Source organism: Lissotriton vulgaris, chromosome 6 (assembly GCF_964263255.1).
Source record: "Lissotriton vulgaris chromosome 6, aLisVul1.2, whole genome shotgun sequence".
In the NCBI taxonomy this organism is placed as follows: domain Eukaryota; kingdom Metazoa; phylum Chordata; class Amphibia; order Caudata; family Salamandridae; genus Lissotriton; species Lissotriton vulgaris.
Genome location: NC_141694.1, coordinates 1469591535 through 1469879892, shown reverse-complemented (window position 1 = coordinate 1469879892; position 288358 = coordinate 1469591535). Strand labels below are relative to the sequence as shown.

The window sequence follows — 288358 nt, the reverse complement described above, 5'->3', positions numbered from 1 at the left end:
GTGCACTTGATCAAAGTGACATCTAGCTAAAAGCTATGAAATATAAAATCCAAAAACAAGGGGCCTCATTTATGAGGCCTTGCGTCAGTTTTGCGCTTCCGATGCGTCACTTTTTGTGACGCATTGGCGGCGTAAAACAAGCCTCCTGTTGCGCACTATTTACAAAGTGACGCATCTAAGCAGATGCGTCACTTTGTAAACCCCTGCGCTACATTATACCTGCGTCAGGTATAATGTATGCAGAGGGGGCGTTCCCCGCAAAAAGCCTCGTAATAGTGACGCAGTGAAATCTATGAGATTTCACTGCGTCACTTTTAGGACGCTGTTGCGTCAAAATCTTGCGCCTGCCTCACAGCAGGCGTAAGACTGACGCAAGCCCTTTCACTTGGGGCTTCCCCCATGTGAAAGGACACATTGCTGGAGTTGCGTCACTTTTGTGACACACTCCAGCAATGCGTCACTTTTGCGCTTACAGATACGTCAGAAATATTGACGTATCTGTAATTCCTTGCGCAATGATGCGTCATATTGTAAATATGACGCATCATTGGGGTCGCAAGGAGGTCGCAATGAAAAGTGACGCATCGCTGTTTTCTCGCAGCGATGCGTCACTTTTCATAAATGAGGCCCCAGAAGTTTGTCCAAATTGCTGCTCCTCAAAAGAAGTGAGTGACCATTTTTTCATGTATATTTTTCATTTTTAATGTGTAATGTAATGACTAATTCAGGCACTGTGAATTCTACATATTTGCTGAAAGTATATTTTAGAGGAAGCAGTAATTAGCACATAATACTATTGCTGCCTTTCTTAATCTGTGTTTTCTACTGTTGTAAATTTAGCAGTGCCTGTTACACGTTGGGAAGTCGCAGTGGAGAATGGTTTTGAAAATTAGTAGCCTTAAGACAGGTACCCAGTTAACCCCCTCCAACTATCTGCATATTGAATAGAATTTAGATTCATCCTTAAAATGGTTTCTGATTACTATTCCTGCATAACTTGAGAGTTGCTAGTTTGGGCTGGTTTTTGGGCTGATACTGTTCTGCATTGGGCTTATACTTGAGCAGCTTTGGACTTGGGATGGGTCTCAAAATATGGAAACCCTGCTCCCTGACCCGCCGACTTTGTATTCCTGAGTAGTGCTCCCAGGGAGCCAGGTCGAGTCGCCGTAGATGAACATGTGCCCCTGGCCGATCTGTCTCTCGCTTTGTTTGTGAAGGGAGAGAGGGGGTGCACATGCTGTGCTTTGCTGTGGTCAGCACTCCTCCTGCTGCACCAAGCTTACGAATGTCTGATCATGGGGCTGGGTTGTGGCCCCGGCCCTTGGCTCCCTCATTGGGTCCCGGGGCCTGGTCTGAGCTGCATGCGTTTAGAGTGGAACTGAAGGCTTGCTGGGGACACAGCTTTGGATCCTCTCCTCTTTTGCCAAACTGCAACTCCGCTTGCTGTATTCTCCTGCTCCTGAAATATAATTGGGAACCAAATCCCTTACATAGATTACCTGAACATTTATTACATTATTTGTTCAAAAAGGTAGCCAGGGGTAACACCTTGTGGGTCCTCTTTGGACATGTAGTTTTCAACTTCACACTGGTTGGAGTTTTCAATGCTGATAAGTGCATAGCTAACAAGAACATGAGATTGGACAACGCCTGAATAACAATGTGTACACATGGGACGATTTGGTGTCACAGGTTACTTTCTCAACAACGGTCGCATAATACGTTACTACGAATAATAGCACAGCATGCAGTTTATTGAGTTGGCCAGTGCTTACAGGCACATGCATCAATATATTGCTTTTTGCGATTCCTTAATTGCGAAAAATAAGGAACACAATTAAGGAATCGTAAAATGCAATGCATCAAGAAATCGCCCAAAAAATTGCGATTTCTTAATGTTCCTTAATTGCGACTCGCAACTTGCGAGTCGCAATTAAGGAATACCTCCCCATTCATTCCTATGGGCCTAGTGGCCCTTAGGAATGAATGGGAAGACATTTTCAATTTGCGATTAGCAATTAGCGAATCGCAAATTGAAAATGCGATTTCAAGGGTGCAGGGGGACACCCTGTTGCACCCCTGAAATCAATCTGTGCACATATGTTGTGCACACACATGCCCTAAGGGCATGTGTGTGCACAACATGAAACTTTGAAAAATGCACAAAAGTGCATTTTTCAAAGTTTTCGCAAATTACCATGAGGTTCAACCTCATGGTAATTTGCTTCCCCTAATTGCGAAATCGCAATTTTTTAAAGTTTCATGCATTGCATTTAAAAAATCGCAAAATGCGATTCCTTAAATGCAATCGCAATTTAAGAATTCGCAAATATTTGCAAATTCTCAAATTGCGAGGGCCTTCACCCTTCATGCATTCCAAACGCAGATTTTGCAATCGCAAACGGACGATTTTTGCGATTCGCACCGTTTGCGATCGCAAAATCCTTTGATGCATGTGCCTTAGTGCTTTGCCTCCAGTCACATTCATGTGGGTTAAATGTCTGGTCCCCTTCTCCTCTGTTTCCATGTAGCTCTAGATGTATGGATGGATGCATTAAGAGAAATTTGCCCTGGAATCAAGGCATTGAAGGACGCAATACGCTATTTGGAATATGTTTGGAGGTATGTGCATATGCACATGCACTTGGGCGATTTCTGAGTTAACACGCTGCATGACCTATGGCTCCTTAGCTTCCCTATTAAGTGGTTGTTCACTTACTAATGAGGGCGTAATGGTAATAACAAATGTTTTATGTGAATCTTGTAGCTGATACGGACCTTGATTAGTTTCTTTGGTTGAATGCAGATTATAGTTGTACTCACCCACCTATTTTGCTCACTTACTGTGTATGTTTGCCTCTTTGGACTACAGAATCCGTGCACAAAAGTTACGCATGAATTTTGATGAAGCACAGCATAAGTTTCATTTCATGTATCAGGAATGAGTATGTGATTTCTTGGGTAAGTGAGAATCTATGGCCATGACGTTCAGTAACATCACAATAGTTTAGGGGTGAGGTGCAGGACGAATAGACCATGTTCTCGCTTACTTTCGTTGTCTTGTTTTCTTGCTCACATGATGCTCTGGTGGGAGATATGGTACTGTCTCTCTCTGCCTCCGTTACTTACATCATTGGGACTAACCATACCCTTGTAGGCATAAAAGAAAAGCCCCCGTGGTTAGATACCCGGGTAAGAAAAGCTATGAGGATGGAAGAAGACAAATGAGTGGCCCATGCAGGCTTGAAATAGACGTGTGCCCACATTATAGACTTATGATTTCTAAGGAGGCCAGAATTGTTTTTGTTTAGCTCTTTTGGAATAGGATATGTACATAAAGCAAGCAATGAATGATATAGTCTACATTTATCTGAGCTTCGTGTAATAAAAATGTGTATAATATTCAAAAGTACACGTTAAGAATTCAAAACGTCAGTAAATGGTGTTGAGAATCAATGAATTTGGTTTTGTTAACAGGGATGAGTGTATAACATGTTAGTACAGAATTGAGTAATGTATGACAAATAAATGCATTTCTCTATCTTTTTAAGTAACAGAGATAACAGTGTTATGAAAGAAATATATACAAAATAAATAGCAATGTTTTATTGCATAGATTTTGATACACTTTGCATTTAGCAATTACTGTTCCGCCAACAATTTGTTTTTAAGGTAGTGTCTTGTATTGTATTTGTGTATAAGGTGATTATATGTAAATTATGGCATTTGTATAAGTGAGTTATGTAAGTTATTTTTGTATAAGTTTGCAGCCTGAAAAAGCCCATAACTGGGTGAAACGAGTTGGCTGCCCTGAACTTTTTTTCAATCTGCTGACTCTCAATAAAGAATCATACAAATGTACAAAAATTAGGTATGGGCGGAAAATCCGTTCCGCTCGCGGATTTTGCGGATTTTCGGGAAATTCGCAATCCGCGAGATTCGCGAATCTCCCGCAAAATCCGCAAATCCGCGAGCAGCGGATTTTGCTCGCACTGCTCGCACTGTTCGCGTGAGTTCGCGCCCCGCGAATAAGTGCAAAATTGCAGAAATACGATCTTAGCAAAACTGAAAGTAACTACTTACCAGGTTCAAAAGTTCAGGCTCATCATTAGTAGCCATTTCCTGTAGTGCTTCCTGAGGGGCCCCTCCAGAGTTCAGTTGCCAGTTGAAACTATTATGTGACCCTGCTCTGAACCTCAGAATAGTTACACATATGCCACAAAGGTACTGAATTACAGCTAAGGGAGACAAGCAGGAGCCAGGCTGGAAGTTAAAATCCATTAATCAGCCCCTAATTCATTATTGTCAGTTGGGGCAGGGCAGGTGTTGTAACTAATTTTGCAACAATGAAAGCACTTAGCAAGTGCAAAAGATCACTAATCAGGGCGCACTAAGGAAGCAGGTGCCAGCTAAAAAAATATTCTGTGACACATTAATCAGCCCCAAATTAATTCAGGTCACTTGAGGCAGGGAAGGTGTGCTTTGCTTTGCCGAAAATAATGTACACTGGACAACCAGAGGGTGTGGTGATGAAACAGAGGGTGGCATGGGTGGGCCAGAGGGTGGCATGAGTAGTCAGAGAGTGGCAGTGGTGACAGAGAGTGGCAGTGATGAAGAAGAGTGTCCCAAACAGGCTGGACACGTAGAAACAACAAGTTCGCAAAACTTGCGACCCGACAGGTAAGTTCGCAAATTGCGAAATTGTAAAAACCCTCGCGAACTGGCAGAAACACGGGCGAACACAAAAAAAAAAATCCGCAAATTCGCGGGAATTCGCGGATTTTGCGGATTGCGAGTTCGCAAATCCGCAAAATTCGCGAACGCGAGATCCGCAAAATTCGCCCACCTCTCTACTCATCTGTTCTTTGTGTTTATCTAGCGCATTGATCTTACTTATGTTCTTGTCCAAGGTTGCCTCTCTACTATGTTTAAATTGTTCAGATATTGTCTGCGCAATAGGGACCAGTTTCAATGTCCCTTCCAAAATATTATTAGGTTTGAGACTCAGAGGAAACTGGCTTACTGAGCACTCCTGGCATCAGGGTATTGAACCTGCGATGAAATCAAGAGTACCAATTACTGCACACAGACACTGTTAAGATGAGGACAAATAAATAAAGATGCATAATGAGGCAATACCAATGGAGAAGCAATGGGAAATAAATGCTACGGGTACAGTAGCCTAAGCCTTCACTGTCTACACAATGATCTCCTGACATTGGGGAAGGCTCGTGTGCAGCATGGGGGCCCGGACAGGATGGTCGGCCACTCTGCTCCCACTGGCCCCTCCCCTGCCTCCATTTTGTCTCCCTCCGATTTGCACAACACTCTCCCCAATGTTTGGCCTCAAAGCTCACAGCAACAAAGAAAGGACAATACTGCAATAAAGAAAGGACTATACTGCTTTACTCCACTTTAGCATCGAAACAAAAGAAGGGACTTCACCTATCTCCTCCTACTGCAATAAAGAAAGAACTATACTGCTCTACTCCTCTTCATCACTGAAACAATAAAAAGAAGTAACCTAGCACCTCCCACATCAATAAAGAAAGGCCTCTACTGTTCTACCCTTCACCAACTGAATTAAACAAAAGTTTCCTGACTGCTAGGCTCTGGCTTTCTCTAGTGGGGTCAATACAGATAGTGTCTTGCTCTTACAAGGTTGTCTTTAGCAGGAGATTTCTGCATGATCTTTTGTACTTTTAAAGAAGATATACAAGTCAAGAAGAATTCCCCCAACTGGGTCACACTAAGTCAACAGCACAGTGTCTCAATGCATAGTATCTTCAAGCACCAAAGTATACTGTATAATTTTGCACATATCACAGTCAACAGTAGAATGACTGTAACAAATATTGGTCAGTCTTCTTATCCAGGCCATACGGTACACATCAGGAACAGCGGCAAGACATCACGACCCGGCAGAGGGTCATCACAAAGAGGCAGCCTGGGCTCTAGGAGCTACAGGGTCGGGTGTGTCTGTCTCGTCAGTTACTTTTTGTCAGAGGTAAGTGGTGAAGGGCTCCCAAATGTCCTTAGGGCGTGTCTCTGGAGGCATGAGATCCCAATATGTTGATAATTGCTCCTAGCAGTAAGAGACATCCGTCAGCCACGCTCTACTAGTGGGTATCGGCTTTCGTCCCCAGTGTATCACCGCTCTGCTTTTAACCAGCAAGAGTAGCATAGCAATAAGACGGTGGAACACGTCTGGAGCTTTTATGACATTCTCAAGGAGACACACCACGGGATCAGGTGGGAAGAGGGCCTCTATAATGACACCAACGGTGCCACAGACAGTCGACCAGTAGTGTGCCACCCTCAGGCAATACCTGGCCAGGTGCAAAAACATAGCCTCTGGCACAGAACAGCGTAAGCAGCTCAAGTCCCCGGAGAGTACCAATCTGTGCAGTTGCAAGTGTGTGGGGTACGTTCTATGTAAATAGTTGAAGTGCATTAATCTCAGTCTGTACTCATGGGGTAGGCAACAATAGTTCCACTGCGCTACAAGTATGTCCAAACTCAGATCCCTCTTCCATGCCACCTGGGCTTTTGAGGTATCCACCAGGGAAGCAGTCAGCGTGAGTGAATAAAGTTGGGTGATAGGTTTACGTTGCGATGTAGTTGTGTGAATGTATTCCAATGCCATGGAGACAGGTAGGGGGAGGAAATGTGGCGTGCAGTGTGCAGCAGGTCACTCTGATTTGATAGTACAGTAGTGTATCTATTGGCGTGAGCTCGCGAGTGTTAGTACCGGTGAGTGGGGAAAGAAACTGGCCTTCGGGGTATAGGTCTGCAAATATTTTGATGCCTAGTGTGCTAGCGCAACCGGAAGAACCCCTGTCCTGTAGCAGGGGAAACGTGGGGTTGTTCGCCAGTGCTGCAGATGCCGCATATAGTGTATGCATAGCTCATCAAGGGTCGCCATCCCATCCCCAATGCACACATTCCACAGTGTTTATTTTGGCCTTGGGTGCCTTGTATGGCTGTAACAATGCTATGGCAAGCGGCCATGGGGACGCCTGGTCCTGCTCCACTTCTAAATGTGGTTGGAACGGGGTGGGATGGAGCCAAAAGTGTAAGAAGCTTGCATGATCACATAGGGCATACAACTGCATGTCTGGTGCACCCAGTCCTCCGCGTGCCGGTGGCAACATTAGAAGCTCATAGGATATCCTCGGCTGTCGACCCGCCCACACAAGTGTGATCATGTTGGATTGTAGTCGCTTAAAGAACTGTGCTGTGAGTGGGAGCGAAACATTGACAAATAGATATAAAAACTTCAGCAGTACTGATGGAGCGGTAATTTCTTCAGGTAGTTTCTCAATGCAAAACCTTCATGCCACCTCTAATTTACCGCTCAAAAGGTGTTGGGCCCTTCACACCATGTATTACCTTCAGGAGACTTTAAATAAAGATGAACAGTCAAAAATGCAATTATTATTTTAAGCCAATAAAGAGAGTTGTTGAGTATTTAAAGGGTTTTATTTTCTAGTCACAAGTTAATTTTCTCTGACCCTTTATTCATTAGTAAAATATCAATCAGGTTACATAATTTGGAAAACAGGAAAAACAGCATTAATACAGAACATATTACAGTCTGCATATAAGCATTACATATAGGAAAGAAAATGTGGCACAAAATATCAGTCAAAATTCTTAAAGAGTTTCTAAGAAAAATAGTCTTGCAAGGTTAATCAAAAATCAAATAGTTTGCAAAAATCTCCCATTAAGAGAAATAAATGCATAAGTCAAATAACTCTTTTCAGACCTAATTAATTAGTCAAAGCATAAACTTATAGTTTAGCATCTAAATCTAAAAAGCCTTTCTATCTGTTGCTGCTCTGTGCATCTCTGTGTCTAAAGAGCAAAAAGGAGCGAGACAGCCCGCCCTTCACCAGACCTCAAAGGAATGTGGCCTGCAGTGCCAAAATATGACGTGAAAGCAAGAACCCTCCCCTTGAGTCTCCTCGGACGCCCCAGGCTGCACCCGTGACGATCTCGTACCTAACCCATAGAATGAAGCAAAGCCTAAGCCAAAATGAGCAAGAAGCCAGCTGAGCTAAGAAAGCCAGCCCCCATCCAGAGAGGACATTATTTTATACTCTAATTATTGGCAGACTACACAAAGACGTAGCATCTTTTAGGAAAACCTGTACGTGATTGGTCAGTCATGATGGCATGAGTTCTAACTACCCTGACTCATTCTAAAAACCTGACTTTACCAGTTTTAACAAAAGAAGCGCAAATGATTTAATACATTTATAAACGTTTGCAACATTTACTAGGAAAAATGTTTCATTCTAATTCATCCTTCCTTCCTTCCACTGTGCAGTCAGATGGATACTTTTAACTAACTGGTACATTGGCACAGTCACAAGAATGTACAGTTCAAGATGTCCTTCACTTCTTATCATGAGGAAAGCTGCCACAGTCTGCGCATGCTCCCTTCTCATTAAATTGCAAGCCATAGCCTTGATGGATTCACAGGCAGCCATTTAATGGTAGGCCCCAAAAATAAAACAAACACAAAGATAATATTAATTTCATGTAAATCAGCCCATTATGTTTCCCAACTCCATACTAATACCCCTTATAAATGTTTACCTAGCCAAGCTATTAGTGTAAAGCAGCTTTTCTATAATTTATGACAACATGCAAAATAAATGTGCAAAGTGCAACATGAGGAGTGGTGGTGGTCCCTAAAGTGATGGGGAACACACAGTGTTGTTTAAAAGCCCCTCACACACCAACAGGCCCCTTGGTGTCATGCTTCATCATCGGGGCCTTCGCACCCCTCTACGGGATGCGGCGTGCTACGACTCACGGCTACGCAGGAGCACTAAGTAGTGAACTATGTGAGGGGGTGTGTTTTCTAAGTGAGTGAAGTGAGGTGAGGTGAAAAAGTGAGAAAATTAAAAAATACCTGGCACGTAGGAAAAAATAATTTATTACGTCCTCGGCTGGTATTGTTAAAAATGTGCAAAGTGGGGTTGTAGGTATACGAATTAAGGTATTACAACCACGGTGTCAACATGTTTCGGAGCACAGGGGCTCCTTCTTCAGGACAAGGATAAGCACATATCCTCACCTTACTCACATGAGAAATGTCAAAGTGTTTAAAAAGAATTACAACAATGTGTAATGTACTTAACAATGTTATAAGTCAGTTCAGTTGCGCCCAATAGGCGTTGATGAGAACCTGTGGAGAAAGCATAAAAACACAATGGTTCAAAGACTAAGAAAAGAATGAATTTCCTAGTACACACGGTTATATAATCGAACCCAAAAATGAGGTTCAAAAACCTGTAAGAAAAAACATTCAAATAGCGAAAGTTTAAAAAGGACAGTACACAGATATACAAAAACATACAGTCACAATGTCGAAACTCTCCCTGATTCAATGGAAAGAGAACCTAGGGAAAGGATGACAAGATCAGGGCTTACTTCTTGGTCTCAGTCCGATAACCTCATGAGCCTATGCGTAGTATTGGGGGGATCCTTCTACAATGCTCAGTAAAGCAACCTAAAAGGTGTTAAAAAGTATGACTCAGTTGTCTTTATGAGCACCAGCCAGTGTAAAGCACGCAGATAGTACTAATAGTTTCGGCTGTTACTCACGGTTACCGCATAGCTATTTGCCTGCCTTCCCCTCAATGCTGCTCCGATGAAGTGAGCGGATGGGGGCCGGTGTGTTATTTATACTCATCTGTTTGTCAATTAGTGAGTAATACTGGCTAATGGAATCAGGAAACATTCCCATTTAAGGAGATTTTGGCCTCGAGATCCGGAGTTGCGCGACCAGTTCAGTGTTAGCCGCACATGTGGTAGTGGCAACAGTAGCAGTAGTCTGCGCATGCATGTCACAGGAAGTGAAAGCGCATGCGTGAAAACCAGACGTTTTTTCGGAAAAACAGTCTGAATTGATGATAGATGGTAAGATACCTAATCATCTTAAAAGGTTCCAAGGAATGGAATCATTGAGGCCGGTGGTGTCAGTTCCAAGGCGGAACACCCACCGTTGCTCTTTTTCGAGGAGTCCTACCTCCGAAGGTAACTGTTCGATCACAGTCCAATGTAGCTCATTGACACAGTGTTGATGCTCAAGAAAATGGGTTGACATCTTTGTTGTTGACTTCTTGCACCTGATGTTGCTTTTGTGCTCATTGATCCTCACTTTCACTGGTCTCGTTGTCATTCCCACATATTCTTTTGCACATGGACATGTGATCAAATATACAACGTTTTTGCTGTTGCAATTTGTGAATGCACGTTGTTCCCAGTTAGTGCCATTTGAAAAAGTGAGATAGAAGGGTATAATAATTATAGGCCACAATGTGCACTATAATAGCAAAAAAAGTCCAGCCGGACTTGCAAAATTTATTCAATAATTCATATAACCAGTTGAAAAGGAGCAATAAAACAGTGGGACACAGTCCTGTATCCTCAAAGCTTACACAGACTCAGGGACAATACAGACATATACAAATACATCAGGCATGTAAACGAAAAATGGAGCAAGAAGGGGATTCTGTAATATACTTGCTTCACATATGTGGGGAACAAAACATATTATGCACATAATAGTGAACTAGTGTTAAGCCCACATATCATGTCGACGGCGTTTCGATCCTTTCATGGATTACAGATCATCATCAGGACTACCATTGTTTGCCTGATAAAAGCCTGCAAAACGTAAACAAGGGGAACATATAACAAGGAATTAATTACTGTGTATCACATAGAATACCTCTAGAGTTAAAAAACTCATACCATGCTCTTAAGGTGTTGCTAATTCATACTCGTGTGGAAGGTGTCAAGCACACTGTGCTGAGCATACACGGCGCAATGTGCTAAAAACCATGCAGGATGAACAAGGTGTACGTATTGAATGTGACTCACTGTGCAGAAAAACATGCCATTGGTGTGAATCATTTGATGGGTATTTGAGTGAAGGTGGCCTAAGAATTAAGGGTCAAATATAATTACATCAAGACAGTGAATTGGACACGGTAATTCCAATGGTGCTCGGGCGGACGTGGTCATGGCTAATTAACCGAGGTGCGTCAGGGCGCTTGTATCTAGAAGGAGATGCCAATGTAAGAGGACACGTTCCAGAGCTCGGCAGCTTAATAGTAACTCTTGGGAGAATACATTGGGGTTGTGGATGCACAAACCCTGAGTACAGGGCAGCGCTTACCTGAGTCAACAATAGAACAGCTGAGCGTAGAACATAGGATAGCTAAAACTGAAGACTGAATGTCTCGAAGAAAGCTGCGTGGGTCTAGAATTAACCTAAAACATCACGGGATCTTGCAACTGTATGCAGATCATGGATTGCTGGGCGTCCTGTTGTCTGCAGCGTGGGTCTTGTGGTGACCTAGCGTAATTAAGGATAGGAGTGAGAAAAGTCAGCACCCCGGGGGGGTCCATTATGTGCACTTAACCCGTATACACTTACCAGAGTGGCAGCGCTAGAGGGGGTAATACCTGGTCACTTCTAGATTTGTTGAGGGGTAGCGCTAGTGAGGTAGATGTGAGGTCGTGAGCGGGAATCCAATTAGGTGATAGACCTGGGGTTAGAAGGGAATAACAATTAATGGCGCCGCCATGAAGTTAACGTTCGGCGCGAGGAAGAGAAGGTCTTACCCGTAACTTCAGCAAGGAATTACGCTGAGTCGGTACCTGAAGGGACGAAATAATTCAAAGGCTTAGCGGGCTGTGGGCTGCCTCTCGGTGGGGTGAGAGGGAGCGGGCGGCAGAGCAAAGCTTACCTGCGTCCGTAGTAGAACGGCATGGAGGCGTCCCGGTGCACAATCGTGCCGTGGAACGAAGGGAAGTGGGTAGATACAGCGGATATAGTTGACTCGGCCATATTGGACGGGGATTAGGTCGAATCAATCCGCCATCTTGGAGGGGTAAAAATTACCCGGAATGTGTTCAAGAGTGAATGGGCGCTCGTCCTCGGCATAGTTCCTACTGGCAACCAGACGTGAGATAAAGGGGCCAAATGTGATTGTGATTTAAGGTGATTTAAAGGTGAACTAAATTAATGCATCAGTGAAGTGCCTAAGCATCCATGCGCATTTTTTTACACAGTCAAGTATACAAAAACATGATAAGAGAGGGAACGTCCCTGTAAAAATCAACGACCCAGATAATAATTATACTATTCTAGAGGCAGGAACCCAGAGCCTCCAGTATTATATCAGTGTACATGTCTATGAGTGATTAATCACAAGAGCGAGGTCCAATCCTCGGTGCGGTTCAAGCCATTGTGGATACGGTCAAACAGGAGAATCATTTTCAGTTCCTCTTTGTTGAGCAAAAGTCCGATATCTCCTCCACGTGATGGCAGTTTCACACTCTTCAGGACAGTCCATTTTAGTTCATTGTCTGAGTGTCCTTTTGTACAAAAATGGTCCACCAAGGGGGCGTTGGGAGTTTTGCAACGAATTCTGCTGCAATGCTGACCAATTCTTGTCTTGACTTTCTGCCTTGTTTGACCAATATATACAAGTTTGCAGCGACATTGGATTAAATAAATAACATCAGTACTGTTACAATTCGTGAAATTTCTGCATTCAATAGTGACTGTATTAAACACAAAGGATTTGCCCTCAATAGTGAGTTCACAGACATTGCATGAGCCACATTTTGCATGTCCTACCAGTGGAGTTTGAGTCCATAAGGCATCAATTGTGCTCAAGTTTGGAGGGCTTGGAAGGGCTGCGCGAACCAGATGATCTTTTAAGTTAGAGCTCTTTTTATATGCAAATAATGGCCGATCAAATTGCAGGATACCTGCATTAAGAGTGGGCCAATGCTTCAATATACTTTTTTTGAGCTCATTGGATGAAGGAGAAAAAGTAGTAACACAAGTCAGTCTTGTGGTGGATTTCTTATTTTTGGGAGATAGAAGTGCTTCCCTGGGGCAGTGCCAGGCCCGTTTGACAGATGTTCTTACCAGTCTATTAGGGTACCCTCTTTGTTTGAGTTTGGTAGACAGAATGGCAGCTTCTCTAAAATAGTCCTCCTTCGCATAGCAGTTCCTTCTAATGCGGAGGAACTGGGAGTAAGGTAGAGAATCTCTCAGGGCCCTAGGGTGATTACTGTTGTAAGCTAGAAGTGTGTTCCTCTCTGTGGGTTTACGGTGTAATTTGGTGTACAGATGGCCATCCAAATGGTATATATTGAGGTCCAGAAAGGGGATGGATTCTGTTTCAATGGTACTAGTAAATGTGAGCCCACAGCAGTTATTGTTTAACCAATGGATAAACTGATTTAGGTCGGCCACATCACTGTTCCAAATTAAAAAATGTCGTCAATATAACGCTTCCAAATAACAATGTCTGATGAAAAGGGGTTAGAAGTTGTTAAGATGGAATTGGACTCTATTTGATCCATGAATAGTATGGCCAGGTTGGGGGCAAAAACAGCCCCCATGGAAGTCCCCTTGATCTGTTGGAAGTATTGTTGATCAAAGGAAAAGAAATTTTTAGTTAAACAAATTTCCAATAATTGGAGTATAAACACTGTGGGCATACGATGTGGTCTTGGTCTGGTATCTAAGATGTCCCGGATGACCAAAAGGGCAGCAGTCTGGGGAATATTTGTGTACAAGGACTCTACGTCCATTGTACACAATAGCTGGTTGCCAGCGCTGAAGGGTAATTCTTCTATAAAGTTGACCATGGCCATGCTATCTTTGACATAACATTGGGTGTTTGGTACAAAGTCTTGGATGAAATAGTTAACAAACTTGCCCAAAGGTTCAAGGATTGAACCACAGCCGGACACAATTGGCCGACCCGGTGGCGCTGTGGTTCTTTTATGTATTTTGGGTAAAGTGTACAAAACTGGCATACGTGGAGATTTGATGTTGAGGAATTGGTGCTCTTTCTGATTGATAATTCCAAGATCTAGTGCTTCGGTGGTCACTTTTAGAATGATAGTTTGAAGATCCTTTGTGGGATTAGATGGAAGTTTCATATAATGATCAGTATTGGCCAATTGTCTTAGGATTTCATGAGTGTACTCGTCCCTATTTTGTAGGACAATCCCTCCACCCTTATCTGCACTTTTGATGACAAGGTTTTCTAGGTTTTTTAGTGAGTTGATGGCTTTCTTTTCTACCAAAGGTAAATTATAGGGAATAAATCTTTTTTTAGTTTTCAAGGTGTTAAGGTCATTATTGACTAGTTTCTCAAAGGTAACTACCTCTGGGGGCACCATAGATGCTGTTGGCAGAAAGGTGGAAGGAGGCCTAAATGGGGTATTGGCTATAGCCAAGGGAGATGGATTGAGTTGGAAAAATGCATCCAAGCGTACCTTGCGGTAAAATCTTAAAAGTTCCGTTTGGAGCTCTAAGAAGTTGGTGCGGATGGTAGGTACAAAGGAAAGACCTTTACTAAGCAACGAGGTTTCAGTACAAGAAAGATTATGCTTAGACAAATTAAAGTATGGGGATGGCTTGTGAGTCAGACATTGTAGACTCTACCATTTGTAGAATGTTTGTCTCGTCTGACGTTCGCCCGGGGGGTTGTGCCAGCGAGGAACCCGTTTGCCTCGTCCCCTTGCAGGGGTGTTGGATTGGCCCCTGTCTAAAAAATTATTCCTATTTTGGGGGGGGTTTCGGTTAGAGGGACCAGGGTTGTCACTGGAGTCTGAGTTGTCAGATAGGTCAGCGGAGGAATCGGAGAACCCTACCAATGTTTGGCGTTGATTAAATCTACCCCAGGGTCTTGAGCTGCGGGGGTTGGAGTATGCGCGTTCCAGGTAGAAATCTTTCTGAAGATAAGGATACGCTGACTCAATGTGAAAAGATTTGATGTCTTTTTTCACTTTGTTAGTTTTTTTGTTCTGCTCGATTCTATAAAATTCATCAACAGTTTTCTGGATTTGATCTAGAAGTTTCTTAGAATCAGGGACTAAGGTATCGTCCTTGATTTTTTTCTCAATGTCCTCGATCTCAATTAGTAAGGTACTTAATGTCTCTGTGGCTATCTCTATACCTAGAACCAACCAATGCCTGGAACAAGTGATTCCAATATGGCTGAATCCTTTGATGTATTTTGGATTATCAGTAAAAATGCCAGGGACGTTTCTCACTATCAGCCCTATAGGAATAATTTCTGCTTTTAAATATTATCTAAGCATTAGGGTCATTAATTCCAAGCGGACATATTTCTTCTTTAGTTTCTCTAGCTCCTCAGGGAGAGTAGACGGTGTGGCAGTTGGATTATTGTCGGTTGGGTCAGAGAACAGGGAGGGACCTTCACAAATTTTCTGAATGTATTCTAGTGAATACACAGGGGGAGGTGCAGACATGATACGGACAAGGTAGACAGGTTGGGTAAAACAAGCAAGGGGGTACAGAGAGGGCCCACTTCAGGAGGAAGTAGATAGGATTATATCCCTTGCAATCCAGCGATTGCGCAACATACTACTATAAAAAACAAGGGAACCCACTAGGTAGGCAAGGACCTGGGGTATCAATTTTACGAAAAACAATGGCCCTTGACATAAAGATAGAAGGGTATAATAATTATAGGCCACAATGTGCACTATAACAGCAAAAAAAGTCCAGCCAGACTTGCAAAATTTATTCAATAATTCATATAACCAGTTGAAAAGGAGCAATAAAACAGTGGGACACAGTCCTGTATCCTCAAAGCTTACACAGACTCAGGGACAATACAAACATATACAAATACATCAGGCATGTAAACGAAAAATGGAGCAAGAAGGGGACTCTGTAATATACTTGCTTCACATATGTGGGGAACAAACCATATTATGCACATAATAGTGAACTAGTGTTAAGCCCACATATCATGTCGACGGTGTTTCGATCCTTTCATGGATGACGGATCATCATCAGGACTACCATTGTTTGCCTGATAAAAGCCTGCAAAACGTAAACAAGGGGAACATATAACAAGGAATTAATTACTGTGTATCACATAGAATACCTCTAGAGTTAAAAAACTCATACCATGCTCTTAAGGTGTTGCTAATTCATACTCGTGTGGAAGGTGTCAAGCACACTGTGCTGAGCATACACGGCGCAATGTGCTAAAAACCATGCAGGATGAACAAGGTGTACGTATTGAATGTGACTCACTGTGCAGAAAAACATGCCATTGGTGTGAATCATTTGATGGGTATTTGAGTGAAGGTGGCCTAAGAATTAAGGGTCAAATATAATTACATCAAGACGGTGAATTGGACACGGTAATTCCAATGGTGCTCGGGCGGACGTGGTCACGGCTAATTAACCGAGGTGCGTCAGGGCGCTTGTATCTAGAAGGAGATGCCAATGTAAGAGGACACGTTCCAGAGCTCGGCAGCTTAATAGTAACTCTTGGGAGAATACATTGGGGTTGTGGATGCACAAACCCTGAGTACGGGGCAGCGCTTACCTGAGTCAACAATAGAACAGCTGAGCGTAGAACATAGGATAGCTAAAACTGAAGACTGAATGTCTCGAAGAAAGCTGCGTGGGTCTAGAATTAACCTAAAACATCACGGGATCGGGCAACTGTATGCAGATCATGGATTGCTGGGCGTCCTGTTGTCTGCAGCGTGGGTCTTGTGGTAACTATTTTAGAGAAGCTGCCATTCTGTCTACCAAACTCAAACAAAGAGGGTACCCTAATAGACTGGTAAGAACATCTGTCAAATGGGCCTGGTACTGCCCCAGGGAAGCACTTCTATCTCCCAAAAATAAGGAATCCACCACAAGACTGACTTGTGTTACTACTTTTTCTCCTTCATCCAATGAGCTCAAAAAAAGTATATTGAAGCATTGGCCCACTCTTAATGCAGGTATCCTGCAATTTGATCGGCCATTATTTGCATATAAAAAGAGCTCTAACTTAAAAGATCATCTGGTTCGTGCAGCCCTTCCTAGCCCTCCAAACTTGAGCACAATTGATGCCTTATGGACTCAAACTCCACTGGTAAGACATGCAAAATGTGGCTCATGCAATGTCTATGAACTCACTATTGAGGACAAATCCTTTGTGTTTAATACAGTCACTATTGAATGCAGAAATTTCACGAATTGTAACAGTACTGATGTTATTTATTTAATCCAATGTCCCTGCAAACTTGTATATATTGGACAAACAAGGCAGAAAGTCAAGACAAGAATTGGTCAGCATCGCAGCAGAATTCGTTGCAAAACTCCCAACGCCCCCTTGGTGGACCATTTTTGTACAAAAGGACACTCAGACAATGAACTAAAATGGACTGTCCTGAAGAGTGTGAAACTGCCATCACGTGGAGGAGATATCGGACTTTTGCTCAACAAAGAGGAACTGAAAATGATTCTCCTGTTTGACAGTATCCACAATGGCTTGAACCGCACAGAGGATTGGACCTCGCTCTTGTGATTAATCACTCATAGACATGTACACTGATATAATACTGGAGGCCCTGGGTTCCTGCCTCTAGAATAGTATAATTATTATCTGGGTCGTTGATTTTTACAGGGACGTTCCCTCTCTTATCATGTTTTTGTATACTTGACTGTGTAACAAAATGCGCATGGATGCTTAGGCACTTCACTGATGCATTAATTTAGTTCACCTTTAAATCACCTTAAATCACAATCACATTTGGCCCCTTTATCTCACGTCTGGTTGCCAGTAGGAACTATGCCGAGGACGAGCGCCCATTCACTCCTGAACACAATCCGGGTAATTTTTACCCCTCCAAGATGGCGGATTGATTCGACCTAATCCCCGTCCAATATGGCCGAGTCAACTATATCCGCTGTATCTGCCCACTTCCCTTCGTTCCACGGCGCGATTGTGCACCGGGACGCCTCCATGCCGTTCTACTACGGACGCAGGTAAGCTTTGCTCTGCCGCTTGCTCCCTCTCACCCCACCGAGAGGCAGCCCACAGCCCGCTAAGTCTTTGAATTATTTTGTCCCTTCAGGTACCGACTCAGCGTCATTCCTTGCTGAAGTTACGGGTAAGACCTTCTCTTCCTCGCGCCGAACGTTAACTTCATGGTGGCGCCATTAATTGTTATTCCCTTCTAATCCCAGGTCTATCACCTAATTAGATTCCAGCTCACGACCTCACATCTACCTCACTAGCGCTACCCCTCAACAAATCTAGAAGTGACCAGGTATTACCCCCTCTAGCGCTGCCACTCTGGTAAGTGTATACGGGTTAAGTGCACATAATGGACCCCCCCGGGGCGCTGACTTTTCTCACTCCTATCCTTAATTACGCTACGTCACCACAAGACCCACGCTGCAGACAACAGGACGCCCAGCAATCCATGATCTGCATACAGTTGCCCGATCCCGTGATGTTTTAGGTTAATTCTAGACCCACGCAGCTTTCTTCGAGACATTCAGTCTTCAGTTTTAGCTATCCTATGTTCTACGCTCAGCTGTTCTATTGTTGACTCAGGTAAGCGCTGCCCCGTACTCAGGGTTTGTGCATCCACAACCCCAATGTATTTTCCCAAGAGTTACTATTAAGCTGCCGAGCTCTGGAACGTGTCCTCTTACATTGGCATCTCCTTCTAGATACAAGCGCCCTGACGCACCTCGGTTAATTAGCCGTGACCACGTCCGCCCGAGCACCATTGGAATTACCGTGTCCAATTCACCGTCTTGATGTAATTATATTTGACCCTTAATTCTTAGGCCACCTTCACTCAAATACCCATCAAATGATTCACACCAATGGCATGTTTTTCTGCACAGTGAGTCACATTCAATACGTACACCTTGTTCATCCTGCATGGTTTTTAGCACATTGCGCCGTGTATGCTCAGCACAGTGTGCTTGACACCTTCCACACGAGTATGAATTAGCAACACCTTAAGAGCATGGTATGAGTTTTTTAACTCTAGAGGTATTCTATGTGATACACAGTAATTAATTCCTTGTTATATGTTCCCCTTGTTTACGTTTTGCAGGCTTTTATCAGGCAAACAATGGTAGTCCTGATGATGATCCGTCATCCATGAAAGGATCGAAACGCCGTCGACATGATATGTGGGCTTAACACTAGTTCACTATTATGTGCATAATATGTTTTGTTCCCCACATATGTGAAGCAAGTATATTACAGAGTCCCCTTCTTGCTCCATTTTTCGTTTACATGCCTGATGTATTTGTATATGTCTGTATTGTCCCTGAGTCTGTGTAAGCTTTGAGGATACAGGACTGTGTCCCACTGTTTTATTGCTCATTTTCAACTGGTTATATGAATTATTGAATAAATTTTGCAAGTCCGGCTGGACTTTTTTTGCTATTATAGTGCACATTGTGGCCTATAATTATTATACCCTTCTATCTTTGTGTCAAGGGCCATTGTTTTTCGTAAAATTGATACCCCAGGTCCTTGCCTACCTAGTGGGTTCCCTTGTTTTTTATAGTAGTATGTTGCGCAATCGCTGGATTGCAAGGGATATAATTACTATCTACTTCCTCCTGAAGTGGGCCCTCTCTGTACCCCCTTGTTTGTTTTACCCAACCTGTCTACCTTGTCCGTATCATGTCTGCACCTCCCCCTGTGTATTCACTAGAATACATTCAGAAAATTTGTGAAGGTCCCTCCCTGTTCTCTGACCCAACCGACAATAATCCAACTGCCACACCGTCTACTCTCCCTGAGGAGCTAGAGAAACTAAAGAAGAAATATGTCCGCTTGGAATTAATGACCCTAATGCTTAGACAATATTTAAAAGCAGAAATCATTCCTATAGGGCTGATAGTGAGAAACGTCCCTGGCATTTTTACTGATAATCCAAAATACATCAAAGGATTCAGCCATATTGGAATCACTTGTTCCAGGCATTGGTTGGTTCTAGGTATAGAGATAGCCACAGAGACATTAAGTACCTTACTAATTGAGATCGAGGACATTGAGAAAAAAATCAAGGACGATACCTTAGTCCCTGATTCTAAGAAACTTCTAGATCAAATCCAGAAAACTGTTGATGAACTTTATAGAATCGAGCAGAACAAAAAAACTAACAAAGTGAAAAAAGACATCAAATCTTTTCACATTGAGTCAGCGTATCCTTATCTTCAGAAAGATTTCTACCTGGAACGCGCATACTCCAACCCCCGCAACTCAAGACCCTGGGGTAGATTTAATCAACGCCAAACATTGGTAGGGTTCTCCGATTCCTCCGCTGACCTATCTGACAACTCAGACTCCAGTGACAACCCTGGTCCCTCTAACCGAAACCCCCCCCAAAATAGGAATAATTTTTTAGACAGGGGCCAATCCAACACCCCTGCAAGGAGACGAGGCAAACGGGTTCCTCGCTGGCACAACCCCCCGGGCGAACGTCAGACGAGACAAAAATTCTACAAATGGTAGAGTCTACAATGTCTGACTCACAAGCCATCCCCATATTTAATTTGTCTAAGCATAATCTTTCTTGTACTGAAACCTCGTTGCTTAGTAAAGGTCTTTCCTTTGTACCTACCATCCGCACCGACTTCTTAGAGCTCCAAACGGAACTTTTAAGATTTTACCGCAAAGTACGCTTGGATGCATTTTTCCAACTCAATCCATCTCCCTTGGCTATAGCCAATACCCCATTTAGGCCTCCTTCCACCTTTCTGCCAACAGCATCTATGGTGCCCCCAGAGGTAGTTACCTTTGAGAAACTAGTCAATAATGACCTTAACACCTTGAAAACTAAAAAAAGATTTTCTTCCCTATAATTTACCTTTGGTAGAAAAGAAAGCCATCAACTCACTAAAAAACCTAGAAAACCTTGTCATCAAAAGTGCAGATAAGGGTGGAGGGATTGTCCTACAAAATAGGGACGAGTACACTCATGAAATCCTAAGACAATTGGCCAATACTGATCATTATATGAAACTTCCATCTAATCCCACAAAGGATCTTCAAACTATCATTCTAAAAGTGACCACCGAAGCACTAGATCTTGGAATTATCAATCAGAAAGAGCACCAATTCCTCAACATCAAATCTCCACGTATGCCAGTTTTGTACACTTTACCCAAAATACATAAAAGAACCACAGCGCCACCGGGTCGGCCAATTGTGTCCGGCTGTGGTTCAATCCTTGAACCTTTGGGCAAGTTTGTTAACTATTTCATCCAAGACTTTGTACCAAACACCCAATGTTATGTCAAAGATAGCATGGCCATGGTCAACTTTATAGAAGAATTACCCTTCAGCGCTGGCAACCAGCTATTGTGTACAATGGACGTAGAGTCCTTGTACACAAATATTCCCCAGACTGCTGCCCTTTTGGTCATCCGGGACATCTTAGATACCAGACCAAGACCACATCGTATGCCCACAGTGTTTATACTCCAATTATTGGAAATTTGTTTAACTAAAAATTTCTTTTCCTTTGATCAACAATACTTCCAACAGATCAAGGGGACTTCCATGGGGGCTGTTTTTGCCCCCAACCTGGCCATACTATTCATGGATCAAATAGAGTCCAATTCCATCTTAACAACTTCTAACCCCTTTTCATCAGACATTGTTATTTGGAAGCGTTATATTGACGACATTTTTTAATTTGGAACAGTGATGTGGCCGACCTAAATCAGTTTATCCATTGGTTAAACAATAACTGCTGTGGGCTCACATTTACTAGTACCATTGAAACAGAATCCATCCCCTTTCTGGACCTCAATATATACCATTTGGATGGCCATCTGTACACCAAATTACACCGTAAACCCACAGAGAGGAACACACTTCTAGCTTACAACAGTAATCACCCTAGGGCCCTGAGAGATTCTCTACCTTACTCCCAGTTCCTCCGCATTAGAAGGAACTGCTATGCGAAGGAGGACTATTTTAGAGAAGCTGCCATTCTGTCTACCAAACTCAAACAAAGAGGGTACCCTAATAGACTGGTAAGAACATCTGTCAAACGGGCCTGGCACTGCCCCAGGGAAGCACTTCTATCTCCCAAAAATAAGAAATCCACCACAAGACTGACTTGTGTTACTACTTTTTCTCCTTCATCCAATGAGCTCAAAAAAAGTATATTGAAGCATTGGCCCACTCTTAATGCAGGTATCCTGCAATTTGATCGGCCATTATTTGCATATAAAAAGAGCTCTAACTTAAAAGATCATCTGGTTCGTGCAGCCCTTCCTAGCCCTCCAAACTTGAGCACAATTGATGCCTTATGGACTCAAACTCCACTGGTAGGACATGCAAAATGTGGCTCATGCAATGTCTGTGAACTCACTATTGAGGGCAAATCCTTTGTGTTTAATACAGTCACTATTGAATGCAGAAATTTCACGAATTGTAACAGTACTGATGTTATTTATTTAATCCAATGTCCCTGCAAACTTGTATATATTGGACAAACAAAGCAGAAAGTCAAGACAAGAATTGGTCAGCATCGCAGCAGCATTCGTTGCAAAACTCCCAACGCCCCCTTGGTGGACCATTTTTGTACAAAAGGACACTCAGACAATGAACTAAAATGGACTGTCCTGAAGAGTGTGAAACTGCCATCACGTGGAGGAGATATCGGACTTTTGCTCAACAAAGAGGAACTGAAAATGATTCTCCTGTTTGACATTATCCACAATGGCTTGAACCGCACCGAGGATTGGACCTCGCTCTTGTGATTAATCACTCATAGACATGTACACTGATATAATACTGGAGGCTCTGGGTTCCTGCCTCTAGAATAGTATAATTATTATCTGGGTCGTTGATTTTTACAGGGACGTTCCCTCTCTTATCATGTTTTTGTATACTTGACTGTGTAACAAAATGCGCATGGATGCTTAGGCACTTCACTGATGCATTAATTTAGTTTACCTTTAAATCACCTTAAATCACAATCACATTTGGCCCCTTTATCTCACGTCTGGTTGCCAGTAGGAACTATGCCGAGGACGAGCGCCCATTCACTCTTGAACACATTCCGGGTAATTTTTACCCCTCCAAGATGGCGGATTGATTCGACCTAATCCCCGTCCAATATGTCCGAGTCAACTATATCCGCTGTATCTGCCCACTTCCCTTCGTTCCACGGCGCGATTGTGCACCGGGACGCCTCCATGCCGTTCTACTACGGACGCAGGTAAGCTTTGCTCTGCCGCCCGCTCCCTCTCACTCCACCGAGAGGCAGCCCACAGCCCGCTAAGCCTTTGAATTATTTCGTCCCTTCAGGTACCGACTCAGCGTAATTCCTTGCTGAAGTTACGGGTAAGACCTTCTCTTCCTCGCGCCGAACGTTAACTTCATGGCGGCGCCATTAATTGTTATTCCCTTCTAACCCCAGGTCTATCACCTAATTGGATTCCCGCTCACGACCTCACATCTACCTCACTAGCGCTACCCCTCAACAAATCTAGAAGTGACCAGGTATTACCCCCTCTAGCGCTGCCACTCTGGTAAGTGTATACGGGTTAAGTGCACATAATGGACCCCCCCGGGGCGCTGACTTTTCTCACTCCTATCCTTAATTACGCTAGGTCACCACAAGACCCACGCTGCAGACAACAGGACGCCCAGCAATCCATGATCTGCATACAGTTGCCCGATCCCGTGATGTTTTAGGTTAATTCTAGACCCACGCAGCTTTCTTCGAGACATTCAGTCTTCAGTTTTAGCTATCCTATGTTCTACGCTCAGCTGTTCTATTGTTGACTCAGGTAAGCGCTGCCCCGTACTCAGGGTTTGTGCATCCACAACCCCAATGTATTCTCCCAAGAGTTACTATTAAGCTGCCGAGCTCTGGAACGTGTCCTCTTACATTGGCATCTCCTTCTAGATACAAGCGCCCTGACGCACCTCGGTTAATTAGCCGTCACCACGTCCGCCCGAGCACCATTGGAATTACCGTGTCCAATTCACCGTCTTGATGTAGTTATATTTGACCCTTAATTCTTAGGCCACCTTCACTCAAATACCCATCAAATGATTCACACCAATGGCATGTTTTTCTGCACAGTGAGTCACATTCAATACGTACACCTTGTTCATCCTGCATGGTTTTTAGCACATTGCGCCGTGTATGCTCAGCACAGTGTGCTTGACACCTTCCACACGAGTATGAATTAGCAACACCTTAAGAGCATGGTATGAGTTTTTTAACTCTAGAGGTATTCTATGTGATACACAGTAATTAATTCCTTGTTATATGTTCCCCTTGTTTACGTTTTGCAGGCTTTTATCAGGCAAACAATGGTAGTCCTGATGATGATCCGTCATCCATGAAAGGATCGAAACGCCGTCGACATGATAGGTGGGCTTAACACTAGTTCACTATTATGTGCATAATATGTTTTGTTCCCCACATATGTGAAGCAAGTATATTACAGAGTCCCCTTCTTGCTCCATTTTTCGTTTACATGCCTGATGTATTTGTATATGTCTGTATTGTCCCTGAGTCTGTGTAAGCTTTGAGGATACAGGACTGTGCCCCACTGTTTTATTGCTCCTTTTCAACTGGTTATATGAATTATTGAATAAATTTTGCAAGTCCGGCTGGACTTTTTTTGCTATTATAGTGCACATTGTGGCCTATAATTATTATACCCTTCTATCTTTGTGTCAAGGGCCATTGTTTTTCGTAAAATTGATACCCCAGGTCCTTGCCTACCTAGTGGGTTCCCTTGTTTTTTATAGTAATTTGAAAAAGTGGGACTGGTGCTTTTTTTAGTAAGGTGACAACTATTACAATTATCACAAGGGTGGTGACCCTGTACCCCTTGCAGTCTTGGCTGTTTTTCTCTTGCTGGGGTGGTCTCGTATGGACAAGCATGTCCTTCAAATTCCTACCTCGTCTGTGTGCAAACAAGGGTTTTTCCAGAGCTAGGGTGCCACTTGTAAGTATACGCCAATGTCTATTGACTAGTTTGGTGACTTGGTTGCTTACAGGGCTGTACGTAGTTACACAAACTGTTCTTTCAGCCTGGTTATCCTTTTCAGGGTTGTCTTCCAATAGAGCCTAACGGTTGTTGTTTCTTGCTTTCTTCATGGCTTTTTGGATTACCCGATCAGGGTATTTTCTCTGTCTCAGTTTATGGCTGAGATCCTTAGCTTGACTTTTGTATTTTGCAATATCACTGCAGTTCCGACGTAGGTGAAGGAACTGCCCATAAGGTAGGTTCTCCCTCAGGTGACGTGGATGAAAACTGTCAAACCTGAGGAGACAGTTCCTGGCTGTCGGTTTAAAATGGGTCTCTGTCTTCAGGAAACCAGCCTTGTGGTAAATGTTTAGGTCCAAGAAAATCATGGCGTTGTTCGACATTTGGTGAGTGAATTTGAGGAATGCGTTTTGGTCATTGAGCCAAAGCATGAACTCAGAAATCGAGTTTTCATCGCCATCCCAAATCACCAAGATGTCATTGATATATCTCTGCCATGTCTGGATCCTACCTCTGTAGGGGTTGCTTGGGTGTAGGATCTTGGAGGACTCCAGGTGATGGACGTAGAGTCCCGCCAGGCTCGGGGCAAAAGTGCTGCCCATGCTGGTCCCATGGCTTTGCCAGAAGAGTGTGCCCTCATACTCGAAAAAGTTCTTGGTCAGCGCTAGTGAGATATACTCCATCACTGCATTGCGAGGGGTATGGTATCTCCAGTTGGTAGAATGGAGTACTTCCTCAATAATCTGCAGGGTCTCGTCATGTGGGAGACTCGTGTAGAGACTCTCCACATCCAGGCTGAGAAGCATCTGTGTGGTTGGATCAAAAGGCTGATTTTGTAGCAGTTGTAGTACTGCTTTGGTGTCTTTGAGATACGTGTCCGTAGCCTGTACCAAAGGTCTTAAAAAGGCATCGGCGAATTTAGACAATGGTTCCAGAATTGAAGAAATACCGGACACTATTGGACGCCCAGGGGGGTTCTCAAGGTTTTTATGCACTTTCGGTATGGTGTAAAAGAACGAAATGCGAGGGTTTTTTTGGACCGAGAATTCTGACTCTTTCTTTGTAAGCCAGTCATGTGCGAGAGCCTCTTCAACCATTCCCCCGATCTGTACTCGCAGGGACTCTGTTGGATCTTCGACTAGGACCTGATAGTTTCTGTTATCATAGAGGAGTCTTCTACATTCTGTGTCATAAGCTGTCGTTGTTTGGATGACCACTGCTCCCCCCTTGTCTGCAGGTTTTGTTGTCAGTTTTTTATTGAGTCTCAATTCCTTTATTGCCTCATTTTCCATTTTGCTTAGATTCTGGAACACCCTGTGGTTATTTTCCAAATTCTTTAGTTCCTGCATGACAGCTTTTTCAAAAGCTAATACCTCCACCGGGAGTTGGTTATCCAAGGGTGTGAAGGTTGATCTAGGTTTTAGACCGGTGTCTGAGTTCTCTAAAGAGGGTTCTTTATCTTTGAAGAATGCCCTCAATTTGATGGTTCTTATAAAATCCTGCATTTCCTTGTGTAGTAGGAAGATATCTGGTTTGTTTGTGGGAATGTATCCCAAGCCCTTGTTGAGAACCCTTTCTTGCAACTCAGTGAGGGGCCAAGGGGTAATGTTAATTACTAGGTTCCCCTCTTGCTCGTGGAAGCTTGATTCGCCGTCATGCTCCTCGTCAGGACCCTCGGGTCTGTTTCCTCTGTTGGCTGCCATCTGACGTTGTTGCCTTTCTTGTTCCTCCCTCTGCGGGATCCCTGGCCCCAGGATAAAAAAGGCTGGGCATTTTGGGGTGCATTGGTTTGTTCCGGAACCCACTGGGGATACATTGGTCCCATTTGTGGAGGGACAAATTGGTATTGAGGAAACTGGAAGGGGTTCTGGTAATGATTAAATTGAGGTCCTAGGAAACCTCGCCAGCCTCTCTGACGGGGGAATTGAGATCTTTGCTGTCGAAAGCCTCACCTTTGTTTCCTTTGTCGGAAACCCCCAGAGTTGGTACTCGAAGTGCTACCATCAGAGCTCACACTGTCCGTATCACTTGTATTCTCTTTCATCACGTAGTCTGCTCGTGTATACGGGTATGCTCTCTCAGGAGTAAACCGGTCTTTGTCTTTTTTAAATTTATTGAATTTACTTTGTTTCAAAGTGGCTTCAAAATCCTTCATTTGTTGGTTCAGTTCTTCCAAACCTTTTTTAATGTCAGCTGGTGATATGAATGCTTTTAGCTGAACCTCCAGTTTTTGGATCTCTACTTTAAGTTCCAAAGATTTCCTTGCGGCTGTTTGGACTATCAGCACCAGCCAATCCCTGGTGCAATGCCACGAGATAAGCGACCATGCTTTTTTAAAAACTAGGTCATCTTGAAAAATAAAGGGCTCGGTTTTGATCAATAGACCCTGTGGGGCCATTTTGTTCTTTAGGTACTCCCTCATTAAAAGACCATGTAGGGCTGTTCTTATCTGCGTTTTTCTGGCATTTATTAGTTCATCCCAGTCTGCTACTGCTGGACCTGGGTCACTGTTGCTAAGGCCTTCAAAGGGATTAACATCTGCGAGAATACGGTCGATGTCATCCTCACTGAAGGTCAGTCAATGTTCATCCTCCATGATGTTAAAAGGAGGGTTGGAAGGTACAGAGTTGTGTATACAAAAGGTTGTCTGTGTATGTCCTGATAAATGGGAAGGGGCTCCCACAGCTGTGCGCTGTCTAGAACTACGATATAACCAAAAGGGGGAGAGAGAGAGTCAGTGGATTCGGTCTCCCTTGATAATGCGAACAAACAAAATGGAATCCACTCAAGGAGTGGTGGTGGTCCCTAAAGTGATGGGGAACACACAGTGTTGTTTAAATGCCCCTCACACACCAACAGGCCCCTTGGTGTCATGCTTCATCATCGGGGCCTTCGCACCCCTCTACGGGATGCAGCGTGCTACGACTCACGGCTACGCAGGAGCACTAAGTAGTGAACTATGTAAGGGGGTGTGTTTTCTAAGTGAGTGAAGTGAGGTGAGGTGAAAAAGTGAGAAAATTAGAAAATACCTGGCACGTAGGAAAAAATAATTTATTACGTCCTCGGCTGGTATTGTTAAAAATGTGCAAAGTGGGGTTGTAGGTGTACGAATTAAGGTATTACAACCACGGTGTCAACATGTTTCGGAGCACAGGGGCTCCTTCTTCAGGACAAGGATAAGCACATATCCTCACCTTACTCACATGAGAAATGTCAAAGTGTTTAAAAAGAATTACAACAATGTGTAATGTACTTAACAATGTTATAAGTCAGTTCAGTTGCGCTCAATAGGCGTTGATGAGAACCTGTGGAGAAAGCATAAAAACACAATGGTTCAAAGACTAAGAAAAGAATGAATTTCCTAGTACACACGGTTATATAATCGAACCCAAAAATGAGGTTCAAAAACCTGTAAGGAAAAACATTCAAATAGCGAAAGTTTAAAAAGGACAGTACACAGATATACAAAAACATACAGTCACAATGTCGAAACTCTCCCTGATTCAATGGAAAGAGAACCTAGGGAAAGGATGACAAGATCAGGGCTTACTTCTTGGTCTCAGTCCGATAACCTCATGATCCTATATGTAGTATTGGGGGGATCCTTCCACAATGCTCAGTAAAGCAACCTAAAAGGTGTTAAAAAGTATGACTCAGTTGTTTTTTGAGCACCAGCCAGTGTAAAGCACGCAGATAGTACTAATAGTTTCGGCTGTTACTCACGGTTACCGCATAGCTATTTGCCTGCCTTCCCCTCAACGCTGCTCCGATGAAGTGAGCGGATGGGGGCCGGTGTGTTATTTATACTCATCTGTTTGTCAATTAGTGAGTAATACTGGCTAATGGAATCAGGAAACATGCCCATTTAAGGAGATTTTGGCCTCGAGATCCGGAGTTGCGCGACCAGTTCAGTGTTAGCCGCACATGTGGTAGTGGCAACAGTAGCAGTAGTCTGCGCATGCGTGTCACAGGAAGTGAAAGCGCATGCGTGAAAACCAGACGTTTTTTCGGAAAAACAGTCTGAATTGATGATAGATGGTAAGATACCTAATCATCTTAAAAGGTTCCAAGGAATGGAATCATTGAGGCCGGTGGTGTCAGTTCCAAGGCGGAACACCCACTGTTGCTCTTTTTCGAGGAGTCCTACCTCCGAAGGTAACTGTTCGATCACAGTCCAATGTAGCTCATTGACACAGTGTTGATGCTCAAGAAAATGGGTTGACATCTTTGTTGTTGACTTCTTGCACCTGATGTTGCTTTTGTGCTCATTGATCCTCACTTTCACTGGTCTCGTTGTCATTCCCACATATTCTTTTGCACATGGACATGTGATCAAATATACAACGTTTTTGCTGTTGCAATTTGTAAATGCACGTTGTTCCCAGTTAGTGCAATTTGAAAAAGTGAGACTGGGGCTTTTTTTAGTAAGGTGACAACTATTACAGTTACCACAAGGGTGGTGACCCTGTACCCCTTGCAGTCTTGGCTGTTTTTCTCTTGCTGGAGGTGGTCTCGTATGGACAAGCATGTCCTTCAAATTCCTACCTCGTCTGTGTGCAAACAAGGGTTTTTCCAGAGCTAGGGTGCCACTTGTAAGTATACGCCAATGTCTATTGACTAGTTTGGTGACTTGGTTGCTTACAGGGCTGTACGTAGTTACACAAACTGTTCTTTCAGCCTGGTTATCCTTTTCAGGGTTGTCTTCCAATAGAGCCTCACGGTTGTTGTTTCTTGCTCTCTTCATGGCTTTTTGGATCACCCGATCAGGGTATTTTCTCTGTCTCATTTTCTGGCTGAGATCCTTTGCTTGACTTTTGTAATTTGCAATATCACTGCAGTTCCGACGTCGGCGAAGGAACTGCCCATAAGGTAGGTTCTCCCTCAGGTGACGTGGATGAAAACTGTCAAACCTGAGGAAACAGTTCCTGGCTGTCGGTTTAAAATGGGTCTCTGTCTTCAGGAAACCAGCCTCGTGGTAAATGTTTAGGTCCAAGAAAATCATGGCGTTGTTCGACATTTGGTGAGTGAATTTGAGGAATGCGTTTTGGTCATTGAGCCATAGCATGAACTCAGAAATCGAGTTTTCATCGCCATCCCAAATCACCAAGATGTCGTCGATATATCTCCGCCATGTCTGGATCCTACCTCTGTAGGGGTTGCTTGGGTGTAGGGTCTTGGAGGACTCCAGGTGATGGACGTAGAGCCCCGCCAGGCTCGGGGCAAAAGTGCTGCCCATGCTGGTCCCATGGCTTTGCCAGAAGAGTGTGCCCTGATACTCGAAAAAGTTCTTGGTCAGCACTAGTGAGATACACTCCATCACCACATTGCGAGGGGTATGGTATCTCCAGTTGGTAGAATGGAGTACTTCCTCAATAATCTGCAGGGTCTCGTCATGTGGGAGACTCGTGTAGAGACTCTCCACATCCAGGCTGAGAAGCATCTGTGTGGTTGGATCAAAAGGCTGATTTTGTAGCAGTTGTAGTACTGCTTTGGTGTCTTTGAGATACGTGTCCGTAGCCTGTACCAAAGGCCTTAAAAAGGCATCGGCGAATTTAGACAATGGTTCTAGAATTGAAGAAATACCGGACACTATTGGACGCCCAGGGGGGTTCTCAAGGTTTTTATGCACTTTTGGTATGGTGTAAAAGTACGGAATGCGAGGGTTTTTTTGGACCAAGAATTCTGACTCTTTCTTTGTAAGCCAGTCATGTGCGAGAGCCTCTTCAACCATTCCCCCGATCTGTACTCGCAGGGACTCTGTTGGATCTTCGACTAGGACCTGATAGTTTCTGTTATCAAAGAGGAGTCTTCTACATTCTGTGTCATAAGCTGTGGTTGTTTGGGTGACCACTGCTCCTCCCTTGTCTGCAGGTTTTATTGTCAGTTTTTTATTGAGTCTCAATTCCTTTATTGCCTCATTTTCCATTTTGCTTAGATTCTGGAACACCCTGTGGTTAATTTCCAAATTCTTTAGTTCCTGCATGACAGCATTTTCAAAAGCTAATACCTCCACCGGGAGTTGGTTATCCAAGGGTGTGAAGGTTGATCTGGGTTTTAGACCGGTGTCTGAGTTCTCTAAAGAGGGTTCTTTATCTTTGAAGAATGCCCTCAATTTGATGGTTCTTATAAAATCCTGCATTTCCTTGTGTAGTAGGAAGATATCTGGTTTGTTTGTGGGAACGTATCCCAAGCCCTTGTTGAGAACCCTTTCTTGCAACTCAGTGAGGGGCCAAGGGGTAATGTTAATTACTAGGTTCCCCTCTTGCTGGTGGAAGCTTGATTCGCCGTCATGCTCCTCGTCAGGACCCTCGGGTCTGTTTCCTCTGTTGGTTGCCATCTGACGTTGTTGCCTTTCTTGTTCCTCCCTCTGCGGGATCCCTGGCCCCAGGATTAAAAAGGCTGGGCATTTTGGGGTGCATTGGTTTGTTCCGGAACCCACTGGGGATACATTGGTCCCATTTGTGGAGGGACAAATTGGTATTGAGGAAACTGGAAGGGGTCTGGTAATGATTAAATTGAGGTCCGTGGAAACCTCGCCAGCCTCTCTGACGGGGGAATTGAGATCTTTGCTGTCGAAAGCCTCCCCTTTGTTTCCTTTGTTGGAAACCCCCAGAGTTGGTACTCGAAGTGCTACCATCAGAGCTCACACTGTCCGTATCACTTGTATTCTCTTTCATCACGTAGTCTGCTCGTGTATACGGGTATGCTCTCTCAGGAGTAAACCGGTCTTTGTCTTTTTTAAATTCATTGAATTTACTTTGTTTCAAAGTGGCTTCAAAATCCTTCATTTGTTGGTTCAGTTCTTCCAAACCTTTTTTAATGTCAGCTGGTGATATGAATGCTTTTAGCTGAACCTCCAGTTTTTGGATCTCTACTTTAAGTTCCAAAGATTTCCTTGCGGCTGTTTGGACTATCAGCACCAGCCAATCCCTGGTGCAATGCCATGAGATAAGCGACCATGCTTTTTTAAAAACTAGGTCATCTTGAAAAATAAAGGGCTCGGTTTTGATCAATAGACCCTGTGGGGCCATTTTGTTCTTTAGGTACTCCCTCATTAAAAGACCATGTAGGGCTGTTCTTATCTGCGTTTTTCTGGCATTCATTAGTTCATCCCAGTCTGCTACTGCTGGACCTGGGTCACTGTTGCTAAGGCCTTCAAAGGGATTAACATCTGCAAGAATACGGTCGATGTCATCCTCACTGAAGGTCAGTCCATGTTCATCCTCCATGATGTTAAAAGGAGGGTTGGAAGGTACAGAGTTGTGTATGAAAAAGGTTGTCTGTGTACGTCCTGATGAATGGGAAGGGGCTCCCACAGCTGTGCGCTGTCTAGAACTACGATATAACCAAAAGGGGGAGAGAAGAGTCAGTGGATTCGGTCTCCCTTGATAATGCGAACAAACAAAATGGAATCCACTCAAGGAGTGGTGGTGGTCCCTAAAGTGATGGGGAACACACAGTGTTGTTTAAATGCCCCTCACACACCAACAGGCCCCTTGGTGTCATGCTTCATCATCGGGGCCTTCGCACCCCTCTACGGGATGCATCGTGCTACACCTCACGGCTACGCAGGAGCACTAAGTAGTGAACTATGTGAGGGGGTGTGTTTTCTAAGTGAGTGAAGTGAGGTGAGGTGAAAAAGTGAGAAAATTAAAAAATACCTGGCACGTAGGAAAAAATAATTTATTACGTCCTCGGCTGGTATTGTTAAAAATGTGCAAAGTGGGGTTGTAGGTATACGAATTAAGGTATTACAACCACGGTGTCAACATGTTTCAGAGCACAGGGGCTCCTTCTTCAGGACAAGGATAAGCACATATCCTCACCTTACTCACATGAGAAATGTCAAAGTGTTTAAAAAGAATTTCAACAATGTGTAATGTACTTAACAATGTTATAAGTCAGTTCAGTTGCGCCCAATAGGCGTTGATGAGAACCTGTGGAGAAAGCATAAAAACACAATGGTTCAAAGACTAAGAAAAGAATGAATTTCCTAGAACACACGGTTATATAATCGAACCCAAAAATGAGGTTCAAAAACCTGTAAGAAAAAACATTCAAATAGCGAAAGTTTAAAAAGGACAGTACACAGATATACAAAAACATACAGTCACAATGTCGAAACTCTCCCTGATTCAATGGAAAGAGAACCTAGGGAAAGGATGACAAGATCAGGGCTTACTTCTTGGTCTCAGTCCGATAACCTCATAAGCCTATGCGTAGTATTGGGGGGATCCTTCCACAATGCTCAGTAAAGCAACCTAAAAGGTGTTAAAAAGTATGACTCCGTTGTCTTTGATGCTTTGTTGTCTCGGATGCTTGATTCCGTTCTGGGAAGGACATGGCTTTTGTAGTTCGGACTGGACTGTTCCCATGGGGCACAGGGTCAGAGCTGATTTGCATATCGCCATTGTCTAACCCAGGGTGGTGTGGAGTGCAAAAAAACGATGGATTTGGGCCCAGATCTTTGGACTGGGATGAATGTGTGACATTGATCCACATTCGGTCCATCACCTGTTTTGTTTGCAATTGCCGCCCTAAGTGCGCTGGGGATGCCCAGACGTGGGTCCCAGGCACTCCACACCACTGGAGTCAAGCTAGCCGGGCTGATGAGAGGTGTTACCTCGAAACCGGTCCGGTCCTCGGATGCTTGATTCCGTTCTGGGAAGGACATGGCTTTTGTAGTTCGGACTGGACTGTTCCCATGGGGCACAGGGTCAGAGCTGATTTGCATATCGCCATTGTCTAACCCAGGGTGGTGTGGAGTGCAAAAAAACGATGGATTTGGGCCCAGATCTTTGGACTGGGATGAATGTGTGACATTGATCCACATTCGGTCCATCACCTGTTTTGTTTCCGTTGTCTTTACGAGCACCAGCCAGTGTAAAGCACGCAGATATTACTAATAGTTTCGGCTGTTACTCACGGTTACCGCATAGCTATTTGCCTGCCTTCCCCTCAACGCTGCTCCGATGAAGTGAGCGGATGGGGGCCGGTGTGTTATTTATACTCATCTGTTTGTCAATTAGTGAGTAATACTGGCTAATGGAATCAGGAAACATGCCCATTTAAGGAGATTTTGGCCTCGAGATCCGGAGTTGCGCGACCAGTTCAGTGTTAGCCGCACATGTGGTAGTGGCAACAGTAGCAGTAGTCTGCGCATGCGTGTCACAGGAAATGAAAGCGCATGCGTGAAAACCAGACGTTTTTTCGGAAAAACAGTCTGAATTGATGATAGATGGTAAGATACCTAATCATCTTAAAAGGTTCCAAGGAATGGAATCATTGAGGCCGGTGGTGTCAGTTCCGAAGCGGAACACCCACCGTTGCTCTTTTTCGAGGAGTCCTACCTCCGAAGGTAACTGTTCGATCACAGTCCAATGTAGCTCATTGACACAGTGTTGATGCTCAAGAAAATGGGTTGACATCTTTGTTGTTGACTTCTTGCACCTGATGTTGCTTTTGTGCTCATTGATCCTCACTTTCACTGATCTCGTTGTCATTCCCACATATTCTTTTGCACATGGACATGTGATCAAATATACAACGTTTTTGCTGTTGCAATTTGTGAATGCACGTTGTTCCCAGTTAGTGCCATTTGAAAAAGTGAGACTGGTGCTTTTTTTAGTAAGGTGACAACTATTACAGTTACCACAAGGGTGGTGACCCTGTACCCCTTGCAGTCTTGGCTGTTTTTCTCTTGCTGGAGGTGGTCTCGTATGGACAAGCATGTCCTTCAAATTCCTACCTCGTCTGTGTGCAAACAAGGGTTTTTCCAGAGCTAGGGTGCCACTTGTAAGTATACGACGATGTCTATTGACTAGTTTGGTGGGTTCCGGAACAAACCAATGCACCCCAAAATGCCCAGCCTTTTTTATCCTGGGGCCAGGGATCCCGCAGAGGGAGGAACAAGAAAGGCAACAACGTCAGATGGCAACCAACAGAGGAAACAGACCCGAGGGTCCTGACGGGGAGCATGACGGCGAATCAAGCTTCCACGAGCAAGAGGGGAACCTAGTAATTAACATTACCCCTTGGCCCCTCACTGAGTTGCAAGAAAGGGTTCTCAACAAGGGCTTGGGATACGTTCCCACAAGCAAACCAGATATCTTCCTACTACACAAGGAAATGCAGGATTTTATAAGAACCATCAAATTGAGGGCATTCTTCAAAGATAAAGAACCCTCTTTAGAGAACTCAGAGACCGGTCTAAAACCTAGATCAACCTTCACACCCTTGGATAACCAACTCCCAGTGGAGGTATTAGCTTTTGAAAAAGCTGTCATGCAGGAACTAAAGAATTTGGAAATTAACCACAGGGTGTTCCAGAATCTAAGCAAAATGGAAAATGAGGCAATAAAGGAATTGAGACTCAATAAAAAACTGACAATAAAACCTGCAGACAAGGGGGGAGCAGTGGTCATCCAAACAACCACAGCTTATGACACAGAATGTAGAAGACTCCTCTCTGATAACAGAAACTATCAGGTCCTAGTCGAAGATCCAACAGAGTCCCTGCGAGTACAGATCGGGGGAATGGTTGAAGAGGCTCTCGCACATGACTGGCTTACAAAGAAAGAGCAGAATTCTTGGTCCAAAAAAACCCTCGCATTCCGTACTTTTACACCATACCGAAAGTGCATAAAAACCTTGAGAACCCCCCTGGGCGTCCAATAGTGTCCGGTATTTCTTCAATTCTGGAACCATTGTCTAAATTCGCCGATGCCTTTTTAAGACCTTTGGTACAGGCTACGGACACGTATCTCAAAGACACCAAAGCAGTACTACAACTGCTACAAAATCAGCCTTTTGATCCAACCACACAGATGCTTCTCAGCCTGGATGTGGAGAGTCTCTACACGAGTCTCCCACATGACGAGACCCTGCAGATTATTGAGGAAGTACTCCATTCTACCAACTGGAGATACCATACCCCTCGCAATGTGGTGATGGAGTGTATCTCACTAGCGCTGACCAAGAACTTTTTCGAGTATGAGGGCACAATCTTCTGGCAAAACCATGGGACCAGCATGGGCAGCACTTTTGCCCCGAGCCTGGCGGGACTCTACGTCCATCACCTGGAGTCCTCCAAGATCCTACACCCAAGCAACCCCTACAGAGGTAGGATCCAGACATGGCGGAGATATATCGACGACATCTTGGTGATTTGGGATGGCGATGAAAACTCGATTTCTGAGTTCATGCTTTGGCTCAATGACCAAAACGCATTCCTCAAATTCACTCACCAAATGTCGAACAACGCCATGATTTTCTTGGACCTAAACATTTACCACGAGGCTGGTTTCCTGAAGACAGAGACCCATTTTAAACCGACAGCCAGGAACTGTCTCCTCAGGATTGACAGTTTTCATCCACGTCACCTGAGGGAGAACCTACCTTATGGGCAGTTCCTTCGCCTACGTCGGAACTGCAGTGATATTGCAAAATACAAAAGTCAAGCTAAGGATCTCAGCCATAAACTGAGACAGAAAATACCCTGATCGGGTGATCCAAAAAGCCATGAAGAGAGCAAGAAACAACAACCGTGAGGCTCTATTGGAAGACAACCCTGAAAAGGATAACCAGGCTGAAAGAACAGTTTGTGTAACTACGTACAGCCCTGTAAGCAACCAAGTCACCAAACTAGTCAATAGACATTGGCGTATACTTACATGTGGCACCCTAGCTCTGGAAAAACCCTTGTTTGCACACAGACGAGGTAGGAATTTGAAGGACATGCTTGTCCATACGAGACCACCTCCAGCAAGAGAAAAACAGCCAAGACTGCAAGGGGTACAGGGTCACCACCCTTGTGGTAACTGTAATAATTGTCACCTTACTAAAAAAAGCACCAGTCTCACTTTTTCAAATGGCACTAACTGGGAACAACGTGCATTCACAAATTGCAACAGCAAAAACGTATATTTGATCACATGTCCATGTGCAAAAGAATATGTGGGAATGACAACGAGACCAGTGAAAGTGAGGATCAATGAGCACAAAAGCAACATCAGGTGCAAGAAGTCAACAACAAAGATGTCAACCCATTTTCTTGAGCATCAACACTGTGTCAATGAGCTACATTGGACTGTGATCGAACAGTTACCTTCGGAGGTAGGACTCCTCGAAAAAGAGCAACGGTGGGTGTTCCGCCTTGGAACTGACACCACCGGCCTCAATGATTCCATTCCTTGGAACCTTTTAAGATGATTAGGTATCTTACCATCTATCATCAATTCAGACTGTTTTTCCGAAAAAACGTCTGGTTTTCACGCATGCGCTTTCACTTCCTGTGACACGCATGCGCAGACTACTGCTACTGTTGCCACTACCACATGTGCGGCTACACTGAACTGGTCGCGCAACTCCGGATCTCGAGGCCAAAATCTCCTTAAATGGGCATGTTTCCTGATTCCATTAGCCAGTATTACTCACTAATTGACAAACAGATGAGTATAAATAACACACGACCCCCATCCGCTCACTTCATCGGAGCAGCGTTGAGGGGAAGGCAGGCAAATAGCTATGCGGTAACCGTGAGTAACAGCCGAAACTATTAGTACTATCTGCGTGCTTTACACTGGCTTGTGCTCATAAAGACAACTGAATCATACTTTTTAACACCTTTTAGGTTGCTTTACTGAGCATTGTGGAAGGATCCCCCCAATACTACGCATAGGCTCATGAGGTTATCGGACTGAGACCAAGAAGTAAGCCCTGATCTTGTCATCCTTTCCCTAGGTTCTCTTTCCATTGAATCAGGGAGAGTTTCGACATTGTGACTGTATGTTTTTGTATATCTGTGTACTGTCCTTTTTAAACTTTCGCTATTTGAATGTTTTTTCTTACAGGTTTTTGAACCTCATTTTTGGGTTCGATTATATAACTGTGTGTACTAGGAAATTCATTCTTTTCTTAGTCTTTGAACCATTGTGTTTTTATGCTTTCTCCACAGGTTCTCATCAACGCCTATTGGGCGCAACTGAACTGACTTATAACATTGTTAAGTACATTACACATTGTTGTAATTCTTTTTAAACACTTTGACATTTCTCATGTGAGTAAGGTGAGGATATGTGCTTATCCTTGTCCTGAAGAAGGAGCCCCTGTGCTCCGAAACATGTTGACACCGTGGTTGTAATACCTTAATTCGTATACCTACAACCCCACTTTGCACATTTTTAACAATACCAGCCGAGGACGTAATAAATTATTTTTTCCTACGTGCCAGGTATTTTTTAATTTTCTCACTTTTTCACCTCACCTCACTTCACTCACTTAGAAAACACACCCCCTCACATAGTTCACTACTTAGTGCTCCTGCGTAGCCGTGAGTCGTAGCACGCCGCATCCCGTAGAGGGGTGCGAAGGCCCCGATGATGAAGCATGACACCAAGGGGCCTGTTGGTGTGTGAGGGGCATTTAAACAACACTGTGTGTTCCCCATCACTTTAGGGACCACCACCACTCCTTGAGTGGATTCCATTTTGTTTGTTCGCATTATCAAGGGAGACCGAATCCACTGACTCTCTCTCTCCCCCTTTTGGTTATATCGTAGTTCTAGACAGCGCACAGCTGTGGGAGCCCCTTCCCATTTATCAGGACGTACACAGACAACCTTTTTCATACACAACTCTGTACCTTCCAACCCTCCTTTTAACATCATGGAGGATGAACATGGACTGACCTTCAGTGAGGATGACATCGACCGTATTCTCGCAGATGTTAATCCCTTTGAAGGCCTTAGCAACAGTGGCCCAGGTCCAGCAGTAGCAGACTGGGATGAACTAATGAATGCCAGAAAAACGCAGATAAGAACAGCCCTACATGGTCTTTTAATGAGGGAGTACCTAAAGAACAAAATGGGCCCACAGGGTCTATTGATCAAAAACGAGCCCTTTATTTTTCAAGATGACCTAGTTTTTAAAAAAGCATGGTCGCTTATCTCGTGGCATTGCACCAGGGATTGGCTGGTGCTGATAGTCCAAACAGCCGCAAGGAAATCTTTGGAACTTAAAGTAGAGATCCAAAAACTGGAGGTTCAGCTAAAAGCATTCATATCACCAGCTGACATTAACAACGGTTTGGAAGAACTGAACCAACAAATGAAGGATTTTTTGAAGCCACTTTGAAACAAAGTAAATTCAATAAATTTAAAAAAGACAAAGACCGGTTTACTCCTGAGAGAGCATACCCGTATACACGAGCAGACTACGTGATGAAAGAGAATACAAGTGATACGGACAGTGTGAGCTCTGATGGTAGCACTTCGAGTACCAACTCTGGGGGTTTCCAACAAAGGGGAGGCTTTCGACAGCAAAGATCTCAATTCCCCCGTCAGAGAGGCTGGCGAGGTTTCCAAGGACCTCAATTTAATCATTACCAGACCCCTTCCAGTTTCCTCAATACCAATTTGTCCCTCCACAAATGGGACGAATGTATCCCGAGTGGGTTCCGGAACAAACCAATGCACCCCAAAATGCCCAGCCTTTTTTATCCTGGGGCCAGGGATCCCGCAGAGGGAGGATCAAGAAAGGCAACAACGTCAGATGGCAACCAACAGAGGAAACAGACCCGAGGGTCCTGACGAGAAGCATGACGGCGAATCAAGCTTCCACGAGCAAGAGGGGAACCTAGTAATTAACATTACCCCTTGGCCCCTCACTGAGTTGCAAGAAAGGGTTCTCAACAAGGGCTTGGGATACGTTCCCACAAACAAACCAGATATCTTCCTACTACACAAGGAAATGCAGGATTTTATAAGAACCATCAAATTGAGGGTATTCTTCAAAGATAAAGAACCCTCTTTAGAGAACTCAGACACCGGTCTAAAACCCAGATCAACCTTCACACCCTTGGATAACCAACTCCCGGTGGAGGTATTAGCTTTTGAAAAAGCTGTCATGCAGGAACTAAAGAATTTGGAAATTAACCACAGGGTGTTCCAGAATCTAAGCAAAATGGAAAATGAGGCAATAAAGGAATTGAGACTCAATAAAAAACTGACAATAAAACCTGCAGACAAGGGGGGAGCAGTGGTCATCCAAACAACCACAGCTTATGACACAGAATGTAGAAGACTCCTCTCTGATAACAGAAACTATCAGGTCCTAGTCGAAGATCCAACAGAGTCCCTGCGAGTACAGATCGGGGGAATGATTGAAGAGGCTCTCGCACATGACTGGTTTACAAAGAAAGAGTCAGAATTCTTGGTCCAAAAAAACCCTCGCATTCCGTACTTTTACACCATACCGAAAGTGCATAAAAACCTTGTGAACCCCCCTGGGCGTCCAAAAGTGTCCGGTATTTCTTCAATTCTGGAACCATTGTCTAAATTCGCAGATGCCTTTTTAAGACCTTTGGTACAGGCTACGGACATGTATCTCAAAGACACCAAAGCAGTACTACAACTGCTATAAAATCAGCCTTTTGATCCAACCACACAGATGCTTCTCAGCCTGGATGTGGAGAGTCTCTACACGAGTCTCCCAGATGACGCGACCCTGCAGATTATTGAGGAAGTACTCCATTCTACCAACTGGAGATACCATACCCCTCGCAATGTGGTGATGGAGTGTATCTCACTAGCGCTGACCAAGAACTTTTTCGAGTATGAGGGCACACTCTTCTGGCAAAGCCATGGGACCAGCATGGGCAGCACTTTTGCCCCGAGCCTGGCGGGCCTCTACGTCCATCACCTGGAGTCCTCCAAGATCCTACACCCAAGCAACCCCTACAGAGGTAGGATCCAGACATGGCGGAGATATATCGACGACATCTTGGTGATTTGGGATGGCGATGAAAACTCGATTTCTGAGTTCATGCTTTGGCTCAATGACCAAAACGCATTCCTCAAATTCACTCACCAAATGTCGAACAACGCCATGATTTACTTGGACCTAAACATTTACCACGAGGCTGGTTTCCTGAAGACAGAGACCCATTTTAAACCGACAGCCAGGAACTGTCTCCTCAGGTTTGACAGTTTTCATCCACGTCACCTGAGGGAGAACCTACCTTATGGGCAGTTCCTTCGCCTACGTCGGAACTGCAGTGATATTGCAAAATACAAAAGTCAAGCTAAGGATCTCAGCCATAAACTGAGACAGGAAATACCCTGATTGGGTGATCCAAAAAGCCATGAAGAGAGCAAGAAACAACAACAGTGAGGCTCTATTGGAAGACAACCCTGAAAAGGATAGCCAGGCTGAAAGAACAGTTTGTCTAACTACGTACAGCCCTGTAAGCAACCAAGTCACCAAACTAGTCAATAGACATTGGCGTATACTTACAAGTGGCACCCTAGCTCTGGAAAAACCCTTGTTTGCACACAGACGAGGTAGGAATTTGAAGGACATGCTTGTCCATACAAGACCACCTCCAGCAAGAGAAAAACAGCCAAGAATGCAAGGGGTACAGGGTCACCACCCTTGTGGTAACTGTAATAGTTGTCACCTTACTAAAAAAAGCACCAGTCTCACTTTTTCAAATGGCACTAACTGGGAACAACGTGCATTCACAAATTGCAACAGCAAAAATGTTGTATATTTTTTATCACATGTCCATGTGCAAAAGAATATGTGGGAATGACAACGAGACCAGTGAAAGTGAGGTTCAATGAGCACAAAAGCAACATCAGGTGCAAGAAGTCAACAACAAAGATGTCAACCCATTTTCTTGAGCATCAACACTGTGTCAATGAGCTACATTGGACTGTGATCGAACAGTTACCTTCGGAGGTAGGACTCCTCGAAAAAGAGCAACGGTGGGTGTTCCGCCTTGGAACTGACACCACCGGCCTCAATGATTCCATTCCTTGGAACCTTTTAAGATGATTAGGTATCTTACCATCTATCATCAATTCAGACTGTTTTTCCGAAAAAACGTCTGGTTTTCACGCATGCGCTTTCACTTCCTGTGACACGCATGCGCAGACTACTGCTACTGTTGCCACTACCACATGTGCGGCTAACACTGAACTGGTCGCGCAACTCCGGATCTCGAGGCCAAAATCTCCTTAAATGGGCATGTTTCCTGATTCCATTAGCCAGTACTACTCACTAATTGACAAACAGATGAGTATAAATAACACACCGACCCCCATCCGCTCACTTCATCAGAGCAGCGTTGAGGGGAAGGCAGGCAAATAGCTATGCGGTAACCGTGAGTAACAGCCGAAACTATTAGTACTATCTGCGTGCTTTACACTGGCTGGTGCTCATAAAGACAACTGAGTCATACTTTTTAACACCTTTTAGGTTCCTTTACTGAGCATTGAGGAAGGATCCCCCCAATACTACGCATAGGCTCATGAGGTTATCGGACTGAGACCAAGAAGTAAGCCCTGATCTTGTCATCCTTTCCCTAGGTTCTCTTTCCATTGAATCAGGGAGAGTTTCGACATTGTGACTGTATGTTTTTGTATATCTGTGTACTGTCCTTTTTAAACTTTCGCTATTTGAATGTTTTTTCTTACAGGTTTTTGAACCTCATTTTTAGGTTCGATTATATAACCGTGTGTACTAGGAAATTCATTCTTTTCTTAGTCTTTGAACCATTGTGTTTTTATGCTTTCTCCACAGGTTCTCATCAACGCCTATTGGGCGCAACTGAACTGACTTATAACATTGTTAAGTACATTACACATTGTTGTAATTCTTTTTAAACACTTTGACATTTCTCATGTGAGTAAGGTGAGGATATGTGCTTATCCTTGTCCTGAAGAAGGAGCCCCTGTGCTCCGAAACATGTTGACACCGTGGTTGTAATACCTTAATTCGTATACCAACAACCCCACTTTGCACATTTTTAACAATACCAGCCGAGGACGTAATAAATTATTTTTTCCTATGTGCCAGGTATTTGTTAATTTTCTCACTTTTTCACCTCACCTCACTTCACTCACTTAGAAAACACACCCCCTCACATAGTTCACTACTTAGTGCTCCTGCGTAGCCGTGAGTCGTAGCACGCCGCATCCCGTAGAGGGGTGCGAAGGCCCCGATGATGAAGCATGACACCAAGGGGCCTGTTGGTGTGTGAGAGGCATTTAAACAACACTGTGTGTTCCCCATCACTTTAGGGACCACCACCACTCCTTGAGTGGATTCCATTTTGTTTGTTCGCATTATCAAGGGAGACCGAATCCACTGACTCTCTCTCTCCCCCTTTTGGTTATATCGTAGTTCTAGACAGCGCACAGCTGTGGGAGCCCCTTCCCATTTATCAGGACGTACACAGACAACCTTTTTCATACACAACTCTGTACCTTCCAACCCTCCTTTTAACATCATGGAGGATGAACATGGACTGACCTTCAGTGAGGATGACATCGACCGTATTCTCGCAGATGTTAATCCCTTTGAAGGCCTTAGCAACAGTGACCCAGGTCCAGCAGTAGCAGACTGGGATGAACTAATGAATGCCAGAAAAACGCAGATAAGAACAGCCCTACATGGTCTTTTAATGAGGGAGTACCTAAAGAACAAAATGGCCCCACAGGGTCTATTGATCAAAACCGAGCCCTTTATTTTTCAAGATGACCTAGTTTTTAAAAAAGCATGGTCGCTTATCTCGTGGCATTGCACCAGGGATTGGCTGGTGCTGATAGTCCAAACAGCCGCAAGGAAATCTTTGGAACTTAAAGTAGAGATCCAAAAACTGGAGGTTCAGCTAAAAGCATTCATATCACCAGCTGACATTAAAAAAGGTTTGGAAGAACTGAACCAACAAAAGCCACTTTGAAACAAAGTAAATTCAATAAATTTTAAAAAGACAAAGACCGGTTTACTCCTGAGAGAGCATACCCGTATACACAAGCAGACTACGTGATGAAAGAGAATACAAGTGATACGGACAGTGTGAGCTCTGATGGTAGCACTTCGAGTACCAACTCTGGGGGTTTCCAACAAAGGAAACAAAGGGGAGGCTTTCGACAGCAAAGATCTCAATTCCTCCGTCAGAGAGGCTGGCGAGGTTTCCAAAGACCTCAATTTAATCAGTTTCCTCAATACCAATTTGTCCCTCCACAAATGGGACCAATGTATCCCCAGTGGGTTCTGGAACAAACCAATGCACCCCAAAATGCCCAGCCTTTTTTATCCTGGGGCCAGGGATCCCGCAGAGGGAGGAACAAGAAAGGCAACAACGTCAGATGGCAACCAACAGAGGAAACAGACCCGAGGGTCCTGACGAGGAGCATGACGGCGAATCAAGCTTCCACGAGCAAGAGGGGAACCTAGTAATTAACATTACCCCTTGGCCCCTCACTGAGTTGCAAGAAAGGGTTCTCAACAAGGGCTTGGGATACGTTCCCACAAACATACCAGATATCTTCCTACTACACAAGGAAATGCAGGATTTTATAAGAACCATCAAATTGAGGGCATTCTTCAAAGATAAAGAACCCTCTTTAGAGAACTCAGAGACCGGTCTAAAACCTAGATCAACCTTCACACCCTTGGATAACCAACTCCCGGTGGAGGTATTAGCTTTTGAAAAAGCTGTCATGCAGGAACTAAAGAATTTGGAAATTAACCACAGGGTGTTCCAGAATCTAAGCAAAATGGAAAATGAGGCAATAAAGGAATTGAGACTCAATAAAAAACTGACAATAAAACCTGCAGACAAGGGGGGAGCAGTGGTCATCCAAACAACCACAGCTTATGACACAGAATGTAGAAGACTCCTCTCTGATAACAGAAACTATCAGGTCCTAGTCGAAGATCCAACAGAGTCCCTGCGAGTACAGATCGGGGGAATGGTTGAAGAGGCTCTCGCACATGACTGGCTTACAAAGAAAGAGCAGAATTCTTGGTCCAAAAAAACCCTCGCATTCCGTACTTTTACACCATACCGAAAGTGCATAAAAACCTTGAGAACCCCCCTGGGCGTCCAATAGTGTCCGGTATTTCTTCAATTCTGGAACCATTGTCTAAATTCGCCGATGCCTTTTTAAGACCTTTGGTACAGGCTACGGACACGTATCTCAAAGACACCAAAGCAGTACTACAACTGCTACAAAATCAGCCTTTTGATCCAACCACACAGATGCTTCTCAGCCTGGATGTGGAGAGTCTCTACACGAGTCTCCCACATGACGAGACCCTGCAGATTATTGAGGAAGTACTCCATTCTACCAACTGGAGATACCATACCCCTCGCAATGTGGTGATGGAGTGTATCTCACTAGCGCTGACCAAGAACTTTTTCGAGTATGAGGGCACAATCTTCTGGCAAAGCCATGGGACCAGCATGGGCAACACTTTTGCCCCGAGCCTGGCGGGACTCTACGTCCATCACCTGGAGTCCTCCAAGATCCTACACCCAAGCAACCCCTACAGAGGTAGGATCCAGACATGGCGGAGATATATCGACGACATCTTGGTGATTTGGGATGGCGATGAAAACTCGATTTCTGAGTTCATGCTTTGGCTCAATGACCAAAACGCATTCCTCAAATTCACTCACCAAATGTCGAACAACGCCATGATTTTCTTGGACCTAAACATTTACCACGAGGCTGGTTTCCTGAAGACAGAGACCCATTTTAAACCGACAGCCAGGAACTGTCTCCTCAGGATTGACAGTTTTCATCCACGTCACCTGAGGGAGAACCTACCTTATGGGCAGTTCCTTCGCCTACGTCGGAACTGCAGTGATATTGGAAAATACAAAAGTCAAGCTAAGGATCTCAGCCATAAACTGAGACAGAAAATACCCTGATCGGGTGATCCAAAAAGCCATGAAGAGAGCAAGAAACAACAACCGTGAGGCTCTATTGGAAGACAACCCTGAAAAGGATAACCAGGCTGAAAGAACAGTTTGTGTAACTACGTACAGCCCTGTAAGCAACCAAGTCACCAAACTAGTCAATAGACATTGGCGTATACTTACAAGTGGCACCCTAGCTCTGGAAAAACCTTTGTTTGCACACAGACGAGGTAGGAATTTGAAGGACATGCTTGTCCATACGAGACCACCTCCAGCAAGAGAAAAACAGCCAAGACTGCAAGGGGTACAGGGTCACCACCCTTGTGGTAACTGTAATAATTGTCACCTTACTAAAAAAAGCACCAGTCTCACTTTTTCAAATGGCACTAACTGGGAACAACGTGCATTCACAAATTGCAACAGCAAAAACGTATATTTGATCACATGTCCATGTGCAAAAGAATATGTGGGAATGACAACGAGACCAGTGAAAGTGAGGATCAATGAGCACAAAAGCAACATCAGGTGCAAGAAGTCAACAACAAAGATGTCAACCCATTTTCTTGAGCATCAACACTGTGTCAATGAGCTACATTGGACTGTGATCGAACAGTTACCTTCGGAGGTAGGACTCCTCGAAAAAGAGCAACATTGGGTGTTCCGCCTTGGAACTGACACCACCGGCCTCAATGATTCCATTCCTTGGAACCTTTTAAGATGATTAGGTATCTTACCATCTATCATCAATTCAGACTGTTTTTCCGAAAAAACGTCAGGTTTTCACGCATGCGCTTTCACTTCCTGTGACACGCATGCGCAGACTACTGCTACTGTTGCCACTACCACATGTGCGGCTACACTGAACTGGTCGCGCAACTACGGATCTCGAGGCCAAAATCTCCTTAAATGGGCATGTTTCCTGATTCCATTAGCCAGTATTACTCACTAATTGACAAACAGATGAGTATAAATAACACACGACCCCCATCCGCTCACTTCATCGGAGCAGCGTTGAGGGGAAGGCAGGCAAATAGCTATGCGGTAACCGTGAGTAACAGCCGAAACTATTAGTACTATCTGCGTGCTTTACACTGGCTGGTGCTCATAAAGACAACTGAGTCATACTTTTTAACACCTTTTAGGTTGCTTTACTGAGCATTGTGGAAGGATCCCCCCAATACTACGCATAGGCTCATGAGGTTATCGGACTGAGACCAAGAAGTAAGCCCTGATCTTGTCATCCTTTCCCTAGGTTCTCTTTCCATTGAATCAGGGAGAGTTTCGACATTGTGACTGGATGTTTTTGTATATCTGTGTACTGTCCTTTTTAAACTTTCGCTATTTGAATGTTTTTTCTTACAGGTTTTTGAACCTCATTTTTGGGTTCGATTATATAACCGTGTGTACTAGGAAATTCATTCTTTTCTTAGTCTTTGAACCATTGTGTTTTTATGCTTTCTCCACAGGTTCTCATCAACGCCTATTGGGCGCAACTGAACTGACTTATAACATTGTTAAGTACATTACACATTGTTGTAATTCTTTTTAAACACTTTGACATTTCTCATGTGAGTAAGGTGAGGATATGTGCTTATCCTTGTCCTGAAGAAGGAGCCCCTGTGCTCCGAAACATGTTGACACCGTGGTTGTAATACCTTAATTCGTATACCAACAACCCCACTTTGCACATTTTTAACAATACCAGCCGAGGACGTAATAAATTATTTTTTCCTATGTGCCAGGTATTTGTTAATTTTCTCACTTTTTCACCTCACCTCACTTCACTCACTTAGAAAACACACCCCCTCACATAGTTCACTACTTAGTGCTCCTGCGTAGCCGTGAGTCGTAGCACGCCGCATCCCGTAGAGGGGTGCGAAGGCCCCGATGATGAAGCATGACACCAAGGGGCCTGTTGGTGTGTGAGGGGCATTTAAACAACACTGTGTGTTCCCCATCACTTTAGGGACCACCACCACTCCTTGAGTGGATTCCATTTTGTTTGTTCGCATTATCAAGGGAGACCGAATCCACTGACTCTCTCTCTCCCCCTTTTGGTTATATCGTAGTTCTAGACAGCGCACAGCTGTGGGAGCCCCTTCCCATTTATCAGGACGTACACAGACAACCTTTTTCATACACAACTCTGTACCTTCCAACCCTCCTTTTAACATCATGGAGGATGAACATGGACTGACCTTCAGTGAGGATGACATCGACCATATTCTCGCAGATGTTAATCCCTTTGAAGGCCTTAGCAACAGTGACCCAGGTCCAGCAGTAGCAGACTGGGATGAACTAATGAATGCCAGAAAAACGCAGATAAGAACAGCCCTACATGGTCTTTTAATGAGGGAGTACCTAAAGAACAAAATGGCCCCACAGGGTCTATTGATCAAAACCGAGCCCTTTATTTTTCAAGATGACCTAGTTTTTAAAAAAGCATGGTCGCTTATCTCGTGGCATTGCACCAGGGATTGGCTGGTGCTGATAGTCCAAACAGCCGCAAGGAAATCTTTGGAACTTAAAGTAGAGATCCAAAAACTGGAGGTTCAGCTAAAAGCATTCATATCACCAGCTGACATTAAAAAAGGTTTGGAAGAACTGAACCAACAAATGAAGGATTTTGAAGCCACTTTGAAACAAAGTAAATTCAATAAATTTTAAAAAGACAAAGACCGGTTTACTCCTGAGAGAGCATACCGGTATACACGAGCAGACTACGTGATGAAAGAGAATACAAGTGATACAGACAGTGTGAGCTCTGATGGTAGCACTTCGAGTACCAACTCTGGGGGTTTCCAACAAAGGAAACAAAGGGGAGGCTTTCGACAGCAAAGATCTCAATTCCTCCGTCAGAGAGGCTGGCGAGGTTTCCAAGGACCTCAATTTAATCATTACCAGACCCCTTCCAGTTTCCTCAATACCAATTTGTCCCTCCACAAATGGGACCAATGTATCCCCAGTGGGTTCTGGAACAAACCAATGCACTCCAAAATGCCCAGCCTTTTTTATCCTGGGGCCAGGGATCCCGCAGAGGGAGGAACAAGAAAGGCAACAACGTCAGATGGCAACCAACAGAGGAAACAGACCCGAGGGTCCTGACGAGGAGCATGACGGCGAATCAAGCTTCCACGAGCAAGAGGGGAACCTAGTAATTAACATTACCCCTTGGCCCCTCACTGAGTTGCAAGAAAGGGTTCTCAACAAGGGCTTGGGATACGTTCCCACAAACAAACCAGATATCTTCCTACTACACAAGGAAATGCAGGATTTTATAAGAACCATCAAATTGAGGGCATTCTTCAAAGATAAAGAACCCTCTTTAGAGAACTCAGACACCGGTCTAAAACCCAGATCAACCTTCACACCCTTGGATAACCAACTCCCGGTGGAGGTATTAGCTTTTGAAAAAGCTGTCATGCAGGAACTAAAGAATTTGGAAATTAACCACAGGGTGTTCCAGAATCTAAGCAAAATGGAAAATGAGGCAATAAAGGAATTGAGACTCAATAAAAAACTGACAATAAAACCTGCAGACAAGGGGGGAGCAGTGGTCATCCAAACAACCACAGCTTATGACACAGAATGTAGAAGACTCCTCTCTGATAACAGAAACTATCAGTTCCTAGTCGAAGATCCATTAGAGTCCCTGCGAGTACAGATCGGGGGAATGGTTGAAGAGGCTCTCGCACATGACTGGCTTACAAAGAAAGAGTCAGAATTCTTGGTCCAAAAAAACCCTTGCATTCCGTACTTTTACACCATACCGAAAGTGCATAAAAACCTTGAGAACCCCCCTGGGCGTCCAATAGTGTCCGGTATTTCTTCAATTCTGGAACCATTGTCTAAATTCGCTGATGCCTTTTTAAGACCTTTGGTACAGGCTACGGACACGTATCTCAAAGACACCAAAGCAGTACTACAATTGCTACAAAATCAGCCTTTTGATCCAACCACACAGATGCTTCTCAGCCTGGATGTGGAGAGTCTCTACACGAGTCTCCCACATGACGAGACCCTGCAGATTATTGAGGAAGTACTCCATTCTACCAACTGGAGATACCATACCCCTCGCAATGTGGTGATGGAGTGTATCTCACTAGCGCTGACCAAGAACTTTTTCGAGTATGAGGGCACACTCTTCTGGCAAAGCCATGGGACCAGCATGGGCAGCACTTTTGCCCCGAGCCTGACGGAACTCTACGTCCATCACCTGGAGTCCTCCAAGATCCCACACCCAAGCAACCCCTACAGAGGTAGGATCCAGACATGGCGGAGATATATCGACGACATCTTGGTGATTTGGGATGGCGATGAAAACTCGATTTCTGAGTTCATGCTTTGGCTCAATGACCAAAATGCATTCCTCAAATTCACTTACCAAATGTCGAACAACGCCATGATTTTCTTGGACCTAAACATTTACCACGAGGCTGGTTTCCTGAAGACAGAGACCCATTTTAAACCGACAGCCAGGAACTGTCTCCTCAGGTTTGACGGTTTTCATCCACGTCACCTGAGGGAGAACCAACTTATGGGCAGTTCCTTCGCCTACATCGGAACTGCAGTGATATTGCAAAATACAAAAGTCAAGCTAAGGATCTCAGCCATAAACTGAGACAGAAAATACCCTGATCGGGTGATCCAAAAAGCCATGAAGAGAGCAAGAAACAACAACCGTGAGGCTCTATTGGAAGACAACCCTGAAAAGGATAACCAGGCTGAAAGAACAGTTTGTGTAACTACGTACAGCCCTGTAAGCAACCAAGTCACCAAACTAGTCAATAGACATTGGCGTATACTTACAAGTGGCACCCTAGCTCTGGAAAAACCCTTGTTTGCACACAGACGAGGTAGGAATTTGAAAGACATGCTTGTCCATACGAGACCACCTCCAGCAAGAGAAAAACAGCCAAGACTGCAAGGGGTACAGGGTCACCACCCTTGTGGTAACTGTAATAGTTGTCACCTTACTAAAAAAAAGCACCAGTCTCACTTTTTCAAATGGCACTAACTGGGAACAACGTGCATTCACAAATTGCAACAGCAAAAACGTTGTATATTTAATCACATGTCCATGTGCAAAAGAATATGTGGGAATGATAACGAGACCAGTGAAAGTGAGGATCAATGAGCACAAAAGCAACATCAGGTGCAAGAAGTCAACAACAAAGATGTCAACCCATTTTCTTGAGCATCAACACTGTGTCAATGAGCTACATTGGACTGTGATCGAACAGTTACCTTCGGAGGTAGGACTCCTCGAAAAAGAGCAACGGTGGGTGTTCCGCCTTGGAACTGACACCACCGGCCTCAATGATTCCATTCCTTGGAACCTTTTAAGATGATTAGGTATCTTACCATCTATCATCAATTGAGACTGTTTTTCCGAAAAAACGTCTGGTTTTCACGCATGCGCTTTCACTTCCTGTGACACGCATGCGCAGACTACTGCTACTGTTGCCACTACCACATGTGCGGCTAACACTGAACTGGTCGCGCAACTACGGATCTCGAGGCCAAAATCTCCTTAAATGGGCATGCTTCCTGATTCCATTAGCCAGTATTACTCACTAATTGACAAACAGATGAGTATAAATAACACACCGACCCCCATCCGCTCACTTCATCGGAGCAGCGTTGAGGGGAAGGCAGGCAAATAGCTATGCGGTAACCGTGAGTAACAGCCGAAACTATTAGTACTATCTGCGTGCTTTACACTGGCTGGTGCTCATAAAGACAACTGAGTCATACTTTTTAACACCTTTTAGGTTGCTTTACTGAGCATTGTGGAAGGATCCCCCCAATACTACGCATAGGCTCATGAGGTTATCGGACTGAGACCAAGAAGTAAGCCCTGATCTTGTCATCCTTTCCCTAGGTTCTCTTTCCATTGAATCAGGGAGAGTTTCGACATTGTGACTGTATGTTTTTGTATATCTGTGTACTGTCCTTTTTAAACTTTCGCTATTTGAATGTTTTTTCTTACAGGTTTTTGAACCTCATTTTTGGGTTCGATTATATAACCGTGTGTACTAGGAAATTCATTCTTTTCTTAGTCTTTGAACCATTGTGTTTTTATGCTTTCTCCACAGGTTCTCATCAACGCCTATTGGGCGCAACTGAACTGACTTATAACATTGTTAAGTACATTACACATTGTTGTAATTCTTTTTAAACACTTTGACATTTCTCATGTGAGTAAGGTGAGGATATGTGCTTATCCTTGTCCTGAAGAAGGAGCCCCTGTGCTCCGAAACATGTTGACACCGTGGTTGTAATACCTTAATTCGTATACCTACAACCCCACTTTGCACATTTTTAACAATATCAGCCGAGGACGTAATAAATAATTTTTTCCTACGTGCCAGGTATTTTTTAATTTTCTCACTTTTTCACCTCACCTCACTTCACTCACTTAGAAAACACACCCCCTCACATAGTTCAATACTTAGTGCTCCTGCGTAGCCGTGAGTCGTAGCACGCCTCATCCCGTAGAGGGGTGCGAAGGCCCCGATGATGAAGCATGACACCAAGGGGCCTGTTGGTGTGTGAGGGGCATTTAAACAACACTGGGTGTTCCCCATCACTTTAGGGACCACCACCACTCCTTGAGTGGATTCCATTTTGTTTGTTCGCATTATCAAGGGAGACCGAATCCACTGACTTTCTCTCTCCCCCTTTTGGTTATATCGTAGTTCTAGACAGCGCACAGCTGTGGGAGCCCCTTCCCATTTATCAGGACGTACACAGACAACCTTTTTCATACACAACTCTGTACCTTCCAACCCTCCTTTTAAAATCATGATGGATGAACATGGACTGACCTTCAGTGAGGATGACATCGACCGTATTCTCGCAGATGTTAATCCCTTTGAAGGCCTTAGCAACAGTGACCCAGGTCCAGCAGTAGCAGACTGGGATGAACTAATGAATGCCCGAAAAACGCAGATAAGAACAGCCCTACATGGTCTTTTAATGAGGGAGTACCTAAAGAACAAAATGGCCCCACAGGGTCTATTGATCAAAACCGAGCCCTTTATTTTTCAAGATGACCTAGTTTTTAAAAAAGCATGGTCGCTTATCTCGTGGCATTGCACCAGGGATTGGCTGGTACTGATAGTCCAAACAGCCGCAAGGAAATCTTTGGAACTTAAAGTAGAGATCCAAAAACTGGAGGTTCAGCTAAAAGCATTCATATCACCAGCTGACATTAAAAAAGGTTTGGAAGAACTGAACCAACAAATGAAGGATTTTGAAGCCACTTTGAAACAAAGTAAATTCAATAAATTTAAAAAAGACAAAGACCGGTTTACTCCTGAGAGAGCATACCCGTATACACGAGCAGACTACGTGATGAAAGAGAATACAAGTGATACGGACAGTGTGAGCTCTGATGGTAGCACTTCGAGTACCAACTCTGGGGGTTTCCAACAAAGGAAACAAAGGGGAGGCTTTCGACAGCAAAGATCTCAATTCCCCCGTCAGAGAGGCTGGCGAGGTTTCCAAGGACCTCAATTTAATCATTACCAGACCCCTTCCAGTTTCCTCAATACCAATTTGTCCCTCCACAAATGGGACCAATGTATCCCCAGTGGGTTCCGGAACAAACCAATGCACCCCAAAATGCCCAGCCTTTTTTATCCTGGGGCCAGGGATCCCGCAGAGGGAGGAACAAGAAAGGCAACAACGTCAGATGGCAACCAACAGAGGAAACAGACCCGAGGGTCCTGACGAGAAGCATGACGGCGAATCAAGCTTCCACGAGCAAGAGGGGAACCTAGTAATTAACATTACCCCTTGGCCCCTCACTGAGTTGCAAGAAAGGGTTCTCAACAAGGGCTTGGGATACGTTCCCACAAACAAACCAGATATCTTCCTACTACACAAGGAAATGCAGGATTTTATAAGAACCATCAAATTGAGGGCATTCTTCAAAGATAAAGAACCCTCTTTAGAGAACTCAGACACCGGTCTAAAACCCAGATCAACCTTCACACCCTTGGATAACCAACTCCCGGTGGAGGTATTAGCTTTTGAAAAAGCTGTCAAGCAGGAACTAAAGAATTTGGAAATTAACCACAGGGTGTTCCAGAATCTAAGCAAAAGGGAAAATGAGGCAATAAAGGAATTGAGACTCAATAAAAAACTGACAATAAAACCTGCAGACAAGGGGGGAGCAGTGGTCATCCAAACAACCACAGCTTATGACACAGAATGTAGAAGACTCCTCTCTGATAACAGAAACTATCAGGTCCTAGTCGAAGATCCAACAGAGTCCCTGCGAGTCCAGATCGGGGGAATGGTTGAAGAGGCTCTCGCACATGACTGGCTTACAAAGAAAGAGTCAGAATTCTTGGTCCAAAAAAACCCTCGCATTCCGTACTTTTACACCATACCGAAAGTGCATAAAAACCTTGAGAACCCCCCTGGGCGTCCAATAGTGTCCGTATTTCTTCAATTCTGGAACCATTGTCTAAATTCGCTGATGCCTTTTTAAGACCTTTGGTACAGGCTACGGACACGTACCTCAAAGACACCAAAGCAGTACTACAACTGCTACAAAATCAGCCTTTTGATCCAACCACACAGATGCTTCTCAGCCTGGATGTGGAGAGTCTCTACACGAGTCTCCCACATGACGAGACCCTGCAGATTATTGAGGAAGTACTCCATTCTACCAACTGGAGATACCATACCCCTCGCAATGTGGTGATGGAGTGTATCTCACTAGCGCTGACCAAGAACTTTTTCGAGTATGAGGGCACACTCTTCTGGCAAAGCCATGGGACCAGCATGGGCAGCACTTTTGCCCCGAGCCTGGCGGAACTCTACGTCCATCACCTGGAGTCCTCCAAGATCCCACACCCAAGCAACCCCTACAGAGGTAGGATCCAGACATGGCGGAGATATATCGACGACATCTTGGTGATTTGGGATGGCGATGAAAACTCGATTTCTGAGTTCATGCTTTGGCTCAATGACCAAAACGCATTCCTCAAATTCACTCACCAAATGTAAAACAACGCCATGATTTTCTTGGACCTAAACATTTACCACGAGGCTGGTTTCCTGAAGACAGAGACCCATTTTAAACCGACAGCCAGGAACTGTCTCCTCAGGTTTGACGGTTTTCATCCACGTCACCTGAGGGAGAACCAACTTATGGGCAGGTCCTTCGCCTACGTCGGAACTGCAGTGATATTGCAAAATACAAAAGTCAAGCTAAGGATCTCAGCCATAAACTGAGACAGAAAATACCCTGATCGGGTGATCCAAAAAGCCATGAAGAGAGCAAGAAACAACAACCGTGAGGCTCTATTGGAAGACAACCCTGAAAAGGATAACCAGGCTGAAAGAACAGTTTGTGTAACTACGTACAGCCCTGTAAGCAACCAAGTCACCAAACTAGTCAATAGACATTGGCGTATACTTACAAGTGCCACCCTAGCTCTGGAAAAACCCTTGTTTGCACACAGACGAGGTAGGAATTTGAAAGACATGCTTGTCCATACGAGACCACCTCCAGCAAGAGAAAAACAGCCAAGACTGCAAGGGGTACAGGGTCACCACCCTTGTGGTAACTGTAATAGTTGTCACCTTACTAAAAAAAGCACCAGTCTCACTTTTTCAAATGGCACTAACTGGGAACAACGTGCATTCACAAATGGCAACAGCAAAAACGTTGTATATTTAATCACATGTCCATGTGCAAAAGAATATGTGGGAATGACAACGAGACCAGTGAAAGTGAGGATCAATGAGCACAAAAGCAACATCAGGTGCAAGAAGTCAACAACAAAGATGTCAACCCATTTTCTTGAGCATCAACACTGTGTCAATGAGCTACATTGGACTGTGATCGAACAGTTACCTTCGGAGGTAGGACTCCTCGAAAAAGAGCAACGGTGGGTGTTCCGCCTTGGAACTGACACCACCGGCCTCAATGATTCCATTCCTTGGAACCTTTTAAGATGATTAGGTATCTTACCATCTATCATCAATTCAGACTGTTTTTCCGAAAAAACGTCTGGTTTTCACGCATGCGCTTTCACTTCCTGTGACACGCATGCGCAGACTACTGCTACTGTTGCCACTACCACATGTGCGGCTAACACTGAACTGGTCGCGCAACTACGGATCTCGAGGCCAAAATCTCCTTAAATGGGCATGTTTCCTGATTCCATTAGCCAGTATTACTCACTAATTGACAAACAGATGAGTATAAATAACACACCGACCCCCATCCGCTCACTTCATCGGAGCAGCGTTGAGGGGAAGGCAGGCAAATAGCTATGCGGTAACCGTGAGTAACAGCCGAAACTATTAGTACTATCTGCGTGCTTTACACTGGCTGGTGCTCATAAAGACAACTGAGTCATACTTTTTAACACCTTTTAGGTTGCTTTACTGAGCATTGTGGAAGGATCCCCCCAATACTACGCATAGGCTCATGAGGTTATCGGACTGAGACCAAGAAGTAAGCCCTGATCTTGTCATCCTTTCCCTAGGTTCTCTTTCCATTGAATCAGGGAGAGTTTCGACATTGTGACTGTATGTTTTTGTACATCTGTGTACTGTCCTTTTTAAACTTTCGCTATTTGAATGTTTTTTCTTACAGTTTTTTGAACCTCATTTTTGGGTTCGATTATATAACTGTGTGTACTAGGAAATTCATTCTTTTCTTAGTCTTTGAACCATTGTGTTTTTATGCTTTCTCCACAGGTTCTCATCAACGCCTATTGGGCGCAACTGAACTGACTTATAACATTGTTAAGTACATTACACATTGTTGTAATTCTTTTTAAACACTTTGACATTTCTCATGTGAGTAAGGTGAGGATATGTGCTTATCCTTGTCCTGAAGAAGGAGCCCCTGTGCTCCGAAACATGTTGACACCGTGGTTGTAATACCTTAATTCGTATACCTACAACCCCACTTAGCACATTTTTAACAATATCAGCCGAGGACGTAATAAATTATTTTTTCCTACGTGCCAGGTATTTTTTAATTTTCTCACTTTTTCACCTCACCTCACTTCACTCACTTAGAAAACACACCCCCTCACATAGTTCACTACTTAGTGCTCCTGCGTAGCCGTGAGTCGTAGCACGCCGCATCCCGTAGAGGGGTGCGAAGGCCCCGATGATGAAGCATGACACCAAGGGGCCTGTTGGTGTGTGAGGGGCATTTAAACAACACTGTGTGTTCCCCATCACTTTAGGGACCACCACCACTCCTTGAGTGGATTCCATTTTGTTTGTTCGCATTATCAAGGGAGACCGAATCCACTGACTCTCTCTCTCCCCCTTTTGGTTATATCGTAGTTCTAGACAGCGCACAGCTGTGGGAGCCCCTTCCCATTTATCAGGACGTACACAGACAACCTTTTTCATACACAACTCTGTACCTTCCAACCCTCCTTTTAACATCATGGAGGATGAACATGGACTGACCTTCAGTGAAGATGACATCGACCGTATTCTCGCAGATGTTAATCCCTTTGAAGGCCTTAGCAACAGTGACCCAGGTCCAGCAGTAGCAGACTGGGATGAACTAATGAATGCCAGAAAAACGCAGATAAGAACAGCCCTACATGGTCTTTTAATGAGGGAGTACCTAAAGAACAAAATGGCCCCACAGGGTCTATTGATCAAAACCGAGCCCTTTATTTTTCAAGATGACCAAGTTTTTAAAAAAGCATGGTCGCTTATCTCGTGGCATTGCACCAGGGATTGGCTGGTACTGATAGTCCAAACAGCCGCAAGGAAATCTTTGGAACTTAAAGTAGAGATCCAAAAACTGGAGGTTCAGCTAAAAGCATTCATATCACCAGCTGACATTAAAAAAGGTTTGGAAGAACTGAACCAACAAATGAAGGATTTTGAAGCCACTTTGAAACAAAGTAAATTCAATAAATTTAAAAAAGACAAAGACCGGTTTACTCCTGAGAGAGCATACCCGTATACACGAGCAGACTACGTGATGAAAGAGAATACAAGTGATACGGACAGTGTGAGCTCTGATGGTAGCACTTCGAGTACCAACTCTGGGGGTTTCCAACAAAGGAAACAAAGGGGAGGCTTTCGACAGCAAATATCTCAATTCCCCCGTCAGAGAGGCTGGTGAGGTTTCCAAGGACCTCAATTTAATCATTACCAGACCCCTTCCAGTTTCCTCAATACCAATTTGTCCCTCCACAAATGGGACCAATGTATCCCCAGTGGGTTCCGGAACAAACCAATGCACCCCAAAATGCCCAGCCTTTTTTATCCTGGGGCCAGGGATCCCGCAGAGGGAGGAACAAGAAAGGCAACAACGTCAGATGGCAACCAACAGAGGAAACAGACCCGAGGGTCCTGACGAGGAGCATGACGGCGAATCAAGCTTCCACGAGCAAGAGGGGAACCTAGTAATTAACATTACCCCTTGGCCCCTCACTGAGTTGCAAGAAAGGGTTCTCAACAAGGGCTTGGGATACGTTCCCACAAACAAACCAGATATCTTCCTACTACACAAGGAAATGCAGGGTTTTATAAGAACCATCAAATTGAGGGCATTCTTCAAAGATAAAGAACCCTCTTTAGAGAACTCAGACACCGGTCTAAAACCCAGATCAACCTTCACACCCTTGGATAATCAACTCCCGGTGGAGGTATTAGCTTTTGAAAAAGCTGTCATGCAGGAACTAAAGAATTTGGAAATTAACCACAGGGTGTTTCAGAATCTAAGCAAAATGGAAAATGAGGCAATAAAGGAATTGAGACTCAATAAAAAACTGACAATAAAACCTGCAGACAAGGGGGGAGCAGTGGTCATCCAAACAACCACAGCTTATGACACAGAATGTAGAAGACTCCTCTCTGATAACAGAAACTATCAGGTCCTAGTCGAAGATCCAACAGAGTCCCTGCAAGTACAGATCGGGGGAATGGTTGAAGAGGCTCTCGCACATGACTGGCTTACAAAGAAAGAGTCAGAATTCTTGGTCCAAAAAAACCCTCGCATTCCGTACTTTTACACCATACCGAAAGTGCATAAAAACCTTGAGAACCCCCCTGGGCGTCCAATAGTGTCCGGTATTTCTTCAATTCTGGAACCATTGTCTAAATTCGCTGATGCCTTTTTAAGACCTTTGGTACAGGCTACGGACACGTATCTCAAAGACACCAAAGCAGTACTACAACTGCTACAAAATCAGCCTTTTGATCCAACCACACAGATGCTTCTCAGCCTGGATGTGGAGAGTCTCTACACGATTCTCCCACATGACGAGACCCTGCAGATTATTGAGGAAGTACTCCATTCTACCAACTGGAGATACCATACCCCTCGCAATGTGGTGATGGAGTGTATCTCACTAGCGCTGACCAAGAACTTTTTCGAGTATGAGGGCACACTCTTCTGGCAAAGCCATGGGACCAGCATGGGCAGCACTTTTGCCCCGAGCCTGGCGGGACTCTACGTCCATCACCTGGAGTCCTCCAAGATCCCACACCCAAGCAACCCCTACAGAGGTAGGATCCAGACATGGCGGAGATATATCGACGACATCTTGGTGATTTGGGATGGCGATGAAAACTCGATTTCTGAGTTCATGCTTTGGCTCAATGACCAAAACGCATTCCTCAAATTCACTCACCAAATGTCAAACAACGCCATGATTTTCTTGGACCTAAACATTTACCACGAGGCTGGTTTCCTGAAGACAGAGACCCATTTTAAACCGACAGCCAGGAACTGTCTCCTCAGGTTTGACGGTTTTCATCCACGTCACCTGAGGGAGAACCAACTTATGGGCAGTTCCTTCGCCTACGTCGGAACTGCAGTGATATTGCAAAATACAAAAGTCAAGCTAAGGATCTCAGCCATAAACTGAGACAGAAAATACCCTGATCGGGTGATCCAAAAAGCCATGAAGAGAGCAAGAAACAACAACAGTGAGGCTCTATTGGAAGACAACCCTGAAAAGGATAACCAGGCTGAAAGAACAGTTTGTGTAACTACGTACAGCCCTGTAAGCAACCAAGTCACCAAACTAGTCAATAGACATTGGCGTATACTTACAAGTGCCACCCTAGCTCTGGAAAAACCCTTGTTTGCACACAGACGAGGTAGGAATTTGAAAGACATGCTTGTCCATACGAGACCACCTCCAGCAAGAGAAAAACAGCCAAGACTGCAAGGGGTACAGGGTCACCACCCTTGTGGTAACTGTAATAGTTGTCACCTTACTAAAAAAAGCACCAGTCTCACTTTTTCAAATGGCACTAACTGGGAACAACGTGCATTCACAAATTGCAACAGCAGAAACGTTGTATATTTAATCACATGTCCATGTGCAAAAGAATATGTGGGAATGACAACGAGACCAGTGAAAGTGAGGATCAATGAGCACAAAAGCAACATCAGGTGCAAGAAGTCAACAACAAAGATGTCAACCCATTTTCTTGAGCATCAACACTGTGTCAATGAGCTACATTGGACTGTGATTGAACAGTTACCTTCGGAGGTAGGACTCCTCGAAAAAGAGCAACGGTGGGTGTTCCGCCTTGGAACTGACACCACCGGCCTCAATGATTCCATTCCTTGGAACCTTTTAAGATGATTAGGTATCTTACCATCTATCATCAATTCAGACTGTTTTTCCGAAAAAACGTCTGGTTTTCACGCATGCGCTTTCACTTCCTGTGACACGCATGCGCAGACTACTGCTACTGTTGCCACTACCACATGTGCGGCTAACACTGAACTGGTCGCGCAACTCCGGATCTCGAGGCCAAAATCTCCTTAAATGGGCATGTTTCCTGATTCCATTAGCCAGTATTACTCACTAATTGACAAACAGATGAGTATAAATAACACACCGGCCCCCATCCGCTCACTTCATCGGAGCAGCGTTGAGGGGAAGGCAGGCAAATAGCTATGCGGTAACCGTGAGTAACAGCCGAAACTATTAGTACTATCTGCGTGCTTTACACTGGCTGGTGCTCATAAAGACAACGGAGTCATACTTTTTAACACCTTTTACGTTGCTTTACTGAGCATTGTGGAAGGATCCCACCAATACTACGCATAGGCTCATGAGGTTATCGGACTGAGACCAAGAAGTAAGCCCTGATCTTGTCATCCTTTCCCTAGGTTCTCTTTCCATTGAATCAGGGAGAGTTTCGACATTGTGACTGTATGTTTTTGTATATCTGTGTACTGTCCTTTTTATACTTTCGCTATTTGAATGTTTTTTCTTACAGGTTTTTGAACCTCATTTTTGGGTTCGATTATATAACCGTGTGTACTAGGAAATTCATTCTTTTCTTAGTCTTTGAACCATTGTGTTTTTATGCTTTCTCCACAGGTTCTCATCAACGCCTATTGGGCGCAACTGAACTGACTTATAACATTGTTAAGTACATTACACATTGTTGTAATTCTTTTTGAACACTTTGACATTTCTCATGTGAGTAAGGTGAGGATATGTGCTTATCCTTGTCCTGAAGAAGGAGCCCCTGTGCTCCGAAACATGTTGACACCGTGGTTGTAATACCTTAATTCGTATACCTACAACCCCACTTTGCACATTTTTAACAATACCAGCCGAGGACGTAATAAATTATTTTTTCCTACGTGCCAGGTATTTTTTAATTTTCTCACTTTTTCACCTCACCTCACTTCACTCACTTAGAAAACACACCCCCTCCATTAGTTCACTACTTAGTGCTCCTGCGTAGCCGTGAGTCGTAGCACGCCGCATCCCGTAGAGGGGTGCGAAGGCCCCGATGATGAAGCATGACACCAAGGGGCCTGTTGGTGTGTGAGGGGCATTTAAACAACACTGTGTGTTCCCCATCACTTTAGGGACCACCACCACTCCTTGAGTGGATTCCATTTTGTTTGTTCGCATTATCAAGGGAGACCGAATCCACTGACTCTCTCTCTCCCCCTTTTGGTTATATCAAAGTGCAACATAGCATTTTCATGCTTTAGTGTAAAATTTAAAAGCACACACAGTTAATATAGCGCACACAGTTAATACAACACACACAGCAACATGCTTTAGTGTTTTAGATAGCTTTTCATGAAAAAAAAAGCATTTAGCCCCCTGTGTAGTGTTTGGTGCATTATTAATTCACACAAATTATAAAAAGAGGTGTTATTAACTGAAAATATTTATCAAAATATGCAACAAGTCAAAGTCTCTTAAGAAAGAAATTGTGGATTTAGGGATGAGCTGGGAAGAGAGAAACATATTCTATTAATCTTCAAAGCTAAAAAGGCCACTTTTCTCTACATTGCAAAAACACATGTTAATTCAATTTAAATGTAGTCTGTCTGAAGCACAAAAATAAAACAATGCCTGACTGCAGATGAAATCTGCTCCATCAGTACCACTATTTTTGCAATAGCTATACACCCGGCGAGAGATAATGGTAATTTAGTCCACATCTGAATGTGCTTCTCTAGCCAGTCCATTGCACCCCTATAATTCACTTTCCAAAGTTCCTTCAGGTCTCTGCTTAACCATATACCCAGATATCTAGTGGTATGCCATCTAGACCCGGGGCCCTTCCCCCGGGGACAGTGCATAGAGCGTCTTCAGTTTCTTTAAGAGTGAATAAATTCCCAGTGGAATATACAGCTAAGATTGCTTCTGCACCCTTATACTGTGCAGTCTCAGCATATTGGGGTTTGAAGTGATCTACCCAGGCACCCTCTGGGACGTTGTTACCGGGTTTGTCTGGAATTCCACCTCTACCCCACTTAACAATATTCCAGAATAGCCTAGAATCCTTAGCCCCCGAGGCCTCCTTTAGTTCGGCCCAATGCTGTTCGTCCCATAATTTTTTAGCTAGGGATAGGCTGGCCTTATAATACTTTCTGGCGCCACTTATCACTACACTACCCTATCCCTACTCCTTAACCATCTGGCACAGGGTGTATGTAGGCCATCACAGCTCACATCTCTCACATTCGCCCCCACATGCGCAACCAGTTATCGGCTTTTTTTAAATTCTGTGGTTGCCCCAGTGAAGCAGAGACTATGTTTCAACTCCAAGTCCTGTCTTGGGCCTACCAGCTCCCTAATGATGATGCCTGATTTACCGCTCGGCTGGCAGAGCTCACTCAAGGTGCGGCCATCTTGCAACTGGTGAAGCCACGCCCACGTTACTTCATGATTTTCAGGCTCCTCTACATGGTTTTCCTACAAATGACCCACTGCAGCCGCTCATGCCTCTTGCGTGGGGGCCCTCCTGCGCTTTGTAGCCTCTAGCCTTGTCAGCATCAACCAGTTGGACTTCGGGGGTGGATGTAATGAGCGGCGCCTGTCTGACCTTAACACGACACCACCGCTCCTCTAATTGCTCTACCAGGCCACAAGGCTTCCAGCCTGCTATGCCCACTCCAGTATCACAGAGTGCCCAAAATCAATTATTGAACGATGTAACAGGCTATCTTCTTTGTTTGGGTTCCTGCAATGTTACAACAGGTCTGGCACCAGATCTCCAACAAAACAAGCCATTCCAACCTAAGAGAACTGTCCAATCCCACCAGCTCATCATATTGATGACTTCAGGATCCCAATCCCAGTTCATCTACCTCATGACCTAAGTCTATTTAATGATGTCTCATTCGAGTCCCGGAGAACACAGTGAGCATCAAATGGTTGTGGACGACATTGTGATGAATATCTTTTACCTAGCAATGGTTGCCTAGGTAATTCCTACTACCTCCCAACTGGCATTGGCCTCCAACATGATGATGACGACTGTTGCCTCCAACTCCCTCGCCCCTTTCCAGATTTGGCTCCAATGCTTTCAAGATCAAATACCCCCAAAATCTTTCCACACACACAATGAAAAACCTGAAGGACTTCCCAGAAACCCGCTTTGCAGACCAATACCATTGCCAAGACAAAAGCTCCCTCAAAACCAACCTTCTCCTCTTCACCCATTGACTTATGGATCAGGTCCTTGCACAGTTTTCTCCCATCATTATCTTTCTCTAGCATTCCCTTTGGATGCAAACTCAAATGCTCTTCCCTATTTGGCCTCTCCGGCAGCCTTTCTATATTCATTTACAACAATGGGAAAATCATGTTCCAAGTCAACTACACAAACCTGGCCACGATCGGCTTACTTTTTCTCACCCTCAGTCCATCCAATGACCCTCCACGCTCCCCTTCTCCATCCATGCATAACACACCTCACCCTACCTGGCCACCCAGACAGCACCTCTCACCCTGGACACTCCTACAATCCAATAGGCCTCCCACATCCCATAGCTAATCACCAATACCAGATCAACAACATCCTTCAACAGATCAGCCCCGCATCGTTTCACTCCAACCTCCCACAAACCATTATCTCCCAACCCGGTTGCCACAGCCACCCCTTTTTCATCCCCTCAGTCGGCCCATGTTTCTCCCCCTTCCTCCCTACCTTCTCCACCACCTGCCCTAGCACCTCTCAACACATGATACCAACAACCAGCGCCTTCCCCTACCTGCACCTCAACCCCTCAGACTCCATCCCTGACAGACCACCCCATTCCTCCCATAACATCTGAACATAACTGTCCTCTGTTCAACAAGCTCCTTTCCTCGTTCTCACACCTCTCAAAGAATGGACAGGCTCTCATCAGCTCTACTCCATCGAAGTGACTCTCTATCATGTTGTCACTGCTACCCTCATTACCCCTGGTGGACTCCACCAAACATTCCTCCAGCATACCGAGAGACAGCCGCCTACCCAGTCCTGAATGGACTCAGACCCACTCTATCTGCCTAAGAGTTCAGCAGCTTCAAATTGTGCTACCCCTCCCCTTATCTTCCTACAGGGAACTTCCCAATCTTCACCATCATCTCTGACTGCACTCAAACCCACACACACCATCCCAGGGAATGCCCATCACCTCCTAACTTGATACATATCCCAACTACCCTCCTGAAACAACTAAGTCAGAAAGACAACAGCTTCTCCCTTAACTGCATGCAACATAATTGGCGGTCTGCAGTCTAAAACCGGCTAGAGATTTCAGATTCGATCCAGACTCATAATCGTGACATCCTGTTCCTCACAGAAGCGTGGCTCAATGTCTCATCTAACAACACTCAAGGCTTTCTTCTTCCTCCAAACTACTCCATTTTGTACCGCAACCAGGAAGATAGACATGATGGAGGACTTGCGCTCATTCACTGAAACTCCCTGAGATGCTGAACCTTCTTAACAACTTATTTTCAGTCGTTTGAATGCATGTTGGTGGAACTGTCCACATCCACTACCTCCAACCTCAAATTGAATGTGATTTACCACCCTCCTTGTCAAAACAATACCTTCATCAAGGAATGCATGGACTCTTCACTTCACAACTCATCAGCTCTGAGCTATCATCATATCTTCCTTGGTGACTTCAACATCCACTGGGGAGACCTGGGCAACAGCTATGGAGACACTTTTACCTAATTTCTCAATGCCAATGATCTCCAACAATAACCGCCATAAACCCACACACCTCAAAGGTGCCATTCTAGATTTGATAAACTCCTATTCCCCCAACCTAAAGACATATGACTCATCCCAGTCGACTGGTCTGATCACATTCAGATTCCATTCCCCTACCCGGCTTGCATACCTAAACATACAGGCAACTCAAGAAAGAAAAAATATGGTTCAGGGACACATCCAACCTGGACACATAAGCCATGGCCAAAATGGCCCTTCCAACCCTAATTTTCATTACACCTCATCTGGACATTAACGCGGCCAAGTACAATTCCTGCAAGGAATCCCTTATCGACACATGTGCTCCCCTGAAATGCAAGATATCCAGACTTAAACCCTTCAGGCCCTGGTTCTCAAAAGAGTTTTATGAATAAAGATTATCAGAAAATGCAAGAAAGAATGGAAACAAGTGCCATCTCACCTGAGTTTGACTAAGCTTTGCAAAGCAAAAAAATATTACAAAGAGCGGATCTTTAGAGCCAAATCCTCCCATATCAGAGCCCTCATTAATTCAGCAAAGAACAGACTGAAGTGACTGCTTGAAGTCACTGCACAGAATACTAACCCCTTTACCACTTCAGCTCCTAAGCCATCAGTGGCCAGTTGCAACAACTTTGTGGATTTCTTTCATAATAAACTTAGAGACATCCATATCTCGCTGCCCATCAATGACTCTCTTGAAACTATTGAGACTCTACCATGCAAGGCACTACTGTCTTGGTCATCCGTCTCTCCAATTTCCGAACAGGACCTACAACAAACAATTTCCACAAAAAAACCCTCAAACCACCACCAGGATGCCATCCCAGGTTCTATCAGGAAAACTCTTGCCACAAACCTTCTCCCCAGTTGGACCACGATGGTGAACTCTTCTCTCAAACAGAGCCTCTTCCCAGAACGACTAAAAATGGGTCAAATCACCCCTCTCTTGAAAAAACAATCTCTCGATCCTGGGAACCTGAACAACTACCGCCGAGCCTCCACACTGCCATTTTTAAGCAAAGTCATCGAAAGTTGCGGAGCATCCCAACTAGCCAGAAACATTCGAACAAACAACCTCCTTGACACTCTCCAATCAAGTTTCCGACAGGGTAACAGTACAGAAACTGTGATCCTTCACACTTTTGAAATAAACCACAGAGTATGAAATTCATCAAAGACTGCATATATACCTTTTTTTGTTGCACAAAACCATTACTTGAATAATAGATTTGTGAACATTATGAACCGAGGCGCTCCTTTCAGGATAGGTTATGCTTTAATATGGAATAAAGACAAATGGAACCATCAGTTTATCTGTGTTTACCTTTTGCTCATCGAAGTTGATTCCACTTAAATGGACCCGTTAGAGTGACGGGCCTTTTCATTTTGATTGTGGTGGTGCTCTGGACATTTTTTAGATATTTTATGTATATGGGGTTTTACCCCCTGTACTTGACACTATCTGGATAACTTAGTGTTTTCGTCTTCATTGAGCACACCTATCCATACATATGTAAATAATACTTTCCTGAAATTGTGTATGTGCCAGCATTGTTCTAGGCCATTGCCATCCTATTGCTTGTTTCCAAATTGATTTTTAGTCCATGAAACATACAATGTAAATTAATGCGAATATATATTTCATTCTAAAGTTTCTAAACCCTGATATTATTTCTTCTATTTATGTTACTTGTAAAGCATTGTAATTTCATTGCAATTAGCATGTGTAACTATGGCATATTCCTACTTTTCAAAAATACCAACATATAAAATTATTTCAAAATGTAAAGTACCTAAATAATTTTTAGTATTTCTCATTAGTACATGTATGAAGATCATTCTCTGAAAGTTACAGTGAAATTGGAATTAGCATATATGTACAGCATCATTTCTTTTTTCTTGGTTGGTGAACACTTTCACATGAGCAAAGATAGTGTTAGAACCAAACTTCAATAAACGTGCACCAGGTTATCTAATTAGCATTTAGTTCTGTTAATTCTTCACACACATAAATATTAAAAAAAGAATAGTTTAATGGAACTTCTATAACACGTGAGTCATCACTTTCACAATGTTATTCCACGTTAAAAGAATAAACCATTTAAACTTAGTAGAAACAAACCTATGTTATTCAAACAAGCATTTTCATCTAGTCCAAACTCTTCTGCATGCTTTTACGATGCAGCAACTACGCATCTTTATGATCTAATGCTCAAGACTCTCAACTTATGATGAGCACCAATTGTGCATTTTGTCATTTTCTTTTTAAAAAGTTGTGAAAATAAGTTTTATATGTAAAGTAGGGACTCAACAGTTTATCTGCATTATCAGTTTAAAAAATGTGACCAAATCTCTGCTGCTCTGCTAGTCCTCCACTGGTTCCCCATTGACGTGCAGGCCCAATACAAAATCGCTTGTATTACACACAGAGCGCTGCACTCTCCCTCACCCTAGTATCTAAACGAGAATCTGAAAATCTCCGGAGCAAATAGGGGTTCCCGAAATGCCCAATCCCTGCTACTGGAACGCCCTCCTCACCTTCAGATGAGAACGATACATGGACCAGTCCTTCTCTGGAAACGCCACTAGAATCTGAAAGTCTCTGCCTACCTCCCTCCGTCTAACCACCCGCCTAGTAACCTTCAAAAAAGGACCTCAAGCTCCTTCTTTTTGACAGACATCTTGGTTAATTTACCCTCGAATCAGACTTAAGTACTGTCTCAGATTGTGATCTGACCTACCCTTGCTATATGACCCCACCATCTTAATCGATGCTCTGGGTATAATTTCCTCGTTCAATTGCTGTAACAGTTCTTTAGGTTACTCCTGCTCACGCCCACCAAAGTAACCATCTGTGTTAAATTACTATTATTAGAACATTGGAATGTTGGGAGCTCCATTGCAGACAATGGAGTGCTCTGGGCCTATAATGGCTGGTATAAGCCCGGAGCTCCAACATTCCAATGTTTCTTTGTTCACAGCTCTGGCTGTGAACAAAGGCTTCAGGGAGCCTGAGGGGATTCCAATCCCCTCGCGCTCCCATAATGCTTTGTTCTTTTTTGTTAGAACATTCTGCCCTCTAGTGGCAGAATGTTCTAATAGCCTTATAGCCCTTCGTAACTGGGCTATACTGGCTATTAAAGTCCCTCTCCCTTGTTAAAGGCCTTCGCCATAACGCTGGAGAGTGCCTTTAATAGCCGGTATAGCCCTCTACGGCGGGCTATAAGGCTACAATATAACCCGCTCTAACCCTTATCTCCTGCTTGTGTAAAGCGTTCTGATGCCTTTGGGCCATGTCAGCGCTATATAAAATTGCCAAAATAAATTACAAAAATTAAAGAAGAAAACTTTTTTCAATGAAGTCAATTTAAGGCATTCTTTAAGCTGTCTTGTCTTCGGAAGCCACTAGAGTGCGCACGTTCATCGGCTGTCGTATTCACGGCACGAGTCAGTAACAAACGCCACAAGTTTGTAATTACATTCTTGACAATCGCTAGTCATGTATCTAAAAATGACAGGAAAACTGAGGTCCAGATTTACAACCCCCTGCGCCACCTTTGCGTCACCTTTCCCATTATAAAAGTGACACAAAAGTGGTGCAAGGGGCTTGTAAATCTGGCCCTGAATGTTTTCCATAAGCGCCTTTAGCGCCTCGTCGATGGTAGTAAGCGCTAACTAACTGCAATTAGAATACGATGAAATAAACGAATAATTACTTCACTGGAATAGCGGATAGTATATAGCATCTGTTCCCCGGGGGCATAGTCTGTTTTGTGGTACCCCGGGGGTATTACTGAAGAATTGAGCAATCACTTCCGGGACGGTGCATTTTGTTGTGGTTTCTTTTGAGGCGATTGGACGGATTTTCCGGGGCGGGTCTCCTCATTCTAACCAATTGTTGTGTATTGGGCGGTACGGTCACTACACCTCCGAGTACTGTCCCTCACACCGTAAAATGTGAGCGCTAGCTTTGCTATTCTCCCGTTCCTACCTTCCTGTTAGAGACTGGTAAGCAAAGCAGAAATATACGGATGTTAAAGACCGTCTTGTGGGAGGTAAGGTCAAATTCGGGATCTTTTAAATTGATTCAGGGGCTTGCATCTCTGGTTGGATTTGGAAGAGTTGATTTTGTGAGAATTTGGATTTGGGATCGTTATGCCTATTTGAGTCGATACTGGATGTCTAGATCAATGGGTTTAGTCCTGTTTATTTAGTTGCATTGCTGTTGGACTGGTTGCCTTGTCTCATAGATTGGATGCCGTATATTTAACTGCATAGTTGGGGAGCTGATTTATTTTATTTTATTTTATTATTTTATTTATGCGTTTTTATATAGCGCGGACTTTACCCGAAGGAGCCAGAGCGCTTCACAAAAGGAACATAACTGTTACATGAGGAAAACATTACACGTGAACAAATTACAAAAGCAGACGTTAAGTTGCATGAGGTAACAGTGACAATTGTGAGTGATCATCTCATTAGAGGAGTTGGGGTTCGATTCCTTGGTTGCAGAAGTTGGGACCTGGTCATTTATATACTGAGCTGTGGTAATCCTGATGCAAGGGTGTTTGTCTAGTGTAGGAATTGTGTATTGTTTGTATTGTGGCTTTGTTATTTTGTGGCAGTGGTTGGGGCTGAGTTGTTTTGCTCGGGGGTTGTGGTTTGCCTCTCTAGTCTCGGGGGATTGGCTTTATAGTTGGAGGAAGTGGGTCTTGGTTTGTCTGTGTTTGGTGGCTTTGTTGTCCAAATACTGGGTCTTGGTTGTCTATGTGCTAGGGCTTGACTGTCTAGGTGCTGGGCTGAGTTGTCCAGGGGCTGGGACTTGATTGTCTAGTTACAGTTTTAACCACTGCTCAAACTTGGCGCAGCTGATCAGGCATAAATGTATACATTTGTCATTATTATTACTTCCTTCGATGAAACTTTAAGCCAGATGAAAAGGGTGACTACAATTGTTTATGTTAGCATATTTATAGTTTGATGAAAGAGACTATACCACATATTTTTTGTATCTGTCTAGATCCGCTTCAAGATTGGAAAAAATGGGCTGAGACCATGGTTTCGCAGTCCATCGTTTTTAAAAGTTGAACAGGCATTGATATCTAGTCCTGTGAGAATGAATGTTCATTTTATGGGATGCTTGGTTAAATGTGTGGGTAGTTTACAGATTGAGTTTACAGATGGCAATGAGGCAGACGGAGGCAAACACTCTCTTCAATGTTAATATTCACCTGAGTGCCAGTTTCCGTGACTTGACCAACCAGATTTTTTGCTTGTATTTTTAAAGGGCAGTCATTGCATGTATTCTGAATGTTGCCCTTTTTTTCATTAATGCCTTTTCGTGACTTTCAAACACAGGAAAGGCTATGGATAGATCACAGAGTATGGCTGAAAAGTGTATTGAGGTTAAAGTTGTGAAACTCCTTTTTAATATCAACTTGAATTATTGTGGGGTTGCAGTGGCTTGACTATCCGTGTTTTTTTTAAACTTTTATTATCAAGAGCAGTTACTGCATATACTTAAAGCTGAAGGCTTTTATTGTTCAACTTTAAAACGTAAGGAAGATAGGTTTGGCTGAGTGCTGTATTTTTGCTTTGTAATTAATCAGTTGTCTGGTTCCAGTGACTGGTTCTTTATCTTGTGCCAGCTCTTTAGATGATGGTTATGTAGTTGCATTGATTATTGAGTTCGGGATAGGCCTAATGTCAGATTCGGGTTTTCTTTACATCCTTTGCCTTGATCTTTTCAGTTATATACAATTTTATTTGAAACTCTGAAATTAGTTGTCACAAGGTGAGCATCTGCAATGGTTTCTTCTTCACAGTAGCTTAGTCTCCGGTTCTCTTCAAATGCAAACTTGTCAGTTTTTGTAAGCTTCAATCAAGCCTGACTAGGAACAAAGATTTATTAAACTTCCATTGATCTACATTGAAGGAGCGAGTTGTTCATCATGGTGAATGTGGATGAAAACAGTTAGTCTTTTTGAAGAGAACAAGAACCAAACTAGAGATGGTCACACAAATGTGATATCTCTAGTTGATAAGTATAGTTCAACATTGCAGTATGCAATATCATCCATGTCTCCTATAGCTTCATACCACACTTATGCCATTTCTAACAGGGGCAACTGGGTGAATGACAGATCCTGACGCACAGTACATCAGTTTGATACTTCCTGGTATGGTGTGTCTGACTTATGGCATGACCTTGAGGTTTTGTCAACCATGGTGTACTGGAGATCAAGTCGACGTAGCTTAGCAGTATGTGCCTTTGTGACCAATGTGGAAATAGCTCGATCTAACTAGAAAAACAGTGATGCCTATATTATGTGCTTGCTCTCATTAGCAAAGCAACATTTAATTATTTGCATTTTGCTGTAACTATGCTAAACAATTTGTTTACCTCACACATATATATTGATATTATACAAAAGGGGAGTGTTTTCTTGAGGAAGGATATAGAATCCTCTTAAAAAATGTTGGTAAAGGTAAGAGACTGGAAGGTAAAGTGCTGTTTAGGTGTTGCGCAGCGTCCAAGGCAACTGACTCCGGAACCCGGGGGCTCACGGTTCGATCCCGATCCCTTGCGCCGATGGCAGATCAGCCCAGTACTATGTGACTCTGGGCAATAGCTCCCTTAATGTTCCCGATGTCCCCCAGCGCCTTGACACCCTTGGGTAATTTTTCGCGCTTTACAAATGCTGCACATTTACATACTATTTTCCCTGAAGTATATTGTCCAGCTCTTCAGGCCAGGACTATTTACTGCACTGCAGCTTGGTTCTAAAAAGAATCCAATTCATTTTATATCTTTCCCACTTCCTATGTAGAAAACGAGTATCCCACTGTTTTTGACAGACGTATTGTTACTTCTTGGGGTGAGTTTGAAATTCTCACCAGTTTTGAGGAAGGAAACACATTTTCCTTAAACACCATCTTCTAACTATTCATTATACAATGCAAGTGTCCAGTGTGTATGGAGCCACCTCTCATCCACTAGTCAAATTATACCGTTTTTTACACCACTTTAGGACTATGGCCCACATGCATCAAAGGAAAAACTGGTCGCAAACGGGCTGATTCTCAGAATCTGCCCCTTTGCGACCAGTATTTTTGCATTTGGGATGGATCATCCTAAATGCAAAAATCGCAATTTAAATAATCTCTAAATTGCGATTACTTAAATTGCCATTGCATTTAAGGAATCGCAAATTGAGATTCCTTAAATGCAATGTATTAAAGTAAAAAAACGAGCGATTTCTTAATAGGGGGAGCCAATTACCATGAAGTTGAACTTCATGGTAATTTGCAAAAACGAAAGTGCATTTTTGAAAATTCAATTTTTCACATACACATGCCCTTGGGGCATGTGTGTGTGCAAGATGTACTCGTATGCAGATTTCAGGGGTGCAACAGGGTGTCCTTTTAACACCCTGGCACCCTTGAAATTGCATTCTCAATTTGCGATTCTCTAATTGAGAATCGCAAATTGAGAATGTCTTCCCATTCATTCCTACGGGCCTCTAGGCCCAAAGGAATGAATGGGGAGGTATTCCTTAATTGCAACTCGCAATTTGCGAGTCACAATTAAGGAATGTTTAGAAATTGCTATTTTTTTTGCGATTTCTACATACATAGCCTTTTGCTATTCCTTATTAGGGAATCCATATTGTTCGCTAATTAGGAATCGCAAATGTCATTGTTGATGCATGTGCCATATAGTATATTGGTTGTCGTTTGCTGTACACTAAGCCTATTACATAATATAACATACTAGACAGAAAGAATGTGTACACCAAATAGAACTTGAGAGCAGTTGTCATTGTTTGTGATAGAGGGTGGCCCCCCACAATGTATTGAACACCCACAAACATTATATATGGGTCCTAATAAAGGTAAAAGTGGGTTTCCAGAGTAGAAAGCAGAAGAAAGGGGTATAAGAGAGAGTTTTTCTACAAACAGTCTCATTTTCCCTAGGCGGACTGGACATTTCCACTGCACAACTTCTTAGATTTTCTGAACTGTGGCCATTCCTAAAAAGCGAGTTTAAAGCAGGAGTATGGGTGTAAATCTACAATTTTCATAGCAGAGCAGGCAAGTTTTTAAAGAATTTTTGGGAATCCTCTGACAAGAAGGCACCCAAGATTCACAGATTTCCCATTGACTGCTGTCTTCCTTCTGAATTGGGTCCCATAGCTCATTATACCTCAAATTGCTAATATGTGTAATGTAACTATGCAAGAGTCAAAAATATAATCTAATATTATATACCTCACCCACTATATTTTCATGCACAGCACCTAATAACTGAGTGATACTCGGTCCACAAAAAATGTTCCCTGTGACTTATGCTCTGCTGCATTTGGGATAGCCCATGTTTTGTTAAATAACTAAAAATTAAATGCACAAGTATAGTGCATTTAAACGTAGCATATGTTTACATTCATTATTGGTATTTGTTTTGAATGACCAATAATCTTAAATATTCTGGAGCTAGCGGCGCCTTTTTAGCGCTCGCCTACAGACAGGTTTTAGCTGTTTGCTGTGGAGCACCTATTATGCACAATTGCATTTATATAGCGCTTACTACCCCATACGAGGGTCGAAGCGTTTTTTCGGCGAGTAGCACGCTACTCCGCGACCCATAGAGGATTAGTGTTGAATTAGTATAGTGAAACATGCAAGTACATTTTAAGTGGTGGATAGGTTAGTCAGTTATTTGGATTTGGAATGATAGCAGAAAGATAGAAGAGGACAAAGGTTTGTATTAATATAGTGCTTGTTGACGCATGCTACTCAGGACGCCTATAAAGGATTAGTGGTGAATTAATATGGTGAAATATGAAGTAATTTCAGTGGTGGATATGTTGCAGGAAAGCAGAGGCTTTGGCCCTCAAAGGCAGCATTTATGGTTCTGTCAGGTTGCTGCACTCACTCATCTTCTTGAGGCAGAATGTTTACTTAGAGTGGCTGTCTAGGAGATGACTCTTCTCCCACGACGCTCATAAATCTCGTCCCGGGTTGCTGCAGAGACCAAATGACCAGAGCACTTGTTCAAGTTCTAAGGTGTGTGGAAAGTCACGGCATGCATTTTCCTTTTAAATTGTGACAGTTGCTCAGTCAAGCTATTTTATACTTTTAAGTACTTGCAAACATGCTTTCTAAATTGAATAAACTTTGAAAAATAAACTTTGTCGTTTTATGTAGGTTGAAAGAATTGAATTTAGTGTCTAGTTTCGAGATATTTTAAGGAGGTTATGTGCTTTTCCTACAATATTTTCATTTTTTTCTCACTTGGCTATTTTAACAATTTTTTCCAATTACATTGGTAAAGTCGTAGCTTGCATCGTAAAGGCGAGGGTGAAACTAAATGGCTTTGCCAACGCTTTTTTTCTCATTTGGTGTAAAATCGAGCACAATATATTTTTTATATAATCACACCTTCAAGCTTAAAGAAGTAACGTCACAAAAATGCATTCTACAGCCCTTGCACTAATTTTAACTAGATATTATGGAAAACAATTGAGCAGGACTATTGTTTCTTTTTTCTGATGGAACCAATATGGCTATATTGTATAATACCAAATGTTGCTCATCAGTGCCACCATCCTGTGCTGCTGGGACCACACTAACTAATGTGCATTCGACTTCAATCAGAATGTATAAAAAAGTCACTTTCAAAGTATGAGTAGCTGGAAAACCTTCAGTCTTAAAACGCGGAACAACATTCAGGCGCCCATGAAATGTACCTAACGGTTACCAGCGTCAGTATGCATATACTTTAAGACGGTCTATACCAGTTACAAGGAAATTTGGAAAAGGACTCCAGCTAGCTCAGCTCACACTTTCGACTGTACCACCCGGGCGGGGTGCTGATCAACTCCAGTCAGGTAGACGTCTTTATCCGTTTAAAGACCATCATGCCTCCAGGAGCAGTCTGTGAAAGAAGACATTTTTCATTTTGAACCCTCTCTATCTTCGTCTGTCATGCCTCTTCTTTTTCTGCCACCTGCCCACCATGTTGGAAACAGCTTGCTCTGAAGCACTCATTTACGGCTTGCGTGCAGCGCACTATACAAAAAAGTATAACTACACATCCTTGCCTTTTGATTTCAGAGGTTAAGCCTTTCCTGTCTTTTCAATAATCTTCTGCCCTCGTTTTCTGCCACCTGCTCATTATCTTGCCTGCACTCTGATCTGATGCAGCAATTTACCTGCTACATGCAGTGTGCTAAACAAAAGTCAGCCAATTATAGTTATCTTTAGGAACTCATTGCAAAGGATGCAGTGGCTTCTTTTTAGAGATGTGTGTTGCTTTGAACCAGGGCAAATGATGATGAGTGGAGCAGCTATACGTTCTTTCGATTAGAGACCACCTACCAGATGCATTTGTAAGTGCACAGAGACTAGCTGTAGTTTGGGATGGGGATGGCACTGCAGCATTGGTTGAGTATTATTAAAATGATGAACAACGTACCAAAGGGGTAAGTGTCGATGAAACAGTACTAAGGAGTAGTGCAGGCATCCTTACCAGTGATGAGGCGTCAAAGCTACAGGGATTTTACAAGCCTTTATAAATGCAGCAGGTTTCTCCAAAACGGAGGTTTTGTAGAGAGGGTTGGCTAAGCTTCTACACTGCTGAACACATTACATATGTTCATTAGCACTGGTTCCTCTTTTCTTTGAGCCTGGAACGTTAATATTTTCAACGTGCATTATCGCTCTCTTTCTTGGCTGTACCATAATATGCCTGGAGTTACAACAAAAAATCAGTAGCAGCAATAAATCTGTGTGGGTACTATTATGCCACTGATGCAGAGGAACCCCATAAACCAGTAGTGATCGTCATAGCAGGTGTGTGTGTCATGAATGCCCACATGAAATCAAAACTGAAATATCCCAAAAGTTGATGAATGGAACGATTGAATTAATTTCAGCTACTGGTAATTACTCGGGCCATAGCCCAGAGCATTGTTATTCTGCACACCATGCCATCTTAGTTTGGACTCAGCCATATGCAAATCAGTCTTGACTCAGATACAGTAGGAACAGTCCAGCCTGAACTGTGAGGCCAAGTCCTCCCTGAAGCAGAGCACAAGCAACCCAAGACTTCTCACGCTTACAAGGGCTCATCAGTTGGGTATAGCTTGGTTTCAGTGGCACAATGTGTACGGGTGCCATTTCTGGGCATAACTGTTCCTTTTAGGGTACCGCACTGAAGTAGACAAGATAATGAATAGAGAGGTTGAATTAATATCAGCCACTGGTAATTTCTTGGGCAGCATCCCAGTCCATCATTATTTTGCACAACATGCCACCTCAGTATGGACTGAGCCGCGTGAAAAACACTCTTGACCCAGCTCCAATACAAACAGTCAAGCCGGATCTTCCAGGCTGCGTCCTCCGTGAGCCTAAACACAAGCAACCCAACATTGTTTTTACCCTTATTAGGTTTCATTTGTTGGGTATAGCTTGCTGCTTGTGGTACAATGTACACAGAACCCACATCACGTCTTACCCATCCCACTTAGGACATCCCGCTGAAGTACACAAAAAGGTGATGGATAGAATGCATGAATTAATCTCAGCCACTAGTAATTACATGGACAGCATCCCAGTCCATCATTATTTTGCACACCAAGCCACCTCAGTTTGGACCCACTCTTACGGAAATCATTCTTGACCCTCCTTTAGTAGGAACAATCCAGCCCGAACTGCCGGGCCTGGTCTTCCCTGAACCGAAACACAAGCAACCCAAGGCCAGTTTCACCATTATTAGAGCTCATGAGTCTGATATGCATGTGGCTGGGGCCACACTGAGGTGGCATGGTTTGCAAAATACCAATGGATTGGGATCCTGCAACAAAAAATTACCAGTGGCTGAGATTGATTCACACATTCCATCCATCACCTTTTTTTGTATACTTCAGTGCTGCACACAATGTCAAAAGGCACCAGCTGTATGCAGTGGATATTGACAGTATGGCCAAAATGTCCACCATACTGCCTGAAACATCACTGTAATTGAATACCATAATATGCCAGGACTTACCACCATTGAGCCAGGGAGAACAACATTCAAGGGTTGATCACCATTGTGCATTGCAGTCCTACTGTAAATCAAGACTTAATTAACCTCATTCTGCTACGACTGTCCTGATGCCATGTATGGGCATCACTATGCACTATAAATGCCCTATATGCCAGGAATGACCACCATTCTGTCTGAAGCAGTATTATGCCAGAGATGGGCATCATCATTCCATGGATGCTACTATTGTGCCATAAGTTAAACTTTTATTCCAGAGTCAGCCTTTTTCACATCGAGCAACATGACAGGAAGGCACAACTTGCTAAGAGGTACCACCAATGTAATATGGCCAACATTTTTTTCTTGTAGGGCAAAGTGCATCATCTCACAGATGCCCATATGTTGCCTTAAATTGTCACCATTGTGTAAGGACAAGTATTTCACCACAGGGGGCTAGTGCATACAACGCTCATATAAATACATACGTGCACTCATATGCACACACAGACACCTGCAGATAAGCAAGCAGGAGGGCCTAGGCACAGACGGGAAGAGAGCAAGTGGGAGTGCCTGCGCGGAGGTTAACAGGAGTGCCTTGGGGGATGGTATAAGTCAAAAGAAAGCACCCGGAGGAGCAAAATAGGAGATTGGGGAGTTTGAGGGCATGTTTCAGGTGAGAGTGCAATGGTGGAAGGTGCAAGAAGGTAGCACTTGGGCAGAGGGACATTTAGCTGTGCTTGGCTGGTCCTGGGTACAGGTAGGGGACTACCGGGCAGCCATGGTCGCTGTTGGGGAGGAGAAGGGAGTTTCCGCCAATGAGAGAAACTATAGAGGGAATCTTTTATGTTCCCCCTGCTAGAAAGAGCAGGAGCCCAGGGAACTATTTTGTTAGGAAGGTGGTAAGTTCCTTCTGGGAAAACAACCACAATAGATTTGCCTTAGGGTGCCACTACGTTGTGCCATTGAGGGGCTATCTAAAATGGGAATCCATAAGGAGTTACCTGGGGCTTTTCCATTCCTCTTATACTTTCATAAGCAGTGCACGGAACCCGCTTGCACTAGACCCATAGCACCGGATTTGACATTTCATTTTTGACATCCTCCAAAAGACTAGGAATTACATTTCTTATGGAGACAGTAATTTAACAAAACTTTGGGTGGCAGTAGTATTATCTTGCTTAGGTAGTACATTTTCTTCGAACGAGATAGGTATGCATTATTTGAAGTATTGTATTGTTTACATCTACTTTTTGCTTTTAACCTAATTTTACCAGTAGCACAATCATCATTGATACATTGTTCAAAGAACGCAATTGTATGTAAAACCGTGGACACTAGTCTGAGCAAGCTTCAGTTGGCTTGTTTGTGTAATTACTATTCAGGACTTCTGCCAAACAGTGACGGAGATATGCGATAAGGTTGGAAGGTAATTAAGTTCAATGAGTAGGAAGCTGTGGCAGCTTTTTCTTTGAAGCCCAGCCATGTTCCTAGTGTGTGGAGCACCCAGGAGTAACTGAGCTATGTTCGGTAATGTGATTGGCGCCAGCCAGTGCTAGGAATGTTACCTGACCTTCTTGTGTGGTACAGTCCAAACTGCATGCGGCAATAACAACCACCTACGTGCTAGAATGCCATTTGGCATCTCTACCACAACCCCAGGAATACCTATTCTGCTGCTGACTGATTTGTTGTAGACAAAGATGTCACCATCTAGAAGCCACAAGTGCTGAAGATGGAAGATCGCTGACAAAGACCTGCCATGCTGCTTGCTTCAGGACCAAGAACCGAGACGGCCGCTGCAGCGACCCTGCGCCCTCTCACAGAAGCACCTCTTGTGTGATTGCAAAGGGGTCTGCAACAGCCTCTGCGAGGTCCCATTCTTGCAGATAGGAGGCCATGTTGAAAGACTGATAGACTGAGTCTTTCTCTAGAAATTCACATTGGAGGGAGTAACAATTGCTCATTCAAACTCTTTTGCAACATATGTACTGAACTGTCCGACACATTCTCCCATTTAGAGATTACCTGCACAACGTAGGTAATGCCCCGGTTACTTACCGGTAATCTTCATTACTCCGAGTATAGTCTTCCTCGCCACATGACTTACATAGTGAGCTTCAGCTCCACGACAGAACCCTCCAAAGTAAAAAAAGCCTCCCACCCCCTCCCAACATGGCCGACCAGTCACCCCTGACCTCTATAAGAGGCGGGCCGGCCCAACCAACAGCCTGAACCACCAAGCAAACAATGAAGCCGATAGCCAGACAGGGAGGGGGGGAGGGAACTCATGTGGCGAGGAAGACTATACTCGGAGTAATGAAGATTACCGGTAAGTAACCGGGGCATTACCTCCTCGTTAGTCTTCCTCGCCACATGACTTACATAGTGAGCAAATACCCAAGCCAAAAGGCTTCATTGACCACAAGAAGAACAACACCACACGGTGATGCAGAAAAACCAACACAAGGTTTATTCAGTACAATGAAAAGAAAACAGGAATGCCAGCAAACCTGAATCAAGACCCAAAGAAAAGGCCATCCAGGAGCCACAGCTCCCGCACTCATAACGGCCCCAACGAAGTCCCCAGGGACAGAACCACCCAAGACCACGCGATAGTGTTCCCCGAACATGTGGGGGGACGACCAGGTCGCCGCCCGACAAATCTCCTCAGTGGAGACACCCTTGAAGGAGGCCCAGGACACAGACACACTCCTAGTGGAACGACCCTGGACCCCCGCCGGTACCACCGAACCCAGTGAAGCATAGGAAAGTAGGATAGCCTGTGCAAGCCAGCGACTCAAGGTGGAAGGAGAGGGCTTGCGGCCAGAATGAACGGGACCGAAATCCATGAACAGGCTATCACACTGGGAAAGGGAAGACGTGCGCTCAAGATAAACCAAAAACAGCACGCCGGACATCCAGCAAGGATAAGGAAGGATCCGTGTCGGGAGGGAAAGAAGGCAATGACACCCCCCCCCGAGACCGGTTCACCAAGGAAGGAACCATGGGAAGAACACGGGGGCCATGACGGAGAAGTAACCGGTCAGGCAAAACTCGCAATAAGGGAGGGGAGCGGAGGAACGAACCCAGCTCGCCCATCCGCCCGGCAGACACCACGGCCACCAGGAAAACCACCTTAAAGGAGAGAAACCGCATAGCCACCGAGGCTAGGGGTTCAAAGGGGGGACCCTGAAGGGCTCGCAGAACGAGAGGGAGATCCCAAGGGGGGGACAGGCAGAGCGTCCGAGGGCGACGGAGAAAACAACTCCGGAGCAAACGAGCCACCAGGGAAACCAGCCTGTCGAAATCCGGTCTGCGGAAGGCCCACAAGGCCGCCCACTGGGCCCACAGGGAAGAAGGGGCCAAGCCCAAGGAAAACACCTCAGCAAGGAAATCCAAGACCCGCAAGGGATCCACGGAGGCGGGGTCAGCACCCTGCAGACCGCACCAACGCGAGAAAGAAGCCCAGTGCCGGGCATAGGACAATAAGGTGGAAGACCTGAGGGAGCCTTGCAGCAAATCCATTATCCAGAAGAACAACCCCGAGCAAGCAGCGTCACCCGCTCAAGAGCCAGGCCTGCAGATGGAGCCGGCGCAACACCGACTCCGGGAGCGGGGGGGCCCTTCAAAGGAAAGGGAAGATCCGGGATCGGCCAGTAGGCCTGAACCGCTAGCACGCAAAGGAGAGAGTACCAGGGGCGGCGGACCCAGCCGGGAACCACCAGAAGCACCCTGGCTCTGTCCAAGCGAACCTTGCAGAGGACCCGAGGAATCAGTGGGAACGGGGGAAAAGCGTAGAGAAGACCGGAGGGCCAAGTGAATGACGGAGCATCCACACGCCACACCCCCGGAACCGGGAGGAGAGAGCTGCACCAGGCGTTGAAACACCACCGGAGTCAGGGAGAGACAAGGCAACGATGGAAAGAACCGACTCAGTCGATCCGCCTCCAAGACAACAACACCTGAGCCAGCAACCAAAGGGAGTGAACCCTGCACCCCCCCAGATGGTTGACATAGCACCTCACAACCTGGTCGACTGTCCTGACCAAGACATGGTGACCCCGTAGAGAAGGAGCAAAATAACGGCAGGCCAGGAGGACTGCCATCAACTCCCGATAGTTCGAGGAGCAGCGTGACTGTAGGAGATCCCAACGACCCAGAACCGACCCCGCGCCCAAGGTCGCCCCCCAGCCGAGGAGACTGGCAACGGACGTGACCACCCTGGACGGGAAACCAAGGAGGGAAGACCCTTGGAGAGGTGAGACTCCACCAACCAGCCAACTCAACACCGAACGAAGCAGAGGGGAGACCGAGACGGGAACAGACGGGACTACCGCACCTGAGCAGGGAGCCGAGGGAGGGGAGACCCCGTCTGACGTGAAGCCTCTCCCAGGAAAAAGAAGAGGCAGAGAAGTACCACACGTCCAGGCAAGGGAAACCATGACCCCCACCCGGCGAAGAGGACCCACCAGGCGGGCCAGGAGCACAGCCAACACCCTCGGGCCAGAAGATAAGCCCAACGGAAGCACCCGTAACTGAGAGCGGTAACCCCCAACGCAGAACCGGATAGATCATCCGGCCACTCAGTCCAATCTTCGGGACACGGAAGGAAGGAGACCAGAAATTGCAGAAATTCCTGTCGAGAGACAACTCGAAAACAAAACGTGGAATGGAGGGTACCACCACACCAAAACCAAAACTGGCCGAAAAAAACCCCAGAAACCTTCCAGAGCAGACAAAGGAAGGAGTAGACGCCCAAACCCCCTGAGAAGGCGGGACCAGGCGGAAGGCCCGCTTGACAAGCAAGACCGAACTCCGGCCAGTAAGGCCCGCCACCAGACCATGGAGGAACGTAGCGTGGGAAAAAACCAGAGGAGGGGACGAGAAGGTGATGGAACATCCCACCAACACGATCCGAAGAGTCCAAGATCCGAGACAGACTCGTCCCATGCCGGGACGAAACGGCGGAGACAGCCCCCCACAGGGAACACCCCAGAGGGAGACGGCCGAAAGCCAGGATCTAGTGGCGGAAAAGGGAGCGGCAGCACCAGGACGAGACCGGGAATAGCCGGAGAACGGGGTGCCCCGGCCGCGACCCATCCCTCGAAAGGGCGTGACGCCCTCACCCATGGGCGGACGAGGAGAAAAGTCGGCCGTGACCAAGGAAGCGGGCCCCAGACGAATTGAGGGGAGTCAGCCAAGAGCGGCCTCCCGCAGAAAACTCCGAATCCACCAGAGCAAAGCACCCCTGGCCGCCATCGACTTCCAGGCCGCAGCCAGACCTGACGCCGAGCCAGCATCGCAGCACCCTCAGCGGCCGCAGCCGCACCCAGAGCGTCAAAGGAGACGTCCGACAGAAGGCGCGTCCGCCGGGCCATCAAGGCAAGGACCGGGACATCATGCCTAATATGGAACGCTTCACGAATATGCATGTCACCCTTGCGCAGGGGCCATGCAAATCTTCTCAGAATCGTTCCAATATTAGTATATGTGCTGCCGAAGCGAGCACCTAGAAAAACAGGTCAAGGTCCTGACGGCGAAAGGAGCCGCAGCCCAAGAACGTACAGCAGCCTCCACGTGCTTGACCCCAGGGCCAGAGGGGCAGGCGCCCACCGAAATGAACGCACCCCGGGATGACAGATCCACCACCAGAGAGTCCCCCCTTACTGCCAGGGGGAAAACTCCAGCGAACCCGTCAACAGCACTAGACAGTAGGCGTGGGAAGGACCGACAATCCAGCTCCAACCACACCCCCTCCAAGACGGACGCAAGCAGGCGAAGGGAGTCCAGAGCCTAGCGCAGAAATCGCACTAAGAGATCCCCGGGAACATCCTCCGCCGCAGGAGGAGGGAAAGACAAGGCCAACCCTGATGTGAGGAAAAACACCCGAAGCACCCGACCCCGGATGCAACGGCCATGAGGATCCCTTGCTGCCAGGAGGAAATCCACCCCCCCTCCTCCTCCGACACCGGAGCGGGGCCACCATGAGGACGCCGAGGCGAGGAACGGCCCAGGGCAACACGCAGCCCAAGGGCACCATGCAGGTAGGAGTCAGACCCCGACCCCGCCGCGGCAGAACCCAAGCAACCCAGAGAAACACCCCACCACCGAGATGAAATGGAGGAACACATGAACACCCAGGACGCCGGAAATAGCAGGAGCCAGCAGGGAAAAAACGTCCCAACTTACAGCATATGAGCCGCCGAAGCGGGCACCACAGCCGGCACCTGGCGCGAAAAACTCCGCCCCCAAGAGGCGGGATGCGCCCGGGGCCAATCCCAGCGCGGCAGTCAGCCGCGGCGCCGAAGGAAAGAAAACCCCGGCCCAGGCGGCAGCGACCAGCGCCGCGAAACGAGCCTCAGCCACTGGAACCCCGACCGCGGGGCCCCAGAGGACACCAGAGAGCCGAGGTAGGACCGCGCCCCCCCCCAAGCCGGACATACGCGGCAGTCAGGGACGCGCCGCACTGATCAGCAGCACACTTGCAAAGGGGGCAATACAAAAAAAAGAAAAGCGCCTGCCCTAGCCGCACAAATGCGGCAGTAAGGGACGCGTGCAAGTACAAAAGCACACATGTATAAGGGGGCCGAGCCCGTACAAGAAGCGCGCCAGCCCAAGCCGCCCCAACGCGGCAGTCCGGACCGCGCCGCAAGACGAACTTGCGGTCCGCAGCAGTCAAAACGGCTAACAGCGTGAGCACTATGCCGGCCAGGTCCGAAATCCCAAAAAGGAAAACGGCGGCCGCCCCACGCAAGGTGCTTGTAAGCAACTGGAGCCCCAGCAATAAAACAGGAGTACCCCCAGCGCCGGACCCCAGAGCCCGAAAAGGGCGAGGGGCCGCCCCCCCCCCCCCTGTAAACCCAAGGCACGCTACAGCAGCACCTAACCAACCCCACAGGACCGGGGGAAGGAAGAGGGGGGGGAATTTAAGTCCTAGGTCCCCGGGTCCGCTAAGGCAGGACCTCCAACCCAAAACCCAATGACCAGCTAGAGCAGGTCCAACCTTACCTGTACAGCGCCTCTGGAGAGAATCGCGCAGAACAAAAAAAACAGGCTGTTGGTTGGGCTGGCCCGCCTCTTATAGAGGTCAGGGGTGACTGGTCGGCCATGTTGGGAGGGGGTGGGAGGCTTTTTTTACTTTGGAGGGTTCTGTCGTGGAGCTGAAGCTCACTATGTAAGTCATGTGGCGAGGAAGACTAACGAGGAGGTAATGAATTTACACCTCTGACAATTTTTGTCCATTAGTTTTCCTTCAATGCTACGTCACTGTAGCAGTTTGGAAACTGCAGCCACTGTGCTTGAATGCTGTAGCGGTGCGGGAACTGTACTGTACTCATTGCACTATGGTGTATATGTGTGTGTGCATGTATGTAGCTAAATCCCCATTACTATGTGTACTCTCATTTGTTGTCGTATTAAAGTACTGTGTTTATTTCTATGACAAGCATTGGGGTGGACAATATGTTATGCCCCCCACTCCCCACATGGGGTCTGACATGTGCTCAGTTTGAAAAGGAGTAGGTGCATGCTGCTAGAGATTCTGAGATGACACGGACTATGCAGACTTGCCACAGTTGCAGTCTTGGGGGGCTGTCTGCATGTCGTTGGCCCTCTTCCTGCTGACATCCTGCTGGTTTTGGCCTACTGAGCTGAAAGATCCTCACAGCCCCTTGCTGGCTCACGCCCTCACTTACAGTACAGTCTGCTGCATCACTCTTCAGGGACCTGCCACTATATATGCCTTGCATTGCAGCAGCTTCTTCTTCTTTCAGGCTCACATCAGCAGGACTTCTTCCCGAGTCCAAGGCCTGAGCCCTGACCTCGAGGTTAAACATCAATATCTAGAGGCCTAATTCTGGCAAATATCTCTGTGTGCAGATGCACACAGGACTGTCTCGAATTTGAGACAAAGTACTTATAACTGACTCAAGTGGGCCAGTTGGTATACCATTTTGGGGACGCTGTGGTATGCCTGAACAAACCAGACACCAAACTTTCTTCATATTTTGGAATGCAATAAATCTCTCCCGCCCCCACAACCTGAAATGTTATAGGGTGGGGAATTAAAGATCCTAATTAGTGTGAGACTACACTGGTATTACAGGGTAGGACCGGTAAGATACTTCCCCACCAGTGATACAGTTGAAAGGTCTGTACCCCTCCACTAGAATAAGCTTTTGCCAACCATAAGTGTCCCAAATACCCTAGTATGAGAGGGCAGTAGGTATCCTCGATTATGAAGGTCCCCGATTTTTATGTTTTTTATTTTTTTTATTTCCGTCTGTATTCATCCATATTTCTTTTTTAACCACCTTATTGGTATTTATCCATATTTATTTTGTGTTTAGAGAATAAATGAAGTTGTGGTATATTTCCAAATTCATTTTACTGATAAATATGCACTCATAGTTTTATGCCTGTGGCATTTTTTGTAAATTAAAGAGCCAAATATAGTGAAACACTACAGCCACAGGCAAATAAGAGCATTATGATACAAATATATGTCAATGTATGCGTGTATTTAGGGAAATCCCAACCTGTTTTAGGTCTGGTGTAGGCAGTGCTTGCGCTGTCTCTTCAAGACCGGCTGTATTCAGGATAGGGGCATAAAGCTCTGCCCACTTTCCGCCAATCTTGTAAATCGACTCCTGTCCCTGTCCTTTGTAAGTGGTTGCTTTTCATTGGTCAGTAGACTTAGTAGTTAGTCCCTCCTTAGTACCGCTTTGTCACTTCTTGTAACCTCCCATGAGGACACCCCCTGTTACATGTGTTGTTACTCCCTAGGTTTTAATTACAGTTTCGGGACACTATTTTCTTAAAGGGCTTTAGGCAGGACACACGCTTGGTCTTAGGAAAGGCTGGCAGTGGTTACTTTACTCACAAGCACATCTCACATTTATATGAGACCTATACATTTCCCTTCATCAGCTCCTCACAGAGTACAACCTAATCCAGAATTAATAAAATAATGCTGTTTTCACATTTCAAAGCTACTAATTGTATATATGGACATATCTATTTGAATGTACTTGTGGTACTGTTTTGCATGCAATGCATTATGGTACTACACCCTGCAACATAGTGTCAATAACTTCAACTTTGCAGGGTGCAGTACTATATGTGGCCAAAAGAGGTCCCATGGGACCCTTTTGGCCACATATAGTACTGCACCCTGCACCCTGCTACATGGCTAGGTAAGAAACATTAATGTAAACAACAAGGACCCCCTGTTCAAATACTGAATTTGTAATGCAGGGAAATAGACAATGTGTGAAAAAGGAAAACACAATTGATGATATAGCTAGGGAAAAGGACAGTATGTAGAGCACAACAACCATAGACAATGTGTGAAAAAGGAAAACACAATTGATGATATAGCTAGGGAAAAGGACAGTATGTAGAGCACAACAACCAATTGAAAATTACAAGTCCGATTTATTCATGAAATTACATCATCATCTTACAAAACAATCAATGCAATGTTTATATAAAAATACACAAAATTATGTATAAGGGAAATATTTGTAACACAATTATATAAAAAAACATATAAAAAACATTGGTGGCGAACAATAAAAAGCATCGACGCGCGTTTCGGCGTTAACAAAACGCCTTCATCAGGAGCCACATTCAAAATCTGTAAAACATATATAAAATAAGTTAGAGACATCTAGGGGTCATGAATAACTCCTATCAAACAATCAACAGTCCATAACATATCGCTGTGCTTACATAACAAAGAAATCCCTACAAGGTGCAGCTACAGATTATAGCTACAACTGATACAGACTAGTTAATATATATTTGAGCAGTATTTATTTATTTATTTATTTATTAGTCTTGGAGAGCGCGAACAGCTACCCGTGAGGGTTTCCCGGCGCTAATTGACATTATAGCAAAAAATCCAGAGGGAACTAAAGCACAACAGACCAGGTATTAAAGGTTAACAGCTTTCTGAAGAATTATTGGGCAAAAAGCCAGGTCTTAACGGCTTTACGGAAGCGAAGATGGCAGTGCTCCATTCGAAGGTCTAAAGGAAGAGAATTCCAAAGTCTGGGTCCTAGTACATAAAAAGAACGACCGCCCATTCTAGTGAGCCTAAATTTTGGCACACAGAAAAGATGTTGGGAGGAGGAACGAAGAGGGCGTGCAGGAACATAGGGTTTAACGAGAGACTGGAGATAGGTGGGGGCAGCTTCAATCTTTATCTTATGCATAAAGCATAGTGTCTTGAACTTCACTCGTTTGTCAAGGTTGAGCCAGTGGAGTTGTTTTATACGTTCGGAAATTGGATCATATTTCCGACATCCACACAGAAGCCGAGCAGCGGCATTCTGGACTAATTGGAGACGGCGCATAACCTCCCTGGTTGCCCCCAGATAGAGCACATTACTGTAATCCAATCTGGAGGTCACCAGAGCCGTTACAACGGATCTCTGGGTGTCAGAAGGCAGGATCCAAAAGATTTTACGCAACCACCTAAGAATAGTAAAACAGGTGGCTGCAACCTTGTTTGCCTGATCTTTCATCGATAGCTCCCTATCGATAATGACCCCAAGATTTCTCGCTCGTTCCGATGGAATGGGTAAATCACCCATAGTTGATGGCCAATGTCTCAAACTCCATAGGTCAGGTTTGTTGCCAAAGACGAGCACCTCCGTCTTATCGCTGTTGAGCTTAAGAAAGTTACAGCTCATCCAGCGGGAGATGTCGCTAAGACCAGATTGTAAAGAGGAAGGTGATGAAGGGTCAGCTTGGGTTAGGGAAAACACAATCTGTGAATCGTCAGCATAAGTGAAAAGTTCAAGACCAGAGTGATAAGCAACATGTGCTAAAGGAACAACATATAAATTGAAAAGAAGAGGACTTAGAATAAAACCCTGGGGAACACCATAAGGAGAAGGATAGGTTTCGGAAGTGGAAGTGTTTGAAAAGATTTGAAAAGTCCGATCGGTAAGAAAGGATGAAAGCCAGTGTAAGGCTTTGTCACAGATACCGAAAGAGGCAAGGCTACTGAGAAGGATACTGTGCGAGACAGTATCGAAGGCTGCACTGAGATCGAGCAATATCAGTGCAGCCGTTTCGCCTCGATCCAATAGTTGGCGAATATTCTCAGTTACTCCTAAAAGAGTGGATTCGGTGGAGAAGCCTTGACGAAAGCCAGACTGGGAGGGATGAAGAAGATTATTGGTGACAACAAAACGAGATAGGTGTAAATGAATATGCCGTTCTAAAACTTTCGAAAAAGCCGGCAGCAACGAGATTGGATGGAAGTTGGCAGCAACATTAGGGTCCGCATTGGGCTTCTTAAGAAGTGGGGTCACCATTGCATGCTTCCAGCTCTGAGGGACCATGGCTGAATCAATAGAGGCATTTAACAAGGTACAAATTGCCTCTAGTTGAGGAAGCTCAAATTGACGTAAAACCGAAATGGGTAAGGGATCCATCGGTGAGCCAGACAGTAATTGTACCCATTAACAAACTGGGAAATTGCAGGGTACGGATGATGACAAAATGTCTATCATCTATAGAGCAACGGTCATAGATTGTCTAAAACTTAGTGTTATTAGCTTATGTGCATTTGGGCCAATGTCTGACGGAGGTTTCCCATTTATAAAGGATATCTACATGGACATAGACCTCTTCTCTTTAGTCTTACCTAGTGAACACAAGATAGGTGTTCTCTATTTGTTCTCGAATAAGTCCAACATCTGTTTTCTTGACGGAACTATATCTCGCCTGGCTAGAAGTGTTTGTCTGAAAAAGATGTATCTATTAGACATATGTACCACTATATTAACTGTTCGGTTATGGAAATCTATTTAATGCAAAAGATGAAATCAATGTGTTGCAATTCTTAATACTTGTTTTTATTGCAAGGTCCTATAGTTTCTTACAAGTTTCACAGGGATTGGTTTTGTAAATGTCCCTTTCTTTTTAAAAGTTTTTTTAAAAAATACGCGGTAAAGTATATGCCAATCTATCACAGTATTCAAAAGAGTGGATATCGTGAGTACAATTTGGTAATTCGATCTAGGGACTTGTGAAGTCATTGATATTATTCTACCTATATTTGAGTAATGTTCAATACATTATTATGGTATGCGATCTTACCCGTTGATGGTGAATAACCGACCAATATGTCAAGTTATGTGGGAAGACTAGCAAGGTTCAGATGGAGCTGCAAATCAAGGAAAAATTAATTTATTCAGGGTCAGGAGGTTGATTAAGCCCCTAAGCACAGATTGCAGCTTCAAGCTAAATTATTGTAGAGCACTTTAGGTGGTAACTGATATAGGTTCAAAGTTGCCGCAAAAATTTTTTGCTAGCAATCCATAATGTTTCCACCGGGGAACTGGAAGTGAGAGACGACGCGGAGCAGCTAATTACTAATCTGTCCTATCGCAAGATCCAGCAGTTGTCAAATTTGTCAAAGAATGTTTATACAAAAACGGGGATCAACTAATCCCTCACACGAGGCAAAAAGTCGGATTTTACATATGCATAAGGCAGAAAGCGGCGCGCTTATCATTTCTATTACATAGCAGTTCGTATTGTCATTGACCCAATGAAAACGTGATGTATTGCATGTGCATCAAGTAAGCAGTCAAGCAATTCCCATTTATGTGAGAAAACATGTCAAAATGTATCCCACACAAAGCAATTGTCAAGTATTGCACCCATGCACCTGATAGCAAGAAAAGGGCTTACCGTTTCTGTTAAAATGTATGTTGTATTATCAGCATACAAGCGATCACAACCAGGGAATCCTATATAGTCCCGGTATGGTTTTATCGTGCTAAGAATAAAGGGCACATAACATTACTAGTTGCAATTTAACTATCGAGCGAATTATTAATAATAAGCCACTTATATACTGCCTCATAGCTTGCTTACCGAAAATAAAAGGAAGGCGAGCCGTTGCTTCAACCTGTCAAGAGCCAAGAATGCCACAGTCTGTAGTCTTTTACTGGCGTCTCGCAGCCGTTGGCGTACGTGTGTTTGTTCCTGGGAAGAGTGCAGAGCGTGACTAATTATTAAGGTTCGGGGTGCTGATGCATGTAAACAAATGAGGCAGAGCGGCGGCGTGTGTAATTTATCTATCGAGCGAATAATTACTAATGAGCAACTTGAGTGCTGCCTCGTAGCTGGCTTACCGGAAATAAAAAGAAGGCGAGCCGTGGCTTCAACCTGTCAAGAGCCCAGAATGCTACAGTCTGTAGTCTTTACTGGCGTCTCGCAGCCGTTGGCATACGCGTGCTTGTTCCTGGGAAGAGTGCAGAGCGTTACTAAATTTATTAAAGCTCGGAGTGCCGATGCTTGAAAACAAACAGCGCAAGGCGGCGGCGTATGTCCTTAGCCGTTTGCTTACCGGGAAAAGGTAAGAAACATTGCCATTTATAATGCCAATAACTCAAAATGTGCAGGGTGCAGTTCTATATGTGACCAAAAGAGGTCCTGTGGACTTCTTTTGGCTACATATGGTACTGTACCCTGCACCATGGCTAGGAAAAAAACATTTGCAAGACTGATTCCTTTTCCAGTGCAATAGGTCTCGCATTTGTTAAAGTTAGCGCTGTTTGCGTTGAAAATGACAATGCTTTTTATATTTTTATATCTTTGGCAATTGTGCTAGGCAAATATAATAACTCCACTGTAAATAAAAAACATTGTTATTTTCAACGCCAACAGCTAATATATATATATCCCATCTCCTTTAAATATGTTTATTTATTTTGAAGCTGAGAGGACTAGAAGTGTATTTGGTGAATCTGCCTCTAGAATAGCTTACTATATTAGGATGTAACTGATGCTTGTCTGCCTCGCTTCTCTCTCCAGCTACACTGTGAATGGTGTGTGTTTGGCTTTCAGTTAGAAGTCTGCACGGCAGACAAGTGCAAACATTATTGGGCTAAGAGAGCAGTGTAGTGATCTTCAGCACAGTGTCTGACTACTGGTTCGCAGATCCTGACAGAGGTTTTAAATAGGTAGTGACTAATAAAGCATTGAGAAATGGTTCATTCTGTGATGTATGCTAAATCGATAGTCATTATCAGTGTAATTATACATTTAAATATAGTACAGTATATGCATTGTTCATTAAGTAGCTGTACTATTATCCTTGCTTAACATGAAGAAAACAGGCAATATGGTTTAAGTCTTCAATTTTTCCTTTTTGTTTATATTCCTAATTTGTGCTTTTTGTTCAAAACCATTTGCCTTTTAAGAGAACTATAAAAAGTATAACACTTTCATATCTTTATTTGTTTCTTAGTCATGATGTCTTTTTTTTTACTTCTGAAACTTTCTTCTGATGCCCTATTGTTTCCTGAGATAAATTGTGGAAGCATCCAGTTGTTCGGTCAACATTCTGTAGCAGCAGTGGAGGGCTTTCTGGGTTTTTTCTGGGTTTTAGGATACATCGACTTGTCTGGAGTCAAGATTAGCATGAGCTGTCCCGGCTTAGACCCGCTAAGCTGTGTGTGAGTCTATGGGGCTAGTGCCTCTTGCATTATTCCCTCTCCCTCTGCCTTTTTTGTTTTAGTTTGGCTGGGAAATTGAACATATGACACAAGCTATATTTGAGGTGTGGGAATTATTACTTACATATGTTTCTATTATTTAGTATTGAAATGCATTGGGTACTTTATGTGATTTTTAATATCCGGTTAATTTCCTTTGAAAGTCTTGCTATAAGGAATTAAGGAATAAAAGTGATTGTTTTGCATAGTACACACTCCATCCAGAATCGCTTCTTGACTCATAATTTAGACAGATAAGGAACCTAAGGTACAGGAAGGTACAGTAACCTTCGGGGGGTTGACCAATTTATTTGGAGGTCGATAGACAAGAATTTGAACCCTGATTGTGAAGCATCCAACATAGCTTCTAAACCTATTGTCACCCCAGTGAGATTCTTTTTTTTACAATGAAGTGTAGGTGGTGCCACAGCAGGTATACTATTGTAATATGAAAATAATGAAGAACCAGGCAGCTGCTTTCAATATAGAAATGTTCAAATCTGCCCCTAGTTTCTTAGTTGCCCCTCCCCCCGTTTCTCCTCAACTCCTCTCTAGGTCGCCCGGATCTCTCTATTACTTTCTTTTGTATCTTTTTTTTCTTTCATTGAGGACCTGCCAGCAGCAACTTATTACCACACTACTTCTTTTGATAATAAAACTCTATTGTGTACATTTTTATATTTTATTTTTATTTACCTTTTCCAGATTGATGTTCACCATCTTTGAACGGTACTTATTATTATTTTTTAAATGGCTGTCCCTATGTCATGAGGCATAGCTGCCCATGTGGGAGTATGAATGTGCGTGTATACACAAAAACGTCGGGGCCGCTGCAGCATCATGACGCATGTATGTAGATATGTTGTTACTCATGCTTTAATTTACATCATTGAGTTGGGGCCGTCTTCTTTATTTGTCAGTGTGGCACAGCACCAGCAAAAGGCATTAACAAAGTCAGAAGACCGGCTAACACCTTTTAAAGGCGATATCTATTGGCTTTGTCGTGCTTGCTAATCGGAGGTCTGCAGTTTTAGATGTGTGATGGTTTAGCTTTCACTTTTTGGTGGAGGATGGTTTTCATGGTTTACATTCCTTACACACCTCTATTTACCCCGTTCTTCAGGGCAGTGTCAAGAAGGACGCCTCCAGTCGGTGCTTGTGAGGCCTGGGCAAGTTCTAACTTGCTCTGTTAATAAGAGTCGACGACCAAACGGAACAATGAACAACGCTGCGAAGCGATGCGACCCCTCCGAGGCTTATCTTCAGTCGGTCCTAATGAGTGCCGGTCTTGTCAGATCGTACAGTTATATTATTGTGCCTACAAAATTATGAACTAACGAATTTTGTTTGCAAGTCCCTCCAAGATTTTACAAAAGGACCATGCAGGCGACGTTTTACATTTAGAGTTGGTAGTAGGTGTGGTGTAAAGGTTGCATAGTTACCTGAGGAACCAGCAGGCCTTCAAAAAGACATTTTCGCCTCTCCCACACGACCAAGTTCTCCTTGACACAGTGGTCGAAGTGGGGAAAAAATAGTATGGGAACTGTGGGCAGAGAATCGGAGGGTGGGAATAACCAGAGTGTTTGGTCAGTAGGTGGAGTCAGGGTTGTGGTCAAAATGCACAAAACATCCCAGTTTTTAATATTTGTTTGGCATTGTACTGACCAGTTACGGCTCATTATGATATTTAATTCAACCAATAGATACACATGATTATTTAGGGTTGAATATGAGTTATTGACATTCAAATACATTCACAAAGTGGGATATGTTTCCAATCACAGAATGTCCCACATACGCTAAAAAGTGGAACTCAAGCCATTTGCCTCAGAGCCATTGAGTTTATGTCATCAGCACTTCTCCTTTTTTCCACAAAAGCAGTTTAGGCATGAATAGCAAAATATCCTAGATTGCAAATGTTTTCTATATAATTATGGCTATGCCATATTTGCTAAACAAAAGGATCCACCCATGAGGAATTGCGATGGAGGATGTTACATCAAGGAGCATGTCTGTTGCCTACATTGGTTGGAAGCACATCGTGTTTCTTAAATACCCCTCACACACCAAAACGGCCTTTGCTGTCATGCTTCGTCATAGGGGGTCTTCGCATTTCTCTACGGAACGCAGCGTGCTACTACCAGCGGAAACGCAGGAGCACTGATGTTTTTCACTATGGGTGGTTTGTGAAAGGGTGTGAGTGGTAGGGTCAGGAGTGAGTGGTAAGTGAATGTTAAAAAATACCTAGCTCCTGTGGAGTAGAAAAGTTGAATATTCCTTGATGCCGGTATTATTAAAAACGGTCCGTGGCGGACGGCTGAAATGCCAGAAACCGGTCCCCGGTAGCTTGTCTCCTTTCTGGTAAAGAATTGGCTTGGTAGTTTAGTCTGCCCTGTTCCCATGATGCACTGGGCCAGGGACAGACTGATTTGCATATAGCCAGGTTCTGAGCTGGGATGGGGCAGTGAGATAAATAACGGTGATGGATCAAGCCCTGATCTTTGGACTGGGTAAGAGTGGTCTGCTCAATTCAGACACTCTGTTCATCACCACCCCCTTTTGTAAATCGATTTTGGCCACTATAGGTGTGGCAGGGTATACTCAGACATGAGTCCCTTTCTCACTGCTCCATCAGGATTCAAGCAAGCCGGGCCGAAGAGGCTGAAATGCCAGAAACCGGTCCCCGGTAGCTTGTCTCCTTTCTGGTAAAGAATTGGCTTGGTAGTTTAGTCTGCCCTGTTCCCATGATGCACTGGGCCAGGGACAGACTGATTTGCATATAGCCAGGTTCTGAGCCGGGATGGGGCAGTGAGATAAATAACGGTGATGGATCAAGCCCTGATCTTTGGACTGGGTAAGAGTGGTCTGCTCAATTCAGACACTCTGTTCATCACCACCCCCTTTTGTAAATCGATTTTGGCCACTATAGGTGTGGCAGGGTATACTCAGACATGAGTCCCTTTCTCACTGCTCCATCAGGATTCAAGCAAGCCGGGCCGAAGAGGCTGAAATGCCAGAAACCGGTCCCCGGTAGCTTGTCTCCTTTCTGGTAAAGAATTGGCTTGGTAGTTTAGTCTGCCCTGTTCCCATGATGCACTGGGCCAGGGACAGACTGATTTGCATATAGCCAGGTTCTGAGCCGGGATGGGGCAGTGAGATAAATAACGGTGATGGATCAAGCCCTGATCTTTGGACTGGGTAAGAGTGGTCTGCTCAATTCAGACACTCTGTTCATCACCACCCCCTTTTGTAAATCGATTTTGGCCACTATAGGTGTGGCAGGGTATACTCAGACATGAGTCCCTTTCTCACTGCTCCATCAGGATTCAAGCAAGCCGGGCCGAAGAGGCTGAAATGCCAGAAACCGGTCCCCGGTAGCTTGTCTCCTTTCTGGTAAAGAATTGGCTTGGTAGTTTAGTCTGCCCTGTTCCCATGATGCACTGGGCCAGGGACAGACTGATTTGCATATAGCCAGGTTCTGAGCCGGGATGGGGCAGTGAGATAAATAACGGTGATGGATCAAGCCCTGATCTTTGGACTGGGTAAGAGTGGTCTGCTCAATTCAGACACTCTGTTCATCACCACCCCCTTTTGTAAATCTACATTGGTTGGAAGCACATCGTGTTTCTTAAATACCCCTCACACACCAAAACGGCCTTTGCTGTCATGCTTCGTCATAGGGGGTCTTCGCATTTCTCTACGGAACGCAGCGTGCTACTACCAGCGGAAACGCAGGAGCACTGATGTTTTTCACTATGGGTGGTTTGTGAAAGGGTGTGAGTGGTAGGGTCAGGAGTGAGTGGTAAGTGAATGTTAAAAAATACCTAGCTCCTGTGGAGTAGAAAAGTTGAATATTCCTTGGTGCCGGTATTATTAAAAACGGTCCGTGGCGGAGGTGTGTTGTGTTAATGTACAAGACCTCCTGTGTGTGTCGACATGTTTCGAAGCGTGCTGCTGCTTCTTCAGGACGGGTGCACAGATCCCCACCCTACTCACATGAAATGTGTGACAATGTCGACAGTGATTAGATTTTAGATACAGACCGGTAGTAAATACTTCAAGTACGACACAATGGTCTCAATCTGATTTGCTATATGGGAATTCCATAAGTACAATCTGAAAAAGAAACACAATTTAAAAACAAGCATTTACAATGCAATGGTTTTGCCTTTGTTAAAGTTTGAGCTATTGGCATTGCTCTTGCCAATATTTTTATTTATGTTTTTTTTAACATAAATAAATGGCATTGTCATTTAAAATCCCACTAGCTTTATCTCTCGCAAATGACACACACAAACACCCACACAGAGCCCCCCCAACACACTCAGAGGCCTCCCCACACAGAGCCCCCCACACACACAGCCACACAAAGCCCCCCCCACACACCCACAGAGCCTCCCTACACACTGCGAGCCCCCCTACACACTGCGAGCCCCCCAACACACTGCGAGCCCCCCACACACTGCGAGCCCCCCCCACACACTGCGAGCCCCCCCCCACACACTGCGAGCCCCCCACACACTGCGAGCCCCCCCCACAAGCAAGACAATTCATATTTTAAAAAATGCTCATGATATTTATGCACCTGTTTGTTGAGATTGAAAGACGGAGAAATACCAGCACATGCTAACTGCATTTTGTAATTACTATCGGAACATAAACATAGTCTGTCCCTTAAAAGCACGCAAGAGAAAGCCAAATTCAAAATATATAAAAGTCCACATGCATGTTACTCTTCCACAACTCCTTCAATGAGTGCTTTTGGACATCTCACAGCTGCCCCTGGCTCAAAGAATGTGCAACACAGCAGCAAGTTCTGAGCTTCAGCCAATAATACTCAGAATTTCGAGGGTTGTATTTTTAATTTTTTTTCAGAACATATATATTTGAAAATCTCAGATGCTGGCATCAATGGAGATGGACATGTGCGACTGTGTGTGACTTGTGTATGTATGCTAGTGTTGATCTATGTGGACATATGACTTTATGCAGGTGCTATAGTCGCCCGTGTGTAAAGACCTGAGGTGGGGCCCGGAGGATATACATCAGAATCCTGCTTGACGATCTCAACCACTCATCCTTCTGAGATCGATACAATGAATGACAGTAATCTGGATAAAAACACTTACCTGCTGTCACTGCCAGGAAATATTCAGATCATATAAAGAGCTATATATCACAAAGGTGTAGCAGTTAGTACTCAGTATGGGGCTAGGGTCAATAATAGCGCATAACATCCCTCTTGTAGCTAGGTTGGCGCTTTGTCACTGAATGTGTTATTTTTAAAGTACAGCACGCCCACTCCAGGGGAAATCAGCACTTTTCGCAGGAAGACAAAAACCACATAAATAAACAGGAATACTGGGAACTGCCAAAGATGACAGGAGGTCAGCATGCGGGTCTCCCTGGTGTGAGTATCTTGGGCTTAAGGCCGAGGCCTCACCGCCCACATCCCAGCATCTTGGCAGCCATGATCTGGGTGTTTCCAAAGTTCAAGGCTCCTCTCTCCTACAGCTGAAGTGGAACATCCATACAGGAAACCCCAGAACGGATTCCGCTTCCGGTTGAGGGAAACCTAACGAACTTGCCGGGAGGGAAATCAGGATATTTTACAACTGACGACATGTTTGACGCCTTGAAACATTCCTGGATTGTAAGCCAGCAGCACGTTGTATGCTGGGAATCTTTTGCCCACATATTGTTAAATAGATTCAAAATGCAAAGTGCTGTTGGCTACAAGGTTAGGGGCCTGTGAAGAGGGGCTGCTGGCTCAACTCGAGCCAAGCACCTGTTCTTGTATTTAAGGGGTTTAAAGTTCATATATATTTCTAGGAATTTGTCTGACTTAATTCATGAAATGCAGACTGCACAAGTTGGAAACTGTAAACAGGGTTCTTTCAGCCTAGTGCTGCCTGACATTCATGCATGAACTCGGAGGAATTGGGATATTTCTTGACAGGTTGACGCCTCACAAACTCATTAGAACGTTTTCTGACAAGACATTTTCTCGGGAAAATGAGTGGGGCTGAACCCAGTCTGTTAGATGCCAGCTACAGGGAAATTACCGCATTTGCTGAAATGCTGGCAGTGGCACCTGGGAAAGGCAGCAAGGGCTGGGTAAAGTCAGTCACACGTCATGCAGATGCATTCCTTCAGACTAATGTTGCCCGTCTATTGTAGATCTGATGTTCTATAGGTAACTTTGCTTGTCTTTGTTTATACAATATGTGTAAAAAAGAGCTTGAGAAGGGGGGGGGGGGGGCCGGATTAAAATAAGCAAACACCAACACTGACTCATATGGAACGGACACACGGAGAGGGGGCGGGGGGGCGAGGGGGCGGGGGGTGCGGGGGCGGGGGCGGGAACGGACACACAGGTAGCGGGAGGGAGCCTCCCCTAGCCCCAGCAAACAAAGCCCTCACCTGGACTTCGTTCCGGGGCCGAGGCGGGACTTGCTCTTTCCCCGGGGCTCCTCCTTCGCTCGGGAGCCTCGGGACAGACGACGCAGGCTGCTTCCTGCTCTCCACTCCTCCTCCTCCCGATGACACAGCGGAGGCTCGGCCGGCTTGGAATTTGTAGGAAAACAACCACTGAAATAGTGGGTGATAGCGAATGGTTTGGGGAGCACAATAAAAACGTTGTATGGGGAACTGAACTGCAGATATACGATGTGTTCAGTATGTTAAATTACTTTTACATGGCTATAAAACAGAATTCCAAAAATGCTCCCGGAACCCTGCAACAACCATACTCCTTTGTTAATTGTATAAAATATGTAAAGTTACCCTCAAGCGCAGGAGGAAATTTATGTGAATACATTTTTGATTTTTTTTGTTTGAGCATCTATTTTAGTGCTCCAGAGCCCGCCGGGGCGAGGCTGTGCCGTTTTAGCCTTTCACCGTCACTCAGCTGCAGTGTCAGAGGGACTTGTTGAAAGCAAGCCATGGGAAGCGAATTGTTGCCATTCTGCGTGCATCGGACCTGCGCGTTCCCATGTTCGGTGCTCAGGCCTCGGATTACGGCCGAGTTCCTGTGGAGAGAGCCGTTGCGGTGCCTGTGCATTCCAGCTGACTCACAAACAAAACATTGCTTCCACTCCGCTCCTGAAGCAGCTCTTCGCACGGCGACGGGGAAAGGGGGAGGCCAGCATCAGGAAACAAGCGGGAGGGGGCGGGAAAGGGGGAGGAGAGCCGCAGAAGACGGCCGGAGCAGGAAGGCGGGTGCCGGCAATGCCGGAATGACGTAGCCAAAAATTCTCGGGAACGCCCCCGAATCTGGTCCGGCATTGACGGACAGGCCCGTCTTCCAATGGCTAGCCTCCATTTATGGAGCTAGCCAATGAAAGACGGAGGCCGTTCCTGTCTCCCGTATACATCTCAAGAGGTTTTCGCCTGCGCGAAAAAGATGCGCAGAGCGCATCTTTTCACCAGGCAAAACCTAAAAAAAAAAAAACAGGTGTGCGAAACCATTCTGGATGCAACAATGGTGACATGCAGTGACCTGTATCAGTCTTATATCAGTCTTTCTTTCTTACACGACACTGCACCAGTACGAGTAGATCACTTTTTTTCTCCATAATAAGTACTGTATATATCATCTTTGCAGGCCACCATTGTTGCATCCAGAGGTACTACTGCTGAAACAAGGACAATGGAGGAACCAATGGGTGAGGCTGACTGGCCTCAAGGGCAGGTACGGTTTCAGCACCGGTGGCGCTCTGTGCAACCCAAATGACCATCTCCGCCACGGATTCCCTCACTATCACCTTTTAACAGTTCCCCTCAAGTCTGCATAACCCCACACTCTTCCGGATTTATTGAATTTGATTTATAGCGCCAGGCATACCAGTGTAGGGTGTCTGAGCACTTTACATCACACACATTACACAGAGACAATCCATTATACATGCGTAAATCACTGTGTAACATAACGTGTATTTGTAAAGCGCACGTTCACCCAGAGGTATCTTGGCGCTGAATAACAGATATTTCTTGTTACCCAACTCAATGGTACTCATTTTATCGACCTCGGGTGGATGAAAGGCTGAGTGGACTAGCCAGGATTTGAACCTGTGAGCATGAGGTCAAACACAGGCCCCTACAGTGGAGGCATTAGTCCACTGAGCCACCAGGCCAGGCTTTATATAGTATGTATAGGAAATGTAACATAAGACCAAGGGCTACAAGGTGTAGGAGTCACATAACCACCACACTAGTAGGCAGTATAGTTTAATAGTAATTGGTCTGAAAAAACACAAACTTAAAATTTAAAACGTAATACCATGGTTGGAGGTTTCTCTTTAATAATCAGAACTGATCTCTATCCAAATTAACACTTTTTACAACATTAGATAATCAAAGACTGGTGGGGGGGGAACATAATACTCTAATTTATACCTTTCAGTTTGCATGCAGCTCTTAGATGACAGTTAATAGTTCACTGTGTTATGTTAGGATTTTAATTTATAAACTGCAAATAACAAAATGATCTTTCTGACAAAAGCAGTAACCCACTGACCTATTTACATTATGTGCACTTTGTGATCTGCATGGTACATGTTCTTTGTAGCAGGCCCATTAACCCTCTGTGCTATCTTTCCATGAGTCAAAACTTCCACCAGACAAAACTCCGATCTCTCTAGGAAGAACATTAATCACCATAGTTATCATTACATTTTTATTGATGTAAAAAATTGATAGAGGCCAGGAAGGAGACAGCAAGAACACCACAATATACTTGCAAACACGACGCCCCCACCCAAAGTCAGCGCTGTTGCATCACACTGGCCACACCACCCTAGAGCCGGCCCTTCTCAAGGGTCCTGTGACCTCCGTGTTAGAGTCACTGTTGCTCTACGGTGTGCTGCTTCATAGACCTGCACACAAGACTGGATGTTCACTTCAGTATGGATTGTTGTGGAAAGGGCTTCAAGGTTAACCCACACTAGACACCTCTGGGGACCCACCTGCTGGTGCTACGACACCATGGCTTTAAGGTTTGCAGTGCCTTTTAAGGTGTAGCATGGGAATGTGCTGCCCCAGGAGTGTGGTCTGGGGACTGGCCATGAAGGCTGACCTGGTCCCCCATATCCAAATTCGGTAGCTCTGGACATAGTGCCATATTCTCTACCCCAATAAACACCATACTGCCCCACAGAGAGAAACTTGAATTGCCTTTAACTGCAATCCAATTGTGCACTGCTATGAACACCTGCATGTGACTCAATTCAAATTACGCACCATAAAAGAGTAATGGGCTGGCTGAAAATAGGAAAGTAATAACATCCTGTAAAAAACAAACACTCATACGGAATGCAAGATTAAGTAAAGCTTGTGAAATGTAAACAAGAACAACATGGTTACCTTAACGCTTTTACACTCATTCAGAAATCAAGGAGTGCTTTTGCCTGAAAAGTTAAGGACATGACAACAGGGCCCGGAAGGGACCCATTTCAAAGCCCATTCCTCATATCCTTACAAAACGTAAGCAGTATGGTTTAAAAAGACCACATCCCTGAACACAGAGCCCGGTACACATTTTGTTTTCCACTCCAACCATCAATCAGGCATTGCAGTCCCTCCAGGTTTGGTACACTTCCCCGCCCGGGAAAACAGTGCTGTTCAAAGAAGCTTCACTGTAAAGTGACGCTTAGGTGTTTGGGTGTGAATAAAATCAGTCTGGCCACTTTGCAACAACTCTGTCTTGTTTTTTTGTTTTTACTTCATATTTTGAACCCTTTATTCCTGAGGTTGCACCTTGGAATAGAAAAATGTCACAAAAAGACGACATTTCCGGCAAAAGTGTTTTACCTTTTTGGATCCATTGCACAGGGGAACAAATTAACGAAAGGAAGAAAGAGAGGTTGAGAACCGTTTATTGAAGTCACAGTTTTTAGTAAGTGCGGAGGAGCTAGACAGAAAGAAAGTAAGAGGAAGAAAGAGAGAAGGGGTGGGGGCAGCTGCCAGCGGCAGAGCAGAAGTGGACAAATTCGCGGTCTTCGCTGGGCAAAAAGGAAAAGACCGAGTCCTTTTTCTTCTCTGCCCACCTGTAGGCATAGCTATTTCTGCCCACCTGGGACTCCAGTTTTTTAAAAAAAAAAATGAGGGGAACAGAAACTATTGAAGTAGTGACATGCCGTGCCCTGCCGTTCCCGCCAACTTCGACCACCGCTTCGACCTGTCAATTAGTTTGTTTTTGTGTCTCTTTTCTGATTCATCCAATACATGTCATCGGTCTGAATCCGGCTGCCCAATCTTGCCTCAGGCTCGAGGTTTCACTGAACATTAACAGCTGCTGTCCCTGCCTAGCGCTCGCACGCTCTACATAGGTACAGGTAATATTTATTAACTGGCAACATTAGCATTGTTTAGCAATAGTTCAACGACAAGTTTTAATCAAATCGGATATTTCACAAAAACCAACCAGCGTAAAGCAGACAGAATTGTAAGTCCGGTTGATCTACTCACTTGTAGAGCACATACAGCTACCGTGTAGCTATAGTCCCGTGGTAGAGAATCAAAGTTAAACATTAGCAACAAGATTTAATCAGTGCGTTGAAGGGTTCTGTTTTAGTAATAATAGTGGTATTGAGTGTAACCGTTAGTTACGGGTAGGGTGACCGGCTGATAAGGAGGTCAGTTCTGGACAGGACTGTAAAAATTGAGGACAAAGGGTCAATTTTCATGGAAAAAAACAGAACAAAAGATCAATTTTACGGGCACATCCTCAGAGAAGGCCATATCCCACTACTTTAGCAGTACATTCATTTAATATTTCATATAATGCACTATTACTTCACTTTGCTCTTTATATGATTCCCTCTAGGTGTGTTACATTCAAGTGGTGGAATATGCCCTTGTTCAATAAAAAATGGATACCCTTGTGCACCATGTCAAACCTCTATCCAAACTTTCTGGGAGAGAAAGCAACAGCAACATTTTGATTATGTTTCAAACCCATGGCAAAGAGTTTCGGAAACATTACGCTAAGTGACTTTTTCACCTTCTGCATGCAATAATCTGGAAAATCCCATGAATATTCCATGATCTTCATTCCAAGGAAGTGCCAAACAGTGTACCTTTACCCACTGGATAGCATGCCCCGACCATTGGAATTTTACATCACCACACAAAGCACTGTGCACAACCACCCTTAAAACAGTGCACCATCACCAACTGTGTAGTGTTTGTTAGTGCTCTTGTGGAGACCAGGCCAAGTTTTCTCAGATATTACATAACTATTCACAAAGCAGTCGAATTGCATTAAAAGATGGGATGGGTACTGTGATCCTGAGTGCAATTTAGCTGGTATCAGTGAACGTGGAGGTGGGGCGAAAGGCATGGCTAAAAAGAACAAAATATTACTATTTTGTTGATCTTTTACCTTTAGGTAACTTCATATAAAATAATGCACGCCTTAATTGAAAAATAAATGCAAGTTAAGTTTATCAGTGGGAAATGTACTACTTTATCTTACGAAACCTCTTTTGGTTGATGTGTTCACTGTAAATGTCAGTGTGTGCAGCCAGAGAGACACAGAACTGAACCCTGTTTGGGTCAGCAGTGAATAGTGACTTGTGTAGTTTTAGTACTGCAAGGTCCACGCCTGTGACAGAAAGCACTGTTAATGTGTAAGTAATTGTGTTGAACTTCCATTACACACAGTATAAAAAAGGATGCCCCAACATTCGTAAAACGTTTGGGTTTAAGATTCAAATACTTACAAGTTATAGATTTTGGTAATATGCAGATTGTACCTAGTGTAAACATTTTTATAACTGTCAATTACAAGCACGCATTCCACAGCTCAGCTGGTAACACACTTACAATACCTCTCAAAAAGAATAAATCTTTGTCATGTGAGTGCTTCAAGTGACCTCATCAACGAACTCCAATAACTGTTCCGAAACAGCCTTTACATTTGGAAATTAACCAATTGCACACAATTTCCTTTCTTTCTGGCAGTAGGCACCATGACAAAATGGCTTGTTTCTTGTTTAGCTCTCTGCCCCTTCCTTGGCTTCACAGCATAGGATACTCCCTCTCTCTTAAGCTGAGGCATCTCAACTGTCACATTAACCATTGTCTTTTAGCAGAAAGGCTAAAATTACTCACAAATGCCGTGTGTTGTAACATCAGTAACAGACAACGGGCATAGGGTTAATTTACGGGCAGTCCATGCAAATTACAGATGGGTGGTTACCCTAATTATGGAGGAATTATTTTAAGGTTTGTGGAAAATATCTGGTGACCGCTTGTGTTTACAGGAGTGAAGAAAATTCCATTAGGTTGAGCTACTGCATACCGTAGCTGTTTACTCCACATGAATCACGCTTCAGTGAATGTGTGAGAGAAAGTGTTTCAAGGCACTGCTCAGTAACCTTGCACCGCTGCGGAGTATCATTTTTAGGCCGCAGCCTGCCAGACAAGGCAGCTGTCTGGTTCTGAAAGGCTTATTGGGGACATGTCGATGGCTAACCTGAAAAGTAACTCGCCCCATTGCTGATAGTGTTTTTGCTTTTTAACTCTTATTTTTTTGCTTTTTAGTCAATGGTTTTGTTTTCGCCCGCCTGGCTAATATTTATCCCTCCTGTGGAGCGTCACCGATTGGCTCCTTTTATCCTTCCACAAAAGTCTGCCTTTCTGGAACTTTGTTTTTCTTTTTCTAAAAACACTCCTGGAGAATACATGTGTTTCTCAAGTTACCTGGTTTCCTCTTTCTCCTAGGACATTTTATTTTCTTAACACTATAAAAATGCAGTTTTCCACAACTTTGCCCTTCAAGCCGGCCTCGGGTACACTTTCACTTTTATACAGCTTTGCCCTTCAAACCTCTCGCCTGTGCACTTTAAATGCACACTGTTCGTTTCTAGCCCCCTCCATGCTGCTGTTTCTCGATTTGCTTGCTTCCTTTGCGCACCTCACCTGTTGTTTCCTCCAGCCCTGTGTTGCTTCCCTGCCCTTCATCATTCCACTCTGTGCTTCTCTCCACCTGTGTTTTTTCTCCCCCACCTGCATTCGTTTACCATAACCACTCACATAGCTTTTTCTATCAATCAAAAGAAAAAAAATCTTGCATCATTTTGTAGGCTCGCTCATGCTTGTCTACAAAATGAAACAGATTGGAATGTAGGCTATTTTCCCTGTTTATTAGCCATGCCATGCCAGCAAAGCTAAATCCATTCTCAAAGGCGGTAGGTCCCAAAACAAGACTTTTAGTATTTCAGTAGTCTTGTCGCTTCAGCCTAAGGATTTAAAAACGGAAATATATTCACTGAAAAATTCACTGAAAAACCAAAGGTTATAGGGACGTTATAGTTAGGCTCATATTTAACTCATACAAAACCATTGAAATTCAGCAGTTATACTTACCTGAGCTTCCATAAAGAGATAATGTTTCAATAAGTAATAGTTGTCCTGAAGAAGGTGACAATAATTACATTTTTCTCCGAAACGCTGCGTCCACATACAATATTTTTTGGGGCATAGCTTGAAAGAATATGTTTTAGCATATTATGTTTTGAACATGTTAAATGTTGTGTAATTTTGAATATTTGTTTTTAACTACGATCTGCAGGGTAGGATATTTTATGTATTAGGTGACTGCGAAAATGTATTTTCTATATAAGATTCAAACTATATGCATAAGCACTTTATACTATTTGACCTTTGTATTGAATACAATTGCGATTCACAGCAAACTGTTTTTTCTTCCTAATTTTTAACTGTGATATAAAACAAAAGATTCACATATATATATATATATATATATATACTTATTTATACAACTGTCTTATTGTGTCCAATGGCTTTTCAAGCTTTTGAATGAGGGTTTTTGGATTTTATGTTTGCATGGTATATATCTTCTAATTCATACTTGTTATTTTTATATGATTATTGAGTCAAATAGTTTTTCAATCCCTGAGGACTTTTAGATAAGTGGCCTTTAGTCAATAGGTTGTCCCCTGCTACATCCGGTTTCTAAAAACTAATGTCTCGGGCGAAAAGGGAATCCTTCATTGTTTACATGTATTTTCTTTGAATAAGGGTGACTCCTTTGTGTTTTGCGGTTTGATACATATTAAACCTTCAACTTCTTGTCGGTAGCCATATAATGTCCCCGAGTTGGGTATCAGTTGTGGTGTGATCCACATGCATCCAGTGTCTCTAAGATTCCATTAGTCGTCACTGTTCAAGCATTCTCACTTGAGTCCCTTTGTTATGGGCAATTATCCCAAGCTGTCCTTCTCTTTTGTAGCCTGAGGCAACTGAAAGGAAGAGACGATAAAAGGTCTGGGCTATCCCAGATGGCTCCTCAGTATTGACTGAATGAATTAACAGAATTTGATATAGCGCACAGCTACTCAACAAGAGTGTCCTTGCGCTGACAGAGCGAAAGGCAGGACTCAGAGGCTAACTAAGTTTTAAAAAGCCAAGTTTTTAAATGTTTTTTAAAAATGGCTAAATTAGTGAAGGCACTCAGCATAGCAGTTAATCTGTTCCATGCCTGATCGTCCAAAAACCTGAAAGACCTGCCCCCCATGCGGGCTAAACGTACTTTTGGAATGCAGATGAAATCAGAGGAGCGAGATCTTAGGGTTCGTACTGGACTATAGTGATTAATGCGCTTATTGATGTAACTGGCTCCAGTGCCATGCAGGGCTTTGAAAATTATCACTAGGGCTTTAAACTTGATCCTTTCCTTCATTCGCAGACAGTGTAGGGCCTTGAGAATGGGAGCCATATGAGATCTAGGTTTGGGTCTAAGGATCACCCTCACAGCAGTAGTTTGCACTACTTGCAGGCACTGAATGAGATAGCCGGATACACCCAGGTACAGGCTATTAGCATAATCCAGTCTGGATGTTACCCGGCCCGGACCACTGTCTTCCTGGAACCTAGTGGCAGGAGTGGAAGATTGTTTTTTAGCATGCTCAGTATCCCAACACAGGAACCTATCAAAGCTTGGATCTGGGGCCTCATTGAGAGGGTACTATCAATACAGATGCCCAGATTTTTAACCGTGAATTTGGCTAAAAGTGGGGTGGGGAGACCACTCCGAACTCCTCCGGCCATTAAGTGCTCCAGTAACTCCCTACCGGACGGCCAAAGAAAACAATCTCAGAGTTGTCTGGATTACATTTCAACTGGTTCACTTTGAGCCAGTTGAACACCTTATTAAGACAGGCTCTAATATTGTGTCCGTCAAAGTTGGCGCCTTTTTCACAGGTGAAAATTAGCTGTGTATCATCTTCGAAGTATCTTAGCACCGAAGTCTTCAACTAAGGGTGCGAGAGGAGACCTATATAAGTTGAAGAGGGTAGGGCTAGGAATCACGCCCTGAGGTACTGCTGCCTTCATGCTAGGCATGGGGAAGAGAAAGGCGGTATCCATACTTCCTGAGACCTGTCATTCAAGAAGGAAGTCAACCAGGCCAGTGCTGTCCCCCCTACACCTAAGTTCCTCAATCTGTCTTCTGACAGATTGAGAAATACTTATAATTTCCCCATACATAATGGAGCTTCTTCCTGACTGGAGAACGCTGAATTAACTGCAGAGCGTATAAACTAAACCTCAGCTTGGTTAGTAAAGCTGTTCTTCATATGATGTCTCAATTAGCGCTCCTTCTGTGAAGGGTCTGTGTTCAAAGGTCATTTGGGTTTGGTTTATTTCACTTGATTTATTATTTAATTACTTGTATCATGTCATGTAAGGTGGATTTGTAGAGTGCTGCTTGTCGCCCGAGTAGTCGTGTGGTGAGGTTGGCCCGAGTACAGGCAGTCTCGATGGTCACGCAAGAAGACTAATTGGAAAGCCAGGCCTTCAGCCTCTTGCGGAATTCAAGAGGTTAGGAGAAGGCCCTGGTGTGCTGGGGTGGGTTGCTCCAGGAATTAGTGGCTTGTTAGCAGAATGATCACCCTTCCTGTCATGGGAAAGAGACGTATTACTTTTTCTGACCCTCCTCTCCTAAAATCAACAGTGCCATACTTCTCCATATAGTTATGTTGTACTGTTAGTGCTGGGTCCAAGAAACAAAAGAAAGGTGCACCTGCAAAAGTAACAGGAAAGAAGGCTATTCCGTGATAGCAACTGTGTTTTGCTGCTCTTTTTTTGTAGATGATGGAGAATGTGGAATTCGGAGTCAAACTGAGCAAATATAATGTCCAGTGCTTGAATCATTATTTTTCCATTGTTAAGTGTGGAGATTGAGGTCTCCCCTCAGATTCGCACACTTCAAAATGTGTAGGAAAGGTGTAGAGTTTCCTTCTGAAGGGGATGGTTCTCATATTTGAGATGATTAGTTGCTTGACAAGAAGTGTGTGTTTCCCATTGGTAGGGACTGTCGGCAAACAAGCAGTGACAAAGCCAATATGTCTTGCCTATGTGGGAGCTATTGACTTTGCCACTGTCTTTTGACTATGTTGTACAGCAGCTTGGCTTAAAGGTTGTGACATTTTCCTCAGACAGGTGTTGATGAAGGTCTGGACTTTGTTTCTGATGGTCACTGATGTCTTCCACGTTTCTGCTACATACAGAGGACACGATTTTGCATTGGTGTTAAAAAGCCTGATCTTGGTTTGCAGCGTTAGATCCTTGGAGCTCCAGTTCTTCTCTAACTGAATGAAGGCAGCCCTTATCTTGCAGTTTCTTGCCTTTACATACGCTTCTGTGCCACCCTACTTGTCTATGACATTGCCGGGGGTAGGTGAAGGACTCCACCTCTTCTAGTGCTTTGCCTGCAAGAGTGACTGCATTTGTGCTGGCTAGGCTAGCCTTCAGGATCTAAGTTTTTCCCCTATGGATGTTGATGCCAAGTTGTGCAGATGTGGCTGCCAAATTGTTAGTCTTCACTTGCATCTACTCCACTGGTTGCCTGTCCGGGAAAGGATCAAATTTAAGGCTCTACGTATCACTCACAGATCCTTGCAGGGTAAAGGGCCCCCAATGTTAGGGACAATACTCTACCCCTATAAAACTTCCAGGTCCCTGCGCTCATCTCAAGGCAACTTGGCCACTGTTCATAGAGTCAAGAAAGCCCGCACTGGAGGGCGACGTTTTTCGATCACGGCAGCAACCCTGTGGAATTCTCTGCCATCCCGGATGCGAATTGAACCGAACTATATGAAGTTTCGTAAGCTACTTAAGACCTATCTTTTCCCACAATAATTTTAATTTTAAAATTCATTCCCTTCACCCCTCGCCCCCTCCCCCCCGCCCAGTTTTCTATTGCACTCTCAGCGCTGGGACGCTCTCGGGCAGCCATGCGCTTTATAAATTCTTTTTCATTTTCATTCATTTCATCTACAGATGGGTATGAGAGAGTAGGGCCAGGTCATCTGAAAAGTCCAGGTTGCCGAGCTGCGTCCAAAGTGCTCACTGGATCCCATTTCTTCTTCTTGCTGTGGATGTCTTCTTAATCCAGTCTAGGACCATCGAAAAGAGAAAAGGCGAGAGCAAACAACCCTGGTTGACTCCGGTCCTCACTTTGGGAGGCTTTCATGACTTGTTCTGCATGGACTATCTTGCAGGTCATTCCCTCGTAAGAGTTCCTTATGATTCTTACAAGTTTATCTGGCACACCGTAGTGGCGGAGGAGTTTCCTAAGGGTTTCTCTATTTATGTTGTCAAATGCCTTCTCATAGTCAATGAAGTAGACATATGTGGGAACTTCCATTCAATTGACTACTCAATGATGATGAGCAGTGTTGCAAACTGGTCTGTGCAGGATCTATCTTTACAGAAGCCAGCTTGCTGATCTTGCAACTGAGCATCAAATTGTTCTTTCATTAAGTTCAGTATGACTTTGTTCAACACGTTGTCTGGGGTTCATAGAAGAGGTTTCCCTCTGTAGTTTGCACAGTTACTTAGGTCTCCTTTGTTGGGATCTTGATCAGATATCCTTCCCTCCACTCCTATGGCACCCTTTGTGTGAGAAGTTGGCCTGGTATATGATGTTCACTATTCTAGTGAGCACTTTGCACCAGTCCAAACAACCCTTATGGCGATGGTTGTAAAGTCAACCTTATAGACCAGCTATCCTAGTGGTAGCACAGTCTTAGGCTAAACTCAAGAGGGCTTGGGAAGCCAGCTGTTTTACCATATGTAACCCCTTTAATACCAAATGAAAGGACACCACACAGGATATATATAAAATATAGATGTTATTTATTACTAGACAAACCCTCTGAACTGTTTATGAGGTCAGAGGCACAAGCACAATACAAGATATTTAATTAGAATACAATAAGTTGCACAAAATACAGTAGGGCCCTAGGGGCACGCTAAACCATATACTAAAATAGTGGTATAAGGACCACCACACGGAAAGTGAATAGGCCTAGGGCCTAGGGAATCGCTGGGGCTACGCTGAGCTACCAAGAGTTAGGAAGCAGGAGACCCATGGGCAGCCTGTGCAGTGTCTAATCACACCCGCAAGTTACCATAGAGAATGCAATCAGGTGCTGATGGAAAGCTTGTCTCTGCAGCCACGTGGACCAGGAGGCGTCGACGACGACCAGGAGTCAGGCACGGACTGTCCCTCGAAGGCTCTCGCTGTCGGCAGGGTCGGCTTCAGGATTGGAGTCAACAAGCCTTGGCAAAGGCAACCCACGCAGGAAACGAAGTTGGATTCTTACTCAGACCAGCAAGGTCTGAGGGGCTGCTTCTTTTGAGGGAAGCAAGGGCCAGTCTGTAGCAACCAGACCAGCGGTGTAAATTCAAAGGATCGTCGCCAAGATGGCGACTAGCCAACGGGCAAGTGACCGGGCAGACGCGTCGAGCAGGAAAATGCAAAAGGGCCCCACGCAGAACTCGTGGAGTGTGCTGAGCTGATCTTTGGTGCAGATGCTGCGCGGGGCTGGGGCTTCTCAATCCCCAATGCACAGCTTCGAGGAGGCCTCGGGGGCTGCACAGTTAGCAGGTCGCAGACTTTTCAAGATGGCCAGTCCCATCTCTCTTGTCGCCTCCACGGGTCTCAGCTTTGCTGGGACTGTGGATCGGGCTGTTGGATGTCTGGAAGTCTGGTTCTTGTCAGGCTCTGTGTTCGGCCTCCGGCGGCGCCAAAGCAAGCCGTTGATCGCTGGATGGTGCCTGCTTGTGCAGGGTGGTCACTCCTTGACCACAAGGAAATTCTTCAGTCGTCTTCTCTCAAGTAGATCGTCGAAGGTCCAGAGTTTCGTTTCAGAGTTTCAGTCAGAATTAATCTAAAGTCTTGGGACTCAGCTCTTACCTATATACCAAATCTAGGGGCTGGATTACCTGCTAGGTCCCTCCTATGGGTGGGACCAGGGAAGGGGGTGGTTACACCCCTTTCCCTTTGTCCAGTTTCGCACCAGAGCTGGGGCTGGAGTGCCCCAGCACCGGTTTGAACTGGACTATGCATGGGACACCTTGTGTGGCCCAGGCAGTGTCTCATTTCTTTCAGCCTCCCTGCCCCAATACACAAAAGCCTGTCTGGGGTGGTGCTAGCACCTCCCAAGGCAGGAAACCTATTGTCCAAGCCTCCCTCGCTGGAAGGACTCCCAGCAGCAGGAGGTCAGACTTGTGTCTGTGGCAGCAGCATCCATTTTGTGATGCCGAGGCTCTGGTTCACTTTAACCGGGAATAGTAGGAACAACATGTCTTCCCCCTCTTGAAGGGTGGAATGCTACCCCCGTCGCCAGAACTGGCGAGGGGGTAGTATTCCAAATCGTATGACACCTTACTCAACATGTTTTGATAAAGCCAAACCAGAGTTAGCATTTCACCGCGAGGTTCATTATGCACTTAAGAGTATATGGTATGGCAATATCCTAGAACAGCTATAAGGACATGGTTCTGAAAGCTGCAGACAGGTTCAGCAGCTCATGCTAGAGCACCATCTCACATAAAACCAAGCACTCTGCCTCCAGGATTGTTAAGGCCTGCCATAGGAGTGACTTATAGGTATATATGTGTCTAGATATAAAGTTAGATATAGGAATCCTATATTTAAGCAAGGGGTGATTACACGATCTTGCCCCAGCTGAGTGATCAGCCAGTTGTGTCAATGTGAGTGGCCAGCCAGGGGTGGCATAATACATGCTGCCGCCCCTGGTAGGCCTTGGATGCACCTATGCCCTGGGTACCTATAGTACAGGGGTTCATAAGGTGACCCAATATCCAATTGGAGATGTACCTAAAGTACATGGGAGTCCATTTTACAGAGAGAGCAGATAGCCAGGGGCCCTGATTAGCAGGATCCCAGGCCAACTAAGTCGAAAACCAGCTAAACTCTAGGCAAACAAATCTGGGGTAACCATAGTCCGGTATCCACCTTCCTACACTTTGCTCTTCCCAGATCCTTCCAAACAAGGGATGGGGCATTACTACTGATGTTTCAGTGTCTGCCTTCAGTGCCTCTGCAGGAATTTTGTCACATCCTGCTGCCTTCCCATTTCCCAGATGTTTGATTGCTTGCTGATTTCTTCCTTGGTTGGTATGCTGCATTCGATTGGCAAGTCCTTGTTTGTCTGGTGGAGACTGGCACTGCTGTTTTAGTAGTTCTTTAGAGTGCGCCACCCATCTTCTTTGTTGGCTTTCGTTACCCATAAGTTTTCTTCCCAGCTTTGTCTTTAACTGGCCTTTCCGGCTTGCTATATCTGCTGAAGAGTTTCCTTGTTATGTTGCAGTGCAGAGTTCTTTCAAGTTTCCATGGCTTACTGCTTCTTGGGGTTATGTGGCAAGACCATCGATTCATCTTAGCTTGTCTGCTTTCAAGCTTCTTTTTGCTTCCTTGTTGGTTTTGATGTATTCTTGAGTTTTTCACTTTTTCTTTTTGTTCGTCTGGTGTTGACTGCAGCTTTCTTTTCCTTTCTCTCATGGATTTTGCTGAGAGTCTCAGTGGAGATCAATTCTTTATGCTGGTGTGACTCAGGACCCAGTTCCTCCTGGCAGGTTGATGTCAGTGTTTCTTTGATCTTCTCCGACTGACTTTCTTCTGGGTCTCTCCTCCTATTCTTTCAGGACTTGAAACTTGTTACTTAGGGTGACTAAGTATTTACTCTGTTTTTGTGCATCTTTGAGGAAAGTGGTGCTATATCACTGATGTTGGTTTGTTGGTTCCAACCATGTGTTCTAGCGTTACCCTGGCCATGACAAGGTGATGGTCTGATGCCACTTCTGCTCCTCTCGCCATTCTCACATCCTTCAAAACTGCTTGGCAATGCAGATATAGTTGATCTGATTCCCTGTTGAATGATCTGGTGATACCCATATTGTCTCGTGTATTATTTTGTGTGGAATACACTACTTCCTATCACCAGACTGTTCAGGGTACAGAGATCTGCGAGCCTTTCATCATTGTCGTTCATGTAGCCAAGGCCATGGTTGCCAATGGCTTCTTCATACCCAGTGTTGTCGCTTTCAGTCTTGGCATTGAGGTCCTCCATCAGTATGGTGATGTCCTTTCTCCAAAATAGACTAGAGTCTTTTGAAAAACTGTTCTTTTTCCTCTTCTTTGCTGTCATTTGTAGGTGCATAGGACTGGATCATTTTCTTGTGTGGGACAATGGGCTTTCCATCCAGCCCGAGCTTTGTTGGCTGCTGATGTCAGCATCAGTGCTACTCCCGGAGTATGTAGGGTGTTCTTACTCATGTCCAGAATACAGCGGCATTCCTCCTGGAGCCAGTCTTTTCTGTCCGGACTATGTCCACCTGGTCTTGCTGATGCCAAGCAGGGCAAGGTTGTATTTTTTTTCATCTCCAATGCCTCTTGGGCTGTCTTGCCTTTAAAACCGGGTTGTCTTTTAGTTGATGTTTCTGTAGTTAGTGTTTTCGTTTACATGGTTGGGTAGCTTGTCCCACGCATAACTATCTTCTTTTTGTAGCTGGGTTTGGGACCGGCCATTGTAGAGTTAATCTTTGACTAAAAATCCCAAAACTAGTTGCTTTACTGGCAGTTGATTTTTTTATTTTGTAACACTGCATAGAAACCAAAATACTTTTCAATTATGTTGAATATTCAAAACAAAAATATCAGTGCCTGCAAAGAAATTATATTTTGGACTTAAAGGTTAGACTTCAGAGGTCATAATGGAAAATAATCAAGTTTGTCCAAATTATTTGTTTTCATGCTTTTCTTATAAACCTTAATTCTTGGATGGCTGCTTGTTTCTGTATGGAAACCGGTATCCCCTAACCTATCGTTCCAGTGCTCATTGTTTGTTATCATGTTGCTGAAAGGTCACAATGCACGTGTTGAAACTGAGAACCTAGCAGCTCAGTTGCCAGCTTTGTAGAATTTTGTGGGGAAAGACTGTAATTTGTTTCTTACCAAAAAGACACTTCCGCACAAGTGTATACAAACATTCCAAAATGGCCATGTGACATGCTATAGGATGCACCAACAGCCATTTTGCATTTTTTATTTACTATTCAAACTCGGCTGCAGGCCATTTGTAGAACTGTAAATTAAAACAAGCATTGAAAATGCAATAGGTCTCTCATTTGTTGTTGGAGCTACCTGCATTATAAATGCCTTTTTAGGTCTCGGGACGAAGCTGCAAAGCAGCTTCCGGTCAGAGAATTAATGTCTTCTAGTGGGGCTTCAGAACCCGCCTCCCTGCTCCGTCTCTCACCATTGGCTGGCTTCCTAAAAGGAGGCCAGCCATTGGAGGAGAGAGCCGCCCCTCCAAAGAAGCCCCGTCTTTTTCGGATTTGGGGGCGTAAGTTTTGCTGTTCTTTAGACAGTGACGTCGTCCGTCACTCAGGACAGCAAAACACGCCCCCAAATGCGAAAAATCACCATGCTTTCTCCGAGGCATTTCTGCTTTGCCTTGGAGAAAGACGGTGGTGATTTCCACAGCTGCTCTGCTGGTCCCCCCTCCCTCCGCAGCTCTCCTTAGGTAATCCACATTTTTTTGTCTTATTTTCACAATGCTGAGACAATCGCAAGAAGCCTGCGCCCGACAAACGTCACTGTACTCCTGTGTAAATCACTCACAGCACACCCGTGAAAGAGGAGCAGGGCTGGGGAGGGGTGCTTACAATTCAAAGGCTGAGAGGAAGGGTGGGGGCGTCTGTGGTGCGCCTGCGGGTGGGCACAACTGAAGGGAGGGGTTTCAAAGTGAGATGAAAGCAGCCACGGCCCCACAAGAAAGCAAGCCCCTCTTTTTCACCCAGTGATCTCCTGCTTTGGCACCAAACAAAGCACTACAAGGTATCGGGGTATTCCAAAAATACCGCAGGGAGTGAATGCTAATCTTTCATGGAGGCCCCTGACCTCTCGCTGGGGTGAGGCTTTCCTGGTGCTCGCGCTGAGATCTCGGCATCTGTGGTCCGTCGGGGTTGTGTGTGGGAAGGGAGGGGGTGCTTTTCACCAGTAACAGTATGAGGGTGCTGGCCTCCTACATTTCCGCGGGCGTCAGAAAAGAATCCCAACGAAATAATTAAAAATAACAATTCTTGTGTTTTTCGCTAATCTCCCTTGGAAGCATGTTTAATGCTGGATCGGCGCGAAAATGCACACCTGTGGGAAGGACAGGAGACCTCCCGACGAGAAGGTGCAAAGCGGGGAGGTGGGTGGGTGTATCTGGTACAGAGGGTCAGTTCTGGTGACGTCAGTGTGTTTCTGGCCAGGGTGCGTTCAGTTAATGCAGCACCGGGGGTGTGAACGCTCGAGGCGGTGTCCCCCCGCACACCAGGCCTCGGCGTCGGGATGGAGAGCTGAGCCCCCCCCTCTGTCCATGGCAGACCCCCGAGTCCGCCGCGTGGCAGGCGGAGCGGAGGCAAGAGTCTGTATTGTATTTTTTTTAATAAAACAAGGGCCGACCGGGGACCAACAGCGGGAACAGCCTGCGGCGCACAAGGGACAAGGTGAGGAGAGGAACAGAGGGGGGGAGTGACGAAAATAAATGAAGGGGGAAGAAGAGTGCAGGTCACACCAGGCGAGGGGAGGAAAGATAGACATGGAAGGGGGGAATGGAGGTGTGAGGCCTAAGGGAGAGGGGCGGGGAGAAGAATTGAAGGGAGAAGAAGAAACCGTGCGGGGAAAAAAGGAAGGAGAAAATGAGAGCAGGCAAGGGGAGAATTTGAATCCACCGCTGCGGCCTTGCACACTCGGACCCGGAGTCCCGGCGCCCCCCCCCCGCTCCTGTTGGTAAAGATTTGTGTTACTAAAAGTTCTTATAGCATTATGATTCCGTGCCCCATCCCCCCACCACCCCCCCTGCAGGGGACGCCACCATTCTTGCACACGCTCGTGCTCGTGAAACACCGGGCATGGGCCTGTGCGTGAATGAACACATATGTAAGCACCGACCCCAAAGGGGCAGCGGCCTCTGTCCGGTTTGAGCACCAAGCACGTGCCCCCAGTTCACGTCCCCGATGCCATCGGGTGGATCAAAGGGTGGCCGAGACCCCCTGCGGAACCCGTGTCCACTGCTAGTGTGAAGCCCCCCAGGGCGCCGGGCTCACGGGTGTGCGTGTGCCCCACCTCTCACTGTCAGCCTGCACCCAGCATCCTACAGCCACAGGGCGGGGTGCCAGGAAAAGGGGACGGCGAGCAGGACATCGGTCCTGAGTGGAAGAGTGTGGGGGATGCCAGAAGATCGCGGCGTCTGCGGCCCGTCCGGGTTGTGTGTGGGAGGGGAGGGGGTGCTTTTCACCAGTAACAGTATGAGGGTGCTGGCCTCCTACATTTCCAGGGCAATGCACGTGTGAACAGTAGTAGTGTTAACGGCTTCTCAGCTATTGGGCACAGTGGGTTGAGCGCTTGTTGCAAAGTCCACTAGAGGATGCCAGCTTTTTCACCCAGCTGGTAACTGAATTACTCTATTTCGTTACTAGAATGTTAATCTTATTACAATAAAATTATTGTGAAAATAATATGTACGCTTGTATCTCTGGAACTCTGACGTATGCAATTATGTGCCCGATGCTCCATAAAGTTAGAAAACTAGGGATTCGTCCTGGGGCCTTTGTTGTGCAACATTTTCTCTGCCGCGTCGATCAGATGTTTCATTTCAAACGAAATTACAACAGTGCGCGGAATGCAGAACTTTATTAAGATGTTTGAGGTCTCCTATTACATAATGAATCTCCTTTGGCACAGTGACTGCGCACGAGGACGTGAGCTCCAGGTCCCATGCCTGCACTTGGCAACAGAACTGCACACTCAGGAGATGAAAGTCATGACTCGGCCTGAAATCTAATAAACCTTGAACACGCACAGACCCATGGGCGGATCTCTGCGCTTTCGGCAGATGTGGAAATACAGCTTGGATCGTTCTCGTTTTAATTCAATTGCCAAATAATTTGCGCTGCTTGTCTTGCTTCTGCCACCCTGTTTGTCACTCTGACTCACAGGACCCCCCCTGCTCTCCTCCCCCTTTTACCACCCTGTGCTCCACCCACGCATCCGCAACCCTCCACCAATTCGAAAGCCGAGCTCGCGGGAGATTTATTTATTTTGCAAAGCATCAAATATCGTCTTCCAGTCACGTCATAGTACTTGGTTTTTTTCCATATGGAAGAAAGGGGCGAGGACGCCGCTGTGTCTAGAGTAATGCGTATTTTAATTGTTTAAAGATCCTTCAACTAGTATTACCTGAACGTGAGGTACGGATCCTGGCAGGGACGACTCCGCATTTCATCCTTTGGATGGGGATACAGTGACTAACAATTAAATGATCAACATTAATGCCTGTTATTTATAGCAATTCGAATTGGGAAAAACGTCAGTTTTAAGTGCCGTATAAATAAATGAGATGACTTAGCGAGTAAAATTCTGGCCACTGGGATATGCTGTGCTATTTATGCCACAAGGGCCAATCCTGGCAAGGCAGACGCTGCTTCCATCCCTCGGATTTGGGCAACCGAGTACTATTACATTTAGTAACAGTAACAGATATTTAAATACAAATTATTATTATCCTCATTATTACAGCTTAAACCAATTCGGAACACTTTAAAAGTGAAACTATTAACAAACCGTCCCTATTTTGACAGTCATTTTCATTATAAATTCCTCTATTTTTTTTTCAATAGTGAAATTACATTTAAAGTCTCCTGTAATATGCAATACTGTGAATTTCTGACATTGCGAAGTGGAAGTAAGTTCACTAATCCTGCTTGGATATGTACATCGTTTCTCCCTTCATTAGTGCCTCTCACCACTACATCCTGAAAAACAACTATGCGTTGTCACAGGAAACCTTAAGTTAAAAAAAGACAGCATATGGCATTGCTAATTGTTAAGAAAGAACTAACAAATCGTGTATTTTTAAAACTTGGGATTGGATTGAAGTAGAGTCTGGGGGTGTTTGGATTTTATTTCCAAAAGGCAGTTGGGGTTTAGAGCTGGCTTCGGGCTAGGGTTTGGATCCGACGCCTGTCATCCTGAGAGTTCCTGTTCCTCGCTCCCAACCTTTGTTATCCTTGGGTTCCTCATGGGGTTTTAGCATGGCATAAACACAGGGAATTACACTTTACAGCCAGAGGCGAATGCAGCCGGGACCTAGCTGCTAAAGGCCTGATTTTTTTATTGATGTCTATGACTTAGTCAGGGAAAGCTATATAGAACTGCTGGCGTTGATGCTAAAGGAATATGCCAATCACTCATGTAAACAGTACATAACCGTTCAGAAAAGCCCGCTTCCCCATAAGCTTTTGTAATAAACGTAGAATTAATTTCCTTTGACTCTCTCTGTTTTGGTGCTTTGTATTCCGTGCCAACAGTTGGTGCCTTTGTGAGACACAAATTAGGAGTGAGGTGGGAGGAAATACGTAAGAAAATGGACACTATTGGTTTCATCTCTATACAGTGTGTCTTTAGTGAGATGCTGGAGCAAGGAGGGAGTGTGAGAATGAGAGAGGGACTATACAAGAAGGAGGGAATAGAAACCACAAAGAGAGGTGGAATAAAACAATAATACAACAAAGAAACGACAAAGCACAGGGTGCAAGGAAGCAGAATCTTCCAGGAGAAAGGTGCAACTATCCATGAAAACCAGGTAACTTTAAGCAGAACTGACGGCATGTGCTTTAGACCTTTGTTTTGAAGGTGTTGCATTCCTTATTAATATCCAAGCCTCTGTGGCTTTCTGTGTGTGTGGCTCTGTGTCCGCGAATACTCTCTACTCCTCTCTAATGCTCACCTATTGCCATTGTGAATGACAATACCATTTATTTATGTTTAAAAAAAATGAATAAAAATGTCGTGAGCAATGCCAATAGCTCTACCTTTAATAATGCCGAGACCATTGCATTGTAAATGCTTGTTTTAGGTTTCGACTAGCGAGCTGCGCACTGCGCAGCTGCAGGGAAAACCTCATGAGAAGAGTAGAGTGGCTTTGGTCCCCGCCTCTGTTTCCATTGCTAGCTCCATAAATGGAGGCTAGCCATTGGAACAGAGATCTGTCCATCAAAGCCGGAGCAGATTCGTGGGCGTTCCCGAGACTTTTAGGCTTTTGCCTATGTCATGCGGCTGTGGGCGGTGTTTTTTTTTTTTGGAAGGGTTGTTCAGGTCATTTGTCCTAAGATGGCGGCCGGGCAGTAGCTTACTTGAGAAGCTCCGCCGTGCCGTCTTGAAGAAGCGTGTGCCAGTTCCCGCCCCTCCGTGTGAGGTCTGTTGCGCCTCCTGAACAATTGATGTGGTGCTCGGGAGCTCGTGCCCGTGCATTACCCAATGCAGTCACAAAAGAAAAGGGGCCGAGATCACCGCCGCCGGCCCAGTACAGAACAGAAGCAAAGAGCTGTGCCTGGGGAAAATCACCGCTGCCGGCCCGGGAGCTTCGTCAGGGTTGCTCTCCCTGTCCCCGCCTACGTAGAAAAGCCGCGCTGGGATTGGTTCCAGCATCGCGGATTCCCCCTGTCACCCGGAAGGCTTGTCCCGGCTGAGCTGCGCCACAGAGAAGGCAGCGCAAGGCGTCCCCTAGCTACTGGGACTCCCCGCACTCGTGATCAAGGGCAGAGCCATACCGGAAGCCAGGGAATGCGGCTGAGGAGAGACCTGCCCCAATAGTACATACTGCCAAGCGCCTCTGCATTTTTTGATTGTTGATATTGCCTGTTGTGTTTGCGAGGGTTAGCGCTCCATCACTGGCTGCGAGGCACAGGTGCACCGAGATTGCCTCTGAGAACAGAAAGTTGTTTGGTGGAATTAATTGCAACGCCCGATAATTACTGAGGTTGCATTCCTGTCCATCGTTTTTTTGTCCACCATGCCACTGTAGACAGAGACTGTCCAAATGCTAACAAACGTGGTCCTGCTCCAAGAGGCCCAGTTCAGACTGAAATGCCAGGCCAATTCCCATGGCACAGTGAGTACGGGACCGACTTCTAGCCACACCCTGAGAAATGCGGGCACTCTAGAGCTGCCTGTGACTGTCTGGGGCACAATCAATGACCTGTAAGTGGAGTGATTGCTCCCTGTAAGGGGCTTCAGCACTGTGGTTGCATACAAGAGGCTGATTCAGGGTCACTGCCTCTGTAGGGCCGATTCTATGTGACTGTCTGTGAGGGGCTTATGTTGGGTGTCTGCCTGCAAGGGTCTTGATTTCTGTGGCTGCCTGGTGCACGGTCACACTGTGCCTGTGAGGATGTGGCATTGCGTCAATGCCCAGTGCCAGCCACTGAGGGTCTGGTTCTTTGTGACTGGTGATGGTTGATGCCCAGTACCAGCCATTGAGGGTCTGGTTCTCTGTGACTGGTGTAGGAGGCTGAGGTGCTGTCTTCCCAGCATGTGCACAAACATCAGTGTTGCTTCACTCGCAGAGCTGTGCTGAGGGCGTGGCTGGGCGGGTGACTGTCTGTGAGAGCCCAGAGGTGCGTCGGGAGTGTGACTGTGTTATGTGTCACACGGCAGGTGCCAGCGGGCTGGGACTGCATGGGACAGGGGAGCACCCCACTTGAAAGGAGGCAGAGTCCTGCCCCACTAGCTTGGTTCCGGAAGGAAGCGTGGCCCGCTCCCCGGAGAGCTGGCATGGGAGGCCCAGTGAGGCTATACAGGGGCGAAGGGTGCGCTGCTTCCTGGAGGGAGGTTATTTGCCAGCCCTGGGATTTGCCTATTGCAGATGTACAGACATATGGTGCCGGAGCGCGCTCCTGCCACTCGGAGACCAAGGGAACCCAGAGCCAAGCTCTCTGGTCCCGAAGACGAGGCTGATCCGGGGCCACACCAGTCTCCTCTGGCCAGGTCAGCCTTCAGACCAGGCCGTCTCGGTGCCAGACCACGAGCCTCCTCTGAGACCAGGCCGACCCCTAACCAGGTGACCTGTGTGTGTCTGTCAGCCTGGGACGGGCACCCACCGGTACATATGACATGTGGGTGTCTGCCAGCCCACGTCCAGGCGCCAGAGCCAGGGTACGCATGGGTGTCTGCCAGCCCAGGACCGGGCCGACCCCGGAAGCAGTCGACGCTTGGGTGTTTGCCAGCACAGGGCCAAATCGACTCCGGAAGCACGTGGCGGCCTACCAGCACAGGCCAGGCCGACCCCAGAACCAGGTGAACCCCTCACAATGCAGGTCCAGACCACGGTACTTGGTCCACAGCCATAACAGGAGCAGCTGCTCCCACGACTGCCGTGCTATGTATGTAGTTGGTATTGCATTTGGGCTTTAAGTGGATTGAAAAAACTGGGGGCTCTCAAAGGGGCGTGGCCGATGTAATTCAGGGCGTGGCTTAAAACACGCAAACTAAAAATCTGTGCTTAGCATGGCGTGCCGCCCGACCGGTATTTTTCTGCTTCTGTCATTGTATCCATTCCAGATATATAATGCAAGTACCAGAGTTAAGATTTTCTTTTCCAACCTGAGGGTGAGGGCAGAAATGAAGAGTCCGATAGGGACCCATCTCAGCACCGGCAAGACCCGGCCCACTGAAAGCCCTGTGTTGTATGCTCGATGTCTGCTGGGTGACACGCTGGCCGCTTTCCCAGTCTGCTTGGACTTCTAAGCTGTGAAGCCTTGTCTCAGGCATTCTGTGACTGCTGTCCTTCCACCCTGCCTGTCCTGTCTAGGGCATATGTAATGGGGATTGTATGATGCCTGTTTCGTTTCAAAGTGCTTTATGCGTGCAAGAGATGAAGTAGCCTGTAGGATCGAGAAATGAGGGGAACGGGGTGATGGAGAGGGAAAGAATGAATGGGACGACCTGTCACCCCGTTGCATATTCAAAGCTTTGGAGCGCCTCGCATACAGCGGTAGAATGGCCTGTTCCTAAACAGACCTATAAGAGCATAATTGTATATGGTGTGCAGCAGTCTGGAGGGGTTTGAGTTGCTGCTTTCTAGAGGTTTTTATGTTCCTATAAACTGCTCGTGCTCACATTTGAAAAGCCACTCCTACATTAACAGCGGACACCGTGTGCAAAATCACAAAGGTGTCTTGTAATCTTTCCAGTCGTCTCCAGATTCGCAGAAAGGTGCTTAGTCACCAAGATCTGTGACCTGGAGTATCTTTGCTACCTAAAGCATGATTCAGCAAGATCTGTGTAACCTGAAGAGTAGATCTGCTTAGCATGGATTCTGCACACTGTGTAATATTGAGGGATAGGCCTGCTGTCTATAGCCTAATCCCTTTGGGCCACTGCAGCATAATACATCTAGTATTTAAATCTTTTCATATCTTTTCACCTGGATCAAAGGTGTAGTTTGAGAATAATCCCATCGGATAGGTATAATATGACGGGCAGCTCTGCTGCCATAGGTTCAAGTCTTAAGGTTCTGCATAACTTTAGGGAAAACTGCGACCTGACGTGACCCGAGCCGGTGAAATCTGTGTAACCTGATGTGTAGCTCTCCTGTCTGAAGCCGAGTTTGCTGGCCCAGACCTAAACCTAACCGATCTGTGCACCCAGGGGCAGTCTGCAGCCGCAGGCCTGAGCGTGGAAAATGTGTGTAACCTAAGAGATAGTTCTGTGGTCTGATCTATGTGACTTCAATGATAGCTCTGCTATCAGAAGGCCGAGTCTTCAATATCTGTATAACCCTCAAGGATAGAGCCACTGTTTTAGCCCTGAGTTTGTAATATCGGCATAAACTCAGGGATAGTTCTGCTGCCTCACACTTGAGCCTGTAAGGTCAGTGTAACTTGAGGGATAACCTTCCCGTCTTACGAACAGTGTAGCCAGAAAAGTAACTCTGCCCTCTCATGCCTGAGGCTTTCATGAGAGATTAAGCTAATGGCAATGTAAATGACAATGCCATTTATTTATGTTTTCAAAACCAACACATAAATACAAATTTTGTCATTTACAATGCCAATAGCTCTAACTTTTCCAAAGGCGAAACCATTGCATTGTAAATGTTTGTTTTATAACCTAGCCATATTGCATGTTGCAATACCATATGTGGCCGAAAGAAGTCCCATGGGACCTCTTTTGGCCACATATGGTACTGCAACATGGCTAGGTAAAAAAGACATTGGCATTTATAATGCCAATAATTCCAACTCAAACAAATGTGAGACCTATTGCATAAACTTTGGTGAGCCGTGCCAATGAAAAGAAAGGCACAGCTCGCCAACGTCTATTTTTTCAATATTGCAAGCTTTTGGTAAACAGAGCAGCACGTTGCCTGTGTCGCTCTGCAAATTGAAAGTTGGGCGCGATGCAAACAAGTGCGCCTGCCATTACTAATTATAAAAATATAAAAGCATGCGCCCTGCTGAAACCTACAGCATGGTGCCTGAAGGCAGGATGACAATGAAAGTGGGAAAGCGGGCACCGTTGCAGAAAAGCATGTCGTGTCTGCAATAGGAGAAAATCATTTAAGAAAATAATGCTTATAGACTGTAAATGAAACCTAGTGAGTAACAACACAAGTAAAAGGGCTAGTCCTCATGGTAGGTTACAAAAGCAGAAAAGGTGGTACTAAGTAGGGACTACTAAGCCCATTCACAAACCAAAAACAGCCATTTAGAATGGACAGTGCCAGGAGTGAATTGAAAAGATGGGCGGAGCTTCAAGTCCATACCTGAATACAGCATGTCTCGAAGGCCATGGCGAGACCTAAAATATATGTATAGTGTGCAGAATCCCAAAAGGAAAGAAGTGAGCAGCCCTGCCACAATGTGCACTTGCTTTGCCCTGGAGGAAAAATGTAATAAAAAGAAGGCCGCATGGTAAGGGGATGGTCAATGAGCAACATGCAGAGTGAATAGCCTGGCAGCAGTGTGCTGCTGTTGGTACTTTGCAGGAAAAAAAATAAGAAAATATGATGCAAGGAAGCAGGAGGGGTGAGGGAGCAATTGTATACGGAATTTAGAACTGTGACAAGACAGGAAAGGCTTCCAGCCATTAGCAAGATGCTGACCCAAAGCCTACTCTGTATATTGTATTGCAGTCTAAAGGTTTTGCTACAAGACAACTAAAGATGTCTGTAAAGCAAGCTCTAAAAATAAGAGATCTCTGCGGCATTTGCGTGGTCTCACTTTAACTTGATTAACAGTATGAATTGGAGCTTTTGTGGTTAAAGGGGATGCTGGGGACTGTTTTTAGGGGCAGATTACAGGCATTGTCTAAATGAGACATATTTATTATAGGTGTTGCTAATACTGCTGTTTGTTTTTAATACTGATTTCATCCTTATTTCAGGTCTTGGACTACACCTGCTAGTTCTCTAGAAAGTGCCTCCTGAATTAATGGCCCTGTCTGTCGAAAACCCAGCAGCGCATCTGTCTCCCATACGAAAATCCTTGAATAGTTGGAACTATGGTGGAGAAGTTGGTGCTGACTATCCTGGTTTAGAAAGCAGCGTGAGGGAACTATTAGAAAGAGACGAGTCAGAATCTTCCTGTGAGCGAAGGATACTTGGGAAGGCCAACAGGCTTTACTCACCCCCTCAGAAGTTGGATGAAGGAATTCGAAGGAGCCCAGGCCGCAATGAGGGATTATTCTTGACATCACCTACCAGGTTTTCTCAACAAACTACAAACTATTTGGAACGAAAGCCAAAACTGACGAGCGCTAAACACAGTTCTGAATCATTTTACAAAGTTAGTTGTGCCCTTAACCACCCTCAAGAACAGAAGGTAAAAGTTGTGAGAAAACATTGTTTCATTATGTTCCATTATGTTTGATGACTTACCTTGTGCTTTTTGATGTTATTAACGACCTGGGAAAGTTTGTAAAGTTGGCGTATAGGTTTGCCTATTTAGAGAACAGCTGTTAAATGGAACGTTGCACCCAACACGTTTTTGGGCATTGCATGCCACACCATAAGAAATTCCTGAATCGTGCAGCAATTTTACTTTTTCCCGTGTAACCTCAGGCGCTTACGTGTGAAAATGAACTCTTGACAGTCAGGATCTTCTCCTTCCTGGCTATTCTCTGAAACAATTCGAGTCCAAAAGGTTCATGATACCCTATGTGGATGCATTGGCATAAATGCTCAAGGTAAGTAACAAACTTAGCCGATAGGGCATGTAGGCTCTCCGAATTTTGCAGGACCATTACAGTGGAAAATAATGACAGTAAAAGGCTGCGCCCTGCATCCAAATGCATAGTAAAATTTAGGGGATTGATATTCTCTGTGTATATTTTTGTTCAAAATTTGGAATCTCTCCTCCAGATGCAGTTTGTGTTTTTTCACTTACTCTTCATATTTCCTTTTCCCTTGCCTTTCGGCAAAAATCTAGCGAGGATTTGCTGTATGGTCTACTTTTGTAGTGCAAGAAACACAAAAAAGGCCAAGGATTACAAGAGGCAGGTGTTCTTCTCCAAATCGTCATTCCTTTCTAATAACGTTCTGAAGGCTGAGAACTCAGAAAAGGAAATGTGTGGGATGGTTTGTTACTTTTCCTCGCCAGGTGTGCCGGGAATCAATTCACAATTCCCAGGACCTGGCAGATAGACTTTCGAATTATTTTGATGAGAAGGTGTCTAATATTCCGAAATCTTTATCTTTTTGTGGGACAGATTGTGACCAAAGTGTTGGAGAAATAGGGCCTTTGCCCTGTTGGGCTGAGATGGTTTGTAGACAGAGGGCTTCAGGAAATGATCGTGATAACTGTCTGCAAAAGTGAGAGCCATTATTGCCTGACAACTTCACTTCAGTCATGGCTGCCCTAAAATCCACTGGATCCTCTGCTTCCCCCTCCCACCCCCTTATTGGAAAGCAGCGACTGAAATTCTTGGTTCGTTACTTCTAGAGATTTGCGGTAACTCGCTGCAGTGTGGACATATTCAAAGGGAATGTAAAAAAGCAATGGTAGTGGCGCTATTTAAAAAGACAAAAGCGGATCCTACCATTTTTTACAAATTTTCATTCGATCTCCCTGTTGACATTTGATGGGAAGATAGTGAAGAAACATGTCAATTGTCTCCTGTCTGTGTAGCCAGTGAACAAATACTTGACTTGGTTCAGTCAGGTTTCACAAAATACATAGCACATAGAGGGCTCTGTTGGCCATTGTGGATGACCTCGAATGCTTAAGGACAAGGGAAAAAGTGCAGACTTATTATTAGATTTGCCTGCAGTATTTGACATGGTAGCTTGTTCTATCCTTCTGACCAGTCTACAGGAAATTGGCATTGGAGGAAAGGAGTTGGAGTGGTGCAGAACTTACCTGACTGATGGGTCCCAGGCAGTTTTCTTACCACCATATGTCTGCGTTTATGCACTTGAACCAAGGAGTTCCTCCAGGGTCAGCATTTTGCCCAACAATGTTTAATATATACATTCATCCACTGTTGATCCATACAATTCTTTGGTCTCTGCTGTATAAATTACGCAGGTAAAACACGCAGCTTATGATCTTCCTTGATGGATAAGATGCTTATCCTATGGAACCATTTAATCACTGAATGGCAGTGGTGTCTGACTGGCTGAAGTCCAACTCCCTCATAGTAATTCACTGATGAGTGAGGTACTGTGGATTAAACATTCCCATGTACCAGAAATACTGCCATTTGATCTTTGACCCAGTAGCTGGACAACCGTTCCAACTCCTGCTAAAACGGTCAAAAATCTCAGGATTTATTTAGAACCTGAACTTTCCCTGGTGAACCTACTAAAATATGTTGCATCAACGGTTTTTTCATCCTTAAACTACTCAGGAAGATCTTACCCTTTCTTCCTCAATCGGCTCACTTCCGCTGGAGATCTAGGCGACTATAGTAAAGCGGCAGGACTGCTGCAATTTTTAGGTTTCGCTGGTCCGGCGCACTAGTGCTCCGCCCAGGCGAAATCTTATGTCCTACAGTGTGGGGCTTAGTCCCGCCTCTGTCTTCCATTGACTAGCTCCATAAATGGAGGCTAGCCATTGGAAGAGATTGGCTGTCAGTCACTATTTCCCCCCTCGGAACGCGATTCGGGGGCGTTTCTGGGTCTTTTTTTAAGTCCCGCCCTCTCCTCTTCCCATTGGCTGGAATTTTACCTTCCAGCCAATGGGAAGGGGAGAGTGCGAAAAACACGCCCCCGAATCTCAAATTGACCTTGTTTTTCTCGTTTCTTACTTATGTTTTATATAGCGCGAACTCGCCCCGAAGCTATCCGGGTGCTTTACATGAGTACTGGTTGTGTTGCAGACGGTCACATTCATTTCTAGGCAGGGGGAGATGAAGTGGTTTGCCCAGAATCACAGGATGCTTCCGCCTCCCGTCAGACTCGATCCGGTTCCCCAGCTTCAAAGTCTGCCCCCTGGGTTGCCCCAGGGCGGCAGGGGCCGGATTTACACATAGCTTGTGCGCACCGGTGCCACCACGCCTGCTTAGCTTTACAAGCGTGTGGGCCGCTGGGCTTTGCCAGGCGTTCATTCTGTGATACCAGAACCGGCGGGCTGGTGCTCCTGGCGTTGAGTGAAGTAAACACCATTTACATGATTAAACAGCTAGCGCTTAGAGCACGACAGGTGTGAAATGTGTGTGTACATATCCTTGTGTACTAGGCGTGGGCTGAGGAGCGCCTGTCACAGCCCTCATTGCTATGCATGTGTCTCATCTCATAGTTCTAGGCGCTGTGCCCACCCCCTGGCCTTTTCTAGTACCCTTTGACCCCTGTTCCTTCTGGCTCGAGAGTGCAGATGTGGACAGTGGGGTGGAAGGGTGGACAGTGGGGTGGAGGGGTGCACCATCTCATATTTACTGAAGGAATGTGCCCTTGCGCTCACCCCGGACTCAAGCTGCCCCTGCCCTGAGCTGGAAAGAAAAGCACCTCGAAGCGCCGGCATCGGCCTCCCTTCTGAATTCCATGTTGTGTCGTATAATATTTGCGTTTTGGGATTTTGCTGCGGCAGATTTCACACACAGATCATAATTTGAATGTGGACTTTACAGGGGCAAGACTGTCCCCCGAGACCCTGCTAACTGCGCATTCTATTGTTCATGTATAGTACGGAGATGGCAGACCTAAGGTGTAGGTTGACAGCAACCATGAACATGCCCTGCCTTCTCGCCCCCAATGGCCTCTTTCATGTACCGTCCTCCCTGCTCTGCCTGTTTCTGTGTAAGTGAATATTGCACGGTGATCCTGGGTAAATGCACGGCTCGCCACCGGTGAACCCTGTAAAGCCTCGGTTGTGACAGCAGGCTTGACCAGGCCTCCCAAGATTTCTTGCTGCCCTTCTAGGGGCTGAGCAGAGCCAAGTTGCTGCTGACATTTATTTATTTATTTATTTATAAAGTTTTATATAGCGCGATCAAGATCCCGAGGGATATCGGAGCTCTTTCCAATAGGACGGAAGGCAGGACATAAATGCAAAACCGACAACAGGTCGGAGTAAAAAAACATTGGGTGCCTGCATTGCTGTCCACAAAGTGCAAATCCATCTAATAGAGATGGACTTTTGTGCAAGACAGTGGGTGAATGACGATTCAGGATCCTGTAAAAAATCGAGGGGTGGCAGGCACGTGATTACATACATTGTGTACCATGTAAACTACCTACAGTGGAGTGATGGAGCGTGTGACACAAGGCGTTGTTCTGTTGAGCCTCACCGCGGTCTACTCTGCTGTGTATTGTAAAAGGCGTAAAATGAAGGTGAACCACGCCAGAGTCGAACCATTGGCTGGCATGGGCCTTGAAATTATATGGCACCCAACACTAATGATGGAAGCTTCAGAGCCAGTGTTGAGTGCTTGTACAAAGCATGCTGGGTCACCACCTCAGAGGATATACAAACATTGTCCCCTTGTCCAGTTCCTTTCTTCTGCAATCCAAGTCCTACTCCTGAGGCCGATTCGCATCCTCTGGTGATTAAGAGTCGTTTTCATAAGAGGAAGATTGGACCTTCTGGAAACCCAGACCCATCAAAGATTCAGCTTAGCAAAAGGTTTTAAAGCCTCCGATTAAAAGTCAATGCCATCCTATGTTCACCAGGTTGCGCGTTTTATTCCTCTGGTTAGAAGTGCATGGTTCTCGTAGCCTGTTGTTCTACGACCACACAGCTGCTGGAGTGTTGTGTCTTCGCCTCCTGTGCTATAGTGTGAGCAAAAAAATATACGAATGTTTGTCATCTTTCCTTTCCACTCTGTCTTCCACTTAGCAAATTCCTTTTTTTAAAAAATTCTTTTAATAAAATATACACAATGTAGATTTACTCTTTCCACTCTTGTAGATGAAACCCTGACACAGCGCACACTTTGCGACGCCTCTCGTCCAGGGGCACTGGAATTAGGCAGCAGCTTTTTTTTTTTTGCATCATTATGGACTTGTGGCATTTTCCACTGAATCCTCCTTCTGCTGAACAATTATCAGATTTTACCCCAAAAAAGGTGTTTCTAACACAAACAAATCAAAAGTGAATTAAACGATTTTCTACTCCTGGCTCCTCTCAAAAGCAGACCACTAGCGAAGGGTTACTGTTAACCTTTCAGCTTTAACGTTTTAATCTGGTGCTAATGAGGTGCAACTTTGTCCAAAGAACATTAATAGGTGTTGAAATGACAAAATAATACTGTGGCACATCGTGCTGCATTTTGCCTCATAACTTGCCTGATCTTGCTATATACTTTTGACAAGTCGGCTGCATATTTTGGCCTTTATTGCAGCATAATTCAAGTGGCCTAGCTTGAGCCTGTCTGAGGAAGGAGCTCTAAATTTGTTCCCACTTGACAGGTTTAAGGAGAACCTGCTCTGATCGTATGAGCAACAACAAATATTAATTCCAAACATTACATTATGCATCCTTTTGAATCCGAGGGAATACATCTGTCGAAAAAACAGTGAATAAGGGCGTAGTCCTTCAAATTGGAATCCTGTTCTAAAAGTGTAAATCAGCAGGGTCCTAAATTTGGGAATGGACATTTGTAGCGTTAATCACACACAAGCGAATGGGATCTTGGAAAGTCTAACTGGAAGAAATCCTGAGGTCCGCAAACCACACTCGCCACATTTTTAGAACCAGAATCAGGATAATAGGGGTGTCTGCAAGCAAAACTGCATCTTTTCTGAGATGAAATGTGTTATTGCACTTGCCACAGTGGAACGGCCAACATTTACCTAAAGCAAATAAAGCATCAAGGTGGGAAAACCTAAGAAAAGAATGTCATCTAGGAGAAAAGGGTATTTTCTATCTGAACAACTGCGGTTAGTCAACTTGCTTCATGACAACCAGACTCCCTTTGTGAACGCGGGAATAGAATGGCTTCACCGAAAGGGAAACCTCAAAAAGAGGACTGGTAAAGGGTGAAAAACGTGACTTCAGGCAAGACGAAAAAGAACATGGCACATTGCATGGGGTGCGGCCCGCAATATCAGGCCATTGGGATAGTTTAGAGGTGACAACTCAATGTGTTACACCAGGATATTGAAAGTAAGAAATATGCGGTGTAATATTTAGGAGAGGCTGGGAGAGGGCAATAGACCGGAGGAGTGAAAGTAAAATTCTCACTGTAAGGAGACCTCTGGATCCCCCGATGCCAGATCATTATGGTGCGTTTCTTTACTGGTTTGCTTGTGCATATTTCTTGTGGAATGACCTCGCTTTAGATCGTGGCCCAGTCTCTTCTGAAGTGGTGAGTGTGTGACCTGGAGACTAGCTTGGAGGATGTTAACATTCTCTATTTAATACCTACTTCTTAAGGTCTTTCCTCAGGGGTGGCATGAAGTTAATGTTCAAGTGTGGGCGCATAAGGACATTGTCCTAGTACTGTAGTCCCTGTTGTGCTGCTAATTTTGTGTTGCCTTGGGTTAGTGTTGGTGTCCGGTTCAGGAACCTGCTTTCTAGTGTAATCTATTCCTGTATCACCAGAGGCTCAGAAGTTGGCGCGAAGAATTATGAATTGGCTTCTTTGCACTTCCAGGTGTGACGTGATTGGTTCCTTTGTTTATGCCTGATACCACCATATGATCTTGAATCCTTTGGAGGTTCTGCACTTTTCTTTTTCGGCACTGCTGAGATGTTTACGTCATTTAAAGCAGGATAATGCCGAGTCCTGCTGAGCTCCAGCCAGTCTTTGTGATGGAGGAGGTGGAGAGTTCTTTTCAGTATCCAGACCTGGAAGTCCATGGTTGAAGCAATAATGAGGTGTCTTAAAATGGACACCACTGGCGACAAGCGTATTTCATAAGATAAGTTTGCTGCTTCCGGTTTGTTGCCTTCACTCTTGACCGGTGTGGTCCTTCCTGCCCTGTGCCCATTAATGGTTCGAGAAGGATCTGGTCAAGGGCACCCATTTGGCGCTGGTTTTTAGAGAATCTTTTCCCTAAAATCCTCAGAAGTCCTACAAAAGCCATTGTGTTTAACTGTTTAAAGAATAAAAGATTGATCTCGGACTTTGTTTCCCTTTCTTTAACTGTTCTCGTTGTATGGGTTCGCCCTGTCAGGAGGGTCACCTAGTCCATTGTTCAGCATCCATGCTTTGGACACCGACATTTAAAAAGCAGCAAGTGAAGCATTTAAAGTCTCAAATTCTAGTTCTAGGGGTTGATTTGTCGGTCTGCAGGCAGAGCTTCCAGGTGCCTTGTAAAATGTGTAGATTTCAAACCACAAATATATGGCCTACGTAAATCAGATCATTTCTACTAGCTCCTTCTTGCTTCGCGTGATCAGGAAAATAGCTGTTTCTTCCTCCTAATCTGTTGAGAACAGTTGTTATGGGCCTTGTAATGTCCAGGATGGACTATTGCAATGGACTATATATACATTTTCCAAAAGCTCCCCTGAAAACACTTCAGATTCTTCAAAACTCAGCGGTCAGGAGGTTGATGAAACTCATGAGATTCCATGCTGCTGGTCTAGCCTTGGTGATTCTACACTGGCTCCCTGTTCACAAGAGGATACTGTTCAAAGCTCTTTGTATCACCTACAAAGCGCTCCAGGGACCTGGTCCAGCTTTTCTAAGAGAAAAGCTTAATGGTGTGCCCCTGATAGGACTCTTTGTTCCAGTGCGGGTAGAAATCTGGTGGTGCCGTCGTACAAATTTGTCTCTCGGGGAGGTAGGAGTTTTGTGGTTCGCACCGCTTAAAACTGGAACTTGCGTTCTCTGGAAATAAAATGTGCTTCCTCTGTTCTGAGCTTTCGCATGTCTTTAAAAACCTGTTTTTTATGAAACAATAACTGCTCTTTCTGTTACCAGGTGACTTCGCACGTTTTCCACATGGGATGTTTTATCTTTGGATTCTGTGTCGGATATTAGTGGGGTATATTTCTAATGTTCAGATGCATGTACTACGCATGTCTACGCTGTAGACCGGAACAGAGACCTCTTTCTTAGTAGGCGACAGATCTCACCTGCTTGTATTGTTGGACTGGGAAAGAGAAAGTCTGGACATCTCAGCAAGGTAGTAAGTGGAGAAGCCAAGTATACGCTGAACCCGTCTTATAATGTTACAAAAATCTTTTACATATGAGTACGCCATTATAAGACCCCTTGTCAAAGCTGCAAAAGCACTCTTCACACACCACAGTCTAAACTAAAATGCTCCAAGCCAGAGGTTTAGGTGCTGCTGTGAGTTCATCTGCCAATCTGAGACTTTCGAACCACAAGTCGTGGCAGGGGACAAACCACCTTTTGTGTTGCTCACTGCATGCTTTAGGATTTTTTGTTGTTGTCTCAGAACAGGGTGCTGTGCTTACCACTGCCATGTATTGTTGCACTCTGATGCCTTTTTGGGTGTAGTCCGTGTTATGAGGGCTAATGGTGCTTAAACATGCTTGTTTTCATTTATGGGTTTCTCCGTGTAGGTTTTTCAATGGCATCAGCTTTGCCATTTCTTTTTAGATTTCGCCTGGCGTAGTAATTGCTGTCTGCTGAGCTCGTCCAGTAGGGTACAATAGGTCTCACATTTGTGAGAGATTAAGCTATTGGCAATGTAAATGACAATGACATTTATTTATCTGTTTTCAAAAGCAACACATAAATACAAATTTTGTCATTTACAATGCCAATAGCTCTAACTTTTGCAAAGGCGAAACCGTTGGATTGTAAATGCTTGTTTATTCCTGGGGCTGGATGAAAGTCTTTGTAAGAAACTCAAAAAAATTGAAAATGCAGTACGTTTTCTCTAGCCTATGAGGCCCTAACATTCATGCATGCGCTACCAGTGACAAAGAGGGTGATCTTTAAGTCCCTGTGTCTTATATTTGAAGCAGTACAAAAGTGGGTGGTGTTGGACGGAGCATCTGAATCAATCAAACACTCACGCCCAGTCAAAAGATCTGGTTTTAATCCATCACCGTTCTTTAGCTCACTCTGCCACCCCAGTTCAGACATGGCTATATGCAAATCAGTCTGACCCTGTGCCTCATGGGAACAGTCCAGCCCGAACTGCCAAGCCATGTCTTCCCTGGACCGGAAACAAGCTTCCGAGGACCGGTTTCTGGCATTCCAGCCGTCTTCAGCCCGGCTTGCTTGAATCCAGTGGCAAAGTGAGCAAGGGACTCACGTCTGAGCATATCCTGCCACACTTATGGCGGCCAAAAGCGGTACAAAAGGGGGTGGTGATGGACGGAGCATCTGAATCAATCAAACACTCACACCCAGTCAAAAGATCTGGGTTTAATCCATCACTGTTCTTTAGCCCACTCTGCCACCCCAGTTCAGACATGGCTATTTGCAAATCAGTTTGACCCTGTGCCTCATGGAAACAGTCCAGCCCGAACTGCAAAGCCATGTCTTCCCTGGACCGGAGACAAGCTTCCGAGGGCCGGTTTCAGGCATTCCAGCCGTCTTCAGCCCGGCTTGCTAAGACGGCTGGAATGCCAGAAACCTGTCTTCGGAAGCTTGTTTCCGGTCCAGGGAAGACATGGCATGGCAGTTCGGGCTGGACTGTTCCCATGAGGCACAGGGTCAGACTGATTTGCATATAGCCATGTCTGAACTGGGGTGGCTGAGTGGGCTAAAGAACGGTGATGGATTAAACCTAGATCTTTTGACTGGGTGTGAGGGTTTGATTGATTCAGATGCTCCGTCCATCACCACCCCATTTTATATTTGAAGCAGTTCATCACAGTGGCCATGAGTACTTGATCTAGAAATTTCACAATTATCTACAGTCTGCTCTCCTCTGGAGTGCAGCTGCTGGTTGTGCTAGATTTAAACAGGCTTTCTCAGGTGGTAAAGCCTTTCGGTGAGGGCAGAAAAGTTCTGGAATGGGCTATTGGGTCCTTTATGACTTGCCTCTGCCTTACTAAGGTTCAGGAAGGCTTTGAATCCCTGCCTTTTCAATAACTAGGACTTGTCGAGCTGATCCCCCCCCCCCCCCCCCCCCCCCGTTGGTTAATGGTGCTGTCCCTATGCCTTCATTTGGATGCTTTCTTCCATGCGTTTACTGAGCGCCAGGACACCTTTCAAGGTATATGCCGCACTTTACAAATCTGATAACATTACAGAAGTATTGTACTCCTCTTTTAAAACTACATGTTTGTTTTTAGGGACTTGTGCCTTCTGCAAATAGAAAGGGTAAAGAGCAACGTATAGTAAGGTGTGAACGAAACCGGACAGCAGAAATGTCTGAGGATTTGTAGTAGAATGGGATGAGATGCATTAAAAAGCAATTAACTGAATATTCGTCAAATTATTTTATTAAGCTGTTTTCTTGAATCGAGCTTCTCAATTACTATGCCAACGCATATATTATGAAACATTCAGGAACAGCATTGCAGAGATAAACTAAGGGGAGGAAGGAAGGGTGAAGTAGTCAAATTTAGGACCATGCCAAGGAATGCAAACAAAGGTTCATTTTGTCGTTTCATGTGATTCTTATTGTTTTCCTCTTATATCCATGGAGACTAACAAGGCTCTAGCCTAAGGTTGGAATCGGAAAAATGGTTTGGTACTCTGATAACCAAATCGTGGCTGTGCTGTCAGTGAGGCTGGTCAAGGCTCATCATACCTTGATGAGAAAGATCGCAAGGTGCTTAAATAACCAGTAAATGATTGGACTGTTCATTTTGCAATTGGCAAGCAAAAAATGCATGGAATTGGGAATCACGTAAGCACAGAAAAAGGATCAAGCTTAGGATCAGGATAAAAATAAAGACAAGGTGATCCAAAAAGTGGCCTCTTGCTCAGAGGCACTGGTTGGAGGTCTCATGTAGAACTGGGCAAGCAAAATGGCATGCCTGTCAAATGGCTTGTCTAGACTCAGACAACTCCACGCCCCCAACAAGGCTAAGCTGACTGCACAAAACAGGCTGGGACATGGGAATATTCTTTTCAGAGCAAGCTTAAAGTAACAGTGTTTTGTTAGGAAGAGATGAGTGCAAGCTCGGGTACGACTTCGAGCTGACACGAGAGTCCTGGTGTTAGAGTAACAGGGGCATCTAGTGTAACATCTAATGTTTGTGGGTAAAGACATTCAGAAGGGCATAGATGTCTGGTGGAGATGGAGGAAATGGATATGGGAAAATAAACTAGTCAATGAGGAGAAATGCATTATTGTTTCTGTTATCGGATTTCTTTGACATTTCTTTAGGCGATGATTCAATTTGGGCAGCAAAATAGATTTTTTGTATCAGCAGATTCAGCATGTGCTTTTGTGCCTTTTCCACCTCTTCTGTGGTTGTTTATTGGTCGTAAGCATGGTTTCGGATGGATTCTTAGCCGTAATCGGATAGGAGCTTTAGGAATTTGAAAAGAAAATTAATGTGAAAAAACACATCCAAATACTTTATTTTTATGTTTTATGGTTGCTCGCAATTTTTGGACTTATGATGTGAGAGCATGCCGCCCACCCCTCTCTGCATGTGTTTTCGTCCTTTTGTCAAACTAATTTGCATATTTGTGTTTTAGGGGAACCCACAGTAGTAGTGCACACAACGTGAAGAGATGGCATAAATGTCAATGCACTACAGCTTTACACCACCCCCTTGTGTGATTTCAAAAATATAATAGCAGAGTTGGCAAGCAACCTTTAATGTTACAGGCCTGGCTGCAGTCGTATCATGTCAGACTAAAGTCGTTTTTGATATTTATAGGCCTGTCACTTAAATTAAATCAGCCTATAAAGTGTATCTTTCAGCTCCTAATGTTAAATTGCATAATGTTCAGGCGTGAAACATGCAGGTTGTGCAGAACGTTTCCTTAGCTGCTGCAAAATCACGCAGCAGCTTTTTTTTGTGTGTGTTCAGAAACAAGGTTTTCAAATGAGTGTTTTTGTGAGCATTGTTGTGTTTATCAATTATTTCTGTTAATTGTGCAGTCTTTTGCTTCCAGATTTTCCTAGAACTCGGCGGACTAGTGATCATTCCTCTGCCTCAAAAAACATGAGCCCCCCCCCTCTCCCAGTATCAAATCCCTTCAGTTTTGTAATGTAGCAGTAACTATTAGGTATCTTTAATTCGGGTTTAGTCACCAGAATTTAGAGAGAGGCAAAAATTCCTACCCCGACAGGGATATAATAAATTATTTATATTTGGTATTTTGTGCATGGAGGTATTATAGCTGAAACTACTTTTAAGTGAAACTCAAAATAAGAGGTAATCGGTGAAGTATCTGTTGCTCTCCTGTCTCATGGTTGGGCCACCTCCTTGGTTTCATACGAAATAAAGAAATCAAGTCTTTACGTGATTAGCTAATGTATTGCAAACGTGTGCACTGGTGAATCACCTGTTCTTAGTACAGCCATAGTCCTCATAAAACCCTTTATTTGGGTTCCAAATGACCTTAAAAAGTACAACACATCACACTTAAAACAATTCATGGGAATAAATTAAAGCACACATGGAGTCAAAACGTCTCCTTAGAATCCAATGCAATTTCATACAAATAGAACCCATTGCCAGATCTAAAACATCGTATACTATGGACTGTATGAAAAAAGAAAAAATTGCGAAGATATAAGACCAAATGACAATGAGCAATTATCTGTTTTTTTTTCATAACATGGAGATTACGAGTGAACATAGCTCCCAATAATACTTATCAGCAGTAGCAATAACTTTCTAAACCGTGCCCCAGGCCTAAGCCTAGTAGTTGCCAATACACAAGTGTAGACAATCAAATATCACTGGGTAAGGATCTTGGGGAGGTGCAAAGGCAAGGTAAGATGATAACAACGCACATAGGTTCTTGATATTTCATGAGAGCAGTGTCAGATCTCAATAGGCAGTACTATTGGCAGTTGCAGGAGTGCAGTATGGCCACATACACAAGAACAAACGTTAAACGACTGCAAATGCAGTTTCCAACTAATAAGGCCCAGGCAGGCCATGCTAATTGACAGCGGAGAAGTATCATTCACACATGTGGTACAAGCTCCCTTTTAGCAGAATAAAAAAAAACGTAGCAGCTCTAAAATGGCTAACAATAAATACAAATTTAACCTATCTTTACATAATAATCAGGGATTTGAGTATACAATTGTAGCACCTCTAGCATAGGACTGCACCCACAGACCAAGACTACTATAGGAATCTTGAGAGAGCAAACAGCATATGCTCTAATGTGTCATATTTTAATATGTGCAAAGTCAACATACTGACTCGCACTTTTGTTACGGCTTAATGGGAGAATCTACCTAAACCTCGGAGTTTTGTATGTGTGGCACAGTAATAAAAAATTTACCTCAGTTTCCACTGTGTTGGGGCAGAAGGGGCAATCCCCTGTCACTTCCCCTCCTTGCCCCACTTCGAAGTAAAAGTCCTGAGAGGTAAAGTACCAACTCAAAAGCAAATGTACAGAGACTTTCCCCAAGACGGATGCTTCTGTCCAAGAAAGGCTCAAAAATCGGGGTGCATTTGTGACTTCGATAGCTAGATCTTAGATATAGCCGTCGTCTTATTGTTGCAATCAATCAATCAAGCATGTCGCGTACTCAAAGGTAAAGAGGTGATAATCTGCAAAAATTTAGTTGGGAACCTTCATGTTAGTATTTTACTTTAAAATTCACAAAGAAGTGTGCCTGGTTTTGCAACAGAAACAGGACCAGTGACTAACACATAGCCAAATGTTATCCTGTATGTTAACAAGTGCATATGTAGTGGAACTGCTAGGAAAGGGATTCTTTTAGGACTTTTATTTGTTTATCACACTGCAGACAGAGTGACTATGACTCCCAGTTCTGATGAATTCCCTGGAGCCCCTTTTGGGAACCATAACGTGCAGAAACATGTAGACCATTGAGAGGGATATATTTATTTTTTTCAAAAACCTGGTCCTCGTTTTAACTCGATCCACAGTCCATCAAGAACTACGCCACCTCTTCAGATTGCTTCCTTTATCACGCTGCTCCTCTGAAGACGTTTTGATCTGTGATAAGCCCTGAAGAAGTTCCTCTTAGGGACGAAACGCATCGGCTGTATGGTGTCTCAATGTTCCACTATGAAATAAAAGAAACGAAACTGAAGAACTCTGATCTTCTTCTGATTCGTTTCTAAATATAGACTAAAATCTCAACTTGTTTTACGTTAGATTTCTGTGGTGCATCTGTGCTGTTATTTTGAACTTGTTGTGATCCTTAGGGGATCAAGTACTGTTACAGTGGGTGCTATCCAGTATGCTCACAAACCCCTATGAAATCTGTGGGGCACTAATCACTATCCGGAGCTATTTGATGTTAGGTACTGAACTCTAGAAGGTTCCACTGTAAAAAAAAAATCCTTGTGCCTTTCTGGGAGAGTTAACGTCCGAACCCCCGACGCATCTACTGTTAAAGTACCTACACGTGATGGGGGCGGGTTCTCACATAACACACTGGCTGGTGACTGCCCTGCTCATGCATACTTTGAAACCAATGTTGGCACTCTGCATCCGCTGGGAAACAGACAGAGGCCGACCCTGGATGGATAAGGAATGGTCTACAGTCTTAGCTGGTGCTACATATATACCCAGGAATTCCAGCTTCAAATTAATACAAACGTATATAATACACAGGGCCTATCTATCCCCAGACAAAATGAATAGCTATTTTCACACTACCACAGCAGAATGCCCATGCTGTCGGCAGTCCTACGTGGACCTGCTTCACATCCTTTGGTCTTGCCCCTCCCTTCAAGGTTATTGGAATGAGGTCGCTGCAGCCCTGATGCATTGCACCAACGCCTCCTTTTCGCCCTCATGGGAAATATGCATTTTAGGGGTGCAGGCCAGAACTAAATAAATTGTGTTACATCTAGATTCAGAGACCTAGGTTTAATAACTGCCAAGCGCTTAATTACAAAACGGTGGAAGCAGGCTGACCCCCAGATAGAAACAGCTAGAAGAGTTCACTTAAGATATGGGCACAGGCAGAAAGTAGAGCGCTACACAGGGAGGAGACGGCGGGGCTCCGCAAGTACCCCATAGCGCAACAATGGGACGTCATGCTTGCGGCCTTCAGGAATGAAATAAGCGGGGAGGGCAGTGACACTTAGTTAGTGACTAAATGGTATGCTACTTGAGGGTCGCGGGTGGCAGGGAGAGGGATGGAGGTGGATGTCTGTGGTAGTTCACTGGACGATACCCCCTTGGTGGTAGTCTGAGATACTGAGGTCCCTGTTATTTCCTGTCCCGACGCCTAGTGCTGCAGCATCGACCTGCCGCATCCGCATGAGTCCGCATTGAGTCCCCAAGTAGTTATTTATGCTATAACCGGTCCCACACTCAGTAAGGCAATAGTTAACATATTTTTTCCAAATAGCAGTCTTTGTGTTGTTGTTTAGTACGTTAATTTAGATAAAATATGCTTTATTGATGTAACTATTGTTATAATCATTTGTCATCACTTTTCCTCTTTAGCAAAGCCTGCTCTGTTGTAATATTGAATAGGCCACATGTATGGATCTCCAGCGCCTGGTAATGTCGTGTCCATTAGACGCAAAGGACTTGAATACTGTGGGTAATGTTAGCATGTGAAGTTAGAATATGCCCCTTTGTTCTCTTTTTAACTTTGTTGTAGTGTAGACACTTGGAGGCTATTGAGATACGTAGTGGGCAGGCGGTTGCAACAATATATGGGAAACTGTTTATTAGATATAAGCTAATATGAGATTGTGCATGTGAAATCGTGCTGCGGTAGTAGGAGCAGCTGTTTTCTTATAATGAGGTTTTGATGACGATTGCATGCGGATATATTTACTGTATTCTTCACAATTTTTGCTTTCCCATGATTGGAATAATATGAAAAAGACCGATAAAGATATTTAAAAAAAAATATCTGTTCTTTAACATTTAATGGAGGGACTGCAGAGACCTAATACTGCGAAGGACAAAGCAGGGCCATCGTGGTGTGTTGGCCTTCTTGTGTACAACAGCATAAAAGAAATGGCAGAGGGGGCCTAAGAGAATCTACCCAGGAAGTTTCCAGTTTACTTGTGAAGTAGAGCTCACAGCTGGATAGAGGGCTTGCTCTCCTTCATGAAGGTCTTGCACAAAGATTTGCTGTCCAAATCATTAGTTTCCACTAACGGACAGGCTTGGGGGTTGGGGGCAGTTGTCAGAGCTGACAGAGTGAAGGGGTTTACATATGCAATTGGCAATGTGGATGTGTAGGGGATGCTCTAGAGCACAGCGTGGAGCATATGTCCTCCTCCGTGCAAGACCTGGAAGTGTTCAGAGGCACTGTGATCAGCAGTGTTTTGAAGCTGATGAGAGGGTGTAACCTATTGCCAATGTATGAAAAGGAGGGCACTTGTTTGACAGCCCTGCCGGTCCCTAAGGGGATCCTTGTGACTGCACAAAACAATGCCATTTGGAGAATTTTAAGTGAGGTTCTTGATGAATGTTTGCTGCCTGTTTTCCTGTTTTCCTGCTGTTATTGACTGAGCACTAGCAGATTTACGTTTGGATCTTCGACAGGAGGGACTGTGATGGTTGTTCTGCGTTCAGCAGATCTGGGAATCCTATTCCTCAGGAGGCCGTAAGGAGAAGAGGGCCTTGCTGGCAATTAAGAAAGATTTGGACTCTCTTTGGATCAAGGCCACAGTTGAGAACACCGCAAAAATTACAAAATGTATGACAGACTACTGAGAATGATCTTTTTTTACAATTGCGAGAATCAAGAGGGAGAGAGAGGACCAGATAGCTAGTCCAGATCCCCGGTTTATATGTCAGTAAATCAAAAAGAGACTAGCTAGGAATGGGGTTAGTATGACATTAATATTATAACCGTCATGGTGACTCAGTATTGTTTTGTCAATTAGTGATGGCACCTGTTGGGTGTCTTTAGAAAGCCCTCACCCACCAACCTAGTTGGTGGCATGCTTCATCATCGGGCCCACCCAGTGACACCTAGCGTGTCCCGGGTGTGCTACGACGCCTGATTACAGCGGAGCAGGTATGTCACTGTGTGTGCGGTGAAGGGTGTTAAGTTTGTGAGGTTAAAACGGCTTGGCGGAGGTCCCAGGGGGTGAGGATACTTTATTAAATGGGCCTCCGTCAGCGGTTAAAAATAAGGCTGTGGGACGTTAGAGGCGGGTTACGACCTCCTACGTCCTTAGAGTGTCAACATGTTTCAGCCAGCGCCTTATTACTAATCTGGCTTTCTTCAGGACAATAAAAATATGTGTAGTTAAAATTGGGGGTTTGTGTAGTGTAGTCTATGTGTCTACACGCCCTAAAGTGTATCTAACTGTGAGAGGGGGGATTCCCTTTTCAAGATCACGCTATTTTTGGCTTGCTTTAGCTCCAAGGTTATTGAAGTGGCAAGGGGTGGCCAGGATTTCTGGCCAGCACCGGCGTGGGACCTGTTGTGCCCGGTTCTGCGAAGGAGGCACAACCGGTCCCACGCTGGTGCTGGCCAGAAATCCTGGCCACCCCTTGCCACTTCAATAACCTTGGAGCTAAAGCAAGCCAAAAATAGCGTGATCTTGAGAAGGGAATCCCCCCTCTCACAGTTAGATACACTTTAGGGCGTGTAGACACATAGACTACACTACACAAACCCCCAATTTTAACTACACATATTTTTTATTGTCCTGAAGAAAGCCAGATTAGTAATAAGGCACTGGCTGAAACATGTTGACACTCTAAGGACGTAGGAGGTCGTAACCCGCCTCTAACGTCCCACAGCCTTATTTTTAACCGCTGACGGAGGCCCATTTAATAAAGTATCCTCACCCCCTGGGACCTCCGCCAAGCCGTTTTAACCTCACAAACTTAACACCCTTCACCGCACACACAGTGACATACCTGCTCCGCTGTAATCAGGCGTCGTAGCACACCCGGGACACGCTAGGTGTCACTGGGTGGGCCCGATGATGAAGCATGCCACCAACTAGGTTGGTGGGTGAGGGCTTTCTAAAGACACCCAACAGGTGCCATCACTAATTGACAAAACAATACTGAGTCACCATGACGGTTATAATATTAATGTCATACTAACCCCATTCCTAGCTAGTCTCTTTTTGATTTACTGACTTTTTTTTACAATTGTCATTGGATGAATGACATCCTGCTTGGACAACGGATACCAGTTTGTACACAAGCTGTTGCAGGATTGAACTTTTCCCAATAACCTGCAGCATTTCCCAAGGCATTTCCCAAGGTGGAGAAGCGTGGCTCAATGGTTAGAGCGGCAGACCCTGATGCAGAGGTCTGGCCCGGGACCAGCGTTCAATTCCACCCTCTGCGGCTCTTGGACACAATTTCCCCGGACCTGATAATTCTTGCCTCGGTGCCTAGTCTAATCATGGGTCCCACTCTGTGACTCTGGGAAATAGCTTGCTTAATCTCCACAACGGCCCCAGCAGCGCTTGGATGCCTGGCTTCACCTTGGGGGTGCCCAGGAGTGGACATTTCACAGGAAAGCCAGGAAGGGTTCCACAGCGGTATGAATACAGCGCTACGAGACCTCAGGGTAGAAGGCGCTATATAAATACAAACACATTTACACATTTACATTTACGTTTACATCCTATGTCTAGTGTTTCTCTCTCTGTCTCTCTGTCTCTCTCTAAAACGCGTTGCACTAGTCATGAAAGACAAGAATGTCAAGGTTCATCACTTCTAACTAAAGTCATCTTGGATAGAAAAATCTACCATCTTAAAGACTGCCCGCCACAATGCAGGCCCGGAGTTTTAAGGCCTTCCTGTATGTCTAAACCTTGAAGTTAGTTTGTCATAATTACAAATGGCAGCAAAGGCTGTCCCACAACTCTAAACCTCAATAGCCTCAGTGTACAACTTGCTGATCGTACTATATTTTTCAGAATTTATATTCATACTAGCCTTGGCTTTATATTCATACCCCCGACCTGCAATCCACAATCCAGGTAATCATCGGGACCAGAACTGAGCCCTCTGTCCAAAAACCCCTCAGACCCCCCTCCTCTCTCCTCACCATCCCCATAGAACCAATGAAGGAGACCCACTGCACTAACTGCAAGCTCAAAAACGCCAGGTCTGCCTCGAAACATGCAACAGAGCTAGCAGAAGCCATCCTCTCCCATGACATTGACATTGCCTTCATCACCGAGACCTGGCTCAATGATTCCTACCATCCGATCCTGGACATGCTCGTCCCACCGGGGTTCTCTATCATCAAGAAAGATAGAATAGACCAAAAAGGCGGAGGGGTGGCAATCATCCACAACAAGAACCTATCGGTGTCCGAAACTGATAACTTCATATACAACTCATTTGAATGCCTCTCCGCCAACATCAAAACCACCAACAATAACCTAGTGCACTTCCACCTCCTGTACCACTTCCCAGGCAACTCCGTCTCTTTCACAGAACACCTATCTGACCTAATCGCACATTGCTCGCTCAAAGATTCCAACAATATCATTCTAGGTGACCTTAACCTTCACTGGAATGATAAGAACAGTGCTCCTGTACAAAGCTTAAATAACCTTCTCCTTTCCAACAACCTCACCCGGCACTGTTCTCAAGAAACCCACAACAAAGGAGCTATCCTGGATGCCATCATCGCCAATCATGACGCAATCTCCATAGACCACATCCTGCCCGTCGACTGGTCAGACCATCACCTTATCCTTTTCCACCTCCTCCATCAGACCTTACCTTTGTCCTCCATCTATAACCCCCCTGCATGGTCGAGAAACTTATCGCAGATCATCACAGATGAGTTCGAAGAGAAAATAGCGTCCTGCCTGCCCATCTCCCCGGTAGGCCTCTCCACTGAAGAACTCACAACACACTACAATGTTACCATGTCCTCTATCCTTGACGCACTACCCCCTTTGAAACTGAAAAAATCCAGGAACATTCCCTCCTGATCCTGGTTCAATAAGGACATTAATGAGAAAAGAAGGCAACTCAGAGCCTCTGAACGCCTCTGGAGAAAAGACCCCTCCTCCAACCGTTACGAGGAACTCAGAGCCGCAAGAAGAAAGTACAAACTACTAACAGGGCTACTATGCAGACCACTGCTTCCCAGGATTGTACTTTTACTTTCAGGAAGTGTCTTCTGTCGTGGTAGGAATGTTGTGTGGTCAGGATCTCACCCTGCATCTGCTTTGACAGTTTTCCTAACTCTGTGATGTTGGTATTGGGTAGTGCTTCCATGTAGGGTTGCTATACTTTATTTGGGCTAGTACATTGATGTTTCAGCTTGCTCACTTTACTTGTATTTGAGTAGTGCTGTGTCCTTTGAAAAGGGACAGTATGTCTGCTTCTTAACAGGATTGCTGTATCTGCAAGAGGACCATGCAAGCAAAACAAGAATTTCAGTGGATTGGTACCGACACTTTTCAGAAGTGGTTCTTAGCCAAACGTCACACCCGAAGTATATTCATCAACACCTGCCCTTGTCTATGGGAGTACGGTGGAAAGGGCTATGAACAGTAGCTAAACTGAAAAAGCCATATTTTCTATCCACTCAAGGAGATAAGGAAGTTTGGTACTTGGGGAGCATGGGCAGGATTGGGAGCCATTGACTGTAATGAAGTGTGTATATACTATTCTAACTCCACCCGTGCTTTTGATAGGGTAGATTATATAAAGCGGACCGAGGCAAATATAACTGTACTTTTAGCTTTTCTATATACGCCCTTGTAAGTCCTCACAAAGATAGTGTTTGTCTGTTTCTGACAAGGTTAACCCTCGCTGTGAGGACCGAGTCAGTTCCCACACCTTGCGCTATACACTCACTCTTTCTCTCCCCCAAAACATATTCATACACATTCACCCCGTCACTCATGCTAAACTACACATCCACCCCTTTCTACAAAAACTCAGATCCATACGTTACAAGGCATTCATGCTTGAAAACCAGCTCTGTTGGCTTTATTTGTCCCTGATATTTTAGGATAAAATTGTATAATATTTATTTTTGATATTGATAAAGGTCCTTCACTTTGTAGCGTTTTCTGGTAATATCAGAAAGTGATGTTATGCTAATAAGTCTTAAATGGTGGGAGTTTGAGAAATATCAATATGGCTATACCTCAATGGGTGACCAATGCTCTTTTTTTACTTTATTTTAGTATTACAGGTATGTCCTTTCTGGGTCCTAGTTATCACTTCATTATCGACTCACAGAAGGTACACTACTGAGTAATGCCGCGCCTGGGAAAAAAAATAAACATTTCAAATGCCATGTGAAGATGTTATCCTTTAAAGCGACATCTAAGAAACAAACTGTTGTAGTTAATTTATAAGTAGCAAAAAATAGTGCTTGCAGGTGATGTGAGGTAGAGGTGATGTGAGGTAGGCTGTGTTCTAGATACATTTTTTAGGTTGATGCCTTAAACGTTTTTAGGAGAAAAAAGTTATGATTATCTTAGCGCACATTTATCAAAATATATATTTCTAATTTCAGGAATTATGCATTCTTGTTATAATGCATACTTTTGTAGCAATTTAAATAAGTTCTAAAAAGCGTGTGCTAGACCTTAAGCTGTTCTTCAGATCAAGAAACAACAGTAGCAGAGCGCTCTCTGTGCCATGGATCTGCTGATACCACTGAGCGGAATAGAAGTGGGAGTTGTCTTTGCCACATCCATAGCTCATGCTTAAGTATCATGGCATGTCTGCTTTTTTCTATTTTTTGAAGTATGTTCCTTAAGTTTATGTAGTAAAACTAGCTTGTATCGCACTTATCCGAGGACTTCCCACGACGTAGATATGATGAGTAAATCCAACTTGCAGATATTGGCTCCTAGAAAAAAAGAAACAATGTAGTGTGATGAAACTTTAGCATAAAATGCATAAAAATGTTTAGAACTGCATGATACCCATAAAAATGTTGCAGGCAAACCACCTATTTTTGTCTTCACGCATTGATACATTTATTGTTCATTTCGTAACTCAGCCAAATCATGATTACTTATCTATTGGTTGCATAATACCAAGTTTTTGTTTGTGGGTATACTTTTAATTCATTTTATATCTTTTCTCCTGTCTTGTAATCAGGTTAGTGAGACCCACGTGTCGTTCAGTGAGGAATATCCACAGCAGTCCACATACCAGACACTGACAGAACCTCACTCAAGAGACAACATGGACTTCAGTGGAATTCGAAGAACAGTTCCTTCTTACTCGTCAAGCCCAAAGTGTTCACTTAGCAAAACAATCCATTGTCCTACAAGATCCCCAAGATATTCTAAAAACCGTCTTTCTTTTACCCTTCCAGAACCTTGCGGCCCTCCACAGGAAAGGATACGATCAAGGAGCATGTCCGCAGCAAGACATCCTTCTTCAGAAACATTTACACCTCGGTTTCGACAAAGTCGTGCAGATCTTGTTGATGACTGCTTGGCAGGCTCACGCAGACCAGTGCAACGTAGCTTTAGTAGTGCACTGGAAACGAACAGTAGCTGGAAAGATAATCCTTTTCAGGCAGATTATTGGGCTTGTGCACTTCCTAATATCCCACCACCCTCACCAAACCGTCAATCTCCCCACTGGGATCCAGATAAGGAATATCAGGATTTACTAGATTATACATATCCTTTGAACTCGAAGCAAATACGATCAAAGGAAATCTCCGAAGAGTTTATATCACCTGAACCCTTTTTGCATGATTCCGGCATAGGCCTTGATAGCATTTCTGTTTCGCCAGATGATATGCTACAATCTGGTAGTACGTTTTATGACGATACTCAGCATGCCAAAGGAAGCCACAGCAACTTCGCTGGGAAGTACTTAACCTCCTCACAAGACCTCTACAGAAAACTATCATCTAGCACTGACTGCCTACAGACAGATTCTGTATACCAGCCAATCTCTGCTGGCAAAGCATCCTTTGAAACATATTCCACCAGCAGTGAGAATATCTCCACAGATTTTAAGACACCATTTTTTACGTGCACCTTCTCCAGTTCTGAAACATCGTCTAGTGTGGATGGCAGTGAATGGGGCGGTAAGGATGAACCCACTTGCACCAGTAAGCAGCAGAGGGATGTTGGTTTCGTACCTACCACAAAGGTCCTGCAGTTTAAGAGGGAATGGGACAGCGATGATGAATATCTTTCTCTGCCTCCCAGAGTTAAAGAATTGGAAAATTTAGCTCAACAATTGAAGGAACTTTCAATAACTGCGCAGGAATGTGGTTATGAAAATAAAAAAAGAGACCGCCAACATTGCACCAGAAGCAGTGATAACCTCTCACTAAAATATGGTGATGGGCTGGAAGGAAAATTTGTCTCTGATACCAGAGAGGACACTGAGGACATGGTTGATTATGGATTCCGTTATGATGGACCACACAGGACTAGTGTAAAGAGTTGCAGTCAAGGCCAAGGTGACGCAGCAAGCGGGCTAAGAAGGTTAACCTCCCTGAGGTATATGTTAGACTCCGAGAAAGATGGACAGCAAATTGGAGGGAATGAATCACTTGTCCATTGCATCAAGGTAAAAGCACCATGGGCTTAATAAACAAGAATGAATTATTTGATTCTTTACTCTTGCTCCAAACTGAATATTTGTTTCTAATGTTCATGAAACAGGTAGTGGTTCATTTCGAGTATAGTGCTCAAATGATGATTGTTTCTTCAGGGAGGATATTTCGGGGATTGTTAAATAATATTGCTGATAAGAGTGGCACTGTAGTAACTTGAGGCCAATTTGTGTTAGTGAATGACTGGCATACTTACTTAAAACCAGCCACTTAGTCGTGAAGCTGACCTTTTGGTCATTTTGCTCATCATAGTTCCGGCGTAGGGCTCACTGTGGGTCGTTCCACATAGGAAATCCCAAAGACCAGCAGGCTGGCTCCAAGAGTCGTCTGTTTCTGGCAACTTCAACAAATCCCTCATCCAAATGTTGAAATCTCCATTCTTCGAGGACCACCATTTCAGATTGGTGTCTTTAGACATCCAATATACTTTGGTGGTCAAATCCGCTTCTGTTTGCCCAATCAGCTTCTCTTTTAGTTGGTAATACTCAGGCATTCCCAGTAAACCCCCCCGACCATGAGGTTTGTAATCCTGTTTCTGTGTTACCTTCTTGCCGGTTGGAACACTGCCTGGGAGCAATAGGAAGACCCATTAAGTAGTGTGTAGTGTATTCCTCTGCACAGTTAGAGGTTTCTTTGGTGGTACTATTAGTATTTTAAAAACAAGCTTGTTAATGGTTTTTATTAAACGTTTCTCAGCCTTTTTCCTTTGTAAAGGTCTTTTGGACCAAGAACACACGTGCAAGCACTTGCACACCAATAATGTTGTCTCTAGAGTGGTGTGACCAAATGCTCTTTATTGTCACTTATTTCAGTGGTTAACACTTCAACTGGTTACAGTCTAGCGCACTTGTTTCATCATGTCCTAGAGGACAATGACTTCTTCAGGGCTAGAAGAGATCAATATACAGAGTAATCAGTCCAATGCAGCATTTCTACTTAGTATTTTCGTAAAAAACGTCACTCTCCTGTAGTTCAAAAAACCTTCCAAACACCAGTAAAACAAAGAGTACGTGGGTGAGGGGATAGTGCCATATGCTTGGGCCGTAGACATAAGTAATATTATTAGTAAAATTAGTGAAAATTCACTGTTTCCAGTGTTAATTACATGCCCGGGTACCAATGCAAGACGAAAATCTCTGCTATTCACCAAAGTGCATGTACATTAAATCTATAATAAGAATAGACAAATGTTTACCCTATATTGCCAATTTCGTTCATCAGCAGTCAGAATAGTTCCTGATTTCTTAATTCCAGAGTCTCACCAGACAACAGAGGAAATAGGGCCCAACTCAGTAGGCGTTCTGATCATGATCATAGTACTTTCAGTATAAAACCCATTCTTGTAGACATTGATCGTGGGTAACCAATTTATAGTACGTTCCTAACAGTATGGTGACTAATTAAAGCAAAGGGACGGCTGCCATTATTCAGTAGGTACTTCCATTGTCAATTGCAATGAATCAAAATGAATCCCATGAATTCATAAGAACCTACAGTTGAACTAAAATTGTTGAATAGCAGGGTGGTAAGGGGCTGTTGATTCATAGGGAGGGACCACTCTGACCCAGGATGGTTGACTTGCACCGAGGTGCTGGATGTGACAGCCCCTGAACTGCGACAATGGCGCTAGGTATATGCACACAGAGGACAGCTGCACACTCCTTGTCCTACAGAGCACCCCAGAACAGTTAAACACTACACCAGGGAAGTTTGTTGGTTAATTGCTGATTTACAGAAATACCATACTTTAATAGCCCATTAGGTTGTAGGATATACATGGGAAATTCTGATGTAGTCGGGGCCAGGAACCCTATATGAGGCAACAAAGGGACTGGCCAACGGTGCATGCAAGTGAATGATTTGTTTACCTGAAAAGAACTGCAAGAGAATCTACAGTATTAATGAGGAAGATGTTTTAAATATGGGAATCATGCATAACTGACACTTACTGTTGAAAATGTAAAAAACAATAAAACGGTTCAAAAACAAAAGAACTGCAATTCAACTACCAAGTGGCCTAACAACAAAAGAACAATCTGAGCTTGAGTCTTTGATATCTTCATTGTCAATTGCAATCTCATTCTAATATTGGACACTATGTTCATCCCAAAAGACCATATCTCGCCAAATGCCCTGTAATTAATTAGCTTTTTTGCAATCATCATATGAAGAACCATCCTCCACCTATCCTATCTCTGCTGACATTTCACTATCCTATCTCTGCTGACATTTCACACAAAAAAACATTTGTTGGGAGGGTTACATCCCAATCCAGTCATTATTGCACCAGATGTAATGGGTCCGTGATTGCAATGATACCTACGTCACCTTCTGACATTATTGCATATATGTCTTTCGCAGACTCCTCCAATGAGCAGTTAGTGAGCTACTGCTAACTCTCCGGCTACCTGCAAGAAGCACTCTTGGGTGCAGTGCAGCCTACAAAATTAGACGTTTTTGGTCTGTTTAAATAATATATGTATACTAAAATTGAGAGTGTGTAATCAAGATGATGAAAATGTGTTCTATATGAACTCATAAGCTGACATTTGGAGAAAAAAGGCGACTTTCCAAAATGTGTTTAAAACTAATGTTTGAGTGTTAAAACTTGTGAAATTGGGGAGCCTTATTATTAACACTTCCCATGGTGGCAGGGACATTGCAACTGTAACTTTTATGTTTTCCCAATGTAGCGGCAGTCCAAATTGACAAAGCATTGTTTTTACATTAATGCTGGCAACCCTACCTGGTGTACTGAGGTGCATAGGGGGACCTCTAAAGTAATCTTGTCTGATGTGGTCACTTTTACAACTCTTATAATATATTGGGATGGTTTTCATTGACCATAAGTAACTCTTATTACAGAAATGTTTGAAGACAACTATCATTGCTTCTCATTATGTAGACTGCAAGCATTGGTCTGCTTAACCTTGCAAGATACGTTCTTCAATTTATTATAAACATTCCTAAATCATTTATATGTTCCTTCCTTCTTCCCTGGTATACTGTTCTTGCTCAGACGATATCCTAGCGTGCACATTTTCAGTTCTCTCTATATGATTTGTGGATCATTTCCAAACCTTGCCGACTTGCACATTTAAAATACAGCGTGTAGTCTCTCTCTCTCTCTCTTACACACACCCTCTCTATCTCTCTCTCCATCTCTTTGTCAAGAGAGCGAATCATCTCCTAAAGGGTGCTTCCAATTTTTCCAAAGCCAACCTTTGTTAGTAATGTTGATATTGTAACGTTGCCTAACCCATCAAAAGCTCTTTCCATCCGTCTTAATGTTTCACTTTTTGTAAGTTGGTTTGCCCTGTCTTTTGTCCTCTGCTACTACTCCTTGATAAGGGAAATGACCTCAAAGAAGGTCATAAAGCGTAGTCGGTAGAGATTTTAAAATGTAGTATTCATGAATTCGTGCAGAATTTGAATCAGAAGTTACATAGGTTTCATAATCTCGCAGCACACTACCGCCTTATATAGAGAAGAAATTAAAACGAATACACTACGTAGACATTGCTTTGCATAGAATAGCACACTGCGCACACTTGCAGTTTAACGCACTATCACACAAAAGTGATTTGTCCAGAGCCTCACAATTGTTGGGTAAGTGCTGAGGTTTAGAGCTCTGGTCTCCATGTGCCAGTGATCGCACATTCATCAATAGACTACACCCTTTACATGAGAAAAATTTAAGGTGTAATGATTTGCTGGGGGTAAGTAGTGAAAGAACATCTAACTACTTCTGTTAGTCATAGAATGGAGGATATTTATTCAAACGTCTGTCATTTTCTGTTTCAAATCTTGATTATTGCTAACAAAACGGAAGGCATCCTAAATAAGAATATATATTTTTTTAAATAAATGACGACCTAAAGCAGGAATGGTACTTTTAACAGGTATGTCACAAGTGTAAATCAGTTACATGACCCAGTATGGCCAAAGAGGAAGACATGAATGGTGCCTGAGTGTGTGCAGCGGCTTATCATTGACCTGATATTTATTGATATAATGTGTACTGATGCTAATTTTTGCAGATCAAGTTGTGAGATGGACTAAATTGTGCCTTTAAGGAGGGCGTAAAATTCCTTGGTGGGTCGTTTGTTTTCTGTTTCTTGGAAACAAATATAATGTCATTTTTAAAAATAAGGTACTAGTTTTTGATTGGTAGATGAAAACTTAGCACTGGTGAACAAAATATTTTATATTTTAACAATGAATTTTCTACACTCATGTCCCAAAAAGTCATAAGAAAATCATCACGCTTATGAAATGTCCCGCGAAAAAAATCCAGAAACAATATATTTCTATTTGCCCGCCCATGCATATGAATATTCCAATTGGAAAGGTGGGTTGTTGTTTCTTAGGTAAAAGCTGTTGGGTCATTATCTACCATTGTCATAGTTGATGTGCTTCCTTTTGAGATTTAGTTGTTCCTACTTAATACATTTGTACTGTTGTTGGGATTACCTTTGGATAGATGTATCATTATTTATTTCTTGATTATTGTGAGTTCATTGTATGATTTCCTACATCCCCATTACATCTTGGGAGGTTAAGTCTTATGCTCGGATGTGCTACCATAGGTGAGCCAAGAGTGACTTTGGTTCTTTGCTTTCAATCGCTAGCTAATTTTAGGAGTTGTAGGAACTGGACTGTAGCACATAGAAGTTCCAGTGAAAGAGATTCCTGCTATGCATACTGCCTCACTTCTCGGCATGCTGTATTATTAGCATTGTCAAAAATATGTAATCCACATGCAATCTCAAGACAGACCCCCGCTTACCAATCTTGCAGCCGTTTACTCTTTTGTTTTATTGTCTCTCAATAGATGTTCTGCAGTAAGCTAGAAGATCTGATACAGTGGCTCTATAAAGTTGCAGAGGTTACAGAGAAATGGGTTCCGCCAGAACCTGACGTTGAAAGCATCCAGTCCGCCCTCCAGCTGTATCTTGTAAATATTATATTTTATTCTTGCAAATACATTCTTCTACTGGCCAATCTTTAAATTGTGGGACATTTTTCATATACTGACTAGGAAAAGTTCTAAGTAAGTTTGTTTTTTCAATACGAATGCTGAAGCTATGGTTTGTGTTTCTTACCTTGAACACTGGTAGCCCTAGTATGATAGAAAAAAGCACTCTTCACCAGCAGGCCCGGTGAACAAACCAGCACCATCATCTACGTTTAGGGTCGGTTTGTCAGAGCAGCTATGTTTATAACCTCTTGTTATCGATTGGACAATCTTTATTTGGTCTATACAGATCATAAAAGAAAAATGCACATAAATACCAATATTGTCATTAAAAGCACTGTATAACAGTGACAATACCAAAAGAACATGATTGATACATCACAAATGAAAAAAACACTCAAAAACAGTGCTTTAAAACCGAAAAAAGCAATCGTCATGTGCTAATTAACATACATTTTATACTCCAATCTATCATTCCTTTTCTTAACTGGATAGCCCATTTCAGAAAAGCACAGATTCGAAAACAGACTTCGGACGTACTTAAGACATAACTGGATTTGCATGTTAGGTTCCCTTACTCTCATATTTCTGTTAAAGGCCATAGTCACTGATTTCAGATTTTCTTTATTCTTACACACCTTGCATTTCAAACACATATGTGTGTGTGTGTATATATATATGTGTATATATATATATATATATATATATGTGTATGTATATGTATGTATATATATATATATATATATATATATATATATATATATATATATATATATATATATATATTTTCTAAATGGAGTTTTCACTTACCTGGGATATACTTACATTTTGTTGTAAAGGCATACATATATATGCATGGTAAAGACTGCGTGGTAATAGCTTATGTGGTTCGGCATACATCCAGTATATGAAACAAATGGGTGAAACAACAAGAGACACATAACATTTCACTGACTTTCTCTACCGTTTACAATGATGTTTTTCATTGTTAATGTACGTTAAGACTAAAACAGTTGGTTGTTTTATTGCCTAGAAATTTAAGAAAGATGTAATTGGTCAACAGACAGTGGCCGATAATGTCGTAAAGATGGGGGAAATCCTTCTAGAGACCATGGCAGCAAATTCACCAGGTATTTTTTTCAAATATTTTGTGTCCTTCTCTGCCATGTATGTCAGTTGTTTTGTGTGTGTGTGTGGTGTGGGGAGTGGTAGAGCGAAATGGGCAATGTTGATGTACTTGAATATTGCTGCACATCCAGGATTACCCAAGGCTTTTTTTGATCTTCAGATTGCCATGTTCGTGCCTTTTGTTGCTTCTTTATCTAAGTAGTTTACTGGCTGTTTCAGGTTGCATTGGTTTACAGTGGGACATCAGAAGTACTATTAAGTTATTTCTAGAAAAGTGCCTCAAGTATTTTCCTCAAGTTAATATACCATTTAAAGTCATATTATGGAATGTTAACCCTCATACTTAGAAAATCCCTGATATTTTCAGTATGAAAGCCTGCTTTTATTTGGGTACTTTTTGAGAAAACCGTGCTAGGCTGTGGATTGGCCAGAGGATTTTAGAAAAAACAGGATTGTCTTCACTCTGAAACTCGTTACATTCAATTGTGTTATAGGTCTGGCCAGGTTTTGTTGTTTCATTTATTTTAATACAATACAATTCTTCGTATACATTTTCATATATTGTACAGTAAGCATTTGCAATTAACTGGACAACCAACACTAGTTTAGCCCCTTCTGGCATTCAAGCCTGGGGCTTTCTCAAGACTCGGAGAAAGGATGAAGATCAAATAGTTATGTCGGGTATCACTAAAGTGCATACTGGTCCTATTTTGGGGTTCCAGAGAGCAGTAGGCCCAACTCCCTTGAATGAGCCCTTTTTCACGTTTTGTCATGTGATCAGAATTAATTATGCATACTCATATGGCACAATGACTGCTGAGCCTCGCTTGAAACAAAACATTAGAAAACCGCTTTTTTTAAGCTTTATTAAATCCAAATCTCCGTTTTAATTGATACTAGTGCAAGGGGTATAGAGTTTTATTTCCATGGAATGATAATTGTAGGACGATTGTGGCATTTTCCTCTTTCCCTTCAAGGAGTTGAGGTCTGCCACTTAGACAGTAGAGGTAAAGCCCTTGCTTATCCCTCGGTTATTATTTGTTTTCGATGGCAAGGAATTAGTTAAAAGTAATAATCAAAGACTCCCCTTTACCTTACTCAACTACCAGTGACATGCCAAGATCCTCCGTGCGCATGTTCAGTTTTGAAGTCGAGGTTCATGAAGTTTTGAGGTTGGATGAATGGTAAACCCTTCGAGGCTATCCCTCAAAAGCAGAGTTTTCAGATTGTGTTGGGTAGTAAAGATTGACTTTTTTGTTTTGAGTGTACATTTTTAACAATGAGAGACTGTATATAGAGACATCTTGGTAGCTTTCAAGTAGTAGGAAAATGGTCCTGGGTTTTTGATGGTACTTTTGAACTGTTGGAGCCGACAGACCTAAAGATGGAAGAAGTTTGACATGGTATTGATCATCAGGTTTGGATTCCTGATGTCCGACTCGTGACAGTAGGGTGCAGCTTAAGGAATTAAGGCATTCCCACATGTGTGGCGTGGTGTGTAAACTGATTTAATACCATCCATGCGATATTGACTTGAAAAAAGAGTAAATAAAATTATGAAAGGAAAATTGCAGTTTGTGTTCGTGGCAAAACTGTATTGAAGAGAAGAATTTTCTGAGTTGTTATGCAGTTCTTTTGTATGCCCCTTTACATTGAGGCATGAATCCGTGCTGTAAGACCATGCTAGATTTAAAAGGAAAAACAGAAAACAGGTAGATTATTTAGCCTGGATGTCCATAAGTGAATACCAAAAGATGGGTCATGCAAGGCTGTAATAAAAATCATTATGACCTAACCATATTATGATGAAAGGAAAGGGTTTGAGTTTCAAGAAGAGTTAAGAGTAGGGTAAATAGAATCACTTTGGGAATTATGCGGCAATGCAGGACCACATTATGTGGCAGTGTTCACCGAGTATTGCAACAAGGTAAAGTCTGAATGTACAGTATGTAATAAAATTGAAGGCACAATGAGACCTATTGTCCATTATTATCTAGCTGTTACAACATAGTTACACACAAACCCACTTATATAAAAATGGATTCTAATGATTTAGAAACTACAATGCTGTGGACCGCAGAACAGGAATAATTGACTCCATAGCATCCTCCAACCACCCTTGGCATAGCCTTTTGCAACACCAGGGAGGGGCACTGCTATACTCCCCTTTATGCCGGTGGAATGGTTACGCTGGCTGACCCCCTGCAGGGATAAGGGAGTGATTGCAGCTCTGCATAGGCTTAATATCCTGTTCCAGGATGAGAGTGCCAAGACCTGGGAACAGGTCTGTGAAACTCGGGGTTCGGGCACGCTATTGCAACGCTTCCAATTCTACAGGGTGCGCAGGGCCCTCCTAGAGCAGCTGGGAGATGACCTCGCGGAGCCAGAAGAGGTATCTGAGCTAACCCACGTGATAAAATCTGAAGCTCCTCGGAAGCTGGTAACCAAACTATACAGAATAGCTATGTCCCATAGAGAGAACCAATACACAACTGCGAGACTGGCTTGGCAGAGATACTTGCAGATGGCAATTGACGATGATATGTGGCGCTACTGCTGCGAGAATACCAGGCGCATATCCCTTAATGGCAAGCATAGGCTGATCCACTTTAAATTTCTTAATAGGGTGTATTACACCCCTGAACGATTACACAGATATGGCCTACGTGAGGAGGCTGAGTGCGAGCGGTGCCACTCGCCGGTGGCGGATTTTCTGCATCTGGCTTGGTCTTGCCTGAGAATACAGTAGTTTTGGCAGGGAGTTTGCGCGGAGCTCAGCAGGATAGTAGAGATGGAGCTGGGCCCGGATCCTGCGCTTGCGCTTTTAGGCTATACCAGAAAGCTGCCCAGGTCGTCGCGCAGATTGGTTGGCATGGGTATGCTAATGGCGAAGCGTGAAGTGGCCTTGTTCTGGCTGAGGGGGCCGACTCCCACGGTTCGACGTTGGTCGCAGGACATGTTGTACTGCTGCACACAATCTGAAAATTATAACGAGCTGCTCCCACCTAGGAGCCGCCCTAAAAACTTTTGGGGGTTGTTTCAGACATATATGAATAGTAGGGGAGGAGGGGAGGAAGATGACTCCTGTGGGGGAGGGGAGGAAGTAACAAAAGACAAAGCTGTGGGATGAAGGGCAACCACCTGAGAATCTGTATGCGGATAGCCCAGAAGGGAGGTTTGTCATCTGTAGTGGGAGTGTAGACTGTTCTGCTCGCCGCCTGCCCGTTTGTCGGGTTGTTGGCTAAATGGCTGTGTAATTTTAGCTTTGGGTGCAAAAGATATATTGCTACGTTGTACTGCTCTTTGTGTGCGGGTGTGGGGGGAGGGGGAGGGTTCGCAGATGGTGGAGCACTGTTTTTCTTGATTTTCAAAACTCAATAAAACAATTAATTTTAAAAAAATGATTTCGAAACTACAACCAACGGTCTCTTGTTTATCTTATTCTGTTCAATGTACTATTCACCAGAATTAAAGATTTTAGCACTGATTCAGAGTTCCATGGACGGGTGACCCCGTCACAAACGTGACGGATATTTCGTCCGCTGTATTACAAGTGCATTATATCCAGTGCCACTTATAGTTAGGCGGATGGGATATCAGTCATGTTTCAAACAGAGTAACCCATCCACTGAACTTTAACTACATTGGTGCTCAGTAGGGTTGGTGCTCATGACGGCCGGGAGCCGTCAGAACGTTGCCACTCCGCTTACGCGCTATTAATTCCCCGCCTATGCGGGAGAATTAATCAGTGGGCAGAGTTCTGACGGCTCCTGGCCATCATGAGCACACGCCAACTATGATTTACGATGGCCAGGATCTGTCATAAGTACCGCAGCGCCACGCCCACCACCTAGCCGTGCCCACACCGTGGCGAAATTCCCGCAACGGCGAAGTGTTTAAATCAGCCTATTAGTATGGTGTGAAAAGGCAGGTTAACATTTTATAAAGAGGGGTGGGGTCGCACACTACTCACACACCGGCGGAAGTTGCCCCTGAGGACTCTGGTCATTGTAGTAGAGTGTTCGCGATGCATCATCTTTCGATCTGATATTGGCAGCCATCGGCGACCCCAGAACACTGCCTATCCCTGCTGACGAGGGTTGAAAACCCGAAACACGTGTCCAGGGATGGCGAAGACAGCGAAGATAGCAAGATCGAAAGATGATGCATCGCGAACACTCTACTACAATGACCAGAGTCCTTAGGGGCAACTTCCGCCGGTGTGTGAGTAGTGTGCGACCCCACCCCCTTTTTGTAACTTAAAGCTCCCTTGAGCAGCGGGCTGACGAGCCTGGGATCCCGCACCTACGCGCCGGAGTGGTACTATACCTGGCAGATATTGGCAGCCATCGGCGACCCCAGAACACTGCCTATCCCTGCTGACGAGGGTTGAAAACCCGAAACACGTGTCCTGGGATGGCGAATACAGCGAAGATAGCAAGATCGAAAGATGATGCATCGCGAACACTCTACTACAATGACCAGAGTCCTTAGGGGCAACTTCCGCCGGTGTGTGAGTAGTGTGCGACCCCACCCCCTTTTTGTAATTTAAAGCTTCCTTGAGCAGCGGGCTGACGAGCCTGGGATCCCGCACCTACGCGCCGGAGTGGTACTATACCTGGCAGATATTGGCAGCCATCGGCGACCCCAGAACACTGCCTATCCCTGCTGACGAGGGTTGAAAACCCGAAACACGTGTCCAGGGATGGCGAAGACAGCGAAGATAGCAAGATCGAAAGATGATGCATCGCGAACACTCTACTACAATGACCAAAGTCCTTAGGGGCAACTTCCGCCGGTGTGTGAGTAGTGTGCGACCCCACCCCCTTTTTGTAGGTTAGCATTTTATTAATACTATCCACTCGCAGACAGATATTGTGTAAAACAAATATACATTTGCATTCAGCAGTACAGATTGACTACATGTATATGATTATTGTGTGAAAAGAGGCGCCTCTTTAAATTTTGCCATTAAGGATATCTTTTAAAAGATCTTTCTGGAGCCTTGTGTCAGGCCGATTCTGTGTTCATGCTGTGGATTTGATAGAAGCACCTATTTCCATCACAAAACAGCGCTGGACATTACCAATGTGTTGCACAAGTGTTTCACTAGGCGGCATTAAAAGATTCAACTCATCCACGTTAAAAAGAATGTGTATTTGGGACAGGTCTGTAGCCTTTCAAAATGCCTGCTTCTTTTTAGAGCTTCCGTTTAGCTCCTCGTCTGTGAGCAGGCAGCAGCCTACAGCACGTTTGTTTTACTGGACAATAGAGGATGGATGTGTTACAGCTGATTCTGTATCCCGAGGACAGCTTGCAATAAGCCATCAACCTTAAATATTCTAAGAGCACCCTCCTACCTGAGCTGGGCACCGCCGGCAGTCGGTGCAATTTGTGGGTGGCTCTTGGTCAGAAGTTGAGCTGTACCTAAGGTGAGCGGTGAGGGGGAGGATACGGTGATCTCGGAGTGGTCTCCCCTGCCTGCTATTTGAGAACTTTTGGGGTTTATGGTTTGGTGCATCTTGGGTGCTCCCGTTCTCATCTCTGGCTGCGTACAGGTCATGGTGCAGGTTTTGAGAGATGGTAACAGAGAGGAGTCTGGCATGCATTGGAGGACTGCAGATGCACTGGTACTTACCTGAACAGTGCGACATGGCTAACAAGACCCAGCCACTCTGGTAGCATCTTGTGATCAGGTAGGCAAAAGCATAAGAGGAAAATATGATGAGCACATAATGACCATGTTGTTCGTCAGACAGCCTGTCTTTGTCCTCCTTTTGAAAGGGCATCACTTTAGCAAGTCGTGACAAGTGAAAAATGGAGTAAAAGGAAGGGCCAAGCTTTGATAAAACAGGTACCACTGGACTTTAAACAGAAAGTTTGGGAAAGAAAAACTGATACTCTTCGGATTCAATAGATGCAATCCAGAAAACAAAGCAAGGTAAAATATATCTCTGGGCAGTCGTTCCTAGTGCAAGATCCCGGAAGTACTAGAGAGATTGGAAGCATTGATCGCCAATCTGGTTTCTAAGTAAGTTAAGTTGAACGTGTTATGAAACAGGGTCACTACAATACAAAAAAGGATACCGACAATAAATAAGTGCTATGATGAATGTTCACAGGGCCATTGTTGCTTTTTAGACCCAATGTCTACTATTTAGGCATTGACAATGCCTACCCAAGAAAGGGCTGGGATTACCAGTCGACAGAGGTAAATGAACCTGCATATTTTGGGGTCCGTGGATTGCTGGACTTGTAAACCTAAATGTTAAAGAGCATCCCCCTGCACTAGTGAAGTAAGCACTGGTAGGTAAGCCTAATAAAAAAGAAAGAAGACTGACTCGAATATTCCACTTAATGAATGATTGAGGTAGAAACTTGCCAATGGCACAGGAATATGAGAATCACAAATGTCAACTCCTTACAGAACTGGCTTTGTAAAACAAACAAAAAAGACAAAGGCTTAATGACATAGTAGTTGATTGTGAAAGTTGTGCCAGATGGACTATTTTTGGACTAGAGAGCTCCACGCCCCTTCTAGAATCTGGTCTCAGTGTATTAGAGATCTTGGAAACTTACCTGAAATGGTTAGAAATCGTAGGTGTAGAATGAACAGAGGTAGAGAGGACCTACCGAATAGATAAATCATGATGTGATTGAGCCGTGAGGCCATGAACTTAAACGTTTCTGTCAGACTGTAGACACATATAGAGTATAAAAACATTTCAACCACACCCCCACATGAATAATCTAGATATATTGATGTGAGATTCACAAGTGTTTATGCGAGAAGTTATTTTGTGCTTTTATTTCACTCATAATGTCTCTTGTGTTTTATGTACTTAAAAAGACAGCAAATGAGAGCTGCACAATATTTTTTGTATTTTACGTAGTGAGTGCTCTCTTGGCACAATTGGTTTTTTGTGAACATGTTAAGCAGATGTAAGTTGTTATTCATTCATGTCACCTTTTTAAAATATGTTAAGAGTGTTGGGTTTTGTTTCTTAATGTAGGTCCTTAAAAAGTTTTTTTCGATTATCTGAATGCTCACTTGTTTAATCATGCGCATAGCAGTCAACAAGTAACCAGCTAAGTGTGCATACTGTAAGGAAGCGCATTGCATTCCATCTGCAGCGTTCAACATAACTTGTGATCTGCTTAAGCTAAAAAAAAATGTAATATGCGTATAATGTAGTAAGTTGGAGATTCCATAGCAAATCCAGACCTTCGTGGAAAATACTGCAGCTGTGAAATCTCATAATTCTTCTGATGTTAACACTGGTTTAAGGAGGGGGACAAGATTCTCAAAAGGTGTATCTTATTACTCTCGTCTTCAGAAAAGCTGCTGAATATTAAAGAATACTGCAAAATTGGATGGTGGAAAATCTACATTTCATTAGGTGTGCTCTTTATGGTAATGTAAGGTTGAAGACGGGAATAGGTCAAGCTGCTCATGATTCTTGTGGGTTGTAAATTCGTGTTTATATTTAGTTTCGAGTTAGAGCCCTTAAGAGGCAAACGGAGGTGTGTTATCTTTTTGAAGTGAAGGTGGTAATTAGTATGTGATGACTGTGAAGTTCAGCTGTGTGTGTCTGCATCTACACAGCTTTGCCACGTCAAGCAGTGTAGACAGTGTGATTACCTCTGGTAGCATAAAATATCCCACAATGAATGTGGATCCTATATGCAGGAGTTCTGCATGTGCCATCCTCTAAAACAATGTTGGGATATTAAGTGGTGCCCTTTGTTAGTTTTCCTTTGTATTTTATGTTTATTGTTGGTAGAAGAGGAGGAGTTCAGAGCATGGGTTTCTTTTTATTGAGAATGGTGTCGCTATTGGATTGTTACTGTGGAGGGCATTCTCTGGGTTCTAGCCTGTGTTCTAGGCTGTTTTATCTGTGCCCTGCTTGGTGCTCAGAAGTTGTTACAATCCTTCACCTTAAAAGATTATGGTGCACAATTCTACTGTAAAGGTATATACATTTAAAGGTCTACATCCACATTTAATTAAACCTGCACTGGCCTGTATTGCAGTCTGTTGTTTTTTCCTAAATATGGATCACAAAGAAATATAAAGCTAATATTTCTGCATAAAATCAGCTGATGAGCAACCAAGTTTGATAGTAACTGCTCACTTATGTTGAAGTTATCCAACACTGAACTTCTACCAAAAACCTTGGTAATATCTCTACACAAACTAGTTTGGTATTGAACTTTGGTTGCTACTAGGGAATAAATGTTGATCGATGTGACATGCAAGTATGTATGTTTTCTATCCTCTTTATGTGTGGATGAGCTTATTAAATCCACTTCTTTTATTCAAAAAGTTATGCGTATTAAAGAGTTTGGTGATCATCCCTGTAAACCTTTCATTGTTTCCACATTTAGTCCTATTAGAAAATAGTAACTGTAGACCTTATTTTGGTCACCATTGGGTTGTGTTATGTGGAAATAATTTTTATTCCGTTTTTTTCCCGTGGGTCACATCCTTCAGTTTGGTGGGAAACTCATGTCGGGACATAATTTTCAAATGAAAGAGCAATTGCTTTGTGTTTTAGACTGTCGTGCTTTCTGCGATGGGGATATTCTCATGAATGAATCTCCTTGAGGCATTTAATTAAACCTGTAAAGGATGTCTACATTTTTTCAAGCTCTGCACCTGAGAGAGTGGTAAGGGACAGTTGACATAAGTCGTTCTACTGACATTTGAGCTGCATGTCGGTGTGTTAAACGGCAAATGTTGTATCTTTTTAATAGGATCTTGAAAATAATCTGTTGTTTGATCATCACCCATCGTTATTAATTGGAGTAAATTGTACCTTTTATTGAGTTTTGTTTGTGAATCCTGATGGTTTGATTACTAGGGGTAACCCTCACCAATCCTGAATCTGTCTTCTCATATCTTCCAAGTAAAAATTGAGGCATTGCCTTCTTCCCGATCCATTAAGCCTCTGGCATTTGATTTAGTTCAGACCAGTTCTAAGACTTTACTAACCTCTTCCCCTCACCTGCCCTCTGAGAGAGAGGAATGCCTATGCACTTCCTGTAACCAACAACCCCCCACCAGGATCAACAGTAGAAAGGAAGATAAAGTAGAAAGAAATGAATTGCCACAAGTAATAAATGCATTACCCCTCCCATATCAAATCCTACTTCTTTGTACCATTGTTTGCAAATTGTGTGCATATCCATGCTGAAAGGCTGAAGGAACAGCAAGAAACATTCCAAGACGGATCTCATATCACGAACATTCAGAGTTTCCTTCTTCTATGAAAGCATGGTGTAAGAAAATCAAGAGACTACTAAACCAAGATTGTACTCAGAAAGGACAGCTCCACCTGCAACAGAGCCCCATCTTGGACTAGTAGGCACTAGAGACAAAGACCTCCTGACTGAGGGGAAAATGGAAAAAGAGTACCAAAGGCAGCAACACAGGCTTAGCGTTACAGCCAACAGGTCCCAACTTGCTGACGTTGACTCTGGAATATACAGCAAGGCAGAAGTCCTGGTACGAAGGGAAGAGTGCTCAACTTGTCAGCCCTTAAATTATTTTCACATAGTCCGTGATTGTACATGTAGCTCAATAAGTCTGAATATTTGTGATGTCACCATGGTCAAGGCTGGAGTCCAAGGCCCACCCATCTACCTCCCAGTTTACTTAGGCCTGGTAATTTGTGTTGTCTGTCTTTACCAGGACTGTGTTGAGATGGGGGTGGTGGGGAGGGTTGTGTGGGAGGATGTGAAGATAGCCTGAGGCTTCTTATGACTTCCTCTTCCCTCCAGTTTGATGAACGAGCTGGTTCTGTCACAGTCTACAAGCCATGAACCTGCAGAGACCCCTAGGATGCTACCAAAACATCTAGCACGGCACCTGATGTCAAACTCGGAGAGCATGAATCAAAATGTATCCCTTCCACCACGATTTTGATGTGTAACCACCAAGGCAGAGCCAGATGAAGATCATACTGACTTGAAGTCTGATCCCAAAAATGCAGAAGGTGGAGAATGGGGGTCTCAAATGGACACAGCTCCTCAGTACTTAGAACATACTTTCCAAAACATGATCTTGCAAACAAAGCCATGTTGTTGCAAAGAGCAGAATCTGATATGTAGTTAAACAGTCCTTTATTCATGCAGCTGAGCATTGACCGCCTGCCTTAAGCCAGGCAGCCAAAGCTGAACTGACAAAACCGCATTCTATATTCCAGTAGGAAACAGCGGTAACCTTTTCATACATTAAACATAAACATTCCAGAAACTACGCAATTATTTCAATAATAAAAAGCAGGAGCTGCAGTGAAGGGGCGACACCCTCCAGTTTGGAAGAATCACTCTGGTTACAGATGTTTGGGACAAGGCCCGATGGAACTTCACCTCCTGAGAAGGGATGAGGTAGAACTTTCCGTTTACACCAGTAATCTGTGCAGACCGGATATTGCACACACTCTTTATGGTCAGCACAGTCCGCTTAACCCCTTCCAGGCTCATGACGAGCTGGGCTCGTCATGAAGTAGCCTCCTACCAGGCTGATGACGAGCCCAGCTCGTCATGCTCTATGGACTTTTGAAAATCCCAGCACAGGAGGAAAATATCACTAGCAGTGATGGTGTTAATAGAGGAAGCCCTTACCAATGAGGTACTCTGGTAGAGAAGATCTGTCAGCCAAACTCATAATACTGTCTGCATACAACAAATCGGAGATGAGATACTTCCAAAAGTTCAGAACCAGAGGGAGACATGGATATGTGCATCCTGAAGATCTAATGACGAAAGGAAGATCTTCCTTGTGCACCACTGGTATTGCTTACTATAAAGTTTCCTTCTTGAAATGAAGATTCTGGATTCACAAGTTCGGGTTCTTCACATTAATCACCAACCAGAACCCATCAGAAACCTTCAGGCCATGAAGACCCGAGTACAGAGCCTGCAATCTTGATCCTGAGCAGGAACGGAAACACTAGCTGTGTTTTTTTGTAAAGATCTGCAGTACACTCCCACCAGGCTGGAAGACAACTTGTAATCCCCAGCTCTGTGGTGCCAAAGAAGCCCAGATGTGCTTGAAGAGTCTCCAATATCCCCTCACTGAATGATCCATGGGCAGACCAGTCCTCCAGTCAGGAGGAGGAATATATTCTTCTTCTGCTGAGACAGGAAGTGAGAATGACCCGTCCCTCACTTGAGGAAAAAAGTGAGTCTTTCCATTTTTGAGATGAAGAGGAGAATCCAAAAAAATGCTCCTTTTCCCTTTATTCTGTAGTTTCTGTCTTAGGTGTCTTCACCAACACATCCTGTTGTGAGCCAAAGAGTCCGTCCATCAAATGAAATGTTTTTTTGTTGAGCAGTGCCCGTTTTCCAGTCCCTGACCCAAACATTCCTATTGGCTGTTGTAAGGATTTGGGTGTATTATATGATCTGGCTGTGGGACCTTATCGTGGAATAAACTTGCAAAACATGTTTTAGGTCCAGTCAGGCTCATTTGTAAACCTTAAGCTCAACCCTGGGTAGCTGTGTCTTCGAGCAGCAAGGCTAAACAAAAGAACTTAGTATAAGCCATTTAACAGCACCAAACAACGAAATAATAGTCAAAATAACAAGAAAGACACAACAACAATTTATAAACTATAGAATATATTATTAAGAATTTGTCCTTAATCATAAAAATCCACTGGAGGGTTCCGGAGATACAGATTTTAGAAGAAATAAATACTTTTAAATGCAACCCCAAACAAGCATTGGTTAACACACACTTTATAAACTTTTGAATAGTTTGAAACACTTTGGCGACTCTGCCCCAGCTTGGGTGACCAAATCTCACAGGGCGGAGATCCATGAGTGGACTACGTTGGACAGTTACCTGGCCACCAGAGCCTTTTCCAGTCCAGATCCAGCCTTTAGAAAAAGACTGCCATAGACAACAGTGAAGTGGTCCTGATGCTGGGGATGCATGCAAAAAAAATGCTCAGTGATGCTCCTGAGCTGTGTGGTCTACAAGGGGTGAAATAAGGTTGATCCATTGATCCTCGGGTTGGTTGAGGTGACTTTGACCTCAGCACTTGGGGTCCCACGACGTCCTCTCTGTGACAGTAAAAGGCCAGCTGTGGCATGCTTCCAATATTGGGACACAGTGAATATCTGTGATGGGGGCTAGTGTCCCTCTTGGGTGATAAATTCACCCTGATTGTACTTTTGGTTCCATCAGACACGGGTGCAACTTTTGGCTATCTCGGATTTGCCACTTTGCATGCCCGGCCAGTGGCGATCCCTTAGGAGTGGCTACTGCGTTGCCAGTTTGGGCTTCCTCAGCTTTGATATCCCTGGTGCTGTTCAAGGTGGTCACTCAACTGACTCTTGTTATGTTATGCTAACTTGGTTTAGCGCAACAAATCATCCACAAAGGAATATCTCAGTGCTCCTGCTGAAGTATAAGAATAGGAAAAAACTGCTCAAAACAGCCAGGTTTTTAGGAGTTTTTTAAACGTACCCAGCTTTCTGCATAAGCAAATTGTATGGGGAAGTTTATTCCAATGGCATGGAGCCAGTTAGAAAAAATCTGGAGGTAATAATTTGTAGAATTTGAAGAAGGGCTTTTTCTGTAGATCTCAGAACTCTAGTCGAGTGATAATAACTGATTCTATTTTGTAGGTAGGTTGGAGCCTTACAGTTCAGAGTTTTATGGGTAAGACAGCGCATTCTAAAAATGAGTATTTTCCTTATCGGTAGCCAGTGTAGGGTGTGAAGTATTAGGGTAGGGAGAGAGCCAGGCAGAAGATTACACACCAGTCTGGCTGCAGTATTCTGCACCACCTGTGATTTAGATAGTAAAGTCTCATTCGCGCTGGTAAGTTATGTTATGTTATGTTATTTTGTGTCTTTTATAGCGCTCGGCTACTCAAAAGAGTGTCCCGGCGCTTTATTGACAGCCTGAAAAAGACAAACACAACACACAGATTAAAAGAGAACGGGCAGCAGAAAAGTCTAGGAGGCGAAAAGCCAAGTTTTCAGGCTCTTCCTGAAGGCCAACAAGTTTGAGGTGCTGCGCAATGTCAGCAGCAAAGAGTTCCAAAAGCTGAGGAGCCCGGGACATAAAGGAGCGGCCTCCAATACGGGCCTTCCTCACACGAGGAACAGAGGCAAGGAACATCGACTCTGATCTCAGAGATCGCGACGGACGATAAAAAACAAGCCTCCTTTGAAGATATTTAGCCCCTGCGGCATAAAGGGCCTTGTGTGCCAGAGTTAGGGTTTTAAAAACTATCCGCTTCTGGATAGGCAGCCAATGAAGGGACTGCAACAAGCCAGTGACTCTGACTCGCCTATGCAGGCCAAAGATGGCCCGCGCTGCCGCGTTCTGGACCACCTGCATCCATTGCAGGAGATATTCCGGCAGGCCAAGATATAGGACGTTAGAATAGTCCAGTCTTGAACCAATCAAGGCCTGTACCGTAGTCCTCCTGTGGTCCTCAGAAAGCAAAGGGAGAAACTTCTGAAACATACAGAGGAGATCAAAACAGGTGCCAGTAAAGCATTCCCATAGTCTAGACGACTTGTAATTAAGGCTTGAACTAGGGTTTTCCTAGAGGTAGCAGGAAGGCATGGAAATGCTTTCTTCAATAGTCGCATGGTGGCAAAACAGATTCTACAAAGGGTCGAAACAAGCTCTTTCATGGACAAAGAAGTATCCAGCTTAACGCCAAGGTTTTAACTACTTGTTTTGGGGACGGGGAAGGTCCTAATTCGGATGTCCACCAATCAGGAGTCCCTGCTTTGTTCTGGGGCCGGGAATCAACTTTTCTTTGAGCAAGGACCCACATGCACAGTCCAATCTCACTATCCCAAAGTGCAGCAGGTGCAGTCCTTCTGATGGTGCAGCCTCTCTTCATGCAGCTTCAACGACAGCAGGAGACTCCTCTCTTGGTCCTCTCTCCAAATCCGTAGTGTACTTAAGTTCAGGGTGCCAGGGGCCATTCTATCCTGGGAAAGTGCCCGAGGGGACAATGCTGTCACTAGCCAATGGGCTAGTAGATACCCTCCTCTTTGGTGACAAAGTTCCGGCGATGTGTGGCATTTGGTCATTCCAGAGTGCAATATTTTTGCCACTCTGAAGATATCTGAACTCTTCCTTGACTGTGACGAGCTTCGTAGCACTCCCCAGAGGTGTAGCTATCTAATGGCTGCATGCCTACGGGGAACCCGGCTTGGGGATGGGTTTTTCCTCTCTGTCCCCTTCTCCCTCTCTCTCTCTGCCCCATCTCCAACTTGCCCATAGGAACAAAAGGGATCCTGCTCGGGTGTGTTTTCACAGGCGGCCCTTCAAAGGCGGCTTCCTCTTTGAAGCTCGCCTTTTGGGCTAATACCCCTAGCAGCCTTCCTCGGAGAGGAGGCCACACCTCACTGTGTGGCAGCTGCCGTTGTTCTTGAGCCTGGAAGTCATTCACATGTCATCCCAGGCAGGCAGAAAGCTGAGTGTTGGGCCTTTGTGAGGCCACTGGAATAGTTGAGGCACAGAGTGGCAACTTTCTAAAAGTTGCTTAACTTTAAAAATGGCATAAATCTCGACTTGGGCATCAAGTCAGATTCAATGCCACAATTAATTTGACACCTTACAGTAAGTACCCAGTTAGGTAGTCCCATTCAGAAGTTAGCCAGACTGGGATGCCAGCCTGCTATACGATTGGGCTACTAACTTTCCTCAGCAAAACGACAACTTTATGGGTGATGTTCCTAAGACATATATGAACCTATATGTCTCTCTTAGCAATATACAGCTCCCTGCCATAGGGCTCTATAAGCCTTCCTTAGGGGATACTTATATATTCTTGAGGGAAGGAGTGGCTTTGCTGTTATTGTAATAGCAAAGTCGAACTTGCAGTGTGAACACTGCCTTTCCAGTCTGCAATAGCAGGCTGGAAGCCATATCGTACTTTGTCACACTCAGGGTGGCACAAACCGTGCTGCAGCCCTGAGTGGACACTCAGCCTTACATGCCCTGGGTACCCTGAGTACCATATACTAGGAACTAAAAAGTAAGTCAGCACTTGCCAATTGGGGACATCCAATTCGGCATATCTTGTGCAATAGGTCAGATCACTGGTACTGAGGTCTGGACAGCAGGCCTCCGTGCACTCACAAAGTCAAAAAACCAGCAGCTAGTAGTCCAAAGGGGTGTTGGGGGGGTGGGGGGGGGGGCTGGAGGGGGAGGGGGGGTGGGTGGTGGGTGGGGGGGTTGGGGAGGGGGAGGCAACCTGCAAAAAACTTTTTCTTACTGCTGCACTCTCAGAAAATGCAAATGCCTTAATAAAATCACATCAGCTAAGCGTTCAACTTGTTCCACAATTATGGATAACTTATTAGAACAAACTGCTTCATTGCACATATAATCATGTGTGGTAGAAAATTATTTCTTGGGAGATTTGTCCCTATTTGATGCATAGACCCCAGCATACACCTTCTCTGGATGGTCGGTATGTTCCTGAGAGATGGATTATCAACACTTGTATGCAGCTTCACAGACAAATTATGTAACATGGCATCTACTGGAACGTTGTCTTAGAGATCTCACCCAAGACTGGATTCATTTTGGGAGAAAAGCTTTTCCCAAACCCTCTTTTATCTCTGTATGGTGGCGTTTATAGAGTGAGGAACAGGAATATGGTAACAGAAAGTCTAATCATTCTTGTCTAACAGGTCAACCTCCCCAACCCAGGCTTGAAAGAAGACCCACCTTAGTCCTAATATGCTCCAGAACCAGCTTTGCTCTATCCTTGGACATAAAATAAGATTGAGAGTTCCCATCCATCTCAAATTTCAAATCCACTATCTTCTCAGCTGGGCGATCCTCCGTGCGCTGCCTGACCCTAAGATGGCGCCTGTGACTTAGACCTCGACAAAATCAATTCAGCAACACGACCATCTGAAAATGCTGCAACGTTAAGCTCAATTCATCCATTCCCTGAATAAAAAGCTGTGTGGCTATCTGCCAATACTCTCGGCTTGAGACCAGCTTATCTTGCAATGGGCCAGTACCAGTTGTAAACTTCATGATGTTCAGCGTTTAAGCCCCTGTCGACGATATTCTGCCCGTGGCTCCACAAAACTGGTGGTTCCCTCATCCCCCCTGCTCTGCCTCTAACAGAGAATAATGGGGACCGTCTGAATTCGAACTTCAAGGACTCATCCCCCTTGCCTGACCTCAAGATGGCCGCCTCAGTGGGACCCTCAATGCTCTCTCTCTCTCTCTCTCTCTCTCCTGGTCTAAAATCATTGGTCATCGTCCTGATCTTGACCTGCCCTCACCCGACCCTGTTCCTACTCACCCACCAGGACATTTCCTCCAAGCACTGTCCCTAGACAGTTGAGACCTAGTCATTTTGATTGATGCCCGGTGGAGCTACCTCGTGAGCTAAAGGGCAGATTGTTTATGGATTCCCTCCGTGGACATCACCTACCCAGCCGGTCTTTGGGCAAACTCTCCTGCGTCTCTCCGGACCGTATCTCCCTCCTCCCCCTTCACCCTACCCCTACCCCTTTCTGCTCTACTCTTCTCCACTTTCCAGCTACTGATCTTTACCCTCACCCGTCCTTGCTCATAGATCCCACCCTGTTTATCCACTGGACTTTCTTCTGAGAACTTTCCCTCATCAGATGAGACTTAGCTATTTGACTGATGCCCGATGGAGCTGCCTTGTTTAGCTAAAGCGGAGACGGGCTGTGCATTCCCTCCTCAGACGTCACCTACCCAGTCGGTCTTTGGGCAGACTTCCTTTTGTCTCTCCTGCCGTCCTTTCCCTCATCCTCCCCCATCCCCCCTCACACTTCCCTTTGCCCCCCTCCGCTCTATTTGTCTCACCTTTATTTCCTCTCTCAATGTGCTGCTTATTTTTGATGTAATGTGTAATTGTTATTATTTTCTGTAACAGTATGTAACCTAATGTAAAGCGCTTTGATACCTACCGGTCTAGCCAGCACTATATAAAACTCATTAACCCCTTCCATGCTCATGACGAGCTGAGCTCGTCATAAGGCACACTGGAGCTGTGCTTATGACAAGGTGAGCTTGTCATGAAATAATGCCTTTCGAGCTATTCCAACACAGGAGGGGAAAAGCCATAGCAGCCAAGGTGTTAAATAAATAAATAAATAATGAGGAAAGGAATGATGGATCTTCGCTCCCTGACCATCGCAGCCTCCTCAACATCATGTCTTAATTCTTGTGTGAGACATATGCTCTTTAGGAAAAGCAGTCGAATGCTGATGCTGCACTGAGAAGCAGTGGTGCCAAGCAGCAGGTTTCTTGCTGGTGTGAGGCCAGGGTCGGACACCTACTTCCTCCTTTTCCTTCTTGCTCCAGATGACTTGGGTACAACTTTTAGCATATCAGAACATCCACTTGCAGCTCCAGAGGGACAGGACTCCACAGAAGTAGGCATCTGCAGAGGACATCGCCTGGCTGTTCAGTGAAGTAATAGAACAACATGCTCCACCTCCAACCTAGAAACGGACCACCCAAGCTCACATCGGATCCTGGACATGTTTTCCTCCTTGTCTCATTATGTCCGATTCTAAAAAAAATAAAAAAGGAGGAAGGTGTATGCACCCAGCGACAAGGCCTAACTGCTCCCCGAATGCTGCATCCATTATAAAGCCACAGAGAGGCTTCCAGACTGCAGGGACCGCATGCCCTGGTGATGCTTGTGGCCCTTCCCCCAACGTGTCAAATACTAATCCTTACCGCTGTCGTGAAGGACAGACGAAAGAACAGGGTGTGCAGCTATTTTCCCCTTTATGGAATTCTTACTTCGAGAGAAGGAATACGCGCAAGGGAAGGAAACCAACAGTAGTAAGAAATTAACAGAACCAAAGTACTCCAGGGCTCAGGGAGGAAGCAGAAACCTCTACTTGAAAATGAAGTGTGTGATCGACAAGATGGCTGTTGGGTAGTTCTTGTCACTAATATAGTAATATGTTTGCTGCCGAGTCCATAACATTCGTCCAGAGTCCAGTGCAGTCTAGTCCACTCCACTCCATTTATCATAACACACAAGCAATATAGCCTTAACTTCTTTTTCTCTGGCTCTGCAAGCTGACCTGGCAGGGCGCTTATGTCCCTTCTCCGGGGAAGCAGGGGCTGTACCCTCTGCTGACCTGGGAGGGCCATGCAGAGGGCAATGCACCACGGTCTAAATGACACCCTAAACCTGTTTTTGTAGAGAACGGGACTCTGTCATCACGGCGCTGTACAGAGGTGACGCCTCGTCAGGGGTAGTAAACGCTATATAAATACAAATGCAGTTACAATACAACTTTGTATCATATCTTATATAAAAAGTGCGTTATATACTGTACAGTGATAAGAGACAACATTGTGGGCTGCATAGAGTCAATAATTCATGCAACCGATACATATGCAACCTGTCATACATTTTTGCTCGGTTCTTCATCTTTAACATTTCTTTTCATATACAAAAGTAAGAACAGTTAACCATGTTTAGCAGCTTAATGAGCCGCACAGATATAGGAGGCACACCTGGGCCACTTTACAACGCTATAGTTGCTATGGATATGGAGGCATTGTCAATCTATAGGGGGACTGAGACCGTGATAAAAACAGGATTGGCGCTGTGCTAAGATTAAAGGTACCCTACTGTTAAGAGCGTTTCCAATTTTACTTTGCATTTTAAAGACGTATGCACGGTATTTTGGGGAAGCGTGTTCCATATTTTGGGCCATTAATTCTGACTTTAATTTTACCAGTTAGAACCTCGTAAGCATGAAGCTAACGACCCGCCCCCTGAGTGCGCGTCTCAAAGTTTTCCTTGTAAGAGTTTAGAAAGGCAGTGCTGGCGTGTACGTGCGCTCCCTGAGGGAGCACGTGACTGCGTGTGTCGTTCCTGAGAGTGCATGGGACGCGTAGTTGTTGAATGGATAACTTGACTAGCTATCCATACAATCTCCTTAATTAACGTGCCTGTTTCAGCATGTTTCGCTTCCCCTTGACCGCTTTTACGCTCAAACTGTTTGTTTTAATTACTTTCCTAATTGTTAGTTCTGAAGGACGCCCTGGCGCTGATTGCGAAAGAGTCCGAAGCGCTTGAGAGACGCGGGGAGCGTCTGTACGCCTCGGTGCTGGGAGCTATGGATACCGCCGCAGACAACGAGTCCAGGCTGAAGAGGGACGCACAACAAGCCGTCTCCCAGGAAATGGATTGGGTAAGATGTAAGAGCTAATGTACTCCTTATGCCCGGCATTCCTGCCAGCGGCGATGCGGAAAAGGCTGACTGGTTTGGGCTTTAGCTGTGCTTTAAAGGGGCAGGTACAGTGCTTTAAATGGGCCGGTACTCACCGGTACTGAGTACTGGCACTTCTTAATTTTCTCCTCTTGAGTACCGGCACTTTTTCTAGAACGAAGGATGGCAGGCACTATGCAGTACTGAGTACCTGCACTACTTTAATTTAAAAGGACAGTACCTGCTCATCTCACCAGTGCGGCACTACATTTAGTGATAGAGTACTGGAACTACTCGGGAGGAAAGAGGTGCTCTAAATAGTGAATACCTGCACTTCTATATTTCCATGTAAAGCACTAGGCTTTTGTACCGGTACCGGTTCATCCATGTTCTATATAATTTAACCCTGGATATTGTGTGCTTCTCATCGATTGCTAATTTGCCCATTTATTGAAGCAAGTCAATAATTAAGTTGCAACTATCATTCTTGTGTCTCTAATCGATTGGGAAGCCGTAAACAAGATAACAAAATAATACACTTGTGCTTAGAATGTTAAGTATGTATTTATGTATTTAAGTATTTAATGATAGGGCACGAACCTAGAGCAGAGGCGGCTCCTCCGCTAAGGCACAGGAGGATCGTCCCACTGAGTTCAAAGGAAAAATACAATAATGACACAACGTTAATAACGTTACGTTGTTAACATTTTATTTTTTGTATGGAGCTCGAGCCAGGTTAGGTTGGGGCTTGGCTGGCCTCACAAGGAGGATTAGTGGTTGCTCCACCATAAGTGCGCATAAAGGTTTGTCCGGCGTCTAAACCATCATGTGCACTTAGCATGTTCTTCACCCGGCTGTATTGCAAGGCCTGGTGGAAAACATGCACATGCTCCCTCTCCCTGTCGGAGCTCCAAACCAGGGCACTCAGACCAATCACGACGCTGCTGTCATGCTGGTCATAGCAGCATCGTGATTGGCTAGGAGGGTCTAGGAGCCTTTGTGCTTTCAGCTTCCCGGAGACTACATAAGAGGACAAAGGAGAAGCGGCGACCAGCAGGTAAGTGAGCTTTTCTTCTCTTTATTGATTAAAAAAAAATTGTAATCCACCCCTACCCCTACCCCACCACAACATTTCCCTAGCAGCCACTCCTGATCCTTACCTATGTAAATGTACCTTCTCCGTATTTTTGCCCTGGGTATTTTGTCCACAATATTCTGGAGTCCAAGTTAAGGTGGAATACCCCATGCTTGATGCTCTGTTCCAGTGGGAGTCCCTATACTGTTCCATAGACGGCACAAAGTGTCTGTTAAACCAATCAGTCTTTGAAATGTGACACTTCTAAAAAAGAAACCCTACTGTAGAGGCTTATGTTAACAGTTACCACAATTACTCAAAATGCGGTGAGTTTTATCACACTCCTAATGATGAAGTGCTGTTAGTCTCCTGATTTCAGGTATTTCACCCCGATTTTACCCACAACAGGTGCTTTGAGTTCTATATGCGCCATGGCTAGATGAACCTATAAGTTGTGTCAGGTGCACTGTATGTCATTGCTTATATTTTTCAGAGGGATAAATGATATCCCTTTGCATGCAATGTAGCTTTGTGCGTGTGACAGAGAGAGAAAGATTGTGTTAATTTGGGCATGTGTTACGTTTGTGTGAATTGAATTTGGGTGCCTGGGGGTGCATATGGTTGAGTATGTACATGTGAAACTTTGTGTGACTGTGTGTATGTGTGATGTTTGAGTGTGAAAAGGTGTGTGCACTCTAAAACTTAGAGTAGTGTTACACTGGATGCTGCCATTCAACCTGATTCTGAACCTTGGGAATTATCTTCTTAGTCCTTATGGTTTTGGAGTTACCATGATGTGGGCAACCCGAACTTTAAAGTCTAGTTCCCTAGTCCGACCTGATGAAAGAGTAGGGCCAATAAGTGGCTCTAGTCTAGTGGATGTCCATTTCAACCAAACATCTTGAACATGTGTGAATAGTTTCTAGATAGGCCTTAAAAGTTGCGCTTCCCCAGGGTCTTACATTCAATGCTAGCCAGCACCAGTAGTCCTCACATTCCAGTTTTATGTTTGAGACCAATTAAGATTATTACTAAAGTGATGAGGTGCACACCTACTTATCTAATTATTTGAATTCTTGATCAATTAAGAAACTTCAACTAGTTGGGGTGCTGTATTACAATCATACGTTGGCTAACGCTGAAAATGTGAACATAGGAAGTGCAGAAGAAGTCTGCACGTAATGCGCACTGTACCCAAGGAAAGAAACCCTTTCCACAACAAATCTGTACAAAATCAAACAAACTTTTTTTCATGTCGAGAGTTATGCATTTATTAATGCAGTACATTTCATAAATCCTATGATGCTATCATGATATAGTTGGTGGTTCAAAATTATACATCATATGTTATAATACATTTGTCAAAAAAATAAGTAAGCAAAGGTGCTTCTAAACTCTCCCTGTACTGTAGTAAATCACAGTCATATGAAGAAATTAAGATCATTGGCCTATTTACACAAATCAATGAATTCTTAGTAACAGAAATCCTTCATCTTGTGAATACTATTCTTCATTGCTTGCGGTCCAGTGCCCAATGCATTTCGGGAAGACGCTTCCCTTCATCAGGGGAAATATCCTAAGGATACCAGTATTAAACAATCATACATTTTTGATACATAGTATTGCACATTGAATATAAGACTAATTAAGATACCTGGCCCTGTGCATTTCCTCCCCTCCTTTGTGTCCCATGCCCCATGCACCGACTTTTGAATTGCATTTAAGCCTGATCTTCTAAGTGAGCATGGATTCTTGCGCATAGTTCTTCTGGCTTATAAAAGTTCTCCTTTTCTTAGCTCTACATTTTCTATTACATCACAGCTGTGCTCTGTAGTCTCGAAAGACAGTTGGTGTGCCTGAGCCTGTATCGACTGGTGGTGCTCATTTGATACTTAAATGAATGCACTTTTGCACGCCTATGTTGCCTGATACTTCATAATTCAGCAGAGCAGTGGAAGAACATAACATTGTTGTTGATGAGGACTTGTTCTTGTGCAATGAGCAGTAGCTGAACACCATCTTTCCATGGAAACCTTATTCAAGAGGAAAAGGCTACAGGAACTGTGTGTGGCAGTTGGCATACCCAAACTCGAATTTAATTGACAAATGTGTGCAAAGGAGAGTGGCATGCAATACACCTTTAACGCTATGTCCGTTACGTAGGACAGAAACTGCTTAATTTCACATGCAAGCTGTTTCCACTGAAGTACTCTCTCGCCATCAGGCTCTAACTGGCACAGTACAATCTGTTATATGAACGTTCATCTGTGCGCGAAGTTCATGGCTCATACTGGGCCTTGTGTCAACGCCATATTTAATTGGGACAACTTCTACCTACAAAAGCTGTACCTGCTACCATAGCATGGCTGCCAACACTTTAATCTTTAGAGAAGTCAACAGCAAGATAGGAAATTTATTGGAGCCATAGGGACAGTTGGCAAGTGTATTCAGGCGCTCCTCCCTAGATATATTCCTACACCTAGCCTGCGCTCCGCCTCACAAATCCTCCTGACTGTCCCCTACTACAAACTCCAACGGAAAGGAGGCCGTAGGTTTGCCACACTTGCCACTAAACTGTGGAACTCCCTCACTCAAGAGATCCGTTCCTGTACCACTCTCTTACAGTTCAGGCGTAAACTCAAGACCTGGCTATTTGTTCAGACCTTAGCCTAATTTCTCTTTGGCCTCTTGTCAGGTGGTTTTTCTGGATATGTTGGTTAGCGCCAAGAAACCCTCGTGTGAACGTGCGCTGTATAAATCCTTGATAAGATAAGATTAAGATAAATCCTATGATGCTATCACGATATAGTTGGTGGTTCAAAATATACATCATATGTTATATGTGGAGAAGTGTGGCTCAGGGGTTAGAGGCGGCAGACCTGGAAGCTGAGATCGGCCCTGGACCAGGGTTCAATTCCCCGCCCCGACGGGGGTTGGGCTCAATAATTCCACGGACTCGGTAATTCTCACTCCGGTGCCTACTCGACTCACGGGTCCACACTCTGCGACTCTGGGCAATAGCTTGCTTAATCTCCACAACGGCCCCTCGCGGCGGGATGCCTGGCTTTCACCTTGTGGATACCCTGCCGGGGTATCTCACAGGGGAATACCAGGACGGGTTCCCTAAGCAAGCGCATAGATGCCTGCGATGTGGGCGATTTGCGCTATATAAATACATGTACATTTACATTTTACATTTAATACATTTGTCAAAAAAATAAGTAAGTAAAGGTGCTTCTAAACTCTCCCTGTACTGTAGTTTTACAGAAATCAATGAATTCTTAGTAACAGAAATCCTTCTTCTTGTGGATACTATTCTTCATTGCTTGCGGTCCAGTGCCCAATGCATTTCGGGAAGACTATTCCCTTCATCAGGGGAAATATCCTAAGGATACCAGTATTAAACAATCATACATTTTTGATGCATATCATTGCACATTGAATATAAGACAATTAAGATACCTGGCTCGGTGCATTTTCTCCCCTTTTTTGTGTCCCATGCCCCATGCACCGACTTTTGAATTGCATTTAAGCCTGATGTTCTACGTGTGCATGGATTCTTGCGCATAGTTCTTCTGGCTTATAAAAGTTCTCCTTTTCTTAACTCTACATTTTCTATTACATCACAGCTGTGCTCTGTAGTCTCGGAAGACAGTTGGTGTGCCTGAGCGACTGGTGGTGCTCATTTGATACTTAAATGAATGCACTTTTGCACGCCTATGTTGCCTGATACTTCATAATTCAGCAGAGCAGCGGAAGAACATAACATAGTTGTTGATGAGGACTTGTTCTTGTGCAATGAGCAGTAGCTGAACACCATCTTTCCATGGAAACCTCATTTAAGAGGAAAAGGCTCACAGGAACTGTGTGTGGCAGTTGGCATACCCAAACTCGAATTTAATTGACAAATGTGTGCAAAGGAGAGTGGCATGCAATACACCATCTGAAAGAGACACGTTAGTGATAGATTCCTTACCTTAGAATATCCCCAGGCCTCAGACTGGATCCGGAAATGTTTGCGTAGCAATACCCCTGCGTGTCGGTAGGCATCGTCTGCCACTCCGCGTCCGTCGTCGGCAGCGCCGGAATGACGTCGTGAGAGTACTTAGACGCCGCCCATGCGCACTGACGTCAGTTCTTCTTTTTTCCGCGCCAGCTAGCGCAGATCCAGAGAAGCTCTACCCCTAGTCATTTTTTGACTAAACTTTTGATCATTTCTTTCTTCGACTCTATCGGTGCCGATAGGGATGCCCGGGTTCAAACCCTGTTCGAAGTGCAACCGACTGATGTCGATTACGGACCCCCATCGCCAGTGCCTGAAGTGTTTAGGCCTCGACCAAGACGACCGCACCTGCTCAGACTGCCCGGCACTGACGTCTAAAGCTAGGCGGGAGCGGTCCCGCAAGCGACTCGAGCTCCGGCAGTCGGCCCGCGCTGTTCCAGGTCCCGGTCCCACGGGAGGTCGAGGGACCGGTCGCGGGGTCGGAGACATCGCAGCTCCGGGAGTGGACATCAGTTGTCAGGCTCCAAGTCCTCAGGTAAGAGGCATGAGAGGTCGGAGCGACGTCATTGCTTCTCCGACCCACCCCGACTCTCGCACGATGCGGCCGGGGGTTCGGGCGACACCGCCCACGCGGCTCAGAGGGAGTCGCAAGCGTCGCCGCCTGCCCCACACCTTCGGGTCCCTGGGCACGGCGCGACGCCGGAGGAGATCGAGCGGTACCTCATGGCCTTGAGGTCCCTCCCTCCTCAGCCGGGTTCCGTGGCGCCTCCGGGCCCAACGGTCCCGGCTGGAGGCCCTAGCGGGTCAGGCGTTTCGGCCCCGACCCTGTCGGGTGCTTCGGCCCGACGCCACCGGCGACTTCAGTCCCGGCGCCGCAGGACCTCACCGGATCCGCTTCCGGATCCGGGTCGTCGCCGATCGACCTCACCGGCGCCGGCCCCACGGGTGTCGCCCCCGGCGCCCACTGTGGACGCCGTCCCCAATGTTCCCTCCGGTCCGACTCTGGCGCCGGAACGGCGCCGCTGGGCGCCGCTTTCGACGGCCTCTGGAGATTTTTTTTTTTCCATGAGGAGGCCCTGTCTGTTAATCCTGCTTTACAGGAAACGGGTGACGAGGGAGATTGGGAAGGGTCTGAGGACCCTCTGGCACTGGAGTGCCAGTCTCAACAGGACTGGACACATGAGCTTGGGAAGGCCAGTGGTATTGACACTTCGCCAGACACTGGATTTGTCTCCCCTCCGACCGTGGCTTCGGAGGAGGGGTCTACATACAGTGTAGTGTTGACGAGCGCGGCCAATGCCTTAAACCTTGAGCTCCCCATCGCGGCCGTGAGGACTAACCTCCTCACTGAGGTCCTCAAACCGCAGACAAGCTCCAGCGAGCCTCTGCTGCCGTTCAATGAGGCCTTATGTGACGTTCTTGTGGGCACTTGGTCCAAGCCCGCCACAGGTCCGCCTGTGGATAGGAACGTGGCCAGACGCTACCGCCCGGCCCCGGGCGACCCTTGCTTTTTGTCCACCCATTCCACCCCGAGAGTCTGGTTATCCAGGCCTCCACTTCCCAGACCGCATTCCCGTCGGCTCCGCCCGATCGGGAATCCAAGAGATATGAGCAGTTCGGGAAGAAGGTGTTCTCGTCCCTAAGCTTAGGGCTGCGGTCTGTCAATACCGCCTGTCTCTTGGGCCGCTACACCCACACCCTGTGGGACGCGGTGGCAGACATGCTGCCACAATGTCCGGAGGAGGTCCGGGCTAAACTCGCCCAAACTCTTGTGGAGGGCCGAGATGCAGCGCGATATTCCATCCGGTGTGGGCTGGATACCACGGACTCACTGGGCAGGGCAATGGCAACGACGGTTGTGGTTCGACGCCACGCCTGGTTGAGGTCCGCCAACTTTTCGGCCGATGTCCAGGCCACACTTCTGGACATGCCGTTTGATGGCCATCGCCTCTTTGGCGACAAGGCAGACCATGCGCTTGAGCGTTTTAAGGACTCCAGGGCTACGGCCAAGTCCTTGGGCCTCTCTGCCACACGCCAGTAGTCGGGTGCCTTTCGCTCCTTTCGTGGCCAAGGAAGGGGCGACCCAACACGTGCTGCCAGCCACGTGCCGCAGAATGTTCAACAGCGCGGTGGCAGCCGTGGAAACCACCGTGGCGGCGGTCGGGGACAACGGAGAGGCCAGTTCACACCTCCCTCCACAGCACCCGCCTCAAAACCTTCCTAGTCCGTGTTTTCAGGCCCATGTGACGCCGGTGGGAGGCAGGGTTCGCCATCACCTCTCCCACTAGCGCACTGTCACGTTGGACAGGTGGGTGCTGCAAATCGTCCGAAGGGGCTACTCCCTCCCCTTCAAGGCGACCCCTCCAGCCATGCCACCGCAATTCCACCGCGTGTCGGGGGATCACTTGCAACTTCTGCAAGAGGAAGTCACGGCCCTCTTGGCCAAGGGGGCCATCGAGCGCGTTCCTGGGCCGGAAGTAGGGTGTGGCTGTTACTCCCACTACTTTCTGGTACCCAAGAAGGGCAAAGGGGGCCTACGCCCTATCTTGGACCTGCGGAATGTCAACGGTTTCCTCCGGAAGGAGAAGTTCAAGATGCTGACTTTGACTCAGGTCTTAGCTGCCCTAGACCCTGGAGACTGGCTGGTAGTGTTGGACTTGCAGGACGCTTATTTTCACATCCCCGTCCTGCCGGCCCACCGGCGTTACCTGCGGTTCACGATAGGCCACAAGCACTTTCAGTTTACCGTGCTCCCCTTCGGCCTTAACCAGCGCCCCACGGGTGTTCACGAAGGTGATGGCGGTGGTCGCAGCTCATCTGCGCAGGTTAGGGGTGTCAGTCTTCCCCTACCTCGACGACTGGTTGTTGAAGGCGGTCTCGCCTCAGACAGTCGTCAGCCACCTCCAGACTACGGCCGACCTCCTGCACTTGCTGGGGTTCTCCATCAACGTGCCGAAGTCGCACCTGTGTCCCTCTCAGAAGCTCCTCTTCATCGGAGCGGTTCACGACTCGGCGCAGTTTCGGGTTTACCCACCCGAACAGCGGGTTCGGGATATACAGGCTCTCATTCCAATCTTCCAGCCTTTATCCCGAGTCTCGGTCAGGTTGACGCGCGGGCTTCTGGGGCTGATGGCATCCTGCATCCTTCTGGTGCATCACGCCCGGTAGCGGATGCGGGCTCTGCAGTGGGACCTGAAGTTTCAGTGGGTATAGCATCAGGGCAACTTGTCCGATCATGTCTTGATCTCGGAGGGCACTGCGAGACAACTGCAGTGGTGGCTCACGGACCGCGATTGGGTCAGTGGCAGATCCCTCTCCCTACCCCACCCGGAGCACGTGGTTAAATGTCAAGGTATTTGTAGAGCGCACTGCCACCAACCGGTTTCCTGGAGCTATTACTCATACCGCTGTGGAACCCTTCCTGTCTTTCCCTATAAAGTGTCCACTCCTGGGCACCCCCAGGGTGATGCCAGGCATCCTATCGCTGTTGGGGCCAGTGTAGAGGTTTAGCAAGCTATTGCCCAGAGTTGCAACATGGGGCCCATGATTAGAATAGGCACTGAGGCGAGAATTGTCAGCTTCGAGGAAATTGAGCCCAAGACCCGCCAAGTCTGGAATTGAACCCTGGTCCCGGGCCAGAACTCTGCATCAGGGTCTGCCGCTCTAACCATTGAGCCACACTGTACGGACGCGTCCCTCCGGGGCTGGGGAGGCCACATGGGAGAGGCGGAGATCAGAGGCCTCTGGTCTCCGGCAGAGTCCCGGCTCCATATTAACCTTTTGAAACTGCGGGCGATTTGTCTAGCACTGAAGGCATTCCTCCCCTCTGTCCGGTGGAGTGTATTGCAGATGTTCACGGACAATACCACCGCCATGTGGTACTGCAACAAACAGGGCATGGTGGGGTCGTGGACCCTATGCCAGGAGGCTCTGCGCCTCTGGCAGTGGCTGGAACATCAGTCGTGACCCTGGTGGTTCAACACCTGGCAGGCTCTCTGAATGCCAGGGCGGACGAACTCAGCCGTCGGTGCATGATGGATCACGAATGGCGTCTGAACTCGGACGTGGCGCAAGGCCTTTTCGGCAATGGGGAGAGCCTTGGTTAGATCTATTCGCCACAGAAGGGAACGCGCAATGTCATCAGTTCTGCGCGTTGGAATTTCCAAGGCGGCACTCGCTCGGAGACGCTTTTCGTCGCAAGTGGAGTTGCGGTCTATTGTACGCCTTTCCGCCTATACCACTTCTGCCCAGAGTGCTGAAGAAGATCAGGTGCGACCGGGCCCAGGTTATCCTTGTGGCTCCGGACTGGGCATGAAGATACTGGTATCCCGAGCTACTCAGCATTTCAGTCGATCCCCCGATTCGTCTGCCTCTTCGGGAGGACCTTCTGTCGCAGCAGCAGGGGACGGTTCGGCACCCGAACCTGTCCAGTCTCCACCTACAAGCTTGGAGATTGAGCGGCGGCAGTTGAGGCCATTTGACTAGCCTCCTGAAGTCTGTGATTTCATTCTGGCAGCCAGGCGTCCCTCCACAACATCGGTATACGCCTGCAGGTGGAACAGATTTGTGGCATGGTGCACAGCAAACACCAGAACTTATTACTTTATCAGTTCTATGGACAAAAGTCAAAATTACTCAAAAAAGGTATTGTAGTTTATTTTCCAATACCCAGTATCATACATTTAACAATACATTGATAATTCATTTTAAGGAAAGCCCCAAAAGTCGGGGGAGAAGAGGGAAGGGAAGTGAAGGAAGGGGTGTGCTCAAGGCAGGGTAAAATCAAAAGGAATAAACGTAATTACAATGGATACAATCATGAATGATAAACATCTGAATCAAAACAAATTTGACACAATCGCCTGAAGAATTAAGGCATTCAATAAAGAGTTAATGCAAAAAAGACCTTCAACGGTCACACATAAAGCATTAGTACTATTTAAAGGACTAGTGCCGGAGGTCTATGTTGGTAAAAAAGAGCCGTCGACGTTTCGACCCCTGGCCGTAGGCTAAGTTAGGTCCTTTAACGGGGTCTTCATCAGGACAGAAAGGACGAGGGAGGGAGGGGCAGTAGTATCTGTGAAGTTAAAACACTAGATCAGAGCACTATTAATGAAGCCATCATTCATATAAACAGAGTAAACACGATTTACCATGGGCTTAGGGCCAAATGGGCCTCTAAGTGTGGAAGAAAATAGAGTCTGAACAGCCAAAATCATGTTCAGACTCAGGTGATATAAATTCACTAGGACACAGGGGGGAAAGCTAACAGATTGTCACAAAAGAGTAGGACTTGTCAGAGATAATAAAAACACACTCACTTAATTGGTCTACCAATCAGCCGATTGGTGAGAATTCCTATTGTCAACCCAAACTGTAGTCAACTATTGCGGGGAATTCTGGAAACAGGCAGTTTCCGTGAACTGCAAATGGAACGTTGTAATTAGTGATAAATCTACAATATTGGCATTGTTAATTATCCCTAAAGGCATGCAGACTTACTTAAAAGAAAGAGGAAAAGGAGTGACCCTACTCGTCACCATGGATCTGTATCTTGGGCGCTTGCTTCTTCTTCACGCTCTCATTGCTACAGAAGAGAAATGTATAGATTGCAAAGGGCTACATAATTGTAAACCCCGCTATGAGGCCACACGGACGAACAGTCACGCCTATTTACATACCATTAATGATCGTCTGTGACACACACTGTGTTGTCACCGGGATGTACTGGGGGTCAGGATGAATCAAGCTTCCGAACGATTTCGGCAATGTGGACGCCTATTGCCTATGCAGGGGAAAATTCAAAAGTGTCCATTTAAAAGCCGGTCAGTGATTAAAATGCGTTAATGGTAACAGAAGGATAAAGCCAAACTTACACGCCGTAGCACTAGTCCGTGCAGCAACAACACCTTACACAGGGTAGTTTAGCAGGGTAGGCGCTGGGGTCGTGTTTGTTAGATTATAGCGGGAAACTCCGTCCTACGGAAAATTAAGGGAAACGGGTTTCAGAGTCAGGCGTGACCCTGTACAAATCTGTGCATATTCGGTTGTGAACGCACAGTCGTTCACAGAGGACGTTAATTACCTGTGGGAACTGGAGCTTGCCACCGCCGTCTGTGTACATCCCGTGGAACTCCGCAAGACTGCTACGCGGAGTTTGGGGGAGGAGTCTACAAGTGAACGGCTTCTGGGACATGGAAGAGTTACTTCTAAAGTTGCACAATCGGAAATTTTTAGTTTAAAGGAAGAGTGGCTCATAAGGTTTGCGCAATCAGGGATTACTTGTTTACCAACAGAAATGGCTTGTTATTCAAAATGATAATTGTACAATCGGAAATTTTTAGTTTAAAGAAAAGGTGGCTCATAAGGTTTGCGCAATCAGGGATTACTTGTTTACCAACAGAAATGGCTTGTTATTCAAAATGATAATTTCATAATTACTCGCGCACCTCTGCAACACGAGGGTGTAGGCGAGCAGGATCACACGTAATTCGGTTCAAAACATTCATCAGAACATTATGTTGTTACATTCGGACAGATCCGTGACATGGGGGTAATGGACAAATTGTCTTATGCATATACATACATTGTCATTCTGTTGATGGAGAAAAGTAGTTAATCAGGTGACATTCAATGTATTTTACTACTGACTCATGCACTTCTCAAACATGAGAGTGTAGATGAGTCAGTTACTACATCTTTAGAAACACATGTATCCCACAGAATTGCAAAACATTTTCGGGGGTCTATATGCAACACATGGAGGGCATGTGACTATATATGTCCATGAATGTTTTAACCAAGTGCAGCTAACTGTGCCAAACTGCTGTCCTGTTCGTTCAGACCATTATTTATGGAATCCAGAAGGGACATCCATTTGGATTCCCGTGTGTTGAGGGCTACCTGAAGGTTGCCACCTCTGGTGCCCAAAGATACTTTTTCAACCACCCACCATTTGAGGTCAGGCACCACATGACCAGCCTTCAGCCAATGATCAACTAGAGGGGCACCTAATACCTTGCACCGCAGCCTACTACAGTGGGACGAAATGCGGGCTTTGATCTTCTGTTGTGTTTGTCCCACGTATATGTGATCACATGGACATTTGATAATGTAGATCACACTACATGAATTACAGTTCGTGTGATGTCTCAATGTGTATGTCCGTCCGCCATGAGTAAATGCCTTGGTTTGAACAGTAGTGTCACAAGCAGTACAATTTCCGCATCGGAAATGACCCAACAAGGGAGGTATATTCCATAATGTTGTTATAGTGGGGTGACTGTCTGGTTCCAGGTAGGAATGGACCACCATGTCACGTATGCTTTTCGCTTTCTTGAATGAATGAAGCGGAAGATTTGTTTGTCTTATTTCATCTGCCACCAGATGCCAATTTTTGTTGATGACCTGTTTCACCTCATTACTCCGCGTGGAGAAAGTTGTAACACAAATGATGCGTTCACATTCAGTTGGAGTGGGGAGTGCAGGATTCAGTAAACTCTCTCGTGGATTATACCACGCTCTCTTTCTTGCACGTCTGACCATTCGTGTGGGGTACCCACGTGCAATGAGACGGTCATTGAGGATTTCTGATTCTTTGATATAATTTGCTCTAGTGGAGCAATTTCTCCTGATCCTTAGGAATTGTCCCACAGGTAAGTTGTCTTTTAAACCTCTTGGGTGGTGACTCCCATACTGCAATAAGGAGTTACGCTCTGTGGGTTTTCTAAAGAGCGTCGTCTGGAGATGATCCTTATCCACATAAATGGAAATGTCTAAGAAGGGAATGGACTCATTACTGGACTCCATCGTAAATTGAATGTTCGGGTTCCTAGAGTTCAGCCAGTCATGAAATGTGACTAATTGTTGTTTGTTGCCTTTCCAGATGCAGAGAACATCATCGATGTATCGGACCCAGATGGTCAGATTGGTGTAGAAAGGATTGCTGATTGCAAAGATGTGTTGGGTTTCAAAATGATCCATATAGATGATGGCCAAATTAGGGGCAAAAGTAGCTCCCATCGCTACCCCCTTTGTCTGAACAAAAAACTCCTTTTGGAAGATAAAAAAGTTTTGTTTCATAGAAATGCTCAACAGCTCAATGATGAAATACGTAGGAACCTGTACAGGAGCAGGTCTTCGGTCTAATACTTCCTGTATGACATCCAAAGCTTCCTGCTGAGGGATGCTGGTGTACAGCGATGCTATGTCGCAAGTCACTAAAAGTTCCGTTTGTGGATCAAATGGTCTTTCATCTATTAAGTTTATCGTTTGGGTAGTGTCTCGAAGGTAAGCCCGGGTATTCAATGCGATAGGTTTGAGAAAGAAATCAATATATTTACAGAGTGGCTCTAACATGGATCCACATCCCGATACTATCGGTCGGCCAGGTGGAGCATCCAGGTTCTTGTGTGGACCTTTGGTAGGGTATAAATTGTGGCTAATCTTGGGAATTTTTGATTTAAGAATTTAAATTCCTGCTCACTTAAAAAACCTTCTTCCAATCCTTTCTGTGTGGTCGATAGAATGGCCAATGCCAAATCCTTAGACGGATCGCTCTGTAATTTGCGGTAGCTGATTCCATCTGACAGCTGTCTATGTATCTCTTCTTTGTACTTTGTCAAATCCTGCACAACAATTGCACCGCCTTTGTCGGCGGGTTTGATGACCACCTCTTTATTGTTGCCAAGGTCAGTCAATGCCTGCTTCTCCTTTTTGCTCAGATTAAATTTCACAAACTTTTTTTGTTTGAGGAGCTGGTCTACCGCGGATGTCACAATCTCTTCAAACGCTAGGATCTTATGGCTCATTGCATAGGTAGGTGGGAAGAAAGTCGACGGTTCTCTGAGTCCAGTGATAGAGTTCTGTTGCCTGGTTATTTGATTACGGAAATAGTACCTCAGCCTGATCTTTCTAAAAAACCTGTATAATTCTGTTTTGAGCAAGAATTTATTGGCTGGTGCAGTGGGGACATAAGAGAGGCCTTTGCATAATGCTTGGATTTCTTCATCTTGTAATTGGTATTTAGAGATGTTAATTACAGGATTCTTTGGCGGATTGCTGGGACAAAGTCTATCCTGTCCTGTCGTGGGGACGTGATTCACCACCTGTAGGTGTTGCGTCTGGTCGATATCTCTCCATGGACTTCCGGCCGGAATGTCACTCGTTTCTGTTTGCCCCTGTTGCCGTCCCAACCGGGGTTCTGTTGCTGGCCTCTCCCCTGACCTCTCCCCCAGTTGTTGCCACGTCCTCGTGGGGGTCGCCATTGTCCGCGGCCCTGTTCTAAAAAATGGGGTTGAAATTGTGGGGGGTATTGTTGGTAACTTTGGTCTGGTGGAGGGTAGTTGTAGGCGGTACTGGGACCAGGTTCCCCGTCACTGCCCGAACTGTATGAGGAATCAGAAAAGGTTGAAAAATTCCGCCTTCCTCTATATCCACCGCGGCCGCGGTTGGAAAAACGACCCTGGGTGTCCTGCTTGTAGTAGTCAGGGTGTAGATAGGGGTACACAGTCTTTTTGTCGAATTGCTTAAGGTCTCTGGCCAGTTTCTCCAATTTTTTCGTCTGTGCTGTAATATCAAACTCCTTAATAGAAACCTCCAGACTCTCTAGGGCTTCTTTAGCTTTTGTGAGTGTACTGTCGCCCAGAATTTCGGCTTTGAGGTCAGCAATTTCTTTGCTGAGGGTAACTACTTGTTCAGCAGCTGTTTCAACCCCCAGCACCATCCAGTGCCGGGAGCAGTTGTTTGACACGTAACTGAACCCTTCTTTAAACTTAGGAACGTCAACGAATATTGCTGGCTCAATCTTAATCTGTAACCCCACCGGAATAATGTTTTCTTGCAGATACCTGGTGAACAGATGACCATGCGGCCTGGTCCTAATGAGCTTTTTCTCAAGTCTCTCCAGACGAGAAATTTTATCATTAAGGGTCACATCAATCGTAGGGACAGAGGTAGACAAAAAAGTGGTAGACAAGTCTTTCGTTAGCTGGTTGATATATTCCTCTGTGTAAGACAGAAGTTCAGATTCCACCATGGTTTAACTTAAATAAATTAAGAATCAAGGAACCTCGCAGGTCAGCACCTGCACGGAGGACGTTACACAAAAGGGGGGTTGAACCCATGCAGTCGCGGGGACCTGGGCGCTATGTGGTATGTGTAGAGAGGGGTCCCCGCAGGAAGGAAGTGTTATGTACACCATACACCAGAACTTATTACTTTATCAGTTCTATGGACAAAAGTCAAAATTACTCAAAAAAGGTATTGTAGTTTATTTTCCAATACCCAGTATCATACATTTAACAATACATTGATAATTCATTTTAAGGAAAGCCCCAAAAGTCGGGGGAGAAGAGGGAAGGGAAGTGAAGGAAGGGGTGTGCTCAAGGCAGGGTAAAATCAAAAGGAATAAACGTAATTACAATGGATACAATCATGAATGATAAACATCTGAATCAAAACAAATTTGACACAATCGCCTGAAGAATTAAGGCATTCAATAAAGAGTTAATGCAAAAAAGACCTTCAACGGTCACACATAAAGCATTAGTACTATTTAAAGGACTAGTGCCGGAGGTCTATGTTGGTAAAAAAGAGCCGTCGACGTTTCGACCCCTGGCCGTAGGCTAAGTTAGGTCCTTTAACGGGGTCTTCATCAGGACAGAAAGGACGAGGGAGGGAGGGGCAGTAGTATCTGTGAAGTTAAAACACTAGATCAGAGCACTATTAATGAAGCCATCATTCATATAAACAGAGTAAACACGATTTACCATGGGCTTAGGGCCAAATGGGCCTCTAAGTGTGGAAGAAAATAGTCTGAACAGCCAAAATCATGTTCAGACTCAGGTGATATAAATTCACTAGGACACAGGGGGGAAAGCTAACAGATTGTCACAAAAGAGTAGGACTTGTCAGAGATAATAAAAACACACTCACTTAATTGGTCTACCAATCAGCCGATTGGTGAGAATTCCTATTGTCAACCCAAACTGTAGTCAACTATTGCGGGGAATTGTGGAAACAGGCAGTTTCCGTGAACTGCAAATGGAACGTTGTAATTAGTGATAAATCTACAATATTGGCATTGTTAATTATCCCTAAAGGCATGCAGACTTACTTAAAAGAAAGAGGAAAAGGAGTGACCCTACTCGTCACCATGGATCTGTATCTTGGGCGCTTGCTTCTTCTTCACGCTCTCATTGCTACAGAGTGCAGTGGTGCCTGACCTCAAATGGTGGGTGGTTGAAAAAGTATCTTTGGGCACCAGAGGTGGCAACCTTCAGGTAGCCCTAAACACACGGGAATCCAAATGGATGTCCCTTCTGGATTCCATAAATAATGGTCTGAACGAACAGGACAGCAGTTTGGCACAGTTAGCTGCACTTGGTTAAAACATTCATGGACATATATAGTCACATGCCCTCCATGTGTTGCATATAGACCCCCGAAAATGTTTTGCAATTCTGTGGGATACATGTGTTTCTAAAGATGTAGTAACTGACTCATCTACACTCTCATGTTTGAGAAGTGCATGAGTCAGTAGTAAAATACATTGAATGTCACCTGAATAACTACTTTTCTCCATCAACAGAATGACAATGTATGTATATGCATAAGACAATTTGTCCATTACCCCCATGTCACGGATCTGTCCGAATGTAACAACATAATGTTCTGATGAATGTTTTGAACCGAATTACGTGTGATCCTGCTCGCCTACACCCTCGTGTTGCAGAGGTGCGCGAGTAATTATGAAATTATCATTTTGAATAACAAGCCATTTCTGTTGGTAAACAAGTAATCCCTGATTGCGCAAACCTTATGAGCCACCTTTTCTTTAAACTAAAAATTTCCGATTGTACAATTATCATTTTGAATAACAAGCCATTTCTGTTGGTAAACAAGTAATCCCTGATTGCGCAAACCTTATGAGCCACTCTTCCTTTAAACTAAAAATTTCCGATTGTGCAACTTTAGAAGTAACTCTTCCATGTCCCAGAAGCCGTTCACTTGTAGACTCCTCCCCCAAACTCCGCGTAGCAGTCTTGCGGAGTTCCACGGGATGTACACAGACGGCGGTGGCAAGCTCCAGCTCCCACAGGTAATCAACGTCCTCTGTGAACGACTGTGCGTTCACAACCGAATATGCACCGATTTGTACAGGGTCACGCCTGACTCTGAAACCCGTTTCCCTTAATTTTCCGTAGGACGGAGTTTCCCGCTATAATCTAACAAACACGACCCCAGCGCCTACCCTGCTAAACTACCCTGTGTAAGGTGTTGTTGCTGCACGGACTAGTGCTACGGCGTGTAAGTTTGGCTTTATCCTTCTGTTACCATTAACGCATTTTAATCACTGACCGGCTTTTAAATGGACACTTTTGAATTTTCCCCTGCATAGGCAATAGGCGTCCACATTGCCGAAATCGTTCGGAAGCTTGATTCATCCTTACCCCCAGTACATCCCGGTGACAACACAGTGTGTGTCACAGACGATCATTAATGGTATGTAAATAGGCGTGACTGTTCGTCCGTGTGGCCTCATAGCGGGGTTTACAATTATGTAGCCCTTTGCAATCTATACATTTCTCTTCTGTAGCAATGAGAGCGTGAAGAAGAAGCAAGCGCCCAAGATACAGATCCATGGTGACGAGTAGGGTCACTCCTTTTCCTCTTTCTTTTAAGTAAGTCTGCATGCCTTTAGGGATAATTAACAATGCCAATATTGTAGATTTATCACTAATTACAACGTTCCATTTGCAGTTCACGGAAACTGCCTGTTTCCACAATTCCCCGCAATAGTTGACTACAGTTTGGGTTGACAATAGGAATTCTCACCAATCGGCTGATTGGTAGACCAATTAAGTGAGTGTGTTTTTATTATCTCTGACAAGTCCTACTCTTTTGTGACAATCTGTTAGCTTTCCCCCCTGTGTCCTAGTGAATTTATATCACCTGAGTCTGAACATGATTTTGGCTGTTCAGACTCTATTTTCTTCCACACTTAGAGGCCCATTTGGCCCTAAGCCCATGGTAAATCGTGTTTACTCTGTTTATATGAATGATGGCTTCATTAATAGTGCTCTGATCTAGTGTTTTAACTTCACAGATACTACTGCCCCTCCCTCCCTCGTCCTTTCTGTCCTGATGAAGACCCCGTTAAAGGACCTAACTTAGCCTACGGCCAGGGGTCGAAACGTCGACGGCTCTTTTTTACCAACATAGACCTCCGGCACTAGTCCTTTAAATAGTACTAATGCTTTATGTGTGACAGTTGAAGGTCTTTTTTGCATTAACTCTTTATTGAATGCCTTAATTCTTCAGGCGATTGTGTCAAATTTGTTTTGATTCAGATGTTTATCATTCATGATTGTATCCATTGTAATTACGTTTATTCCTTTTGATTTTACCCTGCCTTGAGCACACCCCTTCCTTCACTTCCCTTCCCTCTTCTCCCCCGACTTTTGGGGCTTTCCTTAAAATGAATTATCAATGTATTGTTAAATGTATGATACTGGGTATTGGAAAATAAACTACAATACCTTTTTTGAGTAATTTTGACTTTTGTCCATAGAACTGATAAAGTAATAAGTTCTGGTGTATGGTGTACATAACACTTCCTTCCTGCGGGGACCCCTCTCTACACATACCACATAGCGCCCAGGTCCCCGCGACTGCATGGGTTCAACCCCCCTTTTGTGTAACGTGGTGCACAGCAAAGGCTGTGGACCCACTCTCTGCACCCCTTTCTGAGGTTCTCCTCTTTCTTCTTTCTCTTGCCCAGCAGGGCTCTGCTCTGGGCACTCTCAAGGGGTACCTTTCTGCCCTTTCTGCCTTCTTGAGGCTACCTGATCAGCCTTCCTTGTTCAAGTCCCCCATTGTAAATAGGTTGCTGAAGGGCATAACACACATGTTCCCTCCTGTTCCCTTCGTGATGCCCCAGTGGGACTTGAACCTTGTGCTTACTTACCTCATGTGTGCTCCCTTTATGCCGCTCCATAACTGTCCTCTCCGTCTTCTTACTCTGAAGACTGCTTTCCTGGTTGCCATCACCTCTGCCAGGAGAGTGAGTGAGCTCCAGGCTCTTTCTTCTACACCTCCTTTCCTCTCTGTTCATCCAGACAAGGTTGTGTTGCGAACAAGACCTTCCTGCTTGCCCAAGGTTGTCACGGCCATCCACATCGGGCAGTCCATTACTTTGCCCACCTTCTTTCCGCCTCCGCATCCCTCGAAAGAGGAAGAGAGGCTCCACCGTCTGGACCCAAATTGTGCGCTCTCTTATTATCTAGATCGCACACGCCAGTTCCGGGTGCATGACCAACTCTTCGTTGGTTACGTGGGCGCTAAGAAGGGAAAGGCGGTACACAAGAGGACCATCTCGCGGTGGATCATCTTTTGTATCCAGGCATGTTACTCCATGGCCAAAAAGGAGCCCCCTGCTGGATTGCGGGCTCATTCTACTCGGGCCACGGCGACTACAACCGCTCTGGGCCGAGGAGTGCCCTTGCAGGACATTTGCCAGGCAGCTACGTGGGACTCGCTGCACACGTTTGCACGACACTACTGCCTGGACAGCCAAGTCCGGAGGGATGGCTTCTTTGGCCGTTCCGTCCTCCAGGACTTTCTGGTGTGATTATTGGTTCGCAGACTCACCACCGGGGTTGGTATTGCTGGGGTATGTTATGTTATGTTATGTTATACTTTATTTTTATAGCGCACGGCTACTCCAACGGAGTGTCCCGGTGCTTTGTTTTGGCAACTCAGAAAGGAGAAACATAGCAGAAGAAAGATTTCCAGACCAACACAATAACATAACTAAAGAGTAAAAAGCCAGGTTTTTAGATTTTTCCTAAAAGACAACAGATTCAAAGTGTTTCGTAGAGCCAGTGGCAAGGTATTCCAAAGCTTGGGCGCCCTCACACTAAAGGAGCGCCCCCCCACACGGGCCTTCCTGACCCGGGGAACCACCGCAAGAGAGGTAAGGAATCTATCACTAACGTGTCTCTTTCAGATGCACAAGTTACTACTTGTGTAACGATATATCTGTAAGAGACATTAGTTAGCGATAGATTCCTTACCGACCCACCCATCCTCCCTGTTCTGCGAACCGATATCTAGGGTTAAGGTCATCCCCTTTCAGGGCCCTAGTTTCATGGCACCAGTGTTGGTTCTACCATGGCTCTGCGTATCTGGCGCGGAAAAGCTGTGTATCAGAACTGACGTCAGCGCGCATGGCCGGCGTCTAAGTACGACGACGTCATTCCGGCGCTAACGACGACGACGGACGCGGAGCCGCGGACGACGCCTACCGACGCGCAGGGTATTGCTGTGCAAAAATCTCCAGATCCAGTCTGACGCCTGGGGCTATTCTAAGGTAAGGAATCTATCACTAACTAATGTCTCTTACAGATATATCGTTACACAAGTAGTAACGTTACGTAGGACAGAAACTGCTTAATTGCCCATGCAAGCTGTTTCCACTGAAGTACTCTCTCACCATCAGGCTCTAACTGGCACAGTACAATCTGTGCGCGAAGTTCATGGCTCATACTGGGCCTTGTGTCAACTCCATATTTAATTGGGACAACTTCTACCTACAAAAGCTGTACCTGCTACCATATCATGGCTGCCGACACTTTAATCTTTAGAGAAGTCAACAGCAAGATAGGAAATTTATTGGAGCCATAGGGACAGTCTGTGAACGCAGCCCTTCTTTGTACTGATGGACCTCAAGTAACAGCTATATGGACTCGATTAATTTTCATTATGCATCACTGTGATATTGCCTTGCAAAGTGGGGAACTTCAGTTTTCACCATTTTTGTGAGTTTTTGTCACCAGGAAAACAACTTATGTGATATGGTTGTTCATCTGTACTTATTTTACAGACTTACTGACACCTGCCATAGTGCAACTTAAAAAAAAATGCATACCATTTATGAGTACAATAACATTTTGTCAGTTATTCCTATTTTAATAAACCATCCTGATTAGTTACTATTTTAAAACACAGTCATAGCAGACGTGCCCTCCAAGACATACTTGCAGTGTGCATGCTCAAAAACATGGTAACTTCTCATCTACTCAAAACATATAAATGTAAATGTAAATGTAGGTATACTTATATAGCGCAACCTGTCACCACAAAGGGCATCCTGGCGCTTGCCTAGGGAACCCGTCCTGGTATTCCCCTGTGAGAAGTCCCGACAGGGTGTCCACAGGGTGAAAGTCAGGCATCCCGCCGCGAGGGGCCGTTGTGTAGATTAAGCAAGCTACTGCCCAGAGTCGCAGAGTGTGAACCCGTGAGTCGAGGAGGCACCGGGACGAGAATTATCAAGTCCGTGGAATTTTTAGCCCAAGACCCGCCGGGGCGGGGAATTGAACCCTGGTCCAGGACCGATCTCAGATTCCGGGTCTGCCGCCTCTAACCCCTGAGCCACACTTCTACCACTATGCTAGGGGTAAGGATACTCTGAAAAATCCGGATGCACCTGCTCTGATACATGGCTGCAAAATCACACTCACAAATATGAAGGAAGTTAATGTGCTCTTTAAGATGTCAGTAGTGCCCTACTTAAGACACAGCAGTGGCTCCAGTCCAAATCACCCACGTAGGGGGGAGTGGGGCCCTTTGTATGTCGACAGTAAAGTGTGTGTATGTCTCAATGCGTAGGGCATATTTGTACCAAATCAGTGCATGGCTGAGTGTAACTGAAATCTGTATAAGAAGAGAGCATCTTTAGTGTGGCAGTGTGCAATTTTGCTTGTGGGAGTTGTGTACTAGTGTTGTGTGCCTGAAATCTTTCTCCAGCTAGTGATGTAAAATTGAAAACTGTGCAGGTGAGAATGAGCGGCAGTCACCAGTGTTTGTGGACAGTTGGCTTATGCATGTCTTACTGTTACATGTTTGAGCAGGTTGTTTCACAATATTTTGTGTGTGTGTGACCACAGACAATTTGTGGGTGGCTATATGCCACTCCATCCCACTGTACTCCACTCAATTCTATGATGCACTGCTCCACTCTGTTCAATGCCACTGCACTCTGACACTCAATGCCAGTCTGCTGTATGACACTCAGTGCCTCTCCACTTGATGCTACTCAACTCCTCTCAATGCCACTCCACTCTGACAATCTACTCCGCTCTACCCCACTTTACTCGACAACACTCTACGCGATACCCTCTATGCCACTCCACTCTGCTGTACACCACTTCACAACACACTATGCCACTCCACTCTGACACTGTACTCCACTCTACGCCACTCAACCCTACGCCTTCCACTCTACGACACTCTACTCCCTGCACAACACTGTATGCTATACGATGACTCTCAACTTCACCCTTCTCCACTCACCTCTAATGCACGCCACTCCAAATCACTCAACTCTACTCCAGTTTGCACCACACCATTGACCTTTACCCCACTATCTTTGAGCAATGCTGATCAGCAGCCACCCAGGTGTACAACATTGCTAAAATATATTGGCAAAGCGAATAGCTGTTGCATAGGCGAGATCTACTGGCTTTGCCAGTGTTTGTTGGTATTATGACTGGAATTGGAATGTACAAGCACCATCTGGTATAAACACAAGCCCTCTTCCTCTCTATATTAACTCTTACTAATCCAGGTGAGGAGTGACGGACTGAGTAGGGAGGCGAGGATGTGCTGAACGGCACAAATCTGAGGTCTCAAGTCATGAAGAATTAAAATGCTTTCATGGATTTCTGGAGAATTTATATCCCTCCTCCCCTGCCCCCCATTCCTACGAATATTAGCAATGCCTTTACATCTACTCTGGGGCTGCTGAGAGCCTCCTTGTCACCATGGATTTCATGTTCCTTCAACCCAATCAAAGGGATATTCAGACTACATCTTCCAGACTGCATTGTGTTTTTAAATGAAAGCCCAGGGCTGGTAACATGGTTTCACTCTGACAGTTATCTGGTACCATATCTATCACACTTAATAATAGGGAGATATTTTTGTTATGTAACTTATAGTCACTGATGGAATTTGTGCAAAGCCTATATGTTACCGGTTGATGCCAGGTTTGTGTGCTGTGACTCACCTTTCTTGGTTGACAAAGCGAGCAGAATTGAGTTAGATAATAGTAAAACATGGTATTTATAGTGCGAAAACATATGGTAAAAGTGGTAAGTAAAACATTTTTATCAGCATTACTATTCTTAATTGTTCTCATTATGTTCTCCTAGGAGACAGGAAAGTGGCGTACAGGTTACATATAAAGGCCTACCACAGGCCAACCTGCTAAACTATGTCACAAGCTTTCTGATGGTACTCAAACTTACTGTGACTGCAGGAAGTTAATGCAGCTTTTTTAAGTTTTACTTTGTCTCGCTGCTGTACAGCATGACTACAGAACATTGACAAAGCCAAAAGCTGTCATGGGCGAGGCGTATTGGCTTTGCAATGTTTGTTCAAAGAGTAGTCCAGGTTACTTTAACCCGTTGGCTGCTTCCGCTTTTTTGCGGCAGTGCGGCCGTTTTAAAAAACGGGCGCGTCGGCCATTGGCCGACGGCAGCAAAAGCGAGGTAGTGCTGCCGTCGGCCAATGGCCGACGGCAGCAGCCAACGGGTTAAAGGATCACTGACTGTATTTAGAAATAAAGTTTAAAGTGGTCGAACCATATCGGATGATCAAAGATGCATGTTAAGATTCCCAATGGGGAAGCTTTCCCACCGGCACAGTAAATGATCAGTGGTTTGTAATCACAATTGTGGTCTGAAACTTTTTATTTATTGAAATCTGTTTTACTAGAAGTTTCATTAACAAAAGTAGATATTCACAATTGTCATTACATGTTATTACATTTTCTCTGTTTGAGCATATGGCACAATATACGTAATCATGCAATACTTGTTCCAGTGTAACAGTTGCCTGTGTATTGCATTTACCAGTGCCTTCTGGGGTTCTATATGACTCTCTTGTCCGTCTCTGTTGCCCCATGCGGAGTTCTGATCTCTGTCAATGTCCCGTTGAGGTGCCTGTCCAGGCACCTGTGTGATGGCCTACTAACTTGGAAGGTGGGTAATTATATGTGGGACAGAGAAAAGCAAACCGGTGATAGTGTAACACGACTGGATCAATACCCGATCCCCCACTCAATATTTCTATTTACTACTATGTTCTGGAATGTGTAGGCACATGTGCAGATGTGTACTGTGAGTGTTTCTCAGGCATGCCCGCTTGTAACAGCCCCCATGTCTGCGATGGTGCTATGCTCGCCCTGGAATTCTCTTAGGACTGTGTCCCAGTTGGCTGCAATTGGTATCTTGTGGAGGCCCAGTGTGTCTTCCCGGTGCAATGCTACACTTTCCGCCTTTGCCCACACCTGTAATGAGCGCTGCCAGGCTAGAACATGAGGGGGCTCGACAGATTTCCACCTTTTTGTGATCATCCACTTCGCTACTACCATTCCTAGGTCGATAAGAAGAGAGGTCCCTTTATGGCGCTTGTTGTGGTCTGAAACTATTGATACATTTCATTGCCACTCGTATTTAGAAGACGGATACCCTTCAGCACTTTTTTCAACTCACAAAGTAATTTTTTGAAATAGGAGATAGGTTTTTACAAGCTCAAACCTTGCAATTTTGTAAACCAGAGGCTTTGCCACTGCAAAAAGGCGTTGTACATCTACATGTACGACCATTTCATTTTGCAACTCACAAATTGCGTTGTTCAGCGAGTCGCAAAATGAAATGTACATCAGTGTGTAAGACACTGTTTTTGATTCCCAAATGGGTCGCAAGGGACCTGCCTCAGTAATATTCAAGAGGCAGGTTGCAATTTGCTACCCATTTGGAATTGCCGGCACTCACAGGGGTGGTGGCCTGCTGGGGTCAGCAGACCATCATGTCTATGACTGCTTTACTTAAATAAACTTTTATTTTTTATGCAATTAAAAAAAGAAAAATGAAACTTTTGTTTAATTTTTAAAACTAGACAGCGGTCCATGGTACCACTGCCTGCTCTTAAAACACTTTTTCGCTGCCAATCACAAATCCCCTGGGGATCCCTTCCCGTTTGCGACTGGCTTACCACCTACTTGAAATAGGTGGTAAACTGCGATTGTTTTGTGACCGCATTCCAGTCACAAAACAATCGTGCATGGCCTTGCAACTCACTATTGGGAAGGGACGCCGGTGGCACGCCCCTTCCTAATAGCGACTCACAAACCATATTTTGAGCGACTCACAAACCATATTTTGAGAGTAGGTAAAAGGCTACAACCCTTTTTAGCAGTCACAAATGGCCCACATCTCTGTTTGCGCCCACCAAAAACAGTTGTACATGTGGCCCTTAGTCCTCTGTTTCAGTTGAAACCTAGCAGCGACTGAAGGTGTCAGAAGAGCTGAGAGTGGAAGAGGGCCTCTCGGCATGAGGATAGCTGAGGACATTTTCCTTTTATCTCTGTGGTCCCCAATCCTCAATGCTCGCCGTATTCTGATAGGAAATATCATTATTGTAACAAAAACTGCTTTTCTAAAGTAGTGCACTGCACAGAAGCTATTAAATTGTAATATGAAGGTCAGTCTCAGCTTTTATCAAAATATGGTGATAGCTTTCATGTTGTAAGTGTTTTTTGTCTTGAAGCATGTTGTTCATATAGGTTGGTAGTACAGGCTGTATTTGTCAGCATTAGTTTAACATAATAATGCTATTTTTCATCTTTTATAGATTCGGACATTGGAAGACAAAGCTTCAACATGACTGACCTTAAATATGGAAACCAACTACTTGATGCATTGAAAATTTGCGACTGTTCGATTTAGAAGTTGATTTTGAAAAGACTGCATCAAGTAATCCCAAACCCTGACTTGTCACCAACATTATGTACTTCATAAAACAAAAAGACCTGGTTATAGAAAACATAAGACAGCTTTAAACTGTCTCTATCAAATGGGTATCGTGTATAGATGAGGCTATGCTTGCACTTACCAACATTATGTAACCGGTGATTGGAACTGAAGACAATCCTCTATTTTACTCAAAGGGACAACCACACCGCCTGCTTACCTGCAAATTGAAGGCATGGAGTGACATTCAGTGTATCTCATAGTGGCTGTTGTTTGTTTGGACACCTAGAAAAGATTTGAGAAGGAAATGAACGAGCAAATGAACATAAAAAAAACTCGATAGCAAAATGGTTTATTTTTAATTATATGCAGTAAAATGTGTGGAATTCCAATCTTGGTTAGCCAGCCAACGTATGCACCAGTAAGCAATATAAAGGAAACGTTATTCTGCATCGAAAAGTTTGTCGGTGGCAAGCAAGGCACAGTAGTTTGCCATTTGTTTCAGAAGCAAATCAGCCCTCTTATTTTATTCAGGAAAACGACAGCAAATTTGGTGAGTGTAGTGTATTTTTAAATCAGTTTTCTATATATACGGGCAGCTATTAATTTAATGACATAATCTACAATTATGATTTATTTTATTTTTGTATTTGATACTTTGTTTTGTGTGTTTCATCCGTATATAAACTGTTTTCATAGATGCCTTAAAATTTGATCTGTCTCTTGGAAAATTCACAGCTATCTTTTTCTGTGCTGTACTAGAAAGGGATGTCTTTTTTGCACTGCAAATCTTATAGGTTTATTCATAAACGCATATCAGTCCTTTTAAGGCCACATTCGCAGTATAGATGGCTAAATGTAGTATGCTGTGTGATCATAATAGTTGTTGTACACATATCTGTGTTATCAGGCAGTCCTACGTATATGACGATGTTTCATAAAGTTATTGTTGCCTTATTTTTCTCTCGTTTATCAATAGTTACAAAAATGTTTAACTTGTTGAAAAATGAACCTTACGGTTTTGAACACTGATGAAAGTTGGGTTATTTGTTCAACTGGTGAATAAATCAAGAGGGATTGGGGCACCACCATAGCCCATGTCTTTTAAAATTATGTAAACATCTTAGTGCATAAATCCCGAATAAGGGATTGGGCCAGACAAATTGTAAATATCGAAACTTTTTCACTTTTGGCTGTTCAGTCATCTCGATTTTGTAACCTGAACTTTCATAATGCCTTTTCAGACATCCATTGAAGCACTGTTTTGTGTTTTTGTAGAACTGTAACTCGTTGTTTGTACAGCATCTAATGAGATATCTGATCAAATAAAAAGGCAAGCATGATTTTCGTGTGCTAAATTTATCAGTGATAATCTGTTTTATTCATATTGGGAAAATTGATCTGGTCGAAGAACCTAGTGTAATAGTGTCAATCTTAAGTCCGACAATTATACTGCTGTAAAAGAACAACAGTTGAAGGGGAATTATGACATTAAGTAAACATCTGTAAACCACAGAAGTTCACCAGTTACAATAAGCTAATCAACCATAATTCCCTATGTGTCTGCTAAATGGAAGTGTATAGAGCACATCTCTTTGTAGCGCATAAAAGAACGTTCTCTTCAACCATACTATGTTTGCACGCAATAATGAGAGATAGGACCTATAGACTATTAGGAGTATTTGCCAGGACGGCTTTTTTAGGTTTAAATCTTTTAATTGGGTAACATCAATGATGGATCACACAGAAGGCAACAACATTCTGTGCCATAAACTCAAACTCATCTGACACATACTCAACCTTATCTGGACCTCCCAGCGACTAACCCGGCTTACAGATATCAACACGTACACCTGGTGGGAACACTCGCTGATCAGGTGCTGGGTCCCGCTGGGTAGCCTCCCAATGCAGCCGTCACTTGGTTGGAAAACTGTGCGCTGCTTGTAAGAATTGAGGCAGATAATCTGTTGGGTACCCGACTCGGGCTCCCTGTGAAAGCACCCAGTTCAGGCAACATGGACTATGAGTGCGCTGCCCTTACCGACACGCTTAAGAAAGCCATTGATCAGGTAGCACTGGCACGGAGGTAGAAAGTTAGAGATAAAAGATAGGGCACCCCCTGGTTCAATGAAGAACTGAGGGGCAGCCGAGAGAAGATGGCGGAAATCAGACAGCCAAGCCGATCTCGTTGCCCACAAACTCTTGCTTATCGCCTATAAAAAAGCCAGTATGACTAGGAAGACTAAATACTATGAGGCAAGAATCACAGGTGCAGAAAATCAACAAAAAGAGACTTTTAAAATACTAAAAGAACTCAGCCAGAAGTCAACACTAGGATCCACATCTTCACCAGTAGAATGCAACACAAGGTCGCGGACATCCTAGCTGAGATTGAGAGCACCCCATCCATCAGGCCCCCCCAGAACAGCACCCGACGCCCCCTACGCCTGCTAACCAGCTCCCTTCTTTCCCTAATGTAGATCCTGCCTCCCTTTCAGGCCTAATGAGCAATATAAAATCAGGCTCACCAGCAGACCCCTGTCCCCCAAGGGTTTTTTGTATGGCCCTCCCCGGTCTTGAAAGACAGATCCTCGCCCTACTAAACTGCTCCTTGGAGACAGGCTACTTTCCCTCGGCCTGAAGGAAGCCAGGGTCACCCCTCTGTTGAAGAAACCTGGGGCTGATGTTGCCACTATTAAAAACTACAGACCAATCTCCCAGCTCCCCTTCCTGGTGAAATTCATAGAGCAACACATCCTAAAAACACGCTCGGCCTGCTTGGAGAAACATCAACTACTCCAAGGGCGGCAAGCGGGATTCATGCCCCACCACAGCACTGAGCTGGTAATGCTATTGGTACTTGACAAGCTCAGAGTCATGGCCGACAATAAGAAACCGCGCCCTGGTGCTGTTAGACCTGTCTGCAGCATTTGACAGCTTCTAGCCCACATTTCTGAGCTGGGCATCTGCGGGGTGGCCCAGCTGTGGCTTGAATCCTTTCTTTCCGGGCGGTCGCAGAGGGTCCAGCTGGGGGAGCTGGTGTCTGACAAGGGCGCCCTGATGTGTGGCGTCCCCCAGGGTTCAGCACTGTCACCACTCGTCTTCAACATTTACCTCCAGCCACTAATAGCTGCCTTGGCGCGCATGGACTGCCAAGTCTTTAACTATGCGGATGACACACAGCTCATCCTCCAGATCGACAACTCCCAGCAGGCCTCCTCATGGATTTAAAATATTCTTAGATACACCGTGAACTGGCTGATGACCAACGCGCTGAGGTCAACCCAGACAAAACTGAGGTCCTCGTCATCCCCTGGAAGACAAACCCCTGGAGTGACTGTCTTTGGCCCCAAGTGCTGGGCGCAACCCCCACGCCGGTCATGACCGTAAAAAGCTTAGGCATCAAGATAGATGCTCGCCTTCTATATTATTTTGTGAACTTACTGGTAAATCTCCCTCAATATATCTTCAACACACTGAACACCATCTTGATCACTCTTATCTGGGGAGCTGACCGGAGACGGATCAGCCTTTGGAAACTCCAGCTGGGGACGACGGCGGGCGGTCTAGGGGTCCCTGATTTTCATGGATACTACTATGCTAGTCAGCTCCAGTGGCTTTCTTATTGGACTGCGGGTAGGAATTTGCATGAGATCGGCTTTACACCAGAGAGACTTGACCGCAAACTCCATTCTTTATTGTTGCCCAAGACCCGGTTCCACCCGGACTGTCCTCCCTTGTTACAAACCGCTTTACATTGCCGGAGGAAAACCCTTTCCTATACGTAGGCGATACCACCTTATGCGGTGAATATTCCTTTTTTAGGCATCCCCACGCCACAAGGTAGACTCACACGAACTAGACTACAAGGATAGACGGATAGTGGGGTGGAAGAAGTGGGATCCTTTTTTGGGGATGACGCTCTACTGGACCACAACTCCTTTGTGCAGATGACTGGGGCTCCACCACGCCTAAAATTTGTTACATGCTACGGTGACACACTACTTTAGGACCACATGGGCACCACAACGAACCAAACCCACGCAGCATGAACTAGTGCATTTTCTATATTACATGGGACCGGGAGGCCATCTGGTGCGTTGGTTATATACAGGGATACGGGCACACGTAGCGATCTCGCTCTTGACCCTTAGAACACGTTGGGTGGAGGACTCGGACACCGAGATTACGGACAAAGCATGGAAAACCATGTTCGAACACCCCAAAAGAGTGTCGCGTAATGTCAGACTTAAATTTATTCAAGCGATGGTGCTCCACAGATCATATCTTACCCCCAAGAAATTACATCGTATGTTTCCAGACTTCCCGCATTGTTGCCCTCGCTGTGGGGGGAGAACGCGGACTTCATCCATATGATGTGGTCATGCCCTCGACTACGGGGATATTGGGCTGAGGTCTGCCAAGCCCTCACGACTGTGACGCAGCTGCCGGTTCCTAATGAGGTATTGTCTTGCCTTGTGGGACTACAACGACGAACAGGAAGCAAAAAGTTATGTTGAAATTCCTAGATTTGACACTCATCTTGGCCATTAGGGTCATAACGATGAGATGGAAGTCTCCCAGATCACCTATGGTAACCGCGTGGCAGGTGGATTTAGTGCAGTGGGGTCGGCGGAGGGAGCAGCCCTTGGGAGGGAGGAAGAGAGTGGGCTACGTAAACAACTTATAGCACTTGAATGGGAAACCATGCTGAATGGACTAGAAACACTCAACTCAACACAGGTGGCTGGATCCCAGTGAAGCGCATGAGTCCCCAGTTACTTTTTACTTATGAGTTAAAGACCCTTCCTGCTGACACAGGTGACTTCCTTTTTTTCATACACCCTATAGTTTGAGAATTGCCAAGAGTTACCCCATAGAGTGTGGAAATGCAGGACTGGAACAACCAGGAGTGGGTGGGGGGCGGGTTAGGGTTGGCTCGGGTAGTAGGTTTCTAAGAGTTCTTGTTTAACTATAAATGATGCACGTTACTGCACTGATATTTGAATTGTACCGAAAACACTCCTCACTTGATATGCTGGGTCATGACCACGAAGTACCGCTCAGCTTCTGATGAGCCACAATGTACTACGCAGAAAATAATGCTATGTTTTTATTAGTATTACATATTAAGGGGGGGGGTATAATTGAAAAGGACTGTATAATGTTGTTTTTTTTTACTCTGTGATTCACCTTGTCCACTTTGCAGTCAATAATAAAGTGTGTTAAAAAAAAAATCAAGATAGATGCTGACCTCTCTATGTCCAACCAAGTTGTGACCCTGACTGGCACATGCACCGGCATGCTGAAACAGATGCAGAGACTTGCCCCCTTCCTCTCGACTGCAGCTCTACAGATGATGGTATCAGCCACCATCCTATCTAGATTAGATTAAGGGAGCACCTCATATATCTGCCTACCGCAAAAACTAACCAACTAATTACAGGTGACCATGAATGATGCAGCTAGGCTGATCTTCATGCTTCCCAGAAGCTTCCCTCTCTTGGGCAAGCTTCACTGGCTCCCCATCAAGCAGAGAGCTAAATTCAAGGGCCTGTGTATTGCCGACAAAGCAATCTACGGTCAGGCCCGACCTACATTAAAGAGCGTCTCCAAAACTATGTGCCAGGCCGGAAACTCTGGTCTGCCAAGAGCTGCCTGCTGGCAGTTCCCTGGTTTAATACTGAAGTACTGGTTTTTTTTTAGAATCCAGCGGTGCCAGGGAACACACCCTAAGACTTCGAGTCCTTCCTGTTTCAGACTACAGAAACACAAAGTCTTCTTGGTGAAGTCAAAGATCGTATTTATTGGCTGCAACCAGTAACAGGTATCCTAGTAGTACAACACGGTGTATATTCTCAGGAGACTGCTCAATCTTACAAAGCCAGCCTTCTCTTTTTATACAAAATATTATGCTTTAGGCAAACATTCCTTATTTTACAGTTGACCATTCACATATTTTCACTACAAAGAAAAAGCAGAGTCATGATGACAGGCCCATATTTTAGTTTGTCCAGCCCACAATCAATTACCCGGTAAGGCCCAGTATTTTCATCAGATATCGACGGACCCCCAATAAAAACGGGCACCTCCTCCTCGTAAAGCAAGTCATAAAGAAAGAAACGGGGACAGGTGTGTGTAAGATTAGGCATGGTTTGTGTGCTATGAAAGGTTTATGATACGTTGTGCCTTGATACTAATCTCATTCGGCTACTGGGAAAGGAACTGGCCGAACAGGTTTGGCTTCAGGCAGTGGAGTCAGCTTGCCCAGGTCACAGAGGAGTCAGCAAAGGTGTACGGGTCCTTCAGACTCGTTTTTGGCCTTAGTCATTTGGCCTATGTGAGGGCAATCACAAAATGGCTGCCGTTCACAAAATGGAACCCGAGGGTTCAGGACGGAAACTCTGATTTCAGGGTGATTTCGTTACCCGAATATGACGAAAATGCTTGTGCATAGTATTCTAGTCATTCTCGGTCTGCTGATACCAAAATCGCCATGATACGACAATGTTTATAACACGGGTCCAGAATTTTCAGTACCACAGACCCTCCTTTTGCCCTTACATAGGCAATAACATATACTCACGCTAATCTGAGTCCAGGTCTATATTCGTAAAGTCATTGAGATGTTGCTGTAGCATCATCCTATTACTTAGCTCGTTTCTTGATACAGGTTTCCTTACACACGATGTAGCACAGAGGCCACATATTGCAGGAGCACACTGTACACACAGACAGAACAGGAAAAGAATGGCTAAGATCATCCCAATGACTATCAGAATCTTCCATCCCCAGGCGGATATCAGTTCCCAGAACCACCCCATCAATGACCAATCTCCTTTATCCACGTGAATAGATTCAGAGATCTTATGCAGTTTGGAAATGGCCTGGTAGACTGTCGGAGCTTTATCTGGGATGAAAACACAGCAACTTGATTGGATCACTTTACATACCCCACCTCGGTCTGCAAGTATGACGTCTAATGCGACCCTGTTCTGAAGAGTCATAAGGCGATCCGACTGAAGCTCAGCCGTCAAATTACTAAGGGCACCGGCGGTTTCAACGACAGTGGATTCAACCTCCCTTGTCAATTGCCTTATGTTCCTGCTGTTAACCATAGGTCCCCAAAACGGCAGAAAACCCTTTACGAAATCTCCAAATTCTTGTCCTGCAGTGTCTTCTTCACTGATGACACCTCTAACTATCCTTGTCTTATGGTAATCTGCTGCGGCCGTGTAGGTGGGAGGCAACAGGAACGAAACAAAACATGTGTCCGAGAAGTCAGGGGGCAACCATGTATAGGCTCTATCATGGCAGATGAAATAAGTACCCTTAGCTGCTAGAAACGAATGGAAAATCTGAGACGCAAAAACATATGTTTCAATGCAGATACTTTTCCCTAACTGAGCTCTGGGATTCTTGCCATTACCTTGCAGACATAGATGACCCTGATGGGGTACAATCCAAATCGGGGAGGATCTCTTTGCTCGCTGGTTCTCACTCAGAGTAACTCCATATCCTGTTACATTCCATCTAGCGTAAGCTTGTAACTCATCTCTGGGAATCGTTCTGTACGAGTCAATGTTTCTGCTCATATTTGTGATTCCCACTACCAATGCCTTGTTGCTCGAGTTACTTTTCGTGGAACGTGGGGGATATGGTTCGATGGCATATATGAACATCGTCTGAAACGCCCACAAAGAACCATAGTAACTGAATGGTAAGACCAAGTATGGGATACCCTTGTCTGTTGTATGTGGCATAAGTCCACACACCCAACAATTAGTTGTGTTCACTACTAATTGGTGTTGGTGTGAGAGCTGAATGAAGGAGTTATTGATTAACTCTAATATTCTAGTGGACTCATGCTCAGGCAGAGGGTGAAAAGAATGCGAGGAAACGGTAGAAGGAGGTATGGGCTGTGTAGTGGGTGCAAAGGTCACTTGAAAAGAGAATAAAACATATCCTATTAAAACGTCATTACACTAAGCAACATGAAAATACATAATATCAAAAATCGTTTCTTTGTCATCAATATACACATTCTGGCTTTAAAGTCCATCTGTTTGGCAGGTCTCTCCTAATTGCTGCCCGTGGCCGTAGGGTGTTCTATGCTAAGGAATGCTTCTGTCCGTCCAGAGCAACTCCCTTAGACCGACCAGAACTGTCAACCTAACGTCTTCAGCTGCACTCCAAAGACTTGGGCAACCACGACCCTAGCAGCTGAACCCGGATGGCGGTTCGAAAAACAAAAATAAGAAAGTTTCTCAGATGAGAGAGCTGCACTTTCAAAAATAGAAAAAAAGAATTTTTTATTTGTCCATAGTTCTCGGCCTCAAATTATAATGGCTTTTTCCAGGTACTGTCTGGTTCTGGAACAAGAGTTCAGGCCCTGTAGTGTTCAATCGAATTGACGGTGGCACAGCTTCTTGCAAAAGATTGTCACTTTCTCGTTCAGAAATTGTTCCTTTTACAAGTGCATCGCTAAAAGGCAGAAAACTAGGCACAGTCTCCGTCTCAGAGTCAGCTATCCCCTCCTGGACCCACCGGTCGTACGGTAGAGGCAAAGGGACCCTCTTGCAGTGTACGCCGTGGATCCAGTTCTTTTTCCCTTCCACTCGAACAGCTGATCTTGTTGAGAGAAGGACGAGGTGAGGGCCGGTCCAACGGGGCTGGTCATTCTTTGTCCGTTGGAAGTTCTTGACCAGCACCCATGATCCAGGATCGATCGGATGTCCCGGAGCTTCAGAGACCTGAGGCAGAGTATTGTGAACCTGTTGGTGTAAAACACGCAATTTAGCCGTCAATTCATACAAATAATCAAGCAATACAGGGTGTTCGATCTCACTGAATTTTGTCGGCCTTGACACTCCCCATATGTTGGCCGGGCGGCCGAACACAATTTCATAGGGACTAAGTCCCACTCGCGAATGCACAGTCATTCTTGTTGATAGGAGTGCTAAAGGCAGAGCGTCAGGCCATTTAAGACCAGAACTTGCTTGGATCTTGGCCAATTTCAGTTTTAGTGTGCCATTATAGCACTCTAATAGGCCAGCTGATTGGGGGTGATTTGCAGCATGGAATTTTTGTTGGATACCTAGCCCTTCACATACTTTCTTCATCACTCGACCCACAAATTCACTCGCATTATCACTCCAGACCATTCTCGGCATTCCAAACCTAGGGAAAAATTCTTTGACAAGGGCTTTAGCTGTGGATATGGCAGTGTTGTCTTTTAAGGGATATGCTTCTACCCATCTCGAAAAGGCACAAACAACAACGAGTACGTATTTCAAATTGTTGCACCTTTCCATGTGGTTGAAATCTAGCTGCAAAACCTCGAACGGATACGTTGGAGGCGCAAAATGACCAGCTGGAGTTGGGGTTCTCCTACCAGGATTGTATTTCAGACACACCATGCAATTCTTGACCACATCCCTGCACACTTAGGAATTCCAGCATTTTGCCATACTGGAGCTAACAACTTACAAATCCCTTTCACACTGATATGAGCCATTCCATGGGCCATTGTCACCACTGCAAGCACATACGCATCGGGTAACAACCATCGCTGATGTTATGTTATGTTATGTTACGGAATCTTGTATAGCGCATGGCTACCCCAGCAACGGGGCGTCCCAGCGCTTGCAGACAGACCTAAAACTAGTGCAACAGAGGATGTGCTAGATGGACGCGAACAACCAAGTTTTTATGAGTTTTCGTAATAGCAAATGGTTTGAAGTAGCTCGAACTTTTAAGGGGATGGAGTTCCAGAGCTTGGGGGCCAAGTACCTAAAGGAGCGGCCGCCGGCTCTGCTCCTCCGAATCTTAATGGTACGTGCTAAGAAAAGATCCGCTGAGCGGAGTGCGCGCGTAGGGATATAAAAGGAACATAGTCCTTGAAGAGTATGGGGGCCAGCGCTATACAAGATTTTGTGGGTAAGGCAGAGGGTCTTGAATTGTATACGTTGCTTTATAGGTAACCAGTGTAGTCGCCGGAGAAAGGGAGATGTATGGCAGATTTTGGGTAGAGCAAACAGAACACGGGCGGCAGCATTTTGTGCTCTTTGCATCCTGTTAATTGTAGTTGTGTTAGATCCTAGCATAAGGGAGTTGCAGTAGTCCAGATGAGAAAGGACTGACGCCTGAACTATGAGCTGGCGGGTGGGGGGCTCAAAAAAGCCCAGAATGGGTCTGAGAGAGCACAAACGCCCATAGCAGGTGCCCGCAACTATTTTGGCATGGGATTCCAGGTTGAGCGAGTTGTCAAGCATCACTCCTAGATTTTTTACTATCTCCTTAGGTATTGGAGCTAGTCCCAGTGCAGGAGGCCACCAGTGCTCGTCCCATGTCTGCATGCCATTGCCAATCAGAAGTACCTCTGTTTTGGAGGAGTTTAGTTGAAGACAGTTGTTAGATAGCCACCCAGATATGGCCATGATGTCTTCTTGGAACTTCATTTGGTCTGCCACATTGTTATTCGAGAAATTGAAAATAAGTTGTGTACCGTCCGCATATGATATGAGTTGAATCTTACGTTCCCGGGCCATGACGGCCAGGGGGCGGACGTACACATTAAACAATGTGGGACTGAGCGCAGACCCCTGAGGCACCCCACATTCAAGAGGGAGTCTGCTGGATGAGTACGGAGGGGCGTGCACCTGGAAGGAACGGTCAGATAGAAATGACGCGAACCAATCCAGGGCCGTTTCCCTGACTCCGATCTCCCACAGTCTCTCAAGCAGTATCTTGTGGGAGACCGTGTCAAATGCCGCACTCAAGTCCAGCAGAATCAGAATAGAGGTTGCGCCTATATCCAATGAAGCTCTCAGGTGTTCAGTAACTGTTAGCAAGGCAGACTCTGTGCTATGGTTCGCACGGAAACCATTTTGGGATTCATTTAGAATCCCATTGGACTCTAGGTAGGCAGTCAGAGTGAGATTGACATGCGCTTCTGCCATTTTTGCAAGGTAGGGAAGCAGTGAAATGGGCCGGAAACTATCCGGCCGAGAGGGATCGAGTGAAGGTTTCTTCAAAAGGGGCACTACTTTGGCATGCTTCCACGATTTAGGGATGGAGGCTAGCTGAAGAGACTTATTAATCAGCACCCTGCCTTCCTTCAAGGTGGAATCACGGAGGGATTTGAACAATTCCGGTTTAATAGGGTAATCTGAGGATCCTGACTTTATTCTTGACGCAAGGTATTCCATCCCAGTCCACTCTAAAGATGGAATAGTTAAGAGGGAGTACGGGAGAATAGCTTTATCTCTAGTAGGATTGGGGAGCCCCGATAGGCCGTCTGGTTGTAATAGGTCATATATCCCTTTGATGTTCTGACAATTCAACCCAACAACCATTTGCATCCAATTTACCCGTGCTCTCTCTCCACACACTCAACTCTTTCTCTGAAGCTTCAGCTTGAATAGACTTCACACTCTCTATCGTATCTTCACACATTCCAACGTCACCAACCCATCTTGCAGGGCCTGCTACATACATTCGATTCATTACATCTTTTGCTGGTTCTTTTGCGATTTCGTCAGCAAATGCATTTCCACGACCAACATCATCAGTAACCTTTTTGTGTGCACTGCATTTCACAATTGCAACTTGCAACGGCAAGGTCAGTGACTGAAGAAGCTCATTCACCAACTGACCATGTTGTATCTTAGCTCCATGCGAAGTCAGGAACCCACGTTCTTTCCACAATCGTCCAAAACTATGAGCCACGCCAAAGGCATACTGGCTTTCAGTATATATGATCACTCTCATTCCTTTCGACAACACACACGCTCTCGTAAGTGCAATCAATTCTGCTGCCTGAGCTGAATTATGTGGGATACGTGCAGTTTCAACAATCGTATGCAATGTCGTGACAGCATATGCTGCAGTCGTATCACCATTCGGAAGCTTGAAGCATGAACCATCCACCCATAAGGTTCCGTCACACTTCACAAGAGGAGTATCTTTTAGATCTACTCTCCCTTTTGTTTCTTCTTCTGTCCTGAGAAAACAATCGTGCTGTTCGATATCATCTGTCTCTACTGAAATCGGCAATAACGTGGCTGGATTCAACGTATTGCACCTGTTTATGTGCACATGACTCGCTAACAGTGTCAACTCGTAACCTGACAAACGAGCACTAGTTAAGTGCTGTGTCTTGGTCCTGTTTAACAAAGTGTCCACTGCATGTGGAACCATCACAATCAACATATTATTCATCACTAATCCAGCAGACTGTCGGATAGAAACAGCTACTGCCGCTGTGGCCCTCAAACAACTTGGCAACGCCTTAGCTACCAGATCCAAAGTCGACGAAAAATACACGCAAGGACGCTGTTTGTCTCCGAAAGACTGTGTCAGCACTGACAATGCACAACCTTCTTTCTCATGGACATACAGTGTAAAGGGCTTACTGTAGTCGGGGGTACCCAACACAGGAGCCGAACACAATGCACCACGCAATTCGGAAAAACTTTTCTGACAATCTTCAGACCACGGAATGGGATTCGGTGTATCTTTACAAGTTAATGTTACCAAAGGTTTGGCCAACAAAGAAAAATTCGGTATCCATTGTCTGCAATATGATGTAATGCCCAAGAAAGCACGTACTTCTCTCTGTGTCCTTGGCACACTCAATTTTGCAATTGCCTGAATTCTTTCTGGGGTCAGTTTCCTTCCCTCCTTCGACAAGAGGTGACCTAAGTAGGTTACTTCTTGTCGACAGTATTGCAATTTTGAAAGAGACACTTCGTGATGCAAATCATACAAATGACGCAACAAGGACAAGGTGGCTTGTTTACAAATCTCCTCAGTATCGGCAGCGACTAGCAAATCATTGACGTACTGAATAAGGGTAGCGCCATTGGGAAAAACAATCGTATCAAGTTGTGTTTTTAAAGCCTGACTATATATTGATGGACTTTCACAGTAGCCTTGAGGAGCGCGTTTGAAGCGGAAGCTTAGGCCTCCTAAACTGAAGCTAAAAATATCCCTGCTCTCCTCGGCAATCGGGATGCTGAGGAAAGCATTCTTCATGTCAATCACCGAGAACCAAGTGGCTGAAGCTGGAATCATAGTCAATAGGGCAGTGATATCAGGGACAACGGGAAACTGTGGCACAACTATTTTATTTACCTCTCTAAGATCAATCACAAACCTGTAAACAGGTGGCTGGGAAGGGTCGGTACGCTTCAAAACAGGCAGAACAGGACTATTACAAACGTTGCCTCTTGTCTCTTCAATTACATCTTTTTCTATTAGATCATAAATGATCGCTAACAACGCCTTTTCACCTTCGCTAGAGATCTTGTATTGGGGAATGCGCGGCATTCTAACATTGGCTTTCAATGTTACAATATATGGTGGTATTTCCAAAAGACCCACGTCGTTAGGACCAGTAGCCCAAAGAGCATCCGGAAGAGAAGACAATTCTGTCGGAAGTGTATCCTTCGACAAATACATCAGGGAGACCACTCTCTTGCCCAGTGTAAGTTGTACTCCCGAAGGAGAACAATACAACGTCGCATATAGTCTTTTCAACAGATCCAATCCTAGAAGGTTCTCCCCACAACCTGTCGTCAGAATAAGGCGTGCTTCAAATTCATAAGGTCCAACAGAAAGAGACATAGGACTAGAAATTGGGTTCCTAACCGGGGCGCCAGAAAAACCTACTGAAACATTCATTTCGCCAGACAAAGGTGCGCCAGGGAGTTTTGAGTGCATCATAGAACTCTTTGTAGCCCCAGTATCCAACAGAAAAGGCTCTGACACACCTGATGTAATCACCTCAACATAAGGTCCACTCTGATCTACTGGAACTGAAACAACTCCCTCTCTTTGTCCATGGTTGTCCTAACAATCATTACCATTCATTTCCTCACCTTCATTATAGTAATCGTCCGTATAGTACTGAGCGGTCTTACCAGATGAACCTCGCTGTTGATCAAAACTATTCATCGAGTTCTGTGGAGGCAAAGAAAGTACATTCTGTCCACGACCTCTACCTCTAGGCGCTTGTTGAGCACCTCTACCTCTTACACCAGAAACACCATTCGTACGCTGCAACAAAACAGGACAACTATTTTTGTAATGACCCTCTTCTTTGCAATACGCACACTGATTAAGACCATACGGAAAACACTGTTGAGAAGACTCGTTTCTTTTTCGAGTTTCTCGAATACTGCTGATTCTGCTGATAATCACATTGATTATTAGTACAGGGTGGATAAGCTTGCTGTAGAAGAACTTTAGTTTTCAATTCCTTAGTTTTCTTATCCGCTTTCTCTAACTCATCTTTGTGCCTATTTTCATAGTACTGGGCAGTAGCCCAAATTTGTGCTGACGTGGAAACAGCCCAAGCACTTTCAGAATCCTTCAACTTATTGCACAATTCAGGAAGCAAATTATGTACAAATTTGTCAACAAACAATCTCTGACCGCCCTCTGTAGCCATATCCTGACCACTATGGTCGACGAAGGTCTCTTCGAACCTCGTGAAAAAGTCAGACACCGTTTCGTCTTTCTTCTGCTTACATGCAGACAACTTGTCTCAATTGACACGCAATTCGGGCATTAAAGTCTTCATATACGTAATAATCTTATCAGGAAGTTCAGTAATCAAATCCTCAGGCTTAGCACCGCCTACTTGCCTATTGTCGGCATCTCTAAGATTAACCCATGTATCACCCAATTCAACCGCATGATCCGTATGACGAATCTTACTCCAAATAGGTTGTGGAACAACATTGCCAAACAACATGTCGATGTCCGCCAAATTCATAATACACGAACCCACAGTCTGAGTCAACTCTTTATAGTACCCTGCTGGATTTTTGCGTGGATCAGGCAAAGACTGCTTAGTAGCTAAAATTTTAGCACGTTTCCATGGAACATGTACCCAGACACGCTGAAAATGAGCCAGTACAGCTGGCGGATTATTACCTGCACCAGCAACCACTGCTTCTTTCCACACCGGAGGAACCTCTCTCATTGGATATTGTCGTGCCTTTCTCCTAACTGAAGAATCAGGCCCGAACAATTGTCGAGATGGAGACTCACTCCTAAATGACAACAACATCGCGACCGCTTTCCCAACATCAGCAGGACTTACAATAGTTCCTTTCGCAAATTCGGAACGTATGCTGTACAACTCGTCAGGAGCTTGCCCTACTTCCTCATCCCATTTTTCAACAAGAAAAGCACACATCGTATCGAAAACGTACTGTTGCTTCGGTGCCTCCCATTGAAGGAAAACATGCATAACACCCTCAAGATCATACTGTGTATCGTACATAATCCATTTACGCGCCATGTGGTCCAAAATCGTACGCTCACCCATATTCGGCAACTGACTACGTGACTGTCTACGCTCAGTAACAGGGGGCATACCCAATTGTCCCAACAAAGGAGAAAAGAAACCAGTAACTGCAGTAGTCATTCGTTGTCTAGCAGAAGGAGAAGGTGAAAGAATAAGAGAAGACGGAACAATAGCAGAAGAATTTGAAGTCAGAATGGAGGGAGCATGAAGGACAGGCGTAGGAGTAGCAGACAAAGAAGGAGGCAAAGGTTGCGGCCCCTGAGGAGGCTATGCCAAAGGAATAGTAGCCAACGGAAAGGGAGCTGGCTGTGGTGGAATCACAGGTGGCACAACAACTGGGTGTTGTGCAACCACAGCTGGTGGCGGTGGTGCCGTACCATTTTGTGCATAAGGGGGTGGCGAACTCAAGAGATGCGACATTAAAGGATCTTTCTCAAGATCTTTCTTTTCTTCCTGTTCTTTACGCGGCAAAACTGGGTAGCATCTATCTACCGCTAACTTCTTCACCCTAAGCATCTGTTCGCTTTTTTGCTCTTCCTCATTATCCCTAAACGCAACAGCAGCTTGTACCATTGACATACCTCATTCTCGTTTATTTTTCTTCGCTAATTTCATTTCTCTCTGTTTGGCTTCTTTGCGCCATATGCGAAAAGAGTCAAACATTGCCGGCCGGGCTTTCTTCTTAAAAAGTTTAACCTCCAGATTATCCAAAATCTCAGCGTCAAAACTACCATATTGGGGCCATTTTAAAACACCATCTTTCCTGGTGTATCGGATCCATACTTAATTATATGCGATGGGGCCTACGCCATGTTTCACATAAAGTTCATAGGTTGGAGTTCCAATCGGAGGAACCGGACACGAGTCCTCCAATCGGGAATCCCTATTACAACCAAGACAAAACAGATTTCCAAGTCTGCTAAGACCAGGCATCTTCGCTCTCTAGTCTAGCTTCAAACTTCAAAGGATTATCGAATACAATAGTCTTGTAAATACACGAGTCCCTCGGCTTTGGTACTTGCAAGTTCCAAATTAAAGCGATCCCAAGGGGATACCCAAAAACTAAGAACCAAACTAAGGACTGGGAGACGCTCCACTCATAATTAACTGAGGTATCAATGACGTCACCAGAAGACTCGTCTAACGTTTCACTCTACCAATCATCAAGGGTCCAAAACAGGGTGATAGTCAGGGCAGCAGTCCTTCATAGCCGCCGGGAAGCGGGGAGCCTCGCAGCAAAGACTTTCGGACCACGTCGACATACAAGGGTCGATGAAGTGGCAGCCTTCCTCCAGAAGTTTCACACGAAGCTCCTCAAGAACCTCTGGCTTGAACCAGTACCGCTGATACCGCCCCACGTTGGCCGCCAACTGAAGTACTGGGTTTTTAAGAACCCAGCGGTGCCAGGGAACACACCCTAAGACTTCGAGTCCTTCCTGTTTCAGACTACAGAAACACAGAGTCTTCTTGGTGAAGTCAAAGATCGTTCGCCATTACACTGGGAATTCCGAGTAACTATAAAATAGTTAGATTAGACCGTCCCACTAAAATAGGCTGTGGGATTGCTTTTGTGCATAAACAAGAAATCACTATTTCGGTCTTAGAAGAATTAATTACCTCGAAAATTGAACTTTTAGTTTTTAAAATAACATTTTCCCCTAAAGAAAGTGACAAGGGTGCCCTAGTATACCGCCCGCCTGGTCCCTGTAATAACTTTTCCAACACGCTAATAGAGCTACTAGCCCCACATGTCAACAATGACAGTGATTTCATGCTAGTTGGAGATTTGAATGTACATAGTGATAGGTCAGATTGCAACGAGGCACAATCCCCATCAACAGACCTATCCTCTCTAGGACTAATACAGAGGAACAGTGGGCCTACACATCAGGCAGGTCATACCCTAGACCTGATATTCTCCAACGTCCCGCTAGTCTCCTGTCCACTTGCAACACAGGTCAACTGGACTGACCACTTTATTGTAGAATTTATCACTCCTCACTTTGTACCCACCCCTTCACGCCCAATTTTACTACCAAGTGTCCGCAGACAGTGGAACAAAGTCACTGACACCACCTTTAAGGAAAAATGTAATTCCCCCCTCTTCTCACCTCAGGAAAATATTGCAACCACCCTCAATAAATTTGAAAGGGCAACTAAGGAAGCAATAGATAAAATTGCCCCTATGAAACAGTTCAAACCAAGACCGGCCAACAAACAAGAAATCTGGTTTTCTGACCACTTAAGGACACTTAAACTAAGTGCCAGGAAACTAGAAAAAAGGTGGAGAACTTCCCACTTACAAGAGGATAAGAAAAAGTATTGGGATGCACTTTCCTTCTACCACAAAGCGATTTGCATAGTACGCAAAACCTATATTGCATCACAAATAAAAGATGTAGGGAACTCTCCAAGGGTCCTCTACCAAATCCTGCAAACATTTGTTAAGCCAGTTGCATGTGAATCTTCTGATATGGCATCTCAACAGCTATGCAACGAAATCTCCTGCTTCTTCACCAACAAAATTGATAAAATCTACGATAAAATAATCTGCGCCAACAAGGCAATCATTACAGATTTGGCACTTCCCCAGGTGGATACAAACTAAAACTGGACACACACTCTTTAGACACCTTCCCTCCCATTTCCTTACAAGAAACCTCCTCATTAATACTACAGATTAAGAGTGGTAGTCCAGATGATACCATCCCTGCTAGGTTAATGCCTGTCCTAGCATAACAACTCGGCCCCTCGATCGAAAAATTGGTGAATCTTTCACTCAGTTCAGGTACCGTCCCCAAAGAATGGAAACGAGCCCTTGTCAGACCCATTAGGAAAAATACTGCCACACCTTGGACTGACCTAGCTAACCTCAGACCCATCTCCCTACTCCCATTCTTAGGGAAACTGATTGAAAAACATGTAAACTGTCACCTGTCCGGATACATTGAACTTGCTGGCGCCCTGGACTACTCTCAGTCAGGGTTCCGGCCAAAACACAGCACGGAGTCCACCCTCCTGTCTGTCACTGATGATCTACATATGTACCAGGATAAGGGCTTTTCAGTCATCCTGGTTCTATTAGATCTGTCGGCAGCGTTCAACACCGTGTCTCACACCATCTTGACTGATCGGTTGTCGAACGCCGGCATTAAGAACAAAGCCCTTGACTGGTTGAAGAGCTTCCTTTCAGATCGCACCCAGAGAGTCACCATGGGTGCGTATCGTTCAGCGGAAGTAGAGATCTCAAAAGGGGTGCCACAGGGCTCCTGTTTAAGCTCAACCCTTTTTAACATCTATGTGGCACCCCTGGCAAGACTGATGCGTAGGTATGGTTTCATCCCAGTATCATACGCGGATGATACACAGCTCCTCTTCCCTTTTAAGACTCTCTCCGCTGATGTTAGGAGCTCTTTCTCATCAGGTATGAAAGCAGTGGCAAACTGGATGTCCTCCAACTTCCTTCAGTGTAATGTCAGCAAAACGGAGGTAATGTTGTTTGGAGAGGCTAAAATGCTATGGACTCCAGAGTGGTGGCCGCAAGATCTAGGAGCAGTTCCTGAACCCAAACAGTTCGTGAAGAATCTGGGCATTCGATTCGACCAAGATCTGTCACTCAAACAACACACTAACTATATTTCAGGAATATGCTTCCATACCATCAGCCTATTACGCAAAGTTTTCCCTTTGCTACCTGACTCCGCTAGGAAAACTCTTGTTCAGGCATTGATTCTAAGTCGGATCGACTATTGTAATGGCCTGTTGCTTTCTTCCAACGAAGGCGTGTTGGCCAAGCTTCAGGTCATTCAGAACACGGCAGCTCGCCTTGTTCTCAATGTCCCCCCGAGAACTCCCTCCAAACCCCTCCTTGAGCAGCTGCACTGGCTCTCAATCCGACAAAGAGCCAAATTTAAAATATGCTGTCTGATCCATAAATGTCTAAATGGACAAGGGCCCGCCTACCTTGAAAGAAAATGTGTTCTATATATTCCAACCCGATCTCTCAGGTCCAGTAACAATCTTCTTTTAGTGGTCCCCCGTGCCAAAAAAACCAGACACGGGTGTAAAGCTTTATCTATCACTGGACCCACCCTATGGAACAAACTCCCTCTGTCTCTGAGACAATGTAAAAAACATCTTACATTCCGGAAACTCCAGAAAACTGCTCTGTTCAGAAATGAGATCTAGATTCCATTCACTCATAACCTCTGTTATTACCGGCACCACAAGCGCAGAGATACTCCAGCTGGAGTTGATTGAAGCGCTATACAAACCAGCAAATAAATAAATGAATACATTTATTGGCTGCAGCCAGTAACAGGTATCCTAGAAGTACAACACGGTGTATATTCTCAGGAGACTGCTCAATCTTAGAAAGCCAGCCTTCTCTTTTTATACAAAATATTATGCTTTAGGCAAACATTCCTTATTTTACAGTTGACCATTCACATATTTTCACTACAAAGAAAAAGCAGAGTCATGATGACAAGCCCATATTTTAGTTTGTCCAGCCCACAATCAATTACCCGGTAAGGCCCAGTATTTTCATCAGATATCGACGGACCCCCAATAAAAACGGGCACCTCCTCTTCGTAAAGCAAGTCATAAAGAAAGATACAGGGACCGGTGTGTGTAAGATTAGGCATGGTTTGTGTGCGATGAAAGGTTTATGATATGTTGTGCCTTGATACTAATCTCATTCAGCCACTGGGAAAGGAACTGGCCGAACAGGTTTGGCTTCAGGCAGTGGAGTCAGCTTGCCCAGGTCACAGAGGAGTCAGCAAAGGTGTACGGGTCCTTCAGACTCGTTTTTGGCCTTAGTCATTTGGCCTATGTGAGGGCAATCGCAAAATGGCTGCCGTTCACAAAATGGAACCTGAGGGTTCAGGGCGGAAACTCTGATTTCAGGGTGATTTCGTTACCCGAATATGACGAAAATGCTTGTGCATAGTATTCTAATCATTCTCGGTCTGCTGATACCAAAATCGTCATGATACGACGATGCTTATAACACGGGTCCAGAATTTTCAGTACCACAATACGACATCCAAGGGAGGCAGAGCCCTCTCTGTCTTGATCCGGCAACTCTGGAATAAACTACCGGACGGCCTTAGGAAACGCCTCAAAACGCTCCTGTTTAGGGAGGTGTTGGACACTATCTAAATCAGCTGTCACGCAGGTTCTTCGGGACTGCAGTGGTTATCGGACCCCCTCTCAAAGCGCTAAGAGACCTGATGGTGATTATGTGCTATAAAAGTAGCAGTTCACATTAACATCTGTGACCCCATCAATAAGCAGAGTTTCTTTCATATGTATATCCTTTATAAACGTGTTATTCTTCTCCTCTGGGAACCCTCAGGGTGGTAGAAATGGGGAGGTAAAGGGAACATAAACCTTTCAATGTGGTCAGATAATCTGCAACATGTAAAGCCACCTCATGCTGACCATATGATAGTTTTGGAAGCATATTCATCACATCCCATGTTCAAATGGGGCATTTAAAGCACTGCTTACAGTGAAAGAATTAAACTACCCCACCTGATTACAATGATTTGAAGAACAAACAAGCACTGGCGTTGCCAATAGGTCTCGCAGTAGGAAAGTTGGAGCTATTGGTTTTGTAAATGACAAAGCCCTTTATGTTTTTAAAATGAAAACCAAAATAAAAGGCATTGTTATTTGCAATTGTAATAGCTCCAACTTTCCTACTGCGAGACCTATTGGCAACGCCAGTGCTTGTTAATATTGATTGTGGTTCTTTGTAAAGCTGCTGGAGCCTTATAAATTGGAGAAAGATACAGCCTAATTTGAAGCCTCTGGTGGTGCCATATAATTGTTTGAGCAGTGCATGAATCATGCTCTGAGTTTATGGACTGCCACCGTTCACTGCGCTGTATTGGTCTCAAAATAAATGTAACTGCATTACCCTATCTGCAGTTTAAATAAGGATCCGTGATGTCTATCTGAAATGTTCATAGTGCCAATAAACTCTTCATACAGATACATGTGCCACTAAATTCTACTTTTCTTGATCCTGGAGTCCTCAAAATGTACTAAATCTATAACAAAACAGAGCCACTTACATATGTCAACTGCTTTTATAAAGAGACACAAAATGATTCATTTACCCCTTCAATCATACCTGTACACTTTTGTGCAAGGGTTGTGATCTGTAGTGATATAATTAAGACAAATCATGATCCCTTTCAGACTTTTTCATTTTTTTTAAATTGGACTCTAGTAAGTTAGTGATTTCCTTATATCAGCATTTTAGAATGATATTAAGATACAACAGTGACTCCTATGGAAAATATTATATTGTATGTTTTCTGTAGAGAAATTACATGTGAAAGCAGTAAATAAAAAAATTGGCATCCATTTTAGAACATATCAGCTCATGGTGCTTGAGGCCAGCTCACATAATCGAAATTACTATTAAAATATAAAGAACACGGCCAAATGTCATACTTTTGCCTCAATGCGCAATTATAGACCTGTCCTGTGGATTGTGTTCAGTACATCGACTGTTCAGTAATTTTTACCACTTAAAAATAGGCTCAGTTGCATAACCACTATTAATTCCTGAATATAACCATAGGTAAAATGTACACCACTGTCTCTTATGTCACACTATTTATTATTTCATGTTTATGTGCAACGCTGCTGTCGAACTATGTTTAAAGCACATTTCCAAACCTCACACACCTCTCATACAGATCTTACTACCAGCAACACCATTTTCAATCATGCACTCCAAAGGGTGTCTTCGAACAACTGAAAACCAGAGCAGCTAAGAAACTGTCAAGGGTAAAAGTTTTTAATCTAGGTTGCAATACATTAAAAAAACTTCACAAAAGAACAGTATTATAGTAATAAGGCATATAGCTTTCTTTGTACCAGGCACCTACATGCCATTTCTACGGTGTGAGGACAGGGGTGCAAATTAAGAGCTCTGGCTGCACAAAATAAGATACTATCTTGTCCCAAAGAGAGATGGCCTCGCGAGAAATATGCCCAGTTTCCGTTCTGGTGTGGAAACCAGAGCAGTCGTTAGCTGTGCTCCACGACATCAGTGCCAATCAGGTCATGGAAGCATCCAACAAATGCTAACAATCATGAAATGCAATTAGCAACTACCTTTGCTGCGTGACTTCGTCACAAGTCCGTATACGCAGCAGCTGCGGCCTTAACAGGGTACACAGCTGGAGAAAGTCGGCAGGCAGGGAAATAATGGGAACAGTTTCTAAGATAGAATTGACAGCACCCAAGTGCCAATGTAAACGAATCATTACAAAGGAAGCAAAATAAAGAGACATTCAGTTAATATGTTGGTCACTTAATATGTTTTGGAGGTACAAATATATCTAGAGAATGTGTACCGCTGGCGGTGAGCACTGCACATGCGCCAATGAGGGTAACGTCTACTGAGGGATTTCAGGGTGCTGACAACGGACCCAGGTTTCAGTCCCCTGACCTAAGAGCAGCACCTTTGAAGCGAGAAGTCGAGCTCTGATGTGGCCATCTTATTGACTGTGTGAGTGACTCTAAAGCACAAATAACAGAGATCTTCGCATATAGCAATGTAACTTGAGCGGCATTTGAACTTATGAATAACTCCATCTGGCAAAATTAAAAAAACAACAAAAACTGCATTGGACATGCTGCGAAGCTCATCGTGAGGTCCGGGCAACAGATGTAAACCAAACACAAAAGTACAACAACCTGTCCGAGATGCAGAAAGACACGCACATGTGTTTTAACCAATATTGCAGTGGGAAAAAAGACGTGGTAGAGGTTGTAAGGAACAACTTAGTTAGATTCCATCAAATATTATATTTGCATGTTTCTCTTTTCAGATATATTATTTTGATGTAATCTAACCACGTGGTTCCTTGCATCTGATACCATGTCTTTGCTGACACTGCTGTCAACAAAAGGAGACTCATAACATGGATCCCCAGAGGGAGAGGATGTGATACAGCGGTTAGAGCGGCTGACTCGGATGCTGGGGATCGATGTTAGTCTCGGCGTCGCTTCAACATCCTGTGATTCTGGGAAAATCACTTACACTCCGCCTTGCCAGCGCTATATCAATCTACGAAATTAAATTAAACAAAAAAAGCAGTTATCTCGCAGGAGTGATGCGGGCAGACAAGTAGTGTTGTGGGAGGGGCGAGGGGATGGAGAGTAGACTGCACAGGGAGATTACGTGACGGCACTACAAATGAAGCGATAATTTAAGCTTAAAGAAAAAAGCAGCGACCTCGGAACGGTGGGCAAGCAGTGTTGTGTGGGGGTGGGTGGGACGACAAAGGGAGATTACGAGACGGAAGGGCAAATGAAGCTGCCGAAGTTTAATGCACAAAGTAAACCAAACAGAACACTTAGCAGTGTTGTGTGGGGGTGGGTGGGATGACAAATGGAGATTACGTGACGGAAGGGCAAATGAAGCTGCCGAAGTTTAATGCACGAAGTAAACCAAACAGAACACTTAACAAGCAGAGGAAGGCCAACAACAACAAGGGGAGGGGGGAGGAGAAATGCGACACGGTGTGAAGCAGCAGGGGCCTTTGAAGTGAAGCTAAGCTTCACTTCAAAGGTGTGGGAGGAGTGCTGCTACGGCCTGGGGGAAGCTGGCTGGGGAGGGGGAGGAGAAATGCAAGTTTATGGCCCAAAAGCGCGTGCCTGTGACCACGTGAACTTAATGAAAACCGCAGCAAAAAGCCCGTGGTTTCACGAGGATTTTGAGCACTTAAATTCTCGCTCCCTCAATGCGCTTGCGCGCATTGTAGGTCACGAGACCTAAAAAACCTCTAAGGCTATTCCAGGAGGCACGTGTCACTATCGCTGAACCTGTTGCATGTGGTCGAACTAGCTTGCTGCAGTTCTACGCTATTGTGTGTGAATGACGTTCTCAACTGCTCCATTTAAAAAAAAAAAAAAGTATGTAGGTACCTTATATGTGATGGTGCTTTGCCCTTGTGCTGCTTTTTCTCTAGCGCACCATTAATGTCCTCGCCCCATCTATGAGTGCCTGTGTCTTTATCGCCTGCTTTCCCTTTTCTTACTTTTATTTTCGCCTCAAGTCTCTCATTGGAAGCTCTGGTTATTTCCACTTATTTGGTTCTTATATCCTTCTTTCTTTCATCCTGTCCTTTTCACCTGTTTCTCTCTCCTTTTTTACTTTCGCCTCTCTCTCCAGCTCCCTCTTCTCCTCCCCTTTCTCATCCCATTCTCTTGTCAGTTTTTTTCTTTCCCCGCTTTCTTCGTCATCTTCTTTTCATCATCTTCTCTTGCCCCGTCTGTTTCTCGTCTGTTTCCCATCAGCTTGTCTTGATTTTTTTTCACTTTCCTCCTCTGACGATCTTTTTCTTTCTTCCTTCCTTTCTCTCTTCTCGTCAATTCTCTAGTTCATTTCCCGCAATTTATTCTTGTGTCTGCTGTTTACTCTTTCGATTTTCTCCGTTCTGTTTTTCACTCTTAATTCTCTTTCTCTCAAATTACTTTCTCTATATATTTTTATTTCCCTCCAGTCCCAGCCTTCCATTTCTTCCCTTCTCATCCCTCTATTTTTAATTCCATATTTGCTACTCGCCTGCCTTCTCCGTGCCGCTTTCTTTTTCCCCTTCAACCCTCTCTCTGCTTGTGTCTCCCTCACCTTTTATCATCCTTTTCCTCATCCATATTTTATATTTTGTGTGCCTGTCGTGAGAGTGCATCGTGGTCTCCAGAGCAGCGCCTGCTTGACCTCTACAACATACAGTAGCCCTTCAGTATTAACAGTACTTGAACTAAGCCACTAATTAATTCACTGTGCTTCCCCAGCCCTAAGTGTCTCGGGGAGTGTTATTTAAGGTGTCCCTTGCTACAGAGCACTCACCGTCCATGCTCGCCTTATCTCTTTTCTGCCCCACAGATGTGAATCTACGAGCACATACTTGCTCCTAAACCATAGTTCGTTCCAAGTTACGCCGCTAGAGGGCAGACTTTCATTAACTATGTGTAGCCTATGTGCATGTAGTTTTAGCTCAAACTCCTCGCGAGGGAGCAATGCAGATCAGAGTGGTCACGAGCCCAAAGATTAATTTATGTGTTTTAAAAAATTGTACAATGCCCGCCGTGTACCACACCACATCTAGATACTGAAATGTGCGATGCTAACAGCAGGCCGTATGAGAGCTTCGAGTTATTGAGCGCTGCTTCTGGGGCTAAAGATCTTACCGCCAGATTCATCATTCTCCCGTTTTGCGAGGCCCTAATAGCGATTCATAGCGAATCGCTATTAAGGACTCGCAAAACGGGATTCATGTAGGAATCGCAATATTTTTTGCGATTCCTACACATTCTTTATTTGCGATTAGCAAATTGCTAGTCGCAAATAAGGAAAAACTCCCCATGCATTCCTATGGGCCAAAAGGCCCATAGGAATGAATGGTGAGTATTCCTTATTTGCGATTAGCAATTTGCTAATCGCAAATAAGATAGCGATTTGAAGGGTGCCAGGGGTGTCCAAAGGACACCCTGTAGCACCCCTCAAATGATCTGTGACACAGGTGTTGCACACACACATGTCCAAAGGACATGTGTGTGTGTAACATGCAAATCAGAAAAATGCATTTAAATGCATTTTTCTGACTTTTCGCAATTTACCGCGAGGTCTGACCTCGCGGTAAATTGCGCCTAGAAATTGCGAATTCGCAAATTTAAATAGGATGTTGAATTGCATTTATGGAATCTCAAATAGAGATTCCTTAAATGTCATTCCTCGCAAAAATGCGAGATCGCAATTAGCGATTTTTACATTTGGGATGCTGAATCCCAAATGCAAAAATCGCTCTCGCAAAGGGCCGGATTCTCAGAATCTGGCCCTTTGCGAGCGCAAAAAAGCTTGATGAATCAGGCGGATAGTATCCTGCACAGCAGTCACTCCTTAAACCGCCACTCCCAGAGGTAGAGTGTATATGGGGTTTAAGGCTCATGCCGCCATCTCAAGCGGGTGCGATATCAAGATTCTTAACCCAGCTGTGTTTTGATTGGACCAGATTTACACATTTGACACTGACTAAGGACCATTTCCTTTTGCGATTCGCAATTTGCGAATTTTAAAAAGAAATGTACTAGTTTGCCGTAGACACATTTTTCGATTTCTAATGGGGTCGCAAATGACCTGCCTCATCAATATTCACGAGGCAGGTCGCAATTTGCGACCCTTTGGGAATGGGCATTATGTAGTATCCTGTCCTTGTTAATGTTATGCCATTTTCACCTCCTGCTCAGCCAGTGTGTTTGTGCTGTGTGCTGCATGGAATGTTGGATTTATGATGCAGTTCGGAATGTTGGGAGCCTGTGAGGTGAAGTGACAGTTGAGAATGGGCTGAGCAGCAGGCAGGCTGGCTACTCCTGGTGGGGCTGTTCTACAGAACCTGTATCTTACTGCAAATAAAACATCTTGAACTACATCCTACATGTCTGGACATTGTTACTACATTTATTTTGGCGATGGGGATGGGATTAAAAGTTTAGAGACCTCAGTTGTGCCGGTTCAACGGTCTAGCAGTTGCCCTCTTATTTTCAAATTTCGAAGGATTGCGTGCTCCTTACCTTTTGATTGGAGTCGCGCAATGTTGGTGAAGGACCCTTTTGTGATGCTCAGGACTTTACAAGAATTCTCTGTGACGACATACCCTTCGTCTGCTTACAGCTGTGCACCTCTGTGTCAAAGCTTTGCGCATGAACGCGCCGGGAGCCATTCAGCACGGCGGGCAGTGTGTGCCGCCATCTTTTGTTTGGTACTAGCTTAGAGGCGGCGAGCATGCATTCTCCCACTTGTGCAAACTGTATATAGCTAACGGATAGTTCTCCACAACACTCTTTCCATGTTTCGTATTTACATTTGAACATTTGCGGAACACGTATACAATACTCACGTATGTGTGGTCAATTCTGTGAGTACTTTCTGCTTTTCTGGTCCATTCTGTACACCATCAGTTTCAGGACCACATATGCCTGTTTTACCTCTTCTTGTTCTGCCAGTCCACGTGGTGGATCCCACGATGCTCTTGCACATTATTTTGCTCACTAATGTTTATGTGCTGACTTTGCACATGGATGACAACCGTATTCTCAATGCACATTTCACTGTAGCTGAAGGTGCATGAGGGTGTTTCAAGTCACAGTCAGCTCATCAAAGCTTGTCCTATCGCTAACTTATATGTGTATCACTGGCCCATGGTGACACGCACACCCCAAACTCTAACAGTCAGCCGGTTCAATGTTAATGTGGTTCGTTATTTATGCATTGTGTATGCTTTGATGTGATTACACCATTGGCATCTTTGTCTTGGCTGTTTGTACATTGGTCAGTGAAATTGCGGTTATCCACATTCATCCACCCTGGGATTGTATGGTGGTTCTCCGCGGCTCATCATTGTACGTTTATGGACTCTGGGTACATACCTTCAGGGGTTCATTTTTCATTTAATGTGTGTACAGTTTACACTTTGTTCTACCCTATATAGGGATGGCAATGGGTACAAGCTCCATTTGCTCACAATACACTTGACAACAATGGCTACTTACGGTTTCACCCTCGCTCAGGGCATCCTTGCATGGGTGTTAGTCTCATTTACATTTGTTAACCATCCCTATGCTTAGGGATAGGTAACGGGTTCAGTTCCCATTTACAGTAGCTTACCTCCCTTTCGCTACTGGGTAGGTCATGGGCTTCAGTCCCATTTACGGTAGCTAACCTCACTTTTGTTTCTGGGTAGGTCATGGGTCTGTCCCATCTTCTCGTACATTGTTACCCTCTCACAGGGTGTGTCTGTTTGGGGCCAGTCCCATTCACATTTGCTTATGCCCTTTTGTCAGGGGTAGTTTATGGGTTTTATTCCCATCTTCTCTTACACTTTTACTATCACACAGGGTGTGTTTTATGGTTTATAGTCCCATTACAACATTTCACCACATGTGACCTCTACACAGGGGTTGTCCTTTCACGGGCTATCATATTATGGGACTCAGTCGCATTTGCTGTTATTTTCTCGCAATGTTATTCTTATATTATGTTTCATGTCAATTTGAAAAAGCAACGTTATTCTTATAATATTATGTTGTCAATTTGAAAATGGGGGAAGATGAGTTATACTATTTGTATTTGCTTCTCATCTTCTCTGTTTTCTCTCTTGTCCAGTTCTCCTCTTGATGTGGGAAGAGGTGTAGCGCCGCGGCTAGGGCGACTGACTCCGGAATCAGGGGATCACGGTTTGATCTCCGGCGGCCGATTAGCCCAGCACCATGTGACTCTGGGCAATAGCTTGTTTAATCTTCCCGACGGCCCCCAGTGCCTAGAGACCCTTACGGGTGATTGTGCGCTTTACAAATCTGGATTATTATTATTATTATTATTTCTGTTCATCCTTGGCATCTGGACTACACTGGTCGTTAGTCTTCCTCGTCCCCAGCCTTTCCCTAATTGTAACTTCATTCTTTTTCATCCTGGTTTAGGAGGAGATCCGTCCCTCTCTTCTTTGTGTCTGTGTGTAGGCTGGTATTTAGGTCGTGTCATGCCTTGTCTTTCTTTCCTTCCTTGCTTGCCTGCCTGGTCAGTGGGTGTGTTTGGGGGTAGTCTTTGGTGCGTCTGTCTTTCTGCTAACTTGTTGTAACTTTCGCCTTTTTACTGTTTTCTTCTCTTTTGTAATTTGTTGTTGAGAGTATGAGTCATTTCCATTTGTGTATACTTACCCATTGCTTCCACTTAGTTTTCCTCCACCTATCTCTTCGCTCGTTCCTAACTGTCGTCATCTTCATCTTCTTCTGTTGCTTCTATGTTTCTCTCTGTTTTTCACTTATTGGGTTCTTATTGTTATTTCACATTCAGGTATTGGTCTATTGCTTCTGTTGTATAAGAAAGGGGGATATGTAGTATCATGTCCTTGTTAATGTTATGCCATTTTCACCGTCTGCTCAGTGGATTTCTGGACTTTTCTCCTCTGTGGGGCAGAGGGTTGTTGCCCTCTTCAAGATCTTCTTTGTCAGTAATGAAATATGTATTCATACTGAAGTCCTTGATGGTTGTGTTGGCAGCCTGGCTGGTAGCAGTGTTTGATGAACATGTTGATGGCGTCTGAAGTCTGAGTGCCTGTAGCGAGGTAGAGGAAACACCCTGGGGCTTATTTACAAGCCCCTTGCGCCGCCGGTGCGTCACTTTTAATATGGGAAAAAGTGACGTGTCAGCGGTGCAAGGGCCTTAAGTAAGACCCCCTGTGTTTATCAAAACCCACTGCTTTTAGAGTGTCTGCTTCAGCCTTTATTTGATTCATTTCATAGTCAGTGTGAGAACCAAAGAAACACAAGCCTGAGAAGAAATGTGCCTGCGTGGCTCTTGAGAGCATTCACGACTCTCCTAAGTTGATCTCATTACAAGTCTCTGGACTGGATTTTTCTATTTTTCCCCACATTGAGCACGAAAATCATGCGGGCTCAATAAGGGAATTTCCTGGTTCAATGGCGTGAGCTCCTACTTCATGGCCTAGAGGTCAATGAGCACCCACCGTTCAACCCTCCTTGAGAGGATGGTCACTGCCTACTCTGTCCAGGCTTTGAGACCCCTGTGGTGGCAGTGTGCGTTATAGGGAAGGGACCTCTTAATCTGTCTCCTTCAGATGTAGATGTCTACATGCCTTTCCCTCTTTAAGATGTTTTGCCGGTCTCTCATAACCATGGTCTTTCACTTCCCGCTATGTTAGATTTAAATGACATTATTGTGTAAATGTAAATGTGTGTGTCTTGTAAAGCGCACTGCTACCCGGAGGCGTCCTGGCGCTATAGACCGCTGGGGAACCCGTCCTGGCTTTCCCAGTGAGATGTTCACTCCTGGGTATCTCCAAGGTGAAACCAGGCATCCCCGGCGTTTGTGGGGGGCCGTTGTGGAGATGAGGCAAGCTAATGCCCAGAGTTGCCGAGTGTGATCCCTGGTTAGAGTAGGCACCGAGGCGAGAATTATCGAGTCCGCTGGTTCACGACCCTGCCGCGTCGGGGATTGAACCATGGTCCCGGCCGTCCTCTGCTTCCGGGTCTGCCGCCTCTAACCAGTGAGCCACACCACTCCACTGTGTGACTGGTGCTATTTGAATACAGAGCTGTTGTGAAGGGTTGTAGGTGCTGTAAGGAATCCATTTTGTTTGTCGTGTGTGTGTTATCAGCACAAGATCTTGGAAGGCCGTAGATAAAGTTGCTAATGACTTTTATGAACCTCATAGCCTGCACTGGACTATTCCTTCCCTTTGCCATTTATTATGCGGAGGTTACAGCGTCCTTTGGGTGGAGGGGGGACTGGGGGGGGTGTTCATATTCACCCCTGCCAGTCATCTCCTAGCCCTGATAATCTACCTGCCACAAATGCGTTGGCCCACTATCTGGCATAATTTCTATACAAACTTGTGCAATCCATCACCAGAGGGTTCCTGTCATGAACTGATCATGCACTCTACATGCAAGATCTGATTTAAAAAGCTGTTTCAAACAGTGACCAGGAGTCAGCTCTGTGGATTAGTAATGGTTTCGCTAGACAGTTCACTGGTCCAAGAATCCTTAGTGACCAATGAGGAACTGAACACCCGTGAAATTAAGACGATACTGAGATCCAGCGGCCTGCCACATTATTTGATGGCTATATACATAAAAATAGAAAGAGAACACTAGTCAATAATGTATTAGACCAGCTGCCGGAGGACCTTTGAGAGCTGCTGCAAGGTCTGCTTTGCATCCAGGTGAAGAGGTCATCAAGTTGCTGTACAGTAAAGAACGTACCAAATGTCATAAGCACTGCCAAGGGCCCTGGCAGTGACGTAACCAAGGACTCTGGCAGTGACGTAGCAAAGGCCACCGCAGTGCGGGGGGGCCAGAGCTCCAGGGGGCCCCCTCAGCACAGTACCCTGGCCTGAGAGCTCCTGAGTAAGTCCGGCAGGGGGACCCTGCATGCACTTTGCAGGGGGGCCCCCCTCACGTTTTGTACGACACTGGGCCCTGGTTTATCATCAGAGCCTGCAGCGGCTTGCAATGAGCCTCCTTTGACCCTGCCACTATGCCCCTAGTTATTTCCTTGAGACATCAGTGTTGGCAGAGGTAGGAGATAAGCTTTGTTGAGTTTAATGCTGCAAGCCTCATCAAAATCGGTTGTGTGGTTACAGAGATTTCAGCTTCTGAAGCCCTGACTCAAAATTAGCTTATCCCACAGACTGCAATCAGCTGTCTCGAAGATATTATGCTTTACAAACAAGTTACTTACATTCAGGAACGACTTATCTTGTAGAGGCTATATCTAGCCGCAGATTCCTTACGTTTTGAACTTCCCTAAGCATCAGAGTGGATCAGCAAGGTTTTTCGAGAACAATACCTTTTTGCACTGGTAGGAGGCGTCAATCAACTCTGGGTCTATCTTCGTTCGCGCCAGAAGTGATGTTGCGGTACCTCTATAGGCACCACCCAGGCTCGCTGATGTCAGTTTCTTTTCACAACTTTCCCTGCCAGAGCGCGTAGCCATGAAGAACACGGACCATTGGTGTGTCAAAACTACATTACTGAAGCGGGGGGGGGGGTTGGGAGGGTCGGTAAGGAATCTGCGGCTAGACATAGTCCCTACCAGATAAGGCGTTACAGAAATCAAGTAACTTGTTCATCTGATAGAGACTTCTAGCTGCGAGTTCCTTACCTTTTGAATAGATACCAAAGCAATACCATTCCCAGAGGAGGGTCTGCAAACTAATTTCAAACTAGAAAGTGCTGCAGGACTGAACGGGCAAAGTACCCATCCCTGCAGATCTGACTGTCCAGCAGTACTGTTTGGCAAGCATGTGCAGGGAAGCCAGTTGTCAAGGACCGGAACTCCATGAGCGAATGCAGTGATCGCAGCTTCAGCACTGGTTAACTAAGCTCCAAAAAAATTGATTCTTGGCCAGTATATAGCAGATTTTGATGCAAAGCATGATCCATCTGTAAATGGTTCGCTTCTGCAACCACACGACTTTTCTTTGCATCAACATACCCCACGAAGAGTTGGTCGTTCACCCGGAACTCTCGTGTGCAGTCAAGGTAGAATGACAACGCTCTTTTTGGGTCCAGATTGTGGAGTCGCTCCTCTTGTTTAGAGGGATGTGGAGGAGCATAACAAGGTAGGCAAGGTGATAGATTGGCCTACATGGAAAGGGGTGACAACTCTTGGTAGAAAGGTAGTCCTTGTGTGAAGCACCACTTTGTTAGGATAGACCGATGGCTAAGGCAACATAGATGATGAGGCCTGCAGCTCACTCTCTCTACAGGCAGATGCAATTGCCACAAGGAAGGCTTTTTTCAGTGTGAGACAATTGTGTAGAGGCTCAAAAGGAGCGCACATAAAAAAAAGTCAAAACCAAATGAAGGTCCCACTGAGCCATTCAGAGAGGGGGGGCAGGGGGAGAGATGAGTTAGACCCTTGAGGAACCTATGTACAACAGGGGACTTGAAAAAAGAGAGTTGATCAGTCAACGGCAACAAGGCAGAAATGGCAGATAGATAGCCCTTAAGAGTGGCCAGAGCAATGTGGCTGGGCGGGCAAGATAGCGATTGTGCTCTAGTTGAGTTCCCGATGCCTTCTTCATCCTGCCAGTCCCTACTAAGCCTTGGGGTGCTAAAGCTCCGTGCGGGGCTCCAGCGGTCTCCCTCAGCCACTCTTCTGGCTCCATTGGCGGCAAGGGCGCAGCAGTGAGCCGACCGAGGCTGCCGTACTGTAGGGCCGCAGTGTGCGCACGGTCTGGAGCGGAGGAGGAGCTGGGGTGCGGATCGTGCTTCCCCCTTGCCATCCAGCAGGCAGTCCGACTAGTGGCAGGGCTTTGGTGGGGAGGCCTTCATCCCAACACCAGCCCGGACTCCCTGGGAGCAGGGATTGTGGTGCTCTGAGGCTGATCTAGCATCAACAAAAACAATACCTCTGACACCAAAAATCTGTATTCACTTATGCCTCAACGGTTTTTTAAATTAACCTTGGGCTACCATTTATTTATGGATCCATTCATTTTTTTTCAATAAGCAAAAAAGAGGTAACCAACGTTACACTTTTAGACATACAACCCTCTTTTCGTTGTTTTAGATGCATGAAATACTTACAACATAAATACAAAAGACATGAACACTATTTACATCACAAACATGAATGTGGCCTAAAACCATGGGACGTTGATACATACACATGGCAGTGATCCTAATAGTTAAAGTGTTTTACAAACATATCATTTTCAACATAAATAAGTCCTACTATTTTACAAAATGATTGGGGCTTTGTCTTGTTGTGCCCTCAATAACGTTTACTGTACAGGTCCAGGAGAGGGCAGAGAATTATTTACAAACTCCAATTAAGAGCGTCATTCATTCAGCTCTGGTGCGGCTATTACTGAACAAAATGATTTAATTTGGTTGCTCTGAACCTCTCTTTGAGAGCCAACACGCTTCGACTTTCAATAAGTAGGACCCAGCGCGATATGTCTAGCGAAAGTCTAAATCAGGGCGGGGCTTGGGCAAGTAGGACTTTGGGTGCGATCTTAAGCTCACATGGTAAAATCAGGTAGTGTGTTCTTGTGTTTCGTTTATTCCTTTCGGCATTCATCTGGTCTGTTTTCTTTATTCTGGGTGCTCATCTCTCCCAGCGGTTTCGCCTTCTGGTCTTTTAAGCTGGCGGAAGTGGACTCATTCACCTGATCTAGGCTGATCTAGGCCACCTGGCTTGTAAGGCGGGGTGGCGGAACGCCTGAAGCAGCTGTGTTGGTGACACCGATGGGGTACCCGGAAGGCCAGTGATTGTTGCAGAGGGGCGGATCGTTCTCCACCCCACCTCAACAGCTAGAGGAGGTCCTGAGCGTTGGCGGGCCCCGGTGGTGCCTCCTTCCTGACGTCGGCCCAGATTCCTGGTGGGCAGGATCGTGGTGCTGATCTAGACTGCCAGCTTGCAAGGCGATGTGGCGGAACAGCCTGAGTGGCAGTGTTGGTGACGCCGAGGTGCCAGTGATCGACCCTCTCCCTCCTGATTGACGTCAGGGAGGCCCACCAGGGTTTTGTTGCGTTGGTGCTAGTGTGACGGAGCTGGCAGGGGATGACCCATCCCGGGTTGGAATACAGAGTGTTGGGGGATGGTTGCCTGCTTTGGCTGCTGCCTACGCTTTTCTTCTCCTCCCCCAGCCCCCTTTTCCCCCTAGGGTGGCCTGTGTGTGGTTGTCAGGCCCCCGGGTGGGGGGAGATTCAAAGGTGCGATGGACCGTATGCCGTTGGAGGAGGAGTGGAGTTGCAGTTTCGCTGTGCTGGGCCGCTGGACCTGATCTGGTCCTCCCAAGTGGGGCGGCTCCTGCAGGCCTACGTGATCAACACTGGCATTGTGGACTCCATTGGTGCTTGCTGGTTGTGTAGGAAAGAGGCGGGAACCTGACTCCTGGACAGACCTGCTGGGGCCCTGCATTGTTAAAAGTACTTGGACGACCTTGGGGACCCCCGGTGAATGCAGTGGCAACGTGAACCAGTGCATCCTTGATCATACCTGGGGCGTTTATTCCTGGGGTGAGGCTGGAGGAGTTGAGGGATGACCGGCTACTCAGTGGAATAGTTATTGTGGAGGAACCCCTGAGGCTGAGACATGACCTGCTGCTGCTTGTGGGCGTCTGGCAATACACTGTGGTTGTCCGTTGATGGTGTTGGCGGCTCTCCAGAGCTTCTACCTTCTCCTGTGCTTCCCTCCTCCATTGCTTGCCCTTTGGTGCCCTGCTGCTCGACAGACGCTATGTTATTAATCCCTGCTGTTTCCCCTCGTCCCTTTACCGTCCCGACTTGAGCACGGATACTGCCTTGGCCTGCTCTTGGTAGGCGCTGGGGGCCTTGGCCGTGGAGGATTGGCAGGGGGAAGGTTACGCCGCAGGCCCCCGCCTCATCCCAAATGAAAATGGACCTATACGCGGTCCCGCCCGTCGCCAACCATGAGCAGACTGAGAGTTCAGCTATTCAGATACAGGACTTGGTGCGGTAGGGTGCAGCAAATTTGATTATAATTCTCAAGGCCATACAGGACTCACAAGACGCCGTTAAATCTAAAGTGGATGGCCTGCGCCAGGACCTGCGCAAAGTGGTGGATAGAACCATGAAGGTCGAGTGACGGGTCTCCACAACAGGGGATGAGATCTTGTCGCTCAAAAGTCAGGTGTCCTAACTGTCCGCTTTGGTGTAATCTTTGACTCTGCATTCAGAAGATGCTAAAAATAGATCTTGACGTAATAACCTTCGACTCATTGGCCTGCCAGAATCAGTGGAACAAAGGGAGCTTGCCACGATGTTTGAGGACTGGTTTAGAACATGGATGCCTGAGCACAGACTATCCCCAGTTTTTGTCATCGAACGGACCCACCACTCCTTAGTGCCGAGGCCCCCTCCCGGCCCCCCCCGCAGATGGTGATCCTACGTTTGCTGAACTTGAAGACAGTGATGGAATATTACAGGAGGCCCGCAACCACCCGACCTAGGGTTTGATCATGCACGTATCCTTCTATTTCCGGACTACACGTATGCGGTGCAGCAGCATTGGTGCTCCTTGACTGAAGTTAAGCAGAAGCTCCAAGCTTTAGACCTGTGCTATATGCTGCTGTTACCTGCTCGCCTCAAGGTCTTCTTTCAGTCCCATACTTTCTTCTTTGACACTCCAAACAAGGCATGCGAGTGGACTACCGAGGGATATTTGCTGCCGGGCCCCATTCTGAGAGCACCTGCTTGGACCCTTGGAAGGAGCACACTGACTATCTTTTTTTGCGGTGGGTGGAGGGGGGCACTCCCATTCTCGGAGTCCCTGGGCTAAACGTAGAGTTAATCAAGTGGGCTCTGGCCTGGCTCGGGGGTCCCCCGCCACAGATCCAGCTACATCAAGGGACAACGAGAACCATGGACCCTTTGCTCTTTCCTGCTGGGTGGGGGCTGGGCTTGGCTACTCAACTTGGGTCGTGGTCGTCACCACATTAACAGTACTCTCCAGAATGTGAACTGTCTTCTGGATTGCATCAAGTGGTCTGTGGTTCTGTGATACATTAAGAGCCTCAAGCCAGTGGTCGTTCTCCTGCAGGAGACCCATCTCTTAGGAACGAACAGCTCCTTCTTACGCCGGAGTCACAATTTTGCTACATAAAACATTTCCCTTAGATGTTACGGCTCGCAATACCGATGCACAGGGCGCTATGTGTGCTTTGAGAGCCGGTTAGAAGCGCAAAACTACAACTTTGTTGCCTGTTATATCCCGCCAACCCTTGTTGCAGCCTTCTCTGCAGTGGTTGTGAATCTTTCTTTTGACTCTCCCACAGGGCGTAACAGTAATCAGTGGGGACTTCAACACACCTCCAGGTCCAGTTCTAGTTGTCTTCTTCACCCCCTACCCAGCTAGGCACTCCTGTGAGGCGAGCTTGACCTCCTGGGCTGACTCACTGGGAATATGTGAGTCTGCTGTTTCTGACATCCCATCCGCAGAGCTTACACTCATCAGTCTGCTGCACATGACGCTGTGGTTACCAGCTGCGGATCTCCTCTCTGTACAGTCATTGTACATACTTCTCCGCAGCATTTCAGATCAAGCCCCGTTGTTGTTGTCATGGGGATCCCACACTACTGTCTTGCGACCAATTTCGAGATTTAGTGCTTGGTATTTGCAGAGCTCCGATTGTGAGACCTTTCTCGAGGCGGGATTGAAAAAGTTCTTTGAGTTGAACGTAGGCTCACTGTCGTCTGCAGCGACACTGAGGGCGGTTAGCAAACCCTCCCTCAGAGGCAGCCTTAAAGTTTATGTTCAGAGGGCTGAGGTGCTGTGCATGGCTTGCCAATCTGACCTAGAGACTCTGGTATTGCGTATTGAAGCGGCTCTCAGCCGCTGAGAAACCGAGCAGTCTCGTCGTCTCCTGGCCAATGGCCAATGTCCAATGTCCAATGTCCGTGCCGAACTTCCGCAGGTTTCTTTGGAGGAGGCGTGGCAATGTTGGAGAGCCTCCACCTACGGGTGTATTCCAATGGAGACAAGGCTGGTAAGCTACTGTACTGGCTGGCTACCTGTGGCATTTCCGACCATGTGGTTCTGGGATTTGAGACTCCCAAGGGTGTCTCCAGAAGGAACTCCCCACCATCGCCAAAACCTTTGCTGATTTTTTTACAAAGGATTATACTCCTGGACACCATACCACTGCGGACTATACCCACTGCCTTGCCCAGGAGTGGGACCAAGCCTTAGCAATTGAAGAAGATAGTGCTGCAATATCAGGGTTGCAGGCTGGGAAGACAGCTGGCCCAGATGGGTACCCTATCGAATATTACAAGCACTTTTGCGAGATTCTCTGTCCCCACTGCTTGAATCTCCACATGGCCGCCTTGCAACAAGGGTCTTTTCCGCCAGAATTGGGCTGTGCCACCATTATTGTCCCAGGGATCAATGTTCCACCTATTGACAGATCTCCTTGATAATATTGATATTAAAATCTATGCCAAAGTGTTGGGCCAGACCTTGCTTCATCTTGCGCATCCTGACCAATACTGATTCATGATGGGCCGTAGCACGTGCCATTGTATATGGAGAGTTCATGTAGCTCTGGCTGGGGCACCGGAGCTTGATGGCACTCTTACCCTCTTACTAGTCGACTTCATGAAGGTATTCGACATAGTGTCATGGGCCTTTCTCAATGGAGTTCTCTGCTGGGCCAGGGGAGGGATTCCACCAGATGCTTCGGCTCTTCTATCACTCCCAGGCTGCCCATGTTTAGGTAAATGGAGTCCTATCCCCAACCTTTTCAATTGAGCAGGGCATTCGCAAGGGGGGCCCTCAGTCTCCGCTGCTTTTTGCTCTGGCGATCAAACCCCTGGTGCGGCTAATACGCTGTGATGCTCACACCTTGGGGTGGAAAAGGGGGATTGGTTTTGAGGACTGTGTGGCACTCTATGCTGATAATATTCTGTGTACCTGAGGGATACCCAACGGACTGGGTCCCGCTGCCTAACACTTCTGCAACTGTATGGTGAGGCGTATGGCCTCAAGGTCAATGAAGGCAAGTCCTACTTGGTGGAGGTGAAGGGGGGCGCTCTGAGGTGCATCCAACATCCCCGTCCGACACAATTCTTTTATGTATTTAGGGGTGCACGTGTCTCTGATCCTGGACCTGGCTTGGTCCCTTAACTTTCAGGGATCGGATCGTCGGTTGGAGAGGTATCTTAGCCAATGGGCTAAGCTGCCACTTAATCCCATGGGGCGCACAGCCCTGTTCAAAATGGTATGTATCCTGTGATATCTGTACATACAGGGCAATTACCCCTATTGGATTCCCTGAACGGCTAAAATGACTAACTTTGTATGGGCAGTGGATCGGCACAGGGTGGCATTTCATTTGGTGCGTAAGCCTCCCTTTGATGGAGGCCTTCCCTTATCGGACCTATACCTGTACCACCTCGCATCGCACTTGGTGCCGATTAATGATTGGTTCACTGAGGGGGTGGGATGACCCAGCATATCGGCTGGAAATATGGTCATTGGGCTTTGATGGGGCTCTTGATCTTCTCTATGGGACGTGACTGCCAACAACGCTACCTTCATGTACATTGGTTTCCTTTGACTGCTGTAGGGCAGCTCTATGTCTCACAGGTTCGGATCACCGCCTGATGGGGATGACCCACCTGGCTTGGTCGGTTGTCTACACTAGAAGATTTCCTACCTTAGGATCGCATCAGGATTACCTACCTGGGAGATGTTTTTCGGGAGAAGCCACTATGACATTCCAGGACCTAAAAGCCAACTACTCACTATCTAACTCGTAGTTCTTTCAGTATCTTCAGTTGTGGCATGCCCTGTTGACTCAGGAGCTCTCGGGCAAAGATTTCCTGGAATATAGTTTATTAGAGGGGAAGATCTTTTTGGGGAGGCTGAACAAAGGGGCCACATCAGTGATTTATCGTTGCCTAGTCATTCATGCTCCAGATGGTCTCAGGAGAGACAGTCAGAGGGGGGAGTCCTGGATGGGGGACCTGGACGAGTACAACTGGAGGGAGACGTGCATGGTGCACAGGAAACTGGCGGTCTCTGTGCAGCTGTAAATGGTGCAGCTCAACAACCTACATGCCACATATCTTACACGAAGTTGCCTGCAGCATGTATGTCAAAATGCGCAGGCGGCGTGCACATGCTGCGCACTCCCCGCGACTGAATTCATTTATGTTACCTGGGAATTCCTGGTATTGAAGCTCTTTTGGGTGGAGGCGGGTAATGAGTGGTCTGCTATCTTAACTCGCCCCCTGGAATTGACAGCCCGTATTGCATTATTAGGGCTATCGCAGGAGGTGGGAGACCCAAGGGCAGAGCATACTTTTCTAGGGATGGCATGTTTTGTTGCCAAATGAGATGTGGCCCGTGTCTGGAAGCAAAAACAAACGCCGACTATTAGAGGTTGGCATGCAGGAGTGGACTGATGCGTGCACCAGAAGCTAATTTCTGAGGCCCGTGGTTGCCCACAGAAGCGTGTCCGGAAATGGGGAAAATGGAGGGATTGCTATGGCATATCCATCTGATGTGGTGCTTTCACCTCAATTTGGGGTTGGAGCGGGTTACTGTGCCGTACTTGTATGTGAATTGAATGCTGTACTATGCTATGCCATTTTTTAAAGAGTGCCCAGAGCAGAGCCATGCTGGGCAAGAGAAAGAATGAAAAGCAGAGCTTGAGAAAAAGGGGATCAATGGATTTTTCTGCACATCATGCCACAAATGTTTCCAATGGAAGGCATACACCATCTTGGTGGAAGGACACCTGACTGCCAAGATGACATTACAGACTTCAGGAGGAAGGTCAAAAGCTGTCAACTGTTGCCTCTCAATCTCCACGCAGAAGGAAGAGAGTGGACAAGTTTGGGTGAAGAGCGCTCTACTGCTGCTGCAGCAGAAGATCTTCTCAAAGGGGCAGCCTGATCGAAGGATCGATGGTCATGCTCGGAAGCTTGAGTACCATACTTTCCAGACTGGGCCACAAGGATAACTTGAACCCGGTTGTTCCTTACCTTCTTGAGAACTCTGGGCAGGAGTGGTATGGGCGGAAAGGGGTACAGGTGGCCTGAACTCCACTCAAGATGAAAAGCGTCTCAGAGCGGGAGCTGCTTTGGACACTCCAGCGCACAAAATGGCCGACATTGTGCGTTCTCGGCAGAGGCAAACAGATCTAAGGCTCTCCCCACTGCTGAAAAAGACCATGTGCCACCTCTGGGTGAAGACGCCATTCATGATCCGGTAGGCATCTTCGCCTGAGTTTGTCTGCTCAGGCATACAGAACCCGCGGGGTGTTATCCACCAGGGATATGCCCTGCTTTTCCAGCTATGTCCAGAGGCACAGGGCCTCTTGACAAAGGGTCACAACCCCACCTGGTTTGGCCTGCTGGCATGGTTTGTTGCAGTACCAAATGGCAGTGGTGTTGTGTGTAAACACTTATATTAGCCTTCCCCTGATGGAGGGCAGAAAGGCTTTCAATGCCAGTCCGATCACACGGAGCACCAGCAGAATGACATGGAGTCTGGTTTCTGTAGGAGACCAGAGTCCTCTGATCTGTTCCTTTCTCAGATACCACCCCACCCCAGGAGTGATGCATCAGCCACTACTGTGAGATCCGGTTGGGAGAGGGTTCAGCTCTCACCCAATTGAGGTTTGTTGGCCACAACTGCAGATCGTTCGTAGTTCCCTCCGTGATCTGGCCAGGTCGGAGAGATTCCCCTAATACTGCGCCCACTGGAACTTCAGGTCCCACTGCAGAGCCCTCATATGCCATTTGGCATGTGTCACCAGCAAGTCAAGTCAAGTCAAGTCAGAGAATTTGTATAGCGCACTATATACCCAGAGGGTCTCAAGGCGCTTGAGGGGGGGTGGGGAATTACTTGTCGAATATCCACGTTTTAAGTTGCTTTCTGAATGCTAGGTGGTTCTGAGTAAGGCGAAGGTAAGTGGGAAGTGAGTTCCAGGTTTTAGCTGCCAGGTAGGAGAAGGATCTACCTCCCATGGTGGTTTTGTTGATGCGAGGTACAGTGGCAAGGGCTTGGTTGGATGATCGTAGCTGGCGGGAGGGGGTGTAGAAGGACAGTCGTGTGTTGAGGCATTCTGGTCCGATTTCGTAGAGTGCTTTGTGTGCGTGGGTCAGGAGCCGGAAAGTGATCCTCTTATTGACGGGAAGCCAGTGGAGGTTTTTCAGGTGACCAGAGATATGTTCTTTACGCGGGATGTCTAATATGAGCCGGGCTGAGGCATTTTGGATTCGTTGGAGTTTTTTCTGGAGTTTAGCGGTAGTACCGGCGTAGAGGGTGTTTCCATAGTCCAGTCGGCTCGTGACCAGAGCGTGGGTGACCGTTTTCCTGGTTTCGGTGGGGATCCAACGAAATGTTTTTTTGAGCATGCGAAGAATGTTGAAGCAGGATGAGGAGACGGCGTTGACTTGTCTGTTCATTGAAAGTGAGGAATCCAGGATGACGCCCAGGTTCCGTGCGTGGTCTGTCGGGATGGGTGCTTTTCCAAGGGCTTCTGGCCACCAAGAGTCGTCCCATACGGAGGGGGAGGTACCTAAGATGAGGACTTCTGTTTTATCTGAGTTCCGTTTCAGACGGCTGTGTTTCATCCATTCGGCTACTTCTTTCATTCCTTTGTGTAGGTTAGTTTTGGCGGTGCTAGGGTCATTGGTGAGTGATAGGATCAGTTGAGTGTCATCCGCGTAGGAGATGATGTTGAGGTTGTGTTGGCGTGCGATGACCGCGAGGGGGCTCATGTACACGTTGAAGAGGGTGGGGCTGAGTGAAGATCCTTGTGGTACGCCGCAGATGACTTCAGTGGCCTCTGACTTGAATGGTGGAAGGCGGACTCTCTGGGTTCTTCCGGTGAGGAACGAGGTGATCCATTCTAGTGCTTTTCCTTGGATTCCGATGTTTCTGAGGCGCTGTAGAAGGGTGCTGTGGCAGACTGTGTTGAAGGCTGCGGAGAGGTCGAGGAGGATGAGGGCGACTGTGTCTCCATTGTCCAGTAGAGTTCGGATGTCGTCTGTTGCTGCGATGAGGGCGGTCTCAGTGCTGTGTTTCGCTCGGAAGCCGGACTGTGAGGAGTCGAGGGATTTGTTGGCTTCGAGGAAGGCGGCGAGCTGGTTGTTGACAGCTTTTTCGATGACTTTGGCCGGGAATGGAAGGAGCGAGATGGGGCGGTAATTTTTGAGTTCGGTGGGGTCCGCTGTGGGTTTTTTCAGAAGGGCGCTGAGTTCAGCGTGTTTCCAGCTTTCCGGGAAGGTGGCGGAGTTAATGGAGCAGTTGATGACGTCTCGGAGGTGCGGTGCTATGATGGAGTCTGCTTTGTTGAAGATGTGGTGAGGGCATGGGTCTGTGGGGGATCCAGGAGGCCATGATGCCCAGCAGCCTCAGAGACAGTCTCACCAAAACCCAGAATAGAGGCTAAATATCTGTATCATAGCCTGAATATCCTGGACTCGCAGCTTGGGAGGATAAGTTCAAAACTGTGTCCAGAACAGCTCTGATGAGAGGAAGCATCTGGGACAGAGCCAGGTGTCAATTTGGCACATTGATATTAAACCTCAGCGAGTGCAGAAGACTCGTTATTGTCTGGAGGTGGGAGCCAGCTTGGGAAAAACCCACCTTCAGCAGCCAGTCATCGGGTTAGAGGACAACTGGCACCCTGGACCTCCGCAGATGAGCTGCAACCACCGCAATCACCTTGGGGAACACCTGAGGGGTGCTGGAAAGGCCAAAGGGAAGCACGGCGAACTTAAAGTGCTTGTGGCCTACCATAAACCGCAGATGGCGCCAGTGGGTATGCAGGACACGAATATGAAAATAAGCACTCTGCAAGTACAAAGCTACTATCCAGTCTCCTGGTTCCAGAGCAAACAAGACTTGAACCAACATGAGCATTTTGAATTTCTTCTTTTGAGGTATAGATTGAGAGTTTAGAGGTCGTGGATTGGACTAAATCCCCTCGTCCTTTTTGGAAACCAGAAAGTAGCATGAATAACAGCCTGCTTCTGGCACGAGAACCCTCTCTAAGGCTCCCTTGACCAAGAGAGCAGTGACCTCCTTGCAGAGAATATACAGATTATCCTCCATCAGTCAATCGTGAGATGGTGGCATAGGGGGAGGACCAGTTTCGAAGGGGAGATACTAGCCCCATCCACAATCTGCAAACCCCACCTGTCCAATGCTACGGACTGTCAGTGGGGCAGGTGATGGCAATTCCTGCCTCCAACTGGGTGCCCATGGTGGTAAAGGGGAAGAGTAGGAGAGTTTGGCGGCTGTTGCAGACGGGGGTGGCAGACTGATCAGACCTGCTAAGTCTGTGAGTACTGCACCCTCATCCAAGCAGCGGCTGGGCAGGAATTGGTGCGGATGGAAGCTCCTTCCGTAGCCGTGAAAGGCAGATTGGGGTGGACGTGGCGTCGCAGAGATGCCTAAGGACCTGGCTGCAGCACAAGAATCCTTAAAGCACTCCAGCATTGAATCTGCTTTATTTCCGAAGATATGAGTGCCATCGAAGGGCATGTCCATAAGGGTAGCTTGGACATCCCCCAAGAAGCCAGTCGTCCTCAGCCGTCATGGCACCTAAGGGCCACTGTCGTGGAAACTGCTCTGCCTAGCAAGTTACTTGTGTCAAGTCTGCATTCAATAGTGAACTTTGATGCATCTCTCCAGTTGGTGGCAGCTTGGGAGAGCACAGCCCAGGCCTCCTCAAAGACCTGTGGCAGCATTTGCACAACCGTATATCACAAAGTGTGGAAATAACAGCCCAAAAGTAATGCTGTGCTCATTGACCACAATGCCAGACTGGCGGAAGAAGAAACCATCTTCTTCCCAAATGAATCTAGCCTGACCCCTGCCTGTCCAGCAATCGAAATTCACAAAGCGCGCCATACAGGGTGGAACTTTGGATCCATTGCAAGTCGAGCGCCTTGAGCACAGCAGAAAACAACTTCCTTAGGTGCCTTCTGGGCTTAGGGAAAGGTACACCATTTGTCCCTCTTCGCCTTGACTTCGGGATCAATGAGATTTCGGTGCAGATAGTGTTGAGACCTTTATTGTTTAGGTTTCGTATTTGGAGTACCCATAAATTGAGCCACTTTAGGGAGGGTCTGCACGGAGTTATTGGACCCAACTGGGTGGGGAAGGTCAGAAAGCTAAGGTTACTTAAAAAGTGCCTCAATCAAGCTGGGGCTAGAGAAATGTTGGTCTGAGCCCCAGTCCATTTGTCGAAGAGAGTAGTGGGATTGTTCATCAATGCCTGGCCACTTAACAAGTGCTTTTATGCTCCAAAAATCTGTAACATAGGAGGAGGAATTCCTGGATTTTATCCGTGCGTTGCGTGGTCGATCCCTCGTACTTCAATTTAGGTATGGGATCCTCCCAGTAGTTGCTTTAACTGCAAACTGGGGGCAGGAGAAACAAGGATCTGACTTTTGCTTTTACTGTAAAACCGACCAAAAAAGCAACAAGGACCTGTTGTTTTTCTGCCCACTTTATACCAAACCCAGAAACAAGTGGATTGTCCCTTTGTGTAAATCCCTTAGCTTACAAATCCAAGTTGGAGCTCTTAAAATGCTGTTTAGAAGATTTTGTATATAGCCTGGACAATTAGGACCAAAGCACAAGGGCTAGCATATGCAGTCACGCCCCAAATGATTTATGCATATTTTTATAACTTATGATGCTTTTAACTGTGTGAATATGTATTATGTGCTTTTACGATTATTTATTGGTGTTGAATTGTTCTTAATGTTTTTGTAGTGTTTTAATAATTTTGACAGTGTATCTTTGGGGAAGAGACTGATGTCTTGAACTATCAATAAAATGGAATGGAATCCAGCCTCTTGGATTCCCTATCTTGGGGAGCGGAAGGGAAAGTGCCTTGCGAGGGAGAGGCTTGGACTGAGGTAATTGCAAATTTTATGGTCAAGTATGTCCCCTAACGTGTACCCCAACGTCTCCATGTACGAGTTTATAGTGCATGTAACTTCCCTCCGCAACCGAATCTGAAGACGCAAATACATTTGCGTCCAACGTCAACATGTCCTCTATCAGATCCACCATGAATGGATTGATAATTCAGTTCCTAACCATGCCATGCCAACGTCTTTACATGGTGCACTTTCACGTTTTCCTGGCTCTGCAGAGCTAGGCCCTGATTTCTGCCCTCGAACCACTTCTGTCTCTGCCTCTGAAAGCTGCAGCATGGAGATGTATCCCTGACCTCTGCCTTACTTCCTGCCAAGCGAAGCGGTGCCTGGCTCGGCCTGGCCTGCCTGCCAAAACAGTATTTTGCCTTCAAGTTATCAGCCAGCCTCCTCGAAAACACATTCCAGTCTAATGAAATAGGTAAACAGCTTCCCGGCTGCAGAGCAAAGGGCCAAGCCTTCCTGTCTCCTTCATGTAATTCATTGCTCCCGTTACCATGGTAGGCCCATGACCCCGCGCATTGCACTTAGACACATATGCATTTAGTATAGAATAGCCTCTGCCCGAGAGACCTTTTACTTCAGATTAAACATCCCCCCAAATACAAGATATCAGACATGTTATAGGAACAGGTCGATCTGACATGCCAGACTTCTGTCTCCCCTACTAGTGCTAAAGTCAAAGCCCTCAGTTTTCCCCAGATACACGTCAATCACACGTCATACCAGCTGCGCGCGCACCCAGGTCATAGGTTTCAGCTGACTCTGCAGAATCCTCTATGCACCCACCCACTTATGACACGTTTCTGTGACGTTTCCAGCACACACCTCCGTGCACACCCTTGTACACGCCTTTCTGCTACGCACATGTGTTCTTATCATATTCTATTCACTTGTCACGCCTACTGTATCCATCGCCATTGTACAGTTTTACTATATATGTCATGTACTATTAATAAATTGTTGACATCTTTTTGCCATCATTGCATATACCCCCGAACCCTTGTATTGATGGAATTGATTTCCATGGCTCGAGCCATCCCGATTAAAGCCCGTATGACTCAGACACCACGGACTCTGACTCTCATTTGATTGAGCTATTCTTTTACTTGTCAGTAATTATATGGAAAAACTTGTACGGTAAATTATATTTACCACATAATTTGGCGCCCGAATAGGGACCCCTCCCCCACCCCACGCGCCGGCGATGCGTCGCAGGCCTTGCCCCCTACCACAGCCGTGACGGACTCCTATGCGCATCTGCAGGTTTTCCTGTATCTCCCTCAGGCCTACGGAGGTGACGGAGACTGCGGTCGACATCCAGACGAGGCGGTGAGGAGTGCGGAGGATCCCGACCAGAGCCCAGCCGAGAGAGCAGTGTCCGAGGTGTCCAGAGGCCCACCTGTCCGAAGCGTCGAGGCGCATGCGTAGTGCGCAGCAGCAGTGACGTCGTAGCAGTCCAGTCCAGTCGAGTTTCCGAGGCCTTCCGTTCCGTGCTTCCCGGTGAGTACCGTTGCTGGGGACGCATCAAGACGGGTGCATTAATTTGTATCCGGTCAAGACGGGTTTGGGTACACAGATCCGGTCTGTACTGTTTTAGCAGTGCATCTGTACTGTTTAGCAGTACATCTAGTAATACAGTAATTCAGTGTTTCAGTATTCTTTATTTTAGAATGTATTAGACAGTGTCTGGTCGAAATGTTTCAATGTGTTTAATGTCGTGGTATGAGTGATTGTTTGCATTTCATTACTGTGTTTATTGTGTTCGCGTCCAGAGTAAGGTAACCATGCCGTTATTCTCAAAGTTACGACAGATAGGAACTAGGAAAGGGATACTCGAAGAAGCAGTACCCGTCCCACCTAGGGACACTCCAGGTCATTTTATGTACCACAAGCATGGCTTAGATGCCATACTGTACTTAGACTTATGGGTGGATTATACGAAAGACTTGGAAGAGAAACAGAGATGGCCCGTTACAGGGACATGGGATGCCGAGTGCATCATGAGAGTAGAAGAAGCGTTATGGAAAAAGAAAGCCAGACAATCACAGAAAGATGCCATAGAATTGTGGCGCAAAGAATCGCATAGACGGACAGAGAAAGAACTCAGAAAAGCAGAAAAAAGTAGAGAGGATTCCGAAAAAGCTAGAGAAAAGGAACTACTAGAAGAAGGAGAACGAGTCAGAATAGAACAACAAGACCGACAGAGAAATGCCCTTATCACAGGACTGTATCCAGTTCTAGCCGAGGGCCTGCCCAGGGCGACCCCGGATATGCCAAGTGATCTGCCGCCACCATTAGTTCCGACTAAAATCCGTCACAAACAGACCGCAGCAGACATATTCCTTTCTTCCTATTTAGATGATGTAGCTCCAGCTTATACTAATGTGCCCGTGTTACCCGTACCCCCTGATAACAATGCTCACCACCCTGCACCGGCCAATCAAGCCACGACCCCTCCACGTCACCAATTTCCCACACATGTTGCCACTTCCCCTACTGGCCTTCCTGCTACTGTTCCCCCTACTAATCCTTTTTCGACAGATGCAACTCAGGGTTCAATCCCATTACATATACCCGCCCCACAGTCAGGTTATGCTCATGCTTCCGTTTCAGGAGGTGCCACAGGTGGCCTCCCCCACACTCCGCCACAATTACATCGACTGACAATGAGAGAATTAGCAATGCAGCGTACACCTAAAGCAAGCACAGCTGAAAAGCTCAAACAAATAATTGGAGATTGTAGATACGATCCTGTCCCTGGCAAGCAAGGGGATCTGTTGTTAGCATCGTTACGTTTAAGACGTGTTACAGATTACTTGATGACATTACCAGACATGCCAGAACATCTAGACAAAATATATCATTTTATTCGATCGGGGGAGGGTCCAGAATGTGTTCGTGAAGCCATGGCATATCAGAAAGTCGAGACTCAAGGGTTAATATTGCGATTTTTGATTAATTGTTTGATAAGGGAACAAGATCAGCCAGGTTATTCTCAAAAAGAAATGGAAAGATTGACAAAATGGAGTCAGAATATTGCAGAATGTAAACATGATAAGCAGAATTGTATAGATGTCATGTCCAGAAAGATCCGTAAAGAAATAGTGGCAATACATGCCCGACGCAAAGCTGATAGGACACCCGAGTCAGACGAAAAAGAATCCTCAGAGGAGGAAGAACCAGAAAATCCAGCAGCAACTCAGGACATGATAGCTTACGTAGGTAGGGCGAAACTCCCTAAACAGTACTCTTCTGATAGACCTTTTGACAGACCGATACGTCTAGAAAATAAAAGACGTTTTCTTCCCCCCATACCAGAAAAATGTTCTCTTGAACAGTTATTCCAAGCCACTGATAAAATCCTGAAAGATAGAATAGGTTACAATGAACTTAGTACAATGCGTGAACAAGAACTAGCACGGTCCGCAGTACAGTGGGCCGATAATGACAGCGTGTATAGAGACGATTCAGTAGCGCAAACATTTTTGAGTCTTACTCCGACTGAACAACGTTTAGTTGGTATGTACATGATCCAACATATTATCATGCTATATGAAAGTCAGCATTCTGATCCAGGTCCCCTATACAATGTATTAGACGAATTACTCCTGAACAGATGGAGAGGCCTAGGTACTGATTTGATTAATGTGATTCTCGAACAACGCCATAAATACAGAACGTTCTTGACTCCACATTTCGTTCCGGTTCCACCCCCAGTAAGCTATCCTTTTCACCTAGACAGACAGAATCCTTTACGAGAAGTACATCCAATCCGGAAACCAGATGATACACTTGAACGCGTATTTGTATACACGCCCATAACTAAAATGGAATTATTAGAAATGGAGAAAATAGTGCCTAGTCATGATAAAGATCCAGCAGGGTTTCACCGTGAAATAAAAGACATGTTACTCATGGGAGATTATACATATCCCGATATTATGAAAATATTAAAAGTATTATTGCCTGCCGGTATTTACGAGAAACTCAAAGAAAAAGAATGGGAGGTGGGAGATAAAAAGATTAATTGGACTGAATTGGAAAACGAAGAAACCGGTCGAACCCCAGGTCTAGGTCTTGGGGAGAAAACTAAAGCATTACCGGGATTATTAGTACAGGTTTTGCCAAGATTGTTGACAGCTAAAAAGGAGGACTGGGATGCAATCTCAGCCTGCAAACAGAAACACGACGAAGACACTAGTGATTTTTATTCCAGATTTGAGAAATGTTTTATTATTAATAGTGGCCTGAAAACAAGTAGCGAGTCATACCCACACCTATTTGTGACCAAATTAGTCGAGAATTCATTACCCCAGGTTAAGAACCGTGTATTGAAAGTCGAGAGCACATGGCAAGCAAATACGCCTTCCCAAATGTTACAAATGTTACAGTACCACCAGAACAGAATTAGGAAGGAACATGATCACGAACAGAGACGTATGAAAGACACGAAAATGAAAGTGCTAGTTGCTCAGTCAGTTCCCGCTGATGGTCAGAAAAGGGGTACGACACAGTCCAATAATTCGGCGACTCCTGTTAAAGGGACATGCAACTATTGTAAACAGCCAGGTCACTATGTAAACGATTGTGCAGTTCTGAAACACAATATAGCCACAGGTAAAACTAAAGAGAGACCACGTCCACCTAGACAGGACCAGGTCCGACAACATATTCCGCAGAACGTGCAGCCTATGCAGGTTCCACAACAGACCGTAGCGGTACCACAGCCCCAGCCCATTGCCGCCACACAACATGTCACACAGCAGATGTACCAGTATGCACAATCCGATTACCCTGATTATCAGCAATACACATGAAACAGCCTAGAGAGGGAGGTTGGCTTGCCTCTTATTGAGGTTCCTGTAGATCAAGAGGGTCCTTATGTACATAGTCAGGTATTAGGAAAGGATAGAAAATTTTTGATTGACACAGGGGCAAGCAGAACTACCATTAGTCATGACGAGGTTCCAGGGGTACCCCTCTCAGGCTCACAGAATGTTTCCCTTGGATTTTCAGGAAAGCCTATTGTTAATGAAGTATCGAAACCTGTTCCCCTTGCAGTTGGTCCATTATCCCGTACTACAGATTTACTGCTCACGAAATCATGTCCAGAAAACGTGCTTGGTATTAAGACACTGAAAGCTCTAGGAGCAGTAATTTGTTGTTCTCCGGAAGGAGTAAGGCTGTTCCTTCGTGATTTTAAGGGTCATTATGTGTTGAGAGATTTTGATCCCAGGTTACAGAATGTTCCTGCACATTTATGGGCACAAGGCCCCACTGATGTAGGTTGTATGCACATTACACCATACCGTGTTACACTCAAGCCAGGAGTTGTACTGCCCCGAATCCGACAATACAAGTTACCACCTGATGCTGTAGTGGCTTTACTGAAAATCATTGACGAGCTCATTGCACAAGGAGTGGTTGTAGAAACCGATTCCAATGTTTGTAATTCCCCTATCATTCCGATTCTTAAACGCACTGATCCGAATGCACCTCCAGTTTATCGATTGGTGATCGATTTACGAGAATTGAATAAATGCATTGTACCACAGTATCCAGTGGTCCCAGACATCTCTTCATTATTAACAGCTATTGATTCAGAGGCGACGTTCTTTACTGTAATCGATCTCAAGAACGCCTTCTTTAGTGTCCCCATTGATCCGGAAAGCCAGTACCTTTTCGGATTCTGTTTAAATGGCCGTAGCTTCAAATTTGCACGCGCCCCTCAAGGATTCACAGAAAGCCCCAGCATCTACAGCCAAGCATTGAAACGACAACTTGACAGTATTCACATGCCTCCTAACACTGCCCTACTCCAATACGTCGATGATCTGTTGATCACCGCCCGAAGTGAACAAGAGTGTGAACAAGCATCACTGACAGTTTTGTATTTCCTGGCGGACAAGGGACACAAGGTGTCTCCTTCGAAGTTACAATTCTGTGCCCAGCAAGTGGTGTACCTTGGGCACTTGCTGTCCAAGAGGGGTAGGCAGCTGACACCTGATCGTATCCAGTTAATTGCACATCTTCCGCAACCCAAGACACAGAAGGAAGTACGAGCCTTTATTGGACTCACTTCTTATTGCAGACAATGGATTCCCCAATATGCATTTCTAGCTAAACCACTTATACAGTTGACAACACAGGAGGCAGCGTCTTCGTCTGTTCTCCCTTGGACTCAGGAACATACACAAGCTTTTGACGAATTAAAGAAAGCCTTATGTCAAGCACCTGTTTTAGCGACACCATGTTACAGCAAACCTTTTACACTTTTTGTCACAGAACGCGATGGCACAGCGTTATCAGTTCTCACTCAGGTTCAAGCAGACAAACACAGACCGTGTGCTTATTTTTCGAGTACATTGGATCCAGTAGCCCAGGCCTTGCCTGCGTGCTTAAAATCAGTTGCAGCAACAGCTCTTGCAATCAGGCAAAGTGATTCCATTGTATTGGGACATCAATTGACAGTACAGGTTCCACACTCTGTGGAAGTTCTCCTAAACAGAACACAGACCCAGCACTTGACCATAGCACGACTGACAGGTTATGAATTGACATTATTCCAACCACACATAGAAATCAAACGCTGCAATACACTAAATCCTGCTACACTTTTACCATCGAGCACAACAGATCCTACTCCACATGACTGCGTGGATGTCATTAACACAATCACGAAGCCCAGACAAGACTTGAGAACAAGTACAGGAGAGCTAGTGGCCGCATATGCAGTAACCACTGAAACTGAAGTCTTAGAAACACATCGCATTGACACTCTGTCAGCTCAAGCAGCAGAGCTCATTGCTCTGACCCAAGCCTGTATACGAGCCAAGAACCTTAAAGTAAACATATACACAGATTCACGTTATGCATTTGGAGTCGTACACGACTTCGGTGTCCTCTGGCAAGAGAGGGGTTTCCTGACCTCTCACGGAGCCAAAATCCAGCATGGTCCCCTTATCCAAGCTCTGTTGGAAGCAATACATTTGCCTACAGCCATAGCCATCATGAAGTGCAAAGCACATACAAAAGTCACAGACACTATTTCCCAGGGTAACGACCTGGCAGATCGAACAGCGAAACATACAGCCCAGACTCATACTCATACGACTGATATGACAAAGACTGACGTATCTTCATTGACACATTGCATGACAGTTAGGGACCCCACACAAGATGTCATTGACATACAGACACATGCTACTCCAGATGAAATAAAGAAATGGACTGAACAAGGAGGGGTCCAGACTGAACAGGGATGGATGACGAAGGGAAAGACCACATGGTTTCTCCCCGACTCTATGGTTCAAGTTATCATCAACACTGCACACAGTCCAGCACATTTAGGAGAGAAAGCCATGTTAGACAGTTTACAGAACCTCTGGTTTAACAAACATTTACGAGCAGCAGCAAAACAGAAAGTGCGTACCTGCATGATCTGTTGTCAGTTCAATCCAGGAAAAGGTATTCCCGTGGAACGAGGTGGATTTCATCCTCCCGACCATCCTTTTGAAGTCCTCCAGATGGATTATATCCAGATGGACAGATGCAGAGGATTCAAGTATGTCCTCGTAGTTGTATGTGCCCTATCCAGATGGACAGAAGCATATCCCGTCCCAGATTACACTGCCCCGACCACTGCCAAGCAGCTGGTTCGTGAATTCTTCCCGCGGTACGGTTTGCCCCGTGTCGTGTATTCAGATAATGGTCAGCCATTCTCGTCTGAACTCATGAAGCAGGTTTAACTTCTGTTAGGTTATCAATGGAAGTTCCACTGTGTTCGACATCCCGAGGCAGCAGGTCTCGTGGAGAGACACAATCAGACTCTGAAAACCCGTCTTGCCAAAGTGTGTAAAGAGAAAGGTGTAGATTGGATAGTAGCTTTACCAGTTGCCCTCTTTTATATGCGAATGGTAGCTCATTCTAGGACAGGGCTATCCCCGTATGAGGTGGTCTTTGGTAGGCCTCCTAATATGTGGGGGACGCCTATGCCACGTAAAATAACCGATGTTGACAGTACTATGCTGACAGATTACCTTCCTTCCTTGATGTCTGCACTACTATCATGTCGTTCACAGGTTGCGGCAGCCTTTCCAGACAACACCGAGGTGAAACCGCATGAGCTGGTCCCAGGAGATGTCGTCGTAGTCCGAAATTTTGATCGGTCAAGTCCTCTGGAGCCCCGCTGGAAAGAGCCGAAGATCGTTTTGTTGACCACAAGGACTGCGGTGAAATTAGAAGGAAGAAAAGGCTGGCTCCACTCGAGCCATGTGAAAAATTTTTATGGACTTCCGCCAAAGACTGATTCCCAGCCCTACCGCATTCCAGACACTGATACTAAACTCCCCCTGGTAGAGAAAACTCCTCAGCAGGAGTACCGATTGAAATTGAGGTCTAGTAAGTCAGACAGTTTAATTGTTTAAGTCCCCTCCTGGGTGAAGTGGTTAGACAGTTTCCTGACATGTATAAGTTAGACCCCAATAGAGAGAGAGATAGACAGGAGATCAAGAAAAGAAATTATTTTAAAAATCTCCGAAGCCGTTGTATCTGTACGTTACTTATTATGTTTTTTCTGAGTCTTATGTTAATCTGCATCAGTTGGATGTTATATATGTACTTTCCCATTGCACATTCTTTTTCTAATATCACTGCAGAGCACACGTTTAGTGAACTACCCCCCCATGAATTGTCTTATCGACTTGCGCTGCGCAACAATACATTCATCCGTATGTTACACCATTCTCACCAGATCAACAATGCTACTAATTGTTGGATATGTGGCCGACTCCCTCCCTATCAGCACTACAAGGGAGCTCTGCCCCTCTTTCCTTACCCGTTTACACATAATGGTTCCTGTGGTGCATGGTTCAGCTTAATATCCTCTTTAGACACTGAATCCAAAGTTTCCCAAGGCAAATGGATATGGGGAAACCTGAACACAGTCATGAACAAAGCATGTTTCCCAGACGAAGAAGGTCTTCCACAAATGACAGGGACCGATCTAGAAAATGAAGTGTATGGATTAGGTAACTTTACACTTAACCTCATGATTCTAAATGTTCAGTCAGAAACTAGTCCAGACTTGCCATCTATATCAGTCTTACCAGCAAAAGGTACATTATGCGTCAGAAAGAATGGTTCAGTACATCTAGGCCATAGTGACTGTACTACTGTGGTCGAATTCAGTGATGAAGGCAAGTCTACATTCAAAGCTTCCCGACATTCCTATTTCATTTGTGGTCATACAGCTTATGTACGTTTACCTCTAGATTGGGATGGTACTTGTTTCATTGCATTCCTATTGCCACCAGTTTTTCTAGCCCCATCTGATTATCACAGGAATCCCCGCCTCGATCTCGTTAGACACAAGAGAGGTCTCCCACTAGTTGATCAGACTGAAACTACATGGGAACAATATACAGATTTCAATAAAGGATTCTTTCCTTATTTAGGCACTGTCTCAAATAGTAAACTGATACGCAAATTAACCAGAGTCCTCGAAGCAGTAGTGAATGAGACTACTTCCGCTTTGGGCAACTTAACAGAGGAGCAGTCTGCTATGAGACTTGTTGTTCTTCAGAACCGCCTTGTCCTTGACGTCATCCTGGCCGATAGGGGCGGAGCTTGTAGAGTCATCGGATCCAGTTGTTGCGTGTTTATTCCTAATAACGCGCCATCAGTCTATAAGGCCATCACCAGACTTCACGAAATTGCCCATCAGATACATCAGAACCCAGGCTCCTGGACTTGGTCCGGTTGGCTCTGGAGTGTAATAACAGCCTGGGGATGGAAGCTACTGTCATTCCTAGGGATTATATTGGCCATAGTATTCAGTTGTTGTCTATGTCTTCAATGTGGGCCAGCGATTTGCGGCTTGTGCGCCACAGCTTGTATTCCCCGCTCAAGTCCACGTTCCCATTCCCGAATAAAGAAAGAAGAACAGATGATGTTATATGAACAGATAGATGGTCTCATGAAAATAGATATATCCTGATGGGTCCGTAGGGGACAAGGAGGGAATGAGGTAATTGCAAATTTTATGGTCAAGTATGTCCCCTAACGTGTACCCCAACGTCTCCATGTACGAGTTTATAGTGCATGTAACTTCCCTCCGCAACCGAATCTGAAGACGCAAATACATTTGCGTCCAACGTCAACATGTCCTCTATCAGATCCACCATGAATGGATTGATAATTCAGTTCCTAACCATGCCATGCCAACGTCTTTACATGGTGCACTTTCACGTTTTCCTGGCTCTGCAGAGCTAGGCCCTGATTTCTGCCCTCGAACCACTTCTGTCTCTGCCTCTGAAAGCTGCAGCATGGAGATGTATCCCTGACCTCTGCCTTACTTCCTGCCAAGCGAAGCGGTGCCTGGCTCGGCCTGGCCTGCCTGCCAAAACAGTATTTTGCCTTCAAGTTATCAGCCAGCCTCCTCGAAAACACATTCCAGTCTAATGAAATAGGTAAACAGCTTCCCGGCTGCAGAGCAAAGGGCCAAGCCTTCCTGTCTCCTTCATGTAATTCATTGCTCCCGTTACCATGGTAGGCCCATGGCCCCGCGCATTGCACTTAGACACATATGCATTTAGCATAGAATAGCCTCTGCCCGAGAGACCTTTTACTTCAGATTAAACATCCCCCCAAATACAAGATATCAGACATGTTATAGGAACAGGTCGATCTGACATGCCAGACTTCTGTCTCCCTGTGGACTGTGGGTTGCTGCGGGCCGGAATAACAGGCGTGGAGGCCGTATATATTGGGCTATGGTAGCTCTTTTATTGTTCTCTTTGACAAAAGTACGTGGGCATATACATAAAGAGCTCCGGGGTGTAGCTTTGGCCGGCTCCCAGCGGTACGTGGTCCAGAGGATCTTCCAGAGGTCTTCACGTCTTCCGGGCGTTGGGATGACCTCGGAGGGAAAATAGAGAAGCAGGGGTTAGTCCTTTGGTAAAGACTTCTCTGGTACCGTTACCAACACCGGGGCGTGCGGGGAAAAGAGAGAACCGTGAGGAAGGGAGCGGATAGGGATGCAGAGGGGGGGGGAAAAGAGGAGGGAGAGGGTAGAAGGGAGGTGCGCTGGTGAAGGGGGGGTGTAGGGAATATTATACAAGATTTACTAGTGAAGTGTCTCTAATTTAGTTTATATACAGTGCAGAGGTGCTCTAACAGTGAGATCTAGCTCTATACAAATATCTACAGGTTTCTACAAAAGGGGGGAACACGGAGACGGTAACACGGTACTCACGTGCCCCGCCGTAACTCTCCCGCGAGTTACGGCCGCTCTCCAGCCACCTCCTGAGGACTCCACCACTCCTCGGTCCAGACGTCCTCCAACTCTCCGCCTTCGATCCTCGCACTCCTCTCTCTCTCTCTCGATGGTTCTCTGCGCGCTGTCTCCTGCCACGAGTCGGCTATCGGGAACGCTCTCCTCTCTTCTTCGGCGTCCTTTATAGTTCCGGGCCCTGGGATGGAGGTGGGACTTCCGGTTTCCCGGTAGGCTGCTTCCGGTTCGGGACTTCCGGGGTCAAGGCGCTCGGGAGGTTCCGTTTCCGGGACGAGTCTGGGTTGGTTCCGCTGGTTGCGTGCCTGCAGGGGAAACAAAGAAGAAGGGCTCCTGGTTGTCAGAGACGCAGGAGGATTAGAACCCGAGAAACCCTCGCTCGAGGGTCTCTCCGTTGAGGTATGTGTCGTTCCCCTTCCACATCCCCTTTCCCTAGCTATCCTTCTTGTAGGGTTGGAAGGTGGGGGATATCTGGATAGGTAGTCTGCATTTCCCTGCTCGGCCCCTTTTCTATGCTTTGTCTGGAATCTGTAGGGCTGTAGGGATAGGAACCAGCGTAGCACCCTGTCATTGTGTCCCCTGTTGCATGCCATCCACTCTAGGGGTGCGTGGTCCGTGTACAGAATGAACTCTCGCCCTTCTAGGTAATAACGCAGGCTCTCAATGGCCCATTTAATAGCTAGGGCTTCTTTCTCGACTACCGCGTAGTTCATCTCACGGGGAAAGAGTTTCCTACTGAGGTAGAGGATAGGCCTCTCTATGCCTGACTGGTCTTTTTGGGAGAGGACCGCTCCCAGTCCCTGTTCTGAGGCGTCAGTCTGGAGAACGAAGGGTTGTGTGTAGTCAGGACTGATGAGAACTGGCTCGGATAACAGTGCATTTTTCAGGTTCTGAAAAGCTGTCAACATTTGAGGGGAGGGTTGTCGTAGTAGGGTTTCTGTTCCAGGGTTTTTCTTCAGGAGATCGGTCAGGGGTACTGCAGTCTGAGAAAAGTTTGGGATGAACCTCCGATAGTATCCTAAAAGCCCAAGGAAGGCCCGGAGGTCCTTTTTGGTTTGGGGGAAGGGTATGGACTGAATGGCTTTTATTTTGTTATCTTGAGGTCGTATGACCCCCTTCCCGAGGAGGTAACCCAGGTACTTCACGGTTTGGGCCGCCAGAGTAGTTTTAGCAGGGTTAATGGTGAACCCATATTCACCCAGGGAAGTGATTACTCGTTCGAGATGGGACAGGTGTTCAGGCCAGTCATTGCTATAAATGACTATATCGTCAAGATAAGCTCCTGCGTATTGGGCATGTGGTTGCAGGACAATGTTCATAGCCCGTTGAAAGGTTGCTGGGGCCCCGTGAAGCCCGAAGGGCATAACTCGAAACTGGAATAGTCCGTCCGGCGTAGAGAACGCCGTTTTCTTTTTATCTTCGCTCTTCATGGGGATCTGCCAGTATCCTTTACAGAGATCCAGCGTACTGATATAGCGAGCCCGTCCAATGCGTTCTATCATTTCATCTACTCGGGGTAGTGGATACGTGTCGAAACTTGATACTTTATTGACTTCCCGGAAGTCAATACAAAATCGTGTGGAGCCATCGGGTTTCGGAACAAGCACGATGGGTGAGTTCCAACAACTAACGGATGGCTCGATAATACCCATTTTCATCATTTCTTGTACTTCCTCTTGGATGACTTTGCGGCGGGCCTCTGGGACGCGGTAGGGACGTTGTCTCACGACTTTTCCAGGTTCTGTATGGATCGCATGTTCGATGACTGTGGTGTGTCCCGGAGAAGTGGAAAACACCTTTTGTATGGGTGATAGGATTTTCCTGAGGTCTTGTCTTTTGTTTGGCGGTAGTTCCGGGTCAACACAGTTTATGAAGAGCGGATCCCCTGGGTTGAGCATGCTGGAGAGCACGGGTTGAGGCCCCTCCCATTTCTTGAGCAAATTTATGTGGTAGATTTGCCTCTGTTTACGGATAGGATCTAGTTCAATCTCATATGTAACAGGGGTTACCTGTTTCGTCACCGGATAAGGGCCCTGCCATTGTCCAAGTAGTTTGTGGTCGGACGAGGGTATAAGAAGTAGCACTAGGTCTCCGGGAACAAAGGTTCTGGGTTTGGCTCCCCTGTCATATTGCCGTTTTTGTGTGGCCTGGGCGGTCAATAGGTTCTGCCTCACTATTTCCCTAATCTGGCCCAGATGAGTTTTAAGGTTGGCAACATATTCCGGCAGGGGTCGGGTACGGTCAGGCTCGGCTTCCCAGGCTTCCCGAGCCATATCTAGGAGGGTTCTCGGGGGTCTTCCGTAGAGGAGTTCATAGGGGGAGTACCCTGTGCTGCTCTGGACCTTGCAGCGGATAGCGAAGAGGGCCAAAGGAAGCATTTCCTCCCAGCGACGGCTTTCTAGTCCCAGCAACTTCTTGAGAGTGGTCTTTAGAGTCGCGTTGTACCGTTCTACAAGTCCGTCGGTCTGGGGGTGATAGGCAGAAGTTCTTATTTGTTTTATGCCCAGTTGTGAACACACCTGACGCATGAGAGATGAAACAAATGGGGTACCCTGGTCTGTTAATATCTCTCGGGGAAAACCCACTCGGGTGAAGATGGTTACCAGGGCTCTTGCAATGTTCTGAGTGGTGGGATGTTTTAACGGGATGGCCTCAGGGAACCGAGTGGCGTAGTCCACGAGAACGAGAGCATACCGACATCCACTTTTCGAGGGTAACATGGGGCCTATCAGGTCCATCCCCACCCTGGTGAAAGGGACATCAATAAGGGGGAGCGGCTGAAGGGGGACTCTTGGAGGCCGGTATCGACTGTTCTTTTGACATACCGGACACTCCTTGCAGTATTGACTCACTTGTTTATGTATGCCCGGCCAATAGAATTTCTCCAGTATCGTTTGTCCGGTTTTGTCGTCCCCGAAATGGCCTCCTAACAAATGGCTATGTGCTAAGAACAGTACCTTCTCACGAAAGGGACCTGGAACGAGCAGCTGGGATTCTTGTTGGGGTCCACCTTTCCTATACAATAGACCGTTTCGTTTAAAGAAATAGGGACATACGTGCAAGGGATCCTCATTATCAAGGGCTCGTCCCCAGGCGTCCTGTAGTACTGGGTCTTCTTGTTGTGCTGCACGGAACTCTCGGTCATTTTCCCAGGGATGCGGTTCCACCTGCACAGGATAGGCAGCGGCGTAGGTCCTTTTCTCTTTCTTCTTTTGCCCTTTTGTCTTCGGAGCCTTGGTTGCGGGCTCTACAGGAGGAGGATTTTGGGAAAAAGGAGCCTCAGACCACCATTTCTCCAAGGAGTTGGTGGCGTCGTGTAACAGTCGGGGAAGTCCGTGGTAATCACTGCCCAAGATTACCTGTTCCGGCAGGTTGGGTACTAGGCCCACATTAAGGGGACTACGTTCTCCCGAGTACTGTTGTACCTGTACCCGGGTGGTGGGATATCTCCGGGTATCACCGTGTACACATTGGATGTCTACGGTGCCAGTCATCGGCCCCAGAGGATTGGGCATTTCTTGCGGTCGTATCTCGCTTTGCCGACAACCTGAATCAGCTAAGGCCATCATTGTATGTCCGTCGATCCTTACCGGACAACGGAAGGGAGGTGGACTAGCCTCCTGGGTGAGACACACATAGTTCCGAGTAAGGCCGACCTCCATCGGTTCTTCCTTTTGAGGACAGAACCGTGCAATATGTCCATAACCCCCACAATGGTAGCATTGAGGGCCAGGAAGGTTTGGTCTTGGGGTCACCGGGAAGGGAACAAAAGGAATAGGCTCCGGTTTTCGGGGTACTAACGGCCTCGGGGGTCGAGGATGGCTTCCATGGACCGTTCGTGCAGGATGTTCGTCCTTCTTCTGAAAGTCCTGTGCCCGGCTAAAGGCACTGGCGATTTCAACGGCGGTATCTAAAGTGAGTCTCGAGTGCTGACGGACCCACTTCTGCGTAGCTGGGTGCAGGGAGGCCAAAAATTGTTCCAAGTAAATTTTGGCAAGGATTTCGTCTTTGGTGGATGTGGCAGGCTTCAGCCAGCGGTTGGTGAGGTCTTGGATGCGGAACGACAAGGCCCTGGGGGTTTCCTGCGGCCCTTCACGTACCTGCCGCAGCCTTGTCCTGTAGGTCTCGTCGTCAATCCCAAGTCGCTCAAGGATGCACGTTTTTATGTCCTGGTACGGGGTCTGTCCTTGAATATTGGCCTGTTGGAACGCCGCTTGGAGTTCGCCCGTCAGCAGTGGCCCAAGGTAGTGGCTCCATCGGTCAACGGGCCAAGCAGCGGCCTCAGCCAAGCGCTCAAAGTTCGTAAAGAAGAAGTCCGGATCCTCTCCTGGAACGTACTTCTGTAATACCACCGAGGGTAGGGCAGTTGCTGGTCTCGATTGCCCCATGACGTCAACGAGCTTCCCAAGGGCTCGATCTTGAGAGGTGCCCTGGTCTTTCAGGACATCGTGCAGCTGGCCTCGGTCATCCTCAGCGGTTTTAAGAAACCGCTCCATCATCTTCCCTAGGAGTTCCTGGCTTTCAGCGAGTTGCTTCACGGCGGCCTCCATGCTTCCGGATCCCACTTCTGACACCAGGTGTGGACTGTGGGTTGCTGCGGGCCGGAATAACAGGCGTGGAGGCCGTATATATTGGGCTATGGTAGCTCTTTTATTGTTCTCTTTGACAAAAGTACGTGGGCATATACATAAAGAGCTCCGGGGTGTAGCTTTGGCCGGCTCCCAGCGGTACGTGGTCCAGAGGATCTTCCAGAGGTCTTCACGTCTTCCGGGCGTTGGGATGACCTCGGAGGGAAAATAGAGAAGCAGGGGTTAGTCCTTTGGTAAAGACTTCTCTGGTACCGTTACCAACACCGGGGCGTGCGGGGAAAAGAGAGAACCGTGAGGAAGGGAGCGGATAGGGATGCAGAGGGGGGGGGAAAAGAGGAGGGAGAGGGTAGAAGGGAGGTGCGCTGGTGAAGGGGGGGTGTAGGGAATATTATACAAGATTTACTAGTGAAGTGTCTCTAATTTAGTTTATATACAGTGCAGAGGTGCTCTAACAGTGAGATCTAGCTCTATACAAATATCTACAGGTTTCTACAAAAGGGGGGAACACGGAGACGGTAACACGGTACTCACGTGCCCCGCCGTAACTCTCCCGCGAGTTACGGCCGCTCTCCAGCCACCTCCTGAGGACTCCACCACTCCTCGGTCCAGACGTCCTCCAACTCTCCGCCTTCGATCCTCGCACTCCTCTCTCTCTCTCTCGATGGTTCTCTGCGCGCTGTCTCCTGCCACGAGTCGGCTATCGGGAACGCTCTCCTCTCTTCTTCGGCGTCCTTTATAGTTCCGGGCCCTGGGATGGAGGTGGGACTTCCGGTTTCCCGATAGGCTGCTTCCGGTTCGGGACTTCCGGGGTCAAGGCGCTCGGGAGGTTCCGTTTCCGGGACGAGTCTGGGTTGGTTCCGCTGGTTGCGTGCCTGCAGGGGAAACAAAGAAGAATGGCTCCTGGTTGTCAGAGACGCAGGAGGATTAGAACCCGAGAAACCCTCGCTCGAGGGTCTCTCCGTTGAGGTATGTGTCGTTCCCCTTCCACACTCCCCTACTAGTGCTAAAGTCAAAGCCCTCAGTTTTCCCCAGATACACGTCAATCACACGTCATACCAGCTGCGCGCGCACCCAGGTCATAGGTTTCAGCTGACTCTGCAGAATCCTCTATGCACCCACCCACTTATGACACGTTTCTGTGACGTTTCCAGCACACACCTCCGTGCACACCCTTGTACACGCCTTTCTGCTACGCACATGTGTTCTTATCATATTCTATTCACTTGTCACGCCTACTGTATCCATCGCCATTGTACAGTTTTACTATATATGTCATGTACTGTTAATAAATCATTGACATCTTTTTGCCATCATTGCATATACCCCCGAACCCTTGTATTGATGGAATTGATTTCCATGGCTCGAGCCATCCCGATTAAAGCCCGTATGACTCAGACACCACGGACTCTGACTCTCATTTGATTGAGCTATTCTTTTACTTGTCAGTAATTATATGGAAAAACTTGTATGGTAAATTATATTTACCACAGGACCACCAAGCTCTCCGGGGTAGAGTGTTGCATGATGTTTCGGTCCCCAGGTACAGGGAAATAGCAGCTGGAAATTATCCTATTCACAGGAGCCCGCGTGCTGGATTTGGACCAGTTACCCAAAAGGACGTCAGTGAGGGCATCATTGAATAGGAGTAGGGGTTCCAATGTGGAGACTCCTGGCTGTAGAACCTGTCAAGAGATTAGTCTTGACAGCCACCAAGGGAAGCTGAAAGTCAAGGACGTCAGCCGCCCTCTGCACCACCATTGCTCTTTTTCTAGTGGCTCCTACCAGAGTGTCCAGAGGACTTCAAATGTGACAAAAAAAGACTTTGGGCTCTGAACAATCTCAGGACCTTTCCCTTGACTGGGACCTCGATTTCTGCTGCGGAGTCACGTGCTGGCCCACTAGCAGCTTCAGGGACCACTCCCTCAAATCCTTTGGGCGATTGCCCGGCAATCAGTGCATGACTTGGTTTCATGGTCGCACTCCAGGCACCACAGAGAGACAAGGTGCAGGTCAGTGGCAGGCGCTGCAAGGCTTAAAACCCGACTGGCGTGAAGTCATCTCTACACACCAGGAGGTAAGACCTCAATAACAATCGACAAAACATCGAAAAAAGCCTGTCAAAAAGGACAGAGGGGTAGCTCTTCTCCGGATCAGCGATATCTGGCGCAGAAAGAAAAGAACTAACGTCAGCATGCCTCGGTGGCGCAATGTCACTTCCGACACAGAAGACTGACAATGCCACCTACCGGGAAGCAGGGGGCACTGCTCACGAAAATTCTTCTGGATGAAGTCTGATGCTTGGGGAAATTCAAAAAGTAAGGAATCCGTGGCTAGAAGTTTCTATCAGATAGAGATCCCGGCACCGGAAATAGCTCCTCCATAATCGCTGGCTGTAAAGATATCAGCGTTTTGTTTGTTAGTAAAATTTAAAGTATGGTAATCCAGGTATGTGGACACAAGGGCCATCTTTAGTTCCCTAAGGTGTGGACTCCTGTGACTGTTTACAGAACACTGCCCTGTTTACCCCACCCCAATTGTATGCCTTGATTCATGTTCTAAGCTGGGACGAGTTCTTCTGGGCAATTTTTCCTGGCGCTTGGTTTAGGCCTGAAGACCTGCAAGTTCACGCACTAGACTGGTATGATCTGCAAATATTTATAGTTGTTACTCCCTGCTTAGTGACAGCCTGATATACGTTTTTCATTTGACTGAAACTTTGTGTGGCCACTGTATTGCACTTAAACAGAAAAAGGTGCATGCATATTTGTCAGAATTCACAGTCCAAAGGCCATATTTGAGTATCCGGTATGTGCAAGCAACACAGGAAAGCGTTGACAATTTTATTAGGTTTGAGAAGAGTAAAGCACTTGGTGCCTGAGGTCTGTAGAGGTAACTGTGTACAGATACAGAGCTCGAGAACATTGGTTTTCACTGATAATCTCCTGCTCCTGGATTGTGACATACAGAATGCTAACAGCCTGAATGTCAAGATGTAGACTTATAGTGGGATGTGTGGTTCTACCTTGAACATCCTAGATCTTGATGGGGAGTATATAGGTTTTAAAATCTATCATTCCATATCACGAAATTGAAAATTTCAAAAGTGAATATCATGGTATTCAGTGCCTTCAACTTTGATCGCTCTGAGGGAGTACGGCAATGCAGTCTGTGATTAGATTTGTTTTTATCTTTTTCAAGGGGAAATTTCTGCAAACAGTACTCGTATTTTTATATTTTTTAAACATTTGATTGGCATTTTGTTATACATGTTGACAATGTTTTTTTTTTTTTTTAATTTTTAAAACCTTTATTCGAAAAAGTGCACACAGCTATTCAGCCTGACATCCCGGAGGCAAGGCAGCATTTGTAAACAGGGGAGCAATAGTGCAAGAATCAATGTCACAGTACAATGAAGGTTGATTTTATTGTTTTGTTTCATAAAGGAACATAAAGAGAGAAGAAGAAAAAGGTGCCAGAAAGGCGCAGAAAGAGTGGCAATGGGGTAGTAAAAACCAGCGAAGCGTTGGCAGCGGGGTAGGGGGGGAGCAGTGGGAACACAAGCACGGTAAAAGAAGAATAGAACAGGACAGGGGGGGGAAGAAGAGAGAACAGGATAAAATTTTGCAACGTGTCACAGTTGGTGTCACAGGCTATGGCGACAAATGTTCCTCTAACGAGACAGGTTCCGGGGGTACACAAATGTCTCCCCTATAGGTATTCCAGGCTCCCCACAGCTTCAACCATTTTTTGGGCTTACCCGTGGCAACATAGACTGTCTTTTCCCTAAACATACAACAAACCATGTTGGCTTTCCATTGCACCACCATGGGAGCTGCCGAAGCCCCCCACTTCTGAGCAATATCGCGTTTAGCCACCATGTTGCCAAGGGTCACCCACTGCGTCTGAGCCACATTGTGGTCCGTCGGTCCCCAAATGTTGAGGAGGCATCTCCTAGCTTCCGCATTCGCCACTACCCCAGTTACTTCATCCATAATCCGGTGCACTCGTCTCCAGTAGGAGGCTATAGCGGGGCATTCCCAGAGAATGTGCATAAAGGTGGCAAGGGCACCACAGCCGCGGCGACAAAGCCCATCGACCGAGTAGCCTACATGCACAAGCCGGGGGCCAGTCACGTACACTCTATGCAGGATTTTGAGCTGCACCAGCCTGAGACGGGAGGAAATGGCAACCTCCTTAGGGGAAGAAACCGCACTCTGCCAATCCTCGTCGTCGATCTCCAATCCGTCACGCACCCACTGATCCCGCACACCCAGGAGGAGGTCAGTGCGAACATTAATAAGTTTCTTATAAGACAGTGAGATGGCACTGTCAGGCATATGACCGTCCAGCACCCTGTCTTCCAACGGGGAGCTTTCTGGAATCGCCCCCTCATCTGGTTTAGCAGAAAGCAATGCGTGTCGCAACTGGGCATACCGGAAAGACTCTGAGGTACCCGGCTGGTATTCAGCCTGCAGTTGGGAGAAGGTCATGATCTCACCTTTCGATAACATATCATCCACCCTGGAGATACCTATAAGGTCCCACTTATCAAACCCTTTGGTGTGCCATAACTTGCCAAAGATGTCTGAATCGTACAATGGGGTGAATCTAGTCAGCCTGCCGTGCCAGCCCTGAGCCTTGGTGATTGCCCTCCAGATCTGGACCGCCGTTCTCGTTGGGCCCGACATCCGCCTGTCCAGAGACCTCGAATAAAGCGCTCTGTAATAATTGCCGCCACTCAAGAGCCACTTATCCATTGCGTATCCAGGGTTATTTTCCGGACCATAGAAACCGTGATTGATGGCCGCCAATTGGGAGGCCCAGTAGTATCTACGCATGTCCGGTAGCGCTATACCCCCGTCATACCACGGAAGCGTAAGCTTCGTGATAGCGATGCGAGGGCGGCCATCCCAGAGCAAGGCACGTTGAAGGCCTTCGATCTCCCGGAAGTAGCGGGCGGGAACCGGATCTTGGGTGTTCTGCAGGGCGTACAAGAACCTGGGCAAAGACATCATCTTAAATAATGCCGCGCGCCCGAGTAAGGAAAGCAGGAGTTTGCGCCAACCCTCCACATCTCGCCAGAGGCGGAGAAGAGGGGGAAGCAGATTGTGTTCATAGCGCGCCTTCGCATTACCAGAGATATAGATTCCTAAGTATTTAAAGCCCTGGCTGGCCACCTGGATGCCGCAGCCTCTAGGGAGGCGCGGTGTGTCCCCCGTCAGTACATAGAGGGAAGACTTGGCCCAGTTAATGACGAGGCCAGAATACTGGCCAAAAAGTCTAAGTACATCACATGCCACAATAAGCGACTTGCAGGGGGAAGTGAGGTAAAGCAGAATATCATCCGCATAAAGGGAGACTCTGTCCTCGAAGCCAGGGGCCCAGCGGATACCATGTAGATCCGGGTGTGTACGTAACAATGCCGCGAGTGGCTCAAGGGCGAGCGCAAACAAAAGAGGCGACAAGGGCCAACCCTGCCTGGTGCCCCTGTGAAGGGCAAAAGTCGCCGAGATACGGCCATTGACTGTAACGTTAGCCAGTGGGTCAGCGTACAGAAGCTTCACCCATCCCACAAACACCGGGCCAAAACCGAGCTTCGACAACACCGCCCAAAGGTAACTCCATTCGAGAGAGTCAAAAGCCATTGTGGCGTCCAAGGACGCAAGGACAGCCGGCTCCTCAAGAGTGTGGGCCCTGGCCAGGGCGCCGTGGAGTCTACGCAAGTTAAGGGTAGTGTTGCGGTGTGGAATAAAGCCTGACTGGTCCGGATGCACTAAGTCGCCGATAACACCACCAGGCGATTAGCGAGTATCTTGGCGAGAATCTTAGGCTCAGCATTCAGGAGAGAGATGGGGCGGTACGACCGACACAAGTCTCTCGGCTTCCCTTCCTTATGGATGACCACAATAGTGGCCAACCTCTGGTCAAGGGGAAGTAGTCCAATTTCTCGCGCCTCCAGGAACATGTTACGCAGGTGCGGGGAGACCACATACGGCCTGATCTTATATAACTCAACTGGGATACCATTGGGACCAGGTGCCTTGCCCGATCGCAGTGAGCGGATCGCAAGTGCGACCTCATCCACAGAGACGTCTCTGTCCAGGTCGCCGCGCTCCTCGTCCGACAGGCACGGAAGATCGACAGCTGAAAGAAACACTGTCGAATCGGTCTCAGACCGGTCCGAGACAGAGGTGTAGACGCCTCGGAAGTGATCAGCAAAGGATTCGGCAATGGCACTTGGATCAGTGACGACAACTCCGTCCCCCCCCAGTATCTCGGGTACAACACGGCTAGCCATCTCTCTCCTGTCCAGCCAGGCCAGCAACTTCCCAGCCTTGTCGCCGACGTCGTATACCCGGCCCTGCAGTTCTTTAGCTAAGGCGAGGGCAGCGTTTGTAGCAAGGTCACGGTACTCCGACTGTTTGAGGGAGAGGTCATGTAGGCGAGCGGGATCGGGCTCAGACTCCAATTGGGAGTCAAGCTCCATGATCTCCTCCTCAATGCATAATAGATCAGCATCCCTAACTCTACGGGCTTCCGCTATAAGAGCAAAGGCCTCGCCCCTCAAGACTGTCTTAAACGCCTCCCATAAAGTCGCGGCCGACGCAACCGATCCCACGTTTTCAGTAAAATAGAGATCGATGGCCTTGGCAAGGAGATTACGAGTCTTGGGATTACGGAAATACCACGGGTTAACAACCGCCGGTCGTTCCGACATGACAATGTCAAAGTCAAAAGAGATCCACAGCGGGGAATGATCAGAAATAACCCGTGCCAGAAAACGCGCCTCAGAAACAGCAGGCGCGTGAGCAGCCAATGTAAGAACGTAGTCGATCCTAGAAAGAATACCATGGGCGCCAGAGTGGAAGGAGTAGTGACATTGCGTGGGATGCAAAAGCCGCCAACTATCAACCAGCCCCAACGTCTCGAGAAAAGATGGCAGCCACAATTGGGAGCCACGGAGGTCTCTAGGCGGATGGCGGTCCAAGGAGCCGGAGCAAACCGAGTTGAAATCACCCCCCACTATCAGCAACCCAGCAGGCAAATTCAAAATGGCGCCACCGAGGTCCTGGAAAGTACTAGACTGTAGGCCCGGGGGAACATAAACTGAAAGTAATGTCAGGGCACGCCCTTCCCATCGACCCGCCACAGCGGCATACCGCCCCCTCTCATCGATCACAGTGGTGTGTGTCAACCTCAAGCGGAAGGGACGCACGAACAAGAACACCCGCCCCCCGAGATCCCGAGGAGAACCCCGAATGAGCCACCATTTTGTACCCTTTGCGATTAAGCGCTTTACACGTATTTCCAACCAGATGTGTCTCCTGCAGGAGAACGACATCAGGCATATGACGTTTAATCAGTTGAATCACAACACCTCTCTTAATACGGTCACCCAACCCGTTAACATTCCAACTGAGAACTCGTAGTTTCCTACCCCCCATCATCGTGACCCTGGCCCCACCCAACCCCAGCAAGCCTCAACAACAAGTGAAACAGATCAATATATACAATCCATTGCCTAAGAGAAAGAAAGAGGAAAGAAAGAATAAACAAACAAACTTCCCCACCACCACCCCCCACCCTGCACCCCTGCAGCTGACTAAAAAGCCCCCCCAACCAGCAGTGTGCCTGTCACCCCATGAACTAATCTACAAAAAGACCCTAGAGGAGTAAGGAGTCTCTGCAATCCCCTCCCGCCACCCTCCATGTAAAAACAGAAGAAATATCAAAATTGGAAAAGCACTGGCAACATCAGTCACAGACAGCAGGGACACCAACCGCCATATTCGGCACAGCAGAACCTAGTCCTAGAGATCGGAGCCACCAGTTGCGCCACCGGAGTGTTCGTCGTGGTCTTCCCGGCGTTGCGGCATAGTGTCCAGCCAGTCGCTCGCATTCTCCGGCCCATCGAAGAACAAAGCTCGGCCCTCGTACTCAATCCGTAGTTTAGCAGGGAAGAGCATTGAGTACTTAAAACCCATGTCTCTTAGGCGCCGTTTCACCCCTGCAAAGCTCTGACGTTGTCTCTGAACGGCTCTGGTGAAGTCCGGGTAAAAGTGCACCTCAGAGTTCTGAAATTTGAGCGGCCCATGTCTCCTGGAGGCTTGAAGGATCACATCCCGGTCTCTAAAGTTGAAGAGCCGGGCAATGATGGGTCTAGGCGCAGCACCCGACTTCGGAGGGCCGCCAGGTATCCGATGGGCCCGTTCCACAGAGAAGAAGTTACTCAGGCCAGATGGTGCGAGATGTGTCTGTATCAAATCTTCAACAAAAAGGTCCACTGCCGCCTCCTCCGCTCCCTCCGGTATGCCAATAATGCGGGCATTCTGCCGCCTTGCCGGCCCTTCAAAATCCTCCAGCCTTCTGGAGAATTGGTCGTTGACCGATCTTAGGGTCCGGACCTCCGCTTGCAGGTCCGAAACATCGGTAGTCAAACTGGAGGTCTTGATATCAAGGGATTTAACCCGATCGTTGGTCTTTCTCAAATCGGCCCTGATCAGGTTGAGATCCACTGCCAGAGTGTCCACCTTATGAGTCAGGACCTCGTGTTGCTTCTGCATTTCAGTCCGAATGCCTCCGATGGCCCCCATAATATCACTCAGAGTAGGCTCAGAGCCGTCAGGCGAGCCCGCACGTTGCGAGTCCTTAGAGGAGGCCACCACAGTGGGCGAGGTCCGCTGCTGGGCATACCGGTCAATTTTATTCAACTGCGTCTGAGTCGTCCTTCGCACGCCTCTGTTCGACGTCTTGTCAGGGTCCCCTCTACCGGCCATGATGGGCTCAAGGAGAACAAAGGGCTACGCCGCCCGGACAAGGAAGCAGATGTGCAGAACAGAGGCAAAGCCTGCAAATAGACCAGGCCGATAGCAGGCGACTTCGCAGCTACTTGCACTTCGCCAGCAGGGACCGAGGATGTCCACTTTGCATTCCAATCAGGCGGAGTGTTGGTACGATCGGCTGCCACCAATGAGACAATGGCGCATCCCTGGCACGAAGTTCAGCTCGACGTAGCTTCGCCTAGGAGCAACGGATTTGAAAGCGGAAAGCAGATCCTGCGTCCGCGACCTCTCACCAACCGAAATCCACTAACGTGGAACAGGATTCTCAACAGGATATTTGCGGAGGGTCGGAGGGTCCGTGGAGCTCCGAGCTTACGCGGCCATCTTGATCGCCCGCGAAGCTCCTCCCATGTTGACAATGTTATTGTAATTGAATATTCTTTTGTGCATACAATAGACGATAAACACATATTAATCAGTGGTACAACTGTACATAAGTTACTCAATATCCTGCCCCTAGGTGTTCCCGGTTGTGTTATATATTATGACGTATGCTCTGTCCCCTTTCCCCCCCAGAAGTCACTCGCTGTCTTCAGACATCTGCACCTCTGGTGGGGGTTCACAGATGTCACCACGGAATCTGTTCCAGTTCCCCCCATACCCGGGCCTATTTTTTGGGGCAACCCCGGTGGATGAAGACAGACTTCTCTGTTATTATCGTGGCGTCCATATCACAGCACCATTGTCGTTGTGTCGGGAACAGTCCTGAGCCCCAGGGCTGTGCTATGTTATGCTTTGCCAACGATAGTCCCAGTGTCACCCAGTCTTGAGCTGCGTGGTTCAGATCAGTGGGTTCCCAAATATTGAGCAAACATTTCTTTGGTTCAGGTGGGACCTGCACTTTGGCGACCTGTGATATTGTGCGCAGCACTTCTTCCCAAAAGTGAGTAATTACGGGGCAGTCCCAGATCGTGGCCCAAAAGGTGCCAATGGCACTGCATTGTCGGAGGCAGAGTGGAGTGTTTGTCCTACCTAGTTTATGTAGCAAGATGCACGTGTAATAGATAGGATGTAGGATTTTCAGCTGTACTAGTTTTAATGTGGAAGGTATCACCACTTCCCCTGGGGATGCAAGGGCTGCCTGCCAGTCCTCCTCATCCATGTCTCCCAAGTCTGTTTCCCACAATTCCTTAAGGGCTGTCAGGGGGTCAGGTTGATTATTAATTATTTTTTTGCGTGTCAGGGAGATAGCTTTCGTACTTAGGTGGTCCGTGAGGAGTCTGTCTTCTAGTGGTGAATCCTCCGGGCGTTGCGTGGTTGGTGGAATCGCTGCCATGATTGCGTGTCTAACCTGCGCATATCTGTAGGTTTCCGTCTGCGCTAGTTTGTAGGTGGCTTGCAGCTGAACAAATTAGATAACTTCGCCTTTTTCCATACGTCTTCCACCCTGGAGGTGCCTATTAGGTCCCATCTTTGGAATCCCTTAGTGTTGCGCAATTTCCCTAGCTCTCTGGTGTCCCATAGTGGTGTTGCCTGCGTAATGGTTCCCTTCCAACCCAATGCTCTCTGCGCCGCATGCCAGATTTGAAGTGTGTGGGCCGTGAGGCCTGTGTTGGTCGTCTTTCTAGATCTATTATACAGTGCCCCAATGATCCCTTCTTTTATGAGTAGATGCCTATCCATGCGGTATGCTGGGTCCTCCTGTGGCACATGAAGCCACTGGTTTATCACAATGAGCTGGGATGCCAATTAATACATTTGCAGATGTGGGAGAGCTATACCTCCATCATACCAGCTTCATACTAGTTTCTTCATGGCAATACGGGCTGCTCCTCCGTCCCACAACAATTTGGTTACCTCCGAGCTTATCATGGTGAAATAGGAGGGGGGGACCGGAAAGGGGGTATTCTGTAAAATATATAAGAATCTAGGCAATGCCATAATTTTGAAGAGGGCTCCTCTTCCTAGTAACGTAAGTGGTAGTGGACGCCAATGTTTGACATTCTGGTGGAATCTCGTCAGGGACTTCATAAGATTTTCTTCAGTGAAGAGTGCGATTTGAGGGGTAATGTGTATGCCCAGATATCTGAATCCTCGTTCCGCAATTTGAATTTCACAATTGCGGGGCAGTCTAGGCGGGGTGCCGTGTAACACATACAAAAGTGACTTCGACCAGTTGATTTTATAGCCTGAGGCCCTGCCATATGATGCAAAGATGTCTAGTAAGCAGTTGATGGACCGTAATGGTGACGTCAAGTAAAGCAGCATATCGTCAGCATATAGTGATATGCGATCCTCCCATTCCATTGTCCACCTCAGTCCCTGGACTACTGGGTCCTGACGTATCCAAGCCGCCAATGGCTCTAACACTATTGCAAATAAAAGTGGGCATCCCGGTCTCGTTCCTATCCCAAGGGGGAAATCCGAAGAAATTCGGCCGTTTGCCACCACCTGCGCCAAAGGTTTATTGTATAATAAGCGTATCCAGTTGCAGAAGTTGGGCCCGAAGCCTAGATGTTGGAGAACTGCGAAGAGGAAGGGCCATTCAACCATGTCAAATGCCATACGGGCATCCAGGGAAAGAATAACTGCATCTTCATCTATCGTCCGACAGGACGCCATGGAGCCTCTGGAGATTCAGGGCTGTATTGCGATTAGGCATGAAGCCCGATTGATCCGGGTGAATTAGTGTTCTGAGGTATGGCTGAAGTCTCATTGCCAGTACCTAGGCTAATATTTGTGCTTCAGCATTTATTAGGGAGATAGGTCTGTATGACCCGTAGTCCTGCGGTGACTTGCCAGTTTTATGAATTGCCACTATGGTCGCCAGGCGCTGGTCCCTGGGTAATCCCCCCCGCTCTAAACTTGCCTTATACATATTGAGTAGGTGTGGCGTGAGTTGGGTCAATGCCCTTTTATAAAACTCAACCGGAATGCCATTTGGTCCAAGGGCCTTTCCCGTGTGTAGTGCATCAATGGCTAAGGCAAGCTCATCTGAAGATAGCTCAGCCTCAAGTGCCAGGGACGCATCCTGAGGCAGTGTGGGCATGTGGATGTCTCGCAGGAAGGCCAGATTTTCATCAATTGTATTGCTAGCTGTGGGTGTGTATATCATTTCATTATGTGAGGCTAATGTATCCACTATCTGCTGGGGGTCTGAGATCACAGGTCCCATTTTCTATTTGGAGTTGGGCTATCCATCGGTTTGCTCGATCCTTTTTGTCCAACTAGGCAAGAATCTTGCCAACTTTGTTGCCCAGTTCGTAAATCTTATGTTGTACGGCCTTGAGTTTGGTCTTCTCCTCCACCCGGGCATACGTCGTGTATTCCTGATGTGCTAGGTGTGTATGCATATGTAACGTATCTTCATTAATGTCTAGTGCATATTCGGCCTCTGCCTCGGCTACTTCCTGTTCTAACATGTCTATATGAGGCCTCTGCGACTTCTTGTGCCCAGCGATCAGCGAGATTGCATGACTTCGCAGGACTGTTTTGTATGCCTCCCATAGCGTTAGAGGTGAGGATACAGAGTGTTCGTTTTCGGCAAAATAGTGTTTTGTAGCTGTAGCCAACCCCTTGTCTATTGTGCGGTTTTTGAGATACCCCGGGTGCAGTGGGAACAATTATTGTCGAGTTATCGTAGGGGACATAAATGTAATAACTAACAGCGAGTGGTCTGATATCCCTCGGGGCAGGTGTTGGATCCCAGAAATCCTTTCTAACCCTGTCTCTTATTGTGAATATATAGTCTATTCTAGACAAACTATTGTGTACTCCCAAGTGGTATGTATATTGTCGATCTTGCAGGTGTCTAATTTCTAATTTCTAATTTCTAGGTTTGGTAAAGCGCAACAGCTACCCCAGCAATGGGGTGTCCCGGCGCTAGCAAACAAGCAAACTCCAACTGAGCGGGGAGGGAAGGTTAAGAACCCTAGGGAGCGGGGAAGAGGTGGGTCTTGATAGCTTTGCGAAAGGCTGGGAGACAGTCTATGGAGCGGATGCTGAGGGGGAGATCGTTCCATAGCTTGGGCCCTAGGACGCTAAAGGAGCGGCCACCAGTGCGACTAAGTCTGATTCTGGGGACTGTCAGAAGAAGTTGATTAGAGGAGCGAAGGTCACGGCCAGGGACATAGGGTCGGGCCAGATTTCGCAACAGAGGGGGATTTCCCTGTTTGACGATCTTGAAGATCGTGATAAGAGCTTTGAATTTCACTCTCTGTTCTACGGGCAGCCAGTGTAGTTTGCGGATGGTGGCTCTGGCTGAGCATCTACGTGGGAGACCGACCAGAGTTCTGGCCGCCGTGTTCTGGATACGTTGGAACCTGGCCGTTTCAGCTTTGTTTGCTCCCAGTAGAAGGACGTTGGCATAGTCCAGGCGAGACAAGATGGTTGCCTGGATAATTAGCTGGCGAGCTTTAGAGTCAAATAGCCCGAGTATAGGCCGGAGGTTTCTTAGGAGCCCTATGCAGGTGGCTGCCACCTTTTTAGTATGTGACTGGAAGCTGAGGTTGGCATCCATCCAAACTCCCAAATTTTTTACACAGTTTTTAGGGGATGGAGTGGTGCCAAGGGATGACGGCCACCAGTGCTCATTCCATAGGCAGGTGTTACGGCCGAGGAGTAGCACCTCGGTTTTCCCGGCATTAAGTTGGAGGTAGTTGTCCGTCATCCATTGAGCCACTGATGCCATGCCCTCTCTAAACTTGGATGCCGCGGTGGACGGGCTTTCAGAGCCCGTCCAACTCTCCAGACGTCTATGAGATCGACTATGTCTAACTCTCCAGACGTCAATGAGATCGACTGCATCAACGAAGTCAGCCAGTTTAAGGTTAGCACTGCTAGGGCCTCTTGGGGGTCGTCTATCAATTGATGTGTCCATATTGGCGTTGAAGTCTCCCCCCATAATTCTTTCTCTGTGTGGTAGAGATAGTAAAAATTGCCCAAGTGCTGCTAAGTTGTTTTGGTGTAGCATTGGTGGGATGTATACTGAGACTAAATAGTACGTCCAACCCTCCCACTGACATGTCAGAGCTGCAAAGCGACCTTGCTCATCCGTTTTGGATCCAGTAAGTATGAGTGGGAAGCGCTTATTAATCAGAATTCCCACCCCCCTAGACCAGGAGGTGAATTCAGAGTGTACTGCCATTTTGTATCCCCACCTGTCCAGGGCTTTAGTGGCTGTGCCCACCAGATGTGATTCTTGTATCAATGCCATCGCCGTACTTTTGCGCTTTATGTACTGGAGGAATAGCCCTCTTTTGATCTTGTTACCCAGTCTGTTTACATTCCACAGTACTCGTATTAGTCAACTGTTTCAATAGTACTTGAATGTGTGAATATTTAGGAGCCTATTCACAAAAACAAACTTACATGTGTCAGCTTGCATGTTTCCACCCCCTGAATTCAGGGGGGTAGGGCCTAATTTACTATTAGTAACCTTTCACACAGAGGCAGAAGGCACTGCCAGCAGGGTGAAAATCTCCCTATAGTAAAGTACAAGAAAAAGCAAAAACAAAAATGTTTATTAAACTTTAAAAAAGTACTTAAAATATTAATGTCAATGAATGTTATATATTTTAAATGTAGAAAAAATGCTATAGCAGTATTAGCTTAATTTTGCATTAACGTTGTAGTTAATATAAATATATTAAGCTAAAACTATTTGCCAAAAGATTTATTTAAAAACAAATGCCTAACTAAAGTAAAATATTTACATTTATTTGTGATATATTAAAAGTTACTAAAAGTTATGTACAGAATCATTTTAAATTAATTTAAAGGGGTAGCAAGCGCTATATAAATACAAACCTCTTTCCCTCTACTATCCCGCCACAAACCCTTCTCTATCCAAATAACTGAATAACATATCCACCACTCAAATGACTTCATATTTCACTAAACACTAATCCATTATGGGTTCCGTAGTAGCGTGCTACTCGCCAGAAAAGCGCTTCAACACCCTTTAGGGGTAATAGGTGCGATATGAATGCAACCTTTCTTCCCCTTCTATCCCTCCGCTATCCTTCTCTCTCCAAATAAAGAAAAAGTGTGCCTCACTGGTTAGAGCGGCAGACCCTGATGCAGAGATCTGACCCGGGACCAGGGTTCAATTCCCGTCGCGGCAGGGTCTTGGGCTCAATGTCTGCGGACCTGATAATTCTCGCCACGGTGCCTACTCTAATCATGGGTCCCACTCTGCAACTCTGGGCAATAGCTTGCTTAATCTCCACACCGGCCCTAATCGCTAAGGATGCCTGGCTTCACCTTGGGGTGCCCAGGAGTGGGCGCCTCACAGAAACAGGCCAGGATGGGTTCCTCAGCGGTACAGCGCGGGGACACACTGGCTAGTGTAACCAGGCGCTTTATAAGCTCAGTTACTACTACTACTACTACTACTACATAACTGACTAATATCCAACACTCAAATTACTTTAATATTTCACCATACTAATTAACCACTAATCCTTTATGGGTTTCCAGAGTAGCGTGCTTCAACACCCCATCAGGGGTAACAAGCGCTATATAACTACTATCCTTTTTTCCTCTTCTATCCTTCTGCTATCCTTCCGATTCCAAATAACTGACTAACCTTTTCACCACTTAAAATGTACTTGCATGTTTCACTATACTAATTCAACACTAATCCTCTTTGGATCCCGGAGTAGCGTGCTACTTGCCGAAAAAGTGCTTCGACACCTCGTCAGGGGTAGTATGCGCTATACAAATGCTATTACAATACAATTAAACATTTTTTTATTTATTAATACAAGTTATTAAACAATTTTAAGTTCAGGTGTATTCATTATTTATATGTTTTTGCAACATCAAATTACATTTATAAATATTTCTAAAAGGTGGAAGTATATTAAGTCATTTTTACATTATTTTGTATGGGTATTTATGTTTAAGTCCCTACCGTCATTATTTTCTATGAGAGGGTGTTGCAGTACCAGTTGTTATGTCTTTTACGATTGTTCATCATATATACCCCATTTTACATATATTGTCCAATCCAAACGACAATAACAATTTTACACAGGTGACCTTTTACCTAGTAGATCGCTCCTGTCTCTTCCACACCAGGCTCTTGGTACTCTATCACAATCCCTGCATCTGACGTACATAAACATGTCCCCAGGCACGGCAGACTGATTCTGTATAAGGGTCACCACCTTTTTTCCATCCTTGGCCAACAGCTTGGCCAACAGCCAGCTGTGTATGTTCACAATTGTTTAGAAAAACATTGGCGATTCTTTTCAAAACATTTATGATTGTTTTCCAAACACCCATGGTTGTTTTAACCCCTTAAGCGCTGCCGTTGGCCAACGGTCGTCGCGAGCACTACCTTGCCAGTGCTGCGCACGACCGTTGGCCGTTGGGCCAGTGCTCGTTATTCGAACGTTCAGCACTGGGTGCTGAACATTCGACACAGCAAAGGGGTTAAAAACATATTGATTCTAGAAAAACCCCTCAAATGACCACTTTAGTATAAAAGACCCTCACCCCCCTACAAATTAAAGGAGAATTCCCTCCAAGCTCAAGTCAGGGGTCTTGCATGCTGAATCTTCGACACGCAGGGGTCTGACATCCCTTACGGGCTGTCATCCTCGAAACAGACAGGGGGCCCTTCGTTCTCAACCATCAGGTAAGGGGGCTAGTTAATTCCTGGGGATTTCTTGGCTGTAGATACCTACACTTAGCACGTACATGCTACACTCACAGGTCTAGGATAGGTATATTTTAGCAAACTATTTTAGATTGCACATTTTAGGAATATGCAAGTGCTATTGGTTTTTATATGAGCGGTTCATGTTCATTTTATTAGCACTATGGTAGGAATGTATCTACAATTTAATATATGGCTACTTGCCATATCATTTATATGCTTCTGTCTCCTCATTGTCGCAGCAACTATGTTTTACAGAAGATTGGTCCGTGAGCAATACACACTTATTTAAACCGTCCTAATCGCTATCTTGTGGATTTTCTGAGAACAAGAGAGCATGAGTGTCTGAGTGAAACGTACTTTACTGTTTTCCCCGATCCCTGAGGAATCAGGGTTGTCATGTTCAGTGGTTGCCAGAGACTACCTACACCACTGTAGAATACGGGGGGTGGTAGTGGCACTGTAGAGCTAGCTGGTCTAATGGCTGACATATCCTGTGGGGGTGTACAGAGTCGGTTTGGATACCAAGCCCTCAGTTTAGGTCCTACAAAACATGCAGGTTCTGGGGGACTCCTAGGAATTACACAACACAGTGGTTGGCCATGTGTGGTGCTGCTGAGCTGGACGACATGTACACTTATTCTGTGTCCATTTTGCCTGTAATTTCCATAGAGGTGCAGATTGAGAATAGCAATGGGTTTACTCTTTTGTGGTTGGGTGCATGTCCCTTGATGAACCCCTCCTTAACCCACTACAGCCCTCCTTACTCCTCCATCAATCCATCACATTTTGTAATATATATTCCTCATTTTCCATCCACTTCTCCCACACATTTATTCCTAAAATGTATACTTATGTGTGTAGAGATCTCTGCAGTCGGGGTGGAGACCTCCACATGTAGGTTTAGTGAAAAGAATTTTGCAGTATGCAATTAGTGTCATTGTAGTACTACTAAACATACTACAAATGCAGTATTTGAATAGGCCTTAAGTGCAGACTGGGTTTGGTCACTGGTCTGAAATACAATTAAAATTAAAAACACTGAACCATACATTGGCGAGTGTCCTCCAGTGCACAACTCTGTAACACATTTATCTATCCTTTTCAATGATTTGGGTTTATGCAACACTTGGTAATGCTATAATAAATACGAGTCTTCCTTGTTCGAGTAAAATAAAGTACTTTACTGTACTTTACTTCATTAATTTACAATGTATTTTAATATCGTTTATATCTATCATAATATTTGCATTTTTTACATTTCATAAATTATAAGGTTTAATTAATTACATCCGTTGTATTTAGGTGTAGCCCTTTCCCAAAGCTTTTTGTGCCAGTGGGCCGTTTTTCAAGGGTATTGAACATAAAGAACAAGTTACTCACCTTCGGTGATGCTTTTTCTGGTGGATACAGTATCTGCCTGTGGATTCCTCACCTTGTGTATATCCCCTGCGCCAGCAGCATTATGACATTTTTTGTAGCTCTCCACGCCGACGACTGCACAGAAGCCCGGCTCCGCTTGCGACTCCACTGACATCACTGGAGCCATAAGAGAGCCTCGTCTATGTGATGACGTCAGTTCCGCCCTTTTTTCTGTGCCTTCGAGGCACCCGGATGGACCGACACAAATATGTACAGTATACCTAGTACACAAGATTTGAAACAATATACACAGTGTAAAAACAATTCAGAAAAACACATTGAAAGTAAAAGTAAACAATATCAACATTGTAGGTATACAAGGGTGGACAACGGGGAGGCAGGGTGGGTCAGTGAGAAATCCACAGGCAGATACTGTATCCACCAGAAAAAGCGTTACCGAAGGTAAGTAACTTGTTCTTCTGATGGATACATCTGCCAGTGGATTCCTCACCTTGTGAATAGAGTCCCACAGCAGTCCCCACTCCCGGAGGAGGGTGTCTACCCTTCTATACCACAAAATCTTGAAGGACAGAACGTGCAAAGTGACCCTCCCTCCTCACTTCGGAATCTAAGCAGTAATGCTTCGCAAAAGTGTGGAGGGAGGCCCAAGTTGCCGCTCTACAAATGTTCTCTACAGAAATACCTCTAGACAAAGCAGAAGTTGAAGACTTTCCTCTATTAGAGTGAGCTCTTATACCCTCTGGAGGTTCCTTACCGGTCAAAGAGTAACAGATCTTGATGCACAAGATAATAAATCTGGAAAGGGTGCGCTTGTGCACTGCTCTGCCTTTCCTGCAGCAAGCAAAGCCCACGAAGAGCTAGTCTTCCACACGATAGTCTTTAGTCCTATTGAGGTAAAAACTCACCGCCCTCTTAGGGTCCAAGCGTTGAAGCAGCTCCTCCTCCTTGGAAGGGTGAGGGGGAGGATAGAAGGAAGGAAGGGTAATGGACTGCCCCAGATAGAAGGGAGTTACCACCTTAGGCAGAAAAGCAGCCCTGGTCCTAAGAACCATTCTATCAGCATGAATAGTCTAGAATGGGCGTTTTGAACTTAGAGCTTGAAGCTCACTTACCCTCCTTACCGAGGTAATGGCAACAAGAAATACAGTTTTTAAAGACAATAGTCTCAAGGGACACTTGTGTAAATGGGAGTTTTGAACTTAGAGCTTGAAGCTCACTTACCCTCCTTACCGAGGTGATGGCAACAAGAAATACAGTTTTTAAAGACAATAGTCTCAAGGGACACTTGTGTAAAGGCTCAAAAGGCGAACCTATCAAGTAGGTTAAGACAAGATTTAAGTCCCATTGAGGCACAATAAATGGAGTGGGAGGATATTTTTTGGTAAGGCTCTTAATGAATCCTAACACAATGGGCGATTTAAACAAAGACGGCTGGTCTGGCAAGCAAAGGAACGCCGACAAAGCAGATAAATAGCCCTTCACAGTAGCCACAGCAAAGCCCTGCTGGGCTAGAGAAAGAGCGTATTGAAGGATGTTGGATAAGCGAGCCCACAAAGGGTCAATAGACTTTTCCCCACACCAATTAACACATTTGGACATCCTATAGGAACATATAGACTTGGTGGAGAGACGTCTGGCGGACATAATAACGTCCACCACGTCAGAAGGAAGAGAAAAAGAATTCAGGTTGCCCCGTTCAATCTCCAGACATGAAGGTGTAAGCTCTGGAGGTGGGGTTGTAGAACCTTCCCCAGCGACTGTGAGAGGAGGTCTTCCCTGAGAGGGAGACGGAGCGGAGGGCACGAGGAGAGGTGGAGAAGATCTGTATACCACACCCTTCTTGGCCAATCCGGGGCGATCAATATGACTTGGGACCGGTCTTGGTGAATCTTCCTCCGAGAAATCAAGGGTATGGGAGGAAAAGCGTAAAGGAGATGAGAGTCCCATCTCAACTGAAACGCTTCCCCCAAAGCTCCCTGTATCGGATACTGGAGACTGCAGAATGACGGGCAGGGAGCGTTCTTGTGAGTGGCAAACAGGTCCACCCGAAGAGTTTCCCACGTCCGGAAGACGTGACGAACCACCTCCGGATGAAGCCTCCACTCGTGGTCGGCAGAGAACTGCCAACTGAGACTGTCTGCAAACACGTTCAGAACTCCAGCCAGATGATTTGCCATCAGACAAATCTGATGGTCCTGAACCCAGGACCAGAGACGCAGAGCCTCTCTGCAGAGACAATGCGAACCCACTCCCCCCTGCTTATTGACATACCACATCGCGGTAGTGTTGTCCGTCAGGACTTGCACCGACTGACCGTGAAGGGAAGGGAGGAAGGCCTTGAGCCCCAAACGAATCGCCCGCAACTCTAGAAGGGTTATTTGAAGCAACCTTTCCTCTGGAGACCAAAGTCCCTTGATCTCCAGTTCCCCCAGATGAGCGCCCCACCCTAAGGTAGATGCATCGGTTATCACTGTGGCAACCGATGGAGGAAGATGGAAGGGCTTTCCTTGAGACAGATTGCCCTCCACACTCCACCAAGACATATCCACAGCAGCTTCTCTGGAGATCCTCACAGACTCCCTGAGATCTCCGTTGTGCTGATACAACTGCCTGCGGGGGCACCACTGGAGCACCCTCATGTGCCAGCGTGCATGGTTGACCAACAGAATGCTGGAAACAAACAGACCAAGCAGGTGAAGGACCTTCAGGATTGGAACAAACGGTCCACTGTAAAACAAGGGAATAATCTCCTGTATGTCGACAATCCTTTGAGGTGGTGGGAATGCTCGATACACAGTAGTGTCCAGTACCGCCCCTATGAACAGGTTGCGCTGAGAGGGCACCAGGTGAGACTTGGGCACGTTTATCAAAAAACACAATTTGTACAACAGCTGGGTTGTCACCTGCAGATGATGAAGCACCTTCTCTGGCGACTCTGCTTTGAGCAGCCAGTCGTCCGGATAGGGGAAAACTGGAATCCCCGATCTCCTGAGATGGGCTGCCACCACTGCCATCACCTTGGTGAAGACTCGAGGTGCAGTAGTAAGTCCAAACGGGAGAACCGCAAACTGATAATGTTGCAACCCTACCGTGAAACGGAGATACTTCCTGTGCGACTTCAGGATGGGGATATGAAAATACGCGTCCTGCAAGTCGATCAACACCATCCAGCCCTCTTGTTGCAGCGCTTGAAGAACCTGCGCAAGGGTGAGCATCTTAAACTTCTCCTGCTTCAGAAAAAGATTCAAGATCCTGAGATCCAGGATTGGACGCAGTCGGCAATCCTTCTTGGGAATCAGGAAATACCGGGAGTAGCATCCCTGACCCCTTTCCCGCTCTGGCACCACCTCTATCGCACCTTTTTTCAGTAAAGTTAGGACTTCCTCCTGAAGGAGAAGAAGGTGGTCCTTCGAGCAAGCCCCTTGGCAAGGAGGGTAATTAGGAGGGAATTCCCGAAAGGAAGAGCATACCCATTCTACACAAGATTGAGAACCCAAAGGTCTGTAGTGACCGATTACCAATCTTGCACAAAATGAGTAAGCCGACCCCCCACAGGACCAAAATGATCCAGAATGGCGTTCTAGGATTGCTTTGCTGTGGCAAGAGGGGGAGAGGTAGAGGAAGAGGAGGAGGAGGGCTGACGGCTTGTGAGTGACCTCTGTTCTTGCCCCTGTAGGATTTATATAAGGTCTTTTGCTACTGCTGCTGCTGAGGTGGTCTATAGGTCCGAAAGTACGACCTCCCAAATCCTCTGTACCTCCTGAACGACGAGCTTCTAGATTGAGCCTGAAGACCAAGAGATTTGGCTGTTGCTTTACTGTCTTTAAATCTCTCTAAAGCAGCATCCACTTTTTTTCCAAAAAGTCCTGAACCATCAAATGGAAGGTCTAAAAGGGTAGCCTGAACATCTGAGGAGAACTCTGATGATTTCAGCCATGCACTCCTTCTCGTAGCCACAGAAGATCCCATGATTCTGGCGACAGAGTCAGCAGTGTCTAAACCACTTTGTATTACTTGACGTGCCACAGCTTGAGTATCTTGTAATACTCATTAAAATTCTTTCTATCTTCTTCGGACAACTTAGGCGCAAGCTGTTTCGCCGAATCCATTAAAGCATGGATATTGCGACCCAAAAGATAGGTGGCATTTGTGGACTTTAGGGCCATGCTTGCCGAAGAAAATACTTTCTTTGCAGACTGGTCGAGTTTCTTTGACTCCCTGTCAGCCGGAACTTGTAGAAAGGCTCCTGAAGATCTTTTTAAAACAGGCAGCTTGAACCACTAGACTCTCAGGAGAAGGATGGGAAGACAAAAAGTCAGGATCCCCTGTAGCCATCCTGTATCTCCTGGCAATAGTTTTTGAAACTGCCGGAGCCGAAAATGGCTTGCGCCAGACCTCAATTACAGGCTCAGTGATTGCCTCATTGAATGGCAGTAAAGGCTCTATTACAGAAGAAGGTGAATGAAGAACTTCTGTTTAAATGTTTTGTCTTTCTGTATAGTTTTCTGCCTTCCAGCATTATATGTTCCTTTCTTTTACTTTGCTGTTGGGATGTTCCCTTTGGTTTTGGGTCCATGCTCACTCTTGCTACTCTTTCCATCTTCCTCACGCTGTGGATGTAAATCCCATTAGTCATGGCTGTCCAGTTCTGGTAAGACGAGTTTATGTGCAGCACAACATGCACAACATACACAACACATAATGCCGTATTTGACTCTGTTAAGTCTTTACTGCAAGTAAAATATGTGTTTTTGCTTGTTTTTTGTAATAAAGAATGTTGGTCCAAGAGTCATGCACTTGTATGTTTCATTCTCGGTGTCTCTTCCTTTACTTTGTTTTTCTCTCACTCACAGTCTTTGGGGGAAGCTATTACCTACACCGGCTCGTGGTGGGTATACATGCGTCTCTTTTCTCCTTCCCTATTGATATATGGAAGTTATGCTTGACTAATATGATGTAACATATCAGACACAACAGTTCTTGGATACAATTTCAAGCAGGACAGTTAGTCTATGTATGAGTCCGCTGAATATGGTGTCAAGTCCCTGGTCTGATTTTATTAAATATCTTTCTGTGACAGTATATAAATGTATGTTTGACTTAATGTATATAGTAACAGATTAATGTGAGGGGGGGGGTATAAATCTCTTTATGAGAATTGGTCATTGTACATTTATCTCCGTTACAGGTTTTGCATGTCTGTAGCCCTGAGGAAGCCTATGTTTAAGTGAAACGAGATGGCTGCGCTTGTTGAAAAGGAACATAAGAAAGAAAGAAACTTGTGAATGACTAATCTGGTTAACCTCCAAATGGTTTCTTATTGCCCCTCAGTTTATGTTCTAAATCAACTTAAAATGTGCAGTTTTTCATTCACATGGATTTTGCATGAAAAGTAACATTCTAGCGGAAATTAAACATGCACATGATTGACTCTACTTATGGATGCAATATAGTAAACATATGACACATCAATGGCACAGTGCCTTTATCTTGCCAGAGCCAAAACTATCATCTTGGTACCTGCCTTGCTCTGATGCCCTACAGCAGTTGTTGATGCTCCACAGCTTGAGACACCTATCAAAAACAAAGGTTCACGCAGGATCTACATAATACTGCAGAAGCCCTGGAGACAGTTATTACAGCATAACTTTGAGAGTGTACGTAGGTAAAGGAGACAGTAAAGGGGCTCAACTGGAATCCCAAAAACTATTATCTAACTCTCATTATGTACTGCTTACCAGAGGCCTCTAAAGATGGCACTGGGAGGGGGCACATCATTCCAAGGATGCTAGACGCTGCAGGCACATTAGAAGGAATTTCAAGACCACACTGCAGAAAGAATTACTCCACCCCAAACCAAATACTTCTGGCAATATATTCTCAATGCCTGGCATGAAGATACTTTGACTCAAGAGCCAGGAAAACAGATTGTAAGAGCCTAAACAGGCTTTCTCCAATGAACAGGGATGAAAGCTAGGCACTTAGCTTAACCTTAGTGTGCAGGATATTTGAATCCTGCAGTAGATCCTCATATCCCAGGACACTGTGTGGTAAATTCTTAAATCTTGAAGTGGATCCTCAAATTCTACAGCAGCCAGATACTCGCATAATGTTTTCTAGGGGGCCGGATGAGGAGATGACAGATTGTGCTGATGATGGGAGAGTAACAACTGGGAAATACACATCGAACAACCACAATTTCAAAAAGCAGGACTTCTGTCTCATTAATGCAGATGACAACTTTGGAGGCGAGGCCCTCACAAAGGGCGGGTATTAATGCCCAAACCAGAGGTGAACGCTGCTGACCAGCAGTAACAGATGTATGTGGTATTCGTATCGCATGAATCTATCCTAAAGGTAGCGGAACGCATGAACAGCCTCCCGAAGCAACAGTAGAGCAGCTATGGCAGGAACGGTTTACATGGAGCCTGAATAAATGCACATAGGTTCCACTCAGGAACGACAAAGGAGCTTTTGATCCAAAAAAACATAGGTATTTTAAAGAAAATTATTTTGTACTTGACCAGACCCTTTCTTGAAGTGAAAAGGACAATCTTAGGAGGAAGATTCCTTTGGGGTCATCCAGGAAATGGTATGACGTACCAGGACAGTAGCAGGGGTTCTAGCTCAGACCCCTTCTGGTCCAATCAGGTCTAAACAGGTGAGGTTCTTTAGGGAGTCACACTCTACTTCAGATTCCTCAGCCAAAGGACATTCAATTAGGGGCGCCTTTAGGAATGTGAAGAAAAACCTACAACCTTATTCCCATTACATTATCGAATAAGTTACTTACCTTCAGTAACAATGTAGCCGTAAGAGACATATATTAGTTATAGATTTCCTATCCTCGAATTACCCCCAGGAGTCAAACTGGATCCAGATAAATTTTTTCTTAGCAGTACCCCTGTGCGTTGGTAGGTGGCGTACGTCAACTCCGCGTCCATCGTCAGCGTCTTAGTCTCCGCAATAATGTCACTGTCTACTTAGACTCCGCCCCTGCGCACTAACATCAGTTCTGACACTACTTTCCACACCAGAAGCGCAGAGCCCGGCAAGACACTGTCCAATTGTGCACAAAATTGTGGCCCGAAAAAGATTCCTAAACCCTATGAGTTAGTTCGCAGAACAGGAGGATGGGTGGAGCGGTAAGGAATCCGTAACTTATATAAGTCTCTTACGGATACATTGTTACCAAAGGTAAGTAACTAGTTCTTCTGAAAGAGACTATTAGTTCTATATTCCTTACCTTAGAATAGATACCCCAGCAATACCAACTTTGGAGGTGGGTCAGCAAACTAAGTTCACACCAGGAAGTCCTGGAGAACAAAACAGCCGTCTCTACGGAGTTGGCTTTCCAAGCAGTAATGCAGTGTAAACGGGTGCAAGGATGCCCATGTGGCTGCCTGGCAAATGTCAAGTAAGAGAACTTCACATCCTAAAGCAGTAGTGGCTGCAGTTGCCCCGCTAAAGTGGGCACGTAGTCCTACGGGATGTTCCTTTTTAGCCAAAGAATAGCAGATCTTAATGCACATGACAACCTATCGAGAGATGGTACGTTTGTGCACTGCTTGGCCTTTCATGGCACCCACATAACCCACTAAGAGTTGATCGTCCACCCAGAACTCTTTAGTTCGTTCAAGGTAGAAAGACAGCACACGTTTTGGGTCCAGACGGTGGAGTCTCTCCTCCTCTTTGAAAGGATGCAGTGGCTTGAAGAAGGTAGGCAATGTCATGGTCTGGCCTATGTTGAAAGAGGTAACCACTTTGGGCAGAAAAGAGGGCCTACTACAGAGGACTACTTTGTCCGGATGAACAGCAAGAAAAGGTTTGGAAGATAAAGCCTGAAGCTCACTCACCCTGCGAGCAGAGGTGATTGCAAGAAAGAAAGGAGTCTTCAAGGTAAGGAGAAGAAGAGGACAATTATGTAGTGGCTCAAAGGGAGGACACATAAGCTAAATGAGGACAAGATTCAAGTCCCACTGGGGCATTACAAGAGTAGAAGGAGGAAAAAGATAAGTAATGCCCTTCAGGAATCTGTTAACAATAGAGGACTTGAAAAGAGAAGGCTGATCAGGAACGCAAAGAAAGGCCGAAAGATAGCCTTTAGAGTGTCCAGAGCCCTGCTTGACCAAAGAAAAAATGAAGAGGAAAACCTCTCAGAGGGGCAGAAAGGGGATCCACAGCCTTTGCTGTACACCATGCCACAAATTTGTTCCATGTACAGGCGTATACCATTTTAGTGGAGGGACACCTGGCTGCCAAAATGACATAACAGACTTCGGGAGGAAGGTCAAAAGCTGTCAACTGTCGCTGCGCAATCTCCACGCAAGGAGGTGGAGGCTGAACAGGTTTGGGTGGAGGACCATCCCCTGCTGCTACGACAGAAGATCCTCCCCAAGAGGGAGTCTGATCAGAGGTTCGATGGCCATGCTCAATTGCTCGGAGTACCAGACTCTTTGTGCCCAGTCTGGGGCCACAAGAATTACTTGGGCCAGGTCATGCTTGATCTTCTTCAGCACTCTGGGTAGAAGTGGTACAGGCGTAAAGGCATACAGGAGGCAGCAATTCCACTCACGACAAAAGGCATCACAGAGCAAGTGCCGTCTTGGAAACTCCAACTTGTAGAACTGCTGACGTTTCGCATTCTCTTCGGTGGTGAATAAATCTAACCAAGGCTCTCTCTTTGCACCTCCTCCGAGTGAAGATGCCATTCGTGATACATCATGCACCGGAGGCTGAGTTAGTCCGCCCTTGCGTTCAGGGAACCAGCCAGTTATTGAACACCATGGAAATGCCCTGATGTTCCAGCCATGTCCAAAGGTAAAGAGCCTCTTGACATGGGGTCCATGACCCCAACCCCACTGTGTTTGTTGTAGTACCACATGGCAGTGGTGTTGTCCGTGAACACCTGCACTACTCTTCCTTTCACGGAGCGAAGGAAGGCCTTCAGTGCAAGACGAATCGCCCGGAGCTCCAGAAGGTTGCTGTTGAGCTTCGACTACACTGGAGACCAGATGCCTCTGATCTCCACCTCTCCCATATGGCCACATCACAGTAGTGATGAATGCATCACCCCCTGGGATGAACTCTGATGGGGGCAGTGTGAGAAATCTGCCGTTGACCCATTCCTGGTTTGTGAGCCACCACTGCAACTGACTTGTATTCCCCTGCAAGATCTGGATGACATCTGAAAGATTCACTTGATGCTGTGCCCACTGGTTCTTCAGGTCCCACTGCAGAGCCCGCATATGCCATCGGGCATGAACCACCAGCAGGATGCATTAGGCCCAGGAGCCTCAGGGTCATTCTCATCGAAACCCGGGATAGAGGCTGAAACATCAGTCATCAGTATCATAGCCTGAATATCTCAGACTCGCAGTTCGGAGGGAGGGGGAGGAGATAAGCCCAAAACTGCGCTGTACTTAGAACTAATCCGATGAAAAGGAGCTTCTGAGGTGGAATCAGATGTAACTTCGGCATGTTGTAGTCTGGAGGTGGGAGACGACAGCCTGGGGCGTGCCCGCCTTCAACAGCCAGGCGCCGAAACAGGGAAAGACTGGAACCCCTGATCTGTGAGGATGAGCTGCGGCCCCTGCCATCACTTTCGTGAACACCCAAGGGGCACTTGTAAGGCCAAAGGGGAGCACAGTAAACTATAAATGCTCGTGACCTACCATGAACAGTAGGTAACACTGCTGGTCAGGCAAGACAGGGATAAGAAAATAAGCTTCCTGAAAGTCCAACGCTACCATCCAGCCTTCAGGGTCAAAGGCAGACAAGACCTGAGCCTAGGTTAACATTTTGAACTTCTCTTTCCGGAGGAAGCTGTTGACATCTCTGAGGTCTAAGATAGGACGCAGGCCTTTGTCCTTCTTGGGTACCAGGAAGTAGCAACGATGACCTACTTCTGACACAGGGACTTGTTCAATAGCTCCCTTGGCCAAGAGAGCAGCAACTTCCTGGCAGAGAAAGGCCAAATGATCCCCCTACATGCAATGGAGTGTTGGTGGCATGGAGGAAGGGGACGTCTTGAAGGGGAGGGAGTAGCAAAAAAACCACCCAATTTTGTGCCAGGTGGGGAGGTAATGGCGGATCTTGCAGCCCACTGGCAACTGGAAGGCCGGACTAGGAAGGTTTGGAGGCTATTGCAGAGCGGCCCTCAGACGTTGGGTTCAACGTCCCGGCCACCAATAACCTGGGTAGCATGCGCAGCCCTGTGGCTCTGGGTGGAATATGGGGCACCCCTTCCGTAGCCACAAAAGGGGTGAAAGGCAGACTGCATGGGGCGAGAAGTTGCTACTAGGCCCAAGGGTCCAGCCGTAGCCCTGGAGTCCTCGAAATGCTCAAGCACGTTGTCCGCCTT

General features: G+C 45.6%; 1 protein-coding gene and 1 non-coding gene across 5 annotated transcripts; one reads left to right on the top strand and one right to left on the bottom strand.

The window, feature by feature from the left end:
* Window positions 1-68960: 68960 nt before the first annotated feature.
* On the top strand, window positions 68961-200329 carry CEP68 (centrosomal protein 68). Of its 4 annotated transcripts, none has more exons than XM_086927600.1 (7): window positions 68961-69079; window positions 124176-124612; window positions 146259-147698; window positions 152579-152701; window positions 153756-153852; window positions 172893-173056; window positions 198853-200329. In XM_086927600.1, exons 2-7 carry the CDS (start codon window positions 124223-124225, stop codon window positions 198883-198885), a joined length of 2247 nt encoding a protein of 748 aa, XP_086783726.1. In that variant the 5' UTR covers window positions 68961-69079; window positions 124176-124222; the 3' UTR covers window positions 198886-200329. The 4 variants fall into 4 exon arrangements, with proteins under 4 accessions (XP_086783726.1, XP_086783724.1, XP_086783722.1 ...); XM_086927598.1 differs by having other exon boundaries at window positions 68972-69126; XM_086927596.1 differs by having other exon boundaries at window positions 68992-69126; window positions 172893-173063.
* LOC147709007 (U6 spliceosomal RNA) lies at window positions 82505-82611 on the bottom strand. Its single transcript, XR_015296903.1, has one exon. It is a non-coding gene; the product is annotated as a U6 spliceosomal RNA (small nuclear RNA).
* Window positions 200330-288358: the final 88029 nt, after the last annotated feature.

Excerpts from the sequence above, each read along its gene's own strand:
- CEP68 (XM_086927596.1), top strand. The coding sequence starts at position 124,223 with ATGGCCCTGTCTGTCGAAAACCCAGCAGCGCATCTGTCTCCCATACGA. Across the intron at positions 152,702-153,755 it reads CCGCCCTCCAGCTGTATCTT|AAATTTAAGAAAGATGTAAT; the intron begins GTAAATATTATA and ends TTTATTGCCTAG. Across the intron at positions 173,064-198,852 it reads GGAAATGGATTGGGTAAGAT|ATTCGGACATTGGAAGACAA; the intron begins GTAAGAGCTAAT and ends CATCTTTTATAG.